This window comes from Suillus plorans, assembly GCF_016647745.1.
Source record: "Suillus plorans strain S12 chromosome Unknown HD556scaffold_55, whole genome shotgun sequence".
Lineage (NCBI taxonomy): Eukaryota > Fungi > Basidiomycota > Agaricomycetes > Boletales > Suillaceae > Suillus > Suillus plorans.
Genome location: NW_024537439.1, coordinates 1 through 253231, shown reverse-complemented (window position 1 = coordinate 253231; position 253231 = coordinate 1). Strand labels below are relative to the sequence as shown.

The 253231-nt window shown below is 46.8% G+C and overlaps 84 protein-coding genes across 84 annotated transcripts in view; 38 read left to right on the top strand and 46 right to left on the bottom strand.

The window, feature by feature from the left end:
* The window catches only part of HD556DRAFT_761286 (P-loop containing nucleoside triphosphate hydrolase protein), a 4372-nt gene extending 3558 nt beyond the window's left edge, over positions 1 to 814 (top strand). The window contains exon 8 of the mRNA XM_041311540.1: positions 1 to 814. This exon is cut by the window's left edge and continues 181 nt beyond it. Within this exon, the coding sequence (XP_041156903.1) occupies positions 1 to 359 (359 nt within the window). The 3' untranslated portion in view covers positions 360 to 814.
* HD556DRAFT_761332 (uncharacterized protein) lies at positions 690 to 2059 on the top strand. The gene is made up of 4 exons (XM_041311542.1): positions 690 to 1001; positions 1047 to 1137; positions 1196 to 1396; positions 1461 to 2059. The coding sequence occupies exons 2-4, from the start codon at positions 1065 to 1067 to the stop codon at positions 2009 to 2011; spliced, it is 825 nt and encodes a 274-aa protein (XP_041156902.1). The 5' UTR covers positions 690 to 1001; positions 1047 to 1064; the 3' UTR covers positions 2012 to 2059.
* A 727-nt stretch (positions 2060 to 2786) lies between these two features.
* On the top strand, positions 2787 to 3638 carry HD556DRAFT_761304 (vacuolar protein sorting 55 superfamily protein). Its single transcript, XM_041311541.1, has 3 exons — positions 2787 to 2886; positions 2941 to 3033; positions 3088 to 3638. Exons 1-3 carry the CDS (start codon positions 2868 to 2870, stop codon positions 3414 to 3416), a joined length of 441 nt encoding a protein of 146 aa, XP_041156901.1. The 5' UTR covers positions 2787 to 2867; the 3' UTR covers positions 3417 to 3638.
* On the bottom strand, positions 3448 to 5755 carry HD556DRAFT_761375 (uncharacterized protein). Its single transcript, XM_041311543.1, has 4 exons — positions 5603 to 5755; positions 4820 to 5529; positions 3972 to 4764; positions 3448 to 3918 (listed from the first exon to the last, which is right to left on the bottom strand). Exons 1-4 carry the CDS (start codon positions 5636 to 5638, stop codon positions 3571 to 3573), a joined length of 1887 nt encoding a protein of 628 aa, XP_041156900.1. The 5' UTR covers positions 5639 to 5755; the 3' UTR covers positions 3448 to 3570.
* HD556DRAFT_761561 (uncharacterized protein) lies at positions 5756 to 8774 on the bottom strand. The gene is made up of 7 exons (XM_041311545.1): positions 8531 to 8774; positions 8290 to 8436; positions 8064 to 8226; positions 7248 to 8014; positions 7132 to 7190; positions 6287 to 7079; positions 5756 to 6232 (listed from the first exon to the last, which is right to left on the bottom strand). The coding sequence occupies exons 1-7, from the start codon at positions 8549 to 8551 to the stop codon at positions 5873 to 5875; spliced, it is 2310 nt and encodes a 769-aa protein (XP_041156899.1). The 5' UTR covers positions 8552 to 8774; the 3' UTR covers positions 5756 to 5872.
* Positions 8775 to 8789: 15 nt separating this feature from the next.
* Positions 8790 to 10961, bottom strand: HD556DRAFT_1395655 (uncharacterized protein). Its single transcript, XM_041303680.1, has 3 exons — positions 9949 to 10961; positions 9814 to 9889; positions 8790 to 9452 (listed from the first exon to the last, which is right to left on the bottom strand). The coding sequence occupies exons 1-3, from the start codon at positions 10584 to 10586 to the stop codon at positions 9114 to 9116; spliced, it is 1053 nt and encodes a 350-aa protein (XP_041156898.1). The 5' UTR covers positions 10587 to 10961; the 3' UTR covers positions 8790 to 9113.
* A 196-nt stretch (positions 10962 to 11157) lies between these two features.
* Positions 11158 to 14754, bottom strand: HD556DRAFT_1395646 (PGAP1-like protein-domain-containing protein). The gene is made up of 7 exons (XM_041303679.1): positions 14417 to 14754; positions 14174 to 14333; positions 13019 to 14113; positions 12818 to 12967; positions 12173 to 12761; positions 11556 to 12119; positions 11158 to 11503 (listed from the first exon to the last, which is right to left on the bottom strand). Exons 1-7 carry the CDS (start codon positions 14657 to 14659, stop codon positions 11338 to 11340), a joined length of 2967 nt encoding a protein of 988 aa, XP_041156897.1. The 5' UTR covers positions 14660 to 14754; the 3' UTR covers positions 11158 to 11337.
* On the bottom strand, positions 14694 to 16577 carry HD556DRAFT_1395640 (uncharacterized protein). Its single transcript, XM_041303678.1, has 5 exons — positions 16197 to 16577; positions 15913 to 16129; positions 15292 to 15861; positions 14795 to 15233; positions 14694 to 14730 (listed from the first exon to the last, which is right to left on the bottom strand). The coding sequence occupies exons 1-4, from the start codon at positions 16511 to 16513 to the stop codon at positions 15147 to 15149; spliced, it is 1191 nt and encodes a 396-aa protein (XP_041156896.1). The 5' UTR covers positions 16514 to 16577; the 3' UTR covers positions 14694 to 14730; positions 14795 to 15146.
* A 160-nt stretch (positions 16578 to 16737) lies between these two features.
* On the bottom strand, positions 16738 to 17824 carry HD556DRAFT_1395633 (uncharacterized protein). Its single transcript, XM_041303677.1, has 4 exons — positions 17701 to 17824; positions 17476 to 17648; positions 17014 to 17413; positions 16738 to 16900 (listed from the first exon to the last, which is right to left on the bottom strand). The coding sequence occupies exons 1-3, from the start codon at positions 17740 to 17742 to the stop codon at positions 17098 to 17100; spliced, it is 531 nt and encodes a 176-aa protein (XP_041156895.1). The 5' UTR covers positions 17743 to 17824; the 3' UTR covers positions 16738 to 16900; positions 17014 to 17097.
* On the bottom strand, positions 17825 to 18153 carry HD556DRAFT_1395630 (uncharacterized protein). Its single transcript, XM_041303676.1, has one exon. The coding sequence runs from the start codon at positions 18094 to 18096 to the stop codon at positions 17914 to 17916; it is 183 nt and encodes a 60-aa protein (XP_041156894.1). The 5' UTR covers positions 18097 to 18153; the 3' UTR covers positions 17825 to 17913.
* A 612-nt stretch (positions 18154 to 18765) lies between these two features.
* On the bottom strand, positions 18766 to 19581 carry HD556DRAFT_1433584 (uncharacterized protein; the record flags this gene model as incomplete). The annotated part of the gene is made up of 1 exon (XM_041305238.1): positions 18766 to 19581. The coding sequence occupies one exon, from the start codon at positions 19579 to 19581 to the stop codon at positions 18766 to 18768; it is 816 nt and encodes a 271-aa protein (XP_041156893.1).
* Positions 19582 to 19814: 233 nt separating this feature from the next.
* On the bottom strand, positions 19815 to 21720 carry HD556DRAFT_1395627 (fructose-1,6-bisphosphatase class 1/Sedoheputulose-1,7-bisphosphatase). The gene is made up of 8 exons (XM_041303675.1): positions 21520 to 21720; positions 21340 to 21468; positions 21035 to 21290; positions 20911 to 20984; positions 20762 to 20861; positions 20436 to 20705; positions 20141 to 20382; positions 19815 to 20060 (listed from the first exon to the last, which is right to left on the bottom strand). The coding sequence occupies exons 1-7, from the start codon at positions 21570 to 21572 to the stop codon at positions 20242 to 20244; spliced, it is 1023 nt and encodes a 340-aa protein (XP_041156892.1). The 5' UTR covers positions 21573 to 21720; the 3' UTR covers positions 19815 to 20060; positions 20141 to 20241.
* Positions 21721 to 24125, bottom strand: HD556DRAFT_1395620 (uncharacterized protein). Its single transcript, XM_041303674.1, has 3 exons — positions 22698 to 24125; positions 22401 to 22642; positions 21721 to 22348 (listed from the first exon to the last, which is right to left on the bottom strand). Exons 1-3 carry the CDS (start codon positions 23907 to 23909, stop codon positions 21868 to 21870), a joined length of 1935 nt encoding a protein of 644 aa, XP_041156891.1. The 5' UTR covers positions 23910 to 24125; the 3' UTR covers positions 21721 to 21867.
* Positions 24126 to 24233: 108 nt separating this feature from the next.
* Positions 24234 to 25496, top strand: HD556DRAFT_1395618 (uncharacterized protein). Its single transcript, XM_041303673.1, has 4 exons — positions 24234 to 24383; positions 24456 to 24530; positions 24587 to 24612; positions 24676 to 25496. The coding sequence occupies exons 1-4, from the start codon at positions 24284 to 24286 to the stop codon at positions 25336 to 25338; spliced, it is 864 nt and encodes a 287-aa protein (XP_041156890.1). The 5' UTR covers positions 24234 to 24283; the 3' UTR covers positions 25339 to 25496.
* Positions 25497 to 29025: 3529 nt separating this feature from the next.
* On the top strand, positions 29026 to 30339 carry HD556DRAFT_760960 (uncharacterized protein). The gene is made up of 5 exons (XM_041311539.1): positions 29026 to 29094; positions 29141 to 29346; positions 29400 to 29791; positions 29842 to 29965; positions 30017 to 30339. The coding sequence occupies exons 2-5, from the start codon at positions 29218 to 29220 to the stop codon at positions 30305 to 30307; spliced, it is 936 nt and encodes a 311-aa protein (XP_041156889.1). The 5' UTR covers positions 29026 to 29094; positions 29141 to 29217; the 3' UTR covers positions 30308 to 30339.
* Positions 30340 to 31713: 1374 nt separating this feature from the next.
* On the bottom strand, positions 31714 to 32668 carry HD556DRAFT_1243214 (uncharacterized protein; the record flags this gene model as incomplete). Its single annotated transcript, XM_041298350.1, has 3 exons — positions 31714 to 32040; positions 32092 to 32335; positions 32397 to 32668. The coding sequence occupies 3 exons, from the start codon at positions 32666 to 32668 to the stop codon at positions 31714 to 31716; spliced, it is 843 nt and encodes a 280-aa protein (XP_041156888.1).
* A 1190-nt stretch (positions 32669 to 33858) lies between these two features.
* On the bottom strand, positions 33859 to 34449 carry HD556DRAFT_760740 (uncharacterized protein). Its single transcript, XM_041311537.1, has one exon. The coding sequence runs from the start codon at positions 34298 to 34300 to the stop codon at positions 33917 to 33919; it is 384 nt and encodes a 127-aa protein (XP_041156887.1). The 5' UTR covers positions 34301 to 34449; the 3' UTR covers positions 33859 to 33916.
* Positions 34450 to 37093, top strand: HD556DRAFT_760741 (peptide N-acetyl-beta-D-glucosaminyl asparaginase amidase A-domain-containing protein). The gene is made up of 12 exons (XM_041311538.1): positions 34450 to 34732; positions 34785 to 34811; positions 34863 to 34883; positions 34934 to 35052; positions 35108 to 35263; positions 35317 to 35447; positions 35494 to 35574; positions 35632 to 35795; positions 35846 to 36263; positions 36321 to 36450; positions 36505 to 36594; positions 36642 to 37093. Exons 1-12 carry the CDS (start codon positions 34599 to 34601, stop codon positions 36884 to 36886), a joined length of 1716 nt encoding a protein of 571 aa, XP_041156886.1. The 5' UTR covers positions 34450 to 34598; the 3' UTR covers positions 36887 to 37093.
* HD556DRAFT_1395550 (formate--tetrahydrofolate ligase-domain-containing protein) lies at positions 36913 to 40879 on the bottom strand. Its single transcript, XM_041303672.1, has 12 exons — positions 40550 to 40879; positions 40156 to 40494; positions 39873 to 40110; positions 39704 to 39815; positions 39259 to 39649; positions 39022 to 39205; positions 38914 to 38971; positions 38814 to 38863; positions 37884 to 38767; positions 37528 to 37832; positions 37308 to 37475; positions 36913 to 37251 (listed from the first exon to the last, which is right to left on the bottom strand). Exons 1-12 carry the CDS (start codon positions 40702 to 40704, stop codon positions 37196 to 37198), a joined length of 2940 nt encoding a protein of 979 aa, XP_041156885.1. The 5' UTR covers positions 40705 to 40879; the 3' UTR covers positions 36913 to 37195.
* Positions 40880 to 41015: 136 nt separating this feature from the next.
* On the top strand, positions 41016 to 41807 carry HD556DRAFT_1446655 (GrpE-domain-containing protein; the record flags this gene model as incomplete). Its single annotated transcript, XM_041307134.1, has 2 exons — positions 41016 to 41276; positions 41325 to 41807. The coding sequence occupies 2 exons, from the start codon at positions 41016 to 41018 to the stop codon at positions 41805 to 41807; spliced, it is 744 nt and encodes a 247-aa protein (XP_041156884.1).
* Positions 41808 to 41945: 138 nt separating this feature from the next.
* On the bottom strand, positions 41946 to 43511 carry HD556DRAFT_760723 (uncharacterized protein). Its single transcript, XM_041311536.1, has 3 exons — positions 42542 to 43511; positions 42211 to 42491; positions 41946 to 42162 (listed from the first exon to the last, which is right to left on the bottom strand). Exons 1-3 carry the CDS (start codon positions 43422 to 43424, stop codon positions 42085 to 42087), a joined length of 1242 nt encoding a protein of 413 aa, XP_041156883.1. The 5' UTR covers positions 43425 to 43511; the 3' UTR covers positions 41946 to 42084.
* A 73-nt stretch (positions 43512 to 43584) lies between these two features.
* On the top strand, positions 43585 to 45080 carry HD556DRAFT_1395543 (uncharacterized protein). The gene is made up of 3 exons (XM_041303671.1): positions 43585 to 44561; positions 44616 to 44729; positions 44783 to 45080. Exons 1-3 carry the CDS (start codon positions 43848 to 43850, stop codon positions 44978 to 44980), a joined length of 1026 nt encoding a protein of 341 aa, XP_041156882.1. The 5' UTR covers positions 43585 to 43847; the 3' UTR covers positions 44981 to 45080.
* HD556DRAFT_1395539 (uncharacterized protein) lies at positions 45081 to 46422 on the bottom strand. The gene is made up of 3 exons (XM_041303670.1): positions 46388 to 46422; positions 45635 to 46335; positions 45081 to 45575 (listed from the first exon to the last, which is right to left on the bottom strand). Exons 1-3 carry the CDS (start codon positions 46404 to 46406, stop codon positions 45126 to 45128), a joined length of 1170 nt encoding a protein of 389 aa, XP_041156881.1. The 5' UTR covers positions 46407 to 46422; the 3' UTR covers positions 45081 to 45125.
* Positions 46423 to 46464: 42 nt separating this feature from the next.
* Positions 46465 to 49951, top strand: HD556DRAFT_760408 (ATP-dependent metallopeptidase Hfl). The gene is made up of 17 exons (XM_041311535.1): positions 46465 to 46572; positions 46628 to 47023; positions 47090 to 47513; positions 47564 to 47626; positions 47682 to 47818; positions 47873 to 48291; positions 48348 to 48460; positions 48522 to 48591; positions 48649 to 48718; positions 48784 to 48861; positions 48924 to 49013; positions 49073 to 49172; positions 49223 to 49302; positions 49375 to 49475; positions 49528 to 49594; positions 49659 to 49809; positions 49856 to 49951. Exons 1-16 carry the CDS (start codon positions 46555 to 46557, stop codon positions 49806 to 49808), a joined length of 2376 nt encoding a protein of 791 aa, XP_041156880.1. The 5' UTR covers positions 46465 to 46554; the 3' UTR covers position 49809; positions 49856 to 49951.
* A 3650-nt stretch (positions 49952 to 53601) lies between these two features.
* Positions 53602 to 56957, bottom strand: HD556DRAFT_1243109 (uncharacterized protein; the record flags this gene model as incomplete). The annotated part of the gene is made up of 19 exons (XM_041298342.1): positions 53602 to 53916; positions 53969 to 54149; positions 54202 to 54308; positions 54362 to 54454; positions 54504 to 54689; positions 54738 to 54909; positions 54966 to 55035; positions 55082 to 55343; positions 55393 to 55490; positions 55542 to 55654; positions 55705 to 55801; positions 55850 to 55973; positions 56020 to 56136; positions 56189 to 56308; positions 56372 to 56563; positions 56614 to 56691; positions 56747 to 56793; positions 56846 to 56876; positions 56931 to 56957. The coding sequence occupies 19 exons, from the start codon at positions 56955 to 56957 to the stop codon at positions 53602 to 53604; spliced, it is 2430 nt and encodes an 809-aa protein (XP_041156879.1).
* Positions 56958 to 57665: 708 nt separating this feature from the next.
* Positions 57666 to 58724, top strand: HD556DRAFT_760183 (uncharacterized protein). Its single transcript, XM_041311534.1, has 3 exons — positions 57666 to 57892; positions 57961 to 58649; positions 58705 to 58724. Exons 1-2 carry the CDS (start codon positions 57765 to 57767, stop codon positions 58544 to 58546), a joined length of 714 nt encoding a protein of 237 aa, XP_041156878.1. The 5' UTR covers positions 57666 to 57764; the 3' UTR covers positions 58547 to 58649; positions 58705 to 58724.
* A 279-nt stretch (positions 58725 to 59003) lies between these two features.
* HD556DRAFT_760176 (glycoside hydrolase family 5 protein) lies at positions 59004 to 61836 on the bottom strand. Its single transcript, XM_041311533.1, has 10 exons — positions 61454 to 61836; positions 61273 to 61400; positions 60999 to 61217; positions 60784 to 60946; positions 60615 to 60731; positions 60327 to 60562; positions 60055 to 60277; positions 59818 to 60002; positions 59574 to 59760; positions 59004 to 59525 (listed from the first exon to the last, which is right to left on the bottom strand). The coding sequence occupies exons 1-10, from the start codon at positions 61594 to 61596 to the stop codon at positions 59462 to 59464; spliced, it is 1665 nt and encodes a 554-aa protein (XP_041156877.1). The 5' UTR covers positions 61597 to 61836; the 3' UTR covers positions 59004 to 59461.
* A 436-nt stretch (positions 61837 to 62272) lies between these two features.
* On the top strand, positions 62273 to 64271 carry HD556DRAFT_1520719 (uncharacterized protein; the record flags this gene model as incomplete). Its single annotated transcript, XM_041309157.1, has 2 exons — positions 62273 to 62307; positions 62564 to 64271. The coding sequence occupies 2 exons, from the start codon at positions 62273 to 62275 to the stop codon at positions 64101 to 64103; spliced, it is 1575 nt and encodes a 524-aa protein (XP_041156876.1). The 3' UTR covers positions 64104 to 64271.
* Positions 64272 to 66307: 2036 nt separating this feature from the next.
* On the bottom strand, positions 66308 to 68187 carry HD556DRAFT_1274799 (uncharacterized protein; the record flags this gene model as incomplete). The annotated part of the gene is made up of 3 exons (XM_041299218.1): positions 67594 to 68187; positions 67202 to 67540; positions 66308 to 67138 (listed from the first exon to the last, which is right to left on the bottom strand). The coding sequence occupies exons 1-3, from the start codon at positions 67792 to 67794 to the stop codon at positions 66308 to 66310; spliced, it is 1371 nt and encodes a 456-aa protein (XP_041156875.1). The 5' UTR covers positions 67795 to 68187.
* Positions 68188 to 69111: 924 nt separating this feature from the next.
* HD556DRAFT_1395438 (hypoxia induced protein conserved region-domain-containing protein) lies at positions 69112 to 70077 on the top strand. Its single transcript, XM_041303669.1, has 3 exons — positions 69112 to 69245; positions 69297 to 69458; positions 69527 to 70077. Exons 2-3 carry the CDS (start codon positions 69353 to 69355, stop codon positions 69976 to 69978), a joined length of 558 nt encoding a protein of 185 aa, XP_041156874.1. The 5' UTR covers positions 69112 to 69245; positions 69297 to 69352; the 3' UTR covers positions 69979 to 70077.
* Positions 70078 to 70685, bottom strand: HD556DRAFT_1395435 (uncharacterized protein). The gene is made up of 2 exons (XM_041303668.1): positions 70485 to 70685; positions 70078 to 70428 (listed from the first exon to the last, which is right to left on the bottom strand). The coding sequence occupies exons 1-2, from the start codon at positions 70617 to 70619 to the stop codon at positions 70285 to 70287; spliced, it is 279 nt and encodes a 92-aa protein (XP_041156873.1). The 5' UTR covers positions 70620 to 70685; the 3' UTR covers positions 70078 to 70284.
* A 1083-nt stretch (positions 70686 to 71768) lies between these two features.
* Positions 71769 to 73341, bottom strand: HD556DRAFT_1395432 (uncharacterized protein). The gene is made up of 3 exons (XM_041303667.1): positions 73149 to 73341; positions 72743 to 73081; positions 71769 to 72692 (listed from the first exon to the last, which is right to left on the bottom strand). The coding sequence occupies exons 1-3, from the start codon at positions 73332 to 73334 to the stop codon at positions 71793 to 71795; spliced, it is 1425 nt and encodes a 474-aa protein (XP_041156872.1). The 5' UTR covers positions 73335 to 73341; the 3' UTR covers positions 71769 to 71792.
* Positions 73342 to 74815: 1474 nt separating this feature from the next.
* Positions 74816 to 76754, bottom strand: HD556DRAFT_1395419 (uncharacterized protein). Its single transcript, XM_041303666.1, has 3 exons — positions 76397 to 76754; positions 75995 to 76333; positions 74816 to 75945 (listed from the first exon to the last, which is right to left on the bottom strand). The coding sequence occupies exons 1-3, from the start codon at positions 76577 to 76579 to the stop codon at positions 75052 to 75054; spliced, it is 1416 nt and encodes a 471-aa protein (XP_041156871.1). The 5' UTR covers positions 76580 to 76754; the 3' UTR covers positions 74816 to 75051.
* HD556DRAFT_1529247 (peptidase family M49-domain-containing protein) lies at positions 76755 to 80206 on the top strand. The gene is made up of 20 exons (XM_041309405.1): positions 76755 to 77092; positions 77146 to 77362; positions 77422 to 77553; positions 77607 to 77773; positions 77830 to 77995; positions 78050 to 78108; positions 78161 to 78297; positions 78348 to 78512; positions 78563 to 78582; positions 78636 to 78641; positions 78693 to 78743; positions 78793 to 78817; positions 78873 to 79036; positions 79090 to 79118; positions 79166 to 79263; positions 79324 to 79382; positions 79412 to 79542; positions 79601 to 79694; positions 79749 to 79928; positions 79977 to 80206. The coding sequence occupies exons 1-20, from the start codon at positions 76899 to 76901 to the stop codon at positions 80091 to 80093; spliced, it is 2211 nt and encodes a 736-aa protein (XP_041156870.1). The 5' UTR covers positions 76755 to 76898; the 3' UTR covers positions 80094 to 80206.
* Positions 80207 to 80236: 30 nt separating this feature from the next.
* HD556DRAFT_1395397 (phosphatase 2C-like domain-containing protein) lies at positions 80237 to 82137 on the top strand. Its single transcript, XM_041303665.1, has 10 exons — positions 80237 to 80627; positions 80710 to 80724; positions 80787 to 81036; positions 81086 to 81146; positions 81198 to 81284; positions 81337 to 81451; positions 81504 to 81672; positions 81740 to 81777; positions 81833 to 81843; positions 81896 to 82137. Exons 1-10 carry the CDS (start codon positions 80310 to 80312, stop codon positions 81933 to 81935), a joined length of 1104 nt encoding a protein of 367 aa, XP_041156869.1. The 5' UTR covers positions 80237 to 80309; the 3' UTR covers positions 81936 to 82137.
* Positions 82138 to 82276: 139 nt separating this feature from the next.
* On the bottom strand, positions 82277 to 88399 carry HD556DRAFT_759271 (glycosyltransferase family 48 protein). Its single transcript, XM_041311531.1, has 8 exons — positions 87771 to 88399; positions 87101 to 87721; positions 84373 to 87052; positions 84137 to 84322; positions 83242 to 84086; positions 82860 to 83190; positions 82733 to 82806; positions 82277 to 82683 (listed from the first exon to the last, which is right to left on the bottom strand). The coding sequence occupies exons 1-8, from the start codon at positions 88185 to 88187 to the stop codon at positions 82516 to 82518; spliced, it is 5322 nt and encodes a 1773-aa protein (XP_041156868.1). The 5' UTR covers positions 88188 to 88399; the 3' UTR covers positions 82277 to 82515.
* Positions 88400 to 88620: 221 nt separating this feature from the next.
* HD556DRAFT_1446638 (uncharacterized protein) lies at positions 88621 to 90748 on the top strand (the record flags this gene model as incomplete). Its single annotated transcript, XM_041307133.1, has 2 exons — positions 88621 to 89362; positions 89418 to 90748. The coding sequence occupies 2 exons, from the start codon at positions 88621 to 88623 to the stop codon at positions 90746 to 90748; spliced, it is 2073 nt and encodes a 690-aa protein (XP_041156867.1).
* Positions 90749 to 90852: 104 nt separating this feature from the next.
* On the top strand, positions 90853 to 94548 carry HD556DRAFT_759326 (Retinoic acid induced 16-like protein-domain-containing protein). The gene is made up of 6 exons (XM_041311532.1): positions 90853 to 90925; positions 90978 to 91109; positions 91170 to 91291; positions 91348 to 91385; positions 91450 to 91710; positions 91761 to 94548. Exons 2-6 carry the CDS (start codon positions 91008 to 91010, stop codon positions 94436 to 94438), a joined length of 3201 nt encoding a protein of 1066 aa, XP_041156866.1. The 5' UTR covers positions 90853 to 90925; positions 90978 to 91007; the 3' UTR covers positions 94439 to 94548.
* Positions 94549 to 94658: 110 nt separating this feature from the next.
* Positions 94659 to 95780, bottom strand: HD556DRAFT_1433564 (uncharacterized protein; the record flags this gene model as incomplete). The annotated part of the gene is made up of 2 exons (XM_041305237.1): positions 94659 to 95350; positions 95399 to 95780. 2 exons carry the CDS (start codon positions 95778 to 95780, stop codon positions 94659 to 94661), a joined length of 1074 nt encoding a protein of 357 aa, XP_041156865.1.
* Positions 95781 to 100396: 4616 nt separating this feature from the next.
* On the bottom strand, positions 100397 to 100546 carry HD556DRAFT_1215349 (uncharacterized protein; the record flags this gene model as incomplete). The annotated part of the gene is made up of 1 exon (XM_041296669.1): positions 100397 to 100546. A coding segment is annotated over one exon (150 nt), but the record flags the coding sequence as incomplete, so codon positions are not given.
* A 685-nt stretch (positions 100547 to 101231) lies between these two features.
* Positions 101232 to 101626, bottom strand: HD556DRAFT_1243230 (uncharacterized protein; the record flags this gene model as incomplete). The annotated part of the gene is made up of 2 exons (XM_041298353.1): positions 101232 to 101402; positions 101459 to 101626. 2 exons carry the CDS (start codon positions 101624 to 101626, stop codon positions 101232 to 101234), a joined length of 339 nt encoding a protein of 112 aa, XP_041156863.1.
* Positions 101627 to 102059: 433 nt separating this feature from the next.
* Positions 102060 to 103581, top strand: HD556DRAFT_1446633 (uncharacterized protein; the record flags this gene model as incomplete). The annotated part of the gene is made up of 3 exons (XM_041307132.1): positions 102060 to 102897; positions 102947 to 103191; positions 103264 to 103581. 3 exons carry the CDS (start codon positions 102060 to 102062, stop codon positions 103579 to 103581), a joined length of 1401 nt encoding a protein of 466 aa, XP_041156862.1.
* Positions 103582 to 104825: 1244 nt separating this feature from the next.
* On the top strand, positions 104826 to 112671 carry HD556DRAFT_1446632 (uncharacterized protein; the record flags this gene model as incomplete). The annotated part of the gene is made up of 17 exons (XM_041307131.1): positions 104826 to 105135; positions 105187 to 105479; positions 105530 to 105757; positions 105814 to 106414; positions 106891 to 107309; positions 107367 to 107813; positions 108644 to 108866; positions 108933 to 109918; positions 109969 to 110201; positions 110247 to 110437; positions 110517 to 110715; positions 110766 to 110871; positions 110935 to 111336; positions 111392 to 111565; positions 111635 to 111661; positions 111715 to 112304; positions 112356 to 112671. The coding sequence occupies 17 exons, from the start codon at positions 104826 to 104828 to the stop codon at positions 112669 to 112671; spliced, it is 5745 nt and encodes a 1914-aa protein (XP_041156861.1).
* Positions 112672 to 113735: 1064 nt separating this feature from the next.
* On the top strand, positions 113736 to 115277 carry HD556DRAFT_1446631 (uncharacterized protein; the record flags this gene model as incomplete). Its single annotated transcript, XM_041307130.1, has 8 exons — positions 113736 to 113893; positions 113944 to 114072; positions 114121 to 114229; positions 114279 to 114469; positions 114517 to 114655; positions 114709 to 114900; positions 114951 to 115105; positions 115157 to 115277. The coding sequence occupies 8 exons, from the start codon at positions 113736 to 113738 to the stop codon at positions 115275 to 115277; spliced, it is 1194 nt and encodes a 397-aa protein (XP_041156860.1).
* A 6576-nt stretch (positions 115278 to 121853) lies between these two features.
* On the top strand, positions 121854 to 122740 carry HD556DRAFT_1243157 (kinase-like domain-containing protein; the record flags this gene model as incomplete). The annotated part of the gene is made up of 4 exons (XM_041298347.1): positions 121854 to 122042; positions 122080 to 122257; positions 122305 to 122372; positions 122420 to 122740. Coding segments are annotated over 4 exons (756 nt in total), but the record flags the coding sequence as incomplete, so codon positions are not given.
* Positions 122741 to 123052: 312 nt separating this feature from the next.
* HD556DRAFT_758824 (membrane bound O-acyl transferase family-domain-containing protein) lies at positions 123053 to 124855 on the bottom strand. Its single transcript, XM_041311527.1, has 3 exons — positions 124668 to 124855; positions 124367 to 124616; positions 123053 to 124303 (listed from the first exon to the last, which is right to left on the bottom strand). Exons 2-3 carry the CDS (start codon positions 124613 to 124615, stop codon positions 123272 to 123274), a joined length of 1281 nt encoding a protein of 426 aa, XP_041156858.1. The 5' UTR covers position 124616; positions 124668 to 124855; the 3' UTR covers positions 123053 to 123271.
* HD556DRAFT_1395367 (uncharacterized protein) lies at positions 124713 to 125173 on the bottom strand. The gene has a single exon (XM_041303664.1). It carries the CDS (start codon positions 125139 to 125141, stop codon positions 124890 to 124892), a length of 252 nt encoding a protein of 83 aa, XP_041156857.1. The 5' UTR covers positions 125142 to 125173; the 3' UTR covers positions 124713 to 124889.
* A 773-nt stretch (positions 125174 to 125946) lies between these two features.
* HD556DRAFT_1243215 (uncharacterized protein) lies at positions 125947 to 127730 on the bottom strand (the record flags this gene model as incomplete). Its single annotated transcript, XM_041298351.1, has 12 exons — positions 125947 to 126033; positions 126099 to 126223; positions 126289 to 126366; positions 126471 to 126517; positions 126569 to 126687; positions 126736 to 126812; positions 126860 to 126903; positions 126955 to 127159; positions 127208 to 127278; positions 127328 to 127365; positions 127485 to 127558; positions 127676 to 127730. 12 exons carry the CDS (start codon positions 127728 to 127730, stop codon positions 125947 to 125949), a joined length of 1020 nt encoding a protein of 339 aa, XP_041156856.1.
* A 688-nt stretch (positions 127731 to 128418) lies between these two features.
* HD556DRAFT_758690 (uncharacterized protein) lies at positions 128419 to 130480 on the bottom strand. The gene is made up of 6 exons (XM_041311525.1): positions 130133 to 130480; positions 130031 to 130068; positions 129620 to 129979; positions 129486 to 129576; positions 129025 to 129436; positions 128419 to 128970 (listed from the first exon to the last, which is right to left on the bottom strand). The coding sequence occupies exons 1-6, from the start codon at positions 130293 to 130295 to the stop codon at positions 128577 to 128579; spliced, it is 1458 nt and encodes a 485-aa protein (XP_041156855.1). The 5' UTR covers positions 130296 to 130480; the 3' UTR covers positions 128419 to 128576.
* On the top strand, positions 130242 to 131615 carry HD556DRAFT_1492090 (uncharacterized protein; the record flags this gene model as incomplete). Its single annotated transcript, XM_041308812.1, has 7 exons — positions 130242 to 130573; positions 130633 to 130656; positions 130704 to 130905; positions 130958 to 131080; positions 131126 to 131299; positions 131348 to 131431; positions 131482 to 131615. Exons 1-7 carry the CDS (start codon positions 130499 to 130501, stop codon positions 131613 to 131615), a joined length of 816 nt encoding a protein of 271 aa, XP_041156854.1. The 5' UTR covers positions 130242 to 130498.
* HD556DRAFT_758976 (uncharacterized protein) lies at positions 131445 to 135740 on the bottom strand. The gene is made up of 5 exons (XM_041311529.1): positions 135219 to 135740; positions 134610 to 135165; positions 133328 to 134561; positions 132001 to 133269; positions 131445 to 131950 (listed from the first exon to the last, which is right to left on the bottom strand). The coding sequence occupies exons 1-5, from the start codon at positions 135553 to 135555 to the stop codon at positions 131771 to 131773; spliced, it is 3576 nt and encodes a 1191-aa protein (XP_041156853.1). The 5' UTR covers positions 135556 to 135740; the 3' UTR covers positions 131445 to 131770.
* Position 135741: 1 nt separating this feature from the next.
* HD556DRAFT_759188 (uncharacterized protein) lies at positions 135742 to 137004 on the bottom strand. The gene is made up of 2 exons (XM_041311530.1): positions 136239 to 137004; positions 135742 to 136191 (listed from the first exon to the last, which is right to left on the bottom strand). Exons 1-2 carry the CDS (start codon positions 136899 to 136901, stop codon positions 136066 to 136068), a joined length of 789 nt encoding a protein of 262 aa, XP_041156852.1. The 5' UTR covers positions 136902 to 137004; the 3' UTR covers positions 135742 to 136065.
* A 60-nt stretch (positions 137005 to 137064) lies between these two features.
* HD556DRAFT_758765 (uncharacterized protein) lies at positions 137065 to 138158 on the bottom strand. The gene has a single exon (XM_041311526.1). It carries the CDS (start codon positions 137990 to 137992, stop codon positions 137312 to 137314), a length of 681 nt encoding a protein of 226 aa, XP_041156851.1. The 5' UTR covers positions 137993 to 138158; the 3' UTR covers positions 137065 to 137311.
* Positions 138159 to 138548: 390 nt separating this feature from the next.
* Positions 138549 to 140360, top strand: HD556DRAFT_1492060 (AB-hydrolase YheT; the record flags this gene model as incomplete). Its single annotated transcript, XM_041308811.1, has 7 exons — positions 138549 to 138718; positions 138771 to 138803; positions 138855 to 138937; positions 138995 to 139096; positions 139156 to 139361; positions 139417 to 139445; positions 139493 to 140360. The coding sequence occupies 7 exons, from the start codon at positions 138549 to 138551 to the stop codon at positions 140121 to 140123; spliced, it is 1254 nt and encodes a 417-aa protein (XP_041156850.1). The 3' UTR covers positions 140124 to 140360.
* HD556DRAFT_758403 (RWD-domain-containing protein) lies at positions 140144 to 141275 on the bottom strand. The gene is made up of 7 exons (XM_041311523.1): positions 141176 to 141275; positions 141092 to 141125; positions 140973 to 141038; positions 140788 to 140918; positions 140605 to 140739; positions 140383 to 140557; positions 140144 to 140331 (listed from the first exon to the last, which is right to left on the bottom strand). Exons 1-7 carry the CDS (start codon positions 141206 to 141208, stop codon positions 140165 to 140167), a joined length of 741 nt encoding a protein of 246 aa, XP_041156849.1. The 5' UTR covers positions 141209 to 141275; the 3' UTR covers positions 140144 to 140164.
* On the top strand, positions 141239 to 141736 carry HD556DRAFT_758468 (uncharacterized protein). Its single transcript, XM_041311524.1, has one exon. The coding sequence runs from the start codon at positions 141339 to 141341 to the stop codon at positions 141660 to 141662; it is 324 nt and encodes a 107-aa protein (XP_041156848.1). The 5' UTR covers positions 141239 to 141338; the 3' UTR covers positions 141663 to 141736.
* Positions 141737 to 142912: 1176 nt separating this feature from the next.
* Positions 142913 to 143288, top strand: HD556DRAFT_1433556 (uncharacterized protein; the record flags this gene model as incomplete). The annotated part of the gene is made up of 3 exons (XM_041305236.1): positions 142913 to 142924; positions 142982 to 143096; positions 143146 to 143288. 3 exons carry the CDS (start codon positions 142913 to 142915, stop codon positions 143286 to 143288), a joined length of 270 nt encoding a protein of 89 aa, XP_041156847.1.
* A 434-nt stretch (positions 143289 to 143722) lies between these two features.
* HD556DRAFT_1492050 (uncharacterized protein) lies at positions 143723 to 145045 on the top strand (the record flags this gene model as incomplete). Its single annotated transcript, XM_041308810.1, has 5 exons — positions 143723 to 143906; positions 143955 to 144093; positions 144141 to 144516; positions 144569 to 144653; positions 144707 to 145045. The coding sequence occupies 5 exons, from the start codon at positions 143723 to 143725 to the stop codon at positions 144934 to 144936; spliced, it is 1014 nt and encodes a 337-aa protein (XP_041156846.1). The 3' UTR covers positions 144937 to 145045.
* A 258-nt stretch (positions 145046 to 145303) lies between these two features.
* HD556DRAFT_1433555 (cyclin-like protein) lies at positions 145304 to 146703 on the bottom strand (the record flags this gene model as incomplete). The annotated part of the gene is made up of 7 exons (XM_041305235.1): positions 145304 to 145537; positions 145591 to 145667; positions 145724 to 145962; positions 146020 to 146189; positions 146238 to 146369; positions 146419 to 146500; positions 146561 to 146703. 7 exons carry the CDS (start codon positions 146701 to 146703, stop codon positions 145304 to 145306), a joined length of 1077 nt encoding a protein of 358 aa, XP_041156845.1.
* Positions 146704 to 149189: 2486 nt separating this feature from the next.
* Positions 149190 to 150839, bottom strand: HD556DRAFT_758100 (uncharacterized protein). The gene is made up of 8 exons (XM_041311522.1): positions 150648 to 150839; positions 150535 to 150592; positions 150343 to 150482; positions 150175 to 150294; positions 150016 to 150122; positions 149742 to 149954; positions 149470 to 149685; positions 149190 to 149421 (listed from the first exon to the last, which is right to left on the bottom strand). The coding sequence occupies exons 1-8, from the start codon at positions 150750 to 150752 to the stop codon at positions 149331 to 149333; spliced, it is 1050 nt and encodes a 349-aa protein (XP_041156844.1). The 5' UTR covers positions 150753 to 150839; the 3' UTR covers positions 149190 to 149330.
* A 666-nt stretch (positions 150840 to 151505) lies between these two features.
* HD556DRAFT_1296400 (uncharacterized protein) lies at positions 151506 to 152941 on the top strand. The gene is made up of 2 exons (XM_041299434.1): positions 151506 to 151860; positions 151919 to 152941. The coding sequence occupies exons 1-2, from the start codon at positions 151853 to 151855 to the stop codon at positions 152571 to 152573; spliced, it is 663 nt and encodes a 220-aa protein (XP_041156843.1). The 5' UTR covers positions 151506 to 151852; the 3' UTR covers positions 152574 to 152941.
* A 630-nt stretch (positions 152942 to 153571) lies between these two features.
* On the top strand, positions 153572 to 155424 carry HD556DRAFT_1243275 (methionine aminopeptidase; the record flags this gene model as incomplete). The annotated part of the gene is made up of 12 exons (XM_041298356.1): positions 153572 to 153657; positions 153709 to 153860; positions 154004 to 154129; positions 154207 to 154295; positions 154345 to 154496; positions 154547 to 154620; positions 154669 to 154689; positions 154744 to 154891; positions 154942 to 155080; positions 155133 to 155150; positions 155216 to 155319; positions 155373 to 155424. The coding sequence occupies 12 exons, from the start codon at positions 153572 to 153574 to the stop codon at positions 155422 to 155424; spliced, it is 1161 nt and encodes a 386-aa protein (XP_041156842.1).
* Positions 155425 to 156650: 1226 nt separating this feature from the next.
* On the bottom strand, positions 156651 to 159312 carry HD556DRAFT_1433551 (uncharacterized protein; the record flags this gene model as incomplete). The annotated part of the gene is given in 12 exon segments (XM_041305234.1): positions 156651 to 156691; positions 156715 to 156994; positions 157044 to 157137; positions 157157 to 157160; positions 157206 to 157354; positions 157415 to 157661; positions 157722 to 157878; positions 157931 to 158122; positions 158175 to 158488; positions 158547 to 158936; positions 158985 to 159111; positions 159166 to 159312. 12 exon segments carry the CDS (start codon positions 159310 to 159312, stop codon positions 156651 to 156653), a joined length of 2142 nt encoding a protein of 713 aa, XP_041156841.1.
* An 803-nt stretch (positions 159313 to 160115) lies between these two features.
* HD556DRAFT_1243288 (armadillo-type protein) lies at positions 160116 to 170418 on the bottom strand (the record flags this gene model as incomplete). The annotated part of the gene is made up of 24 exons (XM_041298358.1): positions 160116 to 160327; positions 160378 to 160920; positions 160968 to 161263; positions 161321 to 162412; positions 162463 to 162743; positions 162796 to 164132; positions 164185 to 164514; positions 164564 to 164778; positions 164823 to 165016; positions 165069 to 165406; positions 165490 to 165994; positions 166044 to 166441; positions 166494 to 166825; positions 166899 to 166978; positions 167037 to 167486; positions 167635 to 167991; positions 168047 to 168220; positions 168464 to 168604; positions 168657 to 168763; positions 168810 to 168954; positions 169007 to 169121; positions 169420 to 169512; positions 169572 to 169798; positions 170251 to 170418. 24 exons carry the CDS (start codon positions 170416 to 170418, stop codon positions 160116 to 160118), a joined length of 8130 nt encoding a protein of 2709 aa, XP_041156840.1.
* A 228-nt stretch (positions 170419 to 170646) lies between these two features.
* Positions 170647 to 173449, top strand: HD556DRAFT_1243242 (CBF/Mak21 family-domain-containing protein; the record flags this gene model as incomplete). The annotated part of the gene is made up of 8 exons (XM_041298355.1): positions 170647 to 170688; positions 170742 to 170974; positions 171023 to 171617; positions 171640 to 171919; positions 171979 to 172109; positions 172171 to 172542; positions 172593 to 172881; positions 172938 to 173449. 8 exons carry the CDS (start codon positions 170647 to 170649, stop codon positions 173447 to 173449), a joined length of 2454 nt encoding a protein of 817 aa, XP_041156839.1.
* Positions 173450 to 173681: 232 nt separating this feature from the next.
* Positions 173682 to 175598, bottom strand: HD556DRAFT_1274734 (uncharacterized protein; the record flags this gene model as incomplete). Its single annotated transcript, XM_041299217.1, has 4 exons — positions 175263 to 175598; positions 175041 to 175208; positions 174059 to 174988; positions 173682 to 174007 (listed from the first exon to the last, which is right to left on the bottom strand). Exons 1-4 carry the CDS (start codon positions 175396 to 175398, stop codon positions 173682 to 173684), a joined length of 1560 nt encoding a protein of 519 aa, XP_041156838.1. The 5' UTR covers positions 175399 to 175598.
* Positions 175599 to 175917: 319 nt separating this feature from the next.
* Positions 175918 to 177770, top strand: HD556DRAFT_1395064 (UEV-domain-containing protein). The gene is made up of 6 exons (XM_041303663.1): positions 175918 to 176055; positions 176116 to 176354; positions 176410 to 176682; positions 176733 to 177418; positions 177492 to 177594; positions 177658 to 177770. The coding sequence occupies exons 1-6, from the start codon at positions 175923 to 175925 to the stop codon at positions 177745 to 177747; spliced, it is 1524 nt and encodes a 507-aa protein (XP_041156837.1). The 5' UTR covers positions 175918 to 175922; the 3' UTR covers positions 177748 to 177770.
* A 268-nt stretch (positions 177771 to 178038) lies between these two features.
* On the bottom strand, positions 178039 to 180711 carry HD556DRAFT_1243111 (Man1-Src1p-C-terminal domain-containing protein; the record flags this gene model as incomplete). The annotated part of the gene is made up of 8 exons (XM_041298343.1): positions 178039 to 178424; positions 178471 to 178574; positions 178625 to 178716; positions 178772 to 179965; positions 180015 to 180050; positions 180100 to 180246; positions 180298 to 180364; positions 180410 to 180711. 8 exons carry the CDS (start codon positions 180709 to 180711, stop codon positions 178039 to 178041), a joined length of 2328 nt encoding a protein of 775 aa, XP_041156836.1.
* Positions 180712 to 180785: 74 nt separating this feature from the next.
* On the bottom strand, positions 180786 to 183156 carry HD556DRAFT_757167 (sulfide-quinone oxidoreductase). Its single transcript, XM_041311521.1, has 9 exons — positions 182848 to 183156; positions 182684 to 182799; positions 182609 to 182616; positions 182199 to 182557; positions 181620 to 182152; positions 181466 to 181569; positions 181387 to 181408; positions 181292 to 181324; positions 180786 to 181233 (listed from the first exon to the last, which is right to left on the bottom strand). Exons 1-9 carry the CDS (start codon positions 182969 to 182971, stop codon positions 181180 to 181182), a joined length of 1353 nt encoding a protein of 450 aa, XP_041156835.1. The 5' UTR covers positions 182972 to 183156; the 3' UTR covers positions 180786 to 181179.
* A 1052-nt stretch (positions 183157 to 184208) lies between these two features.
* Positions 184209 to 185516, top strand: HD556DRAFT_1311014 (uncharacterized protein; the record flags this gene model as incomplete). Its single annotated transcript, XM_041300490.1, has 2 exons — positions 184209 to 184455; positions 184507 to 185516. 2 exons carry the CDS (start codon positions 184209 to 184211, stop codon positions 185514 to 185516), a joined length of 1257 nt encoding a protein of 418 aa, XP_041156834.1.
* Positions 185517 to 186232: 716 nt separating this feature from the next.
* Positions 186233 to 187321, top strand: HD556DRAFT_1243138 (Endonuclease/exonuclease/phosphatase; the record flags this gene model as incomplete). Its single annotated transcript, XM_041298346.1, has 1 exon — positions 186233 to 187321. The coding sequence occupies one exon, from the start codon at positions 186233 to 186235 to the stop codon at positions 187319 to 187321; it is 1089 nt and encodes a 362-aa protein (XP_041156833.1).
* A 3615-nt stretch (positions 187322 to 190936) lies between these two features.
* On the top strand, positions 190937 to 191602 carry HD556DRAFT_1213730 (uncharacterized protein; the record flags this gene model as incomplete). Its single annotated transcript, XM_041296628.1, has 1 exon — positions 190937 to 191602. A coding segment is annotated over one exon (666 nt), but the record flags the coding sequence as incomplete, so codon positions are not given.
* Positions 191603 to 191917: 315 nt separating this feature from the next.
* Positions 191918 to 192736, top strand: HD556DRAFT_1433543 (uncharacterized protein; the record flags this gene model as incomplete). Its single annotated transcript, XM_041305233.1, has 3 exons — positions 191918 to 192078; positions 192133 to 192299; positions 192348 to 192736. The coding sequence occupies 3 exons, from the start codon at positions 191918 to 191920 to the stop codon at positions 192734 to 192736; spliced, it is 717 nt and encodes a 238-aa protein (XP_041156831.1).
* Positions 192737 to 195042: 2306 nt separating this feature from the next.
* On the top strand, positions 195043 to 198662 carry HD556DRAFT_1311011 (uncharacterized protein; the record flags this gene model as incomplete). Its single annotated transcript, XM_041300489.1, has 16 exons — positions 195043 to 195132; positions 195180 to 195308; positions 195364 to 195417; positions 195469 to 195520; positions 195605 to 195615; positions 195832 to 196575; positions 196726 to 196943; positions 197001 to 197087; positions 197174 to 197298; positions 197376 to 197446; positions 197475 to 197501; positions 197550 to 197588; positions 197630 to 197735; positions 197789 to 197883; positions 198113 to 198433; positions 198480 to 198662. The coding sequence occupies 16 exons, from the start codon at positions 195043 to 195045 to the stop codon at positions 198660 to 198662; spliced, it is 2352 nt and encodes a 783-aa protein (XP_041156830.1).
* An 834-nt stretch (positions 198663 to 199496) lies between these two features.
* On the bottom strand, positions 199497 to 199889 carry HD556DRAFT_1311010 (uncharacterized protein; the record flags this gene model as incomplete). Its single annotated transcript, XM_041300488.1, has 2 exons — positions 199497 to 199560; positions 199636 to 199889. The coding sequence occupies 2 exons, from the start codon at positions 199887 to 199889 to the stop codon at positions 199497 to 199499; spliced, it is 318 nt and encodes a 105-aa protein (XP_041156829.1).
* An 827-nt stretch (positions 199890 to 200716) lies between these two features.
* On the bottom strand, positions 200717 to 201100 carry HD556DRAFT_1446604 (uncharacterized protein; the record flags this gene model as incomplete). The annotated part of the gene is made up of 1 exon (XM_041307129.1): positions 200717 to 201100. The coding sequence occupies one exon, from the start codon at positions 201098 to 201100 to the stop codon at positions 200717 to 200719; it is 384 nt and encodes a 127-aa protein (XP_041156828.1).
* Positions 201101 to 203344: 2244 nt separating this feature from the next.
* On the top strand, positions 203345 to 204350 carry HD556DRAFT_1446603 (uncharacterized protein; the record flags this gene model as incomplete). Its single annotated transcript, XM_041307128.1, has 5 exons — positions 203345 to 203527; positions 203593 to 203643; positions 203701 to 203895; positions 203951 to 204092; positions 204118 to 204350. The coding sequence occupies 5 exons, from the start codon at positions 203345 to 203347 to the stop codon at positions 204348 to 204350; spliced, it is 804 nt and encodes a 267-aa protein (XP_041156827.1).
* Positions 204351 to 211592: 7242 nt separating this feature from the next.
* Positions 211593 to 212303, bottom strand: HD556DRAFT_1311007 (uncharacterized protein; the record flags this gene model as incomplete). Its single annotated transcript, XM_041300487.1, has 4 exons — positions 211593 to 211642; positions 211682 to 211922; positions 211972 to 212142; positions 212196 to 212303. The coding sequence occupies 4 exons, from the start codon at positions 212301 to 212303 to the stop codon at positions 211593 to 211595; spliced, it is 570 nt and encodes a 189-aa protein (XP_041156826.1).
* Positions 212304 to 212818: 515 nt separating this feature from the next.
* On the bottom strand, positions 212819 to 213022 carry HD556DRAFT_1198629 (uncharacterized protein; the record flags this gene model as incomplete). Its single annotated transcript, XM_041296332.1, has 1 exon — positions 212819 to 213022. A coding segment is annotated over one exon (204 nt), but the record flags the coding sequence as incomplete, so codon positions are not given.
* Positions 213023 to 228568: 15546 nt separating this feature from the next.
* Positions 228569 to 228946, bottom strand: HD556DRAFT_1243118 (uncharacterized protein; the record flags this gene model as incomplete). Its single annotated transcript, XM_041298344.1, has 1 exon — positions 228569 to 228946. One exon carries the CDS (start codon positions 228944 to 228946, stop codon positions 228569 to 228571), a length of 378 nt encoding a protein of 125 aa, XP_041156824.1.
* Positions 228947 to 233572: 4626 nt separating this feature from the next.
* HD556DRAFT_1243132 (uncharacterized protein) lies at positions 233573 to 234172 on the top strand (the record flags this gene model as incomplete). Its single annotated transcript, XM_041298345.1, has 1 exon — positions 233573 to 234172. A coding segment is annotated over one exon (600 nt), but the record flags the coding sequence as incomplete, so codon positions are not given.
* Positions 234173 to 239866: 5694 nt separating this feature from the next.
* Positions 239867 to 240022, top strand: HD556DRAFT_1197903 (uncharacterized protein; the record flags this gene model as incomplete). The annotated part of the gene is made up of 1 exon (XM_041296316.1): positions 239867 to 240022. A coding segment is annotated over one exon (156 nt), but the record flags the coding sequence as incomplete, so codon positions are not given.
* Positions 240023 to 242187: 2165 nt separating this feature from the next.
* HD556DRAFT_1311001 (uncharacterized protein) lies at positions 242188 to 243740 on the top strand (the record flags this gene model as incomplete). The annotated part of the gene is made up of 7 exons (XM_041300486.1): positions 242188 to 242190; positions 242320 to 242331; positions 242485 to 242676; positions 242758 to 242812; positions 243275 to 243312; positions 243360 to 243516; positions 243568 to 243740. 7 exons carry the CDS (start codon positions 242188 to 242190, stop codon positions 243738 to 243740), a joined length of 630 nt encoding a protein of 209 aa, XP_041156821.1.
* Positions 243741 to 244761: 1021 nt separating this feature from the next.
* Positions 244762 to 246762, bottom strand: HD556DRAFT_1433541 (uncharacterized protein; the record flags this gene model as incomplete). Its single annotated transcript, XM_041305232.1, has 8 exons — positions 244762 to 245040; positions 245239 to 245522; positions 245552 to 245749; positions 245975 to 246290; positions 246321 to 246358; positions 246380 to 246447; positions 246476 to 246540; positions 246568 to 246762. 8 exons carry the CDS (start codon positions 246760 to 246762, stop codon positions 244762 to 244764), a joined length of 1443 nt encoding a protein of 480 aa, XP_041156820.1.
* Between the last annotated feature and the right edge of the window lie 6469 nt (positions 246763 to 253231).

Below are 253231 nucleotides of genomic sequence, written 5' to 3'. Positions count from 1 at the left end.
GGGATGCGATCCTCCAGTCGCGGAGACAAGGGGAGCCATCAAAACATGCTTCCGAACCTCCCCCTTTGCAGCACCCGCAATCTCCTGTAGAAACCGTGCCAGAGCAAATGAAAGTCGACACACCAATCAACGAGTGGTCAGACGAACCACAAGCTCCAGTCCCACCCTCACCTCCTGCAGTCTCGTTGTCATCTTTAACTTCTTCCACTGCCACGCTCACTGAAATACCCATCGCGCCTCCTGCAATTTCCAAAGTCTTAAAGAAACCTGCTACTCTGAAATCCGGACTGCCGACGATGGGGGCGTTGGTAGATAGACCGCCAAATACCCTTCGGAATCCGTCCAGACGACTCAGATAGCCACGGATCAGGCATTATATCATTATTCATTCATTATACTTGCCATGCTCCAATAGTCCACGCATTTCTACCATTGATATCACGCATTTGCTCATTATGCTACGGTAGTCCTGCAGGAGTCCGTGCAGTTCTACGTTATCCATCAAGATTCAAGATTCAATACGTACCACGAACTTCCTTTCGCCGGTACTTGCATGCTACAAGAAGGCTGCGAGACTAAAGAAGAGCAAGGCATTTCATACTTTTGCAAGGATAGCCTGTTGCGAAGCACTGCCTCAATGTCACCGCCATTGGGACATATGGATGTACTGTTATGTTGAACATCTTTTGTTATAAGGAGTGCAGATCAGTAGTAACTTAGGCCATATGTCAAGCATCGAGAAGCTCGTTGGGCTACTGTACATGTGTATGAAGGCTATAGTGTCTCCAAGGTCACCCTGATCAGGAAGACGGGCTGTGTAGATTTAAATGCTGGGGCTCTGCTGTGCGGCGCAGTGTTGGATCAGAGGTAACCGTAACTAGATCCTGGGCACATGAATCATGATGCGCGTACGCGTTTCAAGGGCATTTCGCCACGTCCGACATGTTATGGAGATACTGCACTGCCAGTGGGGGTGCGATCACTTAAAAAGTACCTCGTCGGTAGGCCCCTCCTCATCCTCAATTCAACACCCTTATCCACCGCAGCTGTACTGACCAAGCTTCATGGAAAGCCTTAAAGTCCTCGTTATCGGAGGTTCGCGAAATATAGGGTATTACTCTGCTGTCCGACTCCTTGGTAAAATAACCCCCTTTTCCTGACACCTACTACAAGTTCTGACATCCTATGCCAACAGCGCTCGGCGCTACTGTTACATTCCTCCTGCGATCACCACAAGTATTCGATCAGGATGACACAATTCAAGCCTACATTAAGGAAGGTAAAGCCCGCCTTATTCAAGGCGATGCACTCGTGAAGAGTGATGTTCGCCGGGCATGGTCCGAGGCTCAGCTTGGGGACGACACCAGACCAGTCGACTTCCTCATCTTCACAGTCGGTATGTCTGACCCATTCCAAAAATTCCAGCTAGTCAAGATTTCACTCATCCATATATCTATCAGGCGGGACACCCGGCTTTTCACTAACAAAAGGCATCATCATCACCCCACCAAACCTCGTCACCCAATCTCTCATAAACGTTCTCGAGACTCTCCCATCCCCGCACCCAAAGATTATAACAATCTCTTCTACAGGCCTCACGCAGGCCTCTCACAAATCAGTTCCCCTCCCTCTCAAACCGCTGTATAGCTACATCCTAGCCGCACCGCACAAAGACAAATGCGGCGCAGAGGAAGTCATAGCCCATAGCGCTGGGTGGGAGTGGGATGCGAGAGACAGCCCAGGCGATGACATTCTCGGTGCTGGCTGGACGAGCCGTGTCCCCAATGCTGGAGAACTTAAGAGTATCGCTGTCATCAGGCCTGCGTTGTTAACTGACGGAAAGTGTCGCGCAGACGTAGAAGGTAAAGAAGGCAAGGCATACAGAGTGAAAGAAGAGGATCTAGAGTGTGGTTATTCGGTTTCAAGGAAGGATGTGGCACATTTTCTCGTGGAGGGTATGATGAGGCATTGGCAGGAGTGGGAGGGTAAATGTGCAAGGATTGCATATTGAATATCGTCGCATTCTTACAAGCAATCCGCTCGCCCGCAGACGGCTCAGTCGTATCGTATATCGTCATCCTGCTTTGCAGCAGTAATGAAGAGTAAATTATGTTCTCCGTCTCCCTTTCTTCATTCGTGCCTGAAAACAATGCCGGAATGTTGTGACGATTCCGCACCCTGGACAGCACTGTGTACAGTTGACCGTGTGCGAATGCGTCAGTACGGAGGTCGAGTACAACGCATCAGGGAGTGAGTCCTTGGCAGCCATTGAACGTCGTCGCATATGCAGGCCGCAATGGAAATTGTTTACGGTTGACCGTCCACTTCGGTGAACTTCGCCTATCTGCGGAATGTGCACTTCGACGAATTGTCGGTGCAGAGCAGTGATGCGCACGCGCGCCATGATGTCGCACTGACCCCTGATATATTTCGTTGCACTACGCATATCGCGTTCATTTTCAGGTCAAGGCGATACGGAGGTATATTTGAATTGGTGAGCATCGCGAAGTAATTAGGAGTTTGTTCAGAGATAATAAAAGGATGACGGACATTAACACAGTATACTTACTAGTTTGCATCACTTGAAGTCATCAAGCGAGCGTTGATGAAATAAATGCCAGCATCAGACAGCGCAGTTCTACCACAGAAAGTGAGAACGGATCACTTCTGATTGAACCTCTGTCTAAAGGAAAGGCATGAATCCATCCATTTTCCAGAACCGAGAGCGTAGGGAGTCGCATTCATGATTCAAGCAAAGAAGCCCGCCATGATATCGCGATTACGTCAGCACCACGGGTAAGAACTTCTGCTACGCTTGCAAGCTTCCCTCCAACACCCTCATTAACATTGTTGTCCTTATATTCAAGATGTCAGCGGGGCTCAAGAGTGCGTGTTATTATCACTGACGAGTATGAGATGTGGTGGCTGATTCACGTGTAGCTGTAATATTGCTATCATTCGTGCTCGCCGTTGGATTCCTGTTAATCATACTCTCATGTGCACTATGGGTGAATTGGTTGCCATTGTTAGTTGGTGCGTATGACATGCGTGTGTCGTTTGCTGGTATTCTTATCCAGGTATTCTCAGCGTTGACGTTCGTGCTTGCTCCTCTGCCCAATGCCCTGTTTGCCCACTGCGGAGGAGACGAATTTTCCTCAAGTGACAACGCCACGGGTGCTGTGGATCTCGGCCGCTTCCTTACTTCAATCATTGTTGTCACTGGATTTGCGCTCCCCGTCGTTCTCACCCATTCCGAGGTTCTGAAACCAGGCGCTTGTGCAATGTCCATCATCGGTGGAGGGTACGTTCTTTTCGATTTCACCATTCTCAGGGCTCACTGTTTCCTGTGTAGACTGGTGTATGGAACTATATTGGCATATTCAGCAGCGTTCAGACAGGATGATGAATATGACTGAGTGTTTGTACGTCTACACCTGAATGTTGCACTATGTGGATATATCTATATCATTAACCTCGAATGCCAACAAGGATTCAAATGGACGTCATCTTTGCTATGGTAGGGATATACGACTACACTATTATGTTGGAAGTGTAAACCATGACACATTCTTACTCCGGTTCGAGAATGATATTGCTACCCTTTTTAACCGTCTCCACCATGCGTAACACAAGCTCGATCTTTGGCCACAGATTTTGATACATATCATCATTCTCGTCATTTAACATCTTGGAGACCTCGTCCTTCATCTCCCGCAGGAGAGGCTCAATGGCCTTGATAGAACTGGAAAGAATATGGTCTTCGAGCTCTTCCATGAGATATTCGTGGGTTGGAATAACTGGTTGTGGAGGTGGTGGTGGAGCTTGTGAGATGTAGGCCTGCAGAGCTGCTGCTAAAGCCTCTACTTGTTCGTTATTTTGCTGTACCACTTTGGCGTCAGCCTCTGCCGAGGACTTGAGCTTGAATGCACACTAGTCAGCCAGACTTTCACCAGTCTAGAGTCACTCCTTACCTTGATGATCTCAGTTTTGAGCTGCTCGTTTTCCTGTCTTAACCGCGTAGCTTCGTCGTCGGTACATTTGCTCTGCATCATCAAGTTCGCAACCTCCTGCGCCACTTCTCCCAGCTGTTGGCCGGTTATATGGATAATGTCCAGGGCCTTGGCAGTCTCAGCCTGCACCACAGCAGTTACAGCTGCTGACGAAGGTTTCATTTCATCTTCATCCGGGAATATCTCCACCTCTTCCAGCCGAGCGTCGATGCGAGATTCAATCTCATCCCCCACGATCGTGTTGCGCTGCAAAATGTCATTCTGAAGGTCGAGTAGCTGGCTATCAACATTGCTCAAGCGGGCTTGAATGCCATCCAAGGCACTGAGTGAGAAGGTGACTTCACCAGAGCCAGCTGTGGCGTCCTCTCCCTCTAATCTCCGCTTCTTTAGTGGGGGTTCACCTGACCTGGAGGCGGTGGCAGGGTGCTTTAACCTGAGGAGTGCAGAGAAAGATGTACTGAGCTCGCTGACTGAATCTTTCAGTTCTGTTATTTGTTGCTTCATGCCGGAAAACTTGGCTTCCACGCTCTGCAAATCAGGTGGCTTGAGAGCTGGCCAGAATTCTGATGCAGCGAGTTTTTGGATGCTATCGGAAATCTCGTTCTTCTTCGTCTGGCACCGCAATTCCGTCTGAGCTCTAGCACGAGCGTTCGACACGTTGGTCATGCGCGAGGACTCGCCCAGCTTATTCAGTTTCAAGTCTGCCTCTGCATAGCTCAACTGTTCGCGCGCCTTTACAGATGCGAAAAGTAGACTGAGGAAATTGATTAGTTCGCAAGTCAATAACTGTAACACAAAGAAAGACACACTCCACTCTTTCATTCCAGACTTTGCGTAGATCATCTCCTGATAATGCTTGAAACTTTTCGGGCGGCTTTCCTGATATGTCTAGAGAAAGGAAGGATGGTGGTACAGGAACAGGAGGTAGTGGATCCGTTGGCGGAGTCCCTTGAGGAGGCTGCGGTAGGTGCGAGGGTGGTGGTGGTGGTGGTGGCATGACGGTCTTTGTGATGGACATTTGGCGCCGCGGGGATAATCGTCTCGGTGAGCAAGCTCGGTCGCCGCGCCTCCCGCGATCATCCAAAGGGGGAGTACGACGTCTGGAGAAAGACGACGACGAACCTGCTATGCTCATGCCCCGGTGATAGCCGCCGTCCCTTCGTAGTTTTTCGAGTTTGTCAGACTCAGCCACTGATGTGGCGGGTGAACGTGATCCTTTGTCGTTCCTACTGTCCTGCCGATGTGCTCGAGGACTTCTGGACGGGCTAGTGGGTGGAGGGCGGTCGGAGCGAAATTCTGACAACACGGAAGAACCACTTGGTCTCCTATGTTTGCTGCCCAACTCGTAGCAAAATTCGTTATCGTTGTCAAGAACCTCGTGTGCCGGAGGAGGAAAGGACGGTTTAGCCGTGTCCCATTCTCTTTCTGTCGGATGCACAAAGAAACAATCACTGTCATTCCTCCAACAGCCAGTCGACCCCCCTCTGGCCCGCCTTGGTTTCTTATTGTCATCCCAGAGCTATGGGTAAATGTAGTAAGTTCTCCAGGCAGAATTAAATCAACTTTTTTGGGCGTTTTCCGCCAACACGCACGTTACAGCGCCTTATTTTTGCAGGACGTGGCTTCATAGTCGGTTCAATGCAACAGTAGTTTTAGAGCGTTGGAGGCAGTGAACTACAACGATGAAGCATACAAGCCGGAGCCTTTGACCGACACACCGACTGGAGTACAGAAAGTTTACTTATTAAGGGAAGTAACGGAGTAATCCAAGAGTAATGTCGACTAGTGTAGGCTGAACAGGTAAGATGGATGTTTACAAGCAAGTAGATAACGAATGGACGGATGGCTTGACGAGGTACGCATCAGGATGCAGGGAGTTCTAACCTTGTCGCCCATCGGTTGACAGCTTCGGCGATCCTTAAGCTGGGCTCAATTTTATCCCAGATTATCTCAAACACCTCCTTATGAAAGTGCTGGTTATCTTTCCAGCAATCGTCGCGCAATCTATTTATCGTAGGAACGACTTCGCGCGATACAATACCATGCAGCACATCATCAACTGCTGCACGAAGGTTGTCGAACATGACTTTGACTGGGGGTTCGGCAGGGGGTGCAGGAGCGCGTTGTGATTCAGAAGCTGCTTCGAGTGAAACCTTGAGACGCTGAATGGCTTCGGTTTGTTCTTGGATCAGTTTCTGATTAGCAGCGGACGTCTCGGTGAGCTAAAGGAGTGAGATACAATGAGATATGTCAGACATAACTGCCAAATGATCTACCTTGACTATCAAATTTCTGAGTTCTTCGTTCTCAGTTTTGAAAGAAGCCTGTGTTTTCTGTATGTCGTTTTGACGAATGAGTAAATTTGCGACGTCATTGACAGGCGCTTCCATAGCCGCGCTCAGTTCCGCCGCCTTACGAGAAACATCTTCTATAGCGCCCGTCGCCTCGGGTGGTATGACAACCTTCGGTGGAGGCAGCTTAGCGCGTTGGGCCTTGGCCTCCGCTCGATCTTTACGCAAGAGATCTATCTTCTTGTCAATTGTGTTGTTGATAGTAGCAAGAGGATCATTGGAAGACTCGAGCGTCAGCACTGTTCGCAGTTCCTCGAGTTGCTCCTCTTGTTTGTCCAGACGAGATCGCAAGGGATCCAGACTGTCTGGAATAGCTGGTGGTTCTTCAGGTGATTCAACTTCATGAGGAGTAGGATGATTAGTATCTTTGGGCTGTTCGGTGGTGTTGGCAATGAGTAGTGGGCGGATATCTGATAACCAAGCCCCGACTTCATTTGAGTAGCGCGCCACCTCGTTTCCAATATCGTAACGTTGTTCATAGTCTATGCCAGATTTCAGCTTGTCTCCAACCTCCGCAAGTTCACTGATCGCCTGCGATAGTTTATCGTAGTGACCAGCACAAACTTTCTCAAGCTCTGTCCGATGTCCATCCAGGCGAATGCGGCCAGCTTCGCCGATGCGGGAATAGTTAGTAGACTTCTGTGCCCTTCTCCAGTTTTGACGTTCTGCCTCTGCCTTCGCGAGATCTACTTTTGCTCGAACGGCGCGGTCGCACAATCTGCATTATTGATTCAATGAAGTGCTTGACATGGATGTGCAACTTCACGCACCTGATAAAATCCTTCCATATATCCTGCTTCCTCTCGAGGTCCGCGTTTCCATATTTCCTCTTGCGAGTGATAGCTGGTCCTGTCACTGTCGATAGGGAAGGCGACCTGTCACGAACTTTCTCTTGTATCACATCCTGCCTCCAACCATCCACGTCCATTCGGTCGTCCTCAGAGCGGTTGGCGGACACTGAAGCTTGTGGCTCTCGGGGAGTCGCGTTGTTTAATGCGCTCGTCTGGAGCGGCGGAAGGCGAGATCGCTCAGAAGACTCCACATGCGGGGGCACTGTCGTGTCCGCTTTCTTGATCCATCTTGTATTGACCATTGGGACATCATTCGTCCCGGTCATCTTGGGACGCGTTTCTTCCTCGTCGTCCTGTACTCGCGAGCCACGTCGTGGAGGCCGCGGTGGTGCAGGAACAGGTGATGGTTTAAATCTGTGATTCTCTTGGTCGGCATCATTACGTTTCGGCTGTGCAACCGACGTCATTTCAGTCGTTCCCGACGCGCCCCATCTACCAGAGGATTTGGCGCCACCCGCAGGACTGCCCCACCCGCCACCGGGAGTATCACCCCATGTGCTTGTAGAAGTGTCCATTGCATTTGAGCTGCCAGGTTTCTCCTGTGCGCGCAGCGTCGTGTCTGTCGTGTCTGCCGCGCCCCATACACCAGAAGAGATGTCGCCACCGGGAGTATTACCCCATCCGCCTCCAGATTGATCTTTTGTTCCGGAGTTGCCGCCCCATGTGTCATTACCACCCCATGTGTCATTATCACCCCATCCACCTGCAGGAGATTTTTTTGCTCCTGAGTCTGAGACCGTGCCCCATGCGTCACCAGTGTCCCACAGAGATGCAGTGGCAATATTGGCTTCTTTAGCAGTATCTGAAGTGCATGATACGTTAGATATGCCACATGAAGGTGCCCGGTCTACCTTTTGTACTTGTACTTGTTATCGCCCAGCCCGAGTTCGGTTTCTGTGCATTATTGTCAGGTCCTCCTCCAGTATCCCATCCCGATGCCGAAAATGAACTAGATTGATTAACAGGTCCAGATCCACGCCCTCTTCCACGACTAAACGACCCTCTCGATTCTCCCTGAAAGAACATGGAAAGGTCAGTCAAAACGACCATCACAAGCATACCAAAAAGTCCACCCACAAATCCACCTCTGCCCATTCCGCGACCTCTCGGAGCATTCCGACTTGGGGCTGTAGTATCCCAAGCGGGGTTTCCAGGATGAACAAATTTGCATCGATCTCCCGAATAACAACCTCCATTGCGTTCAGTGCCATTTTCATCGAAGTACTAAATTGTTACTATAAGTAAAAACCCGCGCATTGACAGGACAGCTCAGGGGAGATGGGACGCTACGGAGGAAGTGGCACTTTGATTAACTCACCATACAGCGTGTCTGAGCCATCGCTGAAATTGGCTCGGCTCACAAAAGCCCCTGATGACAGGCGCGGGCAATTGCTAGTTGATGATGCGGTAAACACTAAGGATGGTTGGAGAGATATCGATCTATGATAACGCGATATGTAGATGGCGACCCTTCAGGAGTTTCCACCTGAAATTTATCAGTTGGTCTAAGCACAAAGGGTATAAAACACAAAGAACTGAAGCTTGACGAGGTTTCAGAAAATTTCCCACAGTAATAGAAAGTATGCACAGCGAAAACCCGCCGCTAAATTGTATATTTCCAAGAGCAGGGGACACAAGTAGTCAAAAGTTCGTAGCTTAACCTATACTATACTACACTCAAGAAAGCAACGCGTATCCCATCGTAATGTCATAGGCCGTCTCAATCTGTACGTATCAAACGCAGTCTCCATGAACCGTCAGTTGTCGTGTCGTGTGTAAAGGGAGATGCCAAAGCTGAAGTAGAATGAAGTTATAGGAAACTACGCAGCGATGAAGAAGAAAAAAGGAATAAAGATGAAGCAGATGGTCAAACGAATAATAAAAAGAGCAACTAGGTCCATTTACCACAACCAGCCACGTGAATTTGGTGGCGGTCGCCGGTTCGGCCGGGCATTGCGGCGAAGTGTGACTTCTCTCACATCATCATCCTCATACTCTTCCACCTCGTACTCTTCTACCTCTTCAGCCCGCAAGGGCTCACGAATGAAATCTTCTTCAACAGTGATGGCGGTGGTTCTGGGAATTTGAGTGGTGTAGCTCGATGAAAAGACTTCAGGTGTAGGGAATGCAGCAAAACGGGTATTGGCGGGTGGGGGAACCGTGACAGTCGAGGCAGGTAAAGTTTCATATTGAATAATAGTTTTTGTTTCAGTTTCTGCGATTACCATGGGAGGAAGCTCCTGCGGAACAAAAAAAACAGTCAGCAACACTGTTCTGTCGCGGCAACGAGAGATCCAGTTGGTGGCATGGAAAATAACTGCGAAATTAAATCAAGATACGGCCGTTAGCCGTCACGTGTAGCGTGTTTCGATCGCGTCGCATCCAAAAGCAGCCATCACCACCAACTGGTCTCCACTTTACCGCACGATGACAAGGGGGACGAGATGAAACCGTTGTCCCCCAAGCCCGGACGAAGGAGGAGATACAGACTATTACACAAGATGGAGTAGAAAGATTTTCCGAGTTTATTGATTGGCATAAATAAACGGAAAATCCTCCTTCGTCTCAGAGCTCGGGACGGCGCGGGACGATTGGTGGTACCTTGAGTTTCCGCTTGCTAACAGCAGGCTCATAGAACACTTCTTCCTCGAGGGAGGCTCCATCGTTGTTGATAAGACTGTACAAACAGCCCCGGTGAGTAATTCGATCACAACTGATCGGAATGAAGAAACATACACAAGCTGTTCCATTATCCAAGCCTCGCGTCTCGAAGCATCATGCTCTCTTCTGTTGACACTCTCCTCGCGGCGGGTAATCTCGCGTTCTCGGTCGCCAATTCTGAGCTCGCGATCTAGAATCTCCTCAGCACGGGAATTGGCCTCTTTCCACCACCCTGGGGGTGCAAGGTCTGCCTCCTTTACGACTTCTTTGATAATGGTCTGTGCGGGTGCGAAGTCTACAACGGTGGCGGTAGGGCAGACAGGGCAAACGATTGGGGACTGCTGAGCTGGAAGCACACCACCAGGCGCGCCGACGAGAAGTTCTGCTTCGCGACGCGCCACTTCAGCTTCACGTCCAGCAACAGAGCTCTCGCGAGCTACAAGCGCTTGTGATCGTTTGGGAGTGAGATAACCCCAGAGTCCAGATGCCGCAGGGTCCTCTGCTCCTGCTGCTGCCTTTGCACTTGCACTGCTAGATGCGGGTAGTGAAAGCATGACTGCGAGGACTGCAAGAACTAGGGAAAGAACGAGTAAAAGGGTTGTTGAAGATATGGTTCGGTGATGGTGGTGTCGCTCTGAGCGGTGACGGTGCTCTCGTTCCCGCTCGCGGTCACGTTCGGCACGCTCATGATGGGATGAAGAAGGGTTTGCCATCCTTGTTGCACCGTTTCGTACGCTAATTGAGCTTGAAGGCGAAACGGTGGTATGCGTTGGTGCGCGCAGGTTGGACGTCTTGAAAAAAAGGTGGGTAAATTCAAAAAGGGTTGTCGTCTAAATGACAACGGCGATCAGAATATGGAAGTATGGTTGAAGAACAAGTTTGATATTGGAGTTTGGGGGGCAACGCAAGTACGGATGGAAGGAAGGAAAGAAACGAGTTGAAAATTGAACCAAATGTTCGATTTGCCTTTTGCGCTCATCCCTTTATTTGCACAACCACTTGCGGAACCAAACAACAACCATCAGCCTTTTGTTCATAACATACACAATAACAAATTTGTTACGTAAATTCATCTGGATGAACGCTGGCCGAATTCGCATGTATAGGTGCAGTATTACCGGTCTTTAAGTTACTGGTCCGTATTATCGCACGTGATCTTGATACCTTGCTCGACACTATAACTGTCCAGCAATCCCCCCATGGACTGATACAACACTGGGAGGGGAAAAAAGGGTCGGTAGAAACAACCGAACGTTTTCGAGTTATTTAAAAAAACAGAAGCAATGGGTGTTCTTTGAATTATTGAATTCTCGCGACATGCCCGCGGCGGGCTTTAGTGGGTGCTGATATCCGAGCCAGCTCATACCATAGAAGCAGACAGTGTCTTCTCCATGGTGTGAATCGCCTCGTAAGCGTTCCATTAACAGCGAAAGTGAACATTTGCACAGCACAAACATCGAATCATCATGTAGCAATGCGTCTAGCAAAACGGACAGGGCTGAATATTACAACTAATGCGCACCCGATGTATATACTTGCAACATCGAACACCCTGTATGCTTCTCGGGAGCCTAGCAAGAATGACACACAGGCGACAATGAGGTATCCCCAGTGAAGGTATGATCCCCCACTACGATCGAAATTAATGAATTTCAATCTCGATCGCAACAAACAACACTCACTTTTGATGCAATGATAAAGCTCTTTTTCTGCGACTTGCAAACTCAACAAGCACAAGGAACGGTGCAACCTTGAAAACATTGTGATCGCCGTTGAAAGGGGCAGTATACCCAGCAGTCATCAGGGTTCGCACCCAAACCGCGAGCACAGGCATTGACAAAGGCAGAAGCCAAGTTATCAGTAACAGGAGATGCGTGTTCTCATGGTATGTTTGGGTAGCATTTAGAGTATCGGTAACAGTAGCCAAATTCCGAACCCGGCATGCATCCTGAATGTCAGGCTCTTCGGAGGACTTTATTTCTTTGGGTCCAGTGCCCTTTGTGTCATCCTCGCGGCCGTCAAGGCGCTCGCGCAGAGGAAGCGATTCGATGGGTGTGCTCCGGAGAGAAGGCACAGAGCCAGGGTAAGGCTTTCGATGTGCTGAACTCGCACATGTGTGTAAGTGAATCAACCAGCATCCCATAAATGCAATTTGCCATGGGACCACCACGAACACCAGCAAACAGATGAAAATCAGAGAGACGACAGTGCTTCGCGGCATGCTCAGTTCATCGTATCGTCTACTCCTGCAGAGCGAAATGTTTCAGGAAGTCTGTCCCCTTGGCTGATAATAACTCACTTTGGTGGCAGCAACCGGGTGAGGAATCTCAAGGGCCACATGAGGAGTAAAATGAGCCACCAGCTGACACATACTAGACCTGTGGCAACAACCAGCAGGACTGGCGCAAGAAATGCGAGATATGGCTCCCCTCGAGTTCCTAAGTAGTAGTCAGGGCTCAAGGGCAATAGGGCTACAACGAAGGATGCAGCAAGCAGTTTGGGCAGGAGGTGACAGATGAAGGCGATCAACGATTGTGACACATTCGGCATTGAACCCTTCCCGCTCTCGCGCCATGCGTGGAACATCAGCAGCGCAACCACACCTACAGCCCAGCTTATCAGGGTGGTAGGATACCTCGTAGCAATCCTCCCGATTGTCGCCCACCAGTCGATAGTCAAAGTAAATTCGTTGATATCTTCGCAGCCAGTGCTGACCGCGTATATCCAGAGCTCTGAGCTATAGGATGGGGAAAACCGTGAGAGGGGTATGTATGGCGCTGATGCGTGTGTATGGAGAGTTGCTGATGTCTTATGTTCCAGGCGATGATAGTGAGTTTCTGCTAGATGAGACTTGTGCACCAAAAGCGGGGGAAGTAATGACAGGGAATCTACGTCGGACAAATCATCAGTAATATCTTTGATCGCTGAAGCACCATTGACATACGTGCACAAGACGTCGTGGGACGCACTGATTCTGGAGTGAGTGTGTATACCACGAGCGCGTTCGAGAGTAACTTCGGAAATGTAATGTGCCTTCGCACCAAACTCCGCTCGGTAGGTTGCAGCGAGAGCTTTGCACCACCAGCAACAATGTCTATCTTGCGAGTAAATAAGAGCGTGAAACGAAAAGAATGTGAAAACAAACCAAAGACGCCAATATCACTTTGAAAAGTTCGAGTCTCGTCAAATCCTCCGAAAACCGAACCATCTTCACCGGCAGCGTCAACATGAACACCGATCCAAGCCTCATCCACACCACTAGGTATACGTGGTACCGTGGCCTCGAAAAGGACGACGCCCTCGCTCTCGTCAGACCCTTCATCTGGTACTGGAAAAGGCTTTCCTGGAATAGGACTTGGCAAAAGTTTCAGAGTACTGGGCTCGAGCGGTACACACGACACAGACTCTGTAGATTGTTGTGTTGTCGGCGATGTCGCACGTCCAACACAAAAGAAAGGTGCTGTCTGAAGTTTGGTCGAATGCTGGGGTGCGATGGGTGATATGCTACCTCGCGATACCAACAAGACAAATGTAGCGTTCGTTTCAAGAGCACGCGGTATAGGGAGGAGGTATGTCCGAGATCCAGTAGGTTTCCTCATGACCAGATTCATACCCTCGGGGAGAGCCTCGTAAGTCGCTACCTCGGGGATATCTATACCTGCTACGGGAGGAAAGAGACGGCCATCTCTACTAAGCCAGGTGTCCATGATGCCTCCAATGTCTATATCGGAATGTGCTTCTCCAAGCTCAAGGGCAGCACGAGCAACCCGCCATCGCACCTGATGACACCACACCATTTCGCGATGACCAACCCCAGTCCATGCACCCTCTAGTGCAGATGTAAAGACTGTACGACGATATATATCATGTTCAGGACCGGGATCTGGCAGAATGCAGGACTCAGAGGGAATCATCATGTCTGTGGCCCCTCCACATATCGATACGACGGGCGTCGAGTCATTCACCAAAGTTCCAGCGTTTCGTTGATATATCTCATCTACACGTGCGTCAAAGCGTGCGGGGGGTAGCGTGTGGGGAGTGGACATGGTTATCAATGCAGATATATCGTCAGATGGGAGAAGAGCTGTCCCTACGACGCCCCCCATCGAATGACCCATGACGATAATTCGGGTATTAGGGGGATAATGCGAAAGGATGTAACGTACCGCCGCAGCGGAGTATTCGATCTGTGACTCAATAGTAGGTCCGTGGAACGCCGAAAGGTCTTCGTTGAATTCCACTGCAAAAAGAATACACGTCAGCGAGCTGTTGACGTGTGGTAGATTGAAATTGAACCGACCAGCAAAAAAGTCCAGCGACTGAATTCCACGACCCGTAAAGTCGCTGGAGATGACAAAAGGAGACGAAAAATATTGTCTTGTAGCAGAGGACGCGATGGACCGGACTTGGTGCGACGAGCCAGCGTTTCCGGGGATGAACAGAACTGGTACACCCATGACCTTTATCAGTAGCGGGGTTCAGAGACAGTTCTGGAGCATTAGTTACTGGATTGCAGTTAATGGACTGGTCACTAGACACACACCTGGTTGGGATCCCATCCCACCTCGCGGTATAACCAGAGTGAATACCTGTGTGCTAATGGCGTCCATGAGGAGTTGAACTCGTGTTGCAGGAGGTAAGATGGAGACATCCATGACATCCGACATCCTTGTGGAGAAACTGTCAGACGGACATCATTTGCTGCGTGGTAGCAGATATATATGAGAGTTAGTGAGAATAACCCCAAACTGGCCGTGAATATGCTGGTCATAGTCGATGGCAGCATAAGTGCATGCCTAATTTTCGCCTTCGAGATGAGTCTTTAGAGCTCCCGTCTTTCAGAAAGAGTGACTCTGTCTTTCGTAAGGGTATAATATTTACTCCATGGCTCAAGAGCGCTCACACCACGAATTTGTTATACATAAGGTTTCAGCCAAGCTTCAACACGTAGTTTCCAGTCACTGTTCACATCTTATTGGATTTAAATCAAGACCAATGCACAAATGAATGGAGCTCGATGATAGACGAGCTTATGGGTGTCGGAATTGTGAGTAACGTAGATGAATAATATGCGAGTGGTTTGGTACGAGCTGGGGACAAGCTGGTAGTACGAATAAAATACACAGGTCAATATGTATATCAGGTCTCGGGCACTAATTGATAGGTCCAGAATATTAGGGTGAATGTACTGATGATAGTCCAATCTACATGCAGGTATACTTTCTCATGGATGACTTGACTCTAGCTATTTCCAACATGATGATCTGGGATCGCTAGTCTTCCCAGATGTTTATCATCTCAGATTGATGCGTCATGACAGCGACGTCTTTCTTCACAATATTCATTCGCGGATAGACGAACTAAGATAAGGATCATGTTAGCGGGAGACGTCCTACCAAAGACCCGACAATAACTCACCCCTTCGTTATATTCATGCATGACTTCAGCTGCAAGAATAGCACGATCCTTCACAAGACCCTCATAAGCCTGTATGAGAAGGCTAGTTTGCACGCCCACGGCACCCATCACAGCAGTCATAAGCATCCAATTCGTAGGACCCGTAGACATCCATATAAGAGCATGGACAGGAGAATATACGCTAAGAAGCACACGCTCAAGCTCCCCTGGAGTCCAGACCTCAAGCTGTTGAATCTGATCTGCAGGTGCACCTCGGGCGGGTGAAGATGATGAAGGCGTGGGAGTGGAAATGCCAAGCAGGAATTTCCAGAAGGAGATGAAACATGTCCATAGGAAAATGATAACGACTTTTATCACACGCAGGATGCGTGTTTGGAAGGAGGCCATCTGGGAAGGCTCGTCGGAAGAAAGGGGTCGGACACGTGCAGGAGAGGTTACAAACGTGGTGTGTGGCGAGGACACGGGGTCCGCCTTGGTTCGACGATGAAGGCGATACGTTTTACTTTGCGTAAAAAGGTGCATTGCATTCAACGTCGAGGCAACCAAGAGAACGCCTGTCATTGGAACGGTCTGCGAGAGATCTGTAAGAACAGGTAAGATTCAGTGTCGAGCGTAGCTTACCCAGTCAAACCAGCTTTGTTGGCTACGTTCCCAATACAAGTCTTCCCAGCCGATGTCCGAGTCAGCCGTGGCACGTATCTGAGATACACGCAGACAAAAGTGCAGCAGGTGCATACTAGACCCGATGAGCCATCCGGTCGTTCTCGGAGCCGGCATGGGTACGTTGTGAGGAAATAGTGAGATCTCGAACATAATCTGTGAAGGGAACGCTGTGATTCTGTGCGATAACGGGTGCATTTAAGTCGTCAATTAACTATGCACAAACACTCGAAACAATCACTGACCTCTCAAATATGCCTTTCTTTTTCACAACCTTCTTTGGCAGTGGCCTGAGCCCATCTGGGATGGTACTGGTGCGAGATTTACGCTTTGCGCTGAGAGGTGAAGCGTAAGGCGGTGGTCTCCTTGACCGCGCGGCATCCCAGTCGAATGGCGTGGAGGAAGATATGGAAGGAGTAGAAGATGGAGAATGAACATATGACACGCGTGGGCGGGGTGTGACTGGAGTATAAGTTGCACCATTCAACCTAGGCGACGAAGGAAGTGGTGATCCTGGAGTATTTGCTGCATTGTTGGCCTGTGCAAATCGGCGCAGGCTCATCTTCGATTTTGGACAAAGTACGAGTGAAAAGAAATATGAGAAGTGAAACTGCGTGCTTTCAAGGAGGCGCGTCACACGTAACGCGTCGGTCACGCGACATGAAATTAGTCGCCAAGTTGCCAACTATGTAGTTCATGTAATCGTTGTCCTACTTGTAAAGATGGTCTTGAAGACGTTATACATGTTCAACGTGAGGCCTTGAGGGATCGATGACTTATGCTCGATTGAAGACAGCAGGCAGTCTAATTTATAGCAATAAGGGCACTACATAGCAATATTCCGCTCGTAGGCATACATCTAGAGCGTGATTCATATCTAGGACTTCAGGGGGCATTCCGGAAACTGTTGCAGGAGACATATCCCCTAAATGCTGACTTGTACAACTCTGTTTGACGACAAGAATGAGGAAACGATGGAATAACAATTGTGAAGAGATTCACTGTACCCTTTCCGAAATCAAATTAGCGCAAGATTGAAACACAAAGGACAAATTACTTGCTTGCCTGATCCACCAGTCATCAAATCATGCCAAAATGAATCATCTCCAAGTGTAATAGGAAATGGATATATACGTGCTCCTGAGATCATTGTCCAAGCCATAATCTCACCATCGCTTCAACCTCCCAAGCAGCTGTCTTGACGCCAGCCGCATCATCTACCCATAATTTGAACCAGAAACTAGCACAGCAGATTCCGAGAGCTGTTCCTGCCGCAACCTGCGGCCATGTATGATGGCCCAACTGAACCCGTGACAGGACTATCATGAATGTCCATGGTAAGATGACCACTGGAACGAATATAATGGAACTGGGAAAGGTAGGGTGAACGGGTAGCTGGAGGCAGGCCATCGTAATATATGCGGCGAAGAAGGTGCAGGCGGATGCATGTGAGCTAGGCATCCTGCAAGAGCGCGTTGACGATGCAATTAGACTATATGGGTCGTCGCAGAAACTGGAATTCACCCATAGGTCACTTTGCGTCCGGAGTCCTTCAATGGTCGTTCCTGTCGTATTGCCTTCTTTATGGACTTGGCAAGCGCTGAACATAAGACTGCGCCGGTCACGAAATATACGACGCCCGCCGAGCGGGTATGGATAATGGCTGCAGTAGTCAAGGTGCACACGATTATGGGCGTCTGTAGAAATTGAATTCAGCACTTGCTCTTGGTCGAGACATGGGGAGCATACTTGATTGAGGAACTTGAGCCACAGCGATAGCTCTGTGCCCATAGCTATAGGAACGATGGTGGTAAGAACTGCGAAAGCCTCTTCGTCGGTTCATCACGCTCTGTTATAATGCCGTTAGCGCCAAATGGCACCACAATGATCCGTTAATTTGGAGAGCCGACTGCATTTATTGGAACATAAGTCTATGATCTGTTTGCTAAGGGCCATAGGTAGTCAAAAGACCACAAAGTAACCGACGGAGCAAAGAGACAAAGAACTCCTTAAAAAAGGAACCCCCGACGACACAAGCTGGTAGTGCAGTGGCAAGGTCATCATGTCCCTCGAGTTGCAAGCAGAGCTCGTGAGAACAAGGGCGGCAAAAATTTGATAACCAAAGAATGAGGGCGGTGCCCTCATAATAGTGGTTAAACTATTAAGAACAGATACTACACTTGATCTAAGCCAAAAGGCCAGAGTGGTAAGGATTCATCTCGTTCACAGCTCCCTTTTATATCTTCTTGAATAGCGCACGGACCAGTGCTACTAAATCGAGAAATACGATAAACATCTAATTTAGGTATGGACTTCTGAATTCAACAAGGCCAAATAAACGGCCGTTATTAGAACGGAGATCAGTCCATACCCTCGAAATAAGATTATCTACGAGATACGCCATGATGTCGGTTATAAACTGATTGTAAACCCACGATTGTCAACCATCCTAGCAATCATGTCCACGCCCAAGGCCTAAGCTCCGAAACTTGGCATGATAACAAGATTTGCACCCCTAGCACGATAACGAGTTCATGAAAACGTCTACTTGCACAGTAAAAAATCAAAAAATTATCGATAATAATACAAAGCCTGATTGAGTACTTCATGGTGCCCGCCACTTCGTGCCACCCTGGTCTCTACAAGATACTCCATCGTCTTCGTGCGATAGAAGGTTGAACGTTGAGCTCCTCATAAACCATCACCTCGCGAAGGGATATGGCAAAAAGTCACCGGCGCCAAACACCGAGAGCGCTTAATCCCCACTCAGCAGAAGACTCGTCACTCAACAGCGTTGCGCCGTTCCTTGGCCCCCTATTTGGTACCAGCGCCCGTTACGCCCACCACAAGTCCCTTCAACCACCCATTCTCCCTACGCAGTCCTTCGCACTCCCGTTCCAGCTCTACAACACGTTCTTCAAGCTCTTTTGCCCGTCGCTCAAGCGCCGCTTCCCGTTCCTTCTTCTTCAATCTGAACCGTGCGCTAGCGGCGGTGTTGCGGCGGCGCTTGTCTTCAGCAGCGGATACTGGACTGGGGTAATCACCTTGGGTCTCTTCCCCAGTAGGCGAAGCCGGGGATGCAGGGTCGAATGACTCTGTAGCTGAACTTTTCAAAGTACGAGCCCGCTTAGTAGCGGACTCTGAGGTAGGCTGGGCATGTACAACGGGAGGAGGAGGGGGAACAGAGTAAGTTCCACCTTGAGCAGTATGCATAGCAAGCAATTGCGCAAGCGATGGGACTGCCGCGTTCTCCGCGGGTGAGGGTGCCAATTGTGGGAGTGAGAACGGGTCTATCCCAAATCCAGCCAACAGCGCATTCAGATCAAGCTGTGGTGCTTGGGCTCCGGACTGGGGAGTGATGGTAGTGCTGGCAGGGTGCACAACGTTTTCATGGCCATCATGAGTAGGCAGGCCTAAAGGAGAAGCGGGAGTGTCATCTTCCGAATCATCCACCGACTTTCTCTTTCCCTTGTTACGAGCGACAGGCTCCTCAGCCTCGAAAGCAAGATTTGTCCACAGGTCAAGGTGGGCTGAGAAGTCGGGGAAAGGTGGGGATGCTAGTAGGTCATGAGCATCCTGTTGTGCAGGAGTATGAACAAGATTAAGTCCTTGCAAATTTAACGGAGGCATGAATGAGTCGAAATGGCGTGAGCTATGCGTCTGATTATGGCGATGCGTGTAAGGCGACGATGGGGTTGTGATTGAAAAATAGACTGATAAGATTTCTGGTACTTATTGCGTGCTCACTAAGCTGTCGTCGACAGGAACTGACTAATAATTGGGACAAGTTAGGTTCTGACAAGGCAGTGACAGCACAATATTTGCTTGTGATTTCAGGAACCATCTGATCCACCGGCGCCGATATCCGATTCAGTCCAAGTGCTGAACAGTGTCATGAAATATTGCCAATATGAAATACTCGAGTCTTGTCGAGGGTCCTTGTCCTCCCACTGGCTCAACCACACCAGAAAGCGACAGCGCGTGCTATCGCGCAACCATCGCGTCACTTCACATTCGAGCTCTCGTTACATTCGAACACCGAAGACCCTGAGGATTATGAGTAAACATTTCATAAGAATTCACCAAGCATTCCATTTTCGGCTTTAATACTAGAGACCTGTAAGTCAGCACTCTCGATAGAAGACCGGGCCTGCGATAAAAAACCCAATATTATCGAGCTGTGACTTACAATTTCAGTTCAAGTCTCAACACAAAAACCACGCAGTGATTGGATACAATTAATTCCATTGGACATGGCAGGCAGTACATATCACTGGTTGCTAATCTTGATTAGGCCTTCACACTGGCATAGAATTTCGTAAGATCCTGCACATCGTCCCGACTCCCGAGGAACACAGAGCACCGCTCATGTATGCTCGTTGGCACAATGTCGAGGATACGCATGGTGCCCGTAGTTGCGACTCCACCGGCCTTGCATAATGCGGTAAGTAATGAACCAATCAGAGTTTATCTGAAACACTTACTTGTTCGGTCAAAAAGGCCATGGGGAATGCCTCGTATAGTAATCGCAACTTTCCAGATTTGCTCTTCTTATCGTCAGGGTATCCGAAAATCCCTCCATATAACAGCGTCCTATGCACATCTGCGACCATGGACCCAATGTACCGAGCGGAGTAAGGAGAACCAGTCTTCGGATACTTGATCGAGTTCAGGTAGTTGGTCACAGGAGGATAAAAATACATCGAGTTTCCTTCGTTGAAGGAGTAAATTTTACCACGAGCAGGTATTTTGATCTTGGGAAGATAAGATTAGGAACGTTATGGGTGCGAAATAGGAGGCCGTGTCTTACATCAGGGTGAGTGAGGATAAACTCTCCTAGAGCGGCGTCCAGGGTGTACCCGTTAACACCAGACCCAGTGGAGAGAACCAAGTTCGCCGAGGAACCATACCTAAATGGATGTAAGAATATTTGAAAAGGCAGTCAAATAGACGACTAACATCGTGTATCCTGCAGCAACCATCTCACTCCCTGGTCTGAGCACATCTCCAATAGTTCCATCAGAGTCCGGTCTCTGCAAAAGCTGATCAGAGCAATGGCGATACCCTCGTGAAAGAAACGCACCACAGGGTAAATGCCGAAGATAGTCCCGATGTTGACACCAGCATCGATGTTGCTACTACCGTCAAGCGGATCAAAGACTACACAGTACTTTCCCCTGTTCTTCTCCTCAATGATGATGGCATTGTCAAGCTCCTCCGAGACCAAGACTGCGGTCTTTCCAGACGCCCGCAGGGCGTTGACCATGATGTCGTTAGCCAGAACATCGAGCTTTTTCTGCTCCTCGCCTTGGACGTTGGTCTCGCCAGCAAGGCCGACACTGAAGATGATATTAGGGGTGCTAGTGCGGATGTAGTTAAATGGCATACAGGTTGATGAGCCGGGCTTTTCGCACATTGGTCGCGATGAACTTGCTAGTCACCTGGATAGCGATGAGCAAGAGGGTGAGATCTCCCGTGGCAGCTGCTCCCAGCCGCAGCTGGTCGTCCATCACATGTCTGCGAGGCGCATCAATGTCTAGCTTCGCACCGGATCATATCCGCGCTCACCTGCTCAAGGTGATCAGGTCCGTGCTAGGAGCTTGTTCTGAGACCGACGCCATTATAGTTCTAGGTTGGGTGTTGTAAAGTGCGAGCAAGGAAACATGGAAATGTTTCACAATACTTAAGCGCTATATCTTATATCTGCCTGTCTGTTGTGCGGATGGAAACGGGCAGCACTAATAAGTACTTTGATGGTGGATTCGCTTCCCAGTGAACGTTGTCAAGATTCAGCAAATTGTTCTCACAGTATCCGGTACCTACTACCCCAAACGTGAATGAATTCCCTGTGATTATACAGCAAATACGTAAAAGCAGAATATCAATACATACACGAGCCGGCCGACAGGAGCTTGATCATCGTTTCCTCTTGATTCCTACCAAAGAAACCGGTTCCTTACCCTTGCGTGTCCGTAGTGGGATAGGAAAAGTGTCACTGTCCTCATCGTTGTCTTCCACGCCTACAAAACCCTTCCCACTGTCGTCACTACCACTGCCTCTGATCCCGCTCGTATTAGGCACGATGATCTCAGGTCTCCTGATCTCATGCCCAGAGCACCAGCCATCATCATCGTCAACCCCCTCTTCTTCCTCCATTTCATCTTCGTCCTCGTCTAGCGCGCGCGAAGATGCCTGGGCAATTGCAGCGGCGATCTCTGCACTGATACTTGCCACTCTGGCTTCAAGCGGCTCACCCGGTACACTAGCCTCCAGGGGCCTGGTTGCGACGCCACCAGTCTGCGAGAATAGCGCGGAAATAGTGCGCACTGATTCTTCCAACTCGAGATCCCCTGTTGTCTCAGAGACTTTTTGTTTTTTGGCTTTAAAATTATATTTTCTGTGCTATCCAATCATTATCTGTGAATACAACATTAAGCTTGGATACCCACATGTTAGGATCTGGTTCCCATGTTGGATCGTGAGTTCGCATATGTTGAGTGAGCGTTGTGCGACGTGTAAACGTTTTCTCGCACTCTGGATCTTCACATTTGTAAGGTCGTTTTCCTGTGTGCGTTCGCCGGTGCCGTGCGAGACTGCTTGAGTCCCCGAAGGTCTTTCCACACCCTGGATATTCGCAAGAATGCGGTTTCTCGCCTGTATGTACCCGTTGATGAACGTGTAATGCAGACCGCTACGTGCCCGGAAAGTTTTAAGATACTGCGTGTAATCTGATAAATAATACAAACCTGAATGAATGTCTTCCCACATCCGCCATGGTTACAAACGAACGGTCGTTCGCCAGTGTGGATCCGCATGTGCCTCGCGAGATCGCTCCTCCGGGTGAATGTCTTGCGACACAGTGGCTCTTCACAGGCGTGTATGTTTATTGCTTTCTCCTTCTCGACATTTTGCTCTTTATCTTTTTCTTTGTCCCTCCCCTTCTTTGACTTCTTATTTTCGGGAGACTTCTTTGGTGCTGTCGATGTAGAGGCAATGGGTTGCGGAGTGGGGCGCGATGGGCCGGGTAGAGGTTGGCTAGAACGCACGGGTGACTGAGCAGGTGTGGTACGAGAACGAGATATTGGGGAAGTACTTTCAGTCGACGGTACCTGGAGGTGTCCGTGAGTGGGATCCGATTCTGTTTCGGTGTCAAAGTGTGATGAAAGATGATTCAATATGTCACTGATATCATTGAACTCTCCAGGAACGCCTTCGTGGGCGTCTGGTACATCCGTCCGAGTTTTGTGTTGTGGTGAACATGCAGTATCACTCCCATTTCGGTCGTCATTATGGTCGTCATTCCTTATCTCTTGTGTGGGGTAAAGGAGGTCCAAATCCCGAGGCCCCAAGTCTCGAGGACCGTCCACAATATAGTCATCGGCATCGCCAGCCGTTAGAGAGTGGAACGCGGGGGCGGTACGCGTCGTACGTAGACTATGTTCAAGCTCCGCATCGTGGAGCTTTAAAGACTCAGCATGGCGCTCATTGGACGAAGCGTGTGCATGTGCTGCTTGCAGCATGGCAGTGATACTGCGAAGATTAAGACCAAGACCAGAAATAGCATCGCCAGCATTTGTAGTATCGCTGACTTTCTGTGAGTCATCTGGAGCGGAATCCGGAATGGAGGGATCGTGGTCTTGCTCGTTCTGCGCCTGACGTTGCTGTGCGGCAGCACTCAGGAGTGCAGCAGATGCAGCGGTCGCATTCTGGTGAAGGAGACTGGCGATTTCGCGCTCCAGCATTTCAACTGAGAAGTGTTCCGGAGATACAGACGGGTCGAGGGAAAGGGGCACGCCATCGTGTGGCGAATGTCCATGGTGTGATGAATCGGAGAATGAGGAAGGGGCGTTCACGTCGACCTCATCTCCACTATGGATCTGTTCTTCATCTGAGCCCAAAGGTTCATCATGTACTACATCTGAGAGGTCGAGCACCGGTTCATTTTCATCATGGTCCATACTGTAAATTGTGAAGCGCCTCCCGCACGGGGTGTAGACCTAGTGCGAAACAGGTCAAAGTGCGATTCCTGTCGAGGACACTGAACCTAAACAAATAGATCTAACAATTCCATTACTTACCGAGATATATACACGTCGCGCTCACCGATGAGCACAGTACGGATGGTCGAGGTTGCCGTTGAAGCTTTGAAGCCCAATAACGGACGGTGCTTGAACACGATGTTGTGACGCTTGTTTAGGTAACGGCATCATTCACGTGGTCGTTTCCTTTTTCGGAGATTGCGGCGGCCAGCAACACCAAGTGGCACTCGCTAAGTCATCGGCTGTGCCTCACTCTTCCTCCCTTTCATGAACTCCGGCCACGGCGAGCCATCATGCCTGCAAAGACTAACAAACCGGCGAGACCAAAGGTCAAACGGTATCATGTGTACGCCGTCATACTCTTCGTTATGGGGACGCTCTTTCCCCCACTAGGTGTGTATTTGTGATCTTGTCATGAGGAATGCTATCGTGGAACCAGAGTGCTAAACCGCCATTTGAATGCAGCTGTAGCAGCAAGATTCGGTATCGGGAAGGACTTCTGGCTCAATCTCTTACTCACGATTTGTGGATACATTCCAGGTATGCGCTGTAATCACAACAGTTATAATTGCATTTAATTAACTTCCTTGTCCCAGGACACGTGCACAATTTTTACATACAGGTAATAGGAGCACTAGCTGCATTATTTTGTGGATCAAAGTGCTGACGTGTTTTGAATTTGCAGAATATCAGGAATAACAAGAATCACCGCCGCACACCCAAGTGGGTTCAGCGCTATGGCCTTGTCGACACTTCAACCATCAAGCGTCATGAACAGCGCTCCCAGTGGGCAGGGAGATACAACGACCGTAATCCGAACTCTGCTCTAGATGAGCAGCCTCTAGAGGAAGGCCAAGTTGCGTCAAGCCGTTCAACAACACAGGATTCCTCCACCAAGCCAGCTAATGGCAGTGCTCTCTGGAAGCCCGATGACGAATCATTCTACAACCCTGAACGTGAAGGTAGCATGCGTTCAGCAGAATCAGGGAGTTCTCGTTGGCATTACCCAGCCAACTTCAACGATACATTGCCTGGTGCAGGAAACGCTCCAGCGCGAAAGAAGAAAAAGAAGAAAGATAGGTGGGCGAGAACAGAGGATGCATATAACGCTCCCGAGCAGAAGAAACGAAAGAAGAAGTCAAGGAATCGCTCTACAACTGATGATGGCGGTGATCTAGAGTCGACCTACTCACGCAGAGCAGGATCAAGTGTTGATTTGGAGGTGCCAGAAGATGCAGCCGGTGGCACATATGGGAGACAAGTTGAAGGCAGTGGGCATGTAACGGCGGAGAATGACGATACTGCCGCATTGCAGGGCGAGAACGATGTATTCAACCACGAGTTCTGATGACACGCCCTCCATATATCCTACATCATTTTTCCACGTTAGCTTCCATTTATCTATTGTATGCAGTGTCTTTCAAAGATCGTTACACATCTGAAGTGGAGCCAACTGTCACGCAGTCCCTCACATATTATACGTGAAAAATTATATATTCAGTGCTTTCCTTTCTGGATATCACCTTGCTCCGGAAAGTTACTTAAGTGGGTCCAGCATCAACAGCAGGAATAGCCATCATACGGCTATGTTGTACCATATGGACACGGCGGAGAACATTCTGCTCCAGTGGGCAATTACGAGTACCGGGCCCGGTAGTGCCTGCACACTCCACAGTTCCGAAACCAATCCATAGCCTGTGAGCTTGCAGGGAGTCGCCGCCACGAGTCTCATAGCAAAGGAGGAAATAGGCGAGCTGATAATGTGATTTTCTCCCCGTTGATTCAAAATTAGTTTCTGCTCTAAAATCTGCATTAAGCGGGCACCAACACTGCCAGAGCATGAACATGTCAAGAAAATCGAAAACAAAACACACTCGCCTATATTCATTATCAGGCCAATTTAATGATATATCAAGGAATTTGTTACACTTCCCAGTCCGTCGCTAGACATAGGGATCCGAGGTCGGGCACGAATACTGTAACTATCAGAGAGAACACGGAGGCCCGTGGCTGTCCCACGGAAAAAGCGGGTGAGCCGTTCATCGACTTCCTCGTCCAAATCTTGATGATCTGGAGTGAAAAGCTCCTCGAAACGGTCTTGCTTATGCCTGGATACAGCTAATGTATTAATGTACTGACCGGAACAGAATGCAGAGTGAAAATATCCCTATAATCCTGCTTCCGTCGCTGTGCACGGGGCATATTGATTGCCGTTGAACGTTTGAACGTTGAACGACATATTGATGCGGAACTGATAACGTGTGCCAGCGCCAGGGGTGTGGTTACGAAAAAGGAGCCGTGAACCAGTCGGTAATCAGTACTCAGTGTACTGTCGTAACTGGCTCGGAACCCAAGTGAACGTAAGCACTGTACAAGTGTACATACTATCTTGGGTAAAACACCACCAACGTCACGTGATGTATTTAGTGAGGGAGGACAATGGAGAAAAGCGAATCTCGCAATATGTTTTCGACGATCTCGTTGGGCTCAAATGTTGCAGCGCGTAAAAGCTGAAGAAGGGTACATATGCTGAGTATATAAATGCTTTATAATAATTGAGTAGACGGTCACACTGTTGTCACATGGCGTGATGCTAGTGTTTCTAGTCTTTACATCATGTTATACACACTCACCTGCAGTCTGACATCTGGGTTACTCATATGAGTCCAGAATATAGTGTTTTTTATTCGCCTCGCGCACGAACAAGCTGCTGAGGGAATACCGCCTATCACGGAGCAAGGTGAAATTCAGCTGGGCCGCACCCTAGTCTAAATGTAGTGCAGCCTTGTTTAACCTCTCCACCGCTTCTTCGAGCCTCCGACTCTTATTTTAGCTTACGGCGCGTCCTCCGAGGGATCGAGAATAGAGCTTTTAAAACTACTGTGGGTCCTCGCGTGCTCATGAGGTTGATAAAAAAAAACAGAGAAAATCAAAACATCCCACGGAGCCAACCATTTTGGCACAGAACACTGGTCTAGTTACTACAAAGAGGACAGGGGTAGAAGTCAATACAACGAGGTATGCGTCACCGGCCTCGATTAATCCAGTTTAATTGGTTTACACAAGGGTAAGCAGTCTTTCAGATCCCAGACCTATTCATTCCTTCCCATATCTTTATCTTGTCCCTTTCCCCTGCAGCCCTTCCCTCGTGGAATTCTGCATGACGAAAATACCGCTGCCAGGTAATCTTCATTGCCACCTCCTTTTTAGTGGAGATATTGCGGTGGTTGTCTAGCAAGACGTTTCAAAATGGCTCCTGCCTTTCCTCATTCGAGTTTATCGTCTCGCGAGTTTGCGCACCCACCCTGTCTCTCGTTACACTCAGTGGCGTCATATGATACGTACTTGATATTTTGGAGTTGTGTGTCTCCCGAATTCATGAGGTCGTTCTGCCTCTCGCGGCCGGGTCCCTGCGTTGCCGGCTATATCCTCGTTCTTTGCGTGTGAGACTAGTAAGCGAAGGTAATTGGATCTTCGCATGGTTCTATAGATACCTTGTCGCAGAGCATCCCCGTTCTAATCTAGATTATCTAAACTTTCCATGTAGTACTACTCCATAAACTTTTTATCCGCAGTCTACTAGGTTCCTATATTTTTCAGACAAATTTGAGTAGTTTAAGCGATTTTACATGCAGTACTTTTGATATTGATGAGACTGAAATATTCCAAACACTTTGATTTAGGGAGGGGGAATTAGAAACCAGGGAAGAATAATGCTACGTGATTAGGTTCAAAAATAAATTCAGGAATACTACAATTGGGTAGCCAACTTTGGCTCTGCACAGCGGGATTGGTATAAGGATCCTACCAGGATTGATTGACGCGGTAGTGGCCAAATCCGGTCAAGCATCAACAACGTTAAATATAGCGTGAAACCAGGGGTTGGGTCGATCAACGTTCAACCCTGGTGAGTCCGTGACGTATTTTCTCAGCAACTTGTTCGTACTCATTGAAGGCGAGTAAACGCCGCATAAACTTGTATGAAACAATGCATCTGAATGTTATAGAGGATGTAATATTGTGTGAAGGTACAACCTAGTTTGGGACAACTCATACGCAAACAATGATGTGATTATGTAAGCTCATATCATGAACTCTTCGCGTGCCTGATGATGATCCTGTACATTTTAATGTATGTCTCGGGAAACAACAAGGTGGTAGTTCGCTACACATGTTGCTCGGTTCGGACGTCGTCGGTAAAACATAGTGATGTATTGGCCTCCTCGGTCCGCTAAATTGTGGTACCACGATGCTATGAATAAATCGATTGAATGATGCCGAGTACGTTGTAGCGGGCTGCCCTGTGCTGTGTGATAATGCCGTGTCTGCATGAGGTCAAGAGCCTCCGAGCCGGGCCTGAGTGTGGTGTTGAGTGTTTCCAATAATTGGTGACCGCTGAGTTTCGCTTGTTATCTCTTTGAATTTGAACTCTGTCCCGTCGCGTTGAGCTCAACTAACCTCCGAGGGACCGAACATAGAGCTTTTAAAAACCCACTGTGTAAAAGTCCTTAGCGTATTATTAGGTTGATGCAAAACTAGGTGCAGAAAATCCACGAAGCTAAGCATCTTAGCGCCGAAAGTACGACATTCATTTATATCGTGAGACAGCGGTGTTGTCGCTAAGCGCTGAATTTCTATAAAAAAAAATCGCACTGACGGTCCCATTATAATTGAACTCAAACATTCGCGTTGAACCGAACAAGATTCTCGGTGTTGTGTATACCGGTGTTTGCGGACTTTGAGTGGATGTACGGCAAGGTAACTCATCCGGAATTTGACTACAGCTGTTCGCTATTTCGTACAACAAAGATTTCACTGGCATCCGGTGAGTCTTCGAGGTCCTTTCATTTAACATTAGGCTTTTGATGGTCTGAATGCGAGGCGGAGGCAGCGAGAGACTGCAGGAAATCGGTATGGGTGTAGTCGGCAGGCAGGCTCGGGTCAGTCATGCTTGGGCGGCGAGATCGGGGGGCCAGTCTGTCAGATCAACCTGACACGGAGATATCGTGGAAAGCTCAACCGGACTGGTAGTCGCCAGAAGACTTGCGTAACAGCTATTGTCGAGCGGTGCTGGAGGTCTTGACCTCTGTCTGATGTAACTGAGGTACGTTAACATTCTCCAATTTTGGAGTCTCTCGGAATGATAAAAGGCCACCTACAGGGCTTCGACTCCATCATACACCCTCCCAGCGGACTTGCGAACTCGGAGAACCTACCTTCGACGAGAATGTCTACGCCCACGATTTCAACCTTCATCACCTCTGTGGTCCTACAGCCCATCATAGTGGCGATCACCAGTGCTGTTCTTTCATCCCTCCTATCCTACGAGATCGCTGGACGGCTTGACTGGAGGCCGGTAAGCCCTTTGTTTGTGGATTCCACAGTCTTTCTGATCACATAGTGTAAAAGATCACCGTATGCGTGACATGCGACATTCTTGCTGTCGCCGTCGACCACCTGAAGGATCAAGAAGTTGCCATCAGCGCTCGGGGTGCGGCTGTAATGAAGCGCTTTGCCCCCATGTTCCATCTTGCCCGTATTTTTCTGGGGTTGAATGTGTTGCTGCTTGTGGTAGCTTTCTGGAGAAGTCCACCAAAAATGACGCTCATCGCCGTAGCTTTTGCTGCCCCCGCTTTTCTGTGGGCGACGCCACTTCACTTTTCGCGGATCGGCACAGTACTGAACAGATTCTTGCTGGCAAATGATGAAGAAGGAGAAGTTGAATATGATTCACCCAAAGATCCATTCATAATCAAACGAGTTCCTGGTATGAAGGCTATATTTGACGGTATTATTCGAGGGTATGTGCTGTCACATCCTGTCGGTTTATGAGTTTTTGACTCGAAGACAGCTGTGGAATGTTCTTCGTCGTCAACTCAGCACTGCAGTTATCATGGCAATCGACATATAATGCACCTCCATGGATGATCATGGAGACTGTCATTTGGTCGACGGTCAATCGCACTTGTCATTGTGTAAGACAATTTCTTTCTTGTCAAGTACTCCCGACTGAAGGATTTCCAAAGATTATGACAGACGTGCGTGACTATGACGAGGACGTGAAGACTGGAGTCCCGACCATACCCGTCCTTCTAGGGTCTGCTCTTAAGACTCGGATGGTCTTAAGTGTCGTTCAAGCAGCCGTTATGATAGCCTTCCTCCGGAATCCATTCATTGTGGCGAGTTCTTCCTTCGCGATCGCTCTTGTTTGGATTCTAGGGAAAGATTCTCCGAAAGTTTACTTCCGTCTCAGTCTCCACTCACAGACGATATTCATTGTTCTGTACGCTGTTATGCTTGCTTTTGACTTGCTCTAGACCACTATTGTACATTTTAGATTTGAACGATCCTTAGAAAATGTAGCCTTCACTCACGACTAGTCAATATATATTCATCAATTGTGCAAATATCCGTTTGTCAGTTTGTATCTCCGCTTCTCTTCCGTAGTGTACGAATTTATATATAACCGACATTGACAACGAGAGCACTTCTGAATGGCGGGCGCTTAGCACTTAGCGCTCAACCAGTTTGCTCGGAGCTAGCGTGTCGAGCCACAGTCGGCCTCGCTGAACCCAGGGCTCAGCAAGGCTGACCGTAGCTCGACACAACGTTTTTTCAGAAAAGCTCCCAATGTTTTTCTTTCCCTTTACCAAGTGTACTCTTTCTTATCTCCGTCTTCTTGCTAACATTGTGTTTAATTAAATTCGTAAACCTCTCCTGAGTCCTGTGTGTATGCAGTGCACTTGCGTTAGTTTGGAATTCTACCTGGAAGCGGGGTACAATTGTGGGGCTATATAGAACAAAGACGTCGACCTTCATGCAGTGTCACCAACACGCGGTTTCTCTTCTCCGCTTACCACACAGCGCCCAGACTATACTCTAGCGAGCTTCGACGCGCCTTCTGTACCTTGCTGCCTTTCGGATTTTCTTTTCCCCACCCGCCATGCCCTGAATTCCTTGGCAGCTTATACAATTTTCTACCATACTGTTCCTTAGCTACATAGCCACATTCTTACTGTTGGGGCCCGCCGGGTGGTTGGCATGGGTCTGAGGCACCCACCCGCTCTCGCAGCTCATTTCGGGTCGGGTCGGGTCGGGTTCATCAGGATACAGGCTACAGCCCACCGAGGCTTCCGCCCAAAAAATGTGTATGTCAGTTATTGCAATCGGGTATACGTTTTTTTTCGGTTTCGCTGCTTACACACCTGCCCACAAAATCCTGTCTGATACCTTTGGCCTGAGGGCTGCGGGACAGCTGGCCATGGGTGATTTTTCACGAGGCCCCTCTGTTGTTACGCGATCGCCGATCTGCCATCCAGTATCCCCCCTTTTTTTTGACCTGAAACATCCTGCAGATAAGCCGGGTAATTGTGACCGGCACCGATTTATGCCTACTAGTGTGTGGGATCTACTAGCGCATTTTGTTACTTTCGATTACATTTATAGTGTGGATTGGACCACCTGACTGTAAAAGAAAACGTGTAGATCGTGCATGGAATATATAGATGAACCATACATTTTTTCTGTAACCCCCCGCCCGAAAGCCATGTCAGGATCACCAATGTGGACCACAACGTACACGCATGTATGTATATGAGATGCTAACCGGTTTGCCTAGTATTCAAGATGGTGGAATTTCCGTTACGGGCTTGAGGGAATACATATTCTTCTTCTATGTACATTCAAGGTAAATAGAATATCCGAGGTATCAACTGGAAGCCAGTTATAATTGTGATTGAGACCCACTGTCTCGATCAGCTTCTCCACTCTCCTTGTCCTTCCCCTTTTCTTTCTCCGGGCCCGCCCCGTCATCTAGGTATAGATAGTTCTGCTTTATATAGTCAATAACAGCAGCTGGGATGAGATACCGGACCGAAAGACCACGACGAAAGAACAACCGAACTTTCGTCGAGGAAACATCGTTCTGAACCAGCTGGGGGATAGGATAGATATTGTTCCGCCAGCGCGCCAAACTGTCTGTCGCCTGATCCATACTGGACCCTGTGCGTTCAATGACAAACGTGCCATAGCGTCCGAGTATGCGATCGAGCTAGGAATCCGCTCATCAGCTTGGAGCACATGCGCAATGCATGTAACTGACATCATTATGAGACCAAACCCCTGGCTCAGACATGGTGCTTATCAGGTCCGATCCAGCAAGAAGCATGATCCGAACATCACGATGTTCACCATCACGGGTAAATACGCCACCGAGAATCGTATTGATCTCGTAATTGAAGTGGTCGAGGACGACAGCCGTGCGTTGATAATTTTGGAATGCCTCCCACGAGTCGACCATTAGTCCTGAAGACTCTTGCTCTGTAGCAAGCGTGCACATATTGACCCTATCTCGCGTATCGACATGAGTTTAAAGATAAGATTACGCAGCTCAAAGGCCGCACATACCGGTGATGGGCTCGAACCAGTCCTGGCTTCTCGTATTCCTCACTAACAGGACTGAGATATCCGCCAACAATCTCAAAATTAGTGTTCTGCCGAACGAAGTCATTTGCCATCTCGAACATTCGGAGATGGTGATATGTGATGGGGTTGAAGGAACCACATGCTACAAGGACAATTGGTTGCTTGTCAGAGGCATGTAGAATTCGATGAAGACGATGAGAGGTAAACGTATAGTTTGGAGGATTTACAAAGGTGGAGCTGCTTTGGGCGGCCATCGTGGTTGTGAAATGAACTAGTTTAGGCCGCCATTTCAATCATTATTCCGAGTCGCTCAGTCACAGAAATAACATGTGCTGCGTCACCCCACGACATCAAGCTTTACCCTTTCTGGAAGTCGCTCTCACGCATTGCCTTTAGTCATCCTTGAGTCATAATCCCGCCATTCTGTTCCGAACGTCCCGTGATTCCCCCTCAGGCAGCTGGCATGCACAGTTCCCGAATGTCTCCTGACCGCAGTACGCTGGCCTCTTGGTACTCCCAACCCTTAAGTTGATGCTATGCAAGACAACTTGGTTCCGAGGACTGACTTTCTGCTATTCGGTAACCAATTCGCTGCAAGACAACTTGGCTCCGAGGACTGACTTTCTGCTACTCGGTAAACAATCTATTGCCGTCAATATCATAACCATGGACAAATCCCGTGTTGGCCGTCCTCGCACAATCCTCGGTACAATGCAAGCTGGCTTAAAATCATGAACGTACGATGTCTATTACTTTCTGAGCTTGAACACGTCACCACCATTGGCAGGTGAGTTTGCTGGCAATTTGCTGGTACACGCAAGCCTAAGAAGGCTAACACACAGCTCCCGCCCACGTGTGACAAGCCACGTTCACAGGTGGAGGATAGGAGCGGACTATGATTACGCCTCAGAATGATTCATGACCATTGCAATTCTCTCTTTGCCCTCGATTTTCATTGCAGCCTGGTAAAATATTTGTGAACGAGGTCGCGATCACACACTCCCGCGTTCTCGATTTTGATGCCCCACATAATGAAGTACACGCATATCCCTTGTTTTATTCTATACGGAGTACCATCCAGTGTATCTTCGACTGGTGCATGTTCCAGGTTTACCGTCCGCTCTCTTCTTTCACAGCAAGTCTTGCTTTCGATACAGCTCTTGCGCACATGTCGCTATGTCCGTTTTATTTGATGGCATAGGCATTTGCAGGATCCGTATCGACGCGCATATCGACACCGTGACCACGTATTCTCGTGCGGATTTGAAAGTTTGCTGTACAAACACTTTAGCGTGTCCTGTCGCTTCCTCTCTTATTGCGCAGCTGCTCCGAGTCGCCGAGTTATTTCTCTGTGGAGTGACGAATCGATCCTTCTCTCGCGGTTAAATGAGGAGCTTAATCAGTTTTCTTTTCCGAAAGCAACGTTGAGGAGAATCTGACCGCTCTAGCTGCTCCATTACCCGTGCTACTGTTGATTTGAAACTATGTGTGCATCCAAGCTGTTATGCGTCATTTCGCCCATCTAGTGAGGCTATGTTGTTAACTTTCCTGTTTTTCGGACCAGCATCTGCTGGATCGTTTATTTGTTCAACTCCCGGCTGGTTACCCCAGTAAACATGGCAAGTTGCTCGCTGCAGAGATGGATCACATATAGTATCCCCATGAAAACATCCCATCTCAGTCCACGCGCGGTTTGGCTCACTGTCATTACACACTTCACAGTTTACATTACTATCAAAAGTCATGCAATAGCCTTGCTCACCTTGTCCAGTGTCCACCAGCATACTCTTGCGTTTGTCTTCCACTGGCTCCAAGTTGGCTTGTGTGACAAATACTGGAATTGTAGCCAAGAATGGCAGTATACCTAGATGTAAACTGTCAATCATATCCTTTGATAGGCGAGTCAGGGATTAATGGCGCTTACCCCGCTACTCACGCCTCAATTTCCCCGTTCTACACCCTGCATGTGGCGCCAGTGGTTAGACAAATGCAGCCCACTGCTTCGAGTCGCTTTCGTTATGATTTGAATCATCATATCAATCTTTTTTCTGTTGCCGAGAATATCATCATGATGGGTCCTGCGAAACGAACTTGAATGTTGCTGGGTAACAAGATTTCGGTCCCCACGCAGCGTGTTCACTTCCCACTGCTAGTAGACACTAGCTGCAATCGTCGCTGTCGAAGATGAGGGCATTCGTACCACTGGCAGGTGGATTGCTTGCCTCACTCTCCAGTGCTCAGGTGCTTGTCGATTTCCAAGTCGCTGAACCGCCTCCAGTTCCGAACAGCGGGCAACAATGCACGATGTTGATTCTGGAGTGAGAAAACCATTTTGAAGCATTTCGAACTCTAACAACTATTACTTCCTAGGCGTACATTTGGGAACTCATACGGAGAGTTAGTATACGAGTAGTGAAAATTTTAAGTTGAGCTGACCTTCCATTTCAGTCCAGAGATCGTCGAGTACAGGTGGGTCTGCTTGTGTTTTTTCACGTCGAATCTCATCTGACTCCGTACAGTCCGCCGACCGATTGTGGGGCAGTCGGTTCCTGGGCAGCAGTAACACTCAACTTTACAGTGACATCAAACGGGACTCAGTATGACCGCCTTGGAATTTTCACGTTCCAAAACACGGAAAGTATGTTTTTCATGGCCATGCATTGCGTGACGAGGACTGATATTGAACGTCGTAGTTTGGCGCACCTCAACTCCGGAGCCGACTACAGACGGTATCATCTGGACTTACACGAAAGATGTTACTCGCTACATTCCCTTGTTCGACAAGCCTGGAACTTTCATTCTCGAGCTTGACAACATTGTCACGTCTACTGATACCGGGCAGTACGCGAGTATGTGTATTTTCGGTTCGTTCCAGATGATGTTGTACTAACTTACGCATCAGCTACACTTTATGCAACTTTCTATGCATCGTCCGGAGAATACCCTACTGCTGGACAATCCAACATGATTGTGCCGATATCGACGATGCTAAACAACACTAGCGACGAGGCTTCGGTCCCACCAGCATTTTCTGTACGCTTTCCCTTTTGCATTGTGAGTGTTAAGTAAACCCTTTTAGCTCAACGTGACGCTCCCGCAAAACACTGTTGAAATCTATGCCGAGCTCTATGCATCCGGCAATGGAGACGAGGAATTCTGGGTGAGAGAGTTTGTTGCATATAAGGAAACCGAATCACAGATTGATTCTTCTCTCAAGTACTACAACACAGCCGATGAATATCTCGGATATCTTCCGCCCGGCACAACATACGGCGGAGGCCCTTTCCGCGAGGTTCGTCTCCTCGTGGATGGTCAAGTTGCTGGTGTAGCCTTTCCATATGCTGTCATTTTCACAGGCGGCATAAATCCCGCAGTTTGGAGGTATGATCTTGTACTTTCTCAGTTTTTTCTTTCAACCATATGATTCACAGGCCCATCACATCATATGGTGCAATTGATCTTCCTACTTACTTCCTTGATCTCACACCATTTGCACCGGTGTTCGCCGACGGCCTCCCCCATAATGTGACTTTGGACGTCGCCTCCGCTGAAACAAACCACACTCTTAACCAGAACTGGTATGTTTCTGGACTCTTGCAGGTTGTCACGGACCCGTCAGGCAAACAAACCACGGGCAGCATCACGGCGTATGATGCTCAACCCTATGCAATAACGGAAACAACAGCAAGCATCGGCGGCGCAGATGTCAATATCACGGTCAAAGCTCAGCGCTCCCTCAAAATTGAGGCAACCATTGTCAGCGGTAGTGGGACGACAAACAATGTCGTTTTCCAACAGAGCATGGACTTTACAAATACGCAATATTATCTCGATGACGCCAATACCCAGGTTGAGATCCATCATTGTCCCTAACAATTTGCTCATCACTCAACACATTCATCGCAGAACGTCGCACAGATATCCTCCGGCTCAATCATTTCAACTCACAACGGAGTCTCAGTTCTTACCGACAACTTCGACTATCCCCTGTACATCAACTTCTCAGCCCTGGTTGATAATGATACCGTGACATCATGCAAGTTTCGCTCAGTTTAATTTGCATTGCATGACTGACCAACTTTCGCTTCAGATTATACCACGTTCGATCACTCGTATAACCGTCAGCTTGTCCCTGCGCCTTTCATATTGGGATCCGACATTAGTGAGCGCCAGCAGACAGGTACGATATCTTTTTCTGCAGGGAACACGTACTCAACTGTATTCCAGCGGGTTACCTCACCTTGTTGACTACGGGACTTGTTACTGCGAACGGGACCAGCAATAATACCTTTTCGTACATCGACACCAGGGGCAACACATACGATAGGGATGTAAACGCTGCATATGATGTGATCACCTATGACGAGCAGAGCGGCAGCCTTGCAACCACTCCCCTACCCACGTTCCCTTTGGCTTCCAATGCACAGTTCATTCCCGGTGCAAGACTTCCAGGTGGAAGAGTGTGTGCATAACTCGTAGATTAGATATAGCGATAACATCGTGAATAGATGCGAGAAGCTATTTATTTAATGCATGATACATCTAACGCCCGACAAGACCGCCCTGAAGAGCAACTATTTGGGCGTGCTAGCACCCTCCACCGTCTTAAATAACCCAAGTCCACAACACCTCAACGGCCACATATGCACGTGTTGAACAGCAAACAGCTCCGTGTTGAGACGGGGCTTCCAACGTGGAAGCTGCGAAATCTGATGAAGATTCGAGACGATGACCACTATATACGTTGTCGCGATGGTTGAAAGCGCGAGAGAGCAAAGCGTCTAGAACAATCCGACGACGCGCCCAGTTTGTGGGTCAAGTCCGACTTCCCAGAATCCTGCGCGGCAATTTCTCGTGAGATAAATTTTGGATAAAGCACATGATATTACTTACCTGGCCGTGTGCCAAGTCCCGGCATGGTCTGCATGTCTCCGAGAATAGGGTATAGGAAACCAGCTCCAGCAGATAGGCGCACTTCGCGAATGGGAACGGTGAAGCCAGAAGGAGCATTTTTAAGTGACGGATCATGAGAGAATGAATATTGGGTCTTTGCCATACAAACTGAATGAACGGCATAAATATAACTTCACAGACATAGGGAGAGAGGACTTACTAGGCAGATTGCTGTAGCCTTGCCGAGTATAAGTTTCTATTTGCTTGCTGGCATGCTCGCTAAGCTCGATGCCAGCCGCACGGTATATTTCCTTGCAGATTATCTCGATCTTTTGAGCGATGGGGAGGTTGAGGTCGTAGAGGAATCTGAAGCCGGATTCTCCTTCGCAAGTTGCAATGACTGCCTCGGCAAGGGCACGTGCACCAGCACCACCTTCTGCCCAGTGGTTGCTCACTACCGCGGCATCGGCACCAGCAGCGAGAGCTTCCTGACGGATGAGCTCAAGTTCGGCAGGGGTATCCGAACTACGTGAAAGTCAGCCAACATTCAGGCGGGAAAATGGAAGCAACACAAACGAAAATTGGTTGATAGCAATGATAACCTTGACACCGAACTTCTTGGAGTTCTCGATGTGCCTAGCGAGATTCTGGCAACCTTCCTTGAGGGTGACAAGATCCTCCTTGGTGTAGGTATCAGCCAAAGGCTTGCCAGGTGTCACCTCAGGTCCACCACCGTGCATCTTGAGTGCACGAGTAGTGGCAACGATGACGGTAGCATCAGGCTTCAGGCCACTAACACGACACTTGATATTGCAGAACTTCTCCATGCCCATGTCAGCTCCGAAACCACCCTCAGTCAGCACATAGCCAACGCGGTCGGAAGAGTCGCCCTCCTCAGTTCCTGCAAGCTTGAGAGCGATACGATCAGCGAGGATAGAGGAGTTTCCGTGGGCGATGTTAGCGAAAGGGCCGGCATGGACGAAAACAGGGGTACCCTCGAGCGTTTGCATCAAGTTAGGCTTGACCGTGTCCTTCATGAGAACAGCAAGTGCACCTCCAACACCAATGTCATCAGCAGTGATAGCCTCTCCGCGCTTGCTTGTTGCGACGACCATGTTGCCCAGCCTCTCGCGCATATCAACGAGATCAGTGGTCAACGCCAGCACGGCCATACATTCACTAGCCACAGCGATGTCAAACCCAGCCTCGCGCTCGTGGCCTTTCTCAGTAGGGTTACGGCCGAGTGTGACTTTGCGCAAGAAACGGTCATTAGTATCGAGAACACGGTTCCAAGTGATCGTCTCGGCGTCGATGTCAAGGCGAGCAAAGAGGTTAATTTCCTCGGGTGTCAAGTCGCTCGGGTTGGTTTTGTCGATACCGAGCTTCTTCAAGCGCTTGAGCATCAGGGGTGCGAACTCACGCTTGCCCTTCTTGGAGGGCACAAGACGACTGAAGAGACCCTGCAGAAAGTGAGCTCGTATAACGGGTTTTTCGACGTCAACAGACCTTATCACTCTGAGTCGCTTCGTGGAAGATACGAGCGTCGAGAGCAGCAGCTGCACTCGAAGTCAGGGATCGAAGGTCAGAACAAATTCAGTAAACTTACCCAGTAAGTTATTGGCAGCCGTGACAGCGTGTATGTCACCAGTCAAATGAAGGTTGAACTAAACAAAGAACATCAGGGCGAGAAGGGATCCAAAGAAAGAAAGCCTACCTCATCCATAGGAATTACTTGACTGTAACCTCCACCAGCAGCTCCACCTTTGATACCGAATGTCGGTCCTTGAGAAGGTTGGCGCACACAGGCGAATGCCGGACGTCCAAGATGCGCCCCCAATGCCTGAGCAAGACCAATGGTAGTCGTAGACTTGCCCTCACCCAGAGGAGTGGGTGTGATACTTTAAAAATAAGTCAACTTCAAATAGCAAAACGTGTTCCAGGTAATTCCTACCCAGCAATGACAATGTATTTCCCATCTTTTCGGTGTGCCAAGCGATCCAACACACTGAGCTCGACCTTGGCCTTGAACTTGCCATAGCTCTCAAGTTCGTCGGGTAGGAGTCCCATCTCTTTTGCGAGCTGAGTGACGGGCTTTGGGGTTTGAGCCATAGCAATCTCGATGTCGCTGGGAACTTTCTCCTTGATGTCAAGTGCCAAGGGTTTGATCTTACGCTCTCGAGCCTTTTGCCAGAGACGAACAGCAGAGCTGTATACATTCTCCATTAGCAAAGCGACAGTCATGGGACCAACACCTCCCGGAACAGGGGTGATGTGCGATGCCACAGCAAACGCGTCTTCATCCACATCTCCGACCAGGCGTTGACCTGATTTCTTGGTCGCGTCTAGAGATTGTTCATATAAATAACCCGGATCGTATGCCGAGACCAAAAACTTACCCGGGACGAAGTTGATGCCAACATCGATAACGACTGCGCCAGGTTTCACCCACGAACCTTTGACAAATGCTGACTGGCCGATAGCAGCTACCACGATATCAGCTTGTCTGACCTGTAAGTGAATGTGAGAAAGTTGCATTATCTGATAATCACGTGAGATGCAACTGACGATCTGTTCAATGTTCTTGGTGCGACTGTGGCATTGGGTGACAGTTGCATCACGGCTTCTCAGGAGTGCAGCCACGGGGTTGCCAACAATGTCGCTACGACCCAGCACGACTGCAGTTGACCCAGCGATAGATACGCCAGTACTCTCCAGCAGACGAATAACAGCTGCTGGTGTACAAGGAACGAACAACGGGGAAGCAGCACGCGAAGACAAGTGACCTATATTGTATGCATGGAAACTAGTTCTCTCAGATCAAGCGATTTCTCACATGAAAACAACTTACCCGTCAACATCTTTCTCGGGACAAACCGCCTCAGTGACAGCGCGGGTGCCGTCTGCATCAACATGAGGTCCAAGAGGCAGCTGAACAAGGACGCCACTAATAGTTTCATCATCCGAAAGCTTCTTGACGACCTGGATGATCTCGTCGGCCGTAGCTGCTTCTGGGACGTTGACGTGATTAAACTTAATGCCGACTTCCTCTGCAGCTTTAGCTTTCATGCGAATGTATGTGCTCGAATCAGGACGTTCGCCAGCTTGCACGACTACAAGCTGGGGTTGGAACCGAGGGTATTGAGCTTGGAACGCCTTGATTTTCTGTGCGACATCATTGCGAATAGACCTAGATGCACGTGATTTTATTGGTACGGGTTGGGTGATGATCACAGATCACTTACTTTGCTATGATAGTGCCATCGATGATCTGAGCAGTCATGATGGTAGAAACAAGGATCGGTTTTGAACGATTTCGAACCGAATAAGAGGTAGATATGGAAGATAAATGGAAAGGTCGAAAGGCTGGGCAACTTGGAGGCATCTTAATAAATGCCATATGAAGTTGCCTCTTTTGGTTAATTATCTACAAGCACACCCACGAACGAACGAAAATTACACACAACACAAGAACTTTTAAAAGATAGATAGTGAAATCGGAAAAAAGATAGAAACACGGGAAAAGCAGAAGCACAACAGAATTTTTTTAATATCGTGACTCGTCAATATTTCTAGTGATCTCTGAAGAAATCGAGTTCATCAAGCGAATATGTAATACATTCCCACGACCTTCCCTTTCCGAAAATTTTGGACGCGTTTGGCTCCGTTCATAAGGTCACACCTTTGTAACTCTCTTCTATCATTTATACCATGAACGCTGCATACGTCCGACAGGCCTTTCGTTCTTCTACGGCTTCACTGTCGTCCAGAACTATCGGCCGCTCCTCACGAGATGCGTTGGCATCTCACGGTCGGCGAATAGTAAGCATACGACAGTACTCTGATGACAAGGCTCCTGCAGCGGAGGTGGACGCAGAGAAGGAGGTAGAAACCGACAAGACAGAAATCACGCCGGAGACTGAGTTGCTCAAAACCATCAAAGCAAAAGAAGCTGAAACCGCGGACCTAAAAGTTAGTATTCCCCTTCGAACATTGCATGCGTTTTTGATTGTTCCCCAGAGTCGGTTACAGTACCTGCAAGCAGACTTTTTGAACTTGCAACGCAACGCTGCTCGTGAAAAAGAGCAGCAACGTGATTTCGCTATCACCCGCTTTGCTGGTGACCTGCTTGAGACCGTAGATGTTCTCGCACTCGCCCTCAAGTCCGTACCAGAGGATGCCTTTGCCCAAGCAGACTCTCCATCCCCAGACTCATCCGATTCAGCATCCAACTCCAAATCTATCCAAACCTACCTGAAGGAGTTGCATCAAGGCGTCGACATGACCCATCGCCTCCTCCTCTCCACACTATTCAAGTATCACGTCAAACCATTTGACCCTACCGGTGACATGTTTGATCCTAATCAACACGAAGCAATGTATCAAGCCCCAATACCCGGAAAGGAACCTGGGACTATATTGGAGTGCCAGAAAACCGGGTACATGATTAAGGATCGGTTACTGCGGGCGGCGCAAGTCGGTGTCGTACAAGATACACCATGACCTACATCATTGCTATGGAGCGGGGTTTAGGTCGGTGATGGGTATGTAGTGCAGGTATTGGGAGAACTATTAGTCACACTAGTAAGTACTCTAGAGCCTCTATGAGCGGCGGCGCGGGTAGACGATAGACATTATTTTAGCACATTTAATTCACCGAATCTCAACTCTGAACCGATCCCGTAGACAGGAAACGACCTGTGCATTAAGAGAGTTGGCCTCGTCGTTTGAAAGTGATCTACTCAAATGTTAGAAAGAAGCTTTCATGAAAGACAGGGGCTTACCTATCCATTGAACGATAATTGATCCTGTAACAAAGACTCTTCCGGTTAGTTTTTGGGTGAATAAAATCGTCGATCTACTCGGAGGTCAGGTCAGGCCACACTCGGTTCAGAGTAAGACTCGCCATTTTGACGTCCTCCACCACATCTCCAGCGACGTCTCGGACAAGGTCACAAAAATCGTTTTCATGAAGCGCCTGGCCTTCAGGGAGCCAAAAGCTCACGTCCTTGAAGCATGCCGGGTACTTCGAGTACGGTTTGAACGTGGTGATTTCGCCTTGTTTAAACTGCGATAGGAAACGGGGGTCCTGTGACCAGAACAAACGAATGTCGGGGATAGAATATAAAACCATTGCTATCCGTTCGAGTCCAAGGCCGAATGCCCATCCCAGCTTGTTTGAAACATCTAATTAGGCGTTATTCGTCAAATTAATGTATGTCAATTCATCAACGTACTCGCGTTATCGAGTGTTGGCTGATAAATGACTCCACAACCGAGAATTTCCAGCCATTTACCACGGAAGAAGACCTCGACCTCAAAACTTGGCGTCGTCCACGGAAAAGTAGCTTCGATCCACCGCACTTTAAGTGGGTTTTGAGCAGTAGCACCGACGCGTCCAGCAAACAAATGTAGCATAAGGCTATTCAAGGACAATTTCAAGTTTTTCGCGATTAATTCCGTATGTTTTGGATCATGAGCTGGTTGACAAGGATTCGTCGATGATAGATGGGGGACATCTTCAATTTCTATACTGGATTGTTCCAAGTGGGCTGCGAGACGTTCGTTGTCCTCCTCGATCTCCTTCATGCCCGTTGAGTTTGCTGAAACGATACGTGCACCCTCTGTCTGGTGAAATACAGGGTAGTGTGATCCGTCTATCTCGTCGCGCCGGTACACATCTGCAGTAAGTAACCACTTTGTCTCTCCTCGTCCAAACACCTCTACTTCGTGAGCAGAGGTGTGAGTGCGCAACATGAGGTCCTTGTTGACATAGTAGCTGTCTGTCACGGACCGACCAGGGTGGTCTTTTGGGAAAGATAGCAGATCAAAGTTTTGGTATGGAGTGACGAGGGGAGAGAGTGAGGAGAGGTGAGTGTAGGAGGGGAAGTGTGATTCTATAAGCCCTCGGAGTGTGCTGAGGGGATGTGAGGGTTGCGTGTGTAGCCTTAGTGGGAGCTTGGACACGATTGTTGGAGATATGTTTGTCATATGGTCGGTGAGGTACTGTTCACCTAGCACGGTGACATGACACGGTCGTTGGACAGCCATGTTAGCGAGGTATCGCGAGGGTACTCCTCTCGCATGAATATTTCGCCATAGCAAACCAGATAAACGCATTGAACGCGAGCTACCAATGAGTTTTCGTTGAATTGTTGCAAGCTCTCCTCTCCAAGCCTACTAGTATTAATGCTCAACGAATTCACGCGTTCGTTTGCACTTGTTGTCCAAAAGCTTCAAACAAATCCAAACTTGGTTATGAGCACAGCCACTTCGAGCTCTGATGTCCCGAGTCGCCATCAGGGATTCAGCAGACTCAAAGGTGAACAATTTCCGTGTATTAATGCACAGGAAGCTCATCAAAATCAGCCTTCGCTCAGCAAACGAAAATCAAAGAGACGCCTCGTCGATTCTGATGAGGAAGAATTTGATGATGATGCTGCTGACGCTCACATTGAGCACGCCGCCTCTGGCACCGCTCCAGTCGCCCCCGGTCAAGCTCGAAAGAAGAGTAAGGTGGATGCGAGTGCGAAGCGTTTGAAGATGTCAGGCTCTGTGACAGGAGCGAAGAAACAAATGGTGTTCTCTGACGCAGAAGATGCCGAAGTCGACATTGAAGATCTCATGGATGAGGATTTCCTTGACAAACCTTTCCCAGATATCGAAGACGAGGATTTCCTTGATGAATCTTTCCCAGATGTCGAAGACGAGGGGTTCGAACCTGAAGCCGCACCAAAGCGTGGTGGAAAACCAAAGGCATCTTCGTCCGTGAAGAGCAAACCTCCAAGGGTTAAATTGGTGTTAGGAAAGGGTGGCAAGCCGAAGGCTGGAAAAGAAAAGGAGAAAGAGAAGGAGATCATGATCAAGGACGAACGCAAAATCCCTCCCTCTGACACCCTTTCTGTGTCTACTAGCGTCACAGCCCACAGTCAAGTCTCTGATCTCTTTGCGGATGACGAGTCTTCCATCCATCCACCATTGGTGGTCGATCCTTCTGCCACACCTGATCAGGCCGCCTTGCCGCCACCAGAACTGAAGAAGCGCAAACTCCCAACAATCAAGAAGAACAAACCCTCTACCTCAGCTGCAACTTCCACTCAGTCCCAATCCGCCGCTGCCCCCTCCAAGCCACCACCTTCAACTGACGATGTGACAAAAATCGGCGCTCCTCATCCGCAACGTAAGGCTGCAGGTCTCATGGGGGCAGCAGACTTTGACCTGCGAGATAAAAGCGTGTATGCTGAGCTCTTTAAAGGGGTGAGGCGGTTTTGACGATATTTTTGCATGTTTAAATGTCTGTCTACTCTGCAGGCTGGTGGTAGTACTCCTCGTTCTGGACTCAACAGGAGAGAGAAGGAGGAGGAACGACGGAAAGAACTGAACAAGATGCGTGATGAAGCAAAGGCTAAGCGCGCGGAAGAAGCTGTCTGTTTCTTTTTCTTATTCGCACGGGATTCTTATTTCTGATTCGAGCGCAGAAACATCATTTTGATCTACAGTCACAAGCAGACAAGATCGCTGGTTTTGAACAGAAGCTTAGAGCCAACAATTGCATGGCTTTGCACCCGAACTTCCTTGCTGCTAAGTTCCGAGAGGAGTACGATAAGGAGAGAGCGCGTCTACGGCATGACAGGGAGCGGAGCCAGAGTGCTACAAAAGAGGAGGGCGAGGCTTAAGTTGATGGCTTTCATTTCTTGTTTTGTTTGACTTGTACTCATCTTGCTTTCGGACATGCAATACTAGACTTGTGTATACATCCCTGCAATATTACAAACTTCCTATATTCTATTACTTGCACAACGAACACTTCTGGAGCGTCATTCATCTCTGTTTCTGGCTGACCCCTAGGGGTGACTTGTACATAGGAGACACGAGGTTGGCAGATATCTTTGTTACCTGGTCGAAACAAAGATCAAACCACCTTTTGTCTGCTGTGGGTTTGTTGGGTGTCGACGCTGACTTATCTCCCTCGATGCTGAGCCCAGAGAGCTGTTGTTCTAGAGAGGACGTATCGGGGAAGAATATTCGTAGCTGTAACTGGAGTCCATTAATTATATCGAGCAGGGCTAACGATTCCTTCCTGATTGTGGCGGGGTTCTGAGGAATATATAACGAGGAGACCAATTCGTCGGACGCAGCAAGGAGTGCGTGGGACTGCAAAAGCAGAGCATCTAGAGCAAAGCTCGGAGGTGGTGGGGTCGGTGCAGACGAAAGCAGATCCAGGAATATACGTTTGTGCAGTAGTGTGGTTAGCCTCAGCACGGAGTGAACCTGACAAATGGCGCGTTTAAAGAGAGCTGTCTTGAAAGTAGCAGAGACAAGTACTGTACATTTTTTGTGCGCGCCAACTCGTCCTTGTCCATCTTCTCTCCTGTATCACCCAAACCGAGCTCGTCCCAACCGTCGTGGATATCATCGCCATCGACATCATCGCTGTCACTCCCTTCTGCTCCATCTATCATTTCAGACAGTTCCCGAAGACTGTCTTCGAGAGCCCCTCGGTCCTGCTTCCATCTTCGACAGATAGCAGAAATTGTATCCTTTGGTATTCCGTTAGTTCCACGTGCTTGAGTTATGAGATCGTGAAGAGTGCCTGTCCGGACAAGATACTCTTCTCCTGCGGATTCACTCCTTGCTATCGACGGGCCACGCGCAGCGAGGTTCAAAAATGTCTGCACGACTGCACGCAAAGCCTCCAAAATAGCTGTCACCTCATGTTGCACCTCCTTGATAAGCGTCGCCCCATGTAAGTCAGGATTCAAAAGATGAATGCAATGTGCGATGCCAGACGTATATTTCATTAGATCCGCGATCACGGGTAGAGAAGCGGAGTATGTAGGGGATGATGGTTTGAGCGCAAGAGAAAGTTTAGTGCTGGAGTTGTATATCAGAGAAAGGAGAGCGTCTAGGTCTTTTATGATCACAGCGAGATCGGAGGTTTGAGGCTCTGATTTATCGCGCTGATTTCGGGAAGCGAGTGCGGAGAGTGCAGCTGTGCATGTCTCGGACGCAGATGTCAAAGCGACGATGACTTGTAGCCATAATCATTTAAAACAGAATTCACGAATCAGTGAGCCGCTCACCTTTCTGCTTGTCAGTCATGTTCTGTTTCAAAACATATAATGCGCGATCTAATCCAAAAGTGGGCTTACGTAAAGCTGACTTGTTTTTCTGAATCTTCCCGCAGTTTATGTACTGACGTTCTTGTCGCAAGCACTAGTGCCACCATTTCCCTCTAACTCTCCAGTGCATGTCCGTGCACCTCCTGGTAAGTAATTGTTAGTTTAATCGTATGCTACTGCATCAACCATGATGTTTTGTAGCTACCGGGCATCCTGCGCGCCCAAGGGCGTTCAGTCGTTTCTCTGCCTCCAAAGTCATGCATACAGCTCCGCTCATTCTCTAATTCTCGACCAATACAACCCTACTCAAGATTTACATTCGCATCTAAAGCACCCCTGCTAATTACCCAACACCGGATCCAACCACTAACTGCACAGCCTTGCCTCCGACGCGCGCTGTCATTATTCCCTTGGTCGAAAGCATCGTCTACGCCTGCCCCAGCGGTCGTAGCGAAAGTCGCTCGTCTAGAAGCAGAAGCTAACGCAAATCCAGATGATGTTGCTAGGCAGCTGGCCCTGTATCAGGTTCTTGTAGACACGCAAGTGAAGGCTGGGTATGAAGTAGTAATCACTCGTTGGGAAAGGATGTGCGAATTTGTAAATATGTTTTGTATCTCTTATCTGTGTTCTCATTGAACTCATGGGTTGTTTTTCTTTTGATAGAATTCAGCATCACCGCTTCTTCGGTCCGACGCGGCATTCCAGCTGTATCTTACATCCTTACTCAAGACTGGTCAAGAGGTTTCAGTCAACTTGGCTGTTCGCAGACGCGATTCGCTTCTTGCTGCTGCTGCTGCTACTACTGGTACTACTACTACTGCTACAGACGCCTCACCAGCTGATTCTCCGGCCAACGCTTCGAATTCCCCTTCTGATGCTCCTTCAACTTCGTCACCGACACCACCTCCATCCCGAAGTCAAGAGATTGCTTCGGATGTACTCGCTGGGCGCGCAGGACCTTTACTCGCAACTTCTCGTCTTGACGGTGCCTCGGCTTCTCAGAGCACAGACATGACGAATCTCGCAGCTGCCCTGAGCAAGGGTAGTGGCGTAAGCGGTAATCCGATTCATGTCACTATCAGTGAGCGTAGGTAGTCATCAGCATATACAAATGCATCCCTCTCACTTTGCTTCCAGCGAAAGGGTCCACAGTTATGCGTCTTGTGCGGTTCTTAGTTTTGACTGCCATGGGTGGATTTTGTAGGTGCACATCAGATCATAAGCTTAAGGTCATTAATCTCGTGTTCTTCGACAGTCATTCTCGTTATCTTGTCTGTGCTCTTGGAGAATTCTGGCTTGCTTAAACCTGTTCCTCGACAAGCAGAGTTCGAACCACTTCAACAAAGGACCATACGGTTTAGCGATGTCCATGGTGTCGACGAAGTGAAAGAGGTAAGCTTTGCAGCTTATAAATCACCTGAGAAGACATATTTCACGATCGTCTAGGAACTCCACGATATTGTAGAATTTCTCAAGGATCCCACTGTTTTTGCATCCCTTGGTGGTAAACTTCCAAAAGGCGTTTTGCTAACAGGACCTCCCGGTACCGGTAAAACCATGCTCGCACGTGCTATTGCCGGAGAGGCGGGGGTGCCATTTTTCTTCGCATCCGGCTCTGAGTTCGAGGAAATGTTCGTGGGTGTTGGCGCTAAGCGTGTCCGAGAGCTTTTCGCAACCGCTCGGAAGAGACAGCCTGCTATTATCTTCATCGATGAATTGGATGCTGTTGGTGGGAAGCGCAGTCATAGGGACCAACATTACATGAAACAGACCTTGAATCAACTGTTGGTGGAAATGGATGGTTTCTTGCAAAGCGAAGGCATCATCGTCATTGCTGCGACTAACTTCCCGGAAAGTTTGGACCTGTAAGTGCTAGGCTTGTCATATCTGGTGCCGACGTCTCTGACAATTGTTTGTTTAGTGCTTTGACACGCCCGGGCCGATTTGACAGGATTATCGCTGTCCCTTTGCCCGATATCCGTGGTCGAGTCCAACTACTTCAACATTTCATGAAAGAGGTGGTCGCGAGCGTTGGTATGCTTTTTCTCTTGCTCGGTGCAATCCAATCACTAAATCGTGTTGGGCTTACCGTTAGCTGTCGATCCTAAAGTACTAGCGCGGGGTACGCCAGGTTTCTCCGGTGCCGAGCTGCAAAACATGGTGAAGTGAGTGCAGCATGCGCTTTTTCTGTCTCTCAGAGACTTTGACACGTTATATATCAGTCAGGCTGCTATACAAGCATCGAAGGAAGGTTATAGCGAGGTCACATTAAAGCACTTTGAATGGGCCAAGGCGCGTGTTCTTCATTTTCTGGGTAATTTAGGACGATTATATAACCCTATCTCACTTTGATGTAGGACCGCATTCTTTTGGGAGCCGAGAGGAAGAGTGCATACATTGACGAGAAGAACAAGTTGTTGACCGCTTATCACGAGGTGCATCATCATCAACTACACGAATCCCGCGTGGAAATTTCGAAGCTGATGGATGGTGGTAGGGAGGACATGCCCTGACAGCTCTTTATACGGATGGTGCTATGCCCCTCCACAAAGTCACGTGTGTTCCGCGTGGTCATGCGTTGGGCGTTGTACGTGCCGATGGTGACCCCCCAGGCTTGAAAACTATGCTGATACTTGCATTTATCAGACTTCCCAACTTCCTGAAGATGACCGGTATTCAGTAACGCAAACGGAGTTCAAAGCCACGATTGACGTTTGCATGGGTGGTCGCGTAGCGGAGGGACTTAGCGAGTTTTTTTCACCCCGATCTCCCACAACTGCTGACTTGAAATCTTAGTTTACGGGACAGGGGGCCTTACAAGTGGTGCCTCATCTGATCTCCAGCATGCCACTCGTACTGCAACCGCCATGGTCAAGGTTAGCATAAATCAAATTGACTCTCTTGGACATTACGTGACCATCTCACCGCTACTTGGGTGACATCTGTAGAAATGGGGTTTCTCGGAAAAAGTTGGTCCAGTATTCTATAGCGACCAAGATGAAGCGATAAGCCCTGCCACAAGGGAGAAAATAGATGCGGAAATCACCAAGCGAGTAACTTCTGTTGAATTGTTGCCATTATGTTAACCATGCTACTATTAGATTACTGCAACAGGGTGAGGCACGGGCAACCAAACTTCTGACGGAAAAGAAGGAGGAACTACATCGGGTGCGCGCATTTCTTCTTCCTGTTGCTGTTTACATCTCACCAGCTTCCGTTTGTGTGTTTACAGCTTGCGCATGCCCTGGTAGAACACGAAACTTTGGATGCCGAGGAAGTAAGGAAGGTCATCAGGGGCGAGCCAATACGGAATATCAAGGAAAAGATTTCTCACGATGAGGTCGCGGAGGTTGTGTCAGAGGAAATCCCTGCACTGACATGAGGTGCACCTTATTTTTTGCACAAACATTAGACTAAGTTGGGGGTTAGGACGTATAATGCATATTTTGTATATCTCAGGGCTGAGTTTGGGAGATCTCCTCGCTTTTTATGCGGTAGTCTTGTCTTGGGATCTACAAAACGACCTGATCCCCGTGAAATGATATTGTCAACAGAAGGCAGTCCGAAGGAAATTTGGGGCAGAGAACATGCCATTTGTATCAAGTGAAGGTGGGATAAGTCAAGAGGAAATGCCCGCGAGTTTCCTAGATCGCTGATTAGTTTTGTACGTCAGTGGATCGTTGTTATGCGCAACCCATCACGTTTTCGTTGTGCGGTTGTCGCCTCGTCTCCGATCCCTCAACGACTGGACAAGAACGGTAGCCTTTCACACAGGATTGCCATTGCTATAGCGTGTATAGTCGTAACTAAAGTCCGTCTGGCCAAGTTTTGTCATGGCGATGGCTTTCCCTTCAGTTCCCGTCGTGGACATGGTACTTTTGGCGTCATCGATTACCAGTTGCCAGAGCCGAAAACGGAAATGAATTGCTATAAATCGCTATGACGTCATGCTGCAATTTCACGCCACAAAACGCCACGCAGTGACAGATGTGACCTGGTCAACGGAAGTTGAAACGTTGATAGACGCTGACATGTTACCCAATCACGTATTGAGGTAGCAGCATGCCGCAGATCCAGAAACTCGAACCAATCTAACGCTAGATCCGCACCATGCTCCGACAACAAGCCGTACATCCTCGTAACTTCTTCAGTTCAATGTGAGTAAATTAGTTAACATTCGCGGTACCATGCGAGCATTAAATCTACAGTGCGAAAGCCACGCACCTATTTGGCGATGACGTTTTGCCTCACGTTCGATGACTGAACACCGAGCAGAACGCGGCGACAGGGGACTATCACTGTCACTACCTCAACAAAGGATGCCGGTAGACCTTCTTGTTACAATCATATATGCCAAACACAACTGTCAAGGCTAGTATCGGTACCGTGAATTTCGCATGTTTCATCAAGTATGGTGATAGCTGAATCCCGTTGCAGGTTTTCGCCTTTCACCGGATGCTTATGCAGGTCGATCAAAAGCGTATAGTCTCAACAAGGGAAGCTTTTATCGCAGATATGCATTAGGTTATCTCCTGGTGCCGCATTGATTTCCAAGGGAGTGGGGATTTGTGTCATGGTGCCTACAAATGCCGATTCCAGCGCGGGGTTTCCAAGTCGTGGAAAAACTTTCAGAACCAGGACCAAGCAAAGAAGAGCAAAGACTACCGATGACATTGACGCCACGTCAATTCGGCTTCCTTGATCAGTTGTGGATTTCATCGTGGTCAAATAGAGAGGGGGACCTGGAAGATGTACGGCAACATGTCCTGTCACATCTGATTGACCGAGGTGGGAACATGGTTGACTTGCAGGAGCGCATAGCAATGTCAATATTCATGTAGTCGACGTCGCTCTTCCAAAAACGACTCGAAGGGCAAGTTGGGGAGTTTCTTCAGCGACAAATAACTGTTAACGGTATAATTGAATTACATCGTGATGTCAGTCACTGCGATCAAGCGGAGACGGAAAATTACAGCCCACACGCCAGTTCATAGGAGCTGAGCTTGTAACACACAAGCCATCTTTGGAGGTGCGAAGCCGCTAAAACGCTTCAGGCCTTTACTCTGACTCATCACGAGCCGGCCGCCAAGTAGGTAGGTCACCGTTTCAAGGTCCGTTCGTAACCAGTTGACCTGTGGACCTTGTCGATGAGTCCCTAGCATTCTGCCGCTTCACCCCCCCGACTGGTTTTGTTTTGACGGACAAGTCTCATATGGGTCTCACAAAATGTCGATTTATTTATAAACATTCCCGGAATCCTTGACTATCCTGGATGCCTTCGAGCTTCAGGGAAACCAAAAGGGGATTGATACCCAGGAAGAGAAGCTTGTCAGTAAGATCGTGCCTTTTGCATGTTCCACGGAATGGAGAAAGGGACCACGAGTTCGGGAAGCAATTTCCTTGGGTGGAATACAAGCTCACGTCTCCATTGACCTCCCGCAGGACCCCCGAATATAGGTGGGGACACTGGGGAGGCCTAAGGGTCGTATGCGCGATGCAATCAGGACAAATTGGGGGCCAGATCCTTTATCCGGCAGGATGACGAAGGCCTAGTCTCCAGAACATTTTCAGGTGGTAGTTTGTAGGTTGGTGCTCACCTGAGCAATGTTTTTCTTAGCATTCCAATTTAGCATGCTGTTCTACTCACAGAAGGTAGGTGTGGCATATGGTCAGGATCAGTTTTACAACACCGTTTCTTTCGATCGACTCACTAATCTTGTTGATTTTATTCATGTCAGTTTATTCTCAAGGTGGCGAGAAAGCGACCCTCATGCTTGACAATCACAGGTGAAAAGTATTGGGGTTGTCTCGTATCTTGCTATGTAAATTTACATGTCGGATCTACAAGCTTTTAGGTTTGCACATGTCCCCTCTGATCACTTCCCGAGAAGGCTCCCGGGATAATTTCCCCTCAGTGCCGATGGCCGAATGCTCAGTAATTGCAGCGCTTCTGGAATTGGCCCTTGAAGTCGAGGAAGGGAAAATAGTACTCGGGCCTCCGCTGCACGCGTAGGGCCTCCAGAAAGACTGGACAAGCAATGTAAATATACTAATCTGACCCCGGACCGCCAAGGTCAACATGGGACATAAATTGATGAATTTTTGCAAAAATATTGGGATCAGGTCACCCGGGGGTCGTGCTCGCGCCCATCGGCATGAACGTCGATCAATTACAAACAAGGTTAAAGGGTGAAAATTTCGCCCAAAGTTCGCACCGTCATCCCTGAGATCTTGAGACCCGTACTTTTTTGCCAAAGGTCTCTGCTATAGGCCAAAAATTGGTATGACACGGGAGTTGGCGGACTTGTACCGCGAGATTTGAATCGTATGTAATAGTTAATTATACTGCACACACGTACTCTCGGCTTAAAAGCAGGAGCATTCTCCCCGTCTCTACCTCTGTATACCTCAACACCGACGACCTTCTTCATCTGCGTGCGGTAAGTCGTTGGTAATAACGATGCCGCCGGGAAGATCTCACGAAGTCACTAAAAGCAGTGCCTTTGGTAAACTCAAAACTTGTCGCTTGCTTATTAGCGTTGTCCTACCGCCGCCGACGAAGTGTAAGACCCATTCAAGCTTCTCGTATCAAAACTGAAATAGCTCTCGTTCCATATCCTATCAGATGTGCTATCGACAGCTACGTTTCACCAAAAATACGGCATGCGGTCATCTTACATTCCAAGGCGACACTTACATTGACTGTCTTGCACGAGACTGCATCCTCAGCACAAGTCATCCAACCACGTGCGGATCACCGGCGAGACCATGCAATTGCCGTCGGTATTATAGGTAAGCCACCCATCGTGATAGCTTTTTTTGCTTCCGCGAAGCTTTCTGTCGCTTATTGTTATTCTCCAGTCAACCCCAGCGGCTGATCACACCAGAAGTATATCGTGTTCCTCAATTTTAAATTTGGTCTGGTGTTGATCCGTCATCTTCACAGCGTCCCTCCGGAATATGTCCACAGTGCCCCCAATGACAAGATCCACCTAATCTGACATATCTCACCACTGGCTGGTCGTCTGACGACAGTCTGTATATATATATATATACATATATCACGTCTTGGATCACCTAATGCATTCTTCCAATCGTCCAGTAGTGCTCACGTCTGCCACCCCCAGTGGTTTCAAGGATTCCCTTCCTAGAAATTATATCTCTACTATGTATAACTACACATCCAAGCCCAACAACGTATCATCATCAATCCCACCGTCTCCATAATCCATATCCATATCGTCTTCCTGCTCTTGTTGTTGCTCCATGAGCAGTGCTTGTTCCTTCTGCTTTGCTTGTGCTTTCTCAATATCATCCAGTGTCCATAACGATATACCAGTCTGATTTTCGTTTGGATTCTGCGAAATTGTGCGCATGAACAGCTTGGAAAGTGTCAAGGCCATATCCGTGGAAAGATTAGAAGCAACCTCCGTGATATATTGATTTATCCACCGGGGTAACTTGGCCCGCTTGTCGGCACGAGCAAAACGCTGTCACAATTGGCAAGTTAGTCAAACGATTATTTGCAAAACATGATCTAACCTTGTCTGCGAACACCATCAGACCCCAGTCAGTCTTACCTCGCAGGACACGTCCAACGCATTGAGCGGCGTTGCGCATGGCATCAAAACCAAGGAACTCGGATTCTCTTATGCGGTATGCATCACGCAAATACTCCAACCGTGCTTTTAATATCCGGCTCTCCGTGTATTGATATGGGACCCTATTGCGATTCTATCAGTTGCCGGCTCTAATGTATAAATTCAATCACGAACCCAAACATGATCACAGCTCTCCCATAGTTGTGATCAAAATCGATACCCTCTGACACTTTTCCACGCGCGACCGACAGAAGAACAGCTCCTCGGCCATTATCGCAAGCCTGCAGTAATTTTGTGAGTGGTCGAACTTCTCTGTGGCATAGGCACTTCTCACTCGGCGATAGTTTTCCAAAGCAATGCTCGTCTCGTTGGCATCTGGCGTTTCCACAAATATTAACTTGTTCTTCCAGACCTCGTTGAGAATACCCTAAGAAAATGATGAATAAAGGTTCATTTCTTGGGGTACAGAGATTTACCATATCATTCCAAGCTGCGACGATGGACTCCATGTAAAGATAACTAGGGAAGAAAGCCACAATGCCGTCCGGTACGATCTTGCTGTACTCGATGAGAATACTTCCAAAGTTGCGAACTACGGCAGGGTCGTTTCTGACTTCGAAACGTGAACTGATAGCGACTTGGTCACTTCCTCGCGTGATGACCTTCTATTTTCAGTGGACAAGAGCACAGAGATTAGCAAGACAACTCACTAACGGTAAGAAAGCATTGCGTGTGAGCGTCATAGGATATGTTTCTTGCACGACGGGGGTGAATTGCAGCATCTTCGGATACATGTCCAGCGGGGAGATAGTTCCTGAAGTGATTACGACGCTGCTGAAATGCTCGAATACGGGTTTGATTGCGAGCGACGGGTCCAGGCATCTGAAATGAATGCGGAGTAGGCAAAGAAAATTCAGAATAGATAACCAAACTCTCACGTGAAGTGGAAGATGGGATTAGGAACGGTCGCGTTGTCGGTTTCGAATGGTTCAAGAATAAGAAGAAACCCTGTAACAGAGTTAATATCGACATTGATAAGAATCAGGGTTCAAACCCTTTTCGTAAGTTGCAACGAGGGTTGCAAAACTTGCGACCTTCTGCAATGCCGAGTACTCATCTAGCCGATTCAGCTCCAATGTACGGATCATCGACTGTAGTCGCTCTGCACAAAACCTGAAGGCTGACGTTAAAGAAAACAGGCGGAAAGAAAACAATACTTGCCGCAGTGGTCGCCGCTCAATATAAGTGATGTCTTTTAAATGCTGTAGAAACGACAATGGCGTTTCCGCAACGACATGCAAAACGCGCATCCTAGTCTATGGTAACTGTCAATAGAGTGTGCTGCATGAGTGTCAGACCAAAAACCTTAAGATATTCCACGAATCGCTTCAAAAATGCCACAAAATGTTCGGCCTTCCTAATGTTTCCTGGAACAGCTTCTTTTAGGAGGTCGTCTGGCAAAACTTTCCCGGAAATTTCAGTAGAGTGGAAGGCTGCTTTCTTTCTCGACGAACCTGGGTTGGCCATGAATGCGTCTTCATCAGAAGCTTCCGCCGCCGATTCCTGTAGCCCCTCGACAAGTCTCGCATACTCGTCCTGTAGTTTGGCCGCGTCCGTTTTCTTGATCCTAAAAATATACTTGAGTGCTACGATCACAATAATATATAAAACACTAACTCGTCTATTTTTTCACCCAATTTCACAACACTGCGTGCAGCTGAATCTAACATCGGTCGGGTCAAGTCAATGCTCAATGACTCGATGCACACATTGTCTGCGATGAATTATAGAAAAATCAAATAGTGATTCGACGAGGTCCTACCGATATTGTGAGCTTCGTCAAAAACGACGATGGCGTCTTTTGAGAGTTCTTTGGAAACTTGTTCGGCAACTTTGGGATCAAGCAGATAGTGGAATGAATAGATGATGACATCCACGAACGGCATCTTGCGCAGTTGATGAAGGCTACTATGTGATATTGACGTCACTCACCATTCGCCGAACTGTGAAGTATGGACATGTCTTGTTTTCACGCCCGTGCTGAAGAACATCGGCTAGTGTCCATATGCCAGGGGGTATCAAGGACCCAGGTTCACCTTTACCCAGGTTCTAAGATGACTTAGCACCCATGGGGCAACTGGTGCAAATTTCAAAGACTCACCTCATGCCAATCGCACAATTCGACTGAACCTGGGTCTGCGCGACCTTTCTCACATGCAGCAGAATTGGTGAGGTCTCGGCAACGGGCGTCGACTACCTTGCCCTTCTTCTCCTTTGAGACCTAGAAAGGTAGCATACAGAGAAACGTAAGCTGTGGAACGGATGTTATAAAGTGTGTACTCACATCTGGGTGTATGCAGAGGTTCTTCCTACTCGTGAGTCCGAGTCCCATGAAACCTTTTTCTTTTGCTTCTTGTTCGGGAGTCTCCGCAAACTTGATTCGGTATGCCATGAGACGCTTCAGCTCGGCCAATGCTTTCTCGATCTCTGGAACCGTCCGCGAGCAATATATAAGTTTCCGTCTCGTGGGGTAAAACTAGCGAGAAGCGCTGAGAAATCTGCTGTGATGCGAGCTTGGAAACGTACCTGTTGATATGACACAATTAGAGACAGCAGCGAAACGGTCTTTCCTGTTCCTGAAGGCATCTCCAAAACGCAATGCCCCTAGAAGAAGGCGGTCAGAATAGCACGTCCAGGACAATATCTACGTGTGCTGTACTGTTGCATCCAGGGTTCTTTTGAGGTCACACATGTATGCATATTGTTCTGCAGGTAACAGAGTTAACGTGGAGCATGGCTGGCATTTGACTGCACGAACCAGGGTAAATTCGGTCATAAGGGAAAATAATCTGAAGTAGAGAACTTCAGCATCACTAATGTCCACCAGATATAACAATACAAACAGGTAGATTGTCGATAAAGAACTTCATGAACACCGGACTCGCAGATGGTGGCAAGGAAGTCAGACCGTCAAGTTGTCAACCTAACGAGGCAGCGTGACCGTTTGTCACAATCGCGTTGCCGCACTATTCTAGGCTACGGTTTGTTCAACGCCGACACTCTACGCAACTCAGTTCCATGGTACTCTGGATCCAAATATTCACGGCTAACATCACGCTGCAGCATGTTCTTGCCTCAGTGAACAGTAAGTCGATATGCCCTTAGTAGTTCTCAACATCACTCCCGCCACATCCAACAGCTCTTACACTTCCGCCACCTTCAGTGCATCTTGCATAATCCTCCGCGAGATCCATACACTGCTTTGGAACACTACCAGGCTGTAGCAACTCATAAGCAACGCGAAGATGTCAAGGTCTGCTCCTTCAGCGCCATTCTTTTCTCCCTCATCCCTAGGCCTCCGTCTGATGCATGCATCCCACCCGCCCTCGCGCCGTTGCCCACTTGCTTTCTCGCACCCTCCCGCCATCTTATGCCCTCCCGCTGTTGCCCACTTGCTTTCTCGTACCCTCCGCTGTTGCCCACTTGCACCCTCCCGCCATGCATCGCACCCGCCCCGGTATCATCTGATAAATCTGTAGCACGGGGGAATACTGTCACTCTGTAAAGTTCACGGAGACTTTCTGACGCGATGCGAGAATTGACGCAATCCTTTTTCTCGCAGTACCAACCACTCGCGATCACCTAGCAGATGCTTGGTAGGAACTTCATGTGTCACAAGCCGGCCACCGTCTGTGCTGCCCAAGACGCCCAATACAGGGATTAGTTCTGCCTTTGATATGTCGCGACGACAGCGAACAACTCCGTTGGACGCACAGCCCCCTTCAAGCTGGTCAAAGTGCCCTGCGCCTGCCAGCAGACGCAAAGTATTGATGGCGGATCTCAGCCTGCTCTTAATGACTCAGAAGTGCGCAACTCCTTCTATGTATATCCACCCGTTGAACCTAACTGCAATTAGTCGTCTTTCTCCTCCAGTCTCAGTGTGTTCAGTCGAACGCGCACGCCGTCAAATCCAACGAGTCCTTCAAGCATTTCCATAGGACTATTCTTTCCCAACTCGACTGGCGCGTCACCTTTCGCGCGGCCACACTCCCGCACACAGTATCAGCCCTTCACAAACATTGGGATCCACTACTTTTCTCCAGACTGGGATCACCTCTCTTCGGGAGAGTATTCACCTGACATGGATTCATTTTTTGACTACCCGCAGAAAGGCAACAGCTTTGCGCGCCAACTCTCCTCGTTGCCCATGCCACGCTCAGCATCTGATTCGGACTCTGGCGAGAACGGTCCATATTTAGGCTTAGTTACGGAACGGTCAGCAACATCATCAACTTTGTCTCTGAAACCTACGGAGCGGCTGGAGGCATCGCCGAAGGCCAACGCAGAGCTTGGGCGCAAGCTGATCGAGGCTGAGAGGACACTTGAGAACAGGCTGAATATTAATCAGCATGACATGGATTTGGATGAGATGCAGGGGCGCTTAGAAGAACTCAAGAGTGGACTCACCTCTACCAAGCTGGAGGAGGTGCTCCGAACGAAGGGGGTACGTAATAGATGAAGTACTTGGACAATGTCTGTCGACGCGCACAAGGTGCGATGGCATCCAAGTGAAACACCTTTAGGTTTGATGGACAGATCAGTGAATCAGGGTTATCGACTTAGTTTGGCTAGAAGTCCACATCATGAGTCTGGGGTTTACACTGACTGCTTCTGAAGTTCTGGACCCAAGAAGCAAGCCAAGAAGTAACCTTAACTCTGACCTCAACTTTACGGATGCCGGCTTTTAGATACTAACCGCGTAACGTTAGCGCGCTCGGCAAAACTATTGTGCACTACTGAGTCCAGTAACAGTGGGAATCCGGTATACGTGTACATGGGGTATGGGGTCTAGTGTTGAATTGAAGAAGAAACAAAGACTCAGAATAATACACTGCGCGTACGGGGAGAAGGTCTCGTCTAGTAGGTTTAGGGTGTTTAGGACGGCATTTACATCGTTTCGGCGCTGCGGGTTAGTTTAGCGATCCCGATTTGGTGGCAAAATGACTTCATCATTGTAAAATTTTAAAGCCCGACTTGCAACAATCACAACAAATTTACAGCATCTTTGGCAACGTTGCTCCTACAAGTTACATAAGCGCCTCTAATGATTTGTATTCTGTGAACCGTGCTCATGGCCTCACAATGGTTTTATGAACTGACTCATTGAATTGAAACTGCAAACCGGTTCTACTATTATTACTGGCTGATACCATAGTCTCCACAATATAATAGATTTAATACGTCACAAAAAATGTTCTACCGAAATATATGCTTCTAAAGTTACATTTGTAAAAACAAAACTGTACTGGAAGTCCGCACAGATGTCCAAGAAGGGTGACGTGAATTGTCAGATTGTACAACAGAGAGCTCCGTATGTCCGTTGAATCCAAGAGAGTCAATATAGCATTCATTCAAACATAACATCAAGTGTCTTTCAGTCCGCGGCAATGCTTTGGGCCGAGTTCCCAAGGATTTGCTGAACAGTATTGGTGCCGGTACTACGAAGAGGTCAGTACATGTCAGAATAGAATGATTGGACCACGAACATAGCGTAACCGTCATTGGGGGACTCGCCAGTGGTTTGTTGGGGAGTGGGTGTCTCTCCTGGGCTACTCGGCGTAGGCGACTCTCCAGTGGTAGTAGTGGGGGTGATAGTAGTACCCGGTTCAGCTGTAAGGCCGGACTGACCCCACTGGTACTGCACTATGCCGTTGAGTCCCGAAGCAATACCAGCTAATCAAATATTTGTAAGGTCGGAAAAGATATTAAGGATAATATTGAAGAACGCACTATTAAGCCATGTCGTGTAAGTTGTTGCTTGCTGTTGGTCGGTCACACCATAACCAAGCGTGGATTGTCGCTTCGCAAGATTTTCAGAAGCAAATGGAGCAACCGTAGAGTTGAATGGCACGAAGTCAGGAGCATTGGCTTGCGTAACTAGACCAAAGGCAGTGAGCACCGCAGGTTTCCCGACGCTGAGATAGACATCAGACATCCAAATACATTGAATAATCACAAGATGCTCACGCAGCAGCACTTTGGGCCTGAGTGGTGATCCACTGGGCACCGTTTTGCTCTATACTTTGCCAAGACGGAACATTCGGGTCATCAGGACCGTATGATTGCTGGTCGGGGAATAGCTGGAAGGAAGAGAACCCAATATCTGGAATGTTCGAGATGTCTTGACTGTCGACGCCATATGAACCGTCATACAGTGACCCCGAAGTCGAACTCTGTTGCCTCTTGGTAGCTGTCGAACATAATCAGCTGAGAAACTGCTATGATGTGTTTGGACTTGCCTGTCGAAACCCATCGTCCTCTGACTCGTACACCGTCTTCCACCAGAGTCCCCGCACGCTTCGCAACTTCTCTGTTGCGGCGTTTCCTCTCAGATTCTTCTCGAAGGATTTGCTTCTTCGTCACGGGTTTTGCTTGGCTGCGCTTCTTTTTCCCAGGAGCCGGAGATGTTACAGGAGGTGCTGGTGCTGTCAGGGGATATAATTTCGGACAATCTGGACACAGATATCCTCCAACACTAGATCAGCTGTCAGACGGTGCCTATGATTTTTATCGACATTGTGACATACCCCGAAGAGATGAGGTGGTTTGGATCAATGCTGCGGATGTGCGCAGCTACCGTTGCATGCCAGGTCGTGATCGTTTCTGTCGTGCAGGTAGCAGATGCTGGCAAGGTAGAATTGCACCTGGATAAAGTGTATTGAGCTGAGCGGCTCCGAAGGATATGCCATCACGTACCTGGCGTCATTAGCCAATTCATAACTGAAGACCGATGGACTGTTCACGTAGCGGGAGACCACTTGCGTCGTATAATTCAGGAAAGACGTTAGTACTGATGGATTCGTATAGAACTCGTCATGAGTTTGGAGGCCGAATTGGCGAACATATGTATCCATGCCACCTAAAGTCATGATCAAAAAGATGCAGGGATCAAGAGTCTGATCAAGACCAACCGTAGTTGTTAGATAGATAATTGCGAGGACGAGTGGTGTTCGAGAGTGACACAGGGTCCCAGTTGTTCGTAAGAGATAGAATGACATATAGGCCTTGCTCTTCAGCCAATTGAATGACTGTGTCAAGCTTCTGTAGGCCGTTTGGCCCATTGTTGACGGAAACGGTGCCATTCTGAACAAGCTGTAACCAAGTGCCATTCACGGGGATGGTTTCCACATCTGACCGTGATTGATGGTATCATTTGCATCGAAAGGGTAAAACAGGGATAAATACCATTGAATGCCCATAATCTGACGACCTTGATGCCAAGAGCTGATATGTTTGCCAGCGTGTTCCGTATATCCTCGTTCGTGTTTAGCGTAGGTAGCCAATAAACATTAGTACCGATGTACTTCAATGAACTGATTGAAGATGAGTTATTACAGGTTCACAACCAACATGAATTGATCCATACCTCCCGTTCACCACAAAGCCAGAGCCACTGGTGCCTACAAAGGGACTGGAAGCCCTTGTGTCAATGGTTCGTGATGGAATGGCAGCTACCACGGAGGCCCAAAGGATGCTGAAGAACAACGTCCCCCAAGGTAGGAAGTTCATGGTAGCGTAAGTTACACACACCAGAGGCAACCCGACAATAAGTGAGAGGCGAGAAATGAAAATGATGCAGACATCGAACTATAAGTAGGGTAGACCCTAGTACAGGTAAAGCTTCTGTACTACGTGCCTGACAGGAAGGTACGCCGCTTCGAGTGAGAACATCATGCGTGTGACTCGTGTTTGTTTCCAATCGAGCCAGGCGTCAATATTCAATACCGGTGTTCAATCCGAATGAGCGTGATGTTGGAAAGAACCACCGACAGCAAATCGGAAGAACACCTAGTAGCAGGCGGACAAACGGTCTATCCGAACGGAGATCACATGTGGTGAGAGTGACGCGGGGGGGGATACGACTGACATGAGCTGATGGCGCGAAATGTTATCATAATCATGTTCACAAGCCTGTCGGCAGACACAGTCATGGTGCCAACTTGACAGGGTCTTGCCCTGCCGACGCCTGCGACGTTTCGATCCGAGTCCCTACGGATATTTGCCGCCACCGCCTTGAGTAAATTCACAAACTTTGAAACGCATGCTACAACACACGTTTCCCTGCAGGCAAGTAATGGCGGTGGGCAGTGTATGTAACATTACATGACAAGGAACACAGCCAAAGCACAGCAAAGTAAACTGATCAACTAAATTTGGAAATTAGTACTGACGCGTGGGGGGAATGATGGCCGACTCATCAGCTCAAAAATATCTTTGCAAGTGCCCCTTGAATCTCTGACTGCTCATGTGGTCTTAGCTTTCAGATTTCCGCAACAATAACGCTGAACCGAGTGGTCAACCTCTTATCAAGATAGTTATCTGACACGAGGTTCTCGCAACCTTACGAAACTTCTGTTGTTCATCAAATTTCCAAACTTTAAGCTTGAGCGCTTGAGTTACAAACAGCTCCAATGCTCAGAGCATTTACGAACTTGCATACCCGCCCGTTGCGTGTCTATGCACCCCTAGTACCCAGACATCGTCGGCTCAAATCGCAGAGTACGGGCAATCAGCCCACATCACGACAAAAAGATGCAGCTGCGGCGGAACAACCCGTTCTCATTGAGAATCCCTTCACCCAATCCACATTGTTTACTCTGGACTTTTTCAAACGCCTGGCAAAATTTTCCCTTATAGGTGTCTTTGCACTCGGGATCACCGGATGGACAGTATTCGAGGGTTTACATATGTGGGTAGAGAACGTCGAACTCGCATGCGATCAAGATAGCGAAGTACGCAGATGGGAGTGGGATCACGAAGCTGAGAAGTGGTCAGGCGGGGACGGAGGTGGAACGGACCCGGCACTTGGGTTCAAAGGCAGGCATGCTGTTCGTAGTGCATGGATTGCCGAGAACTGGGGAACGGGCTCAGGAGCGATCATCAGCCGCTCGAACACACTTTCGGGACGAGGCTCCCAGAGTACAGGTAGTCTCAATGTTGTAGAGGCTCGCCTGGAAGTCTCCCAAAAATTCATGGCTCTTGCCATCAGCATTATCGAAGGTAAATTGCCGTCCGGCAAGTTACGCCCACAAACTATGGGCGAGCTACTCGCCCGCCACGCTTCCATTCTCGAGCGGATGGGGACAAGGGATGCACTTTTGCAGGCCCAGTCCCGGTATGAGCGAGTGTGGGCTGGGCTGTCCGCGAAGGGTGCGGATGCTGCACGAGTTGCATTAAAACTCGGGGACCTTGACTATCGTCTTGGGAACTTTGAGGACGCGCTTGGATGGTGGGCGCGGACTATCAACCTCACCCAGGGCACTCAGCAAGCAAATATTCCGGCTCCTGAATTAACACAAACCATCCCTTCATCTCCGTGTGCACAACGCACGCTTGCCTCCACGTTAGTATCACTTTCCGCCTACTATTCCACCTCTGGCTACCTTAAGCAAGCGCAACATGTACAGGAGTCCGGACTCGATCTCCTACGCTCGATTCCGTCTCCTTCCAGAATTTCAACAGCATCTCCGCCACAGGCATTGCATTCACTATTTCTACTTCACCGATCGTCTCTACTTTCCATTCACCTTGCGGAAGTTCTCTACGCCCTCCGCACAGCACCTGAACAGTCCATACAATGGCTCGCGCGTGCTGCAGAATCGTCCGAGCGAGTTGCTCTCGCCCTTGCAGGTCTCCCATTCACCCATCCTGATGCACCAGGCTCGACAGTTCCCCATCCGCCCGCCTCGGAAGCATCCCTAGTTCCCGTGTATGCGAAATCGAATGCGATGCGAAAGCCGGCTAAAAGCCTTCTCCGCGATGCTCGCCGGACGGCTGCTGAAGCCTGGAATCTCATGGGTATACTGAAGGAAGGCGAGAAAGATGGCGCGGAACGCGCCCTTGAGTGTTATGAACGCGCCCTGGGGTGGGCAGGTGTTGCAGCGGACCGTTCTGGCGGCATTGGTGAGCCTGGGGAAGGCACACCAGAAGCAGAATGGAAAGTACTTTGGAATAACTATGTTCGTGTGCGCGAAGCGACACGGAAGCAAACGGCAAAGAAAACAGCCCTAGATTGAATTCGTCATATGCTGTTTGTGGCTGATTTGTCGGATAACTCGCTGTCTTTTACTATTCTCATTCAGAACCAATTAAGATATGGGCATGGCGCATGATATACGATATATGATAAGTCAAATGACGTTCTTATTATTGGGGTGGTGGCGGCAATGGGCGGTCGGACCAGTTCATCTTGAATTCATGCGCTGATTTTTTGAATTAAGTCTGTATGTAATCGCATGCAGTAGCGGGGCGCGCGGCTGGCATCACCGACTTCTCCGGTTTGATCACACTTCCCACATTACATAATATTCGAGGTCCTCCTGCACTGAGCTGTCCTCGACTTCGACGACGAAGTCACATTGTGATCTGGTTTGATTCGAAAATGATATATCTGAAAGTGCGGCTACAATATTCGGTACAACAATCGTACATCGATACATCATGGTCCTAGACAGGTTTTCCCCGATGCTTGACAGTCCTTGTCACTGGCAGTCCAGCATACCCCAGATTATACAGGGCCGCCCCGCCAGTGGAGACAACCCTTTATAGACGAATGAATACAGCCTTCCTTCTAATAAGGCGCAACATACTTGCGCCATCATTAATCATTCACTGACGCCTATCATCACATGTTCACAACACCATGCAGCTATGCGGGCCTGCACAGTGCAAATGGCACTGCACTTGTATGTTTTCCTGTCGCGGAACATACCCGATGTGATACCCGCGGGTTGCTCCTACATTACAGATCTTACGGTCGGATTACTACAGTTGCTTTCATATCGGTGCACCATATTTCACTTTTTCCCCTTAGAGCCTCTATTTACTGATTTCCCTGTGCTGGGCAAACAACAGGGTCCTCTTTTTTACGATACAATTCGGGCGGAATACCCTCGTCATCAAGGGACTCGCTTCACTCAGCGCTGAGGCCCGCGACTATTCCACGTATTTTTGATGCATTGGAGTTATACGACATTATAATCACAACAAGTACCCACTTTGCACAATTTTACCAGTTATGACGACCAAAGGATTTCAATGCCTATCAAGCTGTTTGATGGCCACTGCAGGATGTGTGGCACGTCCAGGCAGAGCGCCCTTGTCATTTCGCCTGACCAAGATCGAAAAATGAAATCTTCTATCGATATGAAAGTAGCGGCTGTAATGCCTCGAGTTCCGCTTGTTCTCCACTTCCCAAAGTTCGTGAATGAAGCCGCCTCGCTCTCACAGGCTCTCGCTCATATCATATAGCTGGACACATGTCCTAGTTTGAAAATCAACGGCATTCCTGAATCCTTACTAGGCTGATGACAGTTGACTTCACCGTCACAAGACGTGGTCTGACGTGGCCCGTGGATTCCTGCCAAGTTAATCATTGCTGATCCACCTCCAGTTAGGCCCGTGACCAGCCTGACTTTAAATTATACCCTGCGGACAAGTCGTGTAACGAAGCCAGGCTAGTCGATCTCGGAGAGATTTGGCAGACGAAGCACGGAGTTTGAATTTGCGTCTACCGTCAATGACTCAATGGTCATGCAGACTGTGTTAAACCTCCAACCATGTGCATGAGGCTTATCATTACTTCTGTCCCATCTTTGTCGTGTGCTGCTCTAGAAGCAATCGACAGTCTACCAGTGGATTTTACGAATACCCTTTCGACGAAACATGGCAAAGCCAGCAAACTCCCGAAGCTTTCGCACAACTCGACCTTATTTCGCGAGGAACACAACATCCTAGATTCTTTCAGTTCAAATGCATGATATAATTATTGATAGTGCATACTACGATGTCCATGACCGTCATTGGAAGCCTACGAACAAATTTTAGGATGGCCAGGTTTTGCGATCTCAGTCAAGGCTCGAAGGCTTAGGAAATCAAAATCAAAAGTCAACAGGTGGCTGGTGTCGGGGCATGGCCGGGTGGAATGCAGTCAAATAGTATCATTTTATTATCCTATTCAATGTTCGGTACTACTACTCCATGCGATATGCATATGCTGTTTGAGAGGCATACAGTACTTTGTACGATGTGAAGCAAATTTCAAACCCCGCGATTCGCAGTAAAGACTGGTTGCGAGTCTAGACGTCTATCCTCCAGCGGTACAAGTCATCGCCAATGCATCACTCTGGGCCTTTATATGATGATTTATATAAAACGACACATATGGGAACGATTTGTAAGTATCTGCCTACGAGATGAAAAAGCCATCTAAAATACGCGATCAGCGTCGTCCAAGCCCACTCATTCCCCATGCAACACTCGACTGCACGAAATCAAATCTGCCCAATATCCGTAGTGTCAGGTCGCGAATAGAAGCCCAACTGAACGGCATCCACCAGGCATATGGATCATACCCAAGGCTTGCGAGTTTCAGAAGTTTCTTGGTGAAGTCAATGGTTTCTAGCGCTCGCGCGTGACGCGCTTTCGCAATTTCCTGCAGAATGGTATCATCTACATCTGGATCTTCTGCAGAGGCCTGGATGTGCTTTGTAACAGCCTCTGCAAGGAAGATCGCGTCCCTAATAGCCAGGTTCATGCCCTGGCCGCCCGCGGGTGAATGTACATGGGCTGCGTCCCCAACTAGGACAATAGCAGCGCCAAGACGTGTGAATGTGCGGTCAGCGATTGCCGAATGGGTTCTGAAACGTGCGGACCAGAACAACTGGTCGATCTTAACAGGTGACCTGTTAAGAGAGGAATCCGATGTTATACATGCTGGGCCGTATGTGTCGATCATGTCTTGGATGTACTCTTTTGGTGGCGCATGGGGTGGCTCTCCGTTCTTCACCGGTATGGCACAACTTACACGGAAGACAGATTTTGTGGTGGGCTCTCCATCTCGCGTCAGCTCCACATTGAAGCGGTTACCGAATGGTATAAGCATGAAGAAGCTGTCTGACGAAACCGTGCCATTGAGGTGACCCTCGAGGGTTAGCGGACCGGTAGGTTCGGGCTCGAACGTAACATCTGCAGCGACCATTTGAGAGAGTACATCACTGACTAGATTCGGGCTTTCTGGATCACAGAAGCCAATTCCAGCAATGGTACGGATCTAGATATTGTTGTCAGATATTATACAAAGCTAAAGCTAATTTAACAGGGACTGAGCTCTCACCGATGAGCGGGCGCCATCTGCGCCGATGATATATCTAGCTCTGATTATTTGACCGTCCTCAAAGGAGACATCGGTAATGCGAGAATCCTTCTCGCTCTGTTTCATTCCAACCACCCTGTGCGGACGCTGTACTTTAACTCCAAGGCTCTTCAGCTTCTGCCCCAGGGCAAGCTCCGTCACATTTTGAGGGGTAACGAGTGGGTAAGGGTAGGCAGGATATTTCTTTAGAGGGTCGAATTTGGCCTCAAAGATCTGTGAACCCCGGGATGCGATTCTGATACTCTTCGCCTTGATGGCTTGAGACAGTAAGCCGTCTGCTGCATTGATGCTGGCTAAAGCCTATAATCATAGGGTCATCAGCGGATTCTATGAACGCTTACGCGTCAGTGTACCTCGACGGTTGCAGAGTTTATGGAATAAGCCCGTGATGCATTTTTTCCTTCGACTGTGGCATCGGCAATAACGAAGTCACGACACCCGTGGTAGGCGAGAGAAAGAGCAGCTGTGAGACCAGCGGGCCCTGCGCCGACGATAAGTACCGTCGTGTTTTCAGGTAGAGACATTGTCATAAAGAATAAAATTGAGTCTTCCATCAGATGGATGCACCCGGTATATCAGTGAGGCCACCTGCAACGTCATACATGCATACAGCGGGTCCTGCCAGCGGTTACGGATTTTGGAAAGCAGGAGTGAACTGTGACTGGCAAAATACTCATACATATCAGCTGAACAGCTGCATAACAAGCAACGCTCATCATTATGGCCGCTTCTCCAAGCGGATCCCTTTGATAGAAGGAAGACCTTTCCTTATCATTTCTTCCGTTCAATGCCCTACTATTTCCTCAGACTAAATTAACGATGCATGGCTACATGACCTCGGCCGCTCTATGAAAATACATGTCCAGCGTAGCGCTTGAAGACCCCCTGGCAACACCTATGATATCCCATGGTCCTAAAAGTAGCGCGTCAGCATTATGAAGATGCCGACGGAGCATCTAGGTGGACCTGTTGGATATTGATACTTATATCGATACCCAGAGGAGTAGGACACAAAACACGTCATTTTCACTGACAAATAAGAGTATATATTTGGCGTCAGATCCGCCAATCGAAGCTTGAAGGCTCAAGCGCTCACAGCCTACCCCCAAGGAGAACGCGAAGTTGTTTTGGTATTACAGCAAGTCCACAGTTACATAGTACTACCGAACAGTTGAGTTTCCTCCCTTTTTGGACCCACGGTGACGTTTCGCGGGTTGTTCCCTCTTCAAATCCGGCAGCAAAGGCGGATAACATGTGGGCATCAGATTTATCGCTAAAGAACGGGCCACGCTGTCATGAATCGTACGAGTTAACCTATCGTTGGGCTACTATCCTTGCCTCCAGTGCTGTCAGCCATGAAGCTATTGTGGGATAACCTATCATGTCAAGTTTGACTCATTTATGTATTCGTCAGGAGACCGCGTATGTTTTATACATCTAATTGAATGTTCCGCGAACAAAATACTGTTGGGATTCGGGATAGCATGGCCGCAGCCTGCACAACCACCTATCTGTGTGTTCTGTTATCTTTTCTGGTCAGAGAATAAATATCAGTTTGATTGCAAGATAAGTAAAAACTTATCTACGAGAAAAGAATGTGAGCAAATATATGTGCAAAGCTCCAAAGGGGTTTTCTGGCAGAAACAACGCTCCGAACCCATGAGGGCGGCAGGGTCACTGCAACCTGCACTCAAGGTCGTGGTGGACTCTCGGTGTTTAGGGGTGTCACGGATGCGTCGAGTAAAGATAATGGTGATGTTATGAATCGTAGTTCTATTCGTAAATTCTGGAATTTGACTTTATTCTGTAGTACTTGTTCAAGTTGGTCGCGAGACGCATGCTGTCGAGGGTGCGGTGGGCGGGAGCGAAAGAACGAGCACACTACAACTTCGGGTATGGAAAGGTTAGTGTACGAAGCAAAGAAGAGATGTCCCAAAAAGGATATCTGCCGACCTCGGACTCGCTTAGCACACAACATCCACAACTAACTTGCAACGTTAATTTCGTGAGGTTGTATCGTCTGCGTTGCAGCCTCCCGAGCTTATTGTTTCTGCAGGTATTTTCAGTTATAATATTCAGTTGTTCTTTCATTTGTGTCACGAATCATCCAGGATGTCCTCTCCCGCTGCTGTTCCGACTACCCCGAGTCTTCACACGGGAGAGTCATATCAGGAGAAAGCTTGGAGAAAATTTAAGGAGCAACCACTAGTCCCTATCGGTGCGCATGATGCTACGACATTTTCCAACCACTTTGTCCCCCGAATCTGATGACTCGCGCTGTGCTAGGTACCCTTTTGACATGTGGTGCACTGATCATGGCTACCGTCAAAATGAAACGAGGCGACTCCCAATCGCTGAATAACTGGTTACGTGTTCGTGTCATTGCTCAAGGTGCAACTATCGCAGCTGTCTGTGCAGGAACCTACGCACTGGGTTCAACTGCTGGCGATGAAACAAGGCAGACGAGACAACTCGACGAGATACAGGCACATAGAGAAGCTCGTGCTGGCAGGGATCGAAAGGAATTCGAGGACAGGCTGAAAGCTGCGGAGAGGCAGTGGAATGAGACTGAAGGTGCTTTGTCAGGGAGGGACTCGAATACGAATATTGCCAAGGGCGACTCAACATCGAAAGCGCTGCCATCCGTTCAAGGCCAAATGCCTCAGAATACTTCGTCACGGCCTGGCGCAAGTTGGTGGTGGTTTAAGTGGCCGTGGGGTGGATCCTCGGCTTCCTGAAGTACTTCACGAAGCAACCAGAAATTTTTGTAATGCAACGACCTGAGCTACCTATCTCTTCTCTACAGATGCATAACAATACAGTCGACTGTCGCCGGCAAATCAGAACAAATTCTCATTGAAGCAAGAGAACAGCATGACGCTGAGAATTGACTATGTGACAGTCAATGCTCAACGTTCAACAGTGACGTGCAGTCTTCCTGCTGGTGTCCATGTACCATTCTGTGCAGTGCGGCGAACATGATCTCTATTATGCTTTCATCATCCACACCTAGTATCCGGTATTTTCCTAGCTCACGTATCTCCTCAGGTACGCACTTCACTCTGTTCTTCGACTGCCAGCCGCGCACCGCCATACAGTTGATTCATGACTGCACACCGTCTTAATACCGAAAGCTCCTTCATAGCCTCGTTATATGCATGTGAAAGCTTGATAGGATCTTGTTCTGCCTAAGCCAATTACATCAGGATATCATGCTTGGTAGGATTATTGAGTCAAAACACACTTGGATCCCACGGAATGTATCCTCCGTCCTCCGAACGAAATAGGTGCGAAAGTTATATGAACTGAATGATTTCGCCGTCCGCAAGGTGGATGCATAGAGATCTAATATGGCTTTACGGGCAGGTGGAGTCGCCATTGTTTCGAAACAGAGATGGGAAGCAAAGCAAAGCAAGAAGTCCCGGTGCCGGGTGAACGCTTCTAGGACGTGTACGTAACGCTTATTATATAAGCGGAAGATTCATGACTAAATCAACTTGCGGTGCATCGTGGCTTACCGTCAAAGTACCTCATGTTGTGGAAGGCTGAAACCGATATTCAACCTCTTCTCTCGTTTCAGCCTCCCACATCACTGCAGGCAGCTAAATATTTCTTGATTGCCTACCCTCGCAACACTACACAACATTTCGTTTATCGAGCAGTGCAGTGGCTAACTTGGAGGCACATCCAATAACTCGAGGATCTTCTTGACCCTCTGGTTGCCTTCGATTCCCAGATACTGAGGCTTTGGACATATGTGCCATCCCATCGGGATCAGTCTTCTGTGTTTCTAGGTATCATCAATCTGGGTAAGTCCTTATCATGTTATCTATTACAAGAGGATAGTCTTGCGTGGTGTGTATGTTTCCCGACTTCTTGGTACCCCGCTGGTCCTCAGAGCTGATTTAGATGGCTTCTTCAGGCATGTCTAACTCTTCTTTTCACCCCTGTCATCTCAATTTTAATGTCAGCTGGAGATAGTATCATATACTCACCGGACCGATCACAGGGATCACGGATAGTGTGTACTTCTCATTATTATCCTGGATGTATTTGGATGTGCGAAATGATGCAACGTCGCTGTTAACCTCACGATGCATTCGTTATCGTTCGTTTTGCATCAGATTCGCACTCAGACCCTTACGATATTACTTTCAATCCTTGTGACATTATACCCGAGGCGGAGGTTGTCAGTGGATGCAACAACTCGGGCTGAGAGTGCCGATAAGCTCATCGAGAATCATCGAGACGCCGGCAGGTTTCTTCGGTGAACACATCACGCATAGGCTTGTATTAGATCGATGATTTAACTGATCGGAACTTCAAGTCTAGTAAAGAACGATACTCGGTATCCCGCGCGGCTTTTCGAAACTTCGTGTTGTTCAAGCATTCCGCGTGTGTAACACCGCCTCGCAGGCCCACAATCAAGTCTTCCATACATCCAGTTGATACAACTGACGACTTCCGGTTCATACTTGACAGTGCATATGGCTATTAAACAATGGAGAGGTGAAGGTAAAAAGAATGGAATTATTTCCACAATAATTGCTCATTATCTTCTCCCCAGTCCACTCATCGCCCATGCCATCCTTGCTTGCATGAAGCCAAGCTTTCCGCCAAGCCACATCACCCAGTCTCGCACAGTAGTAGCCGAGATTGGGAACAGCCACGATATTTTCTTATCTTGCGTCCCCAAAAGTGAATTCAAGTTCTTAGTAAATGCAATCACTTCTAGAGCACGTTTGTGCCTCTCCTCTGCAAATTCACGCAAGATATAATCAGGGTCGATGCTCGAGGGCTGCGAATTAGGCTGCGAAGTAGACGCATTTATATGCTTTACGAGGGCATCTCCAAGGAATACTGCGTCACGGATGCCAAGGTTCATGCCCTGGCCGCCTGCGGGAGAGTGAATGTGCGCCGCATCTCCGACGAGAAGGATGATACCACCACGTTTCGTAGTGGAGTCATCAGCCGCTACTGTAGCACCCTGAAGTTCGTCTCCACCAAGACGAGTGAACGCCTTTTCGGCGATTGCGGAATGCGTGCGGAACCGAGTTGCCCATATAATTTCCTTGATGCGTACCGGTCTGGAGCTGGGATTGACCGAAGCGTCTGATGATAGGACTGTAGGCCCGAATCGATCGACGAGGCTCTGTAGATACTCCTTGCTTGGTGAATACGGAATCTCTCCATCCACCAGAGGGACACCTGCGCCAATACGGTATATTTGGCCTCTGGCTTCTTGCCCATTCTCAGCGAGTAAGTCGTTGAACGAGCTTGGCAAGGGGATGGAAAGGAAGAAGCTCTCAGGGGACATCGTGATTAAAAAGTCGATGTTGTCTCCGCCTTCATAGACAATATCCGCAAGAACCATTTGAGCCAGGTTGGTAATCCTGTCACCCTTCTCGCCAGTCTTAGGGTCTGTAAAACTGATACCAGCCATCCGACGAACCTGTTGAAAAAAAGTCAGGACTAGTAAAAGTGACACGAGATACGACTTACAACAGAACGAGCGCCATCCGCGCCGATGACATACTTTGCAGTGATGGTCTTTCCATCTTCAAATACGACATCCGTGAGATCATCATCATTCTCGTTTATCTTCAAAGAAGCGACTTTGCATGGCCGGTGAACTGTCACGCCATAGCTTTTGAGTTTCTCGCCAAGAATATACTCGGTAAGATTCTGTGGGATGATGAGGGAATACGGGTGACGGGTGTATTTATCGAGAGAAGAGAGGTCGGTGGACACGAGCTTCGATGAGCGGTTACCAATATTGATGCTCCTTGCTTTGGTTCCCTTTGCTACAATTTCTTCCCCGCAACCTATGGTGTCCAGCGCCTTAACGGAACAGATGTGTATTATGATCGAGAGTTCAACTCAGTTGCAGTAAATGTAAATGTCGTACCTCGAATGTCGCAGCATGAACGACCAGAGCGCGCGAGGTATTCTCGCCTTGCTCAACAGCATCAACAACGACAAAATGCTTAAAGCCATGATGGAGGAGAGAGAGCGCTGTAACAAGACCGGAGGGTCCTGCACCAACGATCAAGACAGTCGTACTGTTTGGCATACTAGCGGCCATGTCAGCCATACCGTGTCGTACTGCAAACAGCTACTCTGGTAGTTAGCTTTTATCCTGCCAGTGTCCGGCCGAAGATACGGAACAAATATCCTATCGGACACGCAAAAGATCCGTCACGGTGTTAGTAGTACTAGTATTAGCACTAGCAGTGCCCTCGTTGCTGACTCGGTCATGATGCATGATGGTTTTGACGTAGCGATGCACGAGCGCAGTCTTGGAGTTTAAATTTCATCTTTGGAAGAGCGGAACTTGAAGCCACCGCTTCTTCTTTCCGCTCTTCCACCAGTAACTTGAAGAACTTCGACGAGTCTATCGTCGAGCTCCTTTCCTTTCTGTCGCTATCCCTACATTAATGTTCCTCTCTAGTAGTATTAGCCTTTACCCTAAGAAATAACTTTAATCCACCCTTTTCATTTCAACATGGCACATACTACTGGCTCTGAGTTTTTTTAGGCACCAAGCAAAAATCTGTCTCGGCCACACAAAAACCAAATCCTCCAACTCATCATTTGAGCACGCGTCGGAAGATTTGTTTGTTTTCTCTTTAAAATTCTCATTCACTGTTTCTTAGATATTCACACTTGATGAACATTGAACATATCTATCCTATCTCATTCAAAGGTCGATATTGTCCACTAACTCGCGACACATCAATCTCTCTCTTGCTCCACCTCAATGCTAGTAAAAGTATACCGTGACAAAGGTCATGATACTCGGCATCCCGTGCGGCTTTTCGAAACTTCGTGTTGTTCAAGCATTCCGCATGTGTAACACCGCCTCGTAGACCCACAATCAAGTCTTCCATACATCCAGTTGATCCAACTGGCAATTTCCGGTTCATACTTGGCCTCATATGACAGTGCTTAATACTCATGGCTATGAATCAAGTCAGGAGTGAATATTCATCCACATTGCGGCACCAGACAGTGGTGGTATATCTAAGCAGAAACGCCCCCGTTACACGTCCATGAAGTTCGCCGCCCCCTCATTCCCATCCCTCAAATGATTCTAGTTCTAAATGATTCCAGCTGGTGGCCGGCAGTTGGTTCGCCTGATGTTTACAGTTACTTTGTAGGTTCGTGAAACCCCGTCGGATGATCTCGGTGATGTCTTGATCTAACCATGATTGCAGTTTTGCAGTTGCTCCCTCTGCTGGGGCGATGTATGATTGGGGTGAGTGACACAGTATTAAAAATCTGGCTAAGAATGTAGATTGAACTAGTCTGGGTGAGCAGTGTCCTGCTGTCCTACATCAAATAACTTCATATGATTGATTCGAGATAGAGGTAACGCTGGTCCGCGGCATACAGTCTCCCATCAGTCTCAACGATTAGTGAACATTTTTCACCCTGTCATCCCTTAACTCAGCTTCTACGTAGGAGTGAGTGAGATTAACTTGTTGGTTCAATATTATGACAGTTTGTCTGGAGTCTTTGAGGTTCATCACTAACTATAACGTTTAAGCGTTCTACCCAACTGACATGCTGGGTGGTGAGTACTATTATTTGGCATATTAGTGCTATTTTCTGCGCTTCGTTCTTATGCATTCGTCACTGAGTATGATGAAACATTAAGAGTACATGAAAGTACTATGAACTAAGTACACGAGCCCGCAATATTAAATGATGGATAAATGAAGGTAAACAGTTCGAGCAATGATCGAAAAACGGAGAGGTGAAGGTAAAAAGTTCGGGCACGATTAAATTACGTCCACAAGAATTGCTCATTATCTCCTCCCCAGTCCACTCATCGCCCATGCCATCCTTGCCTGCATAAAGCTAAGCTTTCCGCCAAGCCACATCACCCAGTCCCGCACAGTAGTAGCCGAGATTGGAAACAGCCACGATATCTTCTTATCTTGCGTCCCCAAAAGTGAAAGTAAGTTCTTGGTAAATGCAATCACTTCTAGAGCGCGTTTGTGCCTCTCCTCTGCAAATTCACGCAGGATATAGTCAGTGTCGACGCTCGAGGGCTGCGAAGTAGACACGTTTATATGCTTTATGAGAGCATCTCCGAGGAACACTGCATCGCGGATGCCAAGGTTCATGCCCTGGCCGCCTGCGGGAGAGTGGATGTGTGCCGCATCTCCGATGAGAAGGATGATACCACCATGTTTCGTAGTGGAGTTATCAGCCGCTACTGTAGCACCCTGAAGTTCGTCTCCACCAAGACGAGTGAACGCCTTTTCGGCGATTGCGGAATGCGTGCGGAACCGAGTTGCCCATATAATTTCCTTGATGCGTACCGGTGTGGAGCTGGGATTGATCGAAGCGTCTGATGAGAGGACTGTAGGCCCGAAGCGATCAACGAGGCTCTGTAGATACTCCTTGCTTGGTGAATGCGGAATCTCTCCATCCACCAGAGGGACACCTGCGCCAATACGGTATATTTGACCTCTGGCTTCTTGCCCGTTCTCAGCGAGCAAGTCATTGAACGAGTTCGGCAAAGGCATGGAAAGGAAGAAGCTCTCGGGCGACATCGTGGCTAAAAACCCCAAGTCATTGTTGTCTCCACCTTCATAGACAATATCCGCAAGGACCATTTGAGCCAGGTTGGTCATCCTGTCACCCTTCTCGCCAGTCTTAGGGTCTGTAAAACTGATACCAGCCATCCGACGAACCTGTCGAAAAAAGTCAGAACTAGTAAAAGTGACACGAGATGAGACTTACAACAGAACGAGCGCCATCTGCACCGATGACATACTTTGCAGTAATGGTCTTTTCATCTTCAAATACGACATCCGTGAGATCATTATCATTCTCGTTTATCTTCAAAGAGGTGACTTTGCATGGCCGGTGAACTGTCACGCCATAGCTTTTGAGTTTCTCGCCAAGAATATACTCGGTAAGATTCTGTGGGATGATGAGGGCATACGGGTGACGGGTGTATTTATCGAGAGAAGAGAGGTCGGTGGATACGAGCTTCGACGAGCGGTTGCCAATATTGATGCTCCTTGCTTTGGTTCCCTTCGCTACAATTTCTTCCCCGCAATCTATGGTGTCCAGTGCCTAAATGGGGCAAATGTGTATCATGACCGAGAGTTCAACTCAGAGTTGCAATACATGTCGTACCTCTAATGTCGCGGCATGAACGACCAGAGCGCGCGAGGTATTCTCGCCTTGCTCAACAGCATCAACAACGACAAAATGCTTAAAGCCATGATGGAGGAGAGAGAGCGCTGTAACAAGACCGGAGGGTCCTGCGCCAACGATCAAGACAGTCGTACTGTTTGGCATACTAGTCACGTCGGCCATACCGTGTAGAATGGAAAGGGAGTTGTAATGCAAACGGCTACTCTGGCAGTTAGCTTTTATCCTGCCAGTGTCCGGCCGAAGATACGAATCATGTAACAGCTGCGAACCGTGACAAGTCTCCTGTGGGATGTGGCATTACCGTGTTAGTACTGGTAGTAAGAATAGCGGTGCCCTTGCGGACGAGTGTTGAAACTGTACCATCGGCCGACTCGTGACTAGGCCCGGATCTTGCTGACGTCACGGCCGGTGGCGACGCGTCTAGTAATTTGGTCACGCGCTTTTGATTTTTTATTCATTGCTCCAAGAGCTTGTCAAGTGAATGCTTCGGACCAAGCTTATTAATCGAGTGTTAGACTCGAGATCTTATCAGTCAACAATCTCCCTCCGCAGTTCACCACTGCTTCGTACCCAACTTCATCGAAATATGGTTTCCGCAGCTGCAGACCGCTTCTTGGCCGACAAGGCTCCTCCGATCTGCCGTGTCGAGGTTGCGAAGTCATTCTCACAACTCACGTATGTACCGTTCAGCTGCCAGAGGTCGGCTCAGGCTGTTGATTATTATGCAGACAAAAGGAGCAACTCTATGCTCATTTCGTCGGACAAGCTTCATGGGCAGGTGCTCGGATCATCCAAGAACAGTGGACTCCCCAAGCGCTAAGGCTTTACGATCTTCTCATACTTACCTTCAGTTCCAACGGGAAGTTGGCTGATTTGGACGCACTCAGTCGAAAATCTGGTATTCCTCATGAAGATTTTGAACAAGTACTGCAATATTCATCCCAGGCAAGTACTCCTCGTCCAAGTTGTCGTGTACCGTGTGCAAATGACCCCTTCGATTCCAGGTTTTGCACAACTTGGTAAACTACAAGAGTTTCGGTTTCACGAAGATCGTGCCTCGTGTTTCCGAAGCAAAATTTGCTGCTGTAGTCGAAAAGTCAGCCAATGCAGCCAACGCCATCCCTTTGTGGAACGAGGTGAGTAGTTAGATGCACGTCGATATTCGAAGCTAATAGCACAATCCAATCAGTTGAAAGACCATATCTATGCACTCTCACCTGAGAATTCTCTCTCCATCGGCAAACCAAGGGATGGACATATCTCTAACTATTACCTTGGTCAAACGATTATGGACGAAGAGGTTGCAGCCGTTCAAGCTGCCGCTGAGAAAATCGGGGTTGATGTGCTGAACACGCGGTAAACATGATACTCAAATCTACTATGTATAAGAAACACGTCTCATTTCCTTGTAGTGTTCGCAAGAACGGGCCCCATGACTTTACCCTTCTCGTTGCCTCTGTCAACAAGACTGAATCGATCATTCATGAAATAAACGCGGAGCCGACATCTATTAGATTGACGGTTGAGTACGGCGATTTCTCAGCGGCATTAGCAAAGGCCGTTGCGGCATTGCATGAGGTTCAGTCAACTTGATGTTCATTCACATGTTTAAATTTCTTACCTTCTTTTCAGGCCAAAAAGTACACGGCCAATGACACCCAGACAAAAATGATTGAGGGCTACATCAATTCGTACGTCTCAAGCTTTGCAACCTGTGTTACCTTTGGTGTACAATTCAATTAGCTTTAAGACTGGGTCAATCGAGGAACACAAGGCTGCCTCTGCACATTGGGTAAAGGACGTCGGCCCCGTCGTAGAAAGCTACATAGGCTTTATTGAAACTTACGTCGACCCATATGGTGGTCGTGCCGAGTGGGAAGGCAAGCCATTTGTATCCACTGATGTTCGCCACGCTGACCGCCTCTGATAGGTTTTACTGCCATCGTGGACAAAGAACTTAGCGCCAAGTATGACATACTCGTCAATGGTGCACCGGAGTTAATCAAGGTCCTGCCCTGGGGTAAGGACTTTGAGGTTGACGTATTTAGAAAACCGGATTTCACTGCATTGGAGATTGTGAACTTTGCTACAGGAGGCAAGTGCCTCTCGATCATGAAATAATTTGGCTCATTTGAGATGACATAGGTATTCCCGCTGGTATCAATGTGAGTATATGCAGTATCTTCGAGAGTAACTGATTGACGGTGACCCTACCAAGATTCCTGTAAGTATTCTCGACTGGGGGTAAATTATCTCACCGACATGCATTGCTAAGAACTATTATGATATCCGAGAATCGACTGGCTTCAAGAATGTCTCCCTCGCTGTCAGTGTATCTGTGGGCGTAATGTGTCTTATACTTACCTTTCTCTTAGAACATCCTTTCAGCCAAGGCACCGGGTAAGTTTTGCCACCAGCTACAACTTGTTGCGCTGCTTATTCTTGCTTTACACAGACGAAGAAGTTACTTTTATCCATCCTGACGATCTTGACTTGTACAATGAGTGGGATTCGCGCGCCTTTGAGCTTCAGGTTGCAAACCACGAGCTGTTGGGCCATGGATCTGGGAAGCTTTTCCAGGAAGCTGCTGACGGCTCAAAAAACTTCGACCCAGAGAAGGTTTGGGTTACTTACCCTGAACGCGTACCGTAATCTTAAGTTGCATACTCCAGGTCATTAACCCACTCACTGGGAAGAAGATGTATGTCTATACTTTTAAACTGTGGAACTGACGTGAACGCAATGTAGCACATCGTGGTATAAACCTGGTCAGACACCGGGTTCGGTTCTTGGCGAAGTTTCTTCCTCAATGGAGGAATGTCGCGCGGAAACTGTTGCCCTATACCGTAAGTCGTGGAGAGTTGTCTCGTGAAGTTATACGATCGCTAAAGCCGTGTCGCTTTCAGTCGCAAGCAATTCAACGATCCTTAATATTTTTGGCGCGAGTATTCCCCTCTCACTGGGTGTGCTTATTACTGACAGCTCTGACCACAGTATACCGATAAGAAGACTTGCGACGATATCGTTTATATCACCTTCTTGCTAATGGCACGTGCAGGTCTACGGGCTCTTGAGTTCTATGACCCTGCCACGAAGAAACACGGCCAGGCACACATGCAAGCTCGGTGAGTTCCGCAGCTTCCACATTCCATGTGCTAGCCATGTGACTGTCTCGACACTTAGTCTTGGCATCACCCAGCACATGATCAAAGAAGGTTTAGTGACTCTCGAAGAGGTTCGCGGCGCAGACAATTCGCTAGAGAACCTGTATATTCGCGTCAGTCTCTTTGCACGCACCATCAGATGATCCTACCTTATACCTTTCGACCAGCTTGACCGCCAGAAATGTCTAGCCCAAGGACAGGCTGTCTCAGGAAAACTCCTCATCGACCTTCAAGTCCGGAAGAGCACGGCCGATGGTGCTGGAGCACGGGACTTCTATACCAAGCTCACCACGCCTCTCCCAGGATGGGATGGCGAGATTCGGGATGTCGTTCTCAAGAAGAAACAAGTGCGTGTTCACCATAAAATGAAATTATATGACCTTACGGTTTTGTAGCCTCGCAAGATGATGCTGCAGCCCAATACTTTCGTCGTGAATGGCCAAGTGGAATTGAAAGAATATCCCTTGACACCTGCTGGTATGATTGAGAGCTACATTGAAAGACGTCTATGAGGTTTATCCAATGGGTTTGTTTGGACAACGACAACTACACAGCTGACCATGACGCGAACTGTATAATCTAGCACTTATATATAGTAATAAATGAATCAGTGCTTATATTGGAATTGATGACGCGTCACGATGTGTCAGCGCGTTGTCAATGGAGGTCATGTGTTTTCAAAATCAAAGTGCAGGTTGCTCCTCCCCAATCTGTTGTTCCCTTTCACGATGACCCTTGGCCTATGGTCATCGCCAGTGCCTCGCCTACTCACGCACAAGGGCATTTGTCTATCAGCGTCTGTGTCGCAGCGCGCTAACCGACCAATAACACGTACATACTCCAGCGCAAGTCCCGCCTCCCCGCTATCCCGACCCTACCAGTTTCATTTTGGTGCTAGCTGGGCGGCGAAGCCCCCAGAAAAATCGCGCATTCATGTTCCTTTCCCACCAGACAGTACGGTAGGACGCTGGCGAGACAAGATGCTTGGAAAATGGAAAAATACGACGAGCGGGGATGCAGGAGAGGACTTTTTCTTCGTGACGGAGGTGCGTCCCGGACGGTCTAGCAGCCACGTGTTCCTCTAAAAAGATCTATGCATTGTTGCTTGGATACTTTCTTGTGTGACAGATGCAAAATAGTTCGGTAGGTATGTTCATGTCCTTCCATACATGTCTTGTGTGTTCATATGGTGTTTTTATTGTCAGGGAGTGTCATTTGGTGTTGCTGATGGTGTGGGAGGATGGGTTGACTCAGGCGTTGACCCGTCACTTTTTGCCCAAACACTCATGTACCATGCACATCGTTACTCGCGACATGGATGGGCTGGTGAACCAGAAATTGATCCAACTCAAGAGTACGAGGAGCGTGAAAGAGTTGAAGGATGGGAGTTAACACCGTACAAATGTCTTGAGTGCGCCTACCACGGTGTATTGCGTGAGCGTCTTGTCAATGCAGGTCTGTTCCCCACCGTTGTCATACATATCCATCCTGAACGTCTACTAAGGATCCAGTACTGCTTGTTTAATCAGTCTTAACGCATCATCAGGTGTATTGCGAGCTGCAAAGTAGGCAGACTTTACTACCAGAGAAACTCAACTGAGGCAGGCTTCGCATAGTCTTGGTGACAGTGGATTTCTAATCATCCGATCGTCTTCGGTAATATACCGACAACCACCACAAACCCATTTCTTTAATTGCCCATAGTAAGATGCATTTTATTGACAGACTTTCTGATTTGGATACTTTCATCAATAGCCAGCTCACGAAATTTCCGCCTGACATGGTACCGTCCTCTCATTTTGCCGATCGACCAAATCGGGCTGCTCAGTATGAGACCAAACTTCGGGATGGGGATATTATCATTGCATTCGTGCGTCGTTTCCAATTCTCACTGGATAACGTGCCGAAGGTTCCGGGTGCAGACTGACGGACTCTCTGACAATGTCTTTACACCTGACATCGTCGCTATCTGCTCTCTTGTAGCTCGCTCAGGTGGCTCTGAAGATGTACAAGCGCAGATGATGGCTAACCGCATTATTGAGTATGCACAAGTGTGCATGCGAGAACGGAAGAAGATGACCCCATTTTCACGTAAGCCCTGTTTTTGCTTTTGTTTACATGCAAATTCTCATCTTTCACGTACCTGTGTTGTTCGCAGGCGAAGCCTTGCGAGAAGGACTTTATTACCGAGGAGGGGTGCGTTTGATCTAGACCTTTTTTTTGAGACTTCCTTAATGTTTTGAGTTTGCAGAAAATTGACGAGTGAGCCATTGCTTTTAATCCGCGATTTTTTTGCTGACGTCGACGACACTAGCGTTACGGTTGTGACAGCTATAGTGCGCGAGGCCGTATGATGACTGAGCGCGACCTTCATTGAAGTGTACACATGGATAATTGATGCAACAATTCATATCACATCTATTACTAATTACTCAGCGCCATTTTTGGACTCTTGCAATATCATGAACTTTTTGTTATAGCCCGAGCTCGCCTGGCATGATGAGGAGAGGTCACCGGTCACCTTACTTGGTAGTAGGCTTCACTTAATGATAGAGGGACATGCAATCTAGAGCATCCACCACGCAACCTCAACACAACTCGATATCATTAAAGCAGTCGATTCGTCACCGACTGTCCCCTAATTATGTGCTCCAGCCGGCATGCTTTTGAATAATGCTTTCGGAGACTTGCAAAATCTCGTTGAATCTTCGACCTAGTCGCAGCCACAATAAACAAGTTCTGATGATAAGAATGTAATTTTTGCTGTAGAGAATGTAGGCTCGCTAGCTCCTAAGTATAGTAGACTATCCACGAAATGTCCATGTAGATTAGCTTGATCTATCGTCTACTATGATACACCAAGCGAAGTCGAAAGCGTATAAGAAGATATACAAGTGGCAAGTCAAGCCAGTCCATGTGTAAGTGTCCCAGTAATTAGATATTCTGACAGAGAGTGCAGTGGAACGTGATCTCATTTCGGAAGATGGCAGCTGAAACCATGTTAAAGACAGATAATGGATAATGTGAGGTGAACTTACGCAGAACAATGAGAGATGCCAGGCCCGACACCACGAGGATATAGAGCAGGGTGTATTTAATGATCTGTCGAAGACTTGAGTTAATGGAGTGAGAGGTAAATCATGGGACTCACAATCCATCGTCTTTGTCTCTTCTGCTTAGTCGAGTAAAGAGGTGCTCGAATCTGTTTGGATGGGCGGAGCCAGACTGCCAGGAGTTCAGACTTACAAAAAGGTAAAGAGCTCGACAGTATCACTTACACAGCATAGTTGAATGCAGCTTGTCGATGAATGGAATAAGAACAGGCGGGGTCAAAATCACCAGGAGGATGTGGCCGAGTAAGAAATCTGAGCTCCACAACGACATTTCGACGATCTTTACGATGAATTCACGAGCTGGCTGGGACATCGCGCTATTACCGAGGCCACGACCGTACCATTTACCGGACCACCACGCACGATTGGTTTCGTCGTGTTTGAACTCGCGAGACAGGAAGACTGCAATGAGAATCTTCTGGATCGCACGCTGAATGGCAACGATAGTGATTACGCCAAGTACTGCATGAGATGCATCCCAAAGCTCGAGGAACCACTACGACACACGTCAGTTCAGTGTCATCAGAGCGTAGATTAAATTACTTACGAAGAACTCGAAGAATGAGACAATTCCAAGCAGCGCGAAAAAGTGAGCGACGGCAGCCATGACCGAAGCAAACCTCGCCCACTTGTCGAACATGGGACCCACGAACAGCGATATAAAAAATAGCGATATGAGAACAGCAGCATTCCAGACGATAGGACCAATCGCAATAACAGCTATGCGAATCAAGGGACTGGGGTTCTGCTGGCCATTGACGTTGGGGAACGACTTGACGAACATGTATGCGATGACAAAGATGGCCGCATGGCAGATCGGCCACACGACCTCCGAGAAGACAACAGCTCGCCATGAGGCACGGGGCAGGTCTCCAGACAGCTTTTCTGACGGAAAGCCCAGCTTCTTCTTTTTGTACCCGGTGATCATAGTCCTAGAAAGACGGCAGTATCCATACCAACTACTCGCTTTCGTCCTCGAGTTACCTCGGGACATCCAACGCAGGAACTCGCGATAGTCGATGATGAAGTCGGTAAATGAGAACTGATGAGGGTTGAAAACAAAGGGAGCAATGCACAATGAGAGCACAGAGAACCAGAAGTAAATGAGGTGGGGTATCCAAATCGTCAGAGAAACATAGAGAAGGATCAGCAGATTCCTCATGCCCATGTAGATACCTGGTCCTGCAAAGCGGGAATACAAAATGCTAAAGGATATTCGGGTCGTCGCAAAACCGCGGCCGGTTGCGATATAGCGAGCACCACCGAATGTCAGATTGCTCAAGATAGCTTGAGAGTATATCTGGGTCGAGAAAACCTCAAAGACGGGAGACAACGACAAGAAGTGTTTTCCGAGACGCAGTAGCGCTTTTCCAGTTCCACGCTCAACAAGTTCTGTTGTCAGTCAGTAAAGCCCAGCCCAAAGTAAAATGCTAATGAATTACCTTGCAAGAAGAGAGGCAGGAAAGCAATGAAGAACACCAAGAAAATGGACACGATGCAGCGCTTGATCCATTCGAAGACGGGAATGAGGTTGTAGCACCCAGAACCCTGCTGACCACCAAGCACATTGCCCTGCGCATCAACTTGACAGATGGCAAGCTGCTTGTTCAAAGTGCCGATGAAGAGCACTACAATTTGTCAGGAACGCAGGTCAAATGTGCAACACATCGGGACTCACGAGTGACCATGAACACCTGGATCGAGTAGATGACCAAGATATTGTTGATGTGGAAACCAGGATGTCCATAGTAGAAGGTCAAGAAGCGATCGATGGGCAGCTGCGTCCCGAGGTAGTAGTACTCCCGACTAAGCATCTGTTCACCCATACCGGTACCGATCTTAGTTTGGAAGTTGAGAATCGTGCCGAACCCAAGATCACGGCCCTTTCCACACTGGTAGTACTCCGAGTGCTTGATACGACCACCACGCCCAAAGGCGTTCATACCGGCGAAGATATCCTCGTTGAGATGCAAGCCTTTCTGCGCCTTTGAAACTCCACCGCGTGTTGTCATAAAAAGGGCATTGAGGAAATCAGGGTGTCCATAGTGCAACTTGCCCCCAATCCACGCGAGCGCACGAGCTGTCATCGTACCGAATGTCTGTTCCTTCCCAGCAGCAATGTCACCCAATACCCCGATGTTCTCCGAGAAGATGTACTCGCGTGTGCCCACGATAGCGACGGGGGATTTCTTGAACTCCTTGTGGCCCCATTGCGCATACGGACTCTGGCTTGAGATGGAGTATTCCTCAAACTCGCCAAGGATGTTCCGAATCTTGAGACATTCTTCAAGGTAGTTGTCCTGGTTGGCATCGATAAGCTGAAGGTATTCGCCGCGATAGAAAATGATGGCATGGTTCTGGTTGTCTGACTTTCCATCACCAAGAATAGGATTTCCGGGCAGCTCGATGCGGAACTTGGGCTTCCGTTTACCAGTAACGTCGTCAATTTCTGAATGACCATCAATCAACGTCGAAAACAACCGGCCTTCGCTGCCTTTTGGTCCGGGCTCTTCATCAAGGTACGCAATCTGTAGATCTGGATATGCGCGCAGCAAAAACTCAGCATTCTCCTGCTCCTCCTTGTTGAACTTCGAGAACCGCTGCATGGAGATGGCGAACTTAAACTTGCGGCGTGCCATCCTCTCAAGCTCCCGCTCGAGCTTCTCCGTGTTGCCCCCAAACGTGGACACGATGGCGGGATTCTCAACGCGGTAGAGAAGCTTAATGGCCTTGGAATAATTCATCATGCCAGAGACAGTGCGGTACAGTGTCTGCGCACGCAGAGAGGCCCAGATACGTGTGCGGAGGGTATATTCTGGGCTCGATGTCTTGAAACCGATGCAGTAGAAAGGCAAGTCATCCGCTTTGTTATTCGTCTTCTCATTGATGGAACTTGTTCCATCCTCGCTCTCCCCAGCAAGGATCTTTGTGTCCTTCACGAAGTTGTCCCATTCAACAGAGTGGAGCTGCTTCAGGTACTCAAGCAACGTCACACGGGTGTTCTGGTCTTCTTCGCGGATGATTTCGCGCAAGCTGAGTAGAATCTTCTCAGAATAATGCGGAACGAGGACAGTGAATGTAGGCATGGCTTCCACGGGGAGTGGCTCGGGCAGTGCGGTAGTGAGGGAGCTAGCGAAGAACGAAATCCTGCGCTCAGCCTCCCCGTCTGCAGGGAAGAATGTGCCTTTGTAGTTGCCACCGGTCTGGTTCAAGAAGAATGGGGGCGCATTGAGCGTTCGGCGACCGTCAGCAGTCTCAGCCTGATGATACAACAACCGCTGGACATGGTCAATCCCAAGGAGATGTTCACGATACATGGAGATGATGATGGCATTCCAGATCTGCGAGACAAGGACCTTAGGTTTGTATTTGACCTCCATCTCGGCAGTGGCGAGGAGTTTGGCGTAGATGCGCTTAGGAAGGCGGGTGTACACATCTTTCCAAGGCGTCCAGATCGACAGGCCAAGCGAGAAAGAGCGAGCAACAGAGAAAACGACAACCCAGATGATGTACCACAAGTACGTGTCAAGGAAGAACAGAATCAAGTCCATGATATACATGATAGCCAACGTGAAGGGGACCTGATTCGAGCAGAGGACGGTGCCGAAGAGCTTATCATTGCATCCCTGCACAGTAGTCCGTGCCATGACTGCGATTGGCGAGCTGAAGGAACTGGTGAGAAAAAAGTATGATTCTGTAAATTTGCATCCGAAGATTAGAAGCCAGAGCATGATGCTTGCAGTACGCGCAGTACGCGTGAGTTCCGGGTAAGATGCAGTAAATGTCTGCGAGGCCATGTACTTGCGTGACTTGCCAGCCACACGGTCACCAAACATGCGCCCGGAAGGAAACAATCCGAAGGCAACGGTCGCAACGATGGAGATGAAGAACTGCACAATGCCAATGATAACAGGAATCTGCGAGGTGGTGGGGGTTGGACGGTTCTCTACATATGCAATGTATACCGTCGGACCGCCCGTAAGCGCTAGAATGACGAGGAGGAATATGAATCGGGTTGTGAGATGGGAGGCATTATTCCATGTTGTGGGAATGTACATGAACTCGGCGAGCGTGGCAAAGAGCATGATCAACGTGGCAACTGCACCTCCGAGGGCGGTCGCGGACCAGGTCATCGCGGGTGAAGGGAATTGCGAATTTGGAGGCGCGTACACCTTAGGGGAGTTGAATGCGGTATAGAACCAGTAAATTGCGACGTGGAGAATCCAGATGCGGTTGAAGTTGACAAGTAGATGCGCTGTGGAACGCTTCTCCTTGTAGGTCTTGAAGAAGACTTTGTTCCAGTCTACGCGCCGCAGGTTCATGTAGCGCTTGGCGGGTGAGATGTCCACAAGGCGAGACTGGAAAGCATGTTAACTTAACGCATGCTGTAGGGGAAAATCACCTACATGGTTCTCAAGGACAATCCGTGCCAGACCCTCAGGATACCAAAAAAGCTGGTTAATGTCGTCATATCCGATGATCTCGTCATGATCCCTCTCCCTCCTAACGAACTTGCCCTCTGCAACTTCATAACCTTGGTCACGCATGAACGTGTATAGTGGCTTGATGATTGTGTGCAAGTATAAACCCTCCCGTACGGGCTCCACGCTATTTTGGCACTCGGGACTACGGTAGTAATCGTCTGCGCACTTAAATATGAAGCACAGGCACTCGGGAACAAAGCGCACATTGCCCGCCTCGCCCCAACAAAGGAGGTAAAGTGCTATCTGGCGGAGCCTGTCGTACTGGCTCATGTTATTCATCGCGCCACGCCAGCGATTCAGTGCAGTATCCAAGTGTTTCGAGCCTGGTGTTTTGACTGAGCCACCTCGAACACTTTTGAGGCGTTGCAAGCCGGGATTCTGGGTTTGTCCGACGGCGTCATCGAGGTTGAGCTGTGCGGCAAAGTACCACTTGCGATAATTTGCGTGTTGTCCGCCAATGTAATCGGCATGAAGGGTTGTCAGGGCTTGATTTGGACTCATACGGGAGGCGCGGGAGTCGAGAGACTGCATTAAAAAATCAAACTGCAAAATTGATTAGTGCGTGTGCGTGAAGCGTTGTGATATTACAAACCATGTTTCGCATGGAATCACGTTGAAACCCGAATTTTTGGGTGAGGTCTAGAAAAATGTCCTCTATTTCTTCCATGGAAATTGGTATCTGACGGTCGGGAGACCAGGCTGGATATGGGTAGGTGACTGAGTCGGCAAAGGGGGAACCATATGGCTGGCTCGCCTGTGAGTTAATAGATGGTGCGTAAGAGCGACTGCCGTGTCCAGCATCAGAAGCAGAGTCGCGACCTGTGAAGGTGTTAGATTCATAAAATTGCTGGTTAGCTGCAAGACGAGTGGTGCTAGCATAGGGAGTGCCGATCTCTGATTCATTGTCATAGTCTTGTCGAATAGGCTGTTGTTGGTAGAAATTTGGCTGGCCGTAAGGGTTTGGGAAAGGACTGGTAGGCTGTTTGAGCCCATGGGCTGGTTGAGCCATGTTAATAGTCTCGACGGACGATCAGCGGGTCGAAGTAAAGAACGACTATAAGGAAAACAATAACAAGTACTGAAAAAGATAGGAAAGTCCGAGTCAGCGCCCAGCGGTGAAGGCAGGATAATGGAGTATCTGTGAGACACCGTGATGCGCATATAGAACAATCATCACTCGTGAGAAATAAAACTTGGTTACCAGTAAAATTAGTTTTTCTAAAAATAAGTAACAGTCACTAGTCGACGACCATCACGTTAACGTTGAGCTGCGCAGTTTGCACTTTCAACTTTTTCTGATGGCACTTCCTTCTGCCCGTGTTCTAAATGCTGGCCGTCGTTGATCCGAGTCGTGTTCCGAGTGGTTCAACCAAACAAATCAAAACATCCACAGTCCACACGTGATCTCATAAAACGCGTCGCGCGCGTCAGGGTAAACTCACATGTCTCAACCAATCGTGTTATGGAACGCTAAACTGCGCGCAACCCATGTCTTTGACGATGCAGGTATTTCAATCACGAAAACTACATTGCCTCCTCCAGGCCCCCGAGCCCCTTATGACATGGATCCGGAGCCTCCAAATATCTTGAAGACCGTCCCACCCCTCGCGTACTTCTGTATTCGCGCTCTCACTCCTCATGCAGACCAACTACACCACCTTCAGCATTCCGTACCTTACAGTAGGGATGTTGTCAGTGCTTTGGTCCGACGAACACCAGCCCCTCTTCCTGTCAAGAACAAGGATTCGCAACCGTTTTTCGTTTCGATCGTTAACCCTAGATTGTTGGCAACACTCGCGCAGGTTATGCACCCGCTTCCTGAAGAGTTCAGGGACTATGACATACCACTTAGTGATGTCCACCTACCATTGCTCCAAAGAGTGCCTAGTCGGGAAAACTTCTGCTTTATAACTCTTCTGGCCTTACCATATTGCAAGGAGGTGTGCGACGATACCATTGGCGTCATTCGCCGTTTGAACACCCTCACTGCGCTGAATATAAGGGGGACATCCGTAGGATCCTACGGCCTTACTGTGCTTGCTCGCGGCTTGTCATGGAGCGACGACGAACTGCAGTCCAGGACTGGTTGTTGGGGACTCAGAATCCTGAGCCTGCATAGCTGCACCAATATAGGCAACGAGGCTCTCCCCATATTATCCAAATTTCCCCTGTTATCATCCATCGGTAACTTCCTTCTTTCTCCATTCCGCACCATAACTTACCAGTGCCCTATCGCCAGACCTACGCTTCACTAGCTGCACGCGACACGCTGTCTCCAAACATCTTGCTGATGCTGGCTTCAGACCCTCTTCAAACCGTTTATTATTTCATCCTGCTCCACTGGAGGTCTCGCTTAAGCAGCTCGAGAATCTTGGCCCAGCTTCAATGTACTCATGCGGACTCACCTCCGTATTCAAGTTGCACGTTGACAAACTCAGCCATAGCAACCTCTTTTCCGAACACGGAACCCCGTCGTACATTCCCCAGGACATGATGGAGGGACCAATAAGTTTGATAGATGTTGATGTCGATGAAGAGAACAGCGAGCTAGCTGAACCTACCTCTCAGAATATGCAGGCAAGCACGACGTCCATGTTCTATGCGTCGCGCCTGCCCCGCAGAGAAAACCTCATCCGGGCTGCAGCCGAGGAGCAGCTTCACCCATTGACTTTGGTGCGCCCTCCACCCCAATGGAGTGTACTAAACGTATTCCGACCACCTGTACGACAGCAACAATCGTATGGTCCAAAGGAAGACCCACCACCACTAAAACTCGAATCCATGGACCGTGCGCGTCTCACCAAGCGTACCTTGTCAAGCGTGGAGGATATGGTCACGACCCTGGCCGACAAGAACAAGAAGCGGAAAGTGGAAAGTGCATTCGCCAGCGCAAGTGCCTTTCCAATTTCCGTTTCGAAGTCGAAAAACCCTTTTGTCAAATCTGGGGGCTCGACTTCCAAATCGAACGGGTCGGGCGGCATGGTGCGATCCGTGTTCGCTGAGCAGAGAGATGCTGCCACTGCATCAGCACCTGTTAAACGAGGCTGGTGCAAAACTGAACCGTGGCCCAAGTTTTGTGATGGAGGGCCCTTGAAACTCTTGAAAACCTCCGTGTCTTCGACTTCCTTAAACAACACCGCTTCGAACCCGGTCTCCTCTGCGAGTGGCAGCTCACTTCTTGCTAATACCTCGAACCCCGCCCAAAATAATCCGAAGCCTCCCGCTGAGGCTAAGATACTCAGACCCATCACATCGTATCCCGTTCCGCCGTGTCCACCAGAGCACTTCCTGCTGGTGCCACAGATATATCCAAAGAATTGGGAGAAGAACAAAGGGGCTGCCCACTCTGTGTTTGAGCCTTTTCCCGATCCGACGGTGCCGATGAATGGGAGCGATGATATCATTGAAGTGGAAGGAATCGGTTCCATTCACGATGACGATCCCAAAAGGAATGAGAATCCTCCGAAGAAAGCTGGGAGAGGTCGTGGCGGTGCCAGCAGTACGGCGAAGAAAGGAAAGCAGAAGGCGACTGGATTTGATTGGAATAAGTGGAGACGGGAAACTATGTGATTGTATCTTTTCTTTGTGTACGATTCTTTATCAGTCCTTTATACTTTATTACTCAAATACCCATTCACGGATTCTTGTCTCGTGTACTTGTCCCTTTACTTATCTAACCGAGTTACACGTGTACTTATACTCCATGCTCACAAGCTTGAAGTTGACTGTAGTTTTCGCGCACATCACGTGAGAGGCCGCGTTCATATCCACTGGTTTCATTTGGCAGATCACTTTCTAGAGAGTCCATACGGGCTAATGTCCAGGCACGATGGACTACTTCTCCAAGTTCCTCCGCGCAACGCCCCAAGCCTCGCCAAAACCCGTTCAAGACCACGCAGATGAATTTAGCAGATCCTGGAATGTCATCAAGGTACTACTCCTTCCCGAATTTCCGAAGATCCCAATTGAACGCGAGTCGGCTTGCCCGTAGACAATACTCGAGCACCCAGACGAGCGGCAGCTCACCAAGGGCATCAAGTCTACCGATGCCCCAGCCCACTTGCAATTGATGGTCGACGCCCTGGTCAGAGAATCGGCCCACAACGAAGAAGGGTATGTGCTCTGTAACCATGAAGGTCTCGATAGCGTTTATCATTGCTCTTGGTCAGCGCAACTGGTGCCTGCTTAGAATTTCTGCTCAAGAATGGTCTGCACCCCAACAACTACGATCTGCCCTAGGCGACTGTATCTAATAGTTCTTGCTCCTACAGATGTCTTGGGCACACTCGTGCGCCTCGCAGAACCCGACAGACCCTCTGGAATACAGGCCGAAGTGCTCCGTGCAGTGCAAAACATGGTTATTCTCATGGACGAGCAATTCCTCGTGCACTCCGCCGTACATCGCGCCGTCCTGCGCCTCCTGCGTAACTGTGCCGGAGACGACATCCAAGAGCAGCTAGACGGTCGGAACAGGATTATGGGAGCTGCTAAAAATGCCGTACGGAGCCAGCCGTCTGATTATGAGCTTGATCGTGAGTGTTTGTCTCGTGTTTGACGATCTGTGGATGCTGATGGATGGCAGTGTTGAACTTACTGTGTATTTTGTGCAGCCGCATACGAACGTACCGCGAACTCTTGATGATTTTCTTCCATGATAAGCACTGGTACCACTCAGAACCGCTTTTCTCCGTTGAAGAAGAGGATGAGGACGAGGACGAGGATGAGGGCAAGAACGAGGATGAGGAGACAAGGGAGCGCGCATCACCGACACCTTCACAGGTCACAATAACGTCTGCTCCTGCATCTCAGGCTGGCCATTCTCACAAGACAGAATACGAGTTCCTCCTTTTCAACTATCTACTCCGATTTGTTCATCGTGAAGGGCAAATTGGTGATTTTGCACGCACAGGCTTACTCTTCCTCATGGATGTTGCAATGTCCCCTGGGGAACCGATACATAGATTAGCAGGGGATGAACAGGAGTCACCTCCAGCGTCTGGATCAGAGACCGAAGCTGGAGATCCGATTACAGATGCAGCGCTTGCCTTGGCGGAGTATATTGTCGATGGTGATTTTTCAGACGTTCTTGGGGCGGGTCTGGGCGCAGTATACTCTTTGCTTCCATCGAAATTGGAGATCAAGTCACCGACTCGGGCTGATTCCTTGGATGGCAGTGGCATGGTGCTAGGTAGCACAGGACCAGACACTGAAGATGAGACAGAGCATGCTGAATTAGTGGTGGAGAATAACCGCGTCTCAGGTATCGAGGACTCTTCTAACCCAGACTTCAAATCTCGCCTCGACCACTTCCTCAAGTTGCTAGAATTTCTGCAGGACATTTTCCGCAGAAACAACGTTCATGATTCCCCCGAGTCCAACCTCGATGCGTCTGCGTTGGTAGGCATTTCCATTGTGCACTCTATATTGGATGCCGTGCGCCGCAGCTTCCTTGAGAACATACTCTACCCATCCGTTCTTGAGTGTTCTGATCTCGACGGTAGCGCTGTTGCTGTGATGTCTTATATCGACATCGTAATTCGTACTCTCGAACCAGGTCAGCTTTCCGACCTCTTCGTCGAATTCCTCATGAGTGAGGACAACGATGACGCCTCCCGTTTTCGACCACACCCTCGCATGCTCAATCTCAGTAGTGCTCCACCTCGCGCTGCTGACCGCTCAACAAAGCTCCGCCGACGCAAGAGTAGCGCGATGGTTCTGCTTGAGATGGAGGCTCCTGAATCGCAGAAACAATCAGAATACTTCACCTCAATGGGGCGATTCACGTTGAAAGACTTGCTACTCACGAATCTGCGCTCGAAGAATCAGGCGACAGTCGCATCTGCTCTGCAGTTATTGCAGTCGATGCTGAGCCAAAGGTGTCACGTTTCGACCAGCGGTCTGTTCCTCGTCTTCTATGATGCACATGCGACGAGCTATCCTGAGCCTGCTATGATTTTCCCGGACGTCACACAGATAGCTGAAGAGGATAGCGATGAAGAATTTGTTTACCCCGGCGCAGAGGAGACCAAACCCTCTGCAAGGCCACGATTGTCGCCCTTGCCCATATTCGTCCAGCCAGATATAACGTTCTCCACGCACGAGCGTGAGATGGGACTCTATCTCACACTGGTCTCCCGTGTTGACCCCTCACATAACGATGATGCATTCAGCACTGGCTATGACCACTATCTTCGCGACGCAATGTCGTCCATCCAGAACCATAGCTGTTTCCATATCCATGATGACGAAGACGTGGACACACGTTCGAAGTTCAAGCATCGGCTCAATGTCAATGACCCCATTCTCTCGCTCATCCTCGAGTCTATGCGTACATTCTTCTCGAACTCGCCAAAGATGAACATTTCGCTCACGGGCGTGCTTGCAGAGTTAGCTGTCTGTCCTAACCGCTCTATCGCGGGGTGGCTTACATGTGCAGTGTCAGAAACTCTCGCTTCATTCTCGGACCCCTATCTTGATGCAGATGATGGCCGAGATGATAGATCCATAGACTCTGTGATCGATGAGAAGTTTGCTACAGAAACCAACATACTCCCCGCCATCAGGCTCGATGAACATAGCCGCCCTGTCGTACACACTATCTTCCAAGGCCTCGTCGGCCAGCTGGAACGCTACCGGCAATCAGTCGGAAATTTCGATCAATATCTTCTTGAAAGGCGACAGGGTCTTTTGTTCTCTGAAAATCTGACAGATGCACTCACTCTCTCACTTGAACCGGTTCAAGATGCCTTATCGCAATCAGGTTCTTGGGATGTCGTTCAGGCTCCTGAAACGCCTCCTCAACGCCCGAAGTCGAAGCCGAAGACTTCGGCTCTCGTATCTTTCCTGACCCCAAGAAAAAGCAAAGCCGCCCCATCCAGGGCGCCTTCTGAACCCACAACACCCCCGAGGTCGGGCGGCAAAAACGTCGCTGCAAATCCATTTGCTCCTCATTATCAGCGCACGCGAGATATTGTCGTTGAACCTTTCGTGGCTCCCGTTCCCCACTTGAGTCCTTGGACATCAGCCCAGCCATCAAAGTGGAATGCGGATGAAGATGATATTTTCAGTGCAGGAAGTCAATGGGGCGGGCACACAGCTACTCGATCAGAGGGAGAGGACTTGCATGGAGGGAAGGCAACGCAAGTTACATTGTCGCAACTGCTGGACAATGTTGTCATTTTAGAGGAGTGCATCAAGGAGCTGGTGGCCATTATTCACGCTCGTCGTAGTTTAGGAATTGATCTAGTAAGATACGTGTGAGCCTCACTAATAATCTCATTATCATCTGTGGAGGTTGGAATCCAAAAAAATGCCACCGTCGTAGTTGATTAAGTACATCCATCGTCAGCCAGCAGACGCGTCAGATGCAACATAGACAAGGGTCAACCAGTTAGGTTTTGACAACAATAATTTAAAAGAATGAATCAAAATAAATACAATACAAAGCAGGGTACGACAGCAAACATCCACAGAACAGGGGTTATTTGGCTTTCTTCGCTCTCCCGTTCCGTCTCCCCTTTGCTGGTGATGATCCTTCACCTGTTGGCTTGCGTTTATCCGAAAACATCCTCTGTTGTATCTTGGCAAATTCCTCGTCATCGATGTCAGGAGGGTCCTGGACATGAGGTTTCTTCTTTGGTGATTCCACTTCAGCTTCAGACTCGTCAGCGCCCTTCTTCCGTTTCTTTCCCTTCCCTCCTTTCTTTGTGGATGACTCTTCCATATTTGAGTACTTGGCAGCCAGGTCGTCCAGGAAACCGTGGCGGTCCTTCTGTCTCTTCAAAATGAGGGCCTGGAGTGCTGAAGTGTCTCCCTTGTCATCATCATCGTCATCTGCTGATTTCTTCGCTTTCCCCTTGCCTTTTCGCGCCCCTGTCTTTCCGCTTCCATAGAACTCATCCCATACGCCAAGTTCCTTCGCGAGTTCTTCAGCCTCGTTTGCCTCTTTGTCACTCTGCTTCTTCCTCACTAACTTGGCTTTCTCGTCTTTGGAGCTTGACACCCATTGCGGAAGACTCGGCAGATCACCAGCTTGTACAAGATTCGAAAGTGCGACGATGAATCTTGGTTCATCATCAATAGTAGAGTGAGGAATGTGCTTCATGATTTCGTCGAAAGAACCTCTGGTTTCGAGGTACGCGGCCTTGAGGTCCTCAATCTCCTCAGGAGATCCTGTAAGTAGAGTTACTTAACAATCTACCAGATATAATTTAGACGCACCTTGATATTCTTTCTTCATTTCGTCCAGTCTCCCGCGTGTGACGCGATCAAATAGGTCCTCAAAGTAAGCTTCCCAACCACCGTCTTCATCCGCCTCACCGAGTAATCCTTCGTCAGTCTTTCCGGTTTTGTCATATTTCTTCCTCCGCTTTTCGTCGCTTAGTACGGTATATGCAAAACCAATCCTCTGGAACTGCGTAGATGCTTTGACCCTTTCCTCCTCGGTGGCGTTAACTAGTTTGTCAGGATGACACAGCAAAGCAAGTTTCCTGTAAGACTTGCGGATATCTTCTGCGGAGGTATCTGATTTAAGCGACAAGACGGCGTAAAGGTCTACATCTTCTTCGTCAAAGAACTGGTACATGGGGTCCTTGTCATCCATGGTGGCAAGCAACGCGTTGACTGTCACACAACGCGCTGAAATGAGATGGGTCACGTGCTACTGTAACAGTCACGTTCCATCAAATTGTTTCCAAGTACAGTTGAAATGCTCATAATGCATATGCTAACAATGCATAAGTCTCATAATGCATGGACTTTTTTGGATCCCGACGGCGTTCCCATGTAATTGACCGCATAATGCATAATGCATAATGCATAACCTTTGCATAGCCAATATGCATTATGAGGTACCAAATTGATAGGACGGGACAATAGGTACGACAATGTATTGCATAAATTTATTGTTCTGCTTCAGTGGTATTGTCTCGTTCGACTATGTATAGAAGCTAGCAAGTAATCACGACAGTACGATACCACACAACAATGTCCGTAAACCCAAAACGCAAACCCCGTGACAAGCCCGCTGTCTATAACCGACCTGCGAAGCGGCAGAAAATCACCAAGGACACTCCTCGAACTTCAGCTCATTCTCCCAAATGCACTTCTCGCCACAATCTTACACTCTCTGACTGGTTAACAGTCTATTCATTTGTTGATTCTCATCCTACTGTATCACAGATTGAAATTGTTGAACACTTTAAATCTCTCAAGTCGGGTGCACTCAATTTCACGCAGTCAACCTTATCACGCAAGTTGCGGGAACGTCCAAAAATGGAAGCACGGATCAACGATAACCCTAATGCATTGTCATCGAAGCGGCCAAGGATTGTCACAAGGCCCGATGTCGAACGTGCCTTAATTCTGTGGGTTAGGCACATGGAGAGTAGACGTGAAACAGTGACTGGGCCTATGCTGCGAGAGAAACGGAAAAGGTTTGAAGATGAGTTTGATGTCCCGGAAAATGAAAGGCTGTCGGGGGAATGGCTCTAATCATTTTGTACTGCCTACAAGATTCGCGAGTACCGACGGCATGGAGAAGCTGGGTCTGTTGACATTGAAGCTGTTGATAAAGAACGAGAGCGTTGTCGTAAGATCTTGGTGAAGTTTGCTCCCAAAGATCGGTGGAATTTTGACGAGACATCATTCTTTCCTTAGTGAGTGTTCATTTATATTAATCTATGTCACCTAATTTTTTTTTCATTTTAGTGCACCTCCAGACCGTGGCCTTGCAACACGACAAATGAGTGGTAAGAAGAAAGAGAAATTCCGTATCTCCATCGGATTAGCCTGCAACGCAGATGGAAGCGAGAGGCTCGAGCCTTTTTTTATCGGCAGGGCAAAGAAACCCCGATGCTTCAAGAAGCAGACACCGGAACAGCGGGGATTTTATTATCGGAATAATAAGAAGGCTTGGATGACAGCAGTCATATTTGAGGAGTACGTGGACATGATGATATGATTGCTGTTAATATCTAATCAGTGGCCTAGATGGATCAAAAAACTCGATCTTCAGATGAAGCAACAAAACCGGCACATTTGCATGTTTATTGATAATTTCTCTGCCCACAGCATCTCATCAGAGAACTCATGAGTCCTTGACATGGTAGCCGTGGGAACTATAGGGCTACATAATTCTGCTTCTGCTGCATATGGCGCTGTATACTGTGAGAAATTTGAGTTGTTGGTACATAGCAATGGATGTCTGAGAATCTAAATTACCATGAGGAGTTCGCAACAATGTCACGACTAAGCACCCTCGCAGCCGGCAAGTTATAGCAGCGTAATTAGGTACAAGTTGTTGAGCAATATCATATTCTGTTATTTATGTTTGGAACTACAATGTCATTCAAGGCTTTATCATGAAAAGCGCCATTAGCCTTTGTGATCCAAACTAGATTCATATGAGAGCTCCCGACAACGTCACAGTTTTGCACCATCGCAGCTGGCAAGGTATAATAGCATAATTAGGTACAAGTTGTTGAGCAATATCATATTCTGTTATTTATGTTTGGAACTACAATGTCACTCAAGGCTTTATCATGGAAAGCGCCATTAGCCTTTGTGATCCAATCTAGATTCGTATGAGAACTCCCGACAAAGTTATGGTTTTGCACCATCGCAGCTAGCAAGGTATAATAGCATAATTAGGTACAATTTGTTGAGCAATATCATATTTCCTTAATTATGCTGGGCTTACAATGCTAGATCGTGATGCTCAGATATTGCTTTGATTACAATGTTATATATAGAACATCATATTTTAGCAGGAAAAGGAAATATTATAATGCATACACTGGATGCCGAACTGACAGAACCGTTCAACCCTCCCCAAGTTCGTCGAGTCAGAGACACCTTTATGTAAGCTTAAATACAACAGCCTGCTAGATTCCAGAATGAGTCCAGACTCCCATATGGAATTATGTTGGTAGACAGACTCGCTGCACAGAATTGACAACCGAGAAATAGGACGATATGAGTCGATCTACATGGTTGATTCTACATGCTGTAGCTCCACAGGACTTGCGAAAGAAATAACATTTGCCTATCACCATACTGGTATGTATATGATATCAGGCAGAAAGTCCGGGAATTGGCCAGTGCGCGTTACCCGCCGTCTTGCTGATAATCTCATCCCACCGTCAGTTCTGTCATCGCGAGCCATCTCTCTTGTTACTCGCCGTCTCTCTCACTGTAACGGGACATCCTATCAGACCTAGGCAGGTCTTGGCGCAGTGGCAGGTGTCCTCGTTCGTAGTCAGTGGTCCTGAGCTTGTGTTATAGTCAGTCCTAGACAGATAGAACTGCAGCCTCCCGCTACAGAGGGTTGGCCTTGGTTTCCCTTGCAGTCCGTGCCTGTTCCATCGCTGCCTGCCGGCTCTTTCTCTACCATCGAGCCACCTCTCTCATTAAGATAATCAGCAGATAATGTAAGACGGCGGGCAGACAGACCTTGGACACGCACTGGCCAGAAACTCCCGAAAGACGCTGATACAGACCTGCAGACTCTGAAGTGACTTGAGTCTTATGGAGGCTCCCAAGTATACATACGTACCTACAAGGCCCACAGGGTCCGGCCCATTACGCCCATTTCTGCTGCAGAAGTGAATGAGTCACATCGTTCATTGGATGGCAAAACATGTCTTACCCCAGAAGTTTACTTTTGACGCGATAACGTGATTTGGTGAGATACCCTACCTTAGCCAGTGTTGTTTCAAACCGCTTCCTCGTCGGTGAATGTTCCATTTCGTAGGTCTCCAGCGCAGTAGGTAACATATAATTGGTCTTTGGGCAGCCCGCAATACGTTAGTCAATACTAGGTCCAAGATAGCTTCTTTCTGTAAAATTGAGATGTCGGTGAGATCGAGCTGTCGGAAAACAAGCACTAAACCTTGAAATAATCGCCAAATGACCACTGTTCCCGAGCATTTCGAAGAATGTGTGGTGGTAGGAGTCTTTCCCAACGTCCCACAGGTCTAAATTTGCGATGTTAAAGTGACTTACACGTAGTACCATTATGCTTACCAGGCGCACGCTTCCGAGTCATCTTGCCTCTTGGAGGGTATGGTTGAAGAAGATGGAGCAAAAGTGTGATCTTTGGAGCGGAAGTAGTTGAAGAATTGTTCATGCACGCGTGGAGTTCATGGGCCATCTAAGATAAGAAGATATTCTTAGAGGCAAAGGGAAAGCACTACGTCTTCTCCAGGCTTTTCAACAAGATCTCCAAGGTAGACTCCGCAGGGAACCACTATTAGGAATCCTGTCAGATCGTGCCATCAAGAAGAGGACCTTGGTCACTCACCATCTGGCAGGCATCAACCCAATACCAGTGACCGAGTTGTCTACCAAATCGACTACCAACAGCAATGACACCATTCTTCCGACCAATCCAAACAATTCGTCACAGGAAGGAATCAGAGCAAAATCAGCACCACTAATCAGATCATCAAGGCGGCGATGCAGTAAACTCCAGCTTCGAGTAAACACGATCATGAGCTTTCCACGCTTGTCTGACACTCCGGTGACATCAATGCTTTTTTGATAAACGATGCAGCAGCGTGAAGCAGGTTAAATGTGGTTCCGAACTGGACATATTTCATACAGCGTTCTTTGCTGATGCTGAACGCGGAGCAGACTTCTTTCATCTCTTCTTCGGAAGTTCGGAGCGGCCATAGACCCTGGAATTTGGCATTGTGTAACGAGACAGACGGGCACTACTTTGGGCAGGAGGTAGATTGAAGTGAGCACGCCGCGGTAGTCATTGCTGTGGTATATGACCACAAGGGGGGGGTCAGCGATGGTGGTTACGATGACCTGGTTCCATGTACTAGTAGAGGAGATGATGCTGGAATTGAGATCGTTCATAACTCGGAGGGCTGGAGTGACTGGGTCCGACTTACCGTATCTGTACACGGAAAATGGGGTTGTCGAGGATAACATGGGTGATATTGTCCAGCACGTGTGGCGTCTCCACTTCACACTCATCGCGATAAGGACTTTGCGCCGCTTTCCTTTGGCCATCCTATAATCTCCGCATCTGGCTTGTTCTCGAAGATCTCCTCTGTGATGGGCGTCACGCTCTCCTTGAAGTCCGCGGTCGACTTCTAGCGATCCGATGATAGGGAAATGCTTGTTTGCGCCCGAGTTCATCTTCACACCGTACCGGTTGTGGCGGATGCTATAGAAAGAGTCCATGAGAAATCAGGAAATAGTAAGGGAGATAAGTCCATATATGACAGCACCCACGGAAGCTTTGCCACGAGGCTCAAGGGTCCAGGCCAATGTGGAATCATCAACGATGAGTGCCCGTGTAAGCGCAGGATAAGGAGGTACCGACATGTTCAAGTAGTTGGGCACAATGCTGTTTGGTAGACACGAATGGAAATGAGCTTAATTGAGTCGAATACATGCACGAGGCAAACAGAAGTAACTAGCACTTACGGAAAAATCAGCATATTGCTCAAATCCCCACAGGAGAATTTGTAGCGGTCAGGATATTGATTGAGACGGGTTGATGTTGAGGTAACTGGATAGCGTTGCCTGTGAGTGACTGCGGCAGTCGATGGATAGGATGAACATACCCTTCAAAGCCTAGAAGTTGGCCAAAGTTCTGACGGTGAAATGTAGACATGCGGCGTCGTGTACGTTGTCGATGAAGTTTACTCAATCAATATTGCAAAGTACCCCAATATTAATGAGGAGCGAAGACGGGAGAGTCAAGAGGAGAGTGACTATCATAGCAACACTTTTAAGCAACGCCGCTGCTGTAAGGGCAGTTACAAAATACAGAGGCGAGGAGACTAAGTGAGATGTAAAAATGTGGCTATCGTCCAAGCCTGACATAACGTACTTGTGGCTGACCTTGGAGCTCTCATTCGCACAAGATCGACCACGAACGATGCATATGCCTCCTAACCAATAGTTTGAAATAACGAGTCGTGGCTGCAGCATCGAGCGAGCGAGATGCTTGTTCGAAGCGACTCTTGAATAAGTTTGTTCTCGTGCAGCCTGGAGGGTCTGCGCTGGATGTTAGTGACTCTCAGCTGTAGGCTGCTCAGAGTGATGAGAAGAATCTGGAATGTTTCGAATGGTCACTCACAATAAAGACTCTGCAACAAGGGCCCTGAAATGATTGTAAAGGACAAGGACATGGCGCGCCCCAACATCTGGCCGCCGACTCCCAGTCTTTATTTTCAATGTAAGACTGCAGTCGAGCGAGAGAGGACTGCATAACAGCATCGACTGAATATAAAGGTGGACGGACGACATTTGAGAACATACTTTCAGTTCCATGACTTGTCCAACCCGCCCAGCAACCTCCCCAGCACGTCTCATTTCCTCATCAAGCGAACGTACACATCTACCCACGCGTTCTGCTGTCTGCGCTGTAAGGTCTGGATGATCATATTGAAGGGGAAGCGTGTGCAAGGGAAGAAAAACATACCGCATATATTCTGAATCAGTGGTGGAGGAGAGATGAACTTCGGTTCACAGATCTGAGGCTCCGCGGAGTTCGGCAACTGTACCTGAGCGGCTGAGAGCAAAAGTCTCCAGCGCCTTATAGACTTATAGTGAGCGGCTGCATAATGGTAGAAGCCGGCGGTATTTTCCAAAAAAAAGTAAATAGCTGTAAAGCTTAGTAAGTCGATATCTAAAATATATTCACAGTTTTTACTTATTATTTTAAGCTATGTTATGTATGTAATAACGTCTGCTAAGAATCCACTTACTATTTACAAATCATAAACATTATGTATACTTTGCGGTCAATTCAATTCAGCCTTCACGTGTGCGTCCTCGAGCCCAGTGCCGCAAAGTTTACTTAAATTGACAGGTGGGTAACTTATATTACATTTCCACTGTTATTCGCTACCAACCAACGATGTCAGCAGGTTGGGGTGATCAGCCTCAATCGCAAGGCAATGAGCAATACGCGACTGAATACGCCCCTCCCGATCCTAATTTAATCAACTTCCCTTTCCACTACCCACTTCAATCCGACCATCGTACCAGCCACGGTCATCTTTCTCAACATGAGTCGTCATGGACCTCGTTGCAGTCTCAGGTTCGCTATCATGACGATGCGACCGTACTGCTAGGAGGTCCTTCAGGTCAGGTAGCAAGTCTTCACGATCAATCATCATGGACCCCGCAGCAGTACTTGGAAGGTGGTCAAGTACACACCACTCACTATCCGCAACCCTCTGGGCACTTGCTGCAGGACCTTGTCCATCCAAGACCCCGTCATTTCTTGGATCTGGGTCTACCGAGCTACATCGACGCGTGGCAGACCCAGCATCCCTCCATCCCATCCGCAAATGCGCCGGCGAGTCATGCGACATTGAACCCAGAGTCCTCTTTGGATGACTCGGGGTCAACGTCGTCCGTGCCCAACCTCACCCATTCAACATCCTATGATGTTTTTGACGACGTTGTCCGTCACTCGAACGTCCTTTCCCCTCGCCGTCAAGGACGACCCCCCGGGGGATCCATCAGGTCAACTCGCTCTTCCCGCCGAAGCACCAAACTCACGACCAAAAGTTCAGTTGCGTCGTTTATCGACCTGAGGGTCATCCCATTCGGCTCTCAAGATTTTGTGGAACTGTGCAAAGAAACTATAAAAATAACTGCCTTCGGCAAATCGTTGTTGCTCTCACCTGAATCTACGAGGGAAATGATGGAATCTTCATGGCGTACCCTGACCTATCGAGAGGTTGATGGTAAGTTATCTGATAAATATTTACTCGCATTGAAACTGATTGGGAGCAGGTGCGGTTCGCCACTGGGCATTGGATAAGCTCAACAACGACGAGAAATTTAGGACCTCGAAGCTAGAGCCCGTGCTCGTGGGGATACTTGACAGGATGAAGACAGTGGTGAAATTGTTTGTATATCACGAGTATGGCCTCGCGTTTGACTACACTATAACGCTGGACGACTCGCATATCGTTGAGCGCGCGACGCGTGTCCAACGTTTGGTGCAGAACGACACGTTTTTGTACGGCCGATTATCCGTACGTGTCGTAGGACTACTATGAATTGGGCCCTTGACTCATGATCGACTTATACCCCTCACGTTGTTATAGGTTGAGGGAGTCGACATCGAGGTCGCTTTCGCAAACCCTGCCATCCTATCGATGACGTCGTACCTCTTGCGCGACAGCGACCACAAGTATCATCGGTACATTAAGGATCTCGGTATCAAGCCGTTACTCGCCATGATTGCGACTTTCTGTCGGTGGGCACTGCAAGAACGCAGCACAGGGAGATGTATTGCAAGTATATTTTTGCCGGAGGCGAACCGCGTTCACCACGAACGTTATGAGTCGTTATTGGACGCTCTGAGTCCATCACAACTAATCGCGCTTACATCAGTCCTTCTCGCTAACAACAGCGCGTTGTAACACCGGACGGAACCCAATACCCCCTTCCAATCAGTTTACATACATGCATATCGGTTTACGTTTACATACATGCATATCAGTTTACATACGTGGTACTGTGTCTCGAGCTTTTTTTAGGAAGTCACGATTTCGTTTTATCCACTTTCAGATCAGTCCGTCCTTTCCAGGCTGCGGCAATTTCGCAAATACTTCACAATTTCTGCTCCATAAGCTTTTCGCGATAATCGATAGAGTTTATGTAAGTTTGGGCTATGTGCAGAAATTTGAATTGGCTGAAGAGTTTAGGCAGAATCGGGACGAGACTACTCAGATTTGGGTAGTACAATCTGAGTACTCGTCAGAAAATAAGAATGGTATTTAAAGCAATATGATATTGTAGAACCTTCGTAAATCTGCTGACCGCTTTCACGTAGGAATATTTGACATTGTCGAGGAAATTTTGCAAGCATACTAGCACCATTTGCTTTGCGAGCTTTCAAGTTGGCACTTAGGTACTTAGATGGATGCGCACTGGTAGGAAGGAACCTGACTCCGAATCTAAAGATCTACAAACTTACGACTCCACTTTCGATTAAGAACTTAGTACAAAAATGGAGCGACTTAGTTTACCTTATTTGGAATGCCAAAAACTTCCCAAAGCGGAAGATCAAAAAACGTTCTGGCAAACCCAATCTGTCGGTGAACTTAAGCACACACCGTAAATATTGATCAATATGATACTGCTGGTGGCTCAGCGCTCAGCGACAATCGGTGCTCATCGGCAGCCATGGCGGACTACCGTGACCGTATCTTTTTGCTCGAACTTTGGTGTGTCATTTTTCATTGACTCTCGGACTGGGACTCTCATGAGTCATGACTCGGACAATGATCACTAGTGACTCTCGTATCATATCCGAATTGGTACTGCCGCTGCTGCCAATCCACGCTTAAGTTAAGCGCATTACAGCGCTAGCACTCATATTCGGAGTGGTTCTCTGAGGGATAGCAACTTCGAGACAGGCGGCCCTACTACTACTACTAGTACCGGCACTATAACTTCTTGTTGCCGGTGAGTTTTCCTTCAAGTCACCTGCGGTAGCGATTGACGGCATTGATATCGTCATGGCGGACTACGTCTTTTTAGGCAATCACTGGCACTTCTCATTCGCTTGAGTTGCATTATGACCGTGACAGTCCAACTGGAATAATTATAAAGGCTGGGTTAGCAAGGTAGGTCCGAGTCTACATAGTATCACTGGTGTATAATGCACGACTCAGACACTCAGTTCCCTGTTAATAGTCCGAGTCATGGCCGTAGCCACAACCAGGAGATTGTCAATTCGCGTAATATAAACAACATCATCAATTCTATCCCATCGGCTCGCAGACGCACTCGTCTTCAGACCGCAGCCTATCTCATTGGCTCCCGTAAAGAACTCCCAGAAATCAACGACGAAGAGATCACCCGCATCCGCGCCATTCACTTATGCACTCGTGATACGCCAGAAGCTACCAGTAATACAGAAGAACAGGAAGTTTCAGGACCCATGCGGCCCCAGGCTTTCAATGAGAAGGGTAATTCTTCTGGTCTTGTCAGGTGGCTTGCTATTACTCATGTCTTACTAGTCGAGTTTTGTGTACCTTTGGACACCACGGACACCAACAAATCTACAACATATGTAGACCATTTTTACACCGAGTCAGATCATCCTCAAGATATATTCGACTCTATGAGGGCCACAATGAACCTTCCAAAGGCCTATGAACACTTGGGCTGGCGCCTGTCTACAGCCCGCCGCACGGACCCGCCGCATCGCCTTCTGACGACCCAGGATATCGCCAGCGCTTTCAAGGCTGTGAGGGCGGAGCAGGCATCTGGACGGAAAAAGAAGAAAGTTGTCATTGAAATCGTCAATACTGTAAGTGTTTTTTTAATTGCAAAATGGTGACACGACAGTAACTTGCCTAGATGCCTGTACTAAAAGGAAAGCCGATAAAATCACAGGCAGGTATGGTACCTGACCCATCGCTTCTGCTATATACGAAGGAACTCGAGAACGTGAAAAATAAATTGTGTTGCTACGAGCATCAGCTTGGAGATTCCCAGGACACATTTTGTTGGGTAGATGTGTCGCAGTTAAATACTCCACACTATCCGATGTGCACCCAAGACCTCCAGGAGTGGGCAAAATATCTGGTATGTGTATGGTCATATGCCCTAAATGCACCACATGTCCATCTGATAAATTGCAGTACGACACTCGAGATCCAGACAATACCTGTATCAATCTACCCAGCACGCCCCATTTCGAGAACATTTGCAAGACACGCAAAGCAAGAACTGCTTCGTCGCTTCAACGTGTCCCAACCGAGCTCATGTCACCCGTCATCCATAACCACGTTCACCTCTCATCTACTATCGACGACATGTGGGCTTCCAACGGTGCACTTTCCGGACAGCAAAGTAATGGCCCTATCATGGTCCCTCAACCACTCAAAAGGACATTTGCACTCTACATGGAGAGTGATGAAGAAACCGATGATGATGAACCGCCACAAGACATTGAGGACATTCTTACTGCTATCCATTCTCGCTACCCTGCTATGGACTTCCCCCGATACGTGCATCCGCTAAAGGAGCACGGCATATTGTATCTGCCGACTGCGGCGCATTTTGGTAGTAAATTTTACGTGGAGAAGGTAGGCATGTCGGAGGGCGCCGCATTTACATTTCGTACTCGTGTTTGTCAAGCTCACATGAAGGAGGAACGTGCGAAGGCGAGGAGGAAGGCTAAAGGGAAAAAGAAAGCCACACGAGCTGATGACACCGAGAAGGAAAATACGTTTTCCAATAGTGCGCGTCACTTATAGTAACTACTAATTTGATTCACCATACGCTGTCACTACTACGTACAGTTGGTTTATTATTATTGTAAGTAAATATACAGATTTCTGAGGTATGTCAGAGTATATATAATTTCTCAATCCGGGTTAGATTTACTAGTCTGTCACTGAGAAGCAATGGGAAGTTCTTGAGGTAGAGGGCTTGATGCAGGTCAGCAATATGATATCTGAAATTTGAAATACGAAAGTACGGTGCAGTTATACCGAACTGGGAATGTTTGCTGATACCTTATATGTCAGCCTCCTGTGTGAACTTCGTCGAAGGCAATACCAAAATTGCTGACATGACAGTAGTGCCTTGAGAACTCAAGCCCCACTGGCAGTCGTTAAAACTCCGCAAACTCTCACACACTAATGATATTAGTTGGTACCTTTGAGTCAACTCGGAGGTCAAGCCAGAGAGGTCCCTACATTCACTGTGACAAGCATACCACAGCATGCTCTCCTCTCCTGTTATTTCCACATCTCCTGCTGGAGTTGATCACTGTGTGGCGGTGTTCGGATCACCTGCTGACATCTTCGCCAAGCGATCTGTGCAGGACGACACTCATGCCACTATACGCCCTCACAATCCGAAGAGTTGTAGTCGGGTAATGGAACCTATAGACTCTAATCAGCGATCCTTTGAAGAAACTTTCCGTGCTTCAGTTCCTACAATTCAATCCCTTCCAAATGGCCTTCCCCCCGCATCAAGACACATGTCATTTTATGCAAGACGCGCTAGCCTGAAGTTCAAGCCCTATCAGCTAGGGGGGCGTACTCTAACTGCCTTGGAACACCGTTTTACGATGAAGAGCCTTCTGAAACGCAATGAGACCGATATTAATATGATGGACGTCCATCAGGTAAAGTTAGTCTTGTCCATACCACAGGGCATGCCATATTGATGAACATTGTGCTAGGGCAAAGAAATCTTCCAAAACGGCTTGAGGAGTATGCCTGACGCGAGCATCTACACCGCTATCATTGCAAAGCGAGCTGACGCTGAAAGCAAGCGTTTGCAGGCTCTTGCAACAGCTTGGGAGCTCGAGTCGGCTGAGAAACATGCAATACTGCTTCAAACTATTCTTAGGGATTGTGCTCAACAGTATGTTGACAGCAACGCAGAAGCGTCGTTTTTCGAAAGGACCTTGGTCAGGCGAACCATGGAACAACTCGAAGATGATGCAGACTTCAGCGTCGCCGCATATAGCCATGATCTCGCTGCTTACCAAATCGCGGATGTGCAACTTCGTCATGTGGAGGAGGTTGGTTCTGAGCGGAAGTTGCCTATAGAGGATATTGAGTTGGAAGATGCTGAATATCGCTTGGGGGAATGCGTGGACAGCATACTCGCAGAGGCAGACGATGTCAGTACTATAACCTCAGGCTGAGGTGAGGCAATTTGTGATATGCAATATTGTGCGAATACTGATCGCGTTCTATAGTGCATTAAAATATTAATACCAATGTCAATATGTTCCATCGTTCCATTCAAGCTTGGTGCATATGTAGTGTGTACAACACGATTTTTCTCAGCTGGCAGAGGATTCGGGTTACTAGCAGATCAATGTTTGACTACCAGACACTGTATTAACCAGGACTTCAAGTAATATTTCTTGAGCGTGTAACAGGCAGAGCAATCATGATGATGTATGTTATGAGTTGGCAACTTGGTGTGTACTTATCAGGAGAAAATCAGCTTATGCAATGATCACGGTCACTTGTGACGGTGATGAGTCACGGATACGGTTGTAACTTGTCCCAACTTTGACTCTTTCCGACCCCCTCCGAGAACTCAGTTTGCGGTTATCAGGCTGATCCGAGAGTCGTTGAATGCGCAGAGAATTTCTATGGCTTGTTCTATTTTTGCTGTTCATAAGTTGTTATCCGAGGGCTAGTCTGATGGTCACAGTGTCCTGCAACGCTCCAGGCTGCTCCTGGGAGAAAGCAACCACCGATACTCGAGGGCTTAGTAGGCATCGTGCCACATGTCAATTTCACCACAACTCTAGAGTCCTAGCCAGCCACCAAAGACAAGACAGGGCGAAACAGGCAGCTAGAGCTCCGAGGTGGACTTCGACGCCAGGAAGTTCAGCTGGCATCATGATTACTCGGAGTTCTTCAAGTTCGGTGAGCAGTCTTTCTTACAACTTGAGCTAGTCTCATGAACGGTTGCTCAATCGTTGCATACCTATAGCAAATAGCGCCCATCCAGCGCGTTGAGAAGCCGAATCGCCCCAAACCCATTGTTCCGTGCAAACCGTCAAGCGGGTACAACACTCGGGCTAGCATATCACGACCTCCGAGTCCCAGCGCAACGGATCTTGACCACTTCCTATCAGGGCAGCAGCCGAAGGAGCCTGACCATGCACACGATAATGGCTTCAACAACACATCCTGCAGCCAGACCGATGCGTTGTGTAAGTCCCAGTCTTTGGACTCCTCGTGCCTCAGTCGACTGACACCTTACTTGTTCTTCACATCAGTAAAACCTTCGCACCCGCTGGGGCGAATACCTAAACATTTTGAGCATGTTCCTCTTTCTGAGGAGGACGCCAATTACTCGGATACTGTCGATGCCCCCCCCGCTCGAAATGCAGACCCGCCCGAATATAGAATTCAGAGAGTTCTGCTGAGGTTACGAGACGCACTACAGACTAGTTTTAATTGTCTTGGACTTTGCCGGCTCTACCCTCGTCGCCCGTCCTTCGAGCCGGATAAATTCATGCCGTCCTCGCTACTTTCAACAACGTGTCCAACAGTCACGCAAGAGAGTGACTCGCAGGCTGGTATCCTCCCCCCTCCCTACCCTTTTACCAACATGACGATTTACCGACTCATGTCTTGGATGAATTCTGGTAGCAATCAGAAATCCGAGACTGAAACTACCCGTCTCGTCAAGGAAGTATTACTAGCAGGGGATTTTGATACAAAGCATTTAGAGGACTTCTCGGTGAGGAAGAGTTTGCGCGAGTTGGACAATGATCCTGGAGGGAAGAAAATCGAATTTCTGGATGACTGGATGCAGGCCGATGTCACTATCCAGATTCCTACGAAATTGAGGGAGGACGAAGCTATACCTTTTACCGTTTCAGGGTTACATTTTCGCCCCCTAATCGAAGTAATTCGGTCGGCTTTCACAGACATCCAAGCAAGTGCATTTCATCTTTCTCCTTTCAAGCGTCTATGGAGGGATCCGTTGGACAATCGTCAAGAGCGTATCTACAATGAGTTATATACTTCTGACTCCTGGATGGATGCCCAAGACGAAGTGCAGAAGCTCCCAAGGGAGCCCGGATGTATGCTGGAACGGGTGGTTGCTGGCCTCATGTTGTTTTCGGACGCCACACATCTTGCAAATTTTGGAACGGCAAAGGCCTGGCCCCTCTATATGTATTTCGGAAATTTGACAAAGTACGCTCGCTCTGCACCGAAGTCCGGTGCATGTCACCTTGTGGGGTTTTTACCGTCGGTGAGTTTTTCTTATGTACCTTCAAATGTAACTTTGATGTTTTGCCTTAGTTACCCGATAGGGTCAAAGACGTTCTAAGCAACTTGCCTCGGATATCGAAGAGTGGCATAGCTGCCCTTCACACTCACTGTCGACGCGAGTTGTTCCACGCCTGCTGGGATATTTTGCTAGATAAAGAGTTTCTTCATGCATACCGTCATGGTATTGTATTAAAATGTGCTGACGGAGTGTTTCGTAGAGTTTTTCCTCGTATATTCACATACTCGGCCGATTATCCAGAGAAGTGCGTTTTGTCCTTAACAATAGGGTATCACTCAACATGTCTCAGGGTCTTAATCGCCACTATAAAAGACATGGGCTCGTGCCCTTGCCCCCGATGCCTCACACCGAAAAGCATGTTTGCTTCCCTTGGCCTCCTTAAGGATATGAAGAGCCGTACAAATAATTTTCGGGTCTATGTCGAGACCAACATCATCAAGGCACGAGAATATATTTATAAGTTGGGAAATACTGTGGACGGTACGAGGGTTGAAGAAATACTCAGAGAAGGCTCGTGGGTACCTGTACTAGTACGTATGATTTTTCTGCTGTTCGTTAGTACCGGCTCAGACGAGCAACCTGCAGAACAGATTTGTCCAGAAGCTGGGTAAGCTCGGCCTTGACCCATTTCGGATGCTTGTTGTGGACTTCATGCATGAGTGCGAGTTGGGAACCTGGAAGGCACTGTTCACTCACCTTGTCAGGATCCTTTATGCACTGCCAGCGGGAGAGAAGCTAGTCGCAACCCTAGATTCCAGGTACGTGGTGTTTGTTTGATGTTTCTATGGAAAATTATATCGCATTACAGATTTCGTCAAGTTCCAACTTTCGGTAATGGGGTAATCCGAATCTTTGCGAATAACACGTCCGAAATGAAGAGACTGGCCACTCGGGACTTCGAAGATATCTTGCAGGTTTTTGCTTCTTTACTTTACTGTTCAATTTATTTATGTAGCTTACTGACGCCCTTTATTTAGTGCGCAATACCTGTGTTCGAAGGGCTGTTTCCCGCTCCCCACGACGCAGTTGTGCAGTCTCTTTTATACAAATTCGCACAGTGGCATGCCCTGGCCAAGCTAAGGATTCATTCAGAGTCAACTCTTGGCTTCCTCAACGAAACGTTCAAGAATCTTTCGAGGCAATTACGGAGATTCCGCAACTTTACCTGCGCTGTCTTTGATACCGTGGAGTTACCCAAAGAGAAGGCAGCTCGTCAACAAAGGCTCGCCCAATGTGCTGGACTCACCAATACTTCCTCAGAATCAAGTGGACCAAGGGTAAAAAGTTTCAATTTAAGCACGTATAAGTTTCACGCAATGGGCGATTATGTGCGAACGATCAAGCTTTTTGGGACTACGGATTCTTTTACCACGCAGATAGTAAGCTTTGTTTTCTACCCTTCAGGGATGTATCTGAAGCTATGTTATTTGCTAGGGAGAGCTGGCGCATAGAGCCTTGAAAGCATTCTACCCCCTAACTAGCAAGCTGGAAACTCCAAAACAGCTAGCGAAACACGAGCGCAGACGTCGTGTGCTACGGCGAGTCACGGAAGCAGGGGGGAGTATCTCCTCAAGTGATGGATCTCCGGCTGACACTCCTGCTCCATTGGTATGCAAGGGCCATTATTCTATCGCAATCAGCTGAAACAATCCAGTTTCGTTGTTCACGATACTCCAGGAAAACGACGGCGACCCAGTTGTCAAGGTATAAGTAATATCGCCTTTCTGGTTTAGTTTGATACTGATGATGGCTTTCAGAACTTCATCCCAAAGCTAAAGGATCACATTTTGTATCGGCTGAAGAAATTGAACGTCAGTTATTGTGATTACATATTCACAGACGAGGAACGCAACACAGTCATCATTCCTAACAATACGCTCTACTTGGTCCAAACGATGCAGGTACATTACACCACTTACGATATGAGGCGCGAATACGACACTATCAACCCCAAGACACATGCCGATGTGATGGTATTTTCAGGCGAAAGCACTCCCAGCCATCCATACTGGTACACTCGTGTAATCGGTATTTATCACGTGGACACGTGGCTCCAAGGAGGTGGTAGAACCAAGAAACACCACCTCGATATCCTTCACGTCAGATGGCTCGCGCCATTAATATCTTATCAGTCTGGCATGCACCGCTCTCGCCTTCCTAAGGTGGCGTTTGTGGAGGAGTCGGACCATGACGCGTTCGGGTTCCTTGACCCAGGCCAAGTGATCCGGGGAGCTCACTTGATTCCAGCATTTGCTTCGGGGCGCGGTGTGAGCTCACTTCGCTACGGAAAGTCTTTAGCTCGTCCTAGGGGGGAACTTGATGACTGGGAAGTGTATTATGTCGGGATGTGAGTGTAGTGTGTCTTTTTATGGGCGAATGGCTTATCTGAAATAACTAGTTTTGTCGATCGTGATATGTTTTTGCGTTATACTGACTTGGGCGTAGGACACCCGGTCGCTTTGCGGCGGGCTGTCAGAGACTGTTTTGGCCTTCAGTCATCAGCACCGGTAGAGACTATGGATATTGATGAAGGGAGAGGTGACGGTGAGGACCATGAAATAGATGACGATGAACAATGGATGGATGTCGATCTTGCCCATGAGGAGTCAGAGGACGAAGACGATGAAATTGAGGATGAAGAAGAGGGAGAGTCTGATGATGGGCTTGATGACGGAGAGGAAGTTGAGGAAGAGGCCGATGAGCTCTCGTTTTGAGAACTTCAGGTCAGACTTCAACGGTGACTCGTATCACCAGCCTTGTGTAGGTCTACTCTTGCTAAGCTCCTGACTGGCACGCCAACTTAACTCCAGCTGTACGACCACTCAGATATTTCGAATTTCTCCACACCAGTGACAGTCCGTCAGTCCTCGTTGGCACTAAGACTTGATTTCGCAGCGCTTCCCCAACTTTGAGGTTTGCCACTAATGTCACGGATCGAGGACGTTCCTGAAATGGCCGGTCTTGGTATAAGTCTGTGTAGACTCGCTAGTGCCACTGACATCATGCCGAGGACAAAGACTCGGCTTTCAGACGGTTCAACGTTACTACTACTAAGTCACAGCCTTGCATCAGGGCCCACACAGAGAACTCATTCGGAGTGGTAGTCGTGGGAACCATAGGGCATCAGGACGGTCGGACTGGCGGCAGGCCCAAATATGGCAACCACCTGCCTCTTCCAAAACTTTGTTGACCTTTCAAATTTCAGCGGTGACCGTGATACTCTAGGACCACGGAAGCATAACACCTTCCAACTCCAAGTCCACCTTCGAGAACGATCGATCATCAAATTGGTCTTTGAACGACGGACCATGCCTTGCTCGCGGCTGCATCCCTGCTGTAACGTGTCACGGTTATTATGGGGGTACTAAAGCTTCCACCGATGGGCCTCTGCTAGTAGTACCGATATGATACTGTTTGCTCGGGCGCGAAGAACATTTTCTGGACTTACCAAGTAAGGCAAGTGTTGCACTACTTATTCGAAACTAATTCATTCAACGTCTTCGCTTTATATTAGGTCATCGAAGATACTAGTGTCAGAATTTGGTGTGTGCTGATTGACGTGATGAACACTGAACTCTGGACTACCAAGTAAGGCAAAAATTCCGCTGCCTATTCGAGACGAATTCACTCAGTCATTTCACCTCATATCAGGTCATCGGTGTACTAGTAGACGGCGAGTATATAAGGTAGCCTCGCACGAGCTTATCTTTCATTCACTTTTCCACACCCTTTCCGCACCTCTCTTCTTCCCCAATTATTTTTATCATTGCGTATGTCGATGGCTGAGAACAACTGCGAGGGCAACCTTACTCCTCCTCCTCCCCCGGCAGTATCGCTTTGTGTCTCAACGTCGCCTCAAGCTCGGGCGAAGCGAAAATTTGCCGCTCTCATGGAGGAGGTCGAAAACTTGAAGCAGGATAAAATGATAAAACAAAGGTGTGCACGTTCTCGGCCTCTCAAGGCGGTTTTGATGCTTCTAATGGTAGGAAAACTACATATTATGTTTCGCAGGGACGAGCACTTCGTAGGATGGCTGCCCTTTATACTCCAATAGAAGATCTGGTTGCAGAGAATGACCGGCATTGTGAAGACTTAGACGGCGAGCACACGATCGAGTAACTATCCACGTTCATATTGTCATGTTTTTTTTCTGAAATGAACAGGCAAGACCGCCTTCAGCGCGGCTACATTGAACTTTCCAAGGTGCTGCCGTGGTTCCATGCGAAGCTAGCAAGTCTTGAGTTTGAGGAATCAGAGGACCTGCTAAAAAAGGTCATTCCCAATATTCTTTGTCACGCTTCTTTGCTAAGTGTTAATGTAGCTCAAGCGAGGCGCGGACGCAGCTCGCGGTGATGACACAGGAACTCTAAAGGAGCTCGTAGCTTTATGGGTCAACATTGAGTGTCGTCCGTCTTCGCTCATCAGAACAGACGACAAGCATCATCGAGGTTTCGCGAACGATGCATGCGGTAGACTACTCTGCCCAGCGGAATGGCGCTGGGAAGACCCGGTGTAAGTGATACTCTTCATCACTCAGATGTTGTTGATATGTTGTCCAGTGTCAAGGCTGGCATTCGTGATCGTACGACCGCTTTCATTGTTTCTGAAAACTCGTGGCCGTCGTTCATGTATGAAAATTATGAAGCTGACGCCAAAAATCTAGAGCACGGTCTTTTTAAGTCCAGGCTGTTGGTCATGGTGAGTGAGCACCCTGTTTTTTTTCAACTGATTTATAGCTCATCGCATTACAGGGCTTTAAAGCCATCTTCACTTCTCCATCCTCTGCCAACGAGGTGGATGGCGATGGCGATGGCGCTGATATAATCGAGAACAATCAACGCGCCCGGAGACGATCAGATCATGCCAGAGTGAAGACATGTGTTGCCTCTATCATAGGTATGAGGAAGGTAACTCCTCGCGCGATCGCGTATGCAGCTTGCCAAGTAAGCCTCAATACTTTCCTCTTATCATGAAGTTAAATTAAATTCTCCAGATACGATTCGCGCTTTCTAACATCACCTCTTGGCGCACTGTAGATGCTGACTTCGACTATCAAATTTTTTGGAACAACATTGTAGACTTCTTTGAGGATCCCCCAGGTCCAGCTGCGCTAGCGAGGGTGAACAAGCTTCTTGAATGGTGGACTAGGTAGGTCATCGACCTCATGAGTGTTTCGTCGGTCGCTAACTCTCTGTGTAGAAAAGTTTTTGGAAGAAACCATCGTCAGGATCTGATGCCGGATGTCATTATTCACATGTCTGTCAATAGTCTCGCTGCTCAGAGACAGCAGATGGAGGACACCGCATTCGATTCTGACTAGTTACTTGACATCGTTGCTTGCTTGTCCTACTCTACACACTACTTTCACTATATCGTCTTTACACCGCTGCATTATTTCAGTCCTACATCATACTTTCGCTTGCTAATGTCATTATGATGTTAATGTCTCCTCATTTGTGTGTGGGATAAAGTTATTCGTCCCAACAGCATCGGGTTTTATTTATGACGAGGCCAATACCCTGAAATCTGAAAATGACTCCCTAAAGTCTAAATAACTTTGCGGCTTGCTGGACTGTTAATTTAGAATGCTGATGATCCATCCAACGAAGCGTTCTCGATAGCACACCGGTACGTAATCTCGAGCTGAGATGCCAGGTTACACAACGACGACTTTCCTTATTCTCAAGCCCTGGGAGGTTTACGTCTGTCGCCGACGGAGCGATGAAACTGGGACAGGGCGAAATACATAAGATGCTCGTTGAAAGATAAGAGACACGCCAATGTGAAGCATGACTCACTGATATGAACTCTCGAGCTCAGATACTGCATCGTAAAGGCACGTTGTCTGCACGACGCTCCGACCTCTTTGCGACATTTCGCAAGTAAATATGATCGTCGAGTTGTGGGGCACGACGGAAGGTCAAGTGGAAATTAGAAGCAAATCATATATCAGCGGTCGTCTGCTTTAAGGCGCCCGTGAGGTAGTGGAGTGGTGCGCAAGATTTTCAAATGCTTCGGGCCAGAAATGCCAGAAGAGTTCCAATGGTGAAGATGTCAATTATTGCGTGAGATTACAATTTAGCACTATCACTACGTACACACACCGAGTTTCGAAAAAAGGCCACGAAGCAAATGAACAGGGCGAAATGCATGAGATGCTTGTTGAAAGATAAGGGAAACAGTGATGCGAAGCATGACTCACTGTTGTCAACTCGCGAGCCCAGGTATTGAGTCATAGAGGTACCATGTCTGCACAATGCTCCGACCTCTTTGGCGCGTTTCGCAGGTAAATACGATCGTCGAGTTGCGGAATATGACAGAAGGCCGGGCAAAGATTTGAAGCAAGTTATACATTTGCGGTCGCTTGCTTTGAGGTACCCGTGAGGTGGTTGAGGAGTCGACGAGATCTTCATATCTTCCGGGCTAGAAAGGGCAGAACAGTTCAAATTGTGAAGATGGCAATGATTGCGTAAGATTACAATGTAGCACTACCACTATGTATGCTTACAGCGCCACACCCAGTTTTAAATCATTAATAAATATTGTCGCGACCGTGAACTCTTTGAACTTAATCAAACTTGTATGCTTTTCGTGCTGCGTAAAACATATCTCTTTGAGTGACGGTCGACTAATACTCGCACAACACGTACGATTCTGTTGTTACGGTCTGGTTGCAACACAGACTCATATCTCTTACCCTCGAGTGAGCTACATCCACATCATCATCACCCTGAGCAACCAAAAAATGATCAGTGAAGGGCGAATAATATGTGTCTGTATTCCTGGGGACGTCGCCAAAGTTTATTTCACTTTAGCACATGGCAACCTCCTCCCTTGACACTCTCAGTACCAGTCTGTACTGAAGTTCATGAACCTGTACCCGCTCTTTTTTCCTTACGTCCATCCAAACCTAAAAGCTTCTGAAACAAATAATGTCATTAGGCTGGCGTGTTTGTACATTCGTCTTTCCTCGATAAGATCAAATATTCCCATGTAAAAGTAGTCAGCAGATATACGAAGATTGTTGCAATGCTCTACTATATATTACTTTAGATATCTTTCTCATCTGTTCACAGGTTCTCTGATGCTCGTATCAACCATCAAACATTGATCTTGAATTTTTTGGGCCCAACATGACACCATTTGTCCAACCATGCGATGCTGGAATCATCCGATGCTTCAAGGCACTATATCGCCGTAATTTTTGCGTGCGTGCTATTGATCTTGACGAAGCTGGCGAACGGGATATTTATAAAATTAATATTCTCGAAGGCATGACAATGGCGAAGCAAGCATGGTATGCTGTCACGTCCGAAACCATCAAACATTGTTGGGATCACACTGACATTCAAGTGTAAGTCATCTTTTGACCTCATTTTTTTGGGTGCTCAAGTCTATCACAGTGATCCAACGACTAACACTGACACACGGCCTCACACGGATCCACTTGCGTGGAACATCGTCCACAAATTCGCAACTACCGAAATGTCCCTTCCCAATGCGGAGAACAAGCTACAGGCTCTTCTTGGCGAGTGCTACATAGATTCTGATTGGAGACCGGCCCTCAAAGCTGTAATGGATGCTGAAGGAGATGTGGAGATGGCTTTAAATGCCATTGATGCACTTATGCAAGCTGCATCTCGTCGTACCGGCCTCAAAATTTGTATTCCTGTGCGCTCACAACAAGCTGCCCAGCTATCTTCTACCGAAGCTGCGCTTATGCAATCAGTCCGAGAACTCCAAGCACGCAATCGCATTTTCGGTACCTTGCCAACTATTGATGAACTTCTGGACCCCGCCGAGGAGAGAGATAAGGGAGAATTCTCTGCTTTTGAAGGTGGTGACTCATCCATTGCAGACACGGTCCGCCACGAAATTGCCGTTGCAAATGGTGAAGTTATCAAGGTTGATTCTGATGACGATGACGACGATGAAGCGGATCCATCAATCACTCGTCAAAATATTCTCGATTTGTGCCAGCAGCTTGAAGTTGGATGCATGCAATATGGTGATCCTCAATTTTCACTTGATTTATCATCACAACTTCGAAAGTTTCGCGCGAACCTACGACGCGAAGAACTACTTAATGCTAGACAAACTTCTTTAGAACAATTCTTCTCGGTATAATACATGTACTTCTGTAGGACTATGGACGTTTTTCTGTCACACTTTTGGCGGAGGTCACATGCGTCACAATAGTGTGACACATATGCTATTGCATATGTCTCATAATGCATAACATTTTGGCGGTCCCAACGGTATGCATTATGAGCATTTCAACTGTACTTCCAAATTTTTGCTGCACCTCCATCATCTTTTTGATACCAAAGCAGGGTTCCTATGGCTAGTATCGCAGGGGCAATGCGCAATTTGGCGAATTATTATGGACATCAATATGTCCTGCCAAGTGACGCCTCCGAGTCTGTACCTTGGGATGTTTGATAAAGCCCTTCGACACATCTTGGGGATGAACCCCAACGCTACTTGATTATCCAGTATGGATGTCTACAACGTGTTTGTTTTATCTATTCACCAGTATAATCTCTCAAAAGCAGTGCATTTCAATATCGGGAACAAGATATGTTTCTGACGCTCTTCCACACCTTCTACATTGCAATAATCTTACATCTTGTCTTTGTCCTTTCCTGTCTACAAGAATGACTCGAATGACATTGATACTCTTGCGCTCGAATGCCTCTACGAATTGCAGATCATCATGGCATCTGATCCCGACTTCAACTTGAAGGTAATCGCTCAGAAGTGGAAATTCTGAATAACCGAAAACACTTGACGACACTTTCTGTCTCTGCTCTACTGTGCTCCAACCTTTAACTTTTGTGCTCAGAACAGGTTCAGATGCTTATAGACCGCCGTCACGCCCTGGAGGCTGGAGCACCTTGCACCGGCGCTCTCGCCAGTCTTTAATCTTTTGGACATAGCATATGTTCAGATGTTCCTAGAGCACTGTTCGGGTCTGTTCGGAGAACCGCCATGTACCACTTTCACATACATGGAAGAACCTTTCTGACTCAGTACAGCACCACGAGATCTTGCACTGGCGTTTTCCAGGAGTCGGCGTACAGTGTGATGCAGTGCAGCAGGGCTCATATACAGGCGGGAGGACTAATCACGCCATGTCTTTCGCCGTGGCTTGTGACGATCATGAATCGTTGGCAATAGCGGTGTCGACTCAATGCCAGGGGGCTATGACTTCGACAGTGATCACAGGACTTTCAGAAGCATCTCTTTGTTATCATATTCAGCATGTGACAACAATGGCCCGAGATCTGAAAATGCTCAATCTCCTGCCTTGTCATGATGCTCCTGATGGAGTTCTCGAGGACAAAACGATCATAGATCGCGAGACGTCACTGCTGATCTATCGGGGCATTTTGAAAGTGAATGGTTTCAACTTTCCCCCGAGCAATCATCTTGCAATGGACATTATTAATATTCATTACCCACTCATACAGTGCCTTCCATGCTATTTGCGGGATCATCTGTATTATCATACACGCCCTCCACCTCAATAAACAGATCTCAGTGAGCTTGTCCGAAGCCTGTCTGCATGAATTTCGTATGTGAGTCTCCTGCTCTTCGCGATGCCCTCGCCTGGCCTCTGTGGAATGCGATAAGACGTACTAGTAACCTGCCGCGGTACGCAAAACAGCCAGGAGTACTACCATCAACGGTCATCTAGTTCTACTAGTAGCACAAAATATGATGTAGCTGTGACTATTCGTCAATCTAAGAGCCTTCAGAGACTGTCTTGAGATGCGGATGCCACAAGTAAAGAGATGAGGAATTTTATTCCAGCCTTGCAACTGCTTTCACAGGTGGCAAAGGCACTAAGCTGTGATGTCGTTATGATTGCTAATACTCCCACGCACTTCAAGTTGTTATCAGTGCCATCTCTTCAAGCTCTCCATTTTGCTCTCCGTCCTCCATCTATTGACCACAGCCAAGACAGTCATACCTTCTATCCTGTGGAGTACGAAAACATGCCTCCTGCATTGGAATGCCTCCCAGTTGACATGTCTTTGTGCTCTACAGCTTCGTTGGTATGTCTAGCCGTTGCAACGTTGAGCTAGTTGCAAGCACTGGGCTATCCGGAGAAATGTCCATTGAGATGACGCTTCTACGGAGAGCTCTGATGCTTTGCTTGAGAGATTTTCCAGCGTTTTCGTGCTGCGCTCCGCTGACATCATGAGATCTCCCGTCTGGTGATACCATCACTAACCCACAGTGCGCACCAGTGGCCAACACAATACTATCCTCCAAATCCCAGATGATGTATAATGTCCGCAGAGCCTGTCCTCATACATCGCCTGTGTGGAAGAATCGTAGTTTCCAAATGCGCGAATGGATTTGGTGTTTGTTATCATGGGCTACTGCCGTTTCTTGTCGAGGATATTGAGCATGGTGCTCTAGGATTGTTCGACTGGGTACTTTTTGTGCTACTTGTGGCACTATTACTCTGCACGGGACATTGGGAACGAGCACAGTCTGCCGTACATGTTCACGTACGGCAATATGATAGAACAATCATGAATATAAGTTCTACCTGACCTTCTAACTACTCGCTTCGACGACTCGGACTACCTACCCGCATCGAAAACTGATCAGTAATATGATCTTCATGTAGGTCGGATCTCCCACTTAAAGTTGATCTCTATTTCAATTTGTAGTATCGATCGTTGAACAAGCTTCCATGGTTATGTAGAGAACAGCGCCCACTTCTTGTTCTTGGATTAAAATGTGAGTAGATCTCTCTGTCGCCAGTACTAGTGTGTGTTGATTCTCATGGTTTTTGTTTTCTTTTGGGTGCTTAGCCATCAAAAACAAGATCGCTAGCCCAAAGGCGTCAAACACGTCAACATTGTGTCCGTGACGCGGTTTCCGCAACCAACACTCGCTTGATTGATCGCACGCTGGTGCATTGGCCTTATCGCGCAGATCACTGCGACGACCATGCATTGTACAATGCACAACTGAGTTGGGAAACTCGTTTGGTTTCAAGAAACTCAAAGAACCCATGATCATCGACAAGGCCGCCAGGGTCCCTTGTAATGAAGTAGGGACAGTATAAGCCCAATGCTTGTCCCTAATTCATGATAGTGCATACATACAAGGCCCAACTCATAAATTGCCTGCCAATTTTTACTTCCATTCCACGCCCCTATCGTACTATCAAGGCCGCTATGAAGGTCGAATGTCATTGGTGCACTGGCAGGACTCGTGTTCCACAGGAGCTGACGAAAGTTCATGAAACCCGATGCTTAAACAGGACGATAACACCTAGCCTCAATCCTCATGCACATCCATCTCATCAACCATACCCGCACGATACTGATGCGTCACAGTTGCAGAACCATTATCCCCAAGTCAGTGTACATGATGACTCAATCGCTATATGCCCTAATGACGTCTTCTGCAGCCGGTTTCGCATTCAGCCGTCTTTCATTTCACCCCTCATCGTACCGAGCTTTATAAGTGACCCATCTGCATCAGACTCGGACCCATGGCGACGAGAACTTGAGCGATCGCGTAACAAACTTCTTCGGAAAATCGAGAAATCCACGAGCTTAGAATGGAAGAAGACAGGTGAATATGTCGCGAATACGTCAAAGATGTCAAAGTCTACCAAGTGCTTCCATTCTTTCGTGCAAACCCTGAAGAAGCCCATCATTGTGTTTCAGAATCTGATGGTATACACTTACGCACACCTGAGACGCTGCACAAACAATATAGGGTAGGGTAACCAGTGATGTTTGATTCATACAATCAACACGCTCTAGGCTTCTGAAGGAACTGAAACAGAAAATCATAGAGTGGAGAAACGATCTTGCGAGATCCTTCAACCGACCATGCTACACACGCGCGGCTTTTGAGATATATCATTCGACTATCGCGAAAATCTGACCGTTTGCCATGTCAGCTGCGGTTGGACGGACTAGAGCCAACTCCGGTTGTTGAGCAGGGTGGATCTGCAACTATCTTTACAGCGTCTTATAACCATCAAGCTGTTGCTATCAAGCGATCGCACCTGCCATCCATAGCGCACAAAGTGAGCAGTTTACCATCCGTCGATCTACATCCTACTCACCTGTCCGCATGTTTAGGACTTTGTGAGCGAGGCAGTGATTTGGAGTCACTTGAAACACGAGAATATCGTGCCATTTATGGGAGTCATAGACAAAGACTATAGGTTGTGGCTTGTTTCGGAATGCATGTACAGTGGTAACGTAAATACGGGCAGGGAGAACTGCGATCTTCGGCATCTGGTACGTTATATCATTCGTTATCAGCAACACCGATTGATTAGAGATTCTCTATCCAGGCAGAAGGAGCTGCAAAAGGTCTTTGCTACCTGCATACTTTCGATCCGCCTATCGTTCATGGTGATCTCAAGGGAGTGAGTGTTTTTCATGTCAGAAAGGTTCGCAGGTTTATTCCATATAGTGTAATATCATGGTCGACAGACGAGGGAACGCTTGCCTGACCGACTTCGGAATCTCGGGATCTGATGATACACGTCAAGGTTTGGATTCTACCAATGTCGGCCGCCGAGAAACGCCTAATTGGATTGCCCCAGAGCTTATTTTCTTTGGAAATTCGGAAACTATGCGCATGGAAGTCGGCATGTATATGCATTTGCTTCAAGTTGTGTGCTATATAAGGCAAGTGGTTTTGTCCTGTTCAAGTCATCAGACTCATTACTCCCTGCCTTCACCTCACTTTAGATCTATACCGGAGGCATCCCATATCACGGAGAGAATATAATCTGAGGGAACGAAAGAGACCCTTGCCGCACGGATTGGGAGAACCCATCACAAGAGATGTTGGCATCATGATCCAAGGCTACGCCCGAAAGCCCCCGCCGTCATCGAAGAACTGAAGAAGATGAAATAGTTTCCATTGCTTTCTTTGATAGGACTTTGAACGTGGCGCGTGAATTCGGTGTTTGGAGTTCCAATTTCCCTTCAATTCTGATTGGTGTCATACTTGATAATATACAATATCTAAGCACGAGATACCGCCGGATTCGTTCTGTTTAGTTGAATACAAGCACCTGTTCATCTTCGGACATTTTCTGCCCATCCGTGCAACGGCAGCCTTCCGTTCATTCACCACACCACTCATTGCCTCAAGAAAGCTCCTCGCTCCAGAACCAATATTGCTCAAGAATGACACAAACGTTACGTATAACGGTACAAGTACATACAAGTAGGTAATGGTCAACCGAGGATCAAAAAAAGGAGTATGCATAGTTAGGGGAAAAAGGAACGATCACAGTACATCAACGTCGCCGAGCTACATAATGATCTCTCGGAATCTAAACAAATTAAAACCATGTTTCAAAAAGTGGACAAGCAAGACTGTCGGTCTGTAATCGTCAGGAAAGAACTTGGACCCGATCAAACCAACTCTCGCCCATGCATCAATCATGAAGGTACCCCAAAAGGCTAGCCACAGCCAAGTCCACAACAAGCCCCAAAATCCATCGACACGTGAGCCCGTACGTTTCTTCCATATGCCTTCAAGAATTAGACCGACGGCTTGCATGATGAAGAACCCAAACACCACAACAGGGTGACCACCCCGTTCCATTGCCTTCAATACAAGATAGTGCAGAGCGCCTGAGACGAGGAATGCGCCCATCACCCCTCCAGGGCGACCAAATAGGTATGCCAATGGTTGGGCACCGACTGATATAAAGTACTCCCGGAGCAATTGATGCCACTTGCGACCCCAAAAACTGGTCAGTGATGTCGAAAGCCATGGGGTATCAAACAAGGGCGGCCATTGAGACGGTGCTTGTCTGAATAACAAGACAAACACAATGGTGTACATGTGATACAGCGATTCAATCACAAAATTTGCTGCCCAACCAGAGAGGATCGTAATGATGGTAGACCGGGTATAGCGACTGAGGGGCGGTAATGACGCGTCAAATATTGTGCCCCCTTCAGTTGATCCGAATGTTTCCGGAGAAAGATAGTGAGCGGCTCTAGAGGCGGCATCAAATGCAAGCGTGTTGAACAATAGCTTCGCGAGAGTGGTGAGCAGGAACTTTGATGTTGACTCTGTTCCACAACTGCTCTTTGGAATGCGTAGGCCTTTTGGCCAATCCCACCCAATCCCGCGAAGATTAACTGATAGATCCCATGCATTCCAGAATGCGGTAAATAGTGGGGTATCCTCGACATTGGTCAACTGGTTGTTCGTGCTGTCTGAGATGGTATCACCGTTGAACGGTTTGTTCGGTTGTAAAGCGATTCGACTATATGGTTTTTTTGCGAAAGCCCAACCGGTCGATCGCATCGAAAAGGTGAATACAGCGGCCTGAATTGTAACACTTGAATGAGACAGGCTCTTCATGATGGACAACTTGTACAGTGCACTCACAACTAAGATTTGATTGAGGAAAAGGTAATCGGGAATGCCGAAAGAAAGATCGAGCGACGAGCCAGCTTGATATGCACATAGTAATGTAACTGGAAGAAGCGCCAAGCGGATCATTGCAGTGCGTTTTCGTTGAACCAGCACGGCCATTGCAAAGTACGAAACAAAGGCCGGCAAGAAAAATGTTGAAAAAGTCGACACCGACAATGAAACTCTCTCCTGGGATACAAGTAGCCTACTGAGGCTGACCATGCTGAGAGCTTTTGTCAATGATGAACTGCTATGAACATAGGAAATGGAGTACCTTGTAATGTATGTCCAACTGACGAACTGCACAATCCGATGTGCTGATAACAAGACAAACTTTGTTCTGCACGGTGATGGACATTTATACTTCTTTGTGAGTCAGAACTTTACCTATGTAGAATGAAACAACTTTGAGTTTGAGGCCTCAGGCCAGAGGCACCTTGAAGTAGCCCTATGATGATAGACTAAGACATTCGTCTTGTATGGTTCTTAATGGAAATCATTTACGGTTGGCCATCCAATTCGAACGCGCGGGATCAAAGGCGAAAGTGATGTGAGGCAGATAACGAACTTCGCATGTCTGTGGAATTTGCACTTTGATGAACCGTCGGCGCAGAGCAGTGATGCGCACGCGCACATTTCGTACTAACCCCTTCTCTGCTGACATATTTTGTTGCACTGCGCATATCGTGTTCGCTTCCAGGTCTAGGCGAAGCGAAGGTGTATTCGGATGGGTGACCGCAATCAGCATAATCGCCCGCAAGAACTCACCGGTCCACTGATGGCCATGGTTAGATTATAGTCTCATCACTTGTAGTTGAAGTAATCAAGTGAGCGTTGATGAAATAAATTCCATCATTGGGCGGCGCAGTCCTACCACCAAAAGTGAAAACGGATGCAGGAAGACCACTGCCGCTATCTTCTGTCCCCAAAAGGAGAGGCACAAATCCATCCATTTTCGAGAACCGCTTTTTGTCAAGAGCGTAGGGGATACAAATAATACCATGAAAAGAGCAAGATAACGCTATGACAATCAAAATGCGAATGATAACAGTTCCGACGCTCAATAAGCTGAAACCGCCATGCGAAAGTTTCAGAATACACAAGAGCTAAAGCTTAAGCTTTAAGACATGCCTGAGCCAAAGTGGAATGTGCACAGAGTGACAACACGAATTGGTTCCGCGGGATCAAACGCTGTCCTTCACGTTGTAGATAAAGAAATTGAATGGGTCGATTGGTTTTCAAATTCCGCTCGCCCGACCGTTTCTCGTACACATGACGTTGGACTTTGTTTCAAACTTCCAAAGAAAGACCCGAGCCGCAGGCTTCCCTTGCCATGACTTTTGGGGTATCTGAGGGTATCTGGCTTTCCATATATAACTGTAACATGGATTATGTAAGCTGTAGTCCATAACGCTAAATAAAACAAAAGGGATCCTCTCCACTTCCATCAGCTGAAGAACAGATCTTTACATATGCAGAGCACACCCTGTCCATATCGTCTTGATTGTAGTCTCCAAGTCTTTGTGAAGTTCAGAATAAGAAAGAGACATGTATCACTCAATGGATATCTGTTGCTGAAGAGGAACGCCACCTGGGGAATATGATGACTGGCGCTCTGAGATTTGGGCGGTGGGTAAGCACTGTGAGTTCCTGCCGAGTTCTAATTTAAAAAAAGTTAATCACCCATTCCAAATGCATTGATGACCTGCATCTTGACAGGTGCATAAGACTGACCATGCGTCTTAGATTCGGATAGTCCCTTGTCAAAGTCACGGAAACACTTGATTCCGATCGCGAACGAGGCTAAGAGGAGCAAGAAGGCGACGACGGCTAAGGATAGCCGCCAGATATGGTTTAGCGTCATGGTGAAACAGATTACGCTGTATGTGACTTACTGAAGACGGTTAATGTGGCGCGAGTTGAAATGTACTGTTCCTCAGAGGAAGGCTCATAAAAGCGAACCAGTTTGTACACTAAAGAATGTGTCAACTCGCGAGATGATTAACACATGTTATACACATACAGACTAGATCATCCTATCAGTTGCCGGTCAATGCATTAAAATGAAACACCTCACAATAAGACATCGCAGCCACCATCAATGCAAGGGCCGTAGTCATCAACCTAGCAGATAATTCAGATAATCACGCGAAGTGGACGCTGGAACCATCATACCATTTGACTTCATACTTGACAGCACGTGCGCAACCGGCCAAAAGAAACAAAACGACAGGAATAGCGACGATCGTGATACCAAATTCAGCAGAATTTTTGCTGAGAACAACGATGAGAAGCTGTGAATTTTCAGTCCCTGGACAATTTTCAAGAGCCACGATGTTCACCTGCATAGTCACCCCCACGAAACAGAAGAAGTCGAATTTAAGTAAGCAGATGAAGATTTGATAGAATTGATACATCGCTATTTCGAGTCAGCACCATATCATCAAAAATGAATACATAGCTCACACTTGAATTTCGGGTTTGCCCCAACAACATGGAAGATAACCCATCTGCAATATTTCAGTAATGGGCAGCATACACGATAAGCTGTGTGATCGTACCCGAACTCATCATACAGCTGCTTGATCCAGAACATCAAAAAGAACCATGACGCAGCAATTATGCAGGGAGCCACGATTAGGAACCGTTCGACCTTATTCCATAGTGGATTTGGATCTACAGCGCAAGGAGGTGTGCAATTAAATATAGCGACACGGGTTTCATGAACTTGAAGAGCAGAAAAGACGATGAGAGCTCCATGAAAAACTACGAAGTGGTCAGAAAGGAGGCATTTTCAGAGAAGTCGACACTTACGAACAATCCCCATGAGCTGGATGATGTTCCGTGATCGTAGAGCATCAAGTGCCATTATTAATTCGAATATCCTGCACTATTGTCAACAGCTTGGGAGTGATCGTGAATGCAACTACATACTCTGCTAGAATAAAAAGAGCTAAGTAGCATGGCAATGTCTTCATGATATGAGCGATTCAGCTTGTTAATGATGTGCGTAGAAAAGTACCTTGTACCCAAGGTTTGTAAACGCCGTCCCTGCATTGACTTGAACCTTGACGTCCGCTAGTTAGCAGACGTATCGATTCGACTGCGGAGCTACACTCACTATTCCGAATGTTAATCCAACCATAGCTACTACCACAATGGCCTCTATGAGCACCTAGGTCAAATCTCGATCGAGAAACTTCAAATAAACGACTAACGGAGTGCAACTGTGGCAAAGGTTCTTGAATGACAAGGTCACACAATATTGGGATATAAACGTACTTGTGATAATGAAAGCCTTTTGGGCTCTCGTCCCAAATAATGGTTCAACAGCCATGATGAAGCAGACCGTCAAGCCTTCGGCCGTAAAATGAGAGAAGTTGGTGGTTCCGAGTCGTCGGTGAACGTCACGGTTCGTGACACTACTAGCCGACTAAGCTCCCAATGTGGCTGTGTCTTCCTGTGTTTACCGAGCTCGTCGGTTATGCAGCTGTTTCATACTCGATTTTGTGTGTACATACTACAGGTATGCACATAGCATGATTTAACATGATCGGTTAGTTGTGAATGATCAGGATTCAGCGAATCTGAGTTCGAGTCGTGCTGGAGCGATGGCTCCCCATGATCGAGCTTCGACGCCGCGTTGCAATCATATTGACAGAGTGAAAAAGTGACATATTCTCCGGCCCCGCAGACGTCAAATCGTTCACCTAACATACGCCCACACCGACATCGTGTGACGAAGATGAAGTCAGTGACCGATAGACCATCACTCTCGCTAAGTAAGCACGACCTAACACGACTGACATTGCTTGACATGACATCGTGGAATTCAGCGACAGACCCAGTTATGACCTCGGAGGGCATTTCGGTAAAAGTTTAACAAGTGGTATTTATCACTACAGTGCAAACATCAGTTACCAAACGGTCAGCGTTGCCGGGGAATAAGTTGATGTTCCATGTTCTCTGATTCCACCAGCTTTAATGATCCAGCTTCGTAGTAAAAGTGTATGCTCATGATATGCAATATCATGGTCATGCTAAATGTTCAATGAGACATGATGTCGTGATGTATCCGAGTGCCACATGAATTTTAATTGCCCCCGATATGATAGTGCCCTTGATGGAGCACAAGGACATCGAGTCGTCGACCCTATTTCATGAGGAGATCCATGTTATCAACTCAGAAATCATCCCCTCTCAGCGTACGTTCCTTGACAGCTGCGGCTATCAACAACTCTTCCCTCCAAAGCGTCCGTATATTCTCGCACATCCAGGGAAGCCACCGGTCACTGCCACTGTGACCATACTCCTCGGCGCCGTCGTTCTCGAGACTGTCCAGACCGGCCTGGGCTTTGGTGATAATCGTATCGCAAATCGTGATCAACGACTCCTTCCAAGCGAGTTCGTTGCCATCAGATATCATCTCCCGTTTGCCTGCTATGACATCGCGCCACGATTGGATGGCGTTATGGTGGATTGTATTATTTGAGACAAAAAGACAATGAAGTCTTAATGCTGTGATCAAGCGCCAGGATGGCTGCGCTGATTCCGCCGAGCAATATAGGGTCCAATCTCTACGGTAACTTAATGAGGCAACTTAATTGACCAGAAGTTGAAGACGTACATACCCCCAATAACCTTCGTCCTCGAGGACGCTTTTGACGAAGACACCGGATTTGTGATCGAGTATCAAGGAATCCACCACATCTTGTACATCGACTTCACCATCCGTAATTTCAACGTTGCCTAATGACTCGTTGACAAATCCGTATTCAACAAACAGCGTGCGGTTAGGATGGGCCCCGTAAGCCAAAAAGATCTCTTCCCCCTCTTGAACAGATGCATCTGCTGGCGAAAGAAATCTAAATCCAATCTGCTTTACCGGCGCAGAGTCCCAAATATCGGCCTCTGATGGAGCTGGAGTCATACTATGCAACCTATTCGGGGTATGGTTGGCAAAGTCGAGGATGGGACATAAAGTGAGATTATCGGGGTCTTCCTTTGATGCTTTCAGACGGTAATATATGCAGCGCGTGTTGACTGGAGGCGAGGTGGATAAGGGAGTCTCGTTCATGCAGAAAATACGTGCCGTTCAACCAAGCCCACGCGTAATTGCTGGTAGAAACGTCGTTATTGTCCAAATAGGCATCATATTTTGAAGAGATGTACGAATTCGCGGTCTGCTATGGCTTTAGACGACGAAACTGAGTGAGTATTTCCTACCAAGTACGCTCGGATTGCATCCCAGTCTTGACAAAATCGGTCATGCAGCTTAACCAAGGATGCATGCACACTCGGCGGGAGGTACTTAAGCAGTGGGACCCCTCCGGACTCCAGGCCACGTTTTGATCGCACGATCCAGGTCAAAGGATGACTGTCGAACTCCCTAGGAAGTGTCGAAATGTATGGTCCATAGTGAGGGTCTAGTGAATCCTCACTCCCATGCGGGCGGTTGATATACAGATGCAAAGATATCATTTGCGTGGCGGTCAAAGGAGTGGGTCCAGATGTTGGATGGAGGGACTTTAACGTCCTGATATTCATCAATGCCTGAGGCGGCATTGCAAATAGCAGGGAAGATGGCTGTCCTGTTTGTCAGGGCAAGGCTCAATCCATATTCACACGAAAGCTCACAGTACACAACGTTCGAGCAAAAAGACCATTCCCAGCAGCTGTGTGTCCAGATGGATGTTAGATCAAGCGGTGGCCGTCCGGAAAATCGGTTGGTGACTCAACTGGGTGTCTCTTTGCACTCGACCAGCAAGTCGCCTGTTCCTGTTTTCATTCCTCGAGTCCTCAACCATGCCAGCAGCTTGGGCCATCGATAATTCAGCGACGATTGCGAGTTTGAGATGCTCGCCATCATGGAAAAGTTGACGTTATTCCCACTATGTGCCATGCAAGGTCATGGGACTGGAGAAAATATGCATGTATGCGGCTCTCCGCGGGTCGTCCATGATGGAAATTCCGGCCCGTGACATGCCATAAAGCTTGAGATCTATTACTTCTTCGTGTATCTCTTGCATTCGACGATCGGATACTATCCCCACAGAGCATTCGTTCACCCAGCAGGTCTATCAAATCCAACTTATTACTCGAAACATGACCGTCTTCAACGCATCTCGCCTTCTTGGCAAGACAGTCCTTATCACGGGAGCAAGTTCTGGTATCGGAGCGGTGTGTACAAACCTAGCTTTGAGGGAGACACCAATACTGATCTGATCATCGACCCACAGGCTACCGCCCTTTTGTTTGCCAAGGTAGTCCGCAATGACATGCTATATTTCTAATCATTCATATCTCATAGGGAGGTTCCAACATCATACTTACCGCTCGACGAGCAGACGCGCTACAGAAAGTTGCAGATGAATGTACTGCTGCCCACAAAGCAGCTGGCCTGCAACATGGCGGCAAATTCTTCACTATACAAATCGACGTTTCGGACAGAAATCAAATCAATGGCCTCCTAGAAAGGATACCCGCCGATCTTCGCGAAATAGACATCCTCGGTGAGTGGATCTATCCCCTGTGGTGTTCATATGAATTTGAATTCGGTTGCAGTCAATAATGCTGGATACGTCGTGGGAGTGGACAGGGTTGGCGACCTGTCTCTGGATAACGTGGAGGGCATGTTCGCAACCAATGTGTTTGGCTTGATCGCCATGACGCAGTTGTTCATCAAGGGTGTGTATTTCAGCCCTTGGTCATAACTTTCACTCAGCCTCGTAGACTTCAAGAAGAGGAAGACTGGACATGTTATTAACCTTGGTTCGATCGCTGGCAGGGAAGCTTATGTTGGGGGAAGCATCTATTGTGCAACAAAACATGCTGTTAGTGCATTTACGGGCTCTCTCATGAAGGAGCTTGTCGACACTCCCATTCGTGTCACCGAAATCCAACCAGGTATATGAACCACTATCGCAACCAGGGCTAAACTCAAGTCGTTGGTAGGTATGGTGGAGACCGAGTTTTCTCTCATCCGTTATAAAGGCGACCACTCCGCGGCAGACAAAGTCTACGAGGGACTTCAGCCTCGTGAGTGGTTTAATATACCTGTAACCCGCATATACTCACATATCACAAAGTGGTGGCTGAGGACATCGCGGAAGAGATAGTCTGGGCTGCGTCGCGCCCTCCACATGTCAATCTCGCTGAAGTCTTCGTGCTCCCAGTGAACCAAGCCAGTGCCACCCTCAGTTACAGGGCGCCGAAGCTGTAATATCCCAGTTCTGATTTGATACTCGAAGTCATTGTAACATAGACATTCCCTACAAGCCGATAGAAGCGAACGACCGTGTGTCAGATACAATAAGGATACAGCATCGACAGTATCGACAAATGCGCATTAGAGAGTGAATAGAATATGCAGCCTAGCTAACTTTTCGATTTCTTACTCTTCGATCTGGTGATTTTTGGGGGTATAACCTCTTTCACCACCACCTCAGCGTCGTTGTCATACACAAACTTCTTTACCACGATGTTCTCTGGGTGAAGGTCAGTGAATGGATGCTGCTCGACATCCATCACGTTGCCCAGAGTGTCTAAGCGAAGATTCTGGGGGAAGGTGAGCAAGAACGTAGTACAAAGTCACGTAAACCACTTGCCTTGGACGTCGGGGCTAAGCAGCTTTTCTCAATGACAAAGTCCTTAGTCCACGAGTGAGGTCGAGGATGAACCTCATCCAAATAAATTTCCGTGGATAACCCCTGATGCCACTTCACCCGTTTGCTTTCTCTTTCCTCTTCCTGCTGAGGGCCTTCCCCAAACCGCAAACGTTTGACCGGCCGATCAGGCCTAACTGGCGTCTCATAATCCTCCACTTCTCCTGGTCCCCTACGATGCTTTGTCCAGACCACCCCGTCATTTTCATCATGTTCTTTATCAAATCCAAGGATGTATTGATCACCCAGTTCGCTAGCACCTTCACAATCACTCAATCCGGGCCCGTCTTCACCCCGCTTCGCCCTCCGCTCAGCTCGTTCAAGTCGTTGCCGATCCCTCATATCTCTCTGTTTTTGCGAGATCGTCCGAACCTTGATTGCAGGGCTCTCTGGCCTGGTGCCCTCCTTGCGAATTACCTCCCTTTCCAGCTTTGCGAAAATTTCCTGGTTTTTTGTGGTGTTGGAAGTGGTGAGGGCTTGGAGAGCAACTGCGCTCATCCCCATGAAGCCCTCGCCCTCAGAGCGCCGTGAACGTCGAAGCTGGAGAGGTTGCGTTGAAGTGGACGGACCAAAAACGTCGCTGGCATGCTGCGCTGCAGGCTTGCGTCGAGACGTTCGACGGCCCCGACCTCGGTTTGCTAGTGGCTGATGTGCAGATGCTTCCACCGTTTCTTTGGGCTCAACAGCATCATGTGATGGCTTTGCAAGTTCAGGTTCTGGTAGAGCAGGCGGGAAGGTTGAATTGGGAGGTGAAGATGATTGGGTGACTGGTGCCTCAGGCACGATCAAAATCTGCGGGCTGCTGCTGTGGTCATCGGCGGCTGGAGAATCAGATGCAGTCGGTTTGATGGGCGCTGCATAACGCGCTGATATGACTCCGGGCTCGACTTTGCGGAACTTCATAGGGCCAGGCGGCTTCCGAGGACTCGGCTCTGGTAGAGAGGGAGCCGTTGGTGGGAGCCCAGGTGCTGCTTTGGGGGCATACTTGCTACCAAGCATTCCAGGCACAATCTGGCGGACCATCACAGGATGAGTAGGGGAAGACGTAGCAGTCTCTTCTATGCCACGCTTTCGCTTCAGGGTCGAGAGTACTGATGGCTCTGCTACAGATTTCCCGTCGAATTTTCGATTTAGTGGTGGGGCGATGGCAGATGATTCTTCGGAGCTGCTATTACCATTGCCAGCGGGAGCTGATTTGAAAAGTGGGACACGCTGATGAGCGCAATTCACGTCAGTACAATCCAGCAACAAGCCCGCTTGGAGGGCTTACCGGTCCAGTACCAAAGGCAGGTAACTTTGCAGCTGTGGATGAAACCGGCTTCTTTGGCTGTGGTCTAGCATAAGGCTTGGCGCCAATTCTTGGTATGCGACTACCAATAGAGGGCTGTTTCAAACTAAACTTCACAGGACTGGAGGACGATGTAGCCTGATTAGCGATTAAATCTTCTCCGACAGCCTCAGATCCTTCTGCCTCTTCAGGAATAGATTGCGGGAAATCCGTCCCTGTCTTCTGCCCAACCACTAGAGGGAACGGCAGTTTGGCGCCAGATCTCGGTTTGGAAGAAAAATTAGGGAACATAGGCTCTTTGCCCTTGTTATCAGCGGCGCGGGGTAAGGGGTCTACAGAATGACTTCGGAGAGGTTGAGAGACAATGGGTTTCGGTTCCGCTGAGGCACTTCGAGCCCTCGCACCCGCTGGTCGAGTTGGAGAGCGCACAGGACTGTTGAAATCTGTGATTAGAATACGCTTAGCAGGGCTACGAGATGGATCGTCCAACGCAGGGCGCGAAAAGACGGGTCCACGCATGCCCACCAACCGTGTCGATGCGTCACGTTTCGCAGACAATAGCATTGTGTTTTGTGAGGATGCAGAGCCCTGTACGAAGGCACCTTGAATGGGCACCCTTCTCGCTGGTGTGCGAGAGGCATCGTCGACGGTCAAGGAAAACTTGAGATGAGAGGAAGAACCGAGTAGATTTCCATTCGGACGAATAGGTGTTGGAGCGACAACCAATGGCCGCTGCGCAGTGGCCAGGGGATAATTTGGTTGCTGAGCATCTGATTTTGGCCTCTGTGGTGTCAACAATGGAGGGTCCAAAGATACCAAAGAAATTTCACGTTGTGGTAGCGAATACTGTCCCTCTGGGAGTGGCGTAGATCGCTCGGACGGCAATAAACGCGTTAAGACATCCGCGGACTGGGGAGAAAGGGACCCTAATTCCCTTTGGAAATTGGGGGTGGTGTCATATTTCCCGTTTAATGCCCGTCTTCGTGATCGTCGTCTCTCTTTATCATCTACCAATCCTTGAATATCAGGGTATGGATCTGCATCACCACGATCAACAGGTTGCTCATCCCGCATCAGGGGAACGTTCCCCTCGGGCGCGGTTATTGTCGCCTTCGATTTTCCTTTGAGTTTCGGCGTTTCCGGAGGTTGCTGTGTGTGAGTGGTTTGGTTGGGGCGTGGAGTCCCACTAAGGCGTGCTGATCGCCGCACGGGTAATCTTGCATGTTCCTCAGTAACATTTGGTGCGCTGGAGGTGGCGACTAACGGCGAAGGAAAGCTGGAGTGTGGTGGTCTAGATTCCATGTCAGCCGGTGGGCATCCCTGAGGAAGCTTATTTAGGCTATCCGAGGAACTAGACTGTTCTATGCCGTCTACACGAGGGGCAGGTATGACAGAAGGATGCTCTGGGGATTGCGAGAGGAGATCATCTACGCTAGACGATAAAGTTTGAATTGGAGAACCACAGGGACGTCCTTCTGTAGAAGATTCCGCAGTCTTGACTAGTGCGGAGCAAGATTCAAATGAGATGAGATCGGGCTGAAAGATGTTACCAGCAGAATCCTGTGGAGGTGAATTCTGATTGTAGGAAACTTGATGCTGCGGTGGTTCTTGCGACAAAGCACGTTCTGTCGGAGAGAACTGGCTCAGTCTCTCACGCAAATTTATGGGGCGAAACGGGCTAGGGGGTGCAGATATATCTGGGAATGGTGTGCGTCCATCCCTCATCACAAGACCAAAGTAAAGGGTGGGGTGGGCCCGCGGAGGAGGGGAAGGATTATCGCAAGCCCGCATAATTCGACTTGCAAGAACGGATGATGGTTCTGAAAGTCCATGTTTGGAATTTAGCTGCGAAGAGCAGACGAACAAAGCTCACCGTTCTGGCCCAAGGTATCATTCTCAGGCGTGTCTTCACGAGATAGATGAGCAGCCACATCAGAGATCTCATCTGCATCTTCGTCGCTTCGTTCGACACTTTCGTCCGGTGCGCGCGTGATTTCCTGTGGCGATGGAGGGGCATGGAGAGCAGGCAGTCCCGATGGACGAAGGAGAGAGTCGACGGTGCCAACACTCAGCCCACGTCTTCGCGTGACCTCGCTAGCGATGAGTCTCTTCTCCGGTGATTGTACTGGACCGAAGTAGACTCTCGCAGTTGAGCAATTGACAGCATCACTGTCGGTGGAAGCAGGGGAGTTGGTGTCGTCGGTATTCATCAAATTGTCCACGATTGTTGCAATATCTATGGACGTTAAATGGAGAGCCGTAAGACATTCAGTATGGCGGAACAACAAAATCGTTCAAGGCCTTGAATATAGCAGAGTGATGATCGACGATCGACCAAAGCTGCCGAACTGTTGGCTGTTCACGACATGCACAACCAACACAAACGTCCATGTACGCGTCACACGTGACTTATGCAACCTCACCATTTCACCATCACTTTCACTTTCAAAGGTTGCACACAAAGCTACTCAAAGGCGTTTCTCATCCAACCTGCATGATACGGTGCCCTCAATTTCTAAGGATACAGGACAAGACAAACACAGTCCAGCAAACATAATACAGGGTACATGGGCCACGCCACTAAAACGTTGCTACGGGCGGGATCACGAAATGATGCTGCATGCTGGATTTACAATCTACGGATCTATGCGAGAGGATGCAAATGGACGTCTTGAATTACACGTATGATGGCAGTCCTTTGTCTAGGCCGAGGGCTTTCGTCAAGATAGTGCCCCCACCTGCATCGCGGTGGTCTGTCGTTCAGCAGAAGAATTTCGACGGGTAGATGTGATCGATGTTGCACGATAATCTGCATCACGTGAGCTACCCTGAGGATTTTGTTTCAGCTACACCTGTATTAACATTTCCTGTCCAGACCGATGACGCCACCCACCAGTTGTTTTTCTTTGGCAAGCAGTTCAAATGTTCGCGTCTGCATAGCCAAGGACGATTTCATTGCCTCCAGCAAACCTCTATAGTCAACGTTTTCCTCCTTTACAGGAACCGCTGTTGGCGTAGATGATTCCACCCGACGACGTTTTGAATCTGGTGATCGCGACCATGCCTTGGACCCATGTTCAGCACCTGCTGCTCCATTCTCTCCATCGTCGTCGGCTGAAGTATTCTTCAACTCCAATAGCTCGTCCAGCTCCCCCCAGGATTGGTGCCGTGCCTTCCGTTTGAGCAAGAGCGGACTGTAAGATCGAAAATATGACTGCAGAGCCACATCCGTTTCTGTGTGCAACAATGCAATGGCGCGCTCCAAGTTGATATCTGTCGTTTTGACAATGTTCGTCACAATATTTGAGAGCAGGCTCTCCCACAGAGAATCTAGTTCTCTAACGCGGGTTGCCACACGCTCTTTGGATTTCGCGTGACTTGTTATAACGGCTGCCAAAGCAGGAGTCACCGCCATCGCAGTAGACGGCGCAGCTTTGGAAAGCTCGGTAGACAACTCCGTAAATGCCTTTAATTTGTCTTCTTCCTTGTCAAGCTGACATGAATCTTGAACCAGTCGGCTGCACAGCCTGTTGCTTTTTAGTCTTCCCGTATGCATCAATCACAGGGGGTCTCTTACTTTGCAAGACGACTAGAGAACTCGCTGATGACGTCGATGGACCTCTTGTTATCGTCTCTCGATTGAAAAGACAGATTTCCTGGCGTCATCTGAGAAGCATCTAGACGGTCTTTTCCGTGGCGACTGCCGCTCTCAGGATTGTCACCTGATTCCATAACTGAAGGCCGGATTGCATGCTGATATCCTTCAGATTAGATCTTGTCGTCCGTAGAGCCGATATGGAGTACTGACCCCCTCGGTTCTCTTAGATCGCTTTGAAGAATGTAATGCCCTCTCTTCGTCAGCCCTCTCCCGGGAAGACCTTCGGAAATCCCTGGAGTGATCGCGCTCGCGCACATAACGCTCCCATGAATCGAAGTCCCTATCACGGCGGTCACGCTGAATAGGTTTTACTTCGCGGTCGCGACCGCGCTCTCTATCGAGCTCCCCATGATTTCGCCTGAACAAGTCAGATTGTGGCACGAGTGGCGATGAACGAGGGCCTCGTTGTAAAGGACTTGTCGATGACGCTTTTGGCTTGTGTTTCGGTTTGGTCTTGGATTTTTCGCATTTGGTATCATTATAAGCAGACTTTTCGGGGTTGACGCGGCCTTTATCCCATTGAAGATCAGATGGGTGAATAAACCTGCAGATCGCCAAGTTAGGACGTGTACATGCCGAGATGGATAGCATGACGCGTACCGACAACGACTCCCTTGGTTGCAGAATGGCTTTATACCTTTACCATGCTCGTCAAAATACTGTGAACACAGCGGGCAAACCGGTGGACGCGTCTGACGCGTCAGCGGAAGATCGATCAAGATTGAACTTGGGAGAGGTACGTACACGACAGCGCATTGTCTTATAGAGCGACATGATATTGGTACAAGGGTACCTATTGACAGTAAGAGAAAGGTGTGTCGTGGCGGTTGAGAATAGGTGCAGAATAATAGAAAGAAAGGCGGGGAGGTTAGCTTTATAGTGTGGGCCTCGTCCAGGGGGTGTGACGGAGCGCGTGACTCGTCCGAAGCTTGAGCTTTGCGAGCTTCTTCGATGCTTCCGTTGCAACTCGCCGCCAGACATATGGGCATCCGATCCCCAATGATATCCACGACAGGAGGATCTGTTGAGTTGGCGACCCCGTATTAGTATCATGTTCAACATTCCCTGCCTGGTGCATATAGCTAGATCAGTTATCTTGCCATCCGACTACTGGTACACGGCTAAAGCATCTAAAGATTAGTTTTGTTGGTTTCACGCTGTTGGGAAATCATGATCGATATCGCAAAGATATATGTCCATACAGTAGCGCGCGTGTTGATCCCCCTGCACGAGGACTTGAGTTGTAAAGGCGCCGGCTTCTCACATGACAATCGACTGGCTCCGGTTTCATCGCCTCGACTTTACAGATTTCCGTCTTGTCTAGTCTTGTCTGTCCTTACCCTGCAAGCGACGCTCGCTCTGCTCCCACCACATCGTCTTATATTCTCGCATTCTCTCGCTGCCTAATATGAGTTCATTTTTCAACTGGTGGAGTGCACGCTATACCACGGAAGTACGATATCCAAAAGAATCTACTCTGATAGTCACAAAAGAACAACATTCGAACACAACCAGTGTTTTTCTACGCGATTTTGTGGAGCGACGATGCCCATCACTCTATTCGGAGTTCCGTCCCGTATGGTGGTTGCCCAAGTACGCCAAAATATTATTATTATTGAGTTTACAGGTCGTTCATGCCAACTCAGCGGCCATATGCAGACTCTCTATTGCGTCCTCGGAGATTTTTCAGCCAGAGATAAGGTGGTGTATAAACGGTGATGGTGTTCATACGAATGTTCGACAATGGACTCTAATACAATAAGTTAGGACCCTGCTCCGCCTGCTCGACGGCGGAACCCTGTAAGTTCATTTCCGGTGTCTGTTTTCGTTGATATGCTTCATATCAACTAGGGGTTTGGACTTCACGCCGTCGGATGACAGCCATTTGCCACCCGACACTCCAATCATCGTCGTCCTGCATGGGCTCACAGGAGGTATGAAGACTTCTACGCGATAAACAGCTGGAATCTAATCATCCAAAACTTCTCAAGGTTCATACGAATCGTACGTGAGAGCTATTCTCTCTCCCGGGTGCGTGCCGGTCCACCAGGGCGGACTCGGATATCGTGCAGTCGTGGTTAATTTCCGCGGATGTCAGTTCCCATTCTGAATGGACCCACAAACATTGTCATGGATGTTGATTGTCCCGCAGGCGCAGGTGTCCCGGTCACGAGCCCACAACTCTACTCCGCCGGCCATACAGATGATCTCCGTCAAGCTTTATTCTACATATCTCATCGATACCCAGAAGCACCTTTATTGGGACTATCTTTCTCTCTTGGAGCGAACGTTATGACACGGTATGTCGCAGAGGAAGGTGAACGTAGCCGTTTGAAATCAGCATGTGTTCTCGGATGTGTACGTGCTTCGCAGGTTTAAGCTTGAACGGTGACAATTTCATTTATCAAGGAAGCCCTGGAATTTAGCGGCGAATTCTTCCAAGTATGTCCAACTTCTTTCTTACGGATCCGTTTACTGACACCGGCCAGGCTCTTGACGACGTATATTGGACGTCATGTTTACTCGAAAGGCATGGGCCGGAATTTGGTTAATCTTCTGAAGCGGCATGTTAGCACGTTTGCATCCGATCATGAGGTCGCTAAAGCTGCCGCTGTGACTATGGCCCTCACTAAACCCACGATCGATATGTTTGACGAACACTTCACGAGAATTGGTGGTGGTTCTTCGCCTCCTTGGCCCTTCGCATCAGCATCTGATTATTATGAATATTCATCAAGCCACAATGTGCTTAACAAGATAAAAATCCCACTTTTAGCCATCAACGCTGCAGATGACCCTGTGGTTCAGGATGTGCCAATGGATGTGGAAGGTAATGGGTGGGCAATCATGGCCCTGACACCCTGCGGTGGGCATCTTGGATGGTTTGAATCAGGCGAGGTATGGGGAGAGATCAGGCGATGGATCAAGGGCCCGGTGTTTGAATGGCTGCGTGCAACAGGAGAAGACTTTGTTCGTTCGCCTCCACGTTGGCGACCATTGCATGAAGAGGGCGGCTTTATCAAGGAGGTTGGCATCGATAGACTGGGGTGCAAAGAACTAGAAGGAAGCGATATCATTATGGGTACAGAGGGAGAGGCCGGGTTGCTGGCTGGGTTGTAATTTAAAAGAAACAGATATACTGTCAGATTTCTTATTTTATTCTAATCACTATCGCTAAAATGCACTCCATCGCCATCGTCATCGTCATCTTCATGTGCGCGCAGCTGGCTCCTGTCATACTGGCTAATATCAACAGAAACGGCGCCTTCTTCCACGAAACTGTCATCATCGTGCTCCAAGTTCTTGTTCTTCTCAAACAATTGACGACCTGATCAAAAATTAGAAGGATGTCGTCAAAATACACTGAACTCCGAATTACCAGTAGGTCGAGTTGCTGCACGTTTCCATTCTTCCCTTTCTTTCGGCGAGAGTGCGCGCAGCTTTTCTTCTTCGTCTTTCGTCTTCTTTTGCGTCATCTCGCGGGTAAATTTAATCTTCCATGCCTTAAACGACTCCACTGTAACTGGGGTTCCGCGAGTCCTCGCTTCTTCCGCCTGGTAATGTGAACTCCTTGTTGTCCAAATAACACGCTCGACTTTACCTCAATTGCCAGGCGTTCCTTTTCTGTTTCCTCAGCCATGAGTTGATCTGCCCTTTTACGAACGAGGGACGTCATCTGTTCTCTAAGATGAGAGACAATAGTGAATGTCATGGCCATGCCAACATTCTCTTCGCCCTATCGATCACCATGAGATCCGTCATAACATCATAAAACATCACCCACAACTTCCGTAAGACTGTCTAGTAGTGCTTCGTGTTCAGTGTCTTCGAGTTCACCCTCGATCGCTACCAACGTCAGGTGAGGCAGGCTGTCAGGGTATTCATCGGGGTAATGGACGGATAGCTGTAGTTTGACTGTTCACAAGGTTTCAGGACTATGTAATAGTGAGGTTTGACGACAAATCTTACAGGGGTGGTCGTTATCTATCGCTTCATCAGGCTCGACATCGATCTGGATCTCCCTGTCCGAAACAACTTGGTAAGGGTCTTAGTGAACTGATTTGTAGTCAAGATCGGTAAGGACGAACTGGACAGCTCTGTAGGGTATATGGATTCAAGTACCTAAACATGCATTGAGCATAACGTAAAGCTCTGCAACAATAGGAATAGACCTCAAACTCCTCCGTAAGAACCTCTGCGGACATCGTTGTGTTCAGGAAATCGTCCGATTGCCGACCATTAAGGTTTTTGACCAAATATGGACAATGGTGAAAAGAGTCCGAAAAGCGTCAAGCTTTCAAACGTTTCGTTGGATCCGACCCTTCTACAGCGGCTATGTCCTGGCTACGAGGAGTAACATCTGCAGTACTGAGCAGTACTGCAAGAGGAGTGTTCTCTCAAAGACCTAAGTTACCGGCTCGAATGCTCTCCAACGTCCGTCACCCACCCGCTATGCTCGATAGAACCAAAAATCAGGACCGTGTTTGGACGCAGGCTATCTGGGATACTATAGACCGCACAGCAGGAACAGCTCAAAAACAGAACCCACCAACCCCAGATGAATTATGGGCTGAACGGAGTCGGAGTGCAACTTTCAACCCTCCAGCTGATCCGTACACGGGTTGGTTCTCTAGCACTCTAGGTCGTGTTCTCGGCTGATCTCGACCCGTCCAGGTAGAAGAGTATTTGTAAACGGAGACTTGGGTGAAGCATTTAGGAGGTTACAAACGCGTCTCAGACGGAATCGTGTAATGCAGGAGGTGTCGCGGCAAAGACGACATGAAAAGAAGGGCGTAAAGCGGAGACGCTTAAGCAGTGAAAGGTGGAGAAGAATGTTTGCCAACGAGGTATTCATTTTTTTTTGGCCATGCTCTCTCAGGGTTGTGCTTATGCTTGTGTAGGTGCGAAAGAAAGTGCAACTTGTTAGCACTATACGTCGTCGTGGAGCCTACTAAGACATCAATGCATTCTCTTGTCCTTGCGATCAGTGTCCCCGGTGTCTTCATATATATTTCTCTGGCGGACTCTTTCCCCGCGGGACGTTGACGTGCAAAATTACATACCTTGCCAACCTGTTTTTGGTATTATAATGATTCTTCTTTCATCAAACAAAGGCCGAAGCCGACGTTCGGTGCGTGGCGATTTGTGAAGTACCAAATTCTCGCCGTTTCTCGCCCTTAGTGTTCTAGGTCTAGAATCTCGACCTCGTTTTGCCCACTCCTCTATCAGTATACATAACTAATCTGGGAACAGGTATAATCAATCTAATAGTCCGAGTGACGAGCCTCCTAGTACCAGCCCTTTTCAGCTCTTCCATCTAGGGGGAATACTCCCCGGGGATGCATTCTTGTCCGACTAGTGCCGTCGCGGGACACGAGGCCGCCCCTTCCGACCTCATGGCTGCCACGACGAGCGATTAAGTCAGAATCTATTGGTCCCTCGTGCCGTGTGCTGATATCCTGAATCAAGACACGACTAGCACGCCTTCCGTACTTCATTGCGAATCGGTTCGGTACCGTTCAATAGAAACTTGCCGGCTCCTGGGACTAGGTATGTGGCGTGACCACATCGCTGCTGTGAATTGGGGCCCATTTGGAGTAAATGCAGTAGAATGCGTGTAAGGGTGATCGGAATGCTCGGCGACCCTACGGCCGGCGGTTGCGCACTCACTTTGAAAGGTAAAAAGGCTGCCTAGCGGCCTCTCGATATTCTCTTGGATTTCACGACGCATGTTGCTGCAGGACGGAACGCGATTCCCACGCGACATAGGATGATGTACGAGTTTTCTGTACATAAGAAGCTCGCACCTAATGACCAGACGTCAATTCAATAGCACAATCATCTACCGCGACTACTACTAAAAAGCTCCTACTCAAGCTCCTACTCATCCCCAACATTCCGCGACGGAGATGTGTCACAATGTTCGTCGGTGCTCTGATGTTGACCCGGTCCCCGGATTGACCTGCTTCTTTCCATAGATCATTGATGGTCGATACCACACCGAATGTAGCCACTTCATTGCCATGTCGACAAAGTTCCAGGACTGCCTGCGACCAAATTGTCTCTTCAGTTCAAGACATATCCATCTTATAGGTGTGCCTCTCGACTGTTTCCCATTTGCAATGTATTGACTTGTTCAAAGCATGCAAGTCACAATCTTGCATACGACTAATGGCCCTGCCCACCAAGAATCCTATTCGCATAAGCCCTTCAAAATGCGGCGACTGTGTCTTAAAGACCAGAGATGAAGTAATGCCAATGGTCCGAGTTTCCGGGATGCGATAGTGGGGTTACAGTTTAGTCCCTGACAACATAGATATACCATAAAACCGCTGCCCTAATGCTGACGGCGCTAGCCCGTATTTAACTTACTAATTACTGGAAGGTTCAATATTTTGCGATAATGTAATCATGCTTTTCGTGTTCTCCGGCTTAATAATAACCACGTGTCCCACGGTAACACCACTAGTGAGATGATCATGCCAAACTCGTCACAATTGACGTTGTTGTTCTCGGTCTGCAGACTCTGCACCTTGTACTTTTTGTCTAATCCAACTCTGGCCGCGTACAATGACTATCGAACATCTATATAGGGCACACGGGAAGGTCCAGACCAACTATATAGTTTGATACCTAAGAGCCGACTCCCCGCTCGTCCTGTTCATCGCTTGTTCTGTGCATGTGTTCTGTGACTCGTTCACAGTTAAAACTTTACGCTTATGGCTTGGAGAGCTCCTGATAATCTGAGATTCTACATGCAGGAAGCGCGCCTCGTGTCCATTAATTGGAACTCATCTCAGCCCAGCGTTGACGCCGCTTTACATGCTCTTCCCCGCCGATACAGGAAACTAAGAGCAATCCATCCACTTCGGCTCGCGCTTTTCAACCAATATTGTCAAGACTGTACGAATTCTCATGCTACGGCTTTTCCGGGTCTAAAATTGATTTTAGGGACGGAGGATTTTGTTCCGTGCGTGTCGCTCGGTGAAGAAGACGAGGATAAAGAAACGGGCGAACGCTTCACGGTGCCTTGCCCACCTTTCTATCAAGTTCCGTCTATCAGTCTGGCCCGGGCTGATAGCCTCAAGCGGTAATAATCATAAGCTTGACTTTCTGCCGTTCTAATTGTACTCGAAGATTGTTCACGTGGATAGATCTTCTCCCGCTCGAAACCGTGCGACGAGCCGTGCATCTCCTCTACCCTGAGACAAAAGCTTGGTCTTTTGCTTCTGACGCAGATGATCCGGATCACACCATCTTCAAATGTATAACATGGTCCCAACTAGTGGACCATGACGATGAGCGGCATTGCCGGAATGCCATGAGCATCTTCATTCAGCCCCCTTGGGTCCTCTCTGGCCGTGATCTTGACCTATTTTGCAAACGTCAATCAGTATGGACGGCTAACACTTTCGAAGCGTTCGCTGCTAACGTATGTCGCCAGTTCTTCGGATCATCCTCGACCCCGTGGCACGAACGTCCTACTACAGCCCATGAAAGGCTATGGTACAAGGTGAGACGCCGCCGTTCATCCCAATGAGTCACGTACTCACGCCACCCACCAGCTATGGGATTGCTGTATCACTAGAAGCTGCCCATGGTTTGTCGTAAGCACTTACACGCATTGGGTCTTTGGAGTATTCTCGAACGGTGAGCTGGATTTAGTCGCCTACCTGTGTTTTCCGCTGAGCCTCGGCATTCAGGGTGGACTGCAGCGTTTGTCTCCCCAGTGTATAGCCATGACTCTCACGACCCATCTGTTTTACAACTCCTGCTATTCTGGCTTTGTTCAGCAATGGGGCTTCCTGGAGGTTGGGTGGTCCCAGAAGTTCGAATTGAACCAGCTTATCCTAGTCATCATCTCACAGCCTCAGCCTCCGATCTCGCCGTCACTGATAAGTCGATATTTACCCTCTGGGATGGAGATGACTAGATCCGCGCCATTCGATTCTATTTGATTGAAGCAGGTTGCGCATGCGCGCTCACTATTATTGTAGGTCTACCGATCTGTTGTTTCCCTTCCAGTTTGAGAAGGTTACGCCGAGTGCTTCGTTTTCATCTCAGCCCAGCCACGACGATAACTATCCTCTAGTACTCCCGATCAGTTAAAAACAACCAAGGCACCTACAGGATTTTCAGAGATCTGGTGATTGTAATTCAATGTAACGCATCCCAAAAATAGATGAACAGTAAATCACTATCAGTTAGAATTCCCGATAAGTATGTCTCCCACAAAAAGACTTCGCGTGAACGTTACGCCAGAAATTCTTTTGCGAGGCCGTGAGGTAGCTGTAATCATTCTAGCTAAGATCCAAGCGGCCTATTATTTTCTTTGTTGATTCTAGGATGGCTCTTTCCGGCTGTTCAGCAACGTGCAATGGTGTCTTGGCGGGCGTATTACCCCCGTATGATGAAATTGGCGTTCTGTTACTGGTGCCTGCGGGGGGGAAAGATGCCGATTGCGATAATAGCTGTGGAACCTGAGAGAAAGGTTCATAAAGAGTTGGGCGTAGGGAACTTGTGGGAGGGGAAATCTGTGAACCCTATTCAGACCGTGCAGGGTCAAAACTACAGTGGGTCATCAAACCATGGTTAAAGGCGCTACATGAGGCGCGTTCTGCATGTCTTGAGCTGAATAATATTCAAGCAGTATGCTCAAGGCGTCTAAGACGTACCAGAATTTCTCAGTTACGATTGGTAGCCAGTTCCGATCGACCTACCTGAGACCTTGGCTATGTCATCTTCTGTGAACCCGTAATATTCAACTGCGAAGCGAGAAGCATCAGGTGAAGCGGGTTTATGAGAAGGAGGTGTCGGAAGGGATGCTGAAGGCGGAGATGCGGAGATTCGGGCATCCAGGGACGCTGAATGAGGCCCATCAACAGCTCGCTGCGCCAGAACGTAGCAAGTACATGCGATGATACGAGGAGGGAATAAGATGCATAATGGTGTCCGATAACTGGCACATGAATTGAGACAAGGATTCGCCTCTGTAAGTTTGGGACGACTAACTTACGAATCATGGGCAATACTCCACGCGTAATCGTGAACTCGAGAGTCTTCCTGGTAGGCATCGAAAAGATCGATTAACTCGGCGTGAGGGCTCGGGGCTACGAAATCAAAGCAAAGCGCCTCGAGGAGGACTTCTTCTGTGAGAAGAATAACGTTTTGTAGTTGATCGACTTCCTGAGGATAGATGAGCTCAGTTGGAGCAAACAAAAACATGTTACATGCTGGGCTTTCGCTGTGTATGAGGGAGACATCTTTCCCTGTAATTTTAGCCTGACACACTCTTGCGACGTCGCGAAGTTTGCGTCCGCACTCCTCCGTCTTTGTTGCAAGGAATATACAGGAAGCTGCTACGTCCTAGAAGGAACGTCGTCCGCATTATCTAGGAATTGTGAGATAAGAATACCTGTCTGTGATAATCTTCCATGGAATGTCTCATAAAAAAGCGGTGAAACCAGGTCGCGGCTGTGAACATGGCGGAAGTGGGCCTGCGGAATCAAACGGACGTGAAAAGAAGATCAAGAGGCAGTAATTGACAAAGGGCTAACAGTCCAAGGGAAGAACCGAGACGGAACAAAAATTCGACGCCCCTAGATCGATCATACAACTCCTTCGCGACGGTGTATGATGATGTGACAACAGTCGGGGTCAGCTGGAGAGCTGATATCGGAAATACCCACTGAGATTGCATGATATGATGTTGTCTTCCAAAGGAGAGGCAGGAAGGAAGCAAAGAAGTGACTTTGCAAGGTTCGCCACGATTCGATTGCCTAAAGATCACGTAAAGCTGTGCAAGTTCTAAGATGGGCCCCCCCTAGCGCTGTTTCGTTCACTGCCTCCGAGTCGAGACTCTGTGTAAACTTGTTATTGTTCTTAAATCTCGCGTGAAGTAGGTGAAAGCATGCTGATCACCCGAGAAGTGAAAAAAAGACTGTTCTATTCACAATTTAGTTCGGTAGCCTGGTATTGTATTAGTTTTATTCCGTCTCCGTGACACAGGTTAACAAATCCCGCGTTCGGGGACAATCAGAATTACAGCAAAGCAGATTCTCAAGTCAGATGAGTTCTTTCCCAAGTTTACAGCCGCGGATATGCAGATGGCATCCCTCACCGTACACAGCGAGGTGTGCCTCGTGCCTTCTTTCAATAATTGGCCTGGTCATTCATTCCTCCAAGTAACTTGGAAATCAACGATTCCCCCCTTGCTTCACCATTAATTTTCCTTATTTCCGCTTACTTCGCCACTAATTGCACTTGGCTTGCTTGACATGTAGAATTACTAGAAGCATTTAGTATGACTTTGTCAAAAGCGTACTTGTGACGTGCCTGTCGCACGCTTTCTGATTCCGTTGACTCTTTAGCTTGTAATTCCTGAACTTTAACTAATCCCCATCAACTGGCGGTACTACTCACTGTGGGGATTATTATCCTTGTCCTCGCCGCCTACATGAGCAAACGGTTACCAAATAATTACAACAGTGGCCGAAGTCGCTCCATGGTCGCCTTGGCCGACTTCCCATCCGTTCCTATGCGATGGCAAACACCACCGCGACTTGCCTGTCAAGATGATCAACAAAATATATCTTCATAAATCACTACAACAATCATCAAGATCCGTCAAAAAAACATATAGTGGAAATTGCAAGGAAATGTCATATATCCATCGATCTCTCCGCACCGCTATTCTAATCACCGATCATCGATGCATCTTCATCGCCATCGCCCACAGATACCGACATAACAGTTACTCCCAACACCTCCCTGGACCTATCTACTGTACAGCTTCTACTGCCTCTGGATGTCAAACCTTATCTGCTTTTCCCTGCCTGCGTGCAGGTTGGACAAAACGAATCGATGAGACGGTCTGCAACATGGTCGTCAGCATTGAATACGACATGCCCCCATAGCCTTCAAGCCTCACTAAATTGTTGGGGGAACTGCCGACTATGACGTATCAAACGATCTAGTCAGCTTTCCGACCCTTGCAAACAAGCACCACGAGGACCCACTATTGCCAGCATGTTGTCGTGCACGAAGGCGGCACGCAAGTACTTGGATGAGATGAGCTAAATTTGCAATAACGATCATCACATCGGATCTAGAGGCGTGTGAGCAGTATGTTTTCAATGTTCAGGTCTGTAGCTGACCATTTCATCGGCCTGAATAGCGTCAGTCACGGCAGAGGCATCGAACCGAATATGCTCACCAAGTCGAAAACATGGCCGCAATGGCTGTATGTATTACGAACTCTGAATAGAAGACAAGGACCAGAGTAAGCAATGACACAGATCATAGGTCAGGCATTGACTGACCTTCGCCAGTGACACATGGAGGAAGTTGGAGAACGGAGAGTGGACTTGGGGTTGTTGGACCAAATTCCTGCCTCTTATAAGCCCCACGACAAATCAAGCGAAAATTCGAGAATAGATGGCGCAGATCTCGTCGGGGGATCAGTGATTTCGCATCGGACCGTTCGAACAGATCTGTAGCCAGCTAGTTGCAGCGTCAACGTGTGGCACGAAGGAACCATCTGATGCTCCTCGGAACAACAAATTTGGCTCCACCGGTCAGGCTGGAATATACATATCAGGATAGCCAGTAGAGACATTTGGTCCCGTTTATCTAGCGAATGGGTTTGCTAAAAAGCTAAAAACCCAAATGAGTCTCCACAGCGGCGACAGCCGAACTTCATCTAACGAAGAGGTGTTTCTGCCCGAGTTCGAGGATCAAACACATCAAGCTGCATCAGGCGTACACTCACTCGTTGTCGGGACGGCATCCCGAATATCTTACATCACCGTCCGGGAAGCATTAAAATCTTTTATTGTATTTTTGAGTCGCGATTCAATTGGAAGATGCTGATAGGCTGAGAGTTTTCGTTCTACTCCATTCTCCTGATAATTTTCAAAAGAATTTGGGCAGTCTTCGGAACTCCTCTGGAAGATTTAGGCAGCTGCTCCCGAATATTTCGCCCCAGTCTCGCGCTCATATCGCGACCTGTCACATTATAATTCCCGAAAATACTCACCTTTATCATCCAGAATCAGACTGATGGCCCCGAAGTATTGGCTGGGTCTCTCCCGCAGGATTACGCATGTTTCATCTCAAGGGCGGCCGCCAATGCGGTTAAACGCCAGAAGAATATGACGCTCCTCCTCTTGATTAACCTTGCACCACAGAGAAGTTCCGCATACACGCATGGTGATCTGCAACTGATCTTGAAAGTGATCAAGGCTAATTGTAAACTCTATCGTGCCTATCGGCGGATGAAGGCGAAGTTTGGTGATGAGGGATTGGAGGGATAAACGGACAATTTTGTTATCCTGCAAACATCCCCACAACATATTGGCTGACCCCTTCAGGAGTCAAGCTGCCAACATCGGAGAATACCAGCGTAATCAGGTCCGGCCTTGTATTCATCCATCAGAACGTGTCATGGCATCATTAATTCTCCCACCTAGTATAGTCCACTCCAGGGTTGCATGCAATTTGTTCTGGCGTCATTTGTCGTATACAACCGGCATTAGTGGACTTTTCATGTAAGGATTTGATCCCGCCCGCGGTCGGCGGGGACGTAACATTGCCTCCCGAAGACAACGGGAAAGACAGAATATTGGATGTGTGCGTTGGCAGGTCATACTGCGATAGCGGGAATAGACGATGAAATTTGTAACTGTTTTTCAGGATCCATATGAGCTCCGGAGCAGTGCATTGTGATACTGAAATTACCTCTCAGCGAGGGCATAAAAAGGGATATTCGCGGCTTGTGCGATGATTGCGATCTGGTTACTGCCAACGGCATTGATCAGGCCGCCACTTTCTACGACAGCTTCTGATCCCACTAGAACGAAGTCTACCTTGTCCATGACATATGATACCGCCGAATCCAGTACCACCGTGCAGGGTATACCGGCGGCTGTAAGTTCTTCGTAGGTTCGTAGGCTTTCAATAAGAACATCAGTCTTCTTTGGAGATACCAAAGTTACAGAGTACAAGTGCGAACCCTAAGCCGCGAGGCCGTGCTTCTGTCACGTAGACCGATATTCTCTTTCTCTCGTGGGCACGGAGCAGGGTCTTCATCACGACTCTCGAATAGGAATGAGTCAGGATCTTCCCGTTGACATGAGGGATCATACAACGAGGAAGCACGTGGAAAACATACCACTGAGTCATCTTTGATGAATCCCAGCGCAAGGCTGGCAATTTTATCACGATAAGTGAGGGCCTCAGCAGCATATTTTTGGCCTTGTCTAACAAGCTCTAGTTTCAAATCAGAGAAGCTCTTTTGTACTTGTCAGTTTGAGAAGGAAGATAGGCGGGCTGTACTGACTGCGGAGTCATGCGGGAGCAATGTGACAAACGCGATAAATAATTCGCACCCAGCGTTCAAACTGATCGGATTGGAAGTCGAGGCCTTCAAAGCTCCTGCACCTTCGTTTAGAGCTTTCACTAGCTCAAGCATTGTCCCAGCTAGTATCTTCTGGGTCAAAGTGACACTGTAGGAAGGAACATGGCGGAATACCATCGGATGTCTCGATCAACTTGCTCAAGGCTAGAATTGCAGCCAGTGGAGGCGATAGCTGGTTTTGTTATAAGCATTACAAAAAAAAAGATAATATAAGAAGAAAGTTGCACCTCTTCATTCTTCAGGAATGAAACGTAAGTTTCGCAGATATCGAAAGAAACCACAGGGAATGCAGAGGCTGATGTATTTGCATCCGTAGTTGCAAGATCCGGCATGACAAAGGGAGTAATTTGAAGGTACTGGGAGAGGTATGTTCCTTCAACTTGTTCGTTCCTTACAGAGATGATGATAGCATGACTCCCAGATCACGTGAGACCAGGAACATAACTTAGCGTATGGGCGCTTGCGACTATAATGTCGGTGAAACTAACTTGGTGCTTGTACGAGAAATTACTGTAGATGTTGAGCACTGAAAGCTACTGCGCAGACTAACTCCAAGAGGTTTTATTTAAAAGATAGATACAACAAGCTTGAGTAGTTGACATCCATGCAATGCGTTATTATCACCCTGTCACAAGTTGAAGGGAACACATATGGTCGTAACTAGTCGGAACTGTGACAGGTGGGATATCTGACCCTGCCGTGAACAGCCTCCTGGTGTTTGACAATGTGACACCAGAATTACTTGGCTCCCGCGCTTGCGAAACCATTTAGCCAGACTAGTGCGGGAATGCTGGACATCACATTTAGTCCTCTTTGTCACTAGCTTTGGGTAGTCTTTGTCCTTCTAGCTTTGTGTCCGTTGCTATGCAAGTAGCTGTCATTTCAAGTCTATCCATGACCTGTAATACATGGTTAACGTTCTGCTCACATCACGTCGGGGAAAGTGTTTTAGAAGAGGATCAACGCATTCTCGTAAACCAATATATCAGTGCAATATCGGCGTGCAATAAAGGTGGAAACTACTATCGAAGGTAATTTTGGTGCTGACCCTGTGATAAATTTCATACTGAATTATTCAATTTAGGAATGAATTATAGATGAATTAAAATAATTAAGGCTGAATTTGGAGATAAAAAGGAGTTAGCTGGAGACGAAAAAACGTGTTTCGTTCTCTGGACATGTCGGGTCGCAATCGCTACGAAAGGCCAATTATAGTGGCGGGACCCACGCCCGCCAGCGCACCCTTCAAAAAGCCGGTAACGCCATGCGTTTATAGTACCCTTGTGCCCTCAAAAGCCAGGTTCACTATCTTTCTCCTCGAGGTCACATATCTTGCCCTGCATCTGCCTTACTTTCTCTTTATCAATACATATCCTTGCTCCTGGTAAAGGGCAGGCCTCTCTTTGTCCCGAACAATTTGACTTGTCTTACAATGGACAAGTACGTTTCTTTTACCTATAAATTTATTCAAGAGGCTCACGGAACTCAATCAACCCAGTAACACTACCCCCAACATGCAGACACCACCATCATCGACTGCTCAAGTTCACTTTTCCAGCGATGTCCGCAACATGGATAACTGGGCTCGCCGTACAGGCATCCCGTTGACCACAGCGGAGGCTTTAGGCACTACTTATGCTCGTGCTCATAAATGGTTGACGTCGTTAAAAGCCCAGCTAATTCAGCACCACGGGTGGCAGGACGCCGAAGCTGCCGTCGATACTCGTATGCTCTTCACCGTAGAAGCGCCTTCCCCATGGCGCTCCCCCAATGGGCTCCCTTTGAGCCCCAAGTTACGGCTTCAACTCCCCACACACGCATCCTCTTTCTTTTCTCCAGAGCGACGCGTTCAGTGGCAAATGGTGTTCCATAGTGACATCTTTGCCACTCAGCGACTTATCGTCCAACCCATCACCGACATCCTGAATCTTATTCAATGCCTACTCACCGGCGTTGTGACCCTTGTGTACGAGGAGCAACTACCTCAGGGCACCTATACCACCACCCGGGGCCTCCCGTCGGTGCAGTGGATAACCAATAACCAGGCCGCCCTCCTTGAAATCTTTGGGCATGCCCATTTCAAGCAGCTCTGGAAGGCTGCCAACGACAGAACGACGTCGTTCAAAGTTGACTTTGAACCTCGGCGCCGTTGATCGTGGAGTGGCACAAAAGCCCTTACCCTGGGGGCCAAGGCTCACGTGCAGCAAGCGCCTTTATGCATTCTTTCGAGCGCTATCTCCATCCTTTCATTTCCCCACTTGTGATCCGCTTTGCTACCTGATTTGTGCTTGTGCCCTTCGCCGCATTGTTGTGATATAATGCTCTCTTTACGCGTCTTCGGCATAATTTTTATATCTCCACATAGACCACCTCGTATATTGTTAATTCGCTTTATTCTGAATCATCTTATACACACCTATCATCGATCACATTTAATACCCGCCATCATATCGTTACAATCGAATACTTAGCATCACCACTGCCCGCCTAATGTTACAATGCGAATGCTCACCTCGATCATCTTTCGCGCCCATACTGACAAAGGCTTGTCAAATAAGACCCAGTGTGGTGCTCCCCTTGACCCAGCCAAGGTGATATTGTCAGCAAGGGACAGGAATGACTCAGGTTACTAGTATAGAACAGGCTATGCATGTTGTACTTGTACGCCAGCCTTCTGTTTCGTGGGGGTCACCGATCTGATGGCGTCGGACGGTCCTGCGCCAATTATGCCAAGTGTTAGTGTCAGGTCATTCCGATCTTGAGAAAGAGCGTTAGCGAATAGACGGACATCATCATCAGGCTCTACGTGATAGGGGAGCCCTTGGAAGGTTTAGCGCCTTCAAAAAACACGTTGAAGGGTCGCACCAACGGCAAGATCAGAGGCACGTTGGGAACGTGAGGCAGACGGAGCTTTGGACAGTCATGTCCTTGTGATATGCTTGAATTAGCATATCACGGCATAATTGTATAACATATGTGGGATGACAGAACTTAGCGTCACCGATGAAAAAAAAATGTATGAACGTCATCAAACCCGCGTCGCGTCGGAAAAATCCGCGTCACGTGTATCTCAAGTTACTTCCTGTGGTCGCTCGGTCATCACTACAAAATTTTATCTCATTGTATCTACCGTTCTACCTGACAAGGGAAGATGAGTTCAGCCACGGTACTCTGTCAGAGCTCCAATTGTCCACATGGAAACCCGCCATCACGGCTCGAATGCCCCACGTGCAATAAGTATGTCACACACCATGTTGCATCCTGCTGTCAGCGCTGAACTTCGTCGAGGCTGGGTATTCGTGGTTCTTTTTTCTGCGGACAGGAGTGCTTCAAAGGCAACTGTGAGTCGATCACGATATCAATCTGTGTGGAAGCATTGAAACGCCACACTTTTGACAGGGGTAAGTACGATGTAAACCCAGGCACCGCTCGCACCTCATGTACTTTTAATTCCCTCCACATCTACCAGAAAACCCACAAAATCATCCACGATCTTGTACGTTCCCCGGCTACTGCAGCTAATCCATCACAAGGTCCGTCGATAGAGATATTCGCCAGTCGCGAGTCAGCTGATGTGATACAGACGGCACTTACCATCCTTTCGCAAACTTCGATTTCACGGGTACTCTAAGACCCGTATACCCCCTCTCTCCAAAGCGTGAAGTTCCGGAACATATTCCACGTCCTGACTACGCAACACACGAAGATGGTAGGATCTTGCGCCTTCTCAGCAACGTAGCATGCAATTTGAACATGACAATAACCAATTTCCACTCCCACCTACAGGAGTACCGACCACAGAGTTAAAGCGAGCGGGCCAACCCCCACGTTTATTGAACTCGGAGGAAATTGAGAAGATGAAGTTTGCGTGCAGGGTAAGGCTTCGGTTATGATGAACCTGACATCATACTCATTTTTCTCAAGCTTGGCCGAGAAGTGCTGGATATTGCAGCAGCGATGGTACGGCCAGGTGTGACTACTGATGAGATAGATGCTGTCGTTCACCAAGCTACGATCGACCGTAACGCATATCCGTCACCCTTAAACTATCGTAATTTCCCGAAATCCCTCTGCACGTAAGATTGTCTCAAGCTTGTCTTCTGATTTGTCCTTGATATTGCATCAGCTCCATCAATGAAATTATATGTCATGGCATCCCTGATCGCAGGAAATTGCAAGAAGGTGACATCATCAATCTCGGTGCGTTCCGCTATGCTATCTGTTGGGTATGTTCTAATGTTCTAACAGACATATCACTCTACTACGATGGTAAGTGGAAACAATGTGTTTTTATTTTATCCCATGTTTGAAGGTGAAGGTCAGGATTTCATGCCGACTTGAATGCCACATACCCCGTCGGTGAGATAGACGAAGACTCTAAGAAATTGATTCAAACCACTCGACAATGTCTCGATGAGGCGATTAAGATATGCAAACCGGGTGCATTGTTCCGTGACATCGGCAAAGTTATGTTAGTTTTTCCCTTCGGTACCGTTTAACTCACGCTTACGTTGATCCTAGCGAGCCGATTGCACGTGCTAACGGATGTGCTGTCGTACGGACGTACACAGGTCACGGCATTAATGACTTATTCCACGGGGCGCCTAATATTCCACACTACGCAAAGAACAAAGCAATTGGTACCATGAAACCAGGAATGGTAAGGCAGCTAGCGACGAAATTTTTTTAGCTACTAACTTCATCGAATCTAGTGCTTTACAATAGAGCCGGTAAGCTGCCTCATGCTCACTCTATTTGCTCCCCGGAGCCGAACCTCATGTACGGTTGCAATAAGATGATCAATCTAGGTTCCCATTGGGACACACACCATTGGCCCGACAACTGGACTGCTACCACAGTGGATGGGAAACGTAGCGCTCAATTTGAAGAAACCTTACTGTGAGCGTTACATGAAACCAACTTATCTGAAACATTGCTCATCGATGTTTCAGTATCACAGAGACTGGTGTAGAAGTTTTGACTGCGGGGAGCACGGATTTGTAGTAACAACTTGTCATTATCATTGCTTACATTCAAGGATAGATATACTTACATGTTCTGGTCAGTTTTCTTCCGTCACACTCCGCCCCAAAATATTCCCTTCAGCGGCAAGGCACATCGAAGCATCGAGATCGACTGAATGAAATCGGACATTTATGGATGTGACATGTGTACCCTTATCTTTCCTCGTTTCCCCTTATGCAAAAATATCGTTTCGTCTTTCAATATCCCCGCAATTACATCCGCTGACACTGACCCTTGGTAATAGTGGAAAGGGCGGAGAACACGTTCGTGGTGTGGGTATCTCCTCACATTCCTTACTTTCCCACCTCCACCTACAAGATCTATCACCCTTGTCAATCCACTGAGCGCCTGTCTATATGTCGGACAATGACACTGACACTGAACCCTATCTTTTCGTCGAGAAATGTGGTTCAACCCGAGGGAACCCGATATACGTGATCACAAAGTACATCCCGTCAGTTGGTGTACTCGAATGAAATAATCGTGCGCAAGGGCTGATTGAGATATTCCAGCGCTATGAATGGCTATTCGAGTAGGACGGTGGGCCACACTTTCATTTCTTTCTTTTAGCGACGCCATTGTAATGTGCATTTTTAGAGGGAAATTAGATGTATGGATTTAGGTGGCGAAGCTCTCGGTTCATACAAGGCTCGCCAAGGAGGCTGTACACACATACAGGTGGGTGACGTTGACAGCCGTCGCAAGGTTATCTCAATTTTCCATCATCACATGTCCCAGTTTTTCAACCACGCTGAATACCTCAAGTGCGTCTTTCCATTGCCAACACTGATGAAGCTCAATTTATTTGTTTTTGCTACAGTTGTACTGGGTGCGGCATGGAGTTCTCCAAAGTAATGCTTCGCCAAAACGCCTACATCGAGATCAAAGGCCTCCCTTCCTAATTCCCCCGACGCTCGGTCACCGTTCTCTCATCTGCTATGTTCGCTATCCTCGTTGCTCTGGAACAGATACGTATATGAACAGCTATACCTGGAATAGGCTTCCAATACGCTTTGGCAATCGCAATGTAATACTTCACACATAACATGCAATTTGGACAGTCCTCTACCATAGTCACATTATCGAGAAGTTAAGCACTCGAGGATTATCTGCTTGCTTCTTTGTTCAAGCTCGTCGTCACATCTTCAAATGTCTCTTGCCGATCTGCGGACCCAATACGCTCGACCGGAACGAGGGCAGATAAGCTATGCTTTCGTCGCCGTGAGCCCTGTCGCATATGCAGAGACTGGGAGCCATCAAGAGGGATACCGCTTGAACTCGAAGAAGCGCTTGGCTGAGTAGTAGCGGTCATCCGAAGTCGCTGGAGATCTGCGTATGATCCCTGCCGACTTCGCACCTTGTGTCTCGAAGCATCCTCATATGCGGATATATAGCTGACGGCATGGTCATAATCTCCATGGTCTTCGCCATCTGAGAGGTCAGGTGTCGCCGGTCTGCTGCTGTCCTGAGTTGGTGTGCTTCCTCCCCACGCACTGGATCCACATTTAGCGCTACGGCTCCATCCGAAAAGCCGCTCATCGATCCATGTCTGTGCAGCGGTCATGAGGGTGCGACCATAGAAACCTGTGAATACTCACCATGGGATGAATCAGCAAATTTCCTTGAGCATCAACTTGCCCCACGCTACTCTTTCGCCGCCACATCCCGGGATTACCCGTTGAAGGAGGTGCGCTCGCAGGGACCAGAATACGGAACTGATCAGGTGGTCAACACTAGGCATCAATCAGGTTGCCATGTACTTGCCTGATCGAAATCATCATAAATCTTTGGGCCAAACTCATTTATGACATCGGCAACTTCATTAGATAGTCGAACCCTCATGGCTTTCACTTTGTCGAAGGACCGCTGTTGACCGGGGATCAACGCCACTATCAAGGGCCGCAAAGATCTATACGGAAATCGAACTGCGTCAGTGCATAATTTAGGAGCGGGTCGTCTAAAACCTCACTTCAGTACGTCCATACCAGCCTCGCCAAACTTCAGGGCAGCGTAATTCATGAACGGCAAAGCCAAAATCACCAGAAAGGGAGTCCATATCCTCGTGGCTAGAGAAGCGTTGGCTTTCACGGCGACTATTGTCGCAACTACAGCATAGAAAGCATACATGACTGGAGCGATACCAAGCGAAATGAGAATCTTCCACGTTGCGAGCACATCGCGACCGGCCACTTTGACTACTGATGCAGCCAGTGCCTCTGAAGGGAAATTGGTGGTTTGAGTAATTAATCAGATACATAATAAGTGTAGATGCATACCTTTAGCTTTTTGACGTGAAATAATTGATGCCAAGATAAACATGGGCCCATTAAGTATGACTCCTGGCAAAGCTAACGACGTCCAGATTATCAGGAGCACGAGGCGATAGACAAGTAAGCCAAGCGTTTTCCAGCTCGCCTTCTGTGCTCGTGGGACCTTGTGGAAAACGTGAGTTGGTGCACAAAATGGGGGTCGCCAGTAGACGTACTTGGTGATCACGAATTCCCAGATCACGAATCAAACGATTGTACTTCAAAACGTCTGTCCTAAGTTTCTGTACCCGGGGCTCATCTTTGAAGTGTGTGTAGCCTTTCAAAAAGCGCCTATTCAGTTCGACTACTTGTCCCAATGTGAGATATTGCCCCGGTGTCTTGTATAACCGGCGGACGGCTTGAATAAGCTGCATCGGCTTCAGTTCTTGCTTACTCAAGTAAATGACGCCAGGGACGCACCATAAGTGTGTCATAATCTGGAGCACGAATCGTCACTGTCTTCAGCCCATCATAGATAAGGTCCAAGAACTTCGCCACGGCTTCACGCTTTTTGTTACCACCTTCTTTAAACATCTCAACTAGCTCAGCAGGTACATCGAGAGCAGTTCCGAATTCCACAACAGCACGAGAACGGAAGCGATGGGCATGGAAATATGATAGACCAACAGGTACAATCTTCACTTGCACAGTTGGATCATTGGCCATAGCACCTAACGCCATGATGGAGACACCAGCTTTGAGAGGGAGTAGATCTGTTCTGTCGTGACTTCCACCTAAGGGGTCAACAATGTAACGAAACGCTGCAATGAAATTACTGAGTAGTGGGCTTGCCTTCGGGAAATATGCCAATGCACCCTCCTTCCTTTAATTTCTGATATACACCACGATACATTTCTTGCTGGTTGATGAATGGCAGAACCTTGAACGCTAAACCCTTATTCCCATTTTCTCCACCTGCAGCAATTGCCTCCCGAATGCGAGTTGTTCCTTTGCCACTGTCCCCTCCAAATTCTTTCTTGACGCGCAACTCCGTATCTGAAATGACTTCGACGACCTCGGCAACCGCTGAGTTGACTGACTTTGGAAGCATGATTTGCATTTTCGGGGTAAACTCAGTTTTGAACTTAGTACCTTCCCCGAGGACTAAACAAGGATCATCCGGAGAGAGGTATACTAATCCAGTTCCTGGTTTGGCCTCGTCTGAAGCTCGAGAAACAGGGACTGTACAAAAGTCAGTAAGGAGTGGGAAATATGACGCAATGAACGTACTACTATCCATGAGGCGGGCAAAAAACCCTACTGCCTTCCGTTGCAGACTCTTAGCAGCAGTTAAAAACTGGACATGGCGGTGTGTCTCGCGATAAACCTCTAAGGTGAGAAGGAGAGGGTCAAGGAACTACATAGAGGAACGGTCAGCGGAGTTTGCCAAAGATGAATAATAACAATTCACTTGATTGGAATGAGGAGCGCCGACAAAAATGAGGGGGCCCTTATGAGGAATGTTAAAGGCACCCCGAGGTCGTATCTCTCTGAAGAATATCTGCGTGACAATGCGCCAAAATAACAGCGCAGCTTCATACGTGATTGCTGAAGGCATTAAGAATAGGCTTTATGAAAGTTAGTTAGTGACTAGTTGTGCAATGTATGATGGTATAAAGAGAAAGGCGTAGTCTTGGCGTTCGTCGCGCTTCAGGGGATTAATATTAAGCTGAGTACTAGTGGGGCTCAATTTTTGGGGTGTCACAACATGTGCAAATAGAATCGTCCACGTAGCTATGGCCACTACTATTACTTCAGTTATTCGTCATGAATGATGCATCTGATGACGTGCTCATGATATCGATATTGTGCACATTACATTAAACTCGGATCACACCGTTGCTCACAACGTCGAGCCTCTCACCAGCTCATCTCTGGGAAGATCTGCGGTAACAAGCGAGAGCACATGCACGACCATGTATCATTCACATCACAATCCGGAGAGGGGGATATACGGGCCACCAAATCGCCAGGATCGGATCTGATCCGCTCGCTATCCCAGAACTTCGAAATCATGTCTTGACCTCCCCAATGGCGGAAATTGGCACGTATCATAGTCTGTGGTTTTAATGTCAACGATAAACGGAAGGGGAAGGGTATGAACACGCAAAAGTAGATCCAGCAAAGGTATGTGTACAAGTCACAAGGTCCTACGACGCATATTTTTACCTGTGTTAGCAGAATAGCTCCGCGGATGATGATACATTTTCCGAGGCATGACTCGAAATAAACATACTTGACATTCCACAAAAATTGTGCATCCTGATTAAAAAGGGTCTTTGAAGAGTCGTAAATGATCGAATTGCAGAAACAAAGAAAGAGTGAGATGTTGAAGGAATCCATCGATCAGTCTGGTTCAAGTCAGCTCTCCGATATCCGAGGTCTTGCAGCACTTTGCGAAGATCCATTGCTCGTTGTGCTTGCACGATTATAATGGAATATGCCGTGCAGCTGATGCAACCGATCCTCTCCTGGCGGATCGGATGTATGGTGTGCAGATTGAGGTGACATTTCCCCTCGGCTTGGAGCAGGGGAAGTAGGAATGGGTGATTCGTGGCCATTCGATTCCAATTCTAATGGACATCATAAGCGTGAAACTCGAGACTAAAATGAGGAAACATACTCGACAGTGTACTTGCGACTGCTGCGGTTCGTTCCATATCCTCGGCCGCCCGACTCGCAAGTGCGCGGTTGATGTACTTGCGAAATGCAGGCCCAGTTGTCTCTAACAGCTTCTCAACGCGAGGACGCTTGTGTGGGTAATTCTTCAAGAACTGGTGCAGCTCAGTGATACCCTCCTTGTGCATCGCTCCTGTGGTCTCACTGGAGATGTGATTTATGATAGTGATCAATTGTGCTTCCGGATCTGGCTCTTCTACTGGTGGCGAGAAGCCGTTGTGCGAAGAGACACTCGGGCTTGTTCGATGACTGGGGGAAGACTGCTGTTGATTGGCAGAAGAGCCTGTAGGCGATATGGGCCGACTGGAAGCTGCTGAGTATGGGCGTGAAATGGACTCTGATGGACTGTTATTCGACCGCGTTGGGATGTCTGTTGCTGCTCGAGAGGAGGAGTTGAGAATGCGGTAAACGTAGGGGTATACTATAGTTGCTGATGGGTCGTCGAAGGATGCGGAAAGGAAGTCATAAACTTCGTCGCCATAATGCGCTAAGACTCGGTTAGTCCAGATCTTACTTCCGTGAGACTTCACATACCAACGACATGCTGAATGATAACTTTGATGGTTCTCAATGGCATATCCCCGCACGGGACCTTGTTCGTGGCTCTGGCTCTCCATTCATTTGGAGGTACTGACTGTAAAAAGTGCTCGACCGCAGGTAAAAGCTCGACCGGATCGAGTTTTTGTTCCTTCAGATCTTGAGGAATGTTTCGAGCTAGCTTCCAAACACATTTCAAGACAAGCTCAGCGACACGAGCCTCTTTGGAGTCTGAAAGTGTTCCATTGCTCGGGAACGGCTTTACGATTTGCAAAAGCAGGGAAAACAGGGAACTAATGCAGTGTGTCAGGAATCAGAAAAGCAACATCACGGGTGACAAAAACACGCACCGAAATATGGACATCCTGCGTCCTGTGGCAAACAACCTCAAGATGATCATGTTGATAAATCGCGACAGATCCTTAACCTTGGTGACGTGACTCTCATCAGTCTCCAATAATCTCATTGTAAGCTCCTCTAATAGAGGGGTGAGAATGTCAATGGTTAGCGACTCAGCCAGGAAGATGTGGTCACAGAACGTGTTGAGTGTCTGAATAAGGTGCTTCGCCAATCTGAAGTTTTCATCAGACACAAGATCTTCGGGACGTTCGAAGACATGCGCCATTTGAAGTGTGATAGTTTCTATAAGACCTTCGGTATGTTCCGCCAATTCACGATACTCCGGAGATGCGTGCCCGTCTTCTGGCTTTGTGACCAGGATCCTTTGGATTTTCTTGAGAGCATCTACGCTGCGAGCCGGATCGCTGCTTAATATGCTGGAGATTGTAATTGTGATGTCGTCGGGAGTATCGAACGCAGGAGCATCGTCATATGTGTGGGCGCTATCTACCAGAGTCTCCACAGACTCTGTAGAGGGCATAGATGGAGCTTTGTTGTGTGAGTGGCCATTAGCGTTGATGGCGTACGGCAGTTCTGAAGGCTCTTCTGAACGCGTGGCCACATTCGAGGATAATCCAAAGTTCGGACGAGGCTTAGGAGGTCCGAGACGCGATGGTAACATGCTCTTCGGGCGCAGGCCCAAAGGAGAGGATGGCGCGGCAAGATTTGAAGTGCCTACCATAGCCGATGGAACGGTGATACCTGGGAGTTTCGGTCGCATTGGAGAAGAGGGTCTGGCAATTTGGGAAGGAGCTGGAGAGGCAGACCGCGGGGTCCTGGCAGGGGAACCAGGTCTAGCAAAGCGGGAAATACCCGAGACAGCTGGACTTGCTGGTCGTGGTGAGGTCGGCGAATCTGAACGCACGCCAGTACCTGTCAGACGAGATATTTGTGCAGGATGCGCGGGTGTCTGCGGCACCGGCTTGCCTGGGGTACTGGGCCCTGCGACGCGGCGTAGACGCTCTTCAAGTTGTGTCTTATCTTTGGCTGACAATGGTCCCACAAGCGACCAGACTTTCTCTCCAATCAAGGAGTATACCTCACTGCATCTCGTCTATCAATGTTCAAGACAACGACAACAAACAAACCTTACCTCAGAGCAGATAGAGCAGACTTCCGCACAGCGGAGTCTTTATCTGCGATCATAGAACCCAGGACAGGGAAGGCCTTGCTGGGCTGATTACATGCAGACATACCGTTGCGCTTCAGGAGACTGCTTATTTCATCCAGGGCACCCTGTCGGGTCTTTGCCACTTTAGATTTCAAGCCATGCTCCAGCAGTAGGTCAAACACTCGGCTGAATGCATACACCTTTGGCATCATTTGAATGATTTGCTGCACACGGGCCCGCACTGGTTCACGAGCATCACCGAGCTAGCGGAAGTGTACGTTAGAACCAAATATACTATAATCATCAATTCCGTACCTTGTTGATCAATGTCGGAAGGAAGCACAAAGCCTCTGAGTCATCTATTTGAGCGTCAACACTGCGTAGGAACGCAAGAACAGCTTCAGCCACTTCTAGGCCTTTGGCACTTAAGTTGGATTGAGGTTCATGAGCTTTGATAGAAACATATTTCAGAGCGAGATCGCTGCAAGCTAAAGCGACGGCTCTGAGATCGTCAGGAGGGACTCCAAATTTGTCGTCTCCAGACTCCGCGGCAGAAAAGAAATTGTGCATCGTAGTCAGTCCTGAGACATGATCGTTAACAGCGTTGTGGTCGTGACTGAATAACTGAGCGATGAGATCCTTGGATGCGTGTGGCTCCATTTGGTGCTGGAGGAGATCGGCTAGATCCTTCCTGGTAGTTCCACCTTCGTTAATCCACCGCTGAGCATCCTTGGCTAATCTCGTACGCTTAGCCTCCATATTCATACTGGAGAATGGAAGAGCAGAAACCATAGCCGGAGGAGGTACCACGGAACCCTTGGTAGCAATACTTGACGCTCCCGCGCGCTTGAGGCCACCGACTCCCAACTTCCCCGGAAGGCGAGACGTGGCAGGTTCGTCCAATGAATCCGCTTGAGAGTCCGGTCGGGAGTTTGTCCCTTGTGGCAATTTCCGTCGGACACCCGTGAGTTTGCTAGCCACTGTGGAGGGAGCCGGAGATGGTGGAGGGGAACTTGGTGATAAACTTGCGGGTACTGAGGAGGCAGCTTTCGAAGTAGAAGCGTTTGCTGGTGTTGTTGCCCCAAGTGCAGTGATGGGTGGTGGAGCCGCACTATCTCGAGCAGCTTGAATAATTGGAACAGCAGTCTTCCTCGACGCTGGCTTTAACGAGTTGGTGTGTTGCATGACTTTGTCGAAGCCGACAAAGGCGATCAGGTGAGGCAGAAGGGCTTGCGCGCCCTTCCTAACATCAGCGCTCCGATCATCAAGGCAGGAGACCACGGTAGCAGCCCAACTACTCAGGTCCAACGACGAGGTAGGGGGATGATCTTTGAGATAGTCGGCTATCCACCCAAGTAGGGAGGCTCGTTGAGTTGGGTTTACTGCTTCTAGGGCTGTTCCCAAAAAATGGACCATAGAATCCAGTCCTTCACTTGCGGTTGCCATTGCGGTCAAAGTCTGGATTGCAGCCGCGCGAATTGGTGCCTTCTGATCAGAAAGAACTGTGGCCACTGGGACTACGAAAAGCTTGTTTTGCTTTTCAAAGGGTTTGCCCATGCCAGTGGCGATACGAGCGACTATGTCGAGTGCAAGACTTTGGACAGCTTTATTGGTGTCCAGCACTCGGGCCTTAAGAATTTGTGCAATTTCGCCTGAAAAGGGCATCAGTATGAGTACTATCAACCTTGATCAGGAGATCCTTACCTATAGTGGGTTTCAGGCGCTTGTTTGCTCCTTGGTCCAAAAGTGCTTGGAGCGTCTCCAGAGCCTCCTTCCTAGCTTTCCAAGCGTCACTCTTAGTATCAGCAAGAATGGTGGTGCCCTTGAGCAGCCCGTCAATCTCCACTCTTGGAAAGAGGTCGTCCAAAGGGTCAAACCCTTTAGCAGCTCCTCCACCAGTCGCAGGTGCCAAGACCGCAATGTCAACAGAAGTACGACTTGGCTCTGGCGCTGGCGTACCCTCGACCTTGTCAAATTCGCCTTGAATGGTCACTAAAAGTTGAGCATTCAGGTCCTCCAGGAAGTCCTTGATACCTAAGGGTTGTGTTAGAGGTTTCAATTTCAAAGATGACAACACTCTTACTAGATCCTGCGAATAACTTGACAGAGACGAGGGTCTTTGTAGCACTTGTCCTTACAGCCGCATTAGAATTCTTCAGAGCAGTCTTCAAAAAGTCAATGAGAGGACGAAGGGAAATGCCAGCAATGCCAAATTCAACAATAGAGGTATCGATCCATCCAAGTGCGTCTGCAAGGACTTTTGGGGCCTTCTGCTTGCCAAGTGGATCGTATGCTATACTCGAAGATCATCATAAGATAGGTCCGCAAAAAGGAGCATAAACGTGCCTTGGTTGAGTACAAACTGTAGAGATGTTTTCTCTGCAAAAGCTGTCAATGCATCACCAGCTGATTTTTTAAGCTTCATGTCGCCCAACTTCTCAGAAAGATGACTTGTCGACAGTGCGACACACGACCTTCCGAATGATGGACAGCGCTCAGCAAGAATGGTCAGGACACCGTACAGTTTTGCTGATACCTAAAAAATGATCACATGATGTGAACCTATTTCTGAGGCCAGATCGACGAACCTGGAAATTCTTTTCGGACCATCCTTTCTTCGCTATAGCTCGGATAACGACCTCGGCATCAACATCTTCAACAACACCTTCTATCCAGGTCTGCATTTCTTCGCATGCAGCAAGCCTGGCTTTCCAATTGGCATCTCCCAAGCCTTCCATGATAGCTGCTGGTATTAACTCGGCCGCAAGACCCTCAGCATCCTCAGGAGTATGTTTATATTTGAAACCGTCAAGAGTACCAGGCGCAGCGGGAGCAGCAGGCTTCGAGGGTTTCGCAGCAGCGGTGGGAGCAAGCTTCTTGACGGCAGGAACAGCCTTGACCGGAGGACCTCCAGCTGAGGAACTTGCTTCCGGTGCCTCAGAAGTCGGCGGGGCTTTCTTCTGATGTGATGGTCAAATGTTAATAATATCCTCAGGATGAAGAAAATACGAACCATAAGCCTGGCAGGCGGTTTCCCAACCGGCTTCTTTGGAGGTTCTTCGTCTATCATTGGTGCATCGGTCGCCTCCGCTTTAGGGGGAGCAGTGACCTCTGCTTTCTTGGAAGGCGGGACTTTTTTCTTTGGAGGTTCTTTCGCAGCAGCGGGAGCCTTTGGAGCGCCAGCTTTACATTTTACCACAGCTTTCTCGTATGCTTCTTTCACCTTCGCCTTGCGAATATCGGCGAGCCCATCCATCAGAGCATTAAGCGGACGCTCGCCAACCATCTTCATGAGAATACCTAAGCAGGTAGCAGCTTCACTGCGTGCGCCCTCAAAACCGTCCTCGAGCAAAACAGCGAGCGGATCAGTTAGCGTCTTTATCTGGCCAGTTTGCACCGGCGTCGTTGAAGTCGATAGCGAGCGAGCGAGAAACTTGAGAGTCCCTTCCTTTATTTGTGGGTTCTTATTTCCTAGAGCTGGTATCAGATCAGGTATCATATCTGGTAAGGTCGCCTGCAGAACTCATCAACCAAATATGGGGAATCCATTCAAAACCACATACCGTTGCGAAAACAGCATCTAGTGCAGCTCCGATTGCATCCGTAACATTTGCTTTCCGTTCTTTCAAGCGCTCTAGCATCAAAGGAATGATCGTCTCCCTGAGCCTGCCGAACGGAGACATCACGCCCTTTGCAAGGCCCTCTATAACGTGAGCGGCAGTCATAACACAATTAATGTTTGCATCTTTCGAGATGCATGCAGCAAGTGACTTCGCTAGTTCTGCCAGCTCAGGGGCGTCCTGGATGCGAGGGGTGGCATTTACAAGTGTAAGCAGCTCGTCCAATACTTCCTTTCTTTCTTTCCATTTTGAAGACGTGAGGTTAGCTTGCATGTTGGAGGGGAGCTTTGCAACAATGTTAACTGGTTCTACCAGAGTGCGAGGATCGGGAAGATCCAGTTCTGGAAAGTGGGAGATGAACGTCGCATCTATAATTATTGACGATATTCTGACCTTCTGGTTGTCCGCCTGCTTCAACTTCACCATCATCAGCCGCATCACCTGCCATCTCTGCCTCGCGCTGGTGCTCTCGCGTGAGCCTTTCGGACTTCAAAGTTCCTTTACCCTTCCCTGCACTTTCCATCCCTTCAAATGCCTCCTGTAATTCTTTGACCTGCACTGGCTTAAGCTCCGATAACCAAGGGTCGATCGCTGGACCGATGTACTGATATAATGTATGAGCGAGTTGCGTGCCTTCTGCACGGACATTCTTGTCGGCATGCGCGAATATTTTTGGCAATGCTTTTAACACGGGGGCCGGAGGAGTCACTTGAGTTCCGAAAGTCCTGCACAGAAATAACAGTCAGATCGCTCGGAAACAGAGGTCCAGAGTGTAGGACGGAGGTGCAGACAGCTTACCGAACGACTTCTTTCAAAGCAAATACACATCCAGTGACAGCCTTTGGCTGTTTTGCAGAAAGACCGGGTATTATATCCGCCTGAATGAATGAGATATGTGTTAAAACGGTATCAAGAGAAGGCGGACACTGCACGTACCACAACACCAGCGGCAGAATTCTCAACTTCCACGTATTGAAGAATAAGTTCTATTGCTTGGTTCTTTGTACCGGCCCTCGCAGACCCAAGACACTTGTCAACTAAGGCCGGTACGACAGCCTCCCTGGTCTTTGCGGTAGACTCTCCAGCAAACTTGACTAGTGCCACAAGACACTCTACACCTTTCTCTTGTGCCACAGCATTGGAATCTGTGGCGATCTTCTTAAGAAGATCAGGACTGTTGATGTAGGGCTTAAATGCGGGGTCGGTGTCGGATGCGGTGGTTTGGAAAGTCTTGATCAATGATTCGTATCCGCTTACACGGGCTTTCCAGTTTTTGTGATTAAGCCTCTCTGATATTGGAAGGGAAGAAAAATCTTCCTCCTGAGGTGGAGGCCCGTCCATGTGAAAGTTGACGAGGGGAGAGTAATAATAATGTTGGTTAAACCACTGCCGAAACGCGCTCCATTGGGTCACATTTTGTGACAGGCGGCGTGACAATTCACATGTACGTGACAAAAACGCGCATATGATATTTGATGTATCAGTCTTATCTAGAGGCCAATGATTTCCCAATCTCTGTAACTGTATCCCATACCCTTGTAGCCTCCGGATCAGCAGGATTTTCTTCGAAAGCTTGAGCCAGCTTTATAGACTGCATATACCGTTCAAAAGCTCCCTCCTCTTCAGCTGTCATACCAAGATTATGATAGACAACCACGAGTAGCTGCTGCACTTCTGAAGTAGCTTCTAGCATAGACATGGACATATAGTCAGCTTCTGCCATAAGTAGACATGGCAGTGCATTTCGAAGGCCTGCCTCTACGAGGATGTAAGTACTAGGCACGAAAGCGCTTGAAAATGTCATACTTGATGAATCCGTGGATGCAATCATGCACCTTGCAAGGGTGTGGTTTGCAAAAGCTCGGTGCTCCATTTCCTGGCCGGACAATATCTGTTGTCAAAGATCTCTCAGTATTTCCTATGGTTCATGGTGCGACAGGACTCACTTGTGGCATAATCCCTAGAATCAACTGTTGACAATGTTCTGACATTCCGAATTCCAAGCCAACATCGGCGAGGAGTGTTATGCCTAATCTGTACAACGGAAATCTGCCCTGAAATTCAGCTTGCCAAAGAGCTTGCAGAAGCGGTTGGATCGCAGCCACTGCTTGTCCGCGTCGCTGGTAATCAATCAGCAAGAGCCTGAGAATGTGAAAAACCAACCCACTCGAGCATTCATCACTTCATGTAATTCCATGTTTAGGGCAGGAAGTGACGTCGAGCTTTCATCAAAGAAATATTCCTTCGAGACGAAGGTTGATGACGAAGGCCTTCGGGGTAAGAGGAAGTCATCAAAGAAACGTCGTTGTCCACTGCCATCGGTCACCGTCAACTGGGCAAATAAAGTATGAGAGGAGCCTAACGTACCGACGACTTGTCCTCAGGGCCAGTATATGCCAGACGGCTTCCGCCCACTGGTGGTATGCGTCTAATGAAAGGCCACGCCACGTCTCCGGATGCAGTAGCAGTGCCAAAGCCTCTGAGTACAATCCATTTCTGGCGCGCTTCAAGAGAACATATCAACACCTTATCAATAGTTCTCAATCGGAGACATACCCTATAGGAGCGATTGATGAGCGTCTTCAGACGGTTTGGGTCGTCTCTTTCAGCCCTCGTTATTGACAACACGAACGATTCCTCGACATCGGCAAGGTCGTAGCATCCTGTAAATGTCAGTTTTGCGGTCATGCTAGCTCTAGATAACCTCACCTAACGTTTGCCATAGTACAGCTTGCATTGCATTGTGACTGCATATGTCTGCGTCATGAGGCATTGCTTGCTTGGTGTCTACCCAGTGATTGTGTAGGGCAATAGCCTCGGTCAATTTCTCAAAGCATAAGGTCAGCGGTTGTCCCTATGCGAGGCATTAGAGATAGAATCATGCAATATCATGAGCTATCACTCACGTATTGCGGATTAAGTAGTTTTGTCACGTCAAACAACACCTCCAACGGATGCAAGTCAGGCTGAATCTCATTTAAGACTGGAGTTTCGTTCAGGGATGGCAAGCGATGAAGCATGCTATATCGGAAATCAAACATTCCACAGTTAAAAAGAGGAGATAAATTACCTGATACAATGCTGTAGTGTTATACGATCTCCGCTTGTTCTAGCAACTGCAATGGCTTCCCGAAGTAACTGTATGTGGACACTGAGAGCTGTGAAGGATGAGAAATGATATCAAGGATACCTTGCTGGCAGCAGGATATTCCTTTCGAGTATAGTGCATGCGTACTAGATTCAGCAATGCATGCTGTCGAACACCCCTGCAAGATACTCAGTGAGGTAGGGCGCAGAAAGTTGAGCAAATACTACGCACGAATCGTTGTGTTCATGAAAATGCTGTTCAAAATATCTACGCAAGTTCTCGGGACCTATGATATCATCTCCCGTCGCGAGACCTTTTTCCCACCTGTTGTCCAATGATTAATGGATAATTCAAGTCTGCCAGAAAGAGAAGGGATTGCTTACGCTTCAAATGGTTCAGGTCGCGCCCAAGATTTCAAGTCACTTGACGTCTTGAATAGCCAGATATCAGAAGTCAGCATGTCCTTCTCTATTGGCCCATAACCTGCGTGGCTGGATCCATTGACCCACGCCTGGTAGTCTTTTTGAAGCTGTATGACGCCATAGAATGATAGCTTGATGAAACTGACGAAGCATCTGCGCACAAAAAAACCGAACATGGATGATCGACGCTATGGCCAACCTTCTAAGCTATAGTGCTACAGGAGTGAACAACTGCGTACCAGAACAGCAGGCTGGAGACTATCAGTTACCTATCGACCAGGAATGACTTTGGCTCACTTGATCATCACTTTTTTCAACGAATATTGATGGTGTGCCTGTAAATTATTCATTACTGAAAGATAAATCAGCCCAAAGACGTACTGAGGAAGAAGTTAGTTAGTTGATCAAGCGCTCGTAGCTGGGTTGCCTATGATCGCATATCCAATGAGAGAGGGCCAAAAGCAGTATCACTTGTGAACCGACCACATTCTCCAGAGCGCCTATGAGTCCCTGGACAACGGGCGTATCTGCATTCGGCGCGACTTTGACCATCGCCAGCATATGCTGATGGGACCTATGTTCAATGACCTGAGACAGACATTACTGATCGTAAACTTTCCAGGGGAAATCACAGACCCACCTCAGACGTTTCCATCAAGAGAACTCGATACATATAGAGCAAAAAGTCTTTCGGCAAAGTCTTCTGAAGTTCGTATTCCTTGAAAATCAACAATAGCATTGCTATGAGATCAATATGGTGTGGCCTGAGGACATGGTGAACGGGTGGTGGAGTGACTCGACCGTCCATCGCACAATATAGTATCACGGTACTTGATAGGAATAATCAGTCGGTGGTCAAGTTCTTGCTACCGCACGCCAGAAAGTTGCCGCCGGGAAAGGCTGCTGCAGAACGCGTCAGTGGCAGTGTCGCATTGGCGTCACATTCGAGTCTCTGTTTCCTTTTTGGGGTAAACGGTATTTTCGATCAGGTCTGCAAACTGCTTCAGCGAAATCGTCCAGAGACCAGCGGAACTTCATGGCATTAAAGGGTAAAAAGCGAACGGCTCCCGCTGCTAAAGTACGTCTTTGTACAAATTTTTACTATGTAATCATAGCTGATAGTTCCGACAGGCACCCTCAAAAAAGCGAAAGGTTCAGGCGAACAGCAAACCAAGGACCGGTACAACACAATCAAAGAAAGGCAAGGGGCGAGCCGCGGACAAAGGCTATATCGAGGTGCCCGGAAACCACGATGACGCGGATACCGAAGATGGCGATCTCTCCGAAGAGGATGCTGGTCTCCTCGAGGAGTTTGGAGATGGTGCTGGATTCTTAAATACACTTGATCGAAAAGGCATATCAACGTATGTCATCTCTTACACGGTGTTTAAATTCCGATGACGTCTTTGTAGGAGCAAGAAGGAGACTGAGCGTCTGAAACGATTGAACAAGCCAGCCCGCAAACCAAACGTGGACGATGACTTGCCGTCAATCGACTCTCATGATGAGGACGAGGAAGCATGGAGCTCTGGTATTGAAGATGAAGCGGACACGATTTCCCAGTCTTCTGTCAATGATAGCGAACAAGATTTGTCCAGTGAAGATGATCTAGATTCCGACGCCGAGATGTCTTATGAACGTGTTCCTCGGAAAGTTCAAGAATCACGCGAGTCAAAGATAGACCGCCACATTCAAGGGCTGCCAATCAAATCAGCGGATGGGCGAATCCATTCAACAGGCATGAAAATTGCAGCTCCTCCATCGTCAGACGAAGAAGACAGTGCCACCGACGAATCCGCGGAGGAGCAAGAAATACCCGTTGAAGTAAATAGAATAGATGATGTCGCGACCGGTGCACGTTTTGGCCGTCCTGCTGTCATCGACGTTGTTGGAAACAAATCACGAACAGCTCGGATACAGGGTGCTAAAGACCAGATCGCCTCCATCTGCCAGGAAATAATTGCAGAGCCAGAAAATAGCGTGCGTACTTCACTATCTCGCCAACATGTCTGCTCGACATATATGACAGTTAGGGTTACTTCGCCGCCTTCATACTTTCTCTCTGGAGAAAATTACGTCTCCTTCTCACCCAGAACCGGTTCTAAACCATATCATCATCCGGAAGCTAGCTATACTTTCACAGTTTGCGGTTTTCAAGGACATAATACCGGGCTACCGGATACGAGCGTTGACCGAAAAAGAAAAGACAGAAAAAGTTAGCCAGATGGTAGCCCGTACCCGAGAATGGGAGCAGGGTTTTGTGCTAGTGTATCAAAATTACCTCCGCTCGCTTGAAGCTGAACTCAAAGGTGACGCATGTTCTGATAGTGGTTTATTGATAGTGGTTTACTGATGGACTTTCATACAGCCAAAAGCGAACTAGCAGAGGTTGCGCTTAAATGTATGTGCACTCTAGCCACTGAGGTCACCCACTTCAATTTTAGAACCAACTTGATAACATGCATTGTGGCGCGCTTGAGCAAGAAGTCGTGGGATGAGGTAAGTAGTTAAACTAACACATGCCGTATGCGCTCCACTTGACAATTGATTGACATACCAGGCTTCTGATCTTTGCATGAACACATTGATCAGTATCTTCCGCCAGGATCAAACTGGTGCCCCCTCCCTAGAAGCCGTCCAGCTTCTAAACCGTATGACTAAAGAAAGGCACTTTAATGTGCACCCTGAAGTACTTACGTGTCTTCTGCATCTTCGCCTCAAGACAGAACTCAATATCCGCGCGTCAGACTCCAAGGTAGACAAACACATGCAGTCGAAAGGCAAGGCTGCAGCCCGACGAGCTAAGGGCAAACCGACCGAACAACCCCATCTTAGTAAGAAGGCGCAAAAAGTCCTAAAAGAACGGAAGGAAATCGAACGGGAAATGCGGGACGCAGAAGCAGAAGTTGACAAAGAGGAACGAGCAAATACAGTGAGTTTCGTAACTTGTATTTAAAAACTCGACTAACGGTTCCGGTGTAGCACACTGAGACCCTGAAACTTCTATTCGTTTTGTATTTCCGGATACTCAAGCATCCCCGTCCGACATCCCTTCTGCCGGCGGCCTTGCGAGGCATTTCCAAATTTGCTCATCTTATCAATATCGACTTCTTCAAAGATCTGATGCAGGTCCTGAAGGATCTTATTCTCCGCGATGCCCCGGAGGAGGACCCCAGCGCTGACTCAGAATCATTTCGTGTTGACGCCACTACCGACATTCAGCACCGCTTACTGTGTATCGTAACCGCGTTTGAGCTCCTCTCAGGACAAGGTTCGTCGTCATCCATTACAAACAATTATTCCAACGTTCTCAATGCCGTATTTCAGGTGAAGCGCTCAATATCGACCTTACCGACTTCATCAATCATTTGTATGCCATCATCCTGCCGGTCAGCATATCGATGCAAGTCGACGCGCCTCCGCCGAGTGCGTTTGTCTCAAACTTCGGCAACTCAAAACCTCCATCAACTGCTGACATGCTCTTCCGAGCCCTGAATATCGTATTTTCTCCGCGAAGTTCGGGAAATACGGCAATACATTGGAGATCGGCAGCGTTTAGTAAACGCTTGTTGATTGCGTCACTCAACTGGCCCCCGAGTGCCGCCCTCCGGGCTCTAGAATTTGTGGAAAGTTTGGTCGCCAAGGATCCGAAACTCGAAGCGTTATTGTCGACTGAAGATAGGCGAGTTGATGGTGTATACCGCCCTGAAGTGGACGACCCTCAGTTGTGCCATCCGTTTGGGACGTGTTTCTGGGAACTGTCCCTGCTGCAACAGCACCATTACGATAGTCGAGTGCGAGACGCCGCGCGCAGTTTGTCCAATTATACAAGATCGTAACAACACGTAAAATTTCATACATATTATGGTGCGCAGTAAGTCGTACACGGTATCTACAATAGCATGCAACAAATGATGGAAGATACATGTTTAAATTTAACCAAAGCAGATTAAGAGCTGACCGTCCGTCCAAATTAACATGGTCCATGAATGGCTTCCGCCGCAAGTTTGATACAACAAAAAGTTCGAACGAAAAGCGTGCGGTGATAAATAAATATTGGGTTCATTAAGTTCATGAAGACATCACGTAAGGCGATTCATGAAAAGGAATAGCCCGGGAAGAATCCGTACTAGGAGGAATGAGTGCATGAGACAGAGACGTTGGAGTGGCATGGATGGTACGAGGTATGCTGTGTCCAGGTGCATAAGTGTAGTTTGGTACGAAGGCGCCGCTGGTATTTGGGACCAGAGTGGTGTCAGCGTGGCCGGTGTATTTTTGGAATCCAATGAGCTCCACAGACGGCAAATTTTCACACTGCCTTCTGTCGAGATCGTAATAAATGGCTGCTATGACTTGTTCATCAACCACAATTTTCTGTATGATGCATGTTTGCATATCTGTTGTCGCGTTGTTAACATGAGGCAGCGTGTCTGAACGCAGGTACTCACCAGGATCTATCCACCGACTTCGACTGAGCTGGGAATCGGGCAAGAGTAGGGTGATGTGATCCAGTATTTCAGGTCCGGTAGCATCCGCAGCTATTACGGAACAATAACTGCTTTCCCGAGAGACACACTGGTTTCTGACGAAAACAGCTGTGGAGCACCTAATACTGGAGGTACGTGGAGCGTCGCATGTAATCGACCCTTGAAAGCCGTGGAGGGCTGGGGAGTATGGAGCCTCTATTGGAGGGAGGCGGAGCTTGACACGTAGCGCCACAACCGAAGCGTTCAAGTCCGTCGGCTGTGTTTGCGAAGAAAGAGCATCCACCGACACCGTGGCGGGATGCATGCCCTCTGCCCAAAGCGACAATCCTGTCAATAATGGAGGACGAAGTGTGCAAGAGAACAGTGTTGATGAGTTCTGAATCCGGGGAGAATTCGAAAGAAGGAGGTCCGGCGACATTTGGTCAGCGGTGAGCACGGATTGATTTTGCCGTTCATAGCCACGGTGAAAGTCGAAGTCCGCACGTGTGGCAGTACATGGTACATGTGGGCACGATTGCGATGCTGTTGGCCGGACCGATATATCAGGGGAGAGGGAAGATGCCAATGGCGAAAGTCGCCGTTGGTCAGCGCTAGCAGAAGTGGACATTGACCGTACGCGACGGCATCCGTCGTCGGCCGTTGGTATCCGGGGATTCGGATATGGCGGCATTATGGGTTCGGTCTTTGAACCCATTATGGCGGGACTTGCACGAGGGAGAGTATGGCGAGACGTACGAGACACCGGACGACCGGGACGGTCTGATGCTGGGGAGTGGTCATCGAGGAACATGGATGCCATCATATGGGAGTCGGGTGACTCCTCTGCTTTGACTGACGTAGGGAGACCGGTATCAAGGAGTAATTCCTCGCCACCAGCGACCAAGTGGTATTCTAGACGACAGGTTAAGAAGGAATCAATAGACGCTCGATGAAGTTTTCTGACCATGTTCTCCTTTCCACATATTACGAAGTACCTGTATGTGGCTTGCAACTTGCTTCTTGGAACGGTCTATTCCAGCGCGCTGGAGGTACTCGACCAAGAATTGGTTTCTCCAACGACTTCTGCCACGAGAGTAAGTTGCCCAAGGTGATTCCCAGTATTCTCGAAGACCTGAGTAGGGTGTGAGAGGGTGAGGAAGAGATGATGGTAGAGGACTAAACTAACCTTGAACGAATATTCTCTCTATCTCTTCTGGCCAGACCTCACTGGAGCCATCCTTGAGTAATTTACGGTGTTTCCTCTGAGGAGTGAGGGTCGTTCCATCGCGTTCACGAGAGACTGATAGTCTTGAAGTGCGCATGACTTCACGAGAATTAGGGCAGTGGCACTGCGTACTAGGGGGGGGTAGTGATAAGAGGAGGGCTTGAAGGAACCCTTATATATATCTGAGACCCGGTTTCGGCAGGGTTTCTGAATCTCAAATGAGAACGAAATCAGCATAGCGTTGAGAGATTTTGACGACCAAGGCTAAAGATCCGGAAGTGGCATGAGGGAACCGCTAATTCGGATAACATCTTATTGAAATGGCCCTGGTTTAGATAACGGATCGAGGAACTAGTGGTGGGAAAATAGACCCGCTTTCGAAGGTCATTCATACTAACAATTAAGGTTCTTTTATTACAAAAATAGAAATTCACGGCCATCCTACTGGAGTCAGACGAAGCAGGTCAAGCGCTAACCTAGATCCAAATTTTTGGGGGGATCTTGGGTCGAGACTTGACTTGGTTTGTCGTCAAGGCGCATCTCGGTCCGTTTAAAGCGGAGAATCAATTATAGACTCCGATCAAACCGAATGTCACAACACAGCCACTACCTTACACCCAAATGAGTACTACTACTACACAGAGATGGCTACGACAAAACGTCAGCTCATATACTCACAAGGATCGTGTCCTTCTTGACTTTGATACTGCTCTCGACCGTTTCACATCTCTACGTCCAAAGTCAGATGTCTACAGTTCAGTGACTATTAGATTCCATATTCAAAATCCCACCAGTTGATCCTTGAAAACTCTAGCTTATGATGATGGTCGAACTCAACTTCTACTATGTCTGCATGGCGTCTTACCAATATCCTTTCGCGGCGCTTCATATAATATCCCCATCGCTGTTTGGGTCACAAAAGATTATCCCCGCCAGCCCCCAATAGTGTATGTTGTTCCAACACAGGACATGCTCGTTAGACCGAGTAAGCACGTTGATGTGAGTGGCCAATGTAAAATTGAATATATCCAACACTGGGAAAAAAAGAGCGAGGTAAGTTCACTTACCGAAATAACTACCGATCAGAACAAATTCATCCCCGAGCAAGGCATGTAATCTATCAGCTTTACTCGAAGCATTGCAACAAGAGTTCTCCCGTGGTCCGCCAGTCTACGCCAAACCAAAAACAATTACAGTTCCAATCCCACCATCGTCGCCGTCACCTTTACAGGAATCTAGTGCCTCATCACCTGCCCGCGTTGCCCTAGGCAATGATCGACCGGCGCTTCCACCAAAACCCAATTCATCAGCACATTCACTATTGTCACCGAAGCCTGCGATAGTCGCAGCTCCCATTGCTTCTCCTCAATACTCTTCTACTGTAAGAACCCTGTTATTCATCAGCGTCATTAATGAAATGGATGTTCATAGGCGAATTTGCTCAATCGGCCACCACCGGCTCTACCCTCTGCTCAATCACCCCAAATCACAGGACCTCCAACTTACAGCCGCCCTTCCTATCAGCACACGTTCAGAAACCATAATGACGGCACTGTACCTGTAGCAGGTCCCGCTCTGCCACCGGATCATGACAACCGCTGGTCCGTACCACTCGCTGGCCAAGCTATATCCGGTCAATTGAATCAATCACGCGCCCCAAGCACGCCATCACCTCCAGTTCTTTCACAGCATTTACAGGGGGCACCAAACTTGTGGCAGAGGCCGACTGCGAACCTCCTAGATGATGAAACTGCCGATTCGTCACCTCCTGTGCTACAGGTTCCCACGGTAGCACCGCCACGACCACCGAACCCAGAGTTGCTCCGCCTGCATGCGCTAGTACATGACAAGATCGCGTCGGAGCTTGCTTCTCTCTCTCAGGTTATGCTTCTGGACGGTGAACGTCTGCGAGCGCAGCAAACCGACCTTCTTGCCGGAGAACCCGCAATCCGGGATGAGATGGCGCGACTAGAAGCCGTGCGAGATGTTTGTAATAATGTTTCTAGCAGACTGCGGAATACTGTCGATCAAGGGGAGCGCAACATCGCTGAATTGCGAAGGAAGGGAGATCCAGAAGTCGATGAATTGATCTGTTCCACAAGCATAGTACATAACCAGTATGGAATAGTTTTTTGTTCGATAGTATCACCGGGTCATGCTGACCGGTGTGAATTCGACTTTTCTAAACAGGCTCATCAACTTGGTAGCTGAAGATAATGCTATAGAAGATAGCATCTATCATCTCCATAGGGCTCTGAACACCGGGCGTATTGATCTAGAACGTTTTTTGAGGGTGAGTTTTCAAGGTTTCATATCACACAGTCACTTGCAACTGATGGCGGTCCTTCTATCTCAGAGCACGCGTGTACTCGCAGAAGAACAGTTTACAAAGAGGGCACTGATAGAAAAGATTCAGCATGGGATTCCAACGGCATCCTACAGCTAATTGGAGTATTATTTAATTAGGGTCCTAGAAGTTGATAAGAAATGCTCGATAATGTATTTGCCTTTTTTGTATCGTTCGAGACCTCTTTTTTTTTTTTTTTCTGAGGTCAAGAAAATGGTGTTGTGAGGTGTTTGTGCCTGGCGAGGTGGCACATGGGGCGCAGCGCCTTCTTGACACCGGTATTTTGATGGGAAAAGCTCCGATTGGTCAGAGGATAATATGCATACTGAATAGCAGAGAGAAACATAAGAAGCAAACAAACAATAAATCGATCAACGAACTAGGGTGACATTACACTTCCGGCTGAAATTGAACCTTCCGAAAATCTGGTGCACTGGTAGATCCCACCCATCGCCATACGCGTAGTTCGTCACCACCTCGCACTTCTTCAAGGTTTGCCCTCACATTGGCGTTCCCTTCTACCACACGCTCCACTTGATCCCATACGCTTCTTCGAATTGATATTGAATGTTCATCCTGTAAGATGAGATCACGAAGCTGAAGAGAGGACAAATACGGGTGCGGTGCCGTCACTGGATCCGTGTGGTGTGCTAATTCTTGATTACGCAAAGTATCAAGTGCGATTTGCACCAATTCTGCCACACGCTTTGCCTCCGTTCGGCGGAGCGCCCGGGACCGTTTTATGAAATACAGCGCGCATAGACACGATATAGATGCTAAACAAAGTGTCAAAGAAGCTTCTGAATATCAAATTAGTCTTACCATAAATAGACGCTCGCCATTTATCCCAAAGCTCCCGAGACTTGACAGTAAGTTGACAGTTCCAAGTCAACTGTGGCGTCTTATGAGCTAAATAACGATGACCTCTACTCTCATTTAGTTATTTAATATCACGCCCAATAAATTCAAAACTCACGTGTTATCCTCCCCAAAAATTACGGAACCCCATTGAACTAACTGTTGTATGGCTTCATTGAACGTGTCATCAAAATTGACCAGAAGTTGCGGCTACCCGGTCCTTGAATCAGCTGCCTCATATCAGGAAATACTTGCACAAACTCACAGCTGTTTTCCGTTTCATTGTATCCCTCAACGTCTCAATTTCAAGCCCCCATTTCATCGCTTCCCCCCCTTCACTATCTTGGACGATCTCCCGACTTTGTTTTTCCCCGATGCACACGCGTCTCCCTCGTTCCTGTCCGAGAAGACCTTCTATCGCTTTACCCAAGGCGCCTATATTCCGTTTCCGTTTCGGATCTTCACTGCAACGTGGGGGAAACGCAACAGGTCCAAATCCAGGTAGCCCATTCGTAACCTCACCAATCAAGCTCCATATCCTTTCCACAACAGGGGATCCGGTGCCGAAAGGTAACAACATGCCAAGAACAGGGTGTGGACCCGATACATAACTAGGGTTACACATGACCGAGTGTTGCGTGCAAGTCGCAAAGTCTGGACAAGGTGCACATGCCGACGGATGCAAGGCTGGAACAAATAATGGAAATGGACTTGGAATTCCATCCTCGAACAACCCAGTATCCGATACGATCGACGGCAGATACAGAATCGTCTTATTGTCTTTGTTACGAGCCTGGATCGCCTCCCACCGCCCTTCGAGGTCCCGTAGAGCCTGATTGGTGTTGCTGCCAGTATCACAGTATCCAATCCCAGATGACTCGTCTTTGTACTGCTTCACAAAATAGGATCCGGCAACTATCACGATCAGGTAGACAAGTGTCATGAGACGAGACCTAGAACGCGGCAGCGGAGGGGCTGGACGCCGGCGAACCAATTGGTCACCATTGGATACGGCAACCTCTAGCGAATCAGCTTCCCCAAAACCGTCGCTCTGGCTTTCATCAGGAGTCTGTCCATCAACCACATCTGTGGCGTCATCAAAATCTAGGCCATGCCCACCGACCTTGGTTGGTGATTCATGAGGCGGCCTAGACCGGTGTTCGATAGGATTGAAACCAACGGTCTCCGACGGAGTTGAAATTCGGGGTGCTCGTGGAATTGTAGGGGGGAGTTCAGGTTCAAACTTTGACTGCGGAGGAGAACGCGGTGTATCAACTGAGAAAAGAGGTGCTTTTGGAGGAGACAACGAAGATACTTGAGGGGGTGCTGACATCGAGTGGCGTGACTTCTTGACAGAACCACTTTTCCGAGGACGCACAGGAGACGGGCGCACAGGCGAAGATGATTCAGCACCCGATTGGAAAATGTTATTGTCCTCCCATCCGCTGTCATCTGCAAGCTTGAGACAGGGTCAGACAAATACCGAACAACAACACTCTCTAAATTACCGAGATTCTGCGTGCTTGCAAACCAGCAGCTTGCGACTACATGAATGGTTAGTGCACCTTGCGATCAAACATAGCGCTCACTCACACTCTTCTTGTTCCTGCCTACTTTGCGCAAGGGCGAGTCTTCTTCAGGTTCACTTTCCTCGATGACTGCCGGCTGCACAGCGGCGCGAGCAACAGTTCTATGTACGCCACCAAGGCTGGGTTGTGCAGACGAACGACGGCGCTTCGGCTGGTAAACGCAAGATTAAGATAGGTACAGCATAGGAAATGACGTCCATACCGGATCTGGTCGAGCCGGCGGTTCCTCATCATCGGACGGTGCATGAGAAACTCTCCTGGAAGATCGCCTTGGCTGCTTTTCATTAACAGGAGAAGAAGCACAGCAGTTGTACCAAGAACGCACCTTTGTGGCACCACTGAGGGGTTTTCCTGTTATGCCATCAGTTATTCCATCATCGCTAGCAGCACTGTTTTCCTTCTTCAATCTGTCCTTCTTGAACTTCGCTGCCTTTGGCTTGATTTCATCAAGGAAAAGCTGCACCAATTTTGGTTTGGTGTAAGGCGTCGGAAACCTGATGTTGTGATATCCAAGAACACCAAGAAGTTGAGCTACTGTGAGGGTAGCAGGATCAAACTCGGGGTTAAGATATTCGCCCAGGCCGATGACCTGAGCTGCAGTCATGGCCCTCGACATCGTGGAGCGTGTTGAAGCCGGTGTCGTGACAAGTCACACTAAACGCGGCGTGACGTACACATATGCTCAGTCACGCTGATATCCCAATGTTGAACTAGTTACTTTACTACTATTACTACTACTAGGTCGAAGTCGACTCGGAACTGCTGATCAGACGCTGTGGACCCACTCACGGATCGAATGGTCCCCGGAGCCGTACACGTAACACATACCTGTTTAGGTCGTGATCTCTGCCTCTGCCCGTGAATCATACATGGTGGATTCAGGCACCAGAACCCAACCGGATCTCCAACGGGTTCTGACTCATAGGGATGTGACTCGGTGGAGTACCTCCAGGCGATGCTCATGACGTCGCTGGAATTTATCGAGTACCAATCTTTTGTATTACGAACAGGGGTTACAGCCTGTAACTACGAAGGGGTGACTCAATTGACTCGTGAAACTTTCAATAATTCCTTAATGTCAACATCATACAAACTTGGGACGGAAGGGTCCTGAAGGGCCGAACCATTTTCCGTCAACCTGCGGCGCAGCATAAGACACTCCGAGAGCCCCGAACAAACCGTTTCCAGAGACTCACCATGCGACTCCAATAAACCCAAGGAAAAAGGTCCTAAGAATAGCACAGACAATAAGCCGTGTGCCTTTTTTTAGGAGCTACATTGTACTCCGTACCTTTTTGAAGTGGTAAAATATTCTGAGGGATTTGGCAGGTTCAATGCAATGATACATGTAGGAATCACAAAGGACGAACCTTCTCCGTTTCGTCTGATCGCCCAGGTAATTGGCAAAACTCTCTTTGGGCACAAATCCATACATAAACTCGGTTAGCATCAATTCCCCATACCCCGTCAGAAGCTAAAGTTAGAATTTGGTCAAGTGGATAATGTTGTAAGGAGCGGACGGACCGGACAACTTGTATAGCCATCATACTTTGCACTGCTAACTTTGCCAGTGTCCATAACCGAAAATAAATTTTCCGTCAGGATAGGAGCCTGAGATGTAATGGCGGCAATCGTTTTGCTCGTGGGTAGGGAGGAACAGTCACCCAAGGCAAATATGTTTCCAAACTCGGGCTTGACATGTCTGAGAGTCGCCTGATCGACTTCTACCCAACCCGCTGAATCAGCGATAGGCGATCCTTTGATGAAGTCTAGCGGTCCCATAGGCGGCGTGACATGCAGGAGGGTGAAATCACGATCCGTGGTCGAACCGTCATCCTTCTTGAAAGTTGCTTTCCTGTTCGCAACATCAATAGACACTAAGTTGTGTTGGAACTCTGCTCCGATACCCCGCTCGATGCGCAGAGCGTTTAGGGCATCCGAATACTTCTTGACGCTAAACATGGATGGCATGCCATTCATGAAGTCTATTTTAATGTTATTTCCTCGGCCTGATTTTTGGTATCTGTCCCAGGCCATCCACATGATTTTCTGCGGAGCTAGAAGACGATAAGCAGCCGCGATACAGAGAGAAATTTGACTTACCTCCTGGACATTTGATGATACCCGCAGGTTGGGTAAATATAGCATTTCCAGACCTGAGAGCATCTATGTCGTGCTGAACTTTGCTGCAGGTATCATAGGAATATATCGATGACACTCCAGAGGAGGGATCAGCGAGAGCCTGCGGCAACCCAGCGATGCCGTCCCAGTTTATTTTCAAACCTGCTGCCACGACAAGTGAATCGTATGAAATTGTCCGACCTGACGTTGTCGTGACTGATGACGATTCCGGATAGAATGACTTGACATTCTCTGCGATATGCGTGATATGCGGCGGGAATAGGGACGCGAGCGGTCGTCTGAAATCTGTTTTAGAGCCAAGACCAGCACCGACCAAAGTCCTGGAGGACACGTCAGGATTCGTATACAGAACGATGGATAGAAACCGTCACCAGCCGGGCTTGAAAGGAAGAGCCATTAAAAAGTAGCTCACACGAATAAGTTACAGTCTGATTATGAGTGCTTACTTGATAGTAGTGATAGTCTGCTGCGTCAAGGACAACCACATCCCCTGCATTCAAAGGCTTTCCAGCAGCCTTAAAGCGGTTGTATATCTGGTTGGCAACAGTCAATCCACCAGAACCTGAAAATGCATCAACGTTAATTCAGAGAACTCCAGCGATTGATGCACCTGCTCCGATAACAAGCACTCGGAATTTTTCCTTGGTGCTCGTACTGGCATACCTAGCTAGAGCGACAGTTTGTCGAGCACGCGGGCCTGTTACACGCCGACATGCTAGCAACATGTTCGACATGATGATAGTAAAACAACAAGGCGCAAGTGATCCTCGACTCCCACGTTAGTGTAGGGAAGAAGAGCTTTGTCGAATGCAAACGGATTCCCATCACTAAAAAGATAAGCGAGAATGCTCAGAAATTCGGGGAATCAGAATTTCCGTGGGGGAGGGCTTTGTCGAACACAAACGGATTTCCAATTTCCCAAGATGTGCGAGAATGCTTAGAAAGGAATCAGAATTTCTGATGTCTCCGACTCCCATGGAGGGAGGGCTTTGTCGATGACTAGTGTTGCTGTTCGAATTTGAAGTGACTTCGCTAGCAAGTTGCTTCGCGTCGCTTCGAAAACGTGAGACTTCGTTGTACCGAAGCTGGTCGAAGTAACACTTGTTAAGATCTAGAATAGAACACGCTGTATGGGATACGAAGTGAGAAAGAGACGGCGAGACAGATAATAGTATACATATACCTCAGAGGATGAGGCCTTATAGGACGTATGAACGACAGAAAGAATCACGTGCGTGCGTATTAGATAAAAAAGGTAATTACCTTGCGGAGCAAGGTCATAGGATAATCTGTCAGTCACCTGACATGAACATCATGCAGTGCAATCATAGAACCTCGTCAATATCAATACACAACATTATATAAATAAAGGGGGCTTCTTGGACCTGAACCACCATGTCAGGTAAGGGTGGCACCACTATATGGTGTCGCCCGACGCTACAGTCTACATCCCTAGGCTCCGCGTTTTCAACACATGAATACGTTCACCAATAATTCCAAGTGTGTCAACTAATTGAGAGCCCCCACAATATCAACATCGTCATCGTTTCCAGCATCGATGCTACCCCTGCTACCACTAAAAAGACCTTGTAAAGAGCATACAAGTACCTAAATACTGTACCGCCCTCAAACAACCAATACTCAGTAGAAATGACATGTCAGCTCAAGAGTGAGAACCCAACTCAACTACCGAGGACACTCCCCCCATCCACCAATGGGACATGCAACGTGCCACCCATCCTAATCCCCACAAAGGAAGCGGTACGTGCACACGCCACCCAAGCCTATCTCCCTTTATCTCAAAGACTAGTAAGCCTTATCAGCATGCTTTGTACAACTTGCCCTTTGTTGAATACGCAACAAAGAACCAACCTCCACATAAAAAGCCCCAAAACATCACCGAAAGCCCCCACCCCCACCCTCGCCGCGAGACTCTCACAACACATCATCTAGTGCCCACCCCTGGCCATCATGACCAACACCGCTACCCCCAAACAGCACATGATCACAGACTCTCGTGAGAATAAATGCACCAGGCAACAGCCCGAACAGTCTGACATGTCCGAATCTGAAGATGAAGGACAAGGCTCAAACAAGAAACAAGCTACGAAGGTTAACGCCGCCCCTCCTACCACTACCCAACCCGTTGCTCAACCTGCCCCTCCTGCCAATCCATGGCACTTCCTCCAAACTGGCGCACCAAATGGAACCAACACAGGTTAGTATATCATACGCACCGACATAAGCTACACTAACCACGACAACTCAGTCAACGGCGTCATCACCCTACACAACGGCCTTAAGATCACCGCGCCCCCCACGGGAGGGTTCCCATCCCCTCAACTTGGACAATCAGTCTGGAGAAATGTGGCCCCAGCCCTGAGAGAAAGATGGCCCCAGAAGGCAGGCCCCAAGCCTTGGGTGCGAACTTTTAGGGCCAAGTACGAGGATAACATGCAAATGACTAACATTAAGATGCGCAACCTCATTGCGCTAACCATCGGAGAAACAGCCGCGGCGCCTCTCCTCCTCAGCACACCGTCTGCTGAGGGAGATCTATACGAACGTCTCCCCCCTCCCTATCATTTTCTGATCTCCAGCATCTCCCAACCAGCCGTTACGAGGCTGACAGGACTCGGCATATGCTCTTCCCCTGAGATCACATGCTTCTTCATACCCTACAACCAACCGCTACCCAACTACATATGCACACTTGAACGCTTCACACTCCCCGACTGCGCAGAAAGCAATGCGGAAATCGCAAGCCTAGTTAAACAAACCATACACATGCACCCTAACATCTCTCTCTTCATTCATGACCACATCCCCACCCCCAACGCAGAAGCGGCCATCAAGGTCATGAACTCCATTCGCATTGCGAGCCTTACCATCGCCGTTTCGCGCACCATCTCCCACACTGTGTGGAATGTGTATGCTGATTCCCTCCCGAACATGTCCCTCAAGGACTATTTTGAATGGACCAACCTCATCCGCAACTTGCAATTCGCATCTGAAGACTATGGAACTGGCTTAGTCCAATCTGAAGAAAAGCAATTCCTCTGCACGGGCTGCAAATCCTATGACCACCCAACAGGTCTATGCCCCTTCCCGAAAGTCCTAGGCTGGTTTGGCCCTGTGTCCGCAACTGAAGACACCGCCAACGCCTCCCTCGACAACAGAACCAACAACAACCAATCCAGAGGTAACTCTTCCAGGGGAGGACGAGGTACAGTCGGCAGAGGACGAGGCTGCGGGAGACGGGGAAGAGGTCAATACTAGTAAACCTCTCGTATCAATGTATATACTACCTCCAATGTACAACAAATAGATGATCAATGTATCACACTTTTGACTCGCTCTTAGCGTGAGGACTAAGAGTACTTGATATGTATACTACATCAAGGTCAAACAATCAAGTCAATTGTCTATAGGAGCCCAAATATACTACGTTCGTGATAGGAAAGCAGTGACTATCATCCTCAACGAAGTCATGCGCCCCCTCTGACATGTTCCCCCCCTCACAGACGCGGATAGTCGGTGCTGTTCGAGAAGCATGGTTGAGGCTCCAAACTATAAATTCAACCACTAACTTTACTATACAACCCCCCCACAACACGGTACATACAAACAGCAATGGCTACAAACCCCATCCACCTCGAGGGGACTATGCTTCGCCCGTCAGCTGTGTCCTTGATGAAGGGTGTGTGGGTACTGGTGACGGGCACCAGAATACTGACTCCCCCACAGCAGACAGCCCCCAGCCCTCTGAGCAAACCGCTCCATCTAACAACGCAGCAAGCATGGAGGCAACAGCCGAAGTGCACGAAGCACCTAACCTTGACGAACAAGGCACAACACACACGAGACCGTGTCAGGCTAACCACCAAGGCCCAAATGGTTCTGACGTGAACCAAGCACAGAGCGTGCCCAATCCACAACCACAATGTAAAGCTGGGCGCAAAACCTGCGACAATGTCAAAATTGCCTCCCTAAACATGCAAGGAAGGTGGCACGGCAACTCTGACAAATGGCCGCATATAAATCAGTTAGTAAAGGAACAGAAAATCGGGATATTATGCCTACAAGAAATGCACCTCTCAGATGAAGAAAAAGACACCCTGAACTCGTCCCCGGGACTCCAAATCCACGTCATATCCTCAATAGATCCAACCCACCCCAATGCTAAAGGAGTAGCAATCATTATAAATAAAAGACTCCTAGGTACAACAGGAATCAAAATGCACCAACTAATCCCCGGCAGAGCCCTCCTATCAGTCATCCCTTGGCGTGATGACAACCCTATCAAAATTCTGGCGATATACGCCCCAAACGATACTCAACAAAATCAGTACTTCTGGGACCATGTCCAATCAAAATTGAGAAGCCTACCAAAACCTAATATAATGTTAGGTGACTTTAATATAGTAGAAGACGCACTAGACCGCTTACCACCCAAAGCTGACCCCCCCGGCCCATCTACCTTGCTGCATGAACTTAAGACCCACCTGCACCTCAAGGACGGATGGCGACACGAGAATCCAGACTCCCTGATCTATACGTTTGCTCAATCAGCATTACAAGGGGGTAGCCAATCCCGCATCAACCACATCTACCTCGACAGTGAGCTCCTACCATACAGCAAAGAGTGGGATGTCTCACCCCCCGGCATCCACACAGACCACCAACTGGTCTCCGCTAGAATATCTAGCAAACGAATGCCCTACGTAGGCAAAGGCCGCTGGTCACTCCCTCTCTATGTCCTCAAAGATGAAGAACTTGGCGACAAAATCCTTGATCTAGGAAGGACACTTCATTGTGAGATCAATGAATCAAAAGACCAACACACCAACGAATTGAACCTGCAGACAGCATTTAGCCTCTTTAAACAAGAGACAATTAAGCTTTGTAGAACAACTGCGAAAAAACTAATCCCCAAAAAGAAGAACAAACTAAGAGCGCAGCAAAAAGCCACTCTAGACGACCCGAACCTTTCGACTGAAGACAAGAAGGTGGTGAGCCTACACATACAAGAAAAACTAAATCAGCTGGAAATCATGCAACACGAAAGAGCGAGAGACCACTGAAGGTACAACAATTCAGATGGTGAGTCTGAACAATGTTGGGTCTTGCAGAACCTAGCTGCTATTCGACCCTAAAGGGTTTCTGGACCAGGCTCAAGGCTCAGAGGAGAGGAAATATCATGAAAAACTGCTGAAGACTCAGACTCATACTGATAACTGGTGAAAAGATAACTTGCTTATGTAAGCTACAAAAGTGCCAACATAAGGTAAGGTAAAAACAGTCTCTACAAGCCCAGCCAGAAATGAATCCCTACATCTCATGGGAACTTTGAATCATGACTGTCCCCAGTCATCTATCTATGCAAACCAAAGCTAAGCTAAACTAAGAAAACTACTAACCTGGGGGTCCTCAAACACCTTTTGTTTCCTTGACGCGTATGCCAGGTAAACTGCGCCAGTGAGTGAGGGTCAGGGCAATCCAATAAAACGATGACCCCAGCACCTGTTTTCCCTGACATCTCTTGTGCCAGGCGAACCGCATCAGTACTGGGGGACTGGTAAAACGATAAAAACGATAAAATGCGAAGTGGTGGTTGCGCGGATGACGACAGGAAGTAGACGGATCGAAAGAGGCGAACGAGGGCTTCGAAATGAGTATAGGGTCGACTAGGTTTGGTGAAGAACTGAGGGAGATATGAAGGAAATGGTGAAAACATGCGAAAATAGCGAAAACGGCGAGTAGCGAGGGCGCGGGTGGGCGTATTGGGAAGCGGAGCGGATGGATGGAAAGCGGCAGTTAATGCGGTCAGAACGCGCCTAAGGCGATGGGCGCGCGATCACGGGGCGCCGAGATATAAAGAAAATGCAAAAAATGGGGCAAAACAAATGGGGGGAACGCGAAAATGCGGATAGCGAGCGAACAGCTGAGCGCGCGAAGGCGCGGATATGCGCGAATGAAAGCCATGAACGAGGGCTTCAAAACGGGTATAGGGTCTATGGGGTTCCGATGCGAAATGGGCTGGTGAAAGTGCGAAAAAGTGCGGAGGTGCAAGAGGGAGGAGGAGGAAGGGGTATGATGCAGGGCAACAAGGGCTGGTCCTATCAAAAAGCGGATTGGGGCAATGGACAGAGCCACTGAGGGATGGTAAATGGCCAAAAGAGCTAGATGAGACAGGCCTTTGAGCACCCAGAAAACCCTTATCTCCCCTCAACTTCTCAAAAACACCAAAAACTCAATAACTCCACAACTACTGCTCCAAATTCGATGAACCAGGGCTCAAAATGATCGGACGGATGTGGGGAATACGACCCTAAGTTTGCGAGAGATCCGCTCGAAAAACGCGTGGGAAAAACACCTATCAGTGCGCTGGTGAGGAGGACAAGATGCTGAAAAGTGGGAATTGTGGGAGAAGCTGGTAATGAATGACTGTGGTAGGATAATAGGCGAATTTGGGGGATGATTGGTGAGCTGGAAGAGCCTAGAAACACAAGAAACCCTCGCGGTGGGCTCCAGTTGAAGGTACAACAATTCAGATGGTGAGTCTGAACAATGTTGGGTCTTGCAGAACCTAGCTGCTATTCGACCCTAAAGGGTTTCTGGACCAGGCTCAAGGCTCAGAGGAGAGGAAATATCATGAAAAACTGCTGAAGACTCAGACTCATACTGATAACTGGTGAAAAGATAACTTGCTTATGTAAGCTACAAAAGTGCCAACATAAGGTAAGGTAAAAACAGTCTCTACAAGCCCAGCCAGAAATGAATCCCTACACCACCTTAACACCAAGATACGCCTGGAAAGTGAATCGGCGACCAGTAAATTTTGGGCGAGGTCTGGCAAAGAACAAAAGCCTCGAGACGCCATCATCGAGCTGAGAAAACCAACCTCAGGCATGGAAAACCCATCCTATGAACAACGATCAGATAAGATGGCCGAATTAGCGAGAGACTACTATGACGTACTACAAAACGAAGACTTAGCCTCAAACAACGAAAGAGCCGAGGCATTTGAGTCGGTCCTTAATACAGTACAAATTAAATTATCTCAATCAAACAAATCAGAATTAGAGAAAAACCGCACCAAGGAAAACATCGAGGAAGTACTACACCTCCTCCCAAATGGCAAAGCGCCAGGGATTGATGGCGTCCCTTACAAACTTTGGAAGTGGCTACATCAGAAATCTAAATCAGCATCTGCAAACTCCAAAGAGGGAGAACAACCATTTGTTTTTGTGGAATGCCTCACGGCCGTCTACAACGACATTGAGATGCACAGAGTGGCCCCAAACTCGTGCTTTGCAGAAGGTCTGCTAAACCCTCTACACAAGAAGAAGGACCGCAGAGAGATCGCGAACTATAGACCGATAATCCTACTGAACTGTGACTATAAAGCATTCACTAAAGCTCTAGCACTTAAGTTGGCACGCACCGTCCCATCAATCATTCACGAGAACCAAGCTGGGTTTGTACCAGGTAGAAGCATAACAGACCAAATCCGCCTAACTCAAATGATAATGGAATATGCAGAGGCCGAGGAAGCGAACAGCGCGATTGTTGCCCTAGATCAAGAGAAGGCATACAATAAAATTTCCCATGACTACCTGTGGAAGGTACTAGAGAAATACAACTTACCGGAGAACTTCATTACAACCATTCAATCCCTATATCAACAAGCGGAAACATCAGTAATGATCAATGGCAAAATAAGCTCAAAATTTAAAGTCACCAGAGGGGTGAGACAAGGCGACCCACTATCCTGCCTGCTCTTCGACATTGCGATTGAACCACTGGCAGAGATGTTGAGACGTTCAGAACTGAAAGGCTTCAAAGCCAAAGAAATGGCTTACCGTATCATTGTCACGATGTTTGCCGATGATACCACAGTCTACCTGATGGAACAAGATGACTTCGGCACTCTAACCGACATCCTTCAATGCTGGTGCAGAGTGTCAGGAGCAAAATTCAACACATCAAAAACTGAAGTCATACCTATAGGCACCAAAGCATACCGAGAAAGGGTAATAACCACGAAGAAAATCAATGACACCTACAACTGCCTACCGGACAATATCAACATAGCGAAGGATGGAAAAGCTACAAGAATCCTGGGGGCATGGGTCGGGAACAGCGTCGATGAACAGGCAATATGGTCCCCTATCCTCGAAAAGATCGAAAACTCCCTAATGAGATGGGAAAAATGGCACCCTACAATAGAAGGGTGAAAAATTATCATACAACGCACTGTCGGGAGTATGACTCAATACCTGACAATGGCTCAAGGGATGCCAAAGGAGGTGGAAGACCTCCTCGCGAAATGCTCCCGCAAGTTTGCATGGGACAGCGGAGGAAACAACTCTGTCAGTATGGGAATTCTTCATGCTCCGATCAAAGAAGGAGGAAAGAACATACTCAATATAAGAGACCGCAACGAGGCGATCGAACTCAAATGGCTACAAGGCCTCCTGGCGCCACAGGACACTAGACCACAGTGGGCGTTCTTTGCCCATGCCTTGATTGCGAAGACAGCACAAGGCTCGCCCACCGTCAAACCAGACTCCAGAATCTGCTTGTTCCTTCAAACTTGGGCCCCAACGCAGAAAAAACTCCCAACTCACCTAAGACGGATCCTTAAAGCCACTAAGAAATACAATTTGAGATGGGATGCAATCTCCATCAAACCAGAAATCGCAAGAAAGCTTCCTGTGTGGTTCCATTTAGGAGCATCAAGCGACTTAAATAAATTAAATAATCACCTTTACGCCAACTGCTTAAGACAAGTGCATAAGGTATACACAGTCGGTCAACTGGAAAACTTAGCCCGAAGGCAAGACCCGGACCACAAGAAAAACAAGGAGTGCCCATGCAGCCACTGCTCCCTAGATAGATCCATACAATGCAAGAAACCCTTCAAATGCATGCAACTAATGAAGAGAATACTTACCTGTATACTCCCTAAATGGAACCCCGCGACGTGCACAACTCCATACATGCTCACCATCTCCCCCGAACAATTCACCACTATCGGAAACGATCAGGACGACCAGGACCAAACCCCCTGCATCTTCAACCCCGTCCTTCCATCACCAGAAACACTCGACGAGGGCTTCAGAATATTCTCGGCCTCTGACCCTCCCTGTACAATCCTGGCCAGCCAGACAAAAGTCCACCAAAGGGCTCCCCCGGAACTGATTAAAATCACAATCACAGGCACCCATAATGTCAATAAGGATGGAGACCACGAATCAGGTGGGAGTGTTTGGTTCAGAACCAGAGATACCTGCAACCTGTCAATCAAAATACCAGAAGAACTAGCAGCCCCTGGCACAGGAGAAGCTGGAGCATTACTCACCGCAATCACAATGCTACCATCTAACGCCTCCATACAACTAGCAATGAAGTCTATCGCACTAAGGAAAGACCTGACCTCCAACCTCCCAAGGCTTGAAGACATAAACTGGACTGCGCATCCCCACAGCAGGATACTGAAAGCCTTAGTCGCACAGCTGCGCCCTAGAAGCGCCCTAGTGTCCTTCGCCAAATGGAACAGCGCAACCCCGAAGCACGTCTCTGATGAAATCCTAAGTCTAACCCAAGCTAGCCTCCTGAAAGAAAAACATGACCCTATACCAATGGGAATCCAAGAGCCACTGAGACTCACTGGCATGAAACTAACAGCCGGATCACAAAGACTCTTCTACCTAAACATCAGGCAAACGCACAACCCCACCAAAGAAAGAAGACATACAGTGATGAACATGGCACTAACCCAACACACTGTCCTCGAGATCTCCGGTAAGATGCCATCACAGGAACAAGTATGGATGTCAATCAGAGATTGAGATATCCCAAAATCCATATGAGGATTCCTCTGGAAAAGCATCCACGGAGCGTACAAGATTGGGGAATTCTGGGAAAAGATCCCAAACTACAAACAGAGAGGTCAATGCGGCCTATGCCAATCACCAGAATCAATTGAACACATACTATTAGATTGTGACTCCCTAGTCTCACGCACCATCTGGAAGGCCGCCAGGGATCTATGGTGTAAAAGAGAGGTAAGCTGGCCAAATATATAATTCGGAACAATACTAGGTAGCAACCTAATTACCTTCAATAACGAGAGTGGCAAGAAAATGACGGGCAAGAGTAGACTCTTCAACATACTAGTGCTGGAATCTGCCCACCTAATATGGAAGCTAAGATGTGAGAGGACAATCAAATACAAAGGCATCAAGGAGAAATTCCACTCCGAAACGGAGATTTACAACAAATGGCTACACGTGATCAACACAAGGCTGAAATTCGACAGATTGCTCACCGACTCAAAGAGGTACGGGAAGAAAGCGCTCAAAGTAGAGACAGTATTAAAAACATGGAGCGGTTTACTACTACACGAAGATAACCTTCCGGACAACTGGGTCCACAATACAGGGGTTTTAGTGGGTATGGCACCTCGCCGTCCTCCAGGACGGAATAGGTAAATCCAAACCAGGTGCTGAGTCCCACACTGCAATTGCATACATAAAGTATTTCCCCTAGGTGACTATCTATTTTACACACACGGGTGCAATCCCCATCCCCCCAATGTATTTACTAGAGCTGACCTTGTCAGCTGCTAGCAGATAACATTGTTCCACCAAAAAAAAAAACATTATATAAATAAAGATACAGTCAAGCTGCAAGCTAACACTTGATGACATGATACAAATACAGATGCAGTCAAGCTGCAAGCTCAGTCTCGATGACACAATACAAATACAGATACAGGCAAGCTGAAAGCTCGGTGTAGCACTCGAGCTTGTGCTAGACTCATATTCAGCTATTTCACGATCCATGTCAAATGCCCGTTGCACAATAATCACTTCCTGATGTAATCCAACACTTTAACATTGGACCTGACACTTTGACTAGTGGACCCAACATTTCGGCCACAGCAGACCCGATATTTTCCTGTGCTCTTGTCCTCTCCATGTCCCATTCTGTCTTGCTAGCCCCACTAGGTGCATAGTTGATTATTTCACACATTACTCACATCACAGCAAGCACTATTACATGTTTTCCCATAGTCTGCAGCGCCTCGTGTTTATTTACATGTACTTTGGACCCAAAATATTCTGCCGCTACTTTCACCTAGGGGTTTCTGGATTTCTACATACTTACATATATATTGGACTGACTTTGAGCATTATTCATTATTCAAGTAGTAGGGAGCTGTTTCCTGACACTTTGTGGTCAAACCCAATATTTCGTAGTTCTTAGTTGACATTGTGAATTTTACCACTCTTTCTATCTGAAATACCTGTCATTATCGATAATCCGCATACCACTTGCTTTCCCAACATTCACTATCACTATTCTCTGTAATCTGCTGAACCCAAACCCAAACCCACTAATCCGCTAACCTGAAAACATCGGACCTGACACTTTGGCATCAGACTCATAATTATACCTTTGGACATTGTCTCCCGCACTCAGACTTTTGACCATTTATTTATTCACTAACTTAGGACTAATACCAGATAGCTAACCCCTCAGGTCAAACACACTTGTCTTCCAAATATAGCAGACTAGGCTGTGCAAGACCACAACACTTATATTTTGCTGGGTGCTCACTTCATGTAGTGTCCAGTGATTGTTGTTTAGTTACAATGAATTTACACTCCAATATAAGCCTGGTGTAGTCAATGATAAGGCTGACTGTCTATCTCAGAGAGAAGACCACAGAAGGGGGGTAGAAAATGACAATTCTGATCATGTTTTGTTAAAACTGGAGTTTTTCACTGTAAAAGCTGCTAAAAGAGGTCAAGTTCTAGTACAAGGAGAGAAACAACTGTTGAGAAAGATAAGACAGTGTACAGAACGAGAACTCAAAGTCACCAACATGTTAGAAACACTAAAAGCAGCACCAGTACAACTACACAGAGGAGTTGAAGAGTGGAATGTTGAGGATAGATTGGTGTTATTCCAAGGACTGGTTTATGTTCCAAACAATAAAGAGATCCACCAAGAGATATTGGAGCTGTTTCACGACTCTCCACTGGCTGGACATCCAGACAAGCCAAAACCTTAGAATTGATTTCCAGAAATTATTGGTGGCCTTCAATGATAAAGTATGTCCACAATTACATAGATGGCTGTGATAGATGCAGAGCGGCAAAGATTCACCTGACACAACCACATGGTCCACTCAAACTGAATGAAATACCAGCAGGACCTTGGCAATCAATCACATATGATTTGATAGTAGATTTGCCTAAAAGTGAAGGGTTTGATTCTATTTTTGTTGTTGTTGATCGATACACAAAACAGACACATATCATGCCTATGAAAAAGGAAGTTGACACTCGAGGAATTGCAAAACTTTTCTTAGATAATGTATGGAAACACCATGGAACTCTGAAACAGGTGATATTGGACAGAGGAACACAATCACTGCGGAAACAAGATTTTAACCCCAATGTAACCAGAGGGTGTTTAGGTGCATAACCCGATGTGGTACAGACGCAAGACCTTTTCCAGACTCAAACTCGATGTGGATGGAACTCGAGCATCTGGGAGTTGTAAGAACACATAAACAGATGCAATCCAAACCTTGGGTTAGAAGTGAACAACCCTAACTTGACCAAATACAGACCTAAATTTTCACCATCATCTCCACCATGTTAATGCTCATAACTCAATGACATCCACCCTCTGGAAAGAGAAAATTTCCAAAACCCAACCTCTGGGTTTATGTGAGGTGAGCTCATTCATTTTTTCTTGCTCAGTCTCTTCAGCAAGAACTGACATGCAAGGTCAAAATGTGGTTCAGCTGCAGCTGCCTTCGGGCACTAGGAGATTTAGCTTCACCTTTGAGAGCGACGAACCTGGGCCTGTAGTAAGTTGACTAAAATTTGTATATTCAACTAATATGTAGGTCTGCAGACACTTGAGGTATCCATCAGGCCTTCGCTCAAATGGCCAGTGCTAGCACTACTACCCGCACCTGACAATAGTGAGATGGAGCCTGAGTCTGAACTTGAAGATACTACCAAAGTGCAACTGGTCTTTAATGTATGCTTCCCTCATTTTTTGAATATTATAACTAACACATATTTTACCCAACTAGACTTGCATCAAGCCTATGGGTGCAACAGGAGTCAGTTTGAAGGATTTGAAGGATGTAAAGAGAGCTGAAACTACCTCAAAGCATCACAAGACCACTATGTAGTAGAACATTTACCGGAATCAAATTATTATCGTGAACTACTACATGTCTTCGAGTTGTAAGTATAACAACACGTGATGCTTGCTTTGACACGTCGAAAAGCATGCATCAACAAGCTTTGACTTCACCATGTCATCTGCAGGCCTCAAGAAAGTGCGTTATCGAAGATGCCATTGCCAGAAGCACAAGTGCAACAGAGCACTTGTTCAAGAACATATAGCTCGCGCTCACAAACGAAGCAAACTCTGTTCGAAAACCAATGTGTCACAAGTCCACTACAAGCGTGTTGGAGAACACATCGTTCCTACTGCTATTTGAGATGCAGGCCCCGTTCCTCATGGGTTCACTATTCCTTTACATGAACTACAGCTCCCATTATCACCGGATGTCACATTCCAGGATCCTCATCGCATTTCTGAATCTCCTGTTGAACAGGAGATGCTAGACTATGATTTTCTTACTGGAGAAGACCTGGATCTCATGACCCATGGTACTGATCTGCCTAATCTTGGTCTGAACTTCCATAGCCCCAAGGCGCTACACAATGCTGTTGATCACTTCAGTGCATATAATGCAGCTACAAGTTCAGGCTCATGGCCCTTCACCTCATATGAAGCCCATCACCTTCCACCTGATCCAGAACAGCATGCATTAGATCAACAGATTGAAAAGGCTGTTGAGGAGCTACATCGTGAAGAGAATCAGCTTCTGCAAGAAGCTGAGGATAATCTAGATCATCTCAACATTGATGTTGATGCACATTTTGATGATCCAGACGAGGAAGAAGATATGGAGACAGCAACCACCAATGATATTGATGAGGATGACCCTGATCCATTCATATCTAATGAAGGCTTTAGCACGACAAATGATCAGAACCTCGCTGATGTTCCCCCACACTTACTCAATATCTATGTGGTTGTCTCTTGGCTGCACCTCCAATTCCACCTCCCTCATGTGGCTTGCAATGCATTATTAACAATATTTGCTTGCATCCTCATTGCTCTTGCACCAACTATCAATGTCCCTTTTGTAACACTGCAGTCCAGTAATCATGTCCTTGGTGTCGACACTACCATTTTCACACTCCCTGTTTGCCCTACATGCTGTGATGTATTTCCTCCTGCAATGTCGACAAAATGGCACGATACATGCAAAAATTGTGGGGTCAACATCTTTCTTCCTGGTACAACGCAACGGGGGAACTTACATGCTGTCAAAATGCCTATCATCAAGTATCCTTACCTGCCTCTATCCGAATAGATCAAATCTCTTCTCAAAATTCCTGGTCTTGAGGCTGTGCTTGATGGTTGGCGCAGTAAACCTCGCACGATTGGTAAATATACTGATATCTTTGATGGTGACACATGTCGCACAAAACTCAAGGGTCCTGATGGTAAACTCTTCTTTTCGAATCTCCCTCACGAGCAACATGGCCCAGATGGTGAACTACACATTAGAGTGAACCTTGGAGCTGATTGGTATGTTGTTTATATCCTTGTTGATATTTCACTGCTCATGTGAATTTCCATTGCCAGGTTCTCATATATCAGAAGTAATATTACACCATCACACTCATCAGCTCCCACATTGTTCTCAATATGTAATCTACTACCTGAATATCAGTAAGCCTTGTTCACACCCAATAGGTTGATATCTTTTGATGGTATTTCTTTACAAGCTATCGCACATCTAATCTGATGTGTACAAGTATCCTCCCTGGGCCGAAGAAGCAGAATCCCGACCAGATCCAACAGTTCTTACAGCCCATCATATCAGATTTACTACGTCTATGGAGAGTTGGAATCAAAATTCCAACCAAATCTTGTCCACAAGGTAAGTCTGGTTACTTATCATCTGTCAGTGTCGACTCATTTTGCTAGGACACCTTGTTTGTGTGATTTTGGTTGCAGTTGTTTGTGATAAACCAGCTGCACACAAGCTGGGTGGATTGGCATCTCACTCCCACACTAATTTCTGTACTGTATGTTAGATAATGATCACACATAAAGATAAACTACAGGCATTTCAATAAGGAGGTATGTTTGCATTATCATATGTCACTATTGTCCATTAATATTGTTCAGCTTTTTGGCCACAAACAAATGAAGAACAACAGGAACTTGGTGAGCGCTACCACAGGCTGACTACTACATCTGCTCGCAAGAACTTTGTGAAGGAACATGCTACTCGATACACACAGCTATCACGTCTACCATACTTCAACCTTGTCGAACAGATTGTCATTGACCAAATGCACAATCTTTACCTTGGTGAGTATCTTAGCTTCCTACAATTAATCTGGCGCTGATTATGCTTGATTCAGGCCTTGTTAAGACCCATTTTTACAACATATGGGTCCAGGGAAAGATTCTTTGTGCTAATCATGAGCTTGACGTCTTCCATGACATGCTTGCCGATGTGAGGCTAGATCTCATGTGTACATCCAACACTAACAATCAATCAAATTCACAGTTTATTGTCCTGGGATCATGTGGCAAATTACCAACTGACATCAGTATGCCATCAGGTGATTCACTAACAGCAGATCAATGGCTGCTTCTCGCCACTGTCTACGGTCTAATCATAGTATATACTTCTGATAGTTTGATCAGTTCTTGACTCACTGAACTATTTATGTTCTAATTAGATCCCGCAGTTATGGAGCTCTTGTCTTCCAACAGACATGGATGACGAGATTCTGCGTCAATGTGTTACCATGATTAAGAGGGCTGAGGCTGATAAGGAGGCAGATGCGAAGTCCAAGGCTGAGCAGAAAGCCACCCTTGCTGCAGTCAAAAAGCAAGGAAAGGAAGCACTCGAAGCTGAAAAGGCCTGGATTGCCCATGAGAAGCTTGCACTGTCAGAAATGAAGAAACAGGAAAAGCTCCGACTTGCAGCTGCCAAACAGGCTGAAAAGGTCAGAATTGGAATTGCAGCTGAAAAGAAAGCGAAGGCTGCAGCCAAGAAGGTAATACTGTGTTCACTGTTATCAACCCGCTTACAATTATGATTAGGCCTCAAAAAAGCGCAAGGCGACCTCACAGATTGTTGAAGATCTTCCTGAAGGACAAGTACGGCCATTACCACCACCACCACCACCACCGTGTCTCCTTCCTACATCCAAGCTGCTAACAGAGCCTGTGCAGATGCAGCTGGCAAAGAAGAAGCAAAATTCTTACTGCACCCTGATGATTTAGCTAATTTCTTAAAGCTATGTGCAGCACTGCACATTTTGAGCAAGTGTTCACTATGTGATCAGGATGTAAGCTGAGCTAAGCAACTTATCTTTGAATACACCACTGAGCTAATACATGTAAGTCTTCCTCACTTAACTGACATTTACTGACATGCTTTTACTACAAGCTGTATGGTTCTGGCTCGGTCAAACCTAACCATCACTTTGCGACCCATATCGGTGCTTGTGTGCAATTTTGGCCCTCTCCATGATTTCTGGACTTTCCTGTTCAAGCACCTCAACAAGTTGTTGAAATTGTACAAGACCAACAACCATTTGAATGGTGCACTCGAAACAACCTTTTTCACGGAGTTTCACAGGACTTGTGAGCTTGGACGACTGGTAAGTTGTTGAATCGTTAATGTGCATCTCAACTAGTAACAATATCCATAGATGCACACATTACAGCATTATCCTAAGGATTCCCTTCCAAGTCAGACATCATCAATCATACTGAAGGCCTCCAATGACGAGAGAAGAACAGTGGCTAGACTTGCAGCATTGTCAAAAGACCTTGACGATGCTGGTGCAGACAGTATGTTGAGTTCTCTTACATTTTGTTATGATGACCATCTCAGAAAACATATTTAGCTGGTCTGGCTTATTCACTTAGTCCTCGACACTGAAAGCGAGGAATGTCCACTGAGACATATCAACTACTTGCATCCACCCTCTGCTACCATTTTCCTTTGACTCCAGTTCATTGTTGTTTTGACCATGCTGTCGTACCTCATAGCCTCCCACTTGATCACGATGCAGTCTTTTTTAACTATGTTGTGATTGATAGTAAGCGCTACTATGCTTCTAGAGCTGTTGGGACAACCATTCTTCTCTTGTTCATGTCATCATCCCTGGTACAACTGTGATTCATGCTTATGGTGAGGTTCTCGAAATCTTTCAGTTTAATCAAAGGTTTCGTAATGTGGATGACTCACTCTAGTTTGCCTGCTGTAGCACTTGAGCTCGCACTATGCTCGTATTCAGCTGATTCATGATTCATGTCAAATGCCCATTGCACGATAATCACTTCGCACTCAATCCGACACTTTGACAGCGGACCCGACACTTTGACTAGCGGACCTGACATTTCGGCTGCAGCGGACCCGATATTTTCCCGCACACTTGTCCTATCCGTGTCCTGGCCTGTCTTGCTAGCCCCACTAAGTGCATAGTTGATTATTTCACACATTACTCATGTCACAGCAAGCACTATTACATGTTTTCCCATAGTCTGCAGCACCTCATGTTTATTTGCATGTACTTTGGATCTGAAATATTCTGCTGCTACTTTGCCTATGGGTTCCGCATTTCTATGTACTTACATATATATTGGACTGACCTCGAGCATTATTCATCATCCAAGTAGTAGGGAGCTGTTCCCCGACACTTTGTGGTCAAACCCGATATTTTGTAGTTCTTAGTTGACATTGCAAATATTACCGCTCTTTCTATCCAAAATACCTGTCATTATTGATATTCCGCATACCGCTCGCTTTCCCGACACTCGCTATCACTATCCTCTGTAATCTGTTGAGCCCACACCAGAAACCCGCTAGTCCACTAACCTGAAAACATCAGACCCGACACTTTGGTGTCAGACTCGTGATTATACCTTCGGACTTTGTTTCCCACACTCAGACTTTTGATCACTTACCATTTCACTACTTACCAACTAACACCAGATAGCTAACCCCTTGGGTCGAATGCACTTATCTACAAGTATAGCAGACTAGGCCACACAAGAGCCGAGAGACCCAACTTCCATCCCTTATCAACCCTGACTGGATCATTGGCCACCTGGGGATAACCACAGTATCAATTGAAAAGGACAAAGCAAAAGTTTGGGCGACAATTGATCTTAAAGGTATGTGCTCCGTTCATCACAACTTACTTGACAACTATTCATTGAATCACAGTCATCAACACTGATACATGACAGGCTTATGGTACAAGTAACAAGCTGGCACTTCGTGATTTGAATTGCGCTGACCCACTCACAGTACTATTCAAGATAGTTCACTGGTTATTGCACTCATCACCTTCATCACCCTTTTGTTTGTGCCACTCCCCCAGCTCTTCCAAGTACTCGTAGTCCTCCTTTATCAGATCATCTCTTGTCAATGAAGCCCAGAATCCCTTGAGCCACAGAACTCCCTCAAGCATCTCCATGTCCGGATGGCTATTCTTCCAGCTGTCCACAACCATGTTTTCAAACGGCAAGTTCTTTTTGTCAGATGACAGTGCGTCTTCATTCATTTGCTCTGGGCTGATGTCAAATGTCTTTTTCATGATTCTCTTTGACCTAGTGCCCCCTTCTGCAGTTTTGTGACACTTTTGTGGAGGCTGAATGGTGTTTATTTCGTTAGTGTTTGCAGTGGTAGCTTTGTTGTTCCCCTTCATTTGTTGCAAAGTGAGGAAGCACAAAAATGCAACATACTGATTTATATTTAGTGAGCTATAACCATGCCTAGATGCGAAGGACTTACATTGCTGGATCACCACTCTAATCATACAACCATATTTGCTGAGTTCCCTGCTCCTGACTTTGTCCACCTGGTTAATGTGTCTTCACTTAAGTCGTCTTCTGAGTAAGATAAAATGTCTGATGTAAAATCAGTATCAATCATTGCAACTGCACCCTCCCTCCCTGTCTCTTTCTCATAGATAACTGCAGTTGCACGACAGCTCTTTGTAACCTGGTGATTTGGGTACATCATATGTTTCACATGCAAAGCACAATACTTACTGCTACACGACATTCCCTTTGACGTCCATGTTTCTTCTTGAGCCCCTTCAGTAATTTTTTTCTGATATATAGGGCCACCTAAAGTTGATAATCTGCCCAATGAGACAGGTCACCTGAGGTGGGCCCAAATGAAGGTGTACCAATGGAGAGGGGTGGGCCCAAAATATGGTCTAGTGGTCCATAATTTAGGAGCGGGCCTAGTATGTGATATAAGTATTGTGCTACCGATATGAATGGCTGGGCCCATACAGTAGTATACTCATACTGATGGGAGGGCCAATATGACTAGGCGAGATATAGGGATGGGCCCATACAATAGTACTACCTATATGATGGTAGGGCCGATATGAGTAGGCGAGATATAGGGATGGGCCCAGGTGCCTGTGCTTCCGAGATGGATGGATGGACCCATACAATAGTACAACCTATATTAATTAATAGTAGGGCCAATATGAGTAAGCAATATATAGGGATGGGCCCATACAACTGTACAATCTATATTAATTAATAGTAGGGCTGATATGACAAGCCAAGATATAAGGATGGGCCAACTACCAGTGCTGCTGAGGTAGACTGCTGGGTCCGCACAATAGTACTACTGTGATCCAAGAGCTCAGAATTTCTTTCCTCCAGAACGTATACACAACCTGACCCATGCCATCTAAACACATGTGGACCCGGGATTATTTCCTACCGAGATACATCATCAGCCAATATGGAAGAACGCAGTCAGTTTACTGTGGACAATGGCAGCTTTGAATAACTGCAGCCATGAACCATTCCACAGCTACCTGGAGCTCATCTACATGTAGAAATAACCTTCATTACGACCAGGGTACATTGTCCTGGATGCTGATACCACCGAGATTGTGTCATAGCCCACGGCCAAATTGGGATAATAACTATCAAATCACCCAAATACATGTACTACTGAGATCACAGTGCAGCTGGCTATGCAGGGCCTGTTGAAGGGCTTCCGCAGTTATGAAAACCGAAGAAGTTCTTCAACAGGTCCTGCACCCCAACTAGAAACACTGGTAGCAGAACCACACATGAAGTGGTATGAATGAGTGCATGGCAAGGAATGACATGTAAATGACAAGGGAATGAATATGGTGTATTGTGATGTAAAAAAGGAGGGACAGGTGTGAAATGTCTTTAAGATGTAAGTGGCAAGCAAATGATCAAGGTAGGGATAGTGTATTGATAAAATACTGGGGGTGTAATGTAAGAAAGGGGGAAGAGGTGTCCATTATGATTGATCAGGCCGGACATGTCAGTCCAAGTGTGCCATACCTAATGAAGTCGGCCTGATTGTACTTAACATGCTCATACATGGCAAGGTCAAGCAGGTTGTACTTGGCATATTCCAGGTGTGGGGTTCAGGCATAGTTGTAGATGCTGTCACGGACAAACCAGGCCCAAACAATCCTGTTGCCCTCATCCACCTGAACCCCGTGTCTAATGAGTCGTCCCGAGTAGCCCACCATGACGCTAGAATCATATGCTATGTCGATTCCAAGGACGTCATGTGCATCTTTGGTTGGTTTTTGCACAAGTTTCTTTTGTCAATGTGTCTCTTTGTCATGTGAGTTTGTTTTGTTTGTCCTATGTGATATACTGACTAGTTCTTGGACATCTTTTTTTGTCAATGTATCTCATTTGCTGACATGTCTCTTTGTTAATATGAGTTTATCTTTGTGTGGCCTTGTGGTATACTGACTACTGGCACTCTTTATTCAGTGGATCTTTTGTCAGCGCCTCTTTTTGTCAGCGCTGCTCTTCTCTAATATGTCTTTTTGAATGTGAGTGTCCTTATTTTGTTTTTGTGTAGTGCATGCAACTCTGCTAATACTGACTACAATTCTAGTATTTTGCACACTCTCCCCTCATCAATCATGGCCCGCACCAAGAATACCACCAAGAAATGTACTGGTGGCTCAGTGCCACACGTCCTCCTCAAGATCTCAAGAGTGCAACTCTCTGGAGGGGACCACCAGAAAATGAAGGCTTTGAGCGCCACCAGGGGTGCCTTACCTGTGGGAGGTGGGGACTTAGAGAAGAGGAATGGTCAGCATGAGGTTAGTCTATGTTCTCTATGTTGCCTGTCTTCTATCTGATAATTCACTTTATCTTTCTTATCAAGGCTTTGACCGCCACCAGTAAGGACTTAGAAATGAGAAGTGCCCACAATGAAGTGCGCACATTCTCTCACTCCTCTATTTGCTAATGTACATTGTTCTTCTTCTTATAGTATTATATACTTTGCAGGGATGGTGCAGGGTGCTATGGAGACAATACTCTCTTCATGTGCACTCTGTGTCCCAGGGTCATTTGCAGGCTCTGCCTGCAGCTGCTGCCTGACATAGAAACCAAAATCCTACAAGAGGACGTCTCATTTAGATGCATTTGTTGCCATATTAAGATGGAACAAAGTGCTGCCTACTTTGTGAGTATTTTTTTTCATTTGTTCATGCCTCATTGATAACATCACATCACTACAGAGTTTCTATAATAGCAATGGCCTTCCCTTCTTGGACAAGTTCCTATCTGTCAATGATGCACTTGAGGTGTCTGCCCAAGCTGAAATATCGGCAGCTCCGGTCATTTTTATTCACCTTATCCTCGTCGACTTCAAAGTGGCTGGTAACCCTTTTGAGTTTGTTCACAGCTTCCTTAAGCCTTACTACTCCGGCGATGCTTATTTCATTTACTGAGAGGGTTCTCATTGGGCTGTGCCCACTTCGGTTGGCTTTCAAGGATATGCTCTTACAGTCATGGGACCTTGGTAGCCACTCTGATATATTTCTATTGACCACTGTCAAGGAGGGCGGCCTTAGTATCTCTAGGTTTGCATGGGCTAATGTGGAGGTCCATCCTTGGGGCAACCCCCTACCTATCTAATGTAGTGGGTGTGGTAGGGTTAATTCTTGGAGGTCTGCTTATGTCAAGGACAGCAAGACTTACATTTTTGAGTGCAAAAATGACTCTTGCAAAGTAAGCCACACATTCTCTCAGCCACCAGGGTCCACAGTACTCTATTCTGGTAGGAAGAATGATAGTACCTGCTTGGATATTCCATTGAAGGCGCACTTGGCTTAATTTACATATTTTTCTGCAATATTTGTCTTACACTGTTCTGAGTTTCAGTAATTTTTTTTCATGTCTGAATCTTGATATTGAGTGTATTGTTAAGAATGTGCTTAAGGGTTGAATCCGAAGGGCTTGGCTTCAGCTCATGCGCTGCACCCCTTACCTGAGTACATGCCCCTAACTTTCGAGGGCTAATGGATGTCGTCCGGAGTCCAGAGTCTGATGAGCAGGAATTCCGGCAGACATTCAGGAATGAGTGATAAGACTAATCCAGACAAAGTCTAAACTAGAAAGGAAACAGCGGAGGACTACTAGAGGTAGAGGCAGAGGTGGTAAGTCAATAGGAGTCGATCCTAAGACTATTGGAGAGCGACAAGAGGAGACTCAAGTCGGACAGAGGAGGGAATGAGCAGAATCTAAGATGATATTTGAACTGAGAAAATACAGAGACTTTACAGGGTTTATATACTACAGAGAACATAACAGAGAATCAGTCAGCGCAGTGCAAAGTTATGTGAGGCTATGGACAGAGCATGTGGAACACCTAACACTAGTCTATTGGAACTCAATAAAATGAAGATAGAAATTAAGAAGGTACAGAAATTAAGCATAGTTGGTTATAGATATAACCGGATGACTGGAAACAGGGGCTAACTGAGAAGGGACATACAAATAGGGAAAAGATCCAGAAGATAGAAGCTGACTGGATCCGGATGTCCGGAGATGATTGTGTGATAGATCCAGGTCCAGAATGCGGGATATGACATATATAAACTAATGTCATTAAGTCTGAGTCGGTCAGATGTACTCATGTGATTTGAATCATGTGACATGGTTTGCTGACCTGTTGCCAAGGGAGTTGTGGACTGGTTGCACTTTCTGCAAACTTATACTGGCCTATGTTCTTGAGATTTTTGCATATAATGACTGACTGGATGCATGTATTCAAGAGTGTTTTGGATAAGCACAAGATTGCCTATGTTTCTGCCAAAGGAAACACAGCCAAGAGGGCTACAATCCTCAAAACCACCAAGGATACTTCTATTATGCTTCCAGACAAAAACTTTTGGAAGGTAGGTTTCTAGTGTCTTTATATCTATAGTAATCTAATTTTATAGGCTATTTGTACATATTACTTGTGGTTCCTGGAGGAAAAAATCATACAGGAAGGTCATCAACTCCATGATCGAGGGAAGGGAAAAATGCCTGGAACAACCATGTCAGTGTTATGTTTTCTTTTCTCATCAACATTTATATTAATGATTTACTGGCTTAGCTGGGAATCCTATCCCATAGAAGTCAAATAAAACTTTTACTCTTGTGTCCAAAGAAAATAGAAAATGGGCAGGAGAGTCTCAAGACCGCCTTGCTGACTGGCTGACTAAAGTAGAAAAATAAGTCTTAGCTACTATAATCGATTTACTTGTGAATGATCTAGCAGCAGGCATAGACCCTGAAGACCAATCTGGCAAGGAAGATGAGAACTTGTCCGATTTAATAGTGCATGTCAATGATGAGGATTATCCTTGCCTACCAACAGGGTTTGAATCTCTCATGCTCAAAAATCAGCAGAAGGTTGTACGAAAGGTCTTTCAAAAGGCTTATGGTGATTTATTTCTATTTTTGAAGTAGTGTATTTTTCTGACAGCTTATATTTAACAGCGGTCATCTCAAACAACCCTTGGGCTGCAGTCCTTTGGAGTCATATCACTCAGGATCCGGACCATTACCTTGACATGGACTGCATCCCTCGGAATGTCATCATCAAGAATCCTTCTCACCTGTAGAAGGATACCATCAGCACTATTTTTTTATTTTGGAAGTTTCGTGCTAATTGTAATGAACCAATTTTACGATTTATTAGGTATAAGGAAGGTAACTTCTATGATTCTCTGGCTAAGAAGGGCAATGTAAGTCAAAAATCAAGAAAGAACCGAAAATATGTGGAAGTATCAGATAATCAGGACAAGGTACTGAAGAAGGTCCCCCAAGCCGATCTTTCTTCAGACAAAGAGGAAGACTTGACAATAGGTGCAAGCCACACTTTGTCTCTTTCCCATTCCTGCCAGAAATTCCATATGGATGGTGATATAGTCAGTTATCTTCAGTCCCTCTCCACTCTCCCATCATACCATCATCTGTTGGCTACAGTTCAAAAGCTTTCTGAGACAATATGTATAATTCACGAATTTTGTGATACAGCACTGAATTTGACTTGTTTTTGAAAGCAAACTACAGATCTTAAGGGCGAAGCTAGGAAGCAATATCTGTCTTTTGGTCATCTTAGACGTGGTCTGAGGAATATCTACCTCAAAATATGCACTATAATATTCAGGCATCCTTTACTGCTTTGAAGAAACTAGAGAACTATATCATCAGATCTCATGGTTGGAGTATGATTGTTGTCCTTGGACTTGGACTCCTCCTTCGTGAGTGTCATCGTGCTCAGGAGTATGAAGCAGATGAGGCCAGAGATGATGTACCTGAATATTTGGGCGCCTCCATCCTTAGCATTCAGGTATGGGAGAAGATTGAGGAGGCAATTACCAGAATTCAGGCGAAGGTGGAGGTAATGCTGCCAGATGATCATGAGAAGCAGATGTCAGTAAGGGAAGAAGTACATATGAGGTGTCTGAAGAACAAAAGGCAGGTGAAAGAGAGGAGGAAGGCAGAGCAGGCAAGAGTTGCTGCAGAGAAGAAAGCTGCTGAGGAGAAGAGGGCTGCTAAGGAGGTTCAAGTGACTGAGGAGAAGAGAGTGGCTGAGGAGGCTCACATGGCTAAGAAGAGGGCAGCCACATTAAAGAAGGCAAGTGGTACTAAAGCTGGGGGAAAGGAAAGGGTAAGCGGCCAGCAATAAATGTGAATGATTCACCCATGAAAAAGGTGAAGACATCTGCTCCTCCTGCTTCTCCTCATTGTTCTGCCAGAGTGAAAGTACCTTCAAAAAAGTATAAGAACTGAAACACTAGTATTAGCACAATGTCTTAGAATTTTCTTTTTGCAGTTTGTTTTCATATACATTTCAATTTTCATGTCTATATTTATATTAGCACTGAGGATACTTTACTCTATGTATGATATGGTCAATGTAATTTATGCAGGTGGTTGTAATAGGCCTATGTATCTCTGCTGGTTGCACAGGTAGGACAGCCTGCCCAATAAGAACATATTGGCCTATTAGACAAGCCAGTCTGCACCATATGTAGAGCCTGTGCAGCCATCACCTGCTATCATATTGGCCCATTGAGCCAACCAGCCTATGTGGCATGTAGATTAGGTGTGGCTGCCCTACTGATCACATTTTGGCCCATTTGGACAGCCTGTTTGTGCAGCATGTAGGCCAAGGGTGGCCGACCCTTGATAACATATTGACCAATTGGGACAGCTGGTTTGTGCAGCATGTAGGCCTAGGCCGGCCGACCATTCATAATATATTAACTCCTTAGGCCAGCCTGCCTAGTCACCAAGTAAGGAGTGTAGTTGTAGATAGTACTTTTTCTTCTCAATATGTCATAGAATTTGGGTCACCATCTATATCATCCTATATGGGATATATCTTTCATGAGATGAGTGAGGTTGGCTAGACCTAATACTGTATAGAATCTTATGTTAGATTAGAGGTTTAAGACATCCTGCATATCTATCCAGGATGCATGGTAAGTCAGATCTACATTAATATGCTGGTTTCACTGATATAAGTAGTATAGAAATGACATTCTCTATATGAGGTATGAGCTTGCAGGAGTTCTCCATTATTAGCCTACATAGGTAGTGCAGAGACATTATTTTGTGTCTGAGGCACCAGCCCACAAGGATTTTGCATAGCTGGCCTACACAGGTGGTGCATAGGCCAGCCAGTGGAAGGGTGACATATAGACCAAGCAGAAAGGACAAGACAGATGGAATGGGCAAATGCTAGCTACTGACATGCTCTGGCTATATGTACCTATGGACCTCAAGGCTCGGGAAGGACCCCTGACACCTCGGACAGACCCTTGGAAGTCCCTGATGCCAAACCCCCTAACACAACAGAGTGACAGGAAACACGATTCTACTACTCCCAACTATGATATGAAGATCCCACCTGCCACGTATCACGAATAGGGAATAGCACGGGTGAACCCCGGGGTACGAGTGGCGCAACCCCCACCTGTACCCCGCGATATACCCACACCCACGACGTGGGTGTGGGTTTTTTGGTGGGTATGAGGCCAAACCCACCCAGGGTATCACCCACTGAGGGTATACCCATGGGTGGGTACTGTCAATTGTCAAAAAACTACGAGATACACACAAATGTAGTAGCTACTTGATGATAATGCGATCCCACCCATCCTCCAGCTCCAGCTCCTCACCCTCCACATCAGCGAGCATGCTTACAGACATTACGTCCTCAGTCTTGACGAGGTTTAAGTGGCTCCAATAGCCAAGACATAAGAGCGCGCGAGTCGATTGCACATTCAAGCGGGAACGGATATGGGAGAGAATGAGCCGTCCACGGCTGAAAAGCTGCTCAACGTCGACCGAGAAAGCTTTAGTCAAAATTTAGATATCAATTTAACTGAAAAAAGGTTGGCACGTACCAGGAATAGTCAGATAATCTAATGCCATGCGGGAGAGTCGAGGAAAGGTTGCGTGGTGCTCATGCCACCACATGAGGGGATCATCAACATGTTCCACATCGGCATTCAGATAGCGGTCGAGTTCGTCACCAAGGTCGGTCGGTTTTGGAGGTGCGAGTGCAGGTATGTTGTCAAATATATTGTCCTATTGTTATAGTTAGTATACAAGTTAACTTACACAAAATAACTCACCATGGCGCTTTGTTGAGAAGATTCAATCAAGTCCGTATCGTCACTGTCAGAGTCGGCATCTGGCGTGACTAAGTACGAGCGCCTGAACTCATCTCTCACAAGTGTCTCGGCAGTTTGAATCCAGTCATCCTCCCACCCCACATTCTTGAAATACGCGAGTTTATGACGGGGGTGAAGCACTGAATGATAGTGAGCAAGACTACTTGAACTGCAACAGAGCACTTACCCATAGCAATGCGGTACACTTCAGAATGGTCCGTTTTGTCCGTGAGTTTTTTAATACACTTGGCAGCGCCTGAGAAAAATGTGGGATCCATGCTGTGATGATCGTAAGGGCGCTGTGTTTAGGTTTAGAGTTTAAGGTTCATGTCTAATGTGTGTTACTAAGTTTCAAAATAAGTCATGTTTGCTTACATACCCACCACCAGGGTGTGGGTAGGGGTATGGGTACCCAAAGTACAGACCCCCACCCACACCCCAGAGGTACCCACACCCACGACCCACGTGGGTTGAGGATACCCATGCTATTCCCTAATCACGAAGCGGTTCAGCAGACTGATCAGGATCAATGGATGGCGGCTATGAAGGCTGAGCTTCAGATCATGACCGAAATGCATGTCTATCAACTCACCAAACTCCCTGCGGGATGAAAGGCCATTGGTAATTGATGGGTCCTGGAGTTCAAAGATGACAACAAGAGGGGGTCAGCTTACAAGGCTCGGTTAGTAACGCAGGGCTTCTCACAGATTCCCGGTGTCGATTTTGGCGCTACCTTTGACCCAGTCCTCAAGACAGCCTCATTTTGTCTCATCGCTGCACTTTCCTGCAAGCATGACTGGGAACTCGACACTTTCGATGCAAAGCGGGCCTTCTTGTGGGGGGTACTTAAGGAGGAAATATACACGAGGCAGCCAAAAGGTTTTGAGACTGGTGATTGGCGAGTTATGGTTTGGCATATGTTGCGCACTATTTATGGCCTCAAGCAATCAGCAATGAAGTGGTATGAGAAAGTGCATGTCGTCATGGAGGAGCTAGGATTCGCACGTTGCGCTGTTGACTATGTGGTTTTCGTCTTTGACTGTGTTGACAGCTCAGGAGTGTGCACCTTTTGCATTATAGGCTGGCACATTGATGATTCACTCAGGACATCCAACTCACCCAAATTCCTTGCCTTTGTCAAGACTAGAGTCAACACCTGCTTTGGGATTAAGGACCTCGGCCCTGTGGACAAGTTCCTTGGTATCCAGTTTGAGCGAGATCACACCTCTCGGCAACTCTGGATTCAGGCTGAGTATATAACCTACTTGCTAGAAGAGTATAACCTCCTTGATCGCAATCCCGTCAGCCTTCCTCTTGATGCCCATCATCCATTTGGGCATCCCGGGGATCACCACACTGTCGTCATCAACCTCCTGAGCACTTTTTGCAAACTCATGGGTGAATTACTTTATTTTGCTATGTGTACCTGACCTGACATTTCCTTTGCTGTCAATGCACTGGCACAACACAACACAAACACTGCACCTGCTCATTACGCTGCCACAAAGCGTCTTTTGCACTACCTCGCTGGCACCATCACCTTTTGCCTTAAGTATGGTGGTGTGGGCATTGACGACACCCTACATGGGTTTTGCGATGCTGATTGGGCCAGCTCGTCAGAAGATTGTCGTTCTATTTTGGGGTATGCATGGTACTATGCAGGGGGCCTAATCGCCCATGTCTCCAAGAAGCAAGCGACTGTCATGCTATCGTCCACAGAAGCAGAATACATGGCCATAACACACATCATCCAAGAGTGCCTCTGGCTCAAGCCATTACTCACTGCATTGCATATTCCTCTCTCTCTTCCTCTCCTCATTCATATGGATAACATGGGCGCGATTTCACTCTCCAAGGAGGCGAAGAATCACATCCGCTCCAAACATATTGATGTCCGCTATCATTTCATCCGTGTTCATATCGAAAAGAAGACGTTCCTGCTTAAATGGCTTCCTTCTCGCAAAAATACTGCAGATATCTTGATGAAGGCATTACCCTGACCTCTTTTCTTGATGCACGTCATTGGCCTTAGGCTTATATCTCGGTGAGGGTGTGTGTTGGCTGACACATAAGGTACTATACAGTTACACCTTCAACACAAGCCACAGATCCTCCATGTTACATAATTTATACTTAAACATATGCAAGCCTCCGTTGTTACACCTCAGTGTTGTTACCACACTCACTGAGGTATGTCTTACTATATTTTGCACTTAGTCTTGTACTTACTGTAGCCTAGGGATATCTTTCCTAGGTATGATAATATTACAGCATTGTTACCACACTCACTGAGGGATATCTTTCCTAGCCTAGATTCCAACCCCTGAGAAGCGGCCCAATGACTGAGTTTGATGTGAGTTCGGACGGAAGCCCAGTATTGCTGCGGGTGCATGACACACATGGCAGCGGAAGCCAACAGTCTGGGTCTCTGCATTTCAAAAATCATCGACATGCCCCCTTCACCCTTCAGAGTAGCTGAGACCTCCAGCATGAACCTGTCCCGAGTATTCTCAGGAGGTGTACCCTGGCACTATTGGATGTCAGATAAGTCAGTAGCTGATAGAAAAACAGCCTCTTACCTTTCGGCCTTGTTGGAACCAGCACAGAGCTATATTGATGCACCCAGGGGTAACATCAGCACCGTCGGTGGCATGGAAGTTGGCACCATTGGTTCTCCACTGACTGGCTCTGTGGGTGACACTCTTTTGCAGGTGGTGACTCATTCCGAGAGTGGTGGTGTACATATCACTCTATTAACATTGGCATGATAAATTGGCAGCATAGAATTCAATAAAGTACCGACCTGGCAAAGTCCAATTGTGGACTTGTTTTTGGATTTGTGCACAGGAACAACCAGCACAAACATCAACAAATCAACAAACAATACATCAACCGTTACTATTGTTTCCATGGTTCGTCTTTCTCAACTTCAACCATGTTTCCGACCTCACTCTCTCAATGCTCTATCATCCACTCATATCCTGTGGCCTATCCTTTGGCCACTTGCAGCTGCAGTCTGCAAGTGGTCAAAGGCAGTGCTACTATTAATTTTCAACCACTTTTAGTATGTTTTGTTTTACTTATGTTGTGCAGTACTAACTTGTCATTTGTAAGCACCCCGTTTTCTCTTTGTGGAATGAGTATCAGATGAAGATGAAGCTACTCTGAGCCTATTGCGCCTCTGTGTGCCTTTTGAGCTCATTGAGATTATGAGTGACTGGAGTGCAACATGAATTTTTGCATAGCTACATAATCCCTCCCCTCCAAAACAGCAAATATCTTTGGAATTTTCCAGTACTATTTTCTACATATTTTCTCCCTCTTACCCTTCTGCCTTCTTCCTACTAACTCTAAAAAGAAGCTCTGCATGAGAAAACCTGGCCTTGGCGCCCCCACCCTGTTATGCACAGCATCCTTTATAAAGTGGGCAATTACGAACTGTTCTCCATTAAGCCAGGGTCCAACAGAGTATTCTAGCACCCTTCCTGAGATATAAACTATTGTACCAGGAGAATAATTAAGCTCTGCTTTGAGGTCTGCCAAGGCTAATGTTGCATGATGGTTTCTTCCCAGACTAACAAGAAGATCTAACAGTGAAGGAGATTCACTGCCATCTCTGTGGCTAAATGTGACCTAATTAGTAATGATTTCAAGTCCCGAAAAGATTAAGGGCTAAGATTCTACTGGAGCAGGTTTTTTTTTTGGGTGTTGCACTTCCTTGATGACCTCAGAATATGCCGAAATGCCAGCTTGGAAAAGATCTGGCGCCACCACAGCAGTTATAGCATTCCATAGAACTTCTGATGTTGTCAAAGCTGCTATTCATTATTGGACCTTCTCCGATCTATAAGACTCTGATATCACTAACGGATCCATTAGTCGCTAAGAATAGAGTTAAAACTAGACTAAAAATAAACACATGGTAAAAATACAATACCTCTTATCTTTACATGAAGTATGCAGGAACCACCATTATTCTACCAGCCTCAAACTCTCCCCCCCCCCACCATCTGGGACCATATAGTCCTTGTCCCGCCAAGTGTTCTTATTTATAAGGGATTTGAGAAGAGTATCTCTTAAGCCAACAGTGATGTGGTTGATATGCTCCTGATTATTAATTAATTAGCCTTGAAGGGGAATCCCAAACCAGAAACATACTAGGCGAGAAGGTGTCAAAATATTAAGGAGGTAAACCACTAAAAATTTTCTATAACTGTTGTTGGAACCGAAATTTTGCCAAGCATTACTTCAGGGAAGAACTTCTTCAGTCTATCTATTTCAGCAGATGGCAACTCATCCACATTTGGTGGTGACAATTTGACCTTATCAGCATACCGGTCCACATCTCAATCAATATTGACTGTATTTCAGCATTTAAATTCATATACAGCCATAAATATCTCTTCACTCACTGGGGTTAACTATGGCATGTACAATGGTTAGGCAGCCCGGGTGATTTCATATTCTGAAATTGACCCATCATTGAAGGTTAAATTATCAGCTGGTGATTCCAAGCACTGCCAAAGCTGTACTGCTATTCTCATCCTTGATTCCCTCATTAATTAATAGTTGGCTACAATCAATACTAAACCATAGTTACCTAGCTTTATGCAGTAATTTAGTTTCAACTCTACCATTTTGAAGGACACCTAGTTCAGATGAATTGCTCATGATCTCTCCAACCCTCCTGGTCAGAGCTGCCACTAGCTCAGTTATCTTGCTTTTGAGGTTGTCCATTATGAAGAAGAAAAAATGAACCAAAGTTCTTGCGATCTGCACTGATGTCTTGTTTGGTTAAATTCTCCATCCAAGCCTTGCACCCTACAGTACAAAATATAGGTAAAAATGTGCAGTAATTGATAATCTAGTGTAGTGAAAGTAAGTATGAGACTGAATATTAAAATGGTGCATACCAGATTAGACCAATGAAGGAGTAGTGAAACCAAAAATGCAGAGTAATTGATAATCTAGTATAGTGAAAGTCAGTATGAGACTGAATATGAAATTAGTGCTTACCAGATTAAACCAATGAAGGAGTAGTGAAACTAAAATCATATATAAGGTTGGAGAAAGAAATGCAGTTAGTATTAGAGTATGTAGGAAAGAGATACAAAAAACAGGCTCAACAAACAAGACAGGCACGCCAAAAGCTAGAGAAAATGCAGTTCATATCTGAGTATACATGAAGCACAAAAAATAGGCTTAACAAACAATGCAGGGGCACAAAATCTAGAGAACACAATGTAGTTAGTGTTCTAAAGTTCAAGGTGCCAATCTCTGGAGACATGGATAGCCAAAAACATATCCTCCAGATCTCAAAGTGTCAGGCACCAATCCCTGGGGACATGGATAGCCAGGAACAAATACCCCCAGATCCCAAAGTAAGAGGCACCAGTCTCTGGAGACATGGATAGCCAAGAAGGACCTAAGAACAGAAGAAAAGTAAAAGGCGCCAGTCACTAGTGACATGGATAGCCAAGAAACAATTCAAACAAAGGAAAGAAAACTGACCTTGAGATGCACTATCAAGTACAGTTGTGAATAACAAATGCTTGTCTTAGTTTAATTGAACATTTGTCTCAAGCTAGATGTGCTTAAGTAATAAATATAATGTATTTCATAAGGAAGAAGAGTTGTGTTTTCAATTTATATACAACACTAATAATATCAGTATCATAATTTATAATACATATTATGTGATATCCAAGTCTGAGTCCAAGTCGAAATCTGAGAGCTCATTTTTGACATACTGTTGAGACATCCCACAAATTACTGTATGATCCTTTCACTCATCTAAGTCAGCTTTCTTCTTATCAGTAAAATTATCTATGTTTAAACAGATTGTTTCAAAGGTAGAAGCATCTGCATATAAGGATGTCCTAGGTGCAGTGAGTATTCTGTATGCTTGTTTTAATAGTACATATTTTATTATTGTATTAGCCAGTCCAATTGTGAAGTGTAGCTATTTGTATAGCAAAATAAGCAAAATATCAAGTTGGAAGCACATATTTTATACCAGTTTTGTGATAAGGTGAAGGATAAAGCAATTTTTGAACTTCGAGTGAATGTTAGTATCTCATCCTATTGACAACTCAAGGAGTGAGCTAAAAACCATACCACATTAAACAAATGTTTGTACATGAACTTGCTGTCTTAAATAAGATGTCTTAGGGAAAATTAGGCTGCCCTGTGGAGGAAAAAGTCTATAGGTCATTACAACAGCTTCTCAAGTAAGGGTCGTAAGTGCTGTGCATACAACAACTACCACTTATTAGATTATTGTAAGATCTTTGGTTTGGTTCTCCTAGTATGGTGTTCCTATTAGTCTATTAGTCATAAAAGTATCAAAAAAACCATGAAGCTCAGGAATCCTAGGTATTACCTTTTGAATAATAGACTTGATGATATGTTTCTTATTGGCAGTAGATAATGTCATTGCATCTTTTGTGAAGACAATACCTATGACAATCTCTTTGGAATGCTTGAAGATCTGATCATGAATAGATCCTATAACCTAGAGATAATAGTTGTCATCCAAGGCTCCTACATGGCTTAGAGTTATGCTTGGAGTTGCCTGCATTGTTTTAGTGACATTAGCCTGTATTATTCAAGGAACAATAGGGCTCTTGTGAGTAAAATATGGTATCTCAGATAAATATCAAGTATGTCATCATCTGTTGGATAATTATGTGTGTCCTGTTGTCTATAATATAGAGTTTTAGTGAAATAAACAAAATATATTTAAAATTACATATATGACTTATGAATATGGTATTTCACCTAGTATTGTGATAGGAAGAAGACCATCTCAAGGCTCTAATAGTTTCTCTTTATTATTATTGAATAATTAAGGAATTTGTATGTGGTGTGGGTTAGATGCTTATATGTTATTAAAATTGAAAAAATAGTCGAGATGCCTGGGACTGCATGAGCCTGTGAGATGATCAGTGACAATATCTCATTGGTAATCAAATGACTTACCCTCAAATGATTCATAATTCTTATAATTGAAGGCTGACAGTTCATATGATGAAATGTTGGGGTTAAGGTTTGATAGAGATTGATAGTTAGAGTTATAGAATATGTGATCCATACTAGTGCTTAATGGTGAATCAGCCTAAGTACAAGTACTTGATGATATAGTGTAAGCACCTTATTCATCTATGTAAGTATCAAAGATATGAGCAGGGTAAAAGGATAGCACATAACCACTAGCAGCATGTGCACTGAAGGAATCACTGTAGTTGCTGTAATAAGTGCTAGTAGGTGCATGAATCAGTAGTAACTATCAAGACAAAGAGAAACATACACCTTAAGCTGAACCTCCAGTATAGATTCAAAGTGTTTACCATTGGTTCATAGGGTTATTCATTGCTGAGATGCATCTAAGTGTCCATTGGGATATGCAAAGAATTTAGACCAGACTCATGAGTAGGTTTTGGTATCATTGTTTTACCTTTAGTACATTTTATAGGCATATACAGACAGGACTCAATTAATGAGGGTACAGTAAGGGTGTAGGGTATAGACAAATATCCGCATAGCATTCTACTATAAACTATACTTAAATAAGATATGTATTAATGAGAAGACATGGAGAAAAATAAGATGAAAAGGTATGATGTAAAAGTAAAACATGTAAGTGACAAATTAATACAATCTAAAGGGGGTTGCTATCATAATGAAATGGTAACATATCTAATATTACACGACCTCTTATTAATTGATCAGTGTCATACAGTGAATACAAAAATGTATTTTACATACCATGATTAAATGATTATGCAACTGAATAGCCACCAATTAAGTTCACATAATGGTACTAGTCTATCATGAGGTGCTTGACCAGCTCCCACCAGTGCCCTGAAATACTCTTCTTTGAAATCCAAGTCTGAAGAATTGTCTAGAACAATATAATTATCACTATTGTGAATCTTAAGACTGAGGAACTAGGATTGCAAGTTTGCAGGTCTGGATTATAAGAATGCATCTTTAGTTTGTGAACCTAAGGGTATCAAGGAATGCAGTGAAACACTATAGGACTGGAAGTCCCTATAGCCTTGTAGAGGCTATTTTTGCAGTGTGACACTCAGAACCTCCCTGAGCAGCAAATAGGATATTTTCATATATGTGTCAAGGAGTATAGTGGAGTATAGGTTTCCTTATCATTTGCAATCATTTGTCCAGCAAGTAATCTCTGTGCAAAGCCAAACCTGCTGTAATGAAACAACAATTGCTAGACACTACATGAAGTAAGTAACCAGCAATATAAAAATATTATGGTCTAGCACAGCCTAGTCTGCTATACTTGCAAGACAAGTGTGTTCGACCTGAGGGGTTCACTGTAAGGTATTAGAATAATCAGTTATACAAAAAGGAAGATAGTCTGAGCGTGGGAAACAAAGTCTGAAGGTATAATTACAATGTCCAAAGGTAAAATGTCGGGTCTGATGTTTTCAGTGTGAAAACAACAATTCTGCTGGGTGGCAAGAAAATGTCAGGTCAAGCTATACCTAGCTGCTATGTCTAAACAGACGTGTTCAACCCTAAAGGGAATTGCTACTAGAATGATGATGGATATGTGCGACCCGAGAGCGCGCTGTAACGAAACAACAATTGCTGGACACTACATGAAGTAAGTAACCAGCAATATACAAATGTTGTGGTCTTGCGCAGCCTAGTCTGCTATACTTGCAAGATAAGTGCATTCAACCCGAGGGGTTAGCTATCTGGTGTTAGTCTGTAAGTAGTGAAATAATAAGTGATCAAAAGTCCGAGTGCTGTCTTACTAGGATGTGAAAACAGTAAAATTCACCAATTTTCAGTATCCTACCATGGTCAACAGTTCAGACAAATACCAACAGTCGATAACATGGTCGTTCGTGGGAAAAAGTGTGTTGAGTTTTCAAAGGAAGTACTCAGTGACTAAAAGGGGGAAAACAGAATCAGTAACTGGCTTGATGCAGTACTATGACTTCAATGAATACAGATGTATGTCTTATGCAATGATTCTTTCAACACGGCTCACAAACGCCTTTGACATCATTCGTTTATTTTATTTTCAGTCTGCTTTAGTGCATCAGCACTTTTCCAAGTACATTTCAAACATGCACAGTATGCATCTGCTTGTTGATTTGTATCTTGTAGCTGTCGTTGCATTTACATTAGATGTTCCTTTGTTTTGCGTTCCCAAGTGAGTGCAAACGGTTTTGAGCCTATTCATTACATGCTCTCATCTAATCCATGTTTGTTTAAAAGCTTTCTTTTGTGTTCATTGGTTTGCGTCATTGGTTTGCATTTATGTGCACCTGTCTGGCAATGTGTCCTATATGCGATCATCATTTTTTTTTCGACCTTCATGTCGAAAATGTCTGTGTACAATTGTTTGACTTGCTTGGTACAAGTAAGTGCAAGCACATATAGATGTTGACGAGTCACTTATTTTCATTCATAGCTTTTCGTGTTGAATATATCTTGATACAGTCTGTCAGCATATGTTGTTTGTCTGTTTGTCTGTGCTTGAATGCAAGTACACAAACCTCATTAGACACTCATAGCGCTTACATTTACACTTATATATTTCGTTTTCGATGTGATCCCAGTACTAGTCAACACGCACTTGCATGTGTGTATGTGTATGTAAGTACACATCCACACACAGCCTTTTTTACATGATTCATTAATATTCATATGCAATAGCCGCTGTCATCGAAATGTTTTGGTGTTTCGAATGTACCTATATGAGATTCATTTTCCACTTGTGAGTATTTGCATGTAAGTACAAATACTTTCAAGTTCAATTCGTTAACGACTCATACACTCTTAGCCCTTCGTCATTGAGTACCTTCATTCTACCAGGTTACGATTATTTGTTGTTTGTTTGTACTACCAAGTGAGTACAATTTCAAGCAACTGTCAATCCTTTTTGTCTAACATTTTCATATAATCTTAGGATCCATTTTTTGGATATCTTCGTTCATCATTCTGCTTGTCCGCACCTGCACGTATTTGATTGTACTTGCTTGTGAGTACATTTTTGTATTAACGCAAAATACTTGTTAACATCTGCATATTTTAGTCTTTATTTCAAATGTTCTCACCTTCCGATGCTACCAGCATGCATTCATTTACATTTGTTTGTATTTGCGACGTGCCTTTGTCAACCCATATGAGGTGTGTCTTTCTTGCTTTTCCTCTTCGATTACCTTGTACACATTTACCATTGCTTGTACGAGTTACATTAGTCATCAATATCTTGTTTGTCCTTCTACATTTAGCTACCACCTACTGTTAGTATGTTTTTGTATCGAAGTTTGTTGCCATTGTTCCCTGCAAAACTCGCACAGGCACCTATGTTGACTGTCTATGTTTGTGTACAAGTACCTATGCCTATCAGTGTTTGTTTGTTTGTATGTACTTAGGGGCCTTTGGTGCCAAATTCATGTCTGTGACTCGCATATGAGCATTGCAGTGTGAACAACGCATTACATAATCATAAGTTCCTAAGTCACTTAGTCAAATCAAAGCAAGCAAAAAGACCCTGCATCAAATATATCCAAAGCAACACATATTAAGGTCAACATTTATCACATCATTCATCAATTCAATTGTCAACTGCTGGACATTAACAAGACACGCTCATCAAGCATTTTTTACAAATACATTTGAATAAGACCTAAAGCCATACACAAAATGACGTCATCCTACCAAACCGAATATGGAGAACTTGAACCTGGAGATGCTATATGGTTAATTACTGATACATCTCAGGATCAGGAACAAGAACTTGACACATTCTGGGCACCAATGGACTTCCCAATGGAAGACATCAACATTGACGTTTCAAATGACATCCCTGCTTCATACACAATGTACAAGCGTGTTGACAAGAAAATTAAGCCTATTCCAGGAGTATTCCCTTAGGAAGCGCAGGTCCACCGACAGTTTCCCTACGACCCTTTGAATACATTACCAACCCTATCACCTAATCCTCCTGAATTCAAGCCATCTGTCAAGATCACTGCCGAATGTATGAAGGCCCTTAATATAAATTCGGCTGGATTCCTATTACCAGAAGAAGAAAGATTATTTGAGCACATCATGCACCTCAATGAAGACACATTGGCATTTGAAGATAGTGACAGGGACACATTCAAAGAATCATACTTTTCACCATACATTATTCCTACCGTTCCACATGTTCCATGGAAATACAAGAACATGCAAATACCACCAGGTATCAAAGATAAAGTCATAGAAGTACTAAAGCTCAAAATAAGTGCAGGAGTTTATGAAGCCAGTCAATCATCTTACCGCTCACAATGGTTCTGTGTTATTAAGAAGAATGGAAAGTTACGCATTGTGTATGATCTGCAGCCTTTGAACAAGGTAACTATATGTGATGCTGGACTCCCTCCTATATTAGATGATTTTGTAGAGCCATTTGCTGGGGCACAATGTTACACAGTATTTGATTTATTCTGGGGATTTGATGCTTGCAAGCTTCACCCAGAAAGTCGTGACCTCACTGCATTCCTAACTCCACTCAGGTTACTTCGCATTACCTTCCTACCTACTGGATTCACTAATTCACCTGCTGAATTTCAGAAATGTACGATGTTTATCCTTCATGATGAGATTCCAACCAAAGCAAATATCTTTATAGATGATCTACCCATCAAAGGACCCAAAACCATTTACCCAGATGAACATGGTAATCCAGAGGTCTTATCAGACAATCCAGGAATTCAAAGATTCATATGGGAACATGCTCAGGATGTACATCATATAATGCATAGAGTTAAAAAAGCAGGAGCTACATTCTCTCCTTTAAAAATTCAACTGTGTCTACCAAAAGTTTTAATCCTAGGACAAACATGCACACCTGACGGATGATTACCAGACAAATCTAAAGTAGACAAGATTCTAAATTGGCCAGACCTGACAACTCCAAAGGAAGCAAGAAGATTTCTTGGATTATGTGGTACAGTTAGAATATGGATACTGGGTTATTCAGAATTAGCAAGACCACTTACTGAACTCTGGAGACAGACTTTTGACTTTGTATGGGATGAAAGAAGAAAGAAAGCATTTGAAACCTTGAAGAGTTTAGTAGCATCAGCTCCAGCATTACGATCTATTGACTACGGGTCAGAACTCCCTATCATTCTTTCAGTCGATTCAAGCTACATGTCAGTAGGAATTATCCTATCTCAAATAGATGAAAATGGTAAACAATGGCCAGCTTGTTATGGATCTATTCCTTTTTCAGAAGTAGAATCTAGATACTCACAACCTAAACTGGAGTTGTTCGGGTTATTCCAAGCCTTACGAGCATTTCGTGTCCATATAATCGGAGCTAAGACTCTCCATATAGAAGTAGATGCTAAATATATCAAGGGAATGCTTAATGAACCTGACTTGCAACCTAATGCTGCAATGAATCATTGGATTCAAGGAATTCTACTCTTTGACTTCAAATTAATCCATGTGCCAGCAACACGATTCAGGGGACCAGATGCATTATCTCGCAGAGGACTTGGGGAAGGTAAAGAGATAGAAGAAGAGGAAGATTCATGGTTAGATGAAATTGCCCTATACTCTGGAGAATCCCAGGCACAATTTCGACCCTATAATTGTCATTACGTTAAGATTCAGAATATGGATGTTTCATTACCGTCAACATTTTCAGGTACAAGTCACCAAGAACATACCCTGCAGGACATTTTCCAGTTTCTTACCACCCTTCAAGCACCCTCTTTTAATTCAGTTCAAGCTAGAAAAAGATTTGTCAAGAAGACCGCCCAATTCTTTGTATGAAATAATCAGATGTATAAATGAATGCAAGGAAGACCACCTTTGCTGGTAGTACTAAACCCTGAGAAGCAACTAGCTATACTTAAGCAAGCCCATGAGGAATTAGGACATCATGGTGAATTCTCAACTTGGGAGACAATTCACTACCGATTTTTCTGGCCCTATTTGCTAGCAGATGTTCGGCACCATGTTCAATCATGTCATGAATGTCAAATACAATCCACTAAGAAAATACACATTCCAATCACTGTGTCAACTCCTGCAACCCTGTTTGTTAAGGTTTACATAGACATCATGAATATGCCAATAGCCCATGGTTACCAATACATAGTGCTAGCACGAGATGATTTATCGTGATGTAAAGAGTTGATTTGTTGTAGGCACTACAAAATGTTTTACCTTAGAACTCAATGTGTGAGTGTAATGCTCGTCCCAAAGAGACTGCCTATAGAATTATCTCTTGATATAAATGCAAGGGATATCTTGTTAAGATCAAAGATGAGAACAGGAATGGTTACCCAAAGTGCATCTCGAGTTCTGAAGATGTGTCCGAAGTACCGAAGTACTTGTCCGATGCGAGCGAAGGTGGTCCAAAGTCAAGAAACAAAGGTCCGAGGTTGTGCGAAGCGTCCGATAGACGTCCGATGAACAGTGAAGGTTCCAAGAGAGAAATACGGTGGATGTGTCGAAGTGTGTCGAAATATGTTGAAGTATAAGACTAGCAGAGGTACCGGGGTACGACTAGACAAAGTCTATCAGAAGAACTAAGAGATATCAAGATGCGAAATGGCAGCGGTCAGGCCAAACAATCATTCTGAATGAACAAAAAGATCAATTGCGCGAAGTACAACTATCCAAAGTGACTCTACAAACTATGACTCGTAGCAAGGAAAGTGAAGTCCAGTGCGAGTATCTAGCGAGTCAGATTATATCCTACAGCGTGAAAGTCCGGAATCTGCGTAGGCAAAACCAGTAGTGAGATAAGCTATCCGAAATGTAACAAGACTCAAGGCAAGCCACTACAGAGATATGCATGTAACACACGAGGCGTGCAGCTATACATATTAATCAAGCTTTTCGATGTATGTGCCCCTAAGACATAATCAATAACAGATAAACCAAGTAAAAACGCACCAGCGAAGTCAAATGGACACAGAAAGGACATGGTACGGAAGATTGGATGTGTATACAGACCTCGGAAGGGGATGGACGACCTTCAGACTACTCGGATGAGAGCGCAGAAACTCTCAGAAGGTAAAAGGAGTGTCGGGGAATATAAATGTGAGATGCATACGATTTAGGGAGGATACGTGACCAACACCAGTCACTGCAGGCATTTTCCCATGTTCCTCCATCAAACATCCAAAAAACATTGATTGAGAAGATAGAAATTTCTGCAAATTTTTCCTGTCAAAACATTGAAAAAAAGTAATTCATGTTTCAATGATGTTCTGTGTGTAGGACATGATGCAAAAATTAATCATGTTCCTTCAAGGATAATGCTGTATTTTCCATCTATTGTCTTTGAAATAACAGCTTAAAATAATGTTAATTTTCTTCTCTGTGTTCTTCAAATATACTATGTTTTTCAAATGTTCTGTGTATATTTGAAAAACACAGAGAAGAAAATTAACATTATTTTAAGCTGTTATTTCAAAGACAATAGATGGAAAATACAGCATTATCCTTGAAGGAACATGATTAATTTTTGCATCATGTCCTACACACAGAACATCATTGAAACATGAATTACTTTTTTTCAATGTTTTGACAGGAAAAATTTGCAGAAATTTCTATCTTCTCAATCAATGTTTTTTGGATGTTTGATGGAGGAACATGGGAAAATGCCTGCAGTGAGTCTGAGTGTTACAGCGATATGTAGAAGGATGAGCATTGAAGTCAAATACTGCAAAATCTCTCAGCAAGTTTTTCTGGGAAGATATCTACTGCCGATATGGAGCTATAGGCCAAATAACAACTGACAATGGTCCAGAAGTTAAAGGAGCATTCTCGGAATTAGTCAAAAGAATTGACATACCACAGGTTACTATTTCTGCATACAATTCACAGGCTAACGGAGTTGTAGAAAGAGGACATTTCACTTTAAGAGAAGCACTAGTGAAAGCATGTGGGAAGAAGATTAATCAATGGCCAAACAAGTTGCCTCATGCCCTATTTGTAGATAGAATTATGACAAGCCGAGTTACGGGCTTTTCAGCCTTTTACTTAGTCCATGGAGTACATCCAGTCTTACCTTTTGATTTAGCCCAAGCAACATTTATGGTGGAAGGATTTAGAAGTAACATGACTTCAGAAGAATGACTAGCTTTAAGGATACAACAGCTGGAGAAACGACCAGAAGATTTGGCTCGTGCAGCAGAAACCTTAAAAAAGGCACAGTTTAAATCAAAGGAGCAATTTGAGAAAATATTTTCTCTACGGCTACAGAGAGGACATTACAAACCTGGGGAATTAGTCCTAGTACATAATACAAGAATTGAGAAAGAACTAAATCACAAAACCAAACCCAGATATTTAGGACCATATTCTGTAGTGCGCAGAACAGAAGGAGGATCCTACGTTTTGAGAGAATTGGACAGAGTTGTTTCAAAACGAGGTGTAGCAGCCTTCAGATTACTTCCTTATATTTCGCAAGTCTCAAAAGGATTTGCTCAACTGCACCAGTTTGCAGATCATTTGTATTTATCTTCAGAAAATTCATCATCTTTGGAGCATCCATACAATAGTTCAAGTACTTCAGATTAGAAGTGCACATTTTTTCTGCAGTCATGCCACCTCCACAATATCCTGAGCTTTTCGTCAATCAGCCTCTTCAGGATGCACTCGAATATTTGTTGCACCAGTTACTGGCCACTTTATTCTGGCATTTGAGTGCAGAACATGCACACAATTTATATCATCATCTAGGAAATATAATTTTTATATGGAACACTGGCCTAATAGCACAAATCCAACAAGATTGTGTCATTTGCTATAGACTCTTGCGGTGGATTCACAGTATAGAGAGACGACTTGCTACCCTGCCAGACGTGGCCTGAGAATACGTACAAATACATTTGAGTACTGTTAATAACCACAATTGGCAAGCTATAGCGCCCAGGCAGTGGACATAAGCTTAATCCTAATTGCATTGAGACCATTTTCCAATTCAATTGTCAGCTGTTCTAGCCATATGACCCTACTTTTCATTGACCCTACGCTCTCGTCATACCCGTAGAATCATAAGTAACTTGAGGCCGAGCGCAAAAATGCGGACTCTTGCCGAGTAAGAAAAGGATTAGCGAAGGGAGCATGTTGCAGCAGAAATGAGGCCCAGTTAACCCAGGCTGGGAGTGCACGATCACACTCGACAAGGATGATACAAACATTGGCCTTGTTACAATCTTTAGCCTGCTCGGGGGTCAGCACACAATAGACATCATGGATGAGTTTGGTATGGAGGTGGCTTCACCGCCTCCATACAAAGTATCGGCTCCATAAACATGCTTGGCTGCGCACGACACGGGCCGTATAGTTGTCATGATTAAAATGATAAATGCCTGGTGGGCAAATTAAAAGAAAACGGGCCCATTCAGGCCTGATCTCCTTAATGTTGTGGTGAGTAATTTCAGCTGCAATACTTGCGGCTGAGAGACAGGCGACGCGCACGTAAGACATTGGATACGTCCCATTAAAAGCTATTGTGGGGCAATAGTTGCGCCCGCAATGTAGTCCACTGTAGAGACTAATATCTCTGTGGCCTCGTAGAGGTCTAAATTCCCAATGTCCTAATCACCTCCCGAATACAGCGCGACACATATATCGCTAGCGTGCTCTCAGTGCTCCATTGGCCACTCATGTGCACGAGCGCTTCGGTCGTGCATCTTTGGTTCTGTCCCCCATCCTCCATCCATCCATTCCATGTCTGTTTGGTTCACGGTGCGTATTCCTATCTGTTTTCTCATGTTCTGACATATCTCCGGCGCTTGCACATATATTCCATATGTTATAGACCCTTATTACATGTTATCTCGTATTCACTTCGCTTCTCGGTTTGCTTTAGCGCTTGACAGCGCTTAAACGCTTCATAGTTAGAATATATATATCCGCATCTCGTTGTAGAAAATGGCATCTTTCTTCTTGCACATCATTGGACTTTAAGTCTAAATTCTCCGCTATAGCCACCAAACGCTATCAAAATATCTAAGAATATTCGAGTGCTAGTCATCGCGCCCTTCTAGAACCTCTGTTACTTATCCTCCGGCTCGTTAAAAGAGTTGCTCTGCTCCACCCACACACATGCCCTCGCACCTCGTCGCTCAATAAGCGCTTATTAGCGCTTCCGCATGTTCGCACGCCTTACCAGGCTTGACTAAGCACCCGGTTCAGTGTTTCCCTCCAATTATACACTTAGAGGAACCTTCTCAGTAGCAATCCCCTTGGGCCGACATTAGCTCGCGCACAGAGGACCATCTGAGTTTATCTCATACTACCTATTTACCTACCCTTTACATTCCTCACCTACACCGCGATAGGGGTACAGAACGTTGGTGTTGTACACCAGTGGGTCCACGATCATTGAGTTGGTCGTGACATTGAACGTGAATGCACGAACAAGTGATGGCATCGAGCTGCTGATACATCCCCTGCAGTCGCTTGCAACAAGGAGATTGCAAAGGTTGTCGAAGCTGGCAATAGGAGGGGAAACGAGGACCGGTTCCTCCTTGAAGATGTCATTGTCGGATGAGTAACCTGTGCAGCTTTCGCTGCTCGGATACTCATAGAATAGTGGGTCCACGATTACTGGCATTGAATTGTTGAAGGTAGAGGTCGGGGATGCTGGCAAGGGAGGTTGATGAGTGGGATCAGTGCGCAGCGTATGTTCCGCCTCCTCCTGCTTGAGGAGGAGAGGAGTTGATACTGAAAACATAGTTAAATGGTTAATATGATGATGAAAAAAAATGGTGGCATTAAGCACACCAAACTGAGAGACACCCGGCAAAAAGTCCAACAAGGCAGAATCTGCCAGCATGTACAAACATTCTCCAAGATGGAGAATTGGCGGTGATGGTGATGGCGACACTGATGAGGGTGGTGATGGCAATGATGGTGACAAGTTGCCATTGGCAACTTGCACCAGGGAATGACTGTCAGCTGCAGATTTTTCCACTGAAAAAAAATAGTAGATTAGATAAAGAAATGAGAATCCAAAAAGATGTGCTGGTGCACCAGACAGAGGCATACAAAAAGGGCCTAAAATATTAATAGATAGCAGAGCTGATTCTATATGGGCCGCATGATGGGCTTCTATAGTCACCCTAAGTTGGGCGACCGCCCTTCCTAAGTCGTGGAAGCTGCATTCAAACAATGGAGGAGATGAGTTGAGGTGAGTGGGGAGGATGCTTTGGTAATGAGGGAGAAGGGTGCCGGCTTCATTGCGCTGGCCAAACACGACCAAACAAGGAGATCGGATGTCTCGAGCATCGTTTGGAAGGATCGGACTTCCAATCGGAAGGTGCTGGTTATGGCTGTGCCCAATGTGCAGCGAAAAATGTGAGCAAATAGAATAGAGAAGCTGATATGGAGTGGTGTGGGTAACTCGGTTGCCGTAGGCCTGGTACTGTAGGGAATTCAGCGCAATGTAATCTGCCACGTGATTTCCTAAAAGGGTATGGGCACCCGGAAAATCAGCAATTTCCCTGAGAGTTTGGAATTCTCGGGATGTTTGCAACCAAAATTCTTGGGCACCTCAGCCCAAAAAGGCAGCGACGTGGGAATCAGGCTGGAATATGACAGATGTAGCGCGTTCCATAGGAGTTTTTGCTGTCCCTCCTTCAAAAAACTTAGGGGTTTTTATACTCCAAGTTAACTTAATGAATTCTTGCAATGTAGCCTTTCTTAGTACTGTTGTAGAATATTCTACATGTTTCAAACAGAAAGAAAAGCTAGATAACAGAAAACAAAAAAACATTGTGACTAAGCATCTTATCAATGCTTCTATTGAACTTTGACGCGAAGGGGATGCCCAAACTTGACTTGAGAAGCATTCTTTGGAAGTTTCCGGAAGTTTCTGAATATTAACTTCTTTCATTAAGCAGCACATGACTTCTTCTCGAGGCACAATTAGAAGCTCTAGATCTGGAGCTTCTTCTGATACCGGATTTGGAAATGTTAAGAAGGTTCTGTCCCTTCTTTCTAGAAGACCCACTTTGTTGGCTGTTTGCCAAGATCATCCCAATAATAGTTTGAAAGGGGCCTTTTTATTAAGAAGCACTGTCCCTACAGTTTGAATATTCCCAATGTTGATAGGGGCATGATGAATTATTCACCAATTCCTCCATTGGTGTCCCGTAAACTGGTTCAATGGTTCATGTCTGCCAGTAACCGCAATCCTTTACGATATATTGCAGTGTTTAGAATATTGATTTCACTTCCTGTGTCAAATATTGCTTTGACTTTACATCCATTGATATCTGCATCAATATAAATCAAATCTCCACATGTTTTGACCATCTGTCCCCATGTGAGGAATGTTTCTGCAGTTGGCCAATCTTTTCCCGACTCAGGTTTCAGTAGATCGATCAGGCTTCCTGACAAATCCTTTGATGCTGCTAGAATTTCGCGAGCTGAAATTTGAATCTGGCTGTTCAGTATTCGATCGATTAAAACTCGCAAGTTCGTGTTCACTGCAAGTTCTGATATTCTTGGTGCATATTTTGTCCCTTCTTGATTTGTCATAGGAACTACTGTCTTTGGTTTGTCATTCAGAGGTTTAGTATTTGAGGTATTGTCCCCCTTGCTTCCTTTAGGTTTCTCTTTCACCCGTATTGCTGGTGAATCATCCATTACAATATCTTCGTCATTGTTGGCATTATAGTGTGGCTTCTGAGTTGCTACCACATCTTCTAACTTCTTGACTTGTGAAGGAATAAATTCCCGTGATGGAGGTGCTCCTGGTCCTGGCTTTACTCTTGCTGGTTCTATTAGCCGATGTAGTACTCAGGCTTGCACTGAGCATGTATTCAGCCAATTCCCAACGCATGTCAAACACTTGAATCACTTCCCAATGTTATCTGACACTTATCCGCTCAATCCGATGTTTATCCGCTAACCCGACGCTAACCCGACATAGTCCGACACTAATCCGACGGACCCGATGTTTCCCGTGCATCGGACCCGATATTTTCCCGCGCACTTGTCCTCCCTATGTCCTGTCCTGTCGTATCTATCCCCACTAGGTGCGCAGTTATCAGTTTTCACACCGCTAACACTGTAGACTGTGTTATTACATGTCCGCAGTACCACATGTCTTATTACATAGGACATCAGATCCGAAAATTACCGCTACTACTTTCGCCTATAGCACTCCAAAATTCTACATAGACACTATATATTTTACATGCCTCCTACTTACTTATTTACCTTTCTACCTCCGAGTAGGAGGAGGTCATTAGATATTCGTAGTTCTTCGCTGAATTCCACAAATATCATCCTTTCATTATCCGAAACACTCCGAAAACACTGACAGTAACCCGCCATTTACTTTCCCCAACATTCATTACATTCCCGACGCTAATCCGATGTAGCCCGACGAAACCTGCTAACCCGAAACCCGAAAACATCGGACCCGATGTTTTTACCTTCGGACTCTGTTTCCCGTGCTTCGGACTATCTTCCTTTAGTATCACTGATTATTCTAATACCTTACAGCGAACCCCTCGGGTCGAACACACTTGTCTTGCAAGTATAGCAGACTAGGCTGTGCAGACCACAACATTATTATATTGCTGGTTACTTACTTCGTGTAGTATCCAGCAATTGTTGTCTTGTTACACCAAATAGTGTCTTGAATTTGTGTTCTCGCTTCTGCCGGCTTAATAGCCATTACCACTTCCTCATCTGGTATCTCTTCAATTCTGCCAGTTGAATCTATGTTGACTTCTTCTGTTGTTTTCCTAACATCCTGAGTTGTTTGTCTTGCACTGACAGGTACATTTTCCTTTCCTTGTCGCTCTTCCTTACATTGATGATGTTCACGCTTTAAAATTTCCCGGTGATCTTTTGCAGTTGGTGGATATACCCCATCGAAGACTTCATGTCTTTTCCCTGATCTGTCTTTGATGGTCCTCTCAGCTGGGTAAACCAAATATTCATGCTCCTCATCACTGTCTAAGTCACTTGCTACTGCTGGAATATAATATACCTCATGTTCACTTGATTCCCAGTCATCCTCGCTTATTACTTTGACGTAATGTGTACTTAGGGTTTGCTGACTCATCAATCTCTTCTGAGCCATGACAAAGGTCTCTTCCCCTTCACGTCTTAGTTCCACACCTCCTGGTAGTGTTATTCTGCCCATGCTATCTTGTGTCAGCGCTCCTTTTTCTATTAGAGCATTAATTTCTGGACATGCAGATAATCTGTGGGTATTTCCTCCACATCCGTAGCAGACATACCTTGGTGGACCTAGTCTAACATTATTGGGGTATGTTGGTGTGAATTGATGTTCTGGTGGTCTTGATGGCCTCTGAGCCTGCAATGGTGCAAAGTTATTCTGAGATCTGGGCTTATCAAATACATCTTTCACTGTAGCATCTATCTTCAAAGCTTGGAAGTATAGTAATGCGTAACTTGGATCATCTATGGATAGCTTACTTGAGTGTTCCACAATGTCCTGTATTTGCCCACTATCTTCAGACTTTGATTTCTTCTTCTTCTTGCATACTTCTTCTTCGCTTGAACTTTCCGATTCTGAATCTGAATCCTTTGGCTTATACTTCTTTGATTTGGTTTTCCTTTTTCGACCCTTGTGGCTGCTCATGTCATCATCATCATCTGAACTATCCTCAAACCTTACTTTATGCCTACTTGATCTAGACTTTGTCTTGGTTGATTTCTTATGCTTTGATTTGTGCCTAGATTTACGGTCATCTTCCAATTCTGAATCACTCTCACTTTCTGAGTCACTGCTTGAGTCTGATGTAGAATCAGTCTCTCCTCCTGATGTTTCTGAATCAGAGTAGGCAAAGTTAGTCTCAAAGCGATCCCTTTGTAGACAGTTCTCCACCACAGCCATTATTCCAGCAGGTGTATATGGTGATTTGCGGTCCCGCAATGGATCCTTGGCAATTAATCTACTCTTGATCCTATCCCTCAATCCTCTATGCATTCCCTTCCAAAGGTATGTGGCATGATCATTTGCACTAATCTTCTTATGTGTCATGAGCTATCCTCCTATGGTGGTGAATTTTCTCATATAGTGTTTCCACTCTGATAAGGTTTTGATTGGCTTCTCTTTCCTGTCCCTGATAAACTGAACCAAATCTCGTGGTGTATATCGCTTAGAATCACGATCCGCATCATAATATTTCAGCAGGTCAGTCTTAAGCTGTGTCCAATTGTGTGAATTGTAGCTATCCAATACCTCAATGAGTGCTGAAACAGCACTTGAACAATATTGAGTAATATTCTCACACATATCCTTAGGGGTTGTCATGTGACATTGCTGACAAACACCCTCATATCTCTTGATGAAGTCCTTGACTTGTGTATAATCCCCTTTGAACTTAGGAGGTGCATTTTTTGTTCCTGGGTATGGCAGAATTAATGGTCCTTGTATTGTGCCCACTCCAAGTATGGTTGGTGCAGTGCTCGTCATGAACACTGGTGCTGCTGATGTGGTCATGGTAGCAGATGAATGAGTTGTAGTTGCAGGCAACTCGCTAGCTGAAGTAGTTGGAACTGTGGTACCAACACTACCCATGATGATACGATATGATAACGAATATGAATGATGTGCTGCTAAACATGAAATATGATGTCAAACAGTCAAGGGTCCTGTCCAATGAGCAACAGTATTTTTCCCTCGCGGTGGGCTCCAATTATGTCTTACTAGGATGTGAAAACAGTAAAATTCACCAATTTTCAGTATCCTACCATGGTCAACAGTTCAGACAAATACCAACAGTCGATAACGTGGTCATTCGTGGGAAAAAGTGTGTTGAGTTTTCAAAGGAAGTACTCAGTGACTAAAAGGGGGGAAACAGAATCAGTAACTGGCTTGATGCAGTGCTATGATCCTAAAGAAAGTCAATAACTGGTGTGATGCAGTACTATGACTTCAATGAATACAGATGTATGTCTTATGTGATGATTCTCAGAGCTATAATGATACTCCCTATCTTCACAAACCAATTGGAGATCAAACTAAGCCTCTAACACGGATCAGCCCGATGTAACGAGACAACAATGGCTGAATACTACTCGAAGTAAGTAATCAGCAATATAATAATGTTGTGGTCTGCACGTCCTAGTCTGCTATACTTGAAGACAAGTGCGTTCGACCCGAGGGGTTCGCTGTAAGGTATTAGAATGATTAGTTATACAAAAAGGAAGATAGTCCGAAGTGCGGGAAACAAAGTCCAAAGGTATAATTACGAGTCCAAAGGTAAAAACGTCGGGTCCGATGTTTTCGGGTTTCGGGTTAGCGGGTGTTGTTGGGCTACATCGGATTAGCATCGGGAATGTAATGAATCGTGTTATCACTTTGATATTTGTTAGCACAGAACACCGATACTGTACATTTAAAGTCATCTCATCTTCGACAGGCGGCGCGTCTAAAACGGCCGGCGGGAACGGCGGACTGGTGGGAGCACGCTTCACACCAGGGCATTCGCGCGCCTAGAGATGCGTTGGGGACACTGGGGGTCCCCACGACTAGATAGTATTGTCCTCCTTAGAGTTTCACTCTCCATAGGACATAAATTGGAATTAAAAATAAAAATAAAAAAATAAAAAAATGTAATGAATGTTGGGGAAAGTGAATGGCGGGTTACTGTCAGTGTTTTCAGAGTGTATCGGATAATGAAAGGATGATATTTGTGGAATTCAGCGAAGAACTACGAATATCTAATGACCTCCTCCTACTCGGAGGTAGAAAGGTAAATAAGTAAGTAGGAGGCATGTAAAATATATAGTGTCTATGTAGAATTTTGGAGTGCTATAGGCGAAAGTAGTAGCGGTAATTTTCGGATCTGATGTCCTATGTAATAAGACATGTGGTACTGCGGACATGTAATAACGCGGTCTACTGTGTTAGCGATGTGAAATCAGATAACTGCGCACCTAGTGGGGATAGATACGACAGGACAGGACATAGGGAGGACAAGTGCGCGGGAAAATATCGGGTCCGATGCGCGGGAAACGTCGGGTCCGTCGGATTAGTGTCGGACTATGTCGGATTAGCAGATAAACATCAGATTGAGCGGATAAGTGTCGGATAACATTGGGAAGTGATTCGAGTGTTTGAAATGTGTTGGGAATTAGCTGAATACATGCTCAGCACAAGCCTGAGTGCTACAGTGCAAATATATCTCGAGAGCTATTGCTCGCCGCTCTGCTACCATTTGTAATGCACTGGAGAAGTACAATAAAATGGCACCGCTTCAAATACCTCCTCGACCCATCCTCAACTACGCAGAAGTTGTCGGATATGCCACTCTTGGTGAATTCACCCTTCTGAAATATTCTTGTCATGATCTTCTTGCAAAACCATGGGCGGTACCTGAAACTCGGGAAATGAGCGCCAAATACTTTAAACTTGTCCGGTCTCATGAGGAAATCACCCGTTTGAATGTTGAGATAGGCCATCTTGATGCTTGGGTTGAGTATGACGACAAAAAGATGCTCGAAGTCATTAAGATGTTGGTTGCTGATGATCCACCCTCTCTACTTGCCGCTGAGTTGAGGAAGCAATACTCAGTCCACCATCGCATCAACAACGCCCATCACTGTCGCTTACACAAGATTCGCCAACTCAAAGGCTACAGCGGCCCAATTCCGGTTATGCAACATGACTTTGCAGAGGAGGGTCAAGATGATGAAGGGAGTGGAGACCCTGAGGAAAATGATGAGTTGGGTGACAAAGCTTCATGCCTTGAAGATACCATTAGTTGCATTCGATAATATAGTACGTTAGCTACAATCTCAATATATCTCAATCTGATGGACATACAAGAGGGACACTATGCTATGGATAATAAGGGAACATACGAAAATGAGACATTATAGTTGCATGATGAGGGGCGAGCCTGAGTCTAGTAGTATTTAGTAGTAGTTGCATGATGAGGGTTGAGTCCTAGTAGTTCAATGTGCTGCTCACTGGTTAAGTTGCACCTAGGCCATGAGCCAAGTCACTGGGAAATATGTGAGTCTGATCAAATAGATTCACTGGATCAATGTTCATGTTGGATTACACTTCCCCCATGCACTTATCACTACCACACGCCCATATGTTCAGCGCATGGCACATTCCATTTCAACCCCACCATGGGTTTCGACGCTGCCACTATCTCTAGCAATGACGACGCTTTCGACCTTGATGCTGGAGGGGTTCACATTCCATTTCAACCCTGCCATGGGTTTTGACACTGCTACTATCTCTAGCAATGACGACACTGGAGGAGTTCGCGTTCCATTTCAACCCCACCATGGGTTTTGATGCTGCTACTATCTCTAGCAATGACAACACTTTCGACCTTGACGCTGCTACCATTTCTAGCAACAATGATGCTTTCAACCTCACACCCATATGTTCAGCGCATGGCGCATTCCATTTCAACCATGCCATGGGTTTCAATGCTGCCACTATCTCTAGCAATGACGACACTTTCAACCTTGACGATGACAATATACTTTCTTACTCTTAGTACAGGTATTTTGCATGATGGAGATCACCTGGGACTGCACATATCTACTAACAGATCATCGAAGGAGCAGTTTTAATAAAACTTGTGTCTGTCATATCCCGCGTTCCGGACCCGGACCTATCACACACATCATTTCTGGATTTCCGGATCCAGCCGACTTCTATGTATCATCCGGATCTGACCTGCGTCTAACTTTCGTGCCTTATCCCTTTGAATGTTCCTTCTTGAGTTAGACTTCCTCATTTTCCGTACCTCGTTTCATTTCCGGCTTTATTTTCCTATGTCTTCATCTCCATCTTCATTTACTATTTTCCGATAGACTAGTGTTTGACTTTTCTACATCCTCCGTCCACAGCCTCGCATAGCTTCGGACTGCGCTGACTGACTCTCTGTTAAGTCCTCTGTAGTATATAAACTCTGTAGAATCTTTGTACTTCTTCAGTTCAAATATTATCTTAGACTCTGCTCATTCCCTCCTCCATCCGACTTGAGTTCTCCTCTCGTCGTTCTTCACTAGTCTTATGATTGACTCCTATAGACATATCACCTCCGCCTCTACCTCTGGTAGTCCTCCACTGTTTCCTTTCTAGTTCGGACTTCGTCCAGATTAGTCTTATCACTTGTTCCCGAATGTCCGCCGGAATTCCCGCGCATCGGACATCGGACTCCGGACATTGTCCAACAACCTTCGGACATCATCCATTAGCCTTCGGAAGTTAGGGGCACATACTCGGGTAAGGGGCGCAGCGCACGAGCTGAAGCCAAGCCCTTCGGATCCGACCCTTGAGCACATTCTTAACAGTGTCGTAAGTTCATGTTTGTAGCACTATAAGTATAATTACTGCGCCGTGTCATATCCCGCATTCCGGACCAACATCTGACGACGTTCCCACGCCTCATCCGGACCTCCGGACCTCCTGTCCATGTCTCCAGACCCAATCCTCTATCCGTCCGGATCCCTGTACTCCTGCATCTGATATCCAGACGCCAGATCTGATATCCACATCTCTGGATCTCCGGATCCGACCTATCTGTCATGTCCGAACTCAAACCTTAAATCAGCGCCCATCTCCTTATGGTAATCACCTGTCTCCGGACTTCCGAACATTCGGATCCAACCCGCATCTAACTTCCGTGCCTTATCCCTTTGTACGTTCCTTCTCAAGTTAGACTTACTCATTTTCCATACCTCGTTTCATTTCCGGCTTTATTTTCCTATGTCCTCATCTCTGTCTTCATTTACTATTTTCTGATAGACTAGTGTTTGACTTTTCTATACCCTCCGTCCACAGCCTCGCATAGCTTTGGACTACGTTGACTGATTCTCCGTTATGTCCTTTGTAGTATATAAACCCTGTAAAGTCTCTATACTTCCTCAGTCTGAATATTACACATATTAGTCCTCGCACTAGCCTTCACCCTAAGTCCTCGTAACAGTTCTAGTCCTCCGACTTAGTAATTATCCATCTCAGGCCTAGGGAGGAATTCCCTAGGCTGGAGCTCCGCTCCTCCGCTCCTCCGATCCACCATTCCTCCAAGTTTCCGGAAGTTCCTCCGGAACTTTCCCGCGGTCCTCCGGACCTATTCTGCTTAGGACTTTGTCCTTGCAGCCTTTCCTTTGTTTGCTTCTACTCAGGACTTGTCCTGAGTAGCCATTACACATATCCCTGTCAGGACAAAACTCCATTGTAATTTCCAGAAGTTCCTCCGGAACTTTCCTGCACTCATCCGGAAGTTTCTCGCACTCGTCCGGAAAGTCCTTCCGACGTTTCCCACACTCCTCCAGAAGTCCTTCGGACTTCACTGAACTTTCTCTGGACTTCATTCTGAAGTTAAGGGCACATACTCGGGTAAGGGGCACAGCGCACGAGCTGAAGCCAAGCCCCTTGGAATCAGTCCTACCCTTTGTGCACGGTCTTAACACACCGCTTCTCACCACTTTCAACTTTTCCTTACAGACTACCATGGCCTTTCAGCTTACCGATGGACTAGACCGTCTCAAATATCTGGACCTACATGGAGCACTTGTTAGTATCATTTTCATTCTGAGTTTTGTTTTGACTCAATAGTTATAATCTGGCTGCCATAATCATAGAAATCACAGTTCAAGATCAAGCTTAGCACTGAGTTTTTGTTCAAGAAGTGTCAAGGTTTCCTCTGTCTGTTCCCTGTCGTCCAGACGTCACTCCACACATGTGAGCCTATCAAGAGGCACCCAGAGAAGCACATGCTCAACAAGATCCATACACTATTCTCCAGCACAATCGCACCTGAGGTTTGCCGGTGCTGGTTCAGTTGGGAAACTGTTGAGCTACCTGACGGCATGCTCCAGAGTGAGTTTTAGAATTTTCTCGAGCTTTATGTCACAATAGCTTGGATTATTGTAGGGCTTGCTGCTTTGATGAGCTTGAGCGCAAGACTCCAAGTCAAGCAATGAACGCCTCGTCATATTTGTTCCCAGATCCTCTGAACTCTCATCAAGTATCACCTGAAAGATCCACTCAATGGAATGACTGCAGAGATTCGCTCATTTCAGAAGGTCTTTCATCTGTGCATCTTTTCATGTTGTACACTTACAAGGATTCACTCATTTCAGAATGTCCCTCATTTGCGCGCCTTTCCATGTTGTCTATTGCAACTAGATCATCCTTACACTCACTTTCTGATTCCGATGACAATGACACTGACAATGAACAGCCTTATCTTCTAAGTTCACCACTGACACTGAGAAAAGTGCCTGCAAAGGAACATAATTTGATTGGTGCTCCACCACCATGCCCGCCACCTTTCATCATCACACCTTGCTCGCCTCCGTTAAAACTGAACAGAGTAGCTCAGAAACATGGTTCTAACTTGGACAAGTCCTTGCATAATTTGGTGAGTCACGCTATGCGCTTTTCACTTTATTGTACTTACAGATAAAACAGCCTCAGAAGACTGTCAAGGGACATATTTTGGAAGCCGCACTACCACCATCACATCCTTTCATCCTCGCTTCTTCGCCTCTGAAGAAAAAGACTGCACCTATTGTCGTTGCACCTTCGCCACCCTCATTAAAGTCATGAGGAGCGCCTGTTCAGCAACGCAGTTCTAACTCAGATGAGCCCCAGCACAATCCTGTGAGTAAACATACCACGATTTTATGCAGTCAAACTGATGGATAAAATAGTCTCAGAAGAAGGCTGGTACTAATGTGAAGGCTGCCCGGTGCCATGGATCTAAGAGGGATGAGCCGTTGCACAAACCTGTGAGTCAATATACACATTTTTGGATATGGAACTAATGGATAAATGAAATCAGACTACTGGTGCTAAAGTTCAGGCTCCAAATTCTGTACGCATTACACAAGGAATCGACCAAGGGATCTCAATCACTAATCACATTTATCTTACCACTGATCCCCGTGTTGCGGAGGGCTCGTCAGATGCACAGGCCAGTCAGGTCTCAGCAAGTATTCATGCCTGTCTCAAGGACTTGAGAGTTCTGCCAATGACAATGGATGAAATTTGGAGGTGCATCAATCAAAAGGATGGATATGAACCTTTTGCATGGCAAGCTATTCTTGCAAAACTGAACATTCCAGAGGATCACATGGCATCAATCCTTGCTGTGATGGCCCATGCAAGTAATCACTATCTTCGTAAGTTTTAACTCGGTCATGTTGCTTGTGTGCCCGGGTTAATTTCTTGGTATAGTGGGCACAAACAATTTTTTTAAATATAGCTATGATGTTTGAATGTACTTGAATGCAAATGTCATATTCTAGGTTTGGCTTAGCTATGAAAATTTGATTTCATCTTGACCTCTTTGGTTACTGGAAGTTCTTTCTCACTCGCAACACAATATAAAGTAAGTTGATATCAATGCTTTTATTTTCATTGTATACTATACATGGCTCATACAGGAAAGTTTCAACATTCATGAGCAAGGCTGTCAGCGGCTCAAAAAGCAGAACGTCGGGCTCAACTGGAAGCATTGACCACTGCCATTGATTCAGCCAAGTCTGGGTATGCGCAGGAGGCCATTCATATTGCAGAAACACATGGGCGGTAAGGTCAATGTATCGGAGAACTGATTTATCACTAACTTTGTACATGGGTCTAGTTCACTAAAGTGGACTTGAAGCCAGCTATTCTTGAAGAGTCACTTGCTTCAGCAGCAACAGGGTGTCAATTTGTGGAATGGCTTTGTATGAGCAAAACTCAAGGAGGCCAATGAAGGTATGTCTTTGTCTTGGTGCATCAGCTATATTGATGAACTTACTTTCATGCAGGTTGTGAAAAGGGCGAGCACATCAAGCTTACAGAATTCATTGCTCAGAATAAGAGAGCTTGACCGTACTTATTTTAAGCTCACCTTTGTGCAAAAGCAAGTCTACAAAGCACAGATCCTTGAGGTGCATGAGATGAAGCAAAGGACTGCTCGGGCCAACCCAAAGGCAGTTCGACATGACATTAATGCTTCGTTGTCCTCGATGGATTGTGAAGTATGTAGTATTTATTTTCTTTCATTATATTGACTTGACTTATCATTTTATCAGTGGATGGCACTCTGTGCTCGAACTGGCGCAGAAGGTTTTATATTGCAGTGCACAGGGGGATCAAAGACCTCTCAGAGCCTAGGATTTTTTTCACTCAGAAGGCGGAAAAGTTTGTCAAGGACATTCTTCACATGGAACCACGGCACCTTGGACTCAAACTAGAGTCCTATGTTATTAGCGGCCTGGGTTAGTTCCTTCGTTCTCTTATTAATATATCAAAATGCTAATATTGTTGTTGCAGATGAAGGTGTCACACCCAACCACCAGTGCCCATTAAATAAACTCATCAGTGAATGTTGTACCTTTATTCAGGATGGGCTAAGTAATTATTTTTTTCACTCAGTCACACGTTATGCTGATACTCTAACAGAGTCTATTATGATCAAGAAGAATATAAAAGGCTCTGTTAAAATGAGCTACACTAACTATGAGTGCAATATCGTCGAGGGCCATGGTCTTGAGCTGGTGAACTGGCCTCTTTCAGGTCCAGTGCGTAATCCAAGTAAAGTAGGTGGCAGGAACGAGGTTGAAAATTTATGGGTAGCACTAGAAAAGGGGACATGCCACTGGGTTACTCTGTCTGATGACAACCGTAGAGCACGGATGCAGCTCAACCAAGAGCGCCACACCAAGGGTGAAGTAGTGTATGTGGTGAGGAAGCAGAAGAGAACAAAAATGAGCCATGCTACCATCAACATAGACACTGATGATGAGAATGCACCTTGAATTTATATTAACCACCTCTATTCCTCTTCTCATTGTATTGTCTGCTCGCCTGCGCTCGTCCTCCAGCCTTTCATGCTGTATTCGAGTGAGCGAAGCTGTAGTGGTACGAAGTGAGTGAGATGAGTCAAGGATTGACATCTTCACCTGCGAAGAGGTCAACATGCACTTGGAATTGTGCATGTTGCTGGCTGGCGAGATGGGAGTGTGAACTGGGAGGCGAGGCACTAGTATGGTAGTAGTAGGCACTCTAGAAGATAAACATTAGTAAGCAGGCTGCGGAGACATAGATGGGAGACTCAGCAGTTAGCTATTGTGCACATTTTAGATGTAATTCAAAGGAATAATGGATAACATACCTTATCAAACCCAATACAAGAAAGAAGTAAGAAAAACGGTTAAGTTTTGAGTGAGTTGAGCGAGCTCGTTGTGTGTGGTAATGAGCAAGGTAGTTGAGGCGATGTGGGAAATGATTGTGAGGCGGTGGGGAAAATAGCGGCCACCGGTAATGCTCAGTAATCCGGCCATTCGGAAATAGGCGGATTATATAACTTATGTTTTAAGACACTATTTACCGAAGATATTTTATTTTACCAAGGGACTGCTGAGTGCTGCAGGAAGTGCTGAAGTGCTGCAGCAGAAGTAAACCCTACTACTTAGTAAGGAAGATCCTATCACATCAACGTTACTAATGAGTGCTATTAATGGTGACACACAGGTGATTTGTCATAATGAAGTCTCTGCATGGTTTCCTAATGTGTCACCAAGTCACATGAGTCCAATTATGTAATGAGGTATGAAGTCTTTCAGTCTTTCCTCTGAGTATTGTGAAAAATGAGAGGCTCGCGTAAAAGCGAACATGTTCAAGATGTGACACAAAACATACCGATTATGTAATATGATGTCAGGATATGTCACAAAGTATGTTCCAGAACATGTGAAAATGTGTGAGAAAATTATAGGAAGTGTGAGAAATTGCTGACTAAGTGAAGAATTGTGCGTTTGAAACCAATCTTTCAGAAGGATAAGTATTATTCTGAATGTTAAGTAGTGGTGCACTCATTTTTGAATCCGAAATTACTCAAATAAAATATGGGTGCTACACAGAAAATTCTAGATAGCATAATGGGCTATTATGAAGGGTATTACAGCTAAATATTTACCATGTTCATGTACAAAACTTGTTTTGTGCATGTCACCGGTCAGCTTCTATCTTCCGGATCTTTTCCCTTTGTTCCGATAGACTAGTGTTAGGTGTTTCACATGCTCCGTCCATAGCCTCACATAGCTTTGCACTGTGCTGACTGATTCTCCGTTATGTCCTCTGTAGTATATAAACCCTGTAAAGTCTCTGTATTTCCTCAGTTTGAATATTATCTTAGATTCTGCTCATTCCCTCCTCCGTCCAACTTGAGTCTTCTCTTGTCGTCTCCAATAGTCTTAGGATCAACTCCTATTGACTTACTGCCTTTGCCTCTACCTTTGGTAGTCCTCTGCTGTTTTCTTTCTAGTTCAGACTTTGTCTGGATTAGTCTTATCACTCGTTCCCGAATGTCCGCCAGAATTCCCGTGCATTGGACTCCGGACTCTGGACATCATCTGTTAGCCCTCAGAAGTTAGGGGCACAGCATATGAGCTGAAGCCAAGCCCTTTGGATTCGACCCTTGAGTACATTCTTAACAGAAGCATTCTGTAGCGAGAGTAAATGGCCTCTGGGGTTAGAGGATGCCAAGTTGGAAAAAATGAGGGAATAGTTTTCTTCCCATAACAGGACAGAAGTTGAAGATGATACCAACTACCTTCAAGCTGTCTATGATGATGAATGTGAGATCCTCCGAACTCTGTCTGCTCAGACACAACAAGTCTTGAAGATCTTAGGAAAACATCCTGATGGTATCCACAGGTGAATCTACCAGTAAATCACCCTTAAACATGCTTTCAGTTGTAGAAGGTGAAGATGATGACTTGAATGATTTCTCAGACCTCAAGGCCTGATAGGATCTCCAAACATGGTATGTACATGTGCATGTGACTGCTAATATCCTGTGCTGATTTTATATCCAGTAGATAGCCCTGCTTCTTTGCCATTTCTGCAGTTTCATTGATTTTTTCTCATCACTTATATCTTTTGTTTTGTACAGCTTGTACAGTTTGTATGTGTTATTAGCTGCATGCTAGAATCAAAGTGTCTATTACATCGATAACAATGACTTGCTTGTTTTCTTCCCCTACCATGATTGTGTCTGACTTGCTCATTTCCCTCTACTTACTGGCACTGATTCTGCTCACAAAAATTCAAATGCAAGGTGTCAGATGTGGTACCAATACCAAGTGCAAAAGCAAGGCTACTGTCCCAAAACCACCTTGGAGATCAGGGCTTAATCTGTCGTGACAGCCAGCCAATGATTAGCTCAATATTCCTTCAGAACAACTATGGACACCTAACAATACCTTCAATCTATATGATAGAGGTGGTGGTGGGCAAGGGAGCCATTCAAGTAAGTGAATTTTGAAGCTAGCAGACTCTCAATACTAATGAAGACACCCCTAATACTTAAGCTGATTCAATACCACCACAGTTTACCCTTGGAGAAGACAGGAATTTTGACATAGATGTTTTGTATGGTTGGGCTAGTAGGTCACTAATCGCAAATGGAGCCGTTGTTATTGTCACAGTATCAAAACATTATACTCACTAATGAGGACCATCAACAAATCACATGCAAGGCAAAATATGGGGTTGTTGGTTGGCTTTTCACAAAGTATGCAATGTCGCAAACTGCAGCAGATCAGAAACACCTCATCAAGAAATCCATTTTGGATGCAGTCCCAAAAGTTTTCTCATCGACCATTGAGTTTTTTTATTAGATTCATCCATGACATGCTACTAACAGGCTTTATAGTTTTATTCAATTCCCTAGTCACTAAAGAACAATATTGTTCTGCATCTCAGGGACTCACAAATGCATCCAGCAAAATTATCAACATCGCTTGCAGTAGCATACCTCATGCATATGAGCTATACCGCCTAAGAGGGCATACAGAATGAATGCCAACTTAATACTGGGTGCATATCGCCACACACTACCCATACAGGCTCATTGACGATTATGCACTTCCATCATTTTGATATGGTATGTGTTTTCATTTTTGGTGTAACGAAATGTCTCATTTTTATTAGGATGGTAATATACATGTTCACCATCATTTCGACCATCCATTCATCGAGCACATTGTGATCCAGTTCATTTGGTATCTTAGACACAAGACCTTCCTTGGGGAATCTCCACTCACAAAGATCAACTACATCATCATGATCGTTGTCACAGCTGTGCACTGTGTGCTGCAGGAACAATGGATGACAATGTCATGCATTGATTCCTTCACAGGTCTGGTCCATAGCAACAAATTTGTTGAGATCATCAACATCCTCGATGGTCTTGATGAAGAAGATAAAAAGGCATTGGAAAGTTTTGAACTTGATATGCTCAAAGTTGGACCATCACAGATGCACAGTGATGTTAAGGCTGATCATCATGATGATTTACACAATATAGTGTAGATAACATAGATCAAAACAAATTTGACATGCTGTAGTGTAGATAATATAGATCAAGACAAATAGGATTGTTTTTGATAATCTTGATAACCATATTTTCATAAATTGCCTGACATTGCTGGCTCAGGGTATAATATAACTAAAAGTATGCATTTACGAACACAAACCTGAGCTAGTCCAAAAATGAACTGCTCAAAAATACTTCAGAGCGAGCTTTGACCAACTCAGCTTTTTAGATGTATGAGTGTTGTGGTGTAATTACCACATTGTATGGCTAAAATGCAAAAATATAAATAAAGGAAAATATTGTAAGAAGGCCTGATACTATGTGGCCTGTCCAGGTTCTGCATATTGCAGTAGTGGGCTGGTCAGCACCAGTATGCAGATGTCCTACATTGCGGCCTGTCCAGGCTCTGCATATTGCAGTAGTGGGCCTGCCGGCACAAATATGCAGATGTCCTACAGTGCGGCCTGTCCAAGTTTTGCATATTGCAGAATATGGATGGCCCAATATCATTAGCCATCCTGGTTTTGCAAACATCGGCCGGCGTACTGTAGGCCTGGTTTTATAGGATATTTGACTGAAGGGTCTGATAATAGAAATGAGTGATGATAGAAATAGACATTGAATGAGACAATAACAGATGTGATGTGATGTGATGTGATGTGATGTGATGTGTGCAAGGAATGATAGCTAAATGAGAAGGGGTGAAAGGGGAAGAAAGGATGAAGTGGGGTAAAACTCAAATAGACCTCTGGACACGAGTATAGATTCAGTCCAAGGGGATTGCTACTTAGTACTGAGAATGATTCCTCTATGGTGCAAATCACTTAGAGGCCGCTTACTTTGTGCAAATATTTTGACTGTTCAAAAAGGTCAGAATCTTGATCCCTCTTGGGAAAACACTCCTTTCGAAGGTAGGAACAAAATCCTAAGACAGATTTTTGATTGGGTCAAAACTGAGTGAGCAAAATATTTCGGTCAGGTCCAATTTGGCGCATGGGTACTATTGCTACCGAATGCTTAGTCAAATGCACTCGCAACAGCATCTGGAATGCGTCTATGTGATTTATATGTTGTGGAACTGAATTTACGGACTTGTATTTGGGCATCTTTGGTACCCAGTCCTGACTGGTAAGCCTCCATCCAGCAGTACATCTGGTGTTCCCACCTATGAATTGTTTGAAGAGGAACTGAGGCTAATGCTTTTGGCATGTTCTCCTTCAGTGTGTCAAAAGTATAGTCGCAATTGTCACGAAGGTATTTTTTCACCATACCCCAAAAGAACTCAATGAAATTGAGCTCACAATGAAACTTTGGCAAGAAAAGGCATAAATGACCAGCTGCCTCGATTACTTCCTGCACCAGAGACCTTTGTTCATGAAAATCTTCTTGAAGTTCCAAGATGTGTTTGTTGCAACAATTGGTTGCATCAGCATTGCACCTGTTTTCGCACTTGCCACGAAGCTGTGGCTGATACAGACCCCGTTCAGTGAGGACCACTTTAATTCCTTTCAGCTGATTTGGGTATTTGGGATGTCCGTCGAGAAAAATCATTGATTGAACAACTTTTTCCTGTCCATTCCAGTACCATCCACTGCACATACAGGACTGTTTGCCACCTGGTTTCACATTCATGCATGAGGTGAGCAGTGCATCTTCTGAATATGCTGAGTGGCCTTGTGAGTTATCGATCAGGAATAATGCTTGATGGCCTGCACCATGCACCCTTTCAAAGGCTGGAATTATTTTTTCGGTCAACTGTAACATTGCACATATGATTACTAATGATGCAGTGAAGTATAGAATTAACAGTATACCTGCTTCACGAAGTGCTCTCCTGTCCAATACCCTTCATAATTTTTCCCATATTCGAGAGTCTGACTTGCTTCCTTCAGCCAACCAGTAGTTGAGCAGATTACATCACTCTTATGGACACCACAACCAACACCCTTCTTTCGTAGACAATGTTCATCACCAAAAACCCAGCTCTTGCTACTCGAATTATTTGCTTGTGCTGTCATTTCGTCGTGTGCAACAAGAATGAGTCGCTGCTCAACATAATTTGCAGGTTGCACCTCCAATTCCTTTTCCACATCTCCAATAGTGTAACAAATAAATCTTGGTTCATGTTTCTTCATCATTGGCAGAAAGTGGTCCTGGCGGTATGAGACAACATCTGGTCTGTCATGACCATCAAAATATAAACCTTTTTTGTGTGAGATATATCGAAAACCTTCACACCATAACCAGCGACGAGCAGTGTTCAATGAAACACCACGGCCAACTTTGACATGAATGCACAGGAACAGCTCGAGTTCCATATATTGTTTGAGTCCAAGTGGCATTTCTTCACGTGTTATTTGGTGCAGATACTCATTGGCAGCGGATGGAATGAGTTTATTTTGTGAAAACTGGGCGAGTTTCTCTGAGTTCATGGCCCATTTGTTTGAACGAATGTATGCCCTGAGTTCAGCAGCAATAGTTGGGTCGCTAAGTAAGCTGTAGACTTTTGTGTGACGCCCTTGCATTAATCTCAGTAATTCTCTTGTCTTCATCCATTGACGGGTCTAACTGCGCACCTGACGGCCACCCCAGGCTGCTGCAAAACCATGTGTCTCTGCAGCCTGTTTTTAAGCACTCGTGAACTGCTGAGCATTCTTGACAACAAGCCTAAGGTGGCTTTCCATTGTGCGTGCACGGCAAGCCCTGAAGCCCTTGCATCCCTCCAACAAACTTTGTCTTTTTTGCTTTCAGCAACTTCTCCAAATCCTTGAATGCGCTCTCCAAGTCTTCCAGTTGCTGTTTTCTTTTTCTCTCTCATTGCACATGATATGGGATATCAAGCTTCTGCCGCTTGTGAAGTGGAACTGCTGGCTGGCGGCAACCTGGACTTGCAGATTTTTCTGTATGTGTATCGTTGCCTTCACTACTATCATCTGTCGTGCTATCTTCGTCATTCGAAAGATCAGAAGGATAATTGACCAGATCAGCAAGATTCTGATTTTTGGTGGTGGGTTCCATTGTAATGGTGTTTGCAGGAGGTCCAGGACCTGTTGAACTTGTTTGTCTCATGACATCTGGACCCTCCAACTTGCAAGAAGTGGCCTTGAAAAAGTTGCGCATCATGGATATCTGAGAGAGTACATTGTCAGTACTATTGATATTTCAAAACTGAAATGACCCACTCACAAGCTTTTGGCCTCCTCACAAATTGCTACTTGATTTTGTGCCTCCTTTGCTCTCTGTTGTTGTGTCCGCTGTGAGTCTCCTGTGTAACCCAATGCATGGTTGTTCTCTGCTTTCTTCCATTCAACAGCTGATTTCTTCATTGCAATCTGAGCATATTTTGGGAATGCCTCAAGAGCTTTATCATGAGCTTTCTTCCTGAGCTCATGTAAATTTGCATCAAGCTCATTTCCTTCCAGTTCAACCATGCTATCCCCATCACTTTCTGACCCATTGGACCACTCTGACTCTGTCGCAGAATTATATTCAGTGTTGGAGAACTGAAAGTTCACACCTCCAGTGTATCCACAGTCCTGTTCGCTGGAGGAGTCATAATCGATCTCAATCACTGCAGGGTTGGATGTGGCAGGCACAGTATTAGAGTCGCTGGTTTTTCAAGCAGTGTAGGGCCATCTTGCAGCTCTTGCGTGAGTGGCAGCAGCCCTCTGTTGTTTAGTGACCATAGTGCTACTACACAGACTCAATGTACTGTATTTCCATTAAAATTTTCAGCTCGTCGAGCTAGTACATTTTTGAACCATGCTGACATCAATTTCTGATTTTTTCACCTTCAATTTGGCGCTTGCACAAAGTAAGCGGCCTCTAAGGGATTTGCACCATAAGTAAAAATATGAGAGAAAACTCAGAAACTGGTAAGAGTAACTGAGAAAGGACAAAATGCAAAGGTTAGCACTAATGTGATGCAAGTGCAAGTGAGCCGCCATAGGTGCAATATGATGTGAAGCTGTGTGGCCAAAGATACGATAAAGTGTGAAAGTGCACTGAAGAGTTAGATGTGAAAGCTGAAAGTGCGTCGCCTGTTCGAGCCAGGCAGGTCGGACCAAAGACTGGAGAAAGTCACCCCGATACGAGAAGATGAAACGCATCGACCCGTCAATGCCCTCAAATAAATACATCAAACTCATAACCGGACTCCCCAGACAACAGACCAGCCTATACACCCAACTACGCACAGGACACATCCCGCTCAACTATCACCTGCACCGTATAGGAAAGAGTGAAACACCTCATTGCCCATTCTGCCCCGACGCGAACAAAACTATCCACCATTTCCTCCTTGATTGCCCGCAATACGCCCGTGAACGTCACTTCCTAAGCAATGCCCTACGTCGCAACGCCTCATCAATCTCCTTTTTGCTCACAGCGGAAGAAGCAACCCTACCACTTATGAGATTCATCAACAGCTCAGGAAGACTTAAACCGACATTCGGTGAGGTTTCAAAAATGTAACATATTGTAACACTCACGCACACGCAACCTAAACACAGACCATATTGTACACCAACAAAACATACATGTAACATCAACACTTCGAATCCGGAGGGGAAAAGACTATCGCAGGACGATCGGTCAATGTAGGAAGGCGAGGCGAAGGACCCAATGCTACCCACCACATCTCACCCCACTGTATGAACTCAGCGTCGGTGTTTGCCCGGCACAATGCTGACGAAGTACGTGAATACCTACCAAGCACACATCAGAACATACATACATACGATAGACAAGCGGGAGAAAACCCCCCGCGAAAAGGGTTATGTCCGTCATAGGGTCTTCGACCCTAAAAGGACAATAAATATGAATTTTTTTTTTAAAAAAAAAAAAGCTGAAAGTGCAAAGGCGAAGCGGTGTGACAATAAATGGGAGGAACAATAAACAATATGCAAGTGTATAAAATGCGGATGTTAGCACAGCCGTTAGAGACACATGTGCAGAGGTATGCCAAAGATTTAGATGTTGAGTTGAGGTGTTATTGTGTGTGAATGGATGATAAATTCTGCAAGGCAGATGAATGTTACATGAAAATTGTAAGTATAAAGTATATATGGGAGTGCACTGAAGCACTATTTAGAGCTGAGTAGGTAGTGGTAATATGTAAGTAGGATCCATAATGCAAGTAATGAGAATATAAAAGAAATAGCTTTGGAATTATGGTTAGTCTAATATGAATTGAGGAAGGTACGCACCAATGGACAGGTGAGGGACATGGATAGGACAGGGGAAGGACATGCAATGGAGCCAAAGAAAAGCCGATGTGCATGTGTAAGCTGCAGCCATTGGCTGATAATGAAATTATTGACACTGTATTAGTGATAGTGCATGCTATGTGAGGACCTGAGGGATGCTGCAAAAATAGCCTCTACAAGGCCACAAGGACTCCAAGTCCTACACCAGGAATAAGTTCCTACAGTGCACCCCTGCAAAAGGTTATGATCCTCATTTGAGCAAGAGCCATGCTGATCCAAGTTATTGCACATCATTCACAGCCTGTGAGTATGTTGATCTTCCTTCAAACCCAAGCCATGATGATCCAAATCATTGCCCACTATTCACAGGATGTGAGCATTGTAGAGACTCATGCCTCTCATTGTGTGATATGGCAGTTTTCTCTAGGGAGTACACAGCACGAACTTGCAGCATCACTCTGTATGCTATCCGCAGCTATTCCCTTACGAGGCGCAGCTTTCCCGCGCAATGCGCAGCACGCGCGCACAACTTCCCGTGCTTTACGATGTATACGCGCGCGCGCTTTCCCACGCTTGAGTGCCCTATAGCGCCCGCCATCTGGAAGCATCCATCCACTGTCCACCAAGTTCTCTAGTGCGTGTATTTCCATTTGCCCTTATTTGCATATCATACCACCTTTATTCTTATCATGGACCCTTACTTACATATATCTTTACATACCTCACTCAGTAGCGCTTCGGCTCTGCATGACAGCGCTTAGGCGCCATATATAAGCGCCAGCAGTACATAATATTACTCACCTAACTCACTTTCCACTTTACCTCCCACTTTCCCACTTACTACCTAGCAGAATATAGTTGCAATCTATTCTTTGGCACCTCGTCTCTCAGCTTGCATCTCTCACCTCATCTAATATCTAATCATCACTTAAGCAAACTCACTCTTACTCTCTCTCATTTCTGCTCACGCACACGTGTGCACCTTCGCTTTCCCGTGCCTCGTCGTGCGCACCTGCACTTTCACGCGCTCCGCATCAGCCAACCAGTAGCGCCTACTACCAGATCCTTGCTGCACTCACTTCCCCTTTAGGGTCGAACGCACTTGTCGTCTCAAGTATAGCAGACTAGGCAACGCGCGACCTCACAACATTATAGATACAGTCAGGAGCCTCATTTGTTCCTCTCTGTATTGTAGTTTCTACAGCGTGTCAATTCTCCTTTGTGGGCAATCGTTAAGACCATGCACAAAGGGTAGGACTGATTCCAAGGGGCTTGGCTTCAGCTCGTGCGCAGTGCCCCTTACCCGAGTATGTGCCCTTAACTTCAGAATGAAGTCCGGAGAAAGTCCAGTGAAGTCCAAAGGACTTCCGGAGGGGTGTGGGAAACTTCAGAAGGACTTTCCGGACGAGTATGAGAAACTTCCAGATGAGTGCAGGAAAGTTCCGGAGGAACTTCCGGAAATTACGATGGAGTTTCGTCCTGACAGGGATATGTGTAATGGCTACTCAGGACAAGTCCTGAGTAGAAGCAAACAGAGGAAAGGCTGCAAGGACAAAGTCCGAAGCAGAATAGGTCCGGAGGACCACGGAAAAGTTCCGGAGGAACTTCCGGAAACTTGGAGGAATGGTGGATCGGAGGAGTGGAGGAGCGGAGGAGCGGCCTAGGGAATGCCTCCCTAGGCCTGAGATGGATATTGACTAAGTTGGAGGACTAGAACTGATGTGAGGACTTAGTGTGAGATCTAGTGTGAGGACTAATATGTGTAATATTCAGACTGAGGAAGTATAGAGACTTTACAGGGTTTATATACTACAGAGGACTTAATGGAGAATCAGTCAGCGCAGTCCGAGGCTATGCGAGGCTATGGATGGAGGATGTAGAAACGTCTAACACTAGTCTATCAGAAAATAGTAAATGAAGACGGAAATGAGGACATAGGAAAAATAAAGGCGGAAATGAAATGAGGTATGGAAAATGAGTTAGCCTAACTTGAGAAGGAACGTACAAAGGGAAAAGGCATGGAAGATAGATGCGGGTTGGATCTGGATGTTCGGAAGTCCAGAGACAGGTGATTACCATAAGGGGATGGGCGCTGATTTAAGGTTTGAGTTCGGACATGACAGATAGGTCAGATCCAGAGATGTGGATGTCAAATCAGATGTCTGGACATTGGATCCGGGAATTGGGCAAATAGAGAAGCTGAAGGTCTGGAGACATGGATAGAGGATCCGGATGTCTGGATGAGGCGTGGGAACATCATCAGATGTAGGTCTGGAATACAGGATATGACAGCAACACCTTTTATGAAGCTTGTACATCAGTGGCACATCAACTGAGTTTTCCGAGCCAGGTGCCAGTGCTCTACCTCCCATCAACCCAAGCTCTCACATTCAAATCTGTATGTTTCTTTTTTTGCTGTGTGGCTGCATCACTGACCTGTTACTTGCAGGATTGACTGTTAATTTGTGCCCCCTCAATTCTACCATCCACACTTCACTTCAAGTCTGTTATCTCCACACTGGCAGCAGATATTTAGCAGTTTAGTCCCTCATTTCACACCACTTAGACTTGCACCTTAAGTTCCTTATTACTTTGTTTTATACCCACTAATAGTGACTTTTGACTGCTTTTTGTTTGCCTGAACCACCTTAACCACTTTGAGTAATCAAATTCCCTTATCCTAAGGATGAGGACAGCGACCTACTTATTTCTTCTTATTTAAAGTAATGAAACTTTTTCTTAATTTTCCTTATTTTACACAATAAATCAAAAAAGTAATGTTAAGGACAAAATAAGGGACTCAATGTTTTCCTGATGCTATGAGGATGATGGTATCTACAAAATATATGATTGAGAGCTTACCTTATATGTCTGGGCAGACAAGTCATTTTTCTGCAATAAAAAACTGAATGTGGCTCACTGGTACACAAAGCAGCTGCTGAAGGGTTACTGAAGGCTCAACACACTGATGTTTTTTGTTCATAGTAGCAATGTGCAGGAACTAACAGAAGGCTAGATAAAAATGAGTGTATACTCAGTCATGTACTTGTAGTGTAGCGGACTCTTACTAACCTAGATAAAAACAAGTGTATACTAGTGAAGTCAGTAAAAGAATAAACTATAGTAATGAATGTCTTACTGTTGAGTCTTGGACAACATTGTGTCATCATCTGTTATCGCATAGCATATTTCCTTATTCTGTTTCATCATGTGTATCAGTACTTGAACCTTTCCGCTTCGTTCTCTCATACCTCAGTTGTTCTCTCCAGACACTGAGGTATGTTTTCTACTTTTCGTTATCTCACTGTGTCTTACAATAGAACCTCTAGCATGTTCCTTCGTTAGGTAATTGCAATATTAGTTGTTCTCTCCAGACACTGAGCATGTCCGTTTGTTAGCTTCAACAGGTTATGAGCCCTAGTTTCTAAATGAAACCTTATGATCTACCTACGCGCACACCACTGTTCTAATGACTTGCTAATCTCTCCTAGTGATCCTTCGACATGGGGAAACTTGATCACATTCTGGAGCTCACGGGCCCAGACACATACTTTGCATGGAAACACGAGGTTACCTATACACTGGGCATTGAGGATCAATGGTGTCATGTGACCGATACCGTTGACCCTGATGATGTCCTAGGTAGTGCGTTGTATAAGCCTGTTCCCGCAGATCCTCTTCTGCCTACTGCCGCTGAGACGACTGCCATTTGTGAATGGCTAATCAATGATCTCAAAGCAAAGGCGATCATCACATGTTGCCTGTCCATATCTGTACAATAACTCATATCAACCAGTCATAAGGTTTCTGCGCGCTGTCTTCTTAGATAGATGATCTATAGATAAACACCTATAAAACCAAATATCTCCATGGTCAGCGATTCAGACAAATACCAATGACTGATAACGTGGTCGTTCGTGGGTGGCTTGCCTTGCTCCTAAGATACAGTCAGTAGAATATGGCTCGCACAAAAAGTCAGTAGTCAGTGATCAGCAGTCAACAGTCAATCTGTCATATCCCGCGTTTCCGGACCCGGACCTATCACACTCATCATTTCCGGATTTCCAGATCCGGCCGACTTCTATGTATCGTCCGGATCCGACCCGCGTCTAACTTCCGCGCATTATCCCTTTGGTATTTCCCTTATCAGTTAGTATGCTTTATTTTCCGTTCCTTATTCATTTCCGTCTTCATTTTACTAAGTTCCGATAGACTAGTGATAGTCGTCCCATATGTTTTCTTCATAGCTTTACATAGCTTCGCACTGCACTTACTGTTCT

What these genes read in the sequence shown, in the direction of transcription:
- HD556DRAFT_1395618 (XM_041303673.1), top strand. Translation starts at nt 24,284, where the DNA reads ATGCCTGCAAAGACTAACAAACCGGCGAGACCAAAGGTCAAACGGTAT. An exon ending in GACGCTCTTTCCCCCACTAG is followed by an intron (nt 24,384 to 24,455) that starts GTGTGTATTTGT and finishes ATTTGAATGCAG; the next exon opens with CTGTAGCAGCAAGATTCGGT. An exon ending in GATTTGTGGATACATTCCAG is followed by an intron (nt 24,531 to 24,586) that starts GTATGCGCTGTA and finishes TCCTTGTCCCAG; the next exon opens with GACACGTGCACAATTTTTAC.
- HD556DRAFT_761304 (XM_041311541.1), top strand. An exon ending in TTGGTTGCCATTGTTAGTTG is followed by an intron (nt 3,034 to 3,087) that starts GTGCGTATGACA and finishes AGGTATTCTCAG; the next exon opens with CGTTGACGTTCGTGCTTGCT.
- HD556DRAFT_1395640 (XM_041303678.1), bottom strand. Translation starts at nt 16,513, where the DNA reads ATGAGCCTGCGCCGATTTGCACAGGCCAACAATGCAGCAAATACTCCA. An exon ending in AAGAAAGGCATATTTGAGAG is followed by an intron (nt 16,130 to 16,196) that starts GTCAGTGATTGT and finishes GTTATCGCACAG; the next exon opens with AATCACAGCGTTCCCTTCAC. An exon ending in AACAAAGCTGGTTTGACTGG is followed by an intron (nt 15,862 to 15,912) that starts GTAAGCTACGCT and finishes GATCTCTCGCAG; the next exon opens with ACCGTTCCAATGACAGGCGT.
- HD556DRAFT_759188 (XM_041311530.1), bottom strand. Translation starts at nt 136,901, where the DNA reads ATGCATACGGGAAGACTAAAAAGCAACAGGCTGTGCAGCCGACTGGTT. An exon ending in TTGCCAAAGAAAAACAACTG is followed by an intron (nt 136,192 to 136,238) that starts GTGGGTGGCGTC and finishes ATACAGGTGTAG; the next exon opens with CTGAAACAAAATCCTCAGGG.
- HD556DRAFT_1395539 (XM_041303670.1), bottom strand. An exon ending in AGTTGGCGCGCACAAAAAAT is followed by an intron (nt 45,576 to 45,634) that starts GTACAGTACTTG and finishes GCCATTTGTCAG; the next exon opens with GTTCACTCCGTGCTGAGGCT.
- HD556DRAFT_758976 (XM_041311529.1), bottom strand. Translation starts at nt 135,555, where the DNA reads ATGAATACCGACGACACCAACTCCCCTGCTTCCACCGACAGTGATGCT. An exon ending in TGATACCTTGGGCCAGAACG is followed by an intron (nt 135,166 to 135,218) that starts GTGAGCTTTGTT and finishes ATGGACTTTCAG; the next exon opens with AACCATCATCCGTTCTTGCA. An exon ending in GCTTAGCCCCGACGTCCAAG is followed by an intron (nt 131,951 to 132,000) that starts GCAAGTGGTTTA and finishes ACCTTCCCCCAG; the next exon opens with AATCTTCGCTTAGACACTCT.
- HD556DRAFT_1395438 (XM_041303669.1), top strand. Translation starts at nt 69,353, where the DNA reads ATGTCCTCTCCCGCTGCTGTTCCGACTACCCCGAGTCTTCACACGGGA. An exon ending in GCAACCACTAGTCCCTATCG is followed by an intron (nt 69,459 to 69,526) that starts GTGCGCATGATG and finishes GCGCTGTGCTAG; the next exon opens with GTACCCTTTTGACATGTGGT.
- HD556DRAFT_1529247 (XM_041309405.1), top strand. Translation starts at nt 76,899, where the DNA reads ATGCTTCGGACCAAGCTTATTAATCGAGTGTTAGACTCGAGATCTTAT. An exon ending in GGAAACTGTTGCCCTATACC is followed by an intron (nt 79,264 to 79,323) that starts GTAAGTCGTGGA and finishes TGTCGCTTTCAG; the next exon opens with TCGCAAGCAATTCAACGATC. An exon ending in GTATTCCCCTCTCACTGGGT is followed by an intron (nt 79,383 to 79,411) that starts GTGCTTATTACT and finishes CTCTGACCACAG; the next exon opens with TATACCGATAAGAAGACTTG.
- HD556DRAFT_761332 (XM_041311542.1), top strand. Translation starts at nt 1,065, where the DNA reads ATGGAAAGCCTTAAAGTCCTCGTTATCGGAGGTTCGCGAAATATAGGG. An exon ending in CTCTGCTGTCCGACTCCTTG is followed by an intron (nt 1,138 to 1,195) that starts GTAAAATAACCC and finishes CTATGCCAACAG; the next exon opens with CGCTCGGCGCTACTGTTACA. An exon ending in CTTCCTCATCTTCACAGTCG is followed by an intron (nt 1,397 to 1,460) that starts GTATGTCTGACC and finishes TATATCTATCAG; the next exon opens with GCGGGACACCCGGCTTTTCA.
- HD556DRAFT_1395646 (XM_041303679.1), bottom strand. Translation starts at nt 14,659, where the DNA reads ATGCTGCCATCGACTATGACCAGCATATTCACGGCCAGTTTGGGGTTA. An exon ending in TGGGATGGGATCCCAACCAG is followed by an intron (nt 14,334 to 14,416) that starts GTGTGTGTCTAG and finishes CTACTGATAAAG; the next exon opens with GTCATGGGTGTACCAGTTCT. An exon ending in TCCCACGACGTCTTGTGCAC is followed by an intron (nt 12,762 to 12,817) that starts GTATGTCAATGG and finishes TGTCCGACGTAG; the next exon opens with ATTCCCTGTCATTACTTCCC.
- HD556DRAFT_1395550 (XM_041303672.1), bottom strand. Translation starts at nt 40,704, where the DNA reads ATGGCATTTATTAAGATGCCTCCAAGTTGCCCAGCCTTTCGACCTTTC. An exon ending in TGGCATCAACTTCGTCCCGG is followed by an intron (nt 39,650 to 39,703) that starts GTAAGTTTTTGG and finishes AACAATCTCTAG; the next exon opens with ACGCGACCAAGAAATCAGGT. An exon ending in AGGCTACAGCAATCTGCCTA is followed by an intron (nt 37,476 to 37,527) that starts GTAAGTCCTCTC and finishes CCGTTCATTCAG; the next exon opens with TTTGTATGGCAAAGACCCAA.
- HD556DRAFT_1395627 (XM_041303675.1), bottom strand. Translation starts at nt 21,572, where the DNA reads ATGGCGTCGGTCTCAGAACAAGCTCCTAGCACGGACCTGATCACCTTG. An exon ending in AAAGCCCGGCTCATCAACCT is followed by an intron (nt 21,291 to 21,339) that starts GTATGCCATTTA and finishes TATCATCTTCAG; the next exon opens with TGTCGGCCTTGCTGGCGAGA. An exon ending in TGGCCTTTTTGACCGAACAA is followed by an intron (nt 20,383 to 20,435) that starts GTAAGTGTTTCA and finishes GCATTATGCAAG; the next exon opens with GCCGGTGGAGTCGCAACTAC.
- HD556DRAFT_758100 (XM_041311522.1), bottom strand. Translation starts at nt 150,752, where the DNA reads ATGCCGGATCTTGCAACTACGGATGCAAATACATCAGCCTCTGCATTC. An exon ending in TCATCAAAGATGACTCAGTG is followed by an intron (nt 150,123 to 150,174) that starts GTATGTTTTCCA and finishes GTCAACGGGAAG; the next exon opens with ATCCTGACTCATTCCTATTC. An exon ending in GCACGGCCTCGCGGCTTAGG is followed by an intron (nt 149,955 to 150,015) that starts GTTCGCACTTGT and finishes TCTTATTGAAAG; the next exon opens with CCTACGAACCTACGAAGAAC.
- HD556DRAFT_1395620 (XM_041303674.1), bottom strand. Translation starts at nt 23,909, where the DNA reads ATGGACCATGATGAAAATGAACCGGTGCTCGACCTCTCAGATGTAGTA. An exon ending in GTGGGAAGACATTCATTCAG is followed by an intron (nt 22,643 to 22,697) that starts GTTTGTATTATT and finishes CCGGGCACGTAG; the next exon opens with CGGTCTGCATTACACGTTCA. An exon ending in TGGGAACCAGATCCTAACAT is followed by an intron (nt 22,349 to 22,400) that starts GTGGGTATCCAA and finishes TGGATAGCACAG; the next exon opens with AAAATATAATTTTAAAGCCA.
- HD556DRAFT_760740 (XM_041311537.1), bottom strand. Translation starts at nt 34,300, where the DNA reads ATGATTGACAGTTTACATCTAGGTATACTGCCATTCTTGGCTACAATT.
- HD556DRAFT_758690 (XM_041311525.1), bottom strand. Translation starts at nt 130,295, where the DNA reads ATGGCACATAGTGGGAATAACGTCAACTTTTCCATGATGGCGAGCATC. An exon ending in CGCGTGGGCTTGGTTGAACG is followed by an intron (nt 129,437 to 129,485) that starts GCACGTATTTTC and finishes CCTCGCCTCCAG; the next exon opens with TCAACACGCGCTGCATATAT. An exon ending in GAGGACGAAGGTTATTGGGG is followed by an intron (nt 128,971 to 129,024) that starts GTATGTACGTCT and finishes AAGTTACCGTAG; the next exon opens with AGATTGGACCCTATATTGCT.
- HD556DRAFT_760741 (XM_041311538.1), top strand. Translation starts at nt 34,599, where the DNA reads ATGAGGGCATTCGTACCACTGGCAGGTGGATTGCTTGCCTCACTCTCC. An exon ending in CCAGAGATCGTCGAGTACAG is followed by an intron (nt 34,884 to 34,933) that starts GTGGGTCTGCTT and finishes GACTCCGTACAG; the next exon opens with TCCGCCGACCGATTGTGGGG. An exon ending in TGATACCGGGCAGTACGCGA is followed by an intron (nt 35,264 to 35,316) that starts GTATGTGTATTT and finishes CTTACGCATCAG; the next exon opens with CTACACTTTATGCAACTTTC.
- HD556DRAFT_1395432 (XM_041303667.1), bottom strand. Translation starts at nt 73,334, where the DNA reads ATGGCTGACATGGCCGCTAGTATGCCAAACAGTACGACTGTCTTGATC. An exon ending in TTCATGCTGCGACATTCGAG is followed by an intron (nt 73,082 to 73,148) that starts GTACGACATTTA and finishes TGTTCCGTTAAG; the next exon opens with GCGCTGGACACCATAGGTTG. An exon ending in CGGATGGCGCTCGTTCTGTT is followed by an intron (nt 72,693 to 72,742) that starts GTAAGTCGTATC and finishes TTTTTTCAACAG; the next exon opens with GTTCGTCGGATGGCTGGTAT.
- HD556DRAFT_1395543 (XM_041303671.1), top strand. Translation starts at nt 43,848, where the DNA reads ATGTCAGGCTCTGTGACAGGAGCGAAGAAACAAATGGTGTTCTCTGAC. An exon ending in ATGCTGAGCTCTTTAAAGGG is followed by an intron (nt 44,562 to 44,615) that starts GTGAGGCGGTTT and finishes TCTACTCTGCAG; the next exon opens with GCTGGTGGTAGTACTCCTCG. An exon ending in CTAAGCGCGCGGAAGAAGCT is followed by an intron (nt 44,730 to 44,782) that starts GTCTGTTTCTTT and finishes ATTCGAGCGCAG; the next exon opens with AAACATCATTTTGATCTACA.
- HD556DRAFT_760408 (XM_041311535.1), top strand. An exon ending in TGTTGACCGCTTATCACGAG is followed by an intron (nt 48,862 to 48,923) that starts GTGCATCATCAT and finishes GGATGGTGGTAG; the next exon opens with GGAGGACATGCCCTGACAGC. An exon ending in CTGCAACCGCCATGGTCAAG is followed by an intron (nt 49,303 to 49,374) that starts GTTAGCATAAAT and finishes TGACATCTGTAG; the next exon opens with AAATGGGGTTTCTCGGAAAA.
- HD556DRAFT_1395655 (XM_041303680.1), bottom strand. Translation starts at nt 10,586, where the DNA reads ATGGCAAACCCTTCTTCATCCCATCATGAGCGTGCCGAACGTGACCGC. An exon ending in TGGATAATGGAACAGCTTGT is followed by an intron (nt 9,890 to 9,948) that starts GTATGTTTCTTC and finishes CTGTTTGTACAG; the next exon opens with TCTTATCAACAACGATGGAG. An exon ending in TTAGCAAGCGGAAACTCAAG is followed by an intron (nt 9,453 to 9,813) that starts GTACCACCAATC and finishes TTTGTTCCGCAG; the next exon opens with GAGCTTCCTCCCATGGTAAT.
- HD556DRAFT_758403 (XM_041311523.1), bottom strand. Translation starts at nt 141,208, where the DNA reads ATGTCCGCAGAGGTTCTTACGGAGGAGTTTGAG. An exon ending in ATACCCTACAGAGCTGTCCA is followed by an intron (nt 141,039 to 141,091) that starts GTTCGTCCTTAC and finishes ACCCTTACCAAG; the next exon opens with TTGTTTCGGACAGGGAGATC. An exon ending in AGGAACGCCTGGCAATTGAG is followed by an intron (nt 140,558 to 140,604) that starts GTAAAGTCGAGC and finishes TCACATTACCAG; the next exon opens with GCGGAAGAAGCGAGGACTCG.
- HD556DRAFT_760183 (XM_041311534.1), top strand. Translation starts at nt 57,765, where the DNA reads ATGTCGCGACGACAGCGAACAACTCCGTTGGACGCACAGCCCCCTTCA. An exon ending in CTGCTCTTAATGACTCAGAA is followed by an intron (nt 57,893 to 57,960) that starts GTGCGCAACTCC and finishes TTTCTCCTCCAG; the next exon opens with TCTCAGTGTGTTCAGTCGAA.
- HD556DRAFT_1395064 (XM_041303663.1), top strand. Translation starts at nt 175,923, where the DNA reads ATGAGTACTACTACTACACAGAGATGGCTACGACAAAACGTCAGCTCA. An exon ending in TCCAAAGTCAGATGTCTACA is followed by an intron (nt 176,056 to 176,115) that starts GTTCAGTGACTA and finishes TGAAAACTCTAG; the next exon opens with CTTATGATGATGGTCGAACT. An exon ending in ATCTAGAACGTTTTTTGAGG is followed by an intron (nt 177,595 to 177,657) that starts GTGAGTTTTCAA and finishes CTTCTATCTCAG; the next exon opens with AGCACGCGTGTACTCGCAGA.
- HD556DRAFT_1395367 (XM_041303664.1), bottom strand. Translation starts at nt 125,141, where the DNA reads ATGCTGATTGCGGTCACCCATCCGAATACACCTTCGCTTCGCCTAGAC.
- HD556DRAFT_760176 (XM_041311533.1), bottom strand. Translation starts at nt 61,596, where the DNA reads ATGAACTTCCTACCTTGGGGGACGTTGTTCTTCAGCATCCTTTGGGCC. An exon ending in TTATCTATCTAACAACTACG is followed by an intron (nt 60,947 to 60,998) that starts GTTGGTCTTGAT and finishes TCATGACTTTAG; the next exon opens with GTGGCATGGATACATATGTT. An exon ending in AACCACCTCATCTCTTCGGG is followed by an intron (nt 60,563 to 60,614) that starts GTATGTCACAAT and finishes CAGCTGATCTAG; the next exon opens with TGTTGGAGGATATCTGTGTC.
- HD556DRAFT_760723 (XM_041311536.1), bottom strand. Translation starts at nt 43,424, where the DNA reads ATGCGTTTATCTGGTTTGCTATGGCGAAATATTCATGCGAGAGGAGTA. An exon ending in GCCAACACTCGATAACGCGA is followed by an intron (nt 42,492 to 42,541) that starts GTACGTTGATGA and finishes ACGCCTAATTAG; the next exon opens with ATGTTTCAAACAAGCTGGGA. An exon ending in TGGTGGAGGACGTCAAAATG is followed by an intron (nt 42,163 to 42,210) that starts GCGAGTCTTACT and finishes ACCTCCGAGTAG; the next exon opens with ATCGACGATTTTATTCACCC.
- HD556DRAFT_1395419 (XM_041303666.1), bottom strand. Translation starts at nt 76,579, where the DNA reads ATGGCCGACGTGACTAGTATGCCAAACAGTACGACTGTCTTGATCGTT. An exon ending in TTCATGCCGCGACATTAGAG is followed by an intron (nt 76,334 to 76,396) that starts GTACGACATGTA and finishes TGCCCCATTTAG; the next exon opens with GCACTGGACACCATAGATTG. An exon ending in CAGATGGCGCTCGTTCTGTT is followed by an intron (nt 75,946 to 75,994) that starts GTAAGTCTCATC and finishes TTTTTTCGACAG; the next exon opens with GTTCGTCGGATGGCTGGTAT.
- HD556DRAFT_759271 (XM_041311531.1), bottom strand. Translation starts at nt 88,187, where the DNA reads ATGGCTCAACCAGCCCATGGGCTCAAACAGCCTACCAGTCCTTTCCCA. An exon ending in CCAGGTGTTCATGGTCACTC is followed by an intron (nt 84,323 to 84,372) that starts GTGAGTCCCGAT and finishes GACAAATTGTAG; the next exon opens with TGCTCTTCATCGGCACTTTG. An exon ending in CCTGCCTCTCTTCTTGCAAG is followed by an intron (nt 84,087 to 84,136) that starts GTAATTCATTAG and finishes GACTGACAACAG; the next exon opens with AACTTGTTGAGCGTGGAACT.
- HD556DRAFT_758468 (XM_041311524.1), top strand. Translation starts at nt 141,339, where the DNA reads ATGTCCTGGCTACGAGGAGTAACATCTGCAGTACTGAGCAGTACTGCA.
- HD556DRAFT_758765 (XM_041311526.1), bottom strand. Translation starts at nt 137,992, where the DNA reads ATGCCCATATGTCTGGCGGCGAGTTGCAACGGAAGCATCGAAGAAGCT.
- HD556DRAFT_758824 (XM_041311527.1), bottom strand. Translation starts at nt 124,615, where the DNA reads ATGGTCAGCCTCAGTAGGCTACTTGTATCCCAGGAGAGAGTTTCATTG. An exon ending in TCCTCAATCAAATCTTAGTT is followed by an intron (nt 124,304 to 124,366) that starts GTGAGTGCACTG and finishes GTTACAATTCAG; the next exon opens with GCCGCTGTATTCACCTTTTC.
- HD556DRAFT_1395397 (XM_041303665.1), top strand. Translation starts at nt 80,310, where the DNA reads ATGACCCTTGGCCTATGGTCATCGCCAGTGCCTCGCCTACTCACGCAC. An exon ending in GGGATATTATCATTGCATTC is followed by an intron (nt 81,452 to 81,503) that starts GTGCGTCGTTTC and finishes TTCCGGGTGCAG; the next exon opens with ACTGACGGACTCTCTGACAA. An exon ending in GAAGATGACCCCATTTTCAC is followed by an intron (nt 81,673 to 81,739) that starts GTAAGCCCTGTT and finishes TGTTGTTCGCAG; the next exon opens with GCGAAGCCTTGCGAGAAGGA.
- HD556DRAFT_761561 (XM_041311545.1), bottom strand. Translation starts at nt 8,551, where the DNA reads ATGGCTCAGACACGCTGTATG. An exon ending in GAATGGGCAGAGGTGGATTT is followed by an intron (nt 8,227 to 8,289) that starts GTGGGTGGACTT and finishes ATGTTCTTTCAG; the next exon opens with GGAGAATCGAGAGGGTCGTT. An exon ending in ATATGGAAGGATTTTATCAG is followed by an intron (nt 7,080 to 7,131) that starts GTGCGTGAAGTT and finishes TCAATAATGCAG; the next exon opens with ATTGTGCGACCGCGCCGTTC.
- HD556DRAFT_1395435 (XM_041303668.1), bottom strand. Translation starts at nt 70,619, where the DNA reads ATGGCGACTCCACCTGCCCGTAAAGCCATATTAGATCTCTATGCATCC. An exon ending in ATACATTCCGTGGGATCCAA is followed by an intron (nt 70,429 to 70,484) that starts GTGTGTTTTGAC and finishes TAATTGGCTTAG; the next exon opens with GCAGAACAAGATCCTATCAA.
- HD556DRAFT_760960 (XM_041311539.1), top strand. Translation starts at nt 29,218, where the DNA reads ATGTCTACGCCCACGATTTCAACCTTCATCACCTCTGTGGTCCTACAG. An exon ending in TTTGACGGTATTATTCGAGG is followed by an intron (nt 29,792 to 29,841) that starts GTATGTGCTGTC and finishes ACTCGAAGACAG; the next exon opens with CTGTGGAATGTTCTTCGTCG. An exon ending in TCAATCGCACTTGTCATTGT is followed by an intron (nt 29,966 to 30,016) that starts GTAAGACAATTT and finishes GGATTTCCAAAG; the next exon opens with ATTATGACAGACGTGCGTGA.
- HD556DRAFT_759326 (XM_041311532.1), top strand. Translation starts at nt 91,008, where the DNA reads ATGGACTACTTCTCCAAGTTCCTCCGCGCAACGCCCCAAGCCTCGCCA. An exon ending in GATCCTGGAATGTCATCAAG is followed by an intron (nt 91,110 to 91,169) that starts GTACTACTCCTT and finishes GCTTGCCCGTAG; the next exon opens with ACAATACTCGAGCACCCAGA. An exon ending in TCGGCCCACAACGAAGAAGG is followed by an intron (nt 91,292 to 91,347) that starts GTATGTGCTCTG and finishes GCTCTTGGTCAG; the next exon opens with CGCAACTGGTGCCTGCTTAG.
- HD556DRAFT_1395633 (XM_041303677.1), bottom strand. Translation starts at nt 17,742, where the DNA reads ATGGGCACAGAGCTATCGCTGTGGCTCAAGTTCCTCAATCAA. An exon ending in GGCTCAAGTTCCTCAATCAA is followed by an intron (nt 17,649 to 17,700) that starts GTATGCTCCCCA and finishes CAATTTCTACAG; the next exon opens with ACGCCCATAATCGTGTGCAC. An exon ending in GGACGCAAAGTGACCTATGG is followed by an intron (nt 17,414 to 17,475) that starts GTGAATTCCAGT and finishes GCGCTCTTGCAG; the next exon opens with GATGCCTAGCTCACATGCAT.
- HD556DRAFT_761375 (XM_041311543.1), bottom strand. Translation starts at nt 5,638, where the DNA reads ATGAAGCCACGTCCTGCAAAAATAAGGCGCTGTAAC. An exon ending in CAAAAATAAGGCGCTGTAAC is followed by an intron (nt 5,530 to 5,602) that starts GTGCGTGTTGGC and finishes ATTTACCCATAG; the next exon opens with CTCTGGGATGACAATAAGAA. An exon ending in TCAAAACTGAGATCATCAAG is followed by an intron (nt 3,919 to 3,971) that starts GTAAGGAGTGAC and finishes TGTGCATTCAAG; the next exon opens with CTCAAGTCCTCGGCAGAGGC.
- HD556DRAFT_1395630 (XM_041303676.1), bottom strand. Translation starts at nt 18,096, where the DNA reads ATGAGGGCACCGCCCTCATTCTTTGGTTATCAAATTTTTGCCGCCCTT.
- HD556DRAFT_757167 (XM_041311521.1), bottom strand. Translation starts at nt 182,971, where the DNA reads ATGTCGAACATGTTGCTAGCATGTCGGCGTGTAACAGGCCCGCGTGCT. An exon ending in GATCAGACGAAACGGAGAAG is followed by an intron (nt 181,409 to 181,465) that starts GTTCGTCCTTTG and finishes CAAATCCCTCAG; the next exon opens with AATATTTTACCACTTCAAAA. An exon ending in TATTTTACCACTTCAAAAAG is followed by an intron (nt 181,325 to 181,386) that starts GTACGGAGTACA and finishes TGCTATTCTTAG; the next exon opens with GACCTTTTTCCTTGGGTTTA.